A 288,358-nucleotide genomic window follows, 5' to 3' on the forward strand; every position below is an offset into this window, starting at 1 on the left:
GGTGTTGACAAGTGGAAGTGGAAATGTTGTTTCCCCTTGTGGTTGAGTCCAGAACTAGGTGGGGGAGGCAGTATGGTAAAATTAGTGGTCAACTTTATAGGGAAGAAATGAGATGTTTTTTTCTCTCAGAGGGTTGTACAACTTTGGAACTCTCTGCCTCAGAAGGCGGTGGAGTCAGGGTCATTGGATATCTTTAAGGCAGAGGTAAATAGATTTTGTTAGGCAAGAGAATCAAAGCTTATTAGGGTAGGTGAGAATGTGGAACTTGAAACAGATCAGTCATGATCTTATTGAATGGCAAAGCAAGCTCGAGGAGCTGAATGGTCTACTCTTGCTCCCATTTCATATATTCATATGATTGTATGCCCAACCCGCTTTACAAGATGAAAGAAGATCAAAGCTGAGAACTAAGTAATTAGGAGAATATGACTTTTTGCAAGGACAGAAAGGAAAGCATGGTGGGGGACCTTTGTTAGTACTAGATAGAATAAATATGATAGCAAGTAATTATCTTGGGTTGGAAGATATAGAATCAATATGAGTGGAAGAAAGAAATAACAAGCAGAAGAAGACATTGGAGGGAGTTGTCTATAGGTCCCCTAACAGTAACTATGGTGTAGGATGGAGAATAAATCAGGAGATCATGAGTGCATGTAAAAAAGATAGTACATTAATCATGGGTGACTTTAATATTCATGTGGATTGAGGAAATCAAATTGGCAGAGGTAGCCATGAGAAATAATTCATAGAATGTAATCTGGGCAGTTTCCTAGAAAACTATGTTATGGATCCAACCAGGGATCATGTTACTTTGATCTGGTAATGTGGAATGAGGCAGGTTCAGTAAATCATCCCAGTGTAAAAGTTCCCCTACAAAACAATGACTATACAATAGTAGCCATGATGTGGAGATGCTGGTGTTGGACTAGGGTGGGCACAGTAAGAAGTCTCACAATAACAGGTTTAAGTCCAACAGGTTTATTTGGAATCATGAGGTTTTGGCACTCTGCTCCTTCATCAGGTGAGTCACCTGAAAAAGGCACTGAAATTGCACACCCATGTCTTGCTCAATCTTCACACTTAGGCTGCATCAGACAGGAGCAGCAAAGCACACCACCAGCAATCAATGGAGTAACTGAGCACTGAAAGATATGTTACTCTCCTTTTTAACAGCAGGCTTTTAATAGGATTGTAAGGAGAACAGGACTTTTATCCACTAGAGAAAGAACTCTAATGCAGGTAGACATTTACACATTACTGGTCAGAGAGGGGTGTGAGTGGGGATGGGATATGGGGCAAACGTGGGGATTAGAGAAGGCAGGAGTGGTGGTTGCAGCAAGCAGGACGGGAATTTGGAGAGGGACTGAACTAGGGGTCAGAGTGGGAGAGACTGTTGGGGTGAGTGTGCTGTGGGGTGTCCTGTGAGAGGTTGGATCTGGGTGCTTAGACAGTTACTCAGTTGTTTGAAGTGATTCTTCCTTCAAACTCAGGGTAACTAACAGGGATAGCTGACAGAACCATCTGATGTTAGCGATTTAAATCACTTCTGTCAATTGGTTCCCAGCCCAGCGCAAATGTCTGGAGGAAGTTAGCACTTCTGACAATTGCCAAGTAAACCCTTATGTGGGACCACCTAAGGGAGATTCCCTAGCGCATCACTGGAGAATTAGGAAGTTATGGGCCAATATTCCTGGTGCGGCCTCACCAAGACCCTGTACAGCTGTGGTAAGACCTCCTTGCACCTGTAATGTCCTCTTGCAATGAAGGCCAACATACCATTTACCTTCTTAACTGCTTGTGGTTCCTGCATATTTGAACTGGACCTTAGGGAGAAATTAACCGTTAAATTCCTTCAGTCACTAAACCCAACTTAAGCACTCTACTGCTGCCAAAAACAGTACTCCAGTGCAGATAAAGGCACTAATGTAAGATGGTCTTCTTTTATACTGTCTGAACCTAGCACTGAAAATCTGTTTAAGCCAGTTATCTAATTAACTGCCACAGCAAGCAGAGCTTGTATAACTCTTTTAAAGCCGAACAAAGGCTAGCTTTCTAATTCACCAACATCAGCACGCATCAGTCTCTGTTCCCACCTTGGGTCTCGTTGCATTGGAGCTGATAACCACGACTCCAGCCCATCTTCGTCTGTGGCAGGTGAAAATTTCAGGTGAATGGCCTGGTTCCCAGAGGTTGGGAGGGCAACATCGGGAAATGGCTCAACTCACATTTCTCGACTCAAAGGGGAAAATCCAGCTGGCAGTGCCCAGTTTTGGTGATGGGCCAGGTGAGTTTGTGCTCCATAGCCATGCACGAGCAGAGCAAGATCCTGGAAATTTCAGTGCCCTATTTTTCAATCCCAGTCAAACTACATTGAAGCCACCAAAGAAAAAGGCTGGTGTTTCTGCATTACCCTGAGTCATCTGTGAGGTGCTGTGCCCAGGAATTTAGGTTTCACAGAGCCTGCCTGCAAATAATTTAGCTGTTATGCATCAGCTGTTCTTGAAATTATTTAATCCGAACAGCCAGTACAGTTTGGGAGTATCTATGGTGAAGTACATAACCTCTAGCTATGGAATGTATATGTATACTTCTGTTGTTACTCAACACATTGTATTACTCATAGAGAAATATCTTTCCAATGCTACAAGGTAGGACCACCAAGTATACTGCTCATACAAGCTACTTGCATGCCACATATTCCTGGATTCATTGAAGATGCCAAGTCAGCAATACTCCTGAATGACAGAAACATACTCTTACAAATTTCAGCATGTGTAAATTTTGTAATTGCTTCCACAAAAAAACCAACACATAACAGCTGGAAACAGGAGCAGGCCACAAGAATAAATAATAAAAGCATTAAGCTATAAAGCTACGCTTCATAAACACAGATAGCAAGAAAAGCTGAAATAAAGGTAGCAATCGCTGGAAATCCTCTGTTGAGGAATAAAGAAGACATAAAAGTTAATGTTTATTTATTAGTCACAAGTAAGGCTTATATTAACACTACAATGAAGTTACTATGAAATTCCTTTAGTTGCCCAGGCCAGCACCTGTTTGGGTCAATGCACCTAACCAGCACGTCTTTCAGAATGTGGGACAATACTGGAGCATCCAGGGGAAACTCATGCAGACATGGGGAGAACATGCAAACTCCACGCAGACAATGACCCCTAGCCAGGAATTGAACCCAGGTCCCTGGCGCTCTGAGGCAGCAGTGCTAACAACTGTGCCACCGTGCTGCCACATATTGAAGGCACTGGTATGGAATGTGGTATCATCAGAACAAATGTGATCGAGATGGAAGAAAATGCTAAACTCTGCTGCCCATATACTAATGTGCATCTCAGTCCTCTCTCCACGGTTTCTGATCCCCAAAATACCTCGATTTTGAAAATTCATTCTCAGTCAAATCCTTCCAAAACCTCACCCTATTTCCAAACATATCTCCACAGCTCTCCGAGTATTCTTAAATCCTGGCCTCTTGTGTATCTCTGATCTGCTTTGGCCCACTCTCAGTCCCTGCTCTTTCAGGCTGCAGATTGGTGCTTCATGGAGCCATGGCCACTCTTCAGAAATCCTTAGTAAACTGTTGGAGGACAGGTTAGAATTACAGAATCCCTACGTGTAGAAGGAGGCCACTCAGTCCATTGAGCCTGCACTGACAACAATCCCATCGAGGCCCTATCCCTTAATCCCATGTACTTACCTACTAATCCCCCTGACACGAAGGGGCAATTTAGCATGTCCAATCAACCCAACTCACACATCTTTAGAGTGTGGGAGGAAACCAGAACACCTGGAGGAAACTCACAAAAACACGGGAGAATGTGCAGGCTCCACACAGACAGTCTGTGATGACTGGGCTTCTGTGATGCCCAAAAAGCCTCTTAGAACACTAGTATCTGCTTCCACTGCAGCATTCAGACATTTGGTGGAAGCTGCTTGAACTACAGTGGAAGATGTGACATCAGCCACCAGGCACTGCACTGTGGTTCTCTCCAGCTGTGACAATGGAATTGTCTGCTACTTTCATGCTGGAAAGTTTTGGAGCCAAGTTCTGCGCAAAGCCCCGTATCCAGTTGCTTCAAAGCTCTCGGAGCTAAGCTCCTAGCATTGACCTCCGTGATTGTCTGTTGCCCTTGCCCTTTCACGACATGCCTGGAGGTGCCTCTGGCCCTTTGCTGATATAGGATGCCCCGCCTGCCTTCCACCTCCCTCCACCAAGACCACTTGGCATTGGAAAATCTGTGAGCCCTCTTTCTCCTATGTTCAGCCATTCTTCTCCCTTTCTTCCATTCTTTTCTCTTTCCCAGGCAAGGTTTAGTTCACACAGGACTGTAAGCATCTGTTCCAGCCACAGTACAACTTCCCTTTAATGTGTACGGGTTGTCTTTAAGTAATACTTAAAAATCATGTCAGAACGAAAGGACATCAGAATTAGGACCATTAGTCTATGGCTCCTCGTTGATTCAATAATATAATTGCTGATCTGCTCGTGGACTTGGTTCACAAGTTTCTTCTGCCATCACACTCTTTTCCTCCCTTGTGGATCAGCACTCTGCCGAACATAGCTGTGATTATATTCAATGAGCCAGCCTTCACCACTCTCTGAGGTGGAGAATTCCAAAGGTTAATGACTTAGAGAGAAAAAAAAATCTCCTCATTTATCTAAATTGGGTGACCCTTCATTTTGAAACCATGGTCCCTAGTTCTAGATTACCTCACAAGAGAAAACATATTTTCAGCATCCATCCTATCAAGCCTCTACAGAATCTTATATATTTCAATAAGATCACCTCTCATTCTTCTAAACTCATAGGCCAAACCTTCTCAATCTTTTCTCAAAAGACAACACCTTGATCCCAGGAATCAACTGAGTGAACCTTTGCTGAATTGCCTCCAATGCAAATATATCTCCCCTTAAATAAGGTGACCAAAACTATATGTGATATTCAAGATGTGGTCTTATCATGGCCCTGTAGAGTTGCAGCAAATCTTTCCTACTTTATTTCTCTACTCTCATTAAAAGCCAATATTTCATTCGCCTTCTTAATTACTTGCCATACGTGCATATTGATTTTGTGGATTTCTGTACAAGGACACCCAGATCCTTCTGTTAGTCGGCTAATCCTCGATCCATGCCAATAGATTACTCCAAACACCATGAGCCATTATCTTGTGTTGTAATCATTGATGTGGTACTTTATCGCATGCCTTTTGGAAATCAAAATCCAGATACCCCAGACCCTGTATCAGTCTCAGATAGTACAGTAAGTGAGGTTTTGCAAAGCCAGGCAAGTCACGGGGGGTTACAGATAGTGCAACATGAACCCAAGATCCTGGTTGAGACCGTCCTCATGTGTGCGGAACTTGGCTATCAGTCTCTGCTCAGCGACTCTGCGCTGTCGTGTGTTGTGAAGGCCGTCTTGGAGAATGCTTACCCGAAGGTCAGAAGCTGAATGCCCGTGACCACTGAAGTGTTCGCCAACAGGAAGGGAACTGTCTTACCTGGTGATTGTCGAGTGATGTCCATTCATCCGTTGTCGTAACGTCTGCATGGTCTCCCCAAGGTACCATGCTTCGGGACATCCTTTCTTGCAACGTATCAGGTAGACAACGTTGGCCGAGTTGCAAGAGTATTTACCATGTACCTGGTGGATGGTATTCTCCCGTGTGATGATGGTATCCATGTCGATGATCCAGCATGTCTTGCAGAGGTTGCTGTGGCAGGGTTGTGTGGTATTGTGGTCACTGTTCTCCTGAAGGCTGGGTAGTTTGCTGCGAACAATGGTCTGTTTGAGGTCGCGTGGTTGTCTGAAAGCAAGAAGTGGGGGTGCGGGGATGGCCCTGGCGAGATGTTCGTCTTCATCAATGATATGTTGAAGACTCCAGAGAAGATGTCGTAGCTTCTCCATTCCAGGGAAGTACTGGATGATGAAGGGTACTCTGTCCACCGTGTCCCGTGTTTGTCTTCTGAGGAGATCGGTGCGGTTTTTTTGCTGTGGCGCATTGGAACTGTCGATCTATGAGTCGAGCGCCATATCCTGTTCTTATGAGGGCATCCTTCAGCGTCTGGAGGCGTGACAGACACCTCCAGATGCTGAAAGATGCCCTCATAAGAACAGGATATGGCGCTCGACTCATAGATCGACAGTTCTGATGCGCCACAGCAAAAAACCGCACCGATCTCCTCAGAAGACAAACACGGGACACAGTGGACAGAGTACCCTTCATCGTCCAGTACTTCCCTGGAACGGAGAAGCTACGACATCTTCTCTAGAGTCTTCAACATATCATTGATGAAGACGAACATCTCGCCAGGGCCATCCCCGCACCCCCACTTCTTGCTTTCAGACAACCACACGACCTCAAACAGACCATTGTTCGCAGCAAACTACCCAGCCTTCAGGAGAACAGTGACCACAATACCACACAACCCTGCCACAGCAACCTCTGCAAGACATGCCGGATCATCGACATGGATACCATCATCACAAGGGAGAATACCATCCACCAGGTACACGGTAAATACTCTTGCAACTCAGCCAACGTTGTCTACCTGATACGTTGCAAGAAAGGATGTCCCGAAGCATGGTACATTGGGGAGACCATGCAGGTGCTACGACAACGCATGAATGAACATCGCTTGACAATCACCAGGCAAGACTGTTCCCTTCCCGTTGGCGAACACTTCAGTGGTCACGGGCATTCAGCTTCTGACCTTCGGGTAAGCATCCTCCAAGGCGGCCTTCACAACACACGACAGCGCAGAGTCGCTGAGCAGAGACTGATAGCCAAGTTCCACACACATGAGGACGGTCTCAACCGGGATCTTGGGTTCATGTCACACTATCTGTAACTCCCTGTGACTTACCTGGGTTTGCAAAACGTCACTTACTGTACTGTCTGGAGACAATACACATCTCTTTAAACTGTGATCAGTGCTCCTTCCACTCACATTGTCGGCCACTTTAAGACTTGAACACCAGGTTAGGTGTAAAGATTTGCTTTCTAATCAGTAATCTCTAAACTGTCTGCGCTTTATATGCTCTGTCTGAGGCCAGAATTCTCCATTCACCTGACGAAGGGACAAACCCTGAAAGCTTGTCAGTTTACTATCAAATAAATCGATTGGACTTAAACCTGGTGTTGTCAGACTTGTTACTGTGTTTACCCCAGTCCAACGACGGCACATCCACATCTGTCTCAGATACCCCAGTCCCTGTATCAAACTCAGATACCCAGATCCTGTATCAATCTCAGATACCCCAGTCCCTGTATGAGTCTCAGATACCCCAGACCCTGTATCAATCTCAGATACCCCAGATCCTGTATCAGTCTCAGATACCCCAGACCCTGTATCAGTCTCAGATACCCCAGACCCTGTATCAGTCTCAGATACCCCAGACCCTGTATCAATCTCTGATATCCCAAACCCTGTATCAATTTCAGATACCCCAGTCCCTGTATCAATCTCCGATACCCCAGTCCCTGTATCAGTCTCAGATACCCCAGTCCCTGTATCAGTCTCAGATACCCCAGACCCTGTATCAATCTCTGATATCCCAAACCCTGTATCAATTTCAGATACCCCAGTCCCTGTATCAATCTCCGATACCCCAGTCCCTGTATCAGTCTCAGACATTCCAGACCCTGTATCAGTCTCAGATACCCCAGTTCCTGTATCAGTCTCAGATACCCCAGTTCCTGTATCAGTCTCAGATACCCCAGACCCTGTATCAATCTCAGATACCCCAGACCCTGTATCAATCTCAGATACCCCAGACCCTGTATCAGTCTCAGGTACCCCAGACCCTGTATCAGTCTCAGGTACACCAGACCCTGTATCAGTCTCAGATACCCCAGACCCTGTATCAATCTCAGATACCCCAGACCCTGTATCAGTCTCAGGTACCCCAGACCCTGTATCAGTCTCAGATACCCCAGACCCTGTATCAATCTCTGATATCCCAAACCCTGTATCAATTTCAGATACCCCAGTCCCTGTATCAATCTCCGATACCCCAGTCCCTGTATCAGTCTCAGACATTCCAGACCCTGTATCAGTCTCAGATACCCCAGTTCCTGTATCAGTCTCAGATACCCCAGTTCCTGTATCAGTCTCAGATACCCCAGACCCTGTATCAATCTCAGATACCCCAGACCCTGTATCAATCTCAGATACCCCAGACCCTGTATCAGTCTCAGGTACCCCAGACCCTGTATCAGTCTCAGGTACACCAGACCCTGTATCAGTCTCAGATACCCCAGACCCTGTATCAATCTCAGATACCCCAGACCCTGTATCAGTCTCAGGTACCCCAGACCCTGTATCAGTCTCAGGTACACCAGACCCTGTAACAGTCTCAGATACCCCAGACCCTGTATCAATCTCAGATACCCCAGATCCTGTATCAGTCTCAGATACCCCAGACCCTGTATCAATCTCAGATTTCCCAGGCCTTGTATCAGTCTCAGATACCCCAGACCCTGTATCAATCTCAGATACCCCAGATCCTGTCTCAGTCTCAGACATCCCAGACCCTGTATCAGTCTCAGGTACACCAGTCCCTGTATCAGTCTCAGATACCCCAGTCCCTGTATCAGTCTCAGATACCCCAGATCCTGTCTCAGTCATCCCAGATCCTGTCTCAGTCTCAGATACCCCAGACCCTGTATCAATCTCAGATATCCCAGACCCTGTATCAGTCTCAGATACCCCAGACCCTGTATCAGTCTCAGATACCCCAGTCCCTGTATCAATCTCAGATACCCCAGTCCCTGTATCAGTCTTAGATATCCCAGTCCCTGTAACAGTCTCAGATACCCCAGTCCCTGTATCAGTCTCAGACATTCCAGACCCTGTATCAGTCTCAGATACCCCAGTTCCTGTATCAGTCTCAGATACCCCAGTTCCTGTATCAGTCTCAGATACCCCAGACCCTGTATCAGTCTCAGATACCCCAGTCCCTGTATCAATCTCAGATACCCCAGTCCCTGTATCAGTCTTAGATATCCCAGTCCCTGTAACAGTCTCAGATACCCCAGACCCTGTATCAATCTCTGATACCCCAGATCCTGTATCAGTCTCAGATACCCCAGACCCTGTATCAATCTCAGATACCCCAGATCCTGTATCAGTCTCAGGTACCCCAGACCCTGTATCAGTCTCAGGTACACCAGACCCTGTATCAGTCTCAGATACCCCAGACCCTGTATCAATCTCAGATACCCCAGACCCTGTATCAGTCTCAGGTACCCCAGACCCTGTATCAGTCTCAGGTACACCAGACCCTGTAACAGTCTCAGATACCCCAGACCCTGTATCAATCTCAGGTACACCAGTCCCTGTATCAGTCTCAGGTACACCAGTCCCTGTATCAGTCTCAGATACCCCAGATCCTGTCTCAGTCTCAGACATCCCAGATCCTGTCTCAGTCTCAGATACCCCAGACCCTGTATCAATCTCAGATATCCCAGACCCTGTATCAGTCTCAGATACCCCAGACCCTGTATCAGTCTCAGATACCCCAGTCCCTGTATCAATCTCAGATACCCCAGTCCCTGTATCAGTCTTAGATATCCCAATCCCTGTAACAGTCTCAGATACCCCAGACCCTGTATCAATCTCAGATACCCCAGATCCTGTATCAGTCTCAGATACCCCAGACCCTGTATCAATCTCAGATACCCCAGATCCTGTATCAGTCTCAGATACCCCAGACCCTTTATCAGTCTCAGATACCCCAGACCCTGTATCAGTCTCAGATACCCCAGACCCTGTATCAGCTCCGCCGAGTTTTAGCTTCACACTAAAATGCAAGAATAACCTTGCTGTTGACACTGGTGGTGAATTATGTGGCTGGGTGTTGTGTGAAATGATGTGGAGGTGCTGGCGTTGGACTGGGGTAAACACAGTAAGAACCAGGTTTAAGTCCAGCAGGTTTATTTGGACTTAAACCTGGTGTTGTGAGATTTCCTACTGTTGTGCGAAATGCAGGATATGCATCAATTGCAGCAGGCTCCCTTCAGCAGAGAGCATGCGCGAGGTTTGGTAAGTCAGCGTCCCGGTTTGAAGTTGAAGAGGAAGAAGTGAGAGAGAAGCGGACTGATTGTCCTCAATCCCAGCCTAGAAATGTCGCTGCTGTTCCTTATACTCACACTCATCTTCTTGGTCATCTGGCTGGTGCGCAGGAAGCGCAGGTAAGAGCAGCTTTCCTCTCTGTGACCGTTTGCAAAGGTTCAGCCTGGGGGGAAACAGGCTGCTTCTGGAGCTTGAAATCACTTTGCGGTACAAGCTGAACTTTTCCAATCAATTGCGAATGATGAGCGAACCTCACTCTTAACTGCACCATTTCACTTGATTGTCCCTGTTCAATGTACTTTCAGTTTAGTTTCTGTTCTAGTGCCTGCTCGTGTAGACTGAATTTCAACTTCAGAAAAGTTGGACACTGTCTTCCTGTTTCAATGGTTTGAATCGTATTCTTTATGTTCTGTTGAATCTAGTGAATGAAGTCAGTTCCAGCAGGCTGTTTGGAATTTGAAGAGCGTGGGGTCAGTGCCTTATTGATATCTCTACGAAATGACCCACCAACTCTGCAAAATTTATACCTCACACCAGCTGACTCACAATTGAAATCTTTAAGCGTGGGCTGGGGCGATCTTTGCTCCCAGTGGTAAATTCTGGCTGAATTGACAACATCCAGATTTCTAACTTCAGTTTCAGTCATGGAGAGAACACTACTGTTTGTTCTGTGCTCAGTCCTGAGCTGCAGTTTGATTTTAAGCTGATACTCCCCCTGATCTTTACAGAAAGCTTCACCTTGTTTTTGATTCTTGGAACCAAGCTCATTTGTTTTGTTTAAGTTAAAAGTAAAGCAGTATGTAATTTTAAAGTTTATGTATTAGTGTCACAAGTAGGCTTTCAATAACACTGCAATGAAATTACTGTGAAAATCCCTGAGTTACTATGCGCCGATGCCTGTTCGGGTACATGGAGGGAGAACTTAGCACAGCCAATGCACCTAACCAGCACGTCTTTCAGACTGTGGGGGGAACCCGGAGCACCTAGAGGAAACCCACACAGATACAGTGAGAATGTGTAGATTCCACACAAACAGTGACCCAAGCTGGGAATCAAACCCAGCTGCCGGACGCAGTGAAGTAGCAGTGCTAACCACTGTCAACCTTGAATATGTGTATATGTTTTGAAATGAATTAGATGCATTTTACCAAGGGCTCCAATTCAGAATTTTGAGGTGACTACCCTATTCGTTGTACGTTGTGTTTATAATTGCTGTCAACTCATAATCAATTAGGACAACAATAAATAAATCCAGGGGCCAGTTACTCACGAACTAGTTTACCCCAAAAAAGTTTGTTCAGTTCTTCCTAGAACTTAAGAACAGTGCTATTAAATAGAAGTTACATATTATATTTTACATTATTATGTAAGGCAGCTGAATGCCGCAGTTAAAGTTCTGATGTCTATATGATATGGTATGTATGCTGATCAATCCAGTAGAATGTATAGTCCTGTATGGGTTATGTTTACTTTCAGACCTTTATTACTATACTTGAGTATTTTGCTTCGTACTGAATAAAAAACCTGCCCAACCTGAATAAAAAAAGTGGTGCTATTTTGCTTTCCTTCTCTCTGCCCATCCGTTTTTGACTTTGTAATATGGCACATAGTTTCAAGAACAACAATGCAAAATCTGAAATTAAAACAGGAAATATGAGGTCTGACTACAGTTTTCAAAAGCGAAACTGTTATCGGTTCGAGTTGAAGATGCATGGTAAGGTGGCACAGTGGTTAGCACTGCTGCCTCACAATGCCAGGGACCTGGATTTGATTCCAGCCCTGGGTGTCTGTATGCGTGGAGTTTGTGCATTCTCCCTGTGACTCTTGGATTTCCTCCAGGCGTTCTGGTTTCCTCCCACAGTCCAAAGGTGTGCTGGTTAAGTAGGTTGGACCTGCTAAATTCCCCCTTAGTGTCCCAAGATGTGTAAATTAGGGGGAATTAAATGTATGGAGTTACAGGGGCAGGGTAGGAGTGGGCCTGGGTAAGATGCTCTGTTGGAGAGTTGGTGCAGTCACGATGGCTGAATGGCCTCCTTTTGCACCGTAGCAATTCTATGACTATTCGGAATAATGCATTTAACTTCAGCCTTGGTTACTGTGCATTTTGGGAATGACGTGGTTGTTGTGAATTATAATATTTGCATTACTACTTGACTTTCGTGCCACATTAACTGCACTACAATCACTGCAATTATTAAATGTTAAAAGTCATTGCTTATTAACATTTTCTTCATTGAGTCACTTGGTAGTACTGAGCTTAAGTATTGCCAAAGCTTTTCATTTTGCATTCATCAGGACCAATGGTAGAATACCAAATCTTGAACAACCACAAACACTTTTTACTACAGGAGTGCAGCTGGAGTACTGTGTGCTGTTCTGGTCTCCTCACTGTAGGAAGGAATTCATTGTACTGGAGAGGGTGCAGAGGAGATTCTTCAGGATGTTACCTGGAATGGAGCATTTGAGCTAAAAGACTGGATAGGCTGGGCTTTAGATCAGAGACGGCTGAGAGAGAACCTTATGGAGGTGTATAAGATTATAAGGGATTTAAACAGGGTGAATAGGAAGCAGCTGTTCCCCTTGGTTGAGAGGTCAGTTATGAGAAGCATAGTTTTTAAGGTGAGGGGCAAGAGGTTTAGAGGGGATTTGAAGAAATGCTTTTTCACCCAGAGGATAGTGGAAGTCTGAAATGGAAGTCTGAAAGCCTGGGAGGATAGGAGCGGCTGGAAACCTCACAACTCTTAAAAGTACATGGATGAGGAGTTGAAATGTTGTAACATTCAAGGCTGTAGCAGTGCCAGGGACCCAGGTTTGATTCCTGGCTTAGGTCACTGTCTGTGTGGAATCTGCACGTTCTCCCCATGTCTGCGTGGGTTTCCTCCGGGTCCTTATTAGGTATACAGGCCATGCTGAATTCTCCCTCAGTGTACCCTGGTGTGTGGCGACGAGGGGATTTTCGCAGTAACCTTTCACAGTAATTGGGATTGAGATTTAGAGAAACTTCTTCACCCAGAGGGTGGTGAATCCGTTGAATTCACCAACACAGAAAGCTGTGGATGTCAAATCACTGAAATATATTTAAGAATGGTGCGGATTTCTGGACTCTAAAGATATCAAGAGATACAGAGAGAGTGCAAGAGTATGGTGTTGAGATAGATCAGCCATGATCATACTGAATTGCAAAGCAGACTCAATAAGACCAAATGACTTGTTCCTCCTATTTTCTATGTTATCCCACAAGATAGCTTTGATGTACTGTATCTCTGTCTTAAGCTTGCAAGGAGAGCAAATAGCTAAGGCCCTATTTACAAGCTTTCTGATACAGGTAAATTTTGTCATGCATGGAGCTATATGAATCCCAATACACAAATTGACCAGTGAAGCTAGGTTTGTGGTAGGCAGTGGTGGAGACCTCATTAGCAGGTTCCACATCTGGCACATGAGGAAAAGAAATGTGTTAGGCTGCTCTGTTTCTCAGAGATTGCAGCAGTTAAGAAGATTACTATTACTTTCAAGGACACTTAAAGGTGGGCAATAAATGCTATTCTTGCTCGCAGTACCCAAATCCTGAGAATGAATACACAAACGTTAAGACTGATTAGAATCACAGCATCAGTTTAGTGGTGTTTTACTTGATATGTCCCTGCATTGATTGATCATTCATGTTTTTGCAATAAGAGGGTTGAAATAGAAGAAAGGCAATCCTTTCCAGAGCAGAAGGCAACAAGTACTTTTACCCTTGACAATAGAATGCTGTTTTTGGTAAGCACTGCTGCCTCACACCACCAGGGACCTGGGTTTGATTCCCATCTTGAGTCACTATCTGTATGGAGTCTGCACGTTCTCCTTGTGTCTGTGTGGGTTTCCTCTGGTCGCTCCAGTTTCTTCCCATAGTCTGAAAGACGTGCTGGCTAGGTGTATTGACCATGCTAAATTCTCCCTCAGGGTAACTGAACAGACATTGCAGTGTGGCGACTAGGGGGATTTTCACATTGCAGTGTTGACATAAATTTACTTGTGATTAATCGATAAACTTTATCTCTGTTTCAGAGTTGTGCTAAGTGATGTTAGCAACAAGTTCAATGACTGCAAGGAATAGAAACTGCATTATAGCTGTGTCTGCCACGACAGTCAAATATTCTTTTTGCTATAGGAACCTGGCAGGCACAATTAAGGCATTTTGGTTTCATTACCCTGTATCCAATGTCTTGTCTGTATCCATGTGGCAGTATTATTAATTTGTTTTGATTCTACCATTTTATATCAATTGAAGTGCAAAATTAGCTATCCAGGAATAGTTCTGAGGGATCTCTGGCTTTTCACAAGGCTTAAGAATCATGTACCTGTAAAGATTAGTTAGGTTAAGTGCATTGACTTGAACAGGTGCCAAAGTGTGGCAACTTGGGGAATTTCACAGTAACTTCATTGCTGTGTTAATTTAAGCCTTACATGTGACAATTAAATAAATAAACTTTAGATGTGTTCAGCTTGCTAACTGAGATAAAGAGGAAAATCATTCTGGAAAGATGTAGCTGTATACAGTGCCAAAATCTCATCCTGTAGATGATGCCAAGTTATGATGGCTCTGTATTTTATCTTCAGAAGACCATTTAATCAATAGGTGTGGGTATCTTTGTGGATACCCATGTCCTGTAGCATCCAGCTCCAAATGCTGGAAAAATCTTTCCAGTGTTTCTTGTGCTTATTTCAATAATAGGTGAGTTTAGCCAGCAGGCAAATATTCAAAAGATATGAATCCATCCAAGTCTCTTTCTGGCAATTTCTGTCTGTACAAGTGTGTCTGTAACCACGTTTTTCAAGTAATGACTTGTTGGTCTTAAAACAAAACTCTGATAGGTAGGTGGGACCTGTTCAGGCGGGATGGGGTTGGTCTGAACCATGCTGGGACCAGAGTGCTGGCGAATCGAGTAAAGAGACTGTAGACAGGGCTTTAAACTAATTGGGGGGGGGGGGAGGGTGCGAGGGTAGGTGATGTTACGAGGTCTAAAGTTAAGGAGAGGGTACAGGTAAGGGAAGAGGCCGAGGATGTCCCAATAATAGAGGGAGTAGGGGGCGTGAGTATGGTTGGTGGCGTTACGGCAAATAGGGTCCAGGTGAAGGCTGGGATGAAAGCACTTTATCTGAATGCACGAAGCATTCGGAATAAAGTGGATGAGCTGGTGGCGCAGATCGACACGAATGGATACGATCTGGTGGCCATTACAGAGACGTGGCTGCAGGGTGACAGGGACTGGGAGCTGAATGTACAGGGCTATCAAGTGTTTAGGAAGGATAGGCAGGAGGGAAAAGTGGGGGGGCGTAGCTCTGCTGATTAAGGATAGCATCACGGTGGTAGCAAGGGATGATATTGGAGCCAAGGAGCAGAGGGTGGAATGGTTGTGGGTGGAGATTAGGAACAGCAAAGGGAGGAAGACGCTGGTGGGTGTCGTCTATAGACCCCCGAATAATGATCTGGAGGTGGGGCGGGCTGCTAATGCGCAAATAAGTGCGGCGTGCAGGAATGGGACGGCCGTAGTTATGGGGGATTTCAATCTGCATATTGATTGGTCGACCCATGTTGGACGCGGGGGGCTCGAGGAAGAGTTCTTGGAATGCCGCTGGGATAGTTTCCTCGAACAGTGTGTGTTGGAGCCGACGAGGGAGCGAGCTATCTTGGATCTGGTGCTATGTAATGAGGCGGGTAGAATTACGGACCTTGTGGTGAAGGATCCTCTTGGGGAGAGTGATCATTGTATGGTGGAGTTTCTGGTGCAGATGGAGGAGGAGAAAGTGGGTTCCCGGACACGCGTCCTCTGTTTGAATAGAGGGGAGTATGGTAGGATGAGAGAAGAATTGGCGAATGTGGACTGGGGGAGCGCGTTGGAGGGAGGGTCTGCTGAGGAGCAGTGGAGGATCTTTAAGGAGATCTTTCTTGGTGCTCAGCGGAAATTTATTCCTATGGTCAAAAAGGATAGTAGGAAGAGAGGTAATAAGCCGTGGATAACGAAGGTGGTGAAGGAAAGTGTTAAATTAAAAGCGGAGGAATTTAGAGTAGCTAAGAGTAGTGGGCGAGAAGAGGATTGGGAGAGGTTTAAATGTCAACAAAGATTGACAAAGAAGTTGATAAAGAAGGGTAGGAGAAACTATGAAGCTGGGCTAGCGCTTAATATAAAAAAGGATAGCAAGAGTTTTTATAAATATATAAAAAGGAAGAGGCTGGCTAGGGTGAATGTTGGTCCTTTAGAGGATGAGAAGGGGGACCTAGTGGTAGGGGATGAGGATATGGCTAAGGTATTGAATAACTTTTTTGCTTCTGTCTTCACGGAGGAGGACGTGAATAATTTGCCGGGTGTTAGCGATGGAAAGGTGGTAGGACTGGAGGGTCTTAATGACATTACTGTTACTAGAGAGGCGGTGCTCGACAGACTGGAGGGGCTGATTGTGGACAAGTCCCCAGGACCGGATGGAATGCATCCGAGGGTTCTGAAAGAAATGGCGGAGGTGATAGTGGATGCCTTGGTGGTTATTTTCCAGACGTCGCTGGATTCCGGGGAAGTGCCGGATGATTGGAAAACGGCTAATGTTACGCCGTTGTTTAAGAAGGGTGCCAGGCAAAAGGTGGGGAATTATAGGCCGGTTAGTTTAACGTCTGTGGTGGGTAAAATGTTAGAATCTGTCATTAAGGAGGAAATTGCGAGGCATCTTGAAGGGAATTGCTTGATAGAGCAGACACAGCACGGTTTCATTAAAGGGATGTCGTGTCTGACAAATTTACTGGAATTCTATGAGGATGTGTCTCGGGCGGTGGATAGAGGAGAGTCGGTGGATGTGGTCTTTCTAGATTTTCAGAAGGCGTTTGACAAAGTACCTCACAAGAGGTTATTGCAGAAGGTCGAGGGACATGGAGTTGGGGGTAGGGTGTTAGTGTGGATAGAGGATTGGTTGTCAAATAGGAGGCAGAGAGTGGGGGTCAACGGGTGCTATTCAGATTGGCGGATGGTGACTAGTGGAGTGCACCAGGGGTCGGTGCTGGGGCCTCAGCTTTTTACCATTTATATAGATGATCTGGAGGAGGGAACCGAGTGTAGGGTGTCGAAATTTGCTGATGACACCAAGATTGGGGGAACGGCAAATTGTGCGGAGGGTGTGGAGAGTCTGCAGAAGGATCTAGATAGGCTGGGCGAATGGGCCAGGAAATGGCAAATGGAATTTAATGTTGGCAAGTGTGAGGTGGTCCACTTTGGTAGGAAGAATGGTAGGAAGGACTATTACTTACGGGGCGAAAAACTGCAGCAGGCGACGGTGCAGAGGGACCTCGGGGTCCTTGTGCATGAGTCGCAAAAACCCAGCTTGCAGGTGCAGCAGGTGGTCAGGAAGGCGAATGGGATGCTGGCCTTCATAGCGAGGGGGATTGAATATAAAAGTAGGGAGGTCTTGCTGCAGCTGTATAGGGCATTGGTGAGGCCGCAGCTGGAGTACTGTGTGCAGTTTTGGGCGCCGCACCTGCGCAAAGATATTTTGGCCTTGGAGGGAGTGCAGAGGAGGTTTACTAGGCTGATACCGGAGTTGAGGGGGTTGAGCTATGAGGAGAGGCTGAATAAACTGGGCTTGTACTCGTTAGAGTTTAGAAGAATGAGGGGAGATCTCATTGAGACGTATAAGATGATGAATGGGATGGATAGGATAGAGGTGGAGAGACTGTTCCCGCTCAAAAAAGACAGTAGGACTAGGGGGCACAGCCTCAAGATAAAAGGGGGGCGGTTTAGAACGGAGTTGAGGAGGAACTTCTTCACTCAAAGGGTGGTGAATCTCTGGAATTCTCTGCCCGTTGAAGTGGTGGAGGCTGCCTCGCTAAATATTTTTAAGACGCGGGTTAAACATAGAACATAGAACATAGAACATTACAGCGCAGAACAGGCCCTTCGGCCCACGATGTTGCGCCGACCAGTTACAAAAACAATGACCCACTAGCCTATACCAATCCCTTTTCGTCCATAAACCTATCCAGAGATCTCTTAAACGCCCCCAAACTAGACGCATTTACAACTGCAGCAGGCAGGGCATTCTAATCCCTCACCACCCGCTGGGTAAAGAACCTACCCCTGACATCCGTCCTGTAGCTACCCCCCCTTAATTTAAAGCCATGCCCCCTCGTGCTAGCTTTCTCCATCCGAGGAAAAAGGCTATCACTATCCACCCTATCTAAACCTCTAATCATCTTATATGTTTCAATAAGATCCCCTCTTAGCCGCCTTCTTTCCAACGAAAACAACCCTAAATCCCTCAGTCTCTCCTCATAGGACCTCCCCACCATACCAGGCAACATCCTAGTAAACCTCCTCTGCACCCTCTCCAACGCCTCCACATCCTTCTTGTAATGCGGGGACCAGAACTGCACACAGTACTCCAAGTGCGGCCGCACTAGAGTAGTGTACAGTTGCAACATTACACTGCGACTCCTAAATTCAATCCCCCTACCAATAAACGCCAAGACACCGTACGCCTTCTTAACAACCTTATCTACTTGATTCCCAACTTTCAGGGATCTATGTACACACACACCTAGATCCCTCTGTTCATCCACACTATTCAAAGTCCTCCCGTTAGCCCTATACTCGACACATCTGTTGCTCCTACCAAAGTGAATTACCTCACACTTCTCCGCATTAAATTCCATCCGCCACCTCTCGGCCCAGCTCTGCAACCTATCTAAGTCTCCCTGCAGACTATGACACCCTTCCTCACAATCTACCACACCTCCAATTTTGGTGTCATCAGCAAATTTACTAATCCACCCAACTATACCCTCATCCAGATCATTAATAAAAATTACAAACAACAGTGGCCCCAAAACAGATCCCTGAGGCACACCACTCGTAACTGTACTCCATGATGAATATTTACCATCCACCACCACCCTCTGTCTCCTATCTGATAGCCAATTCCTGATCCAACTTCCTAGATTACCCACAATCCCATACATCTGCATTTTCTGCAGAAGCCTACCATGGTGAACCTTATCGAACGCCTTACTAAAATCCATGTATACCACGTCAACCGCCTTGCCCCCATCCACCTCTTTGGTCACCTTCTCAAAAAACTCAATAAGGTTAGTAAGGCACGACCTACCCGCTACAAAACCATGCTGACTATTTCTAATCAATTCATTACACTCCAAATAACTATAAATCCTATCCCTAATAATTTTTTCTAAAACCTTGCCCACAACAGAAGTAAGACTCACCGGTCTATAATTCCCGGCAAAGTCTCTGTTCCCCTTCTTAAACAATGGGACAACATTCGCTATCCTCCAATCCTCCGGGACTACACCAGAGACCAATGACGACCTGAAGATCTGAGCCAGAGGCTCTGCAATCTCCTCTCTAGCCTCCCAGAGAATCCTAGGGTAGATCCCATCCGGACCAGGGGACTTATCTATTTTCAGCCCCTCAAGAATTTCCAGCACATCCCCTTTATCAACCGTAATACTGTCTATTTTACACCCCTGCAACCCAATGTCCTCCTCAGCTATATTCATGTCCCCCTGCGTGAACACCGAAGAGAAATATTGGTTCAATACTTCTCCAATCTCCTCCGGTTCCACACACAACTTCCCCCTGCTGTCTGTAACTGGCCCTAATCTTGCCCTGACCAACCTTCTGTTCTTGACATACCTATAGAACGCCTTAGGATTAAGGAGAATCCTATCAGCCAAAGTCTTCTCATGTCCTCTTTTAGCCCTTCTCAACTCACTCTTCAACTCCCTCCTAGCCAATCTAAAGCTTTCTAGTGCACTATCTGAGCCCTCCAATCTCATCCGAACATAAGCCTCCTTTTTCTTGATGGGTTGATGGGTTTTTGATAAGAGAGGGGATTAAGGGTTATGGGGAGAAAGCGGGAAAGTGGAACTGAGCAGCGACAGATCAGCCATGATCTTATTGAATGGCGGGGCAGGCTTGAAGGGCTAGATGGCCTACTCCTGCTCCTATTTCTTATGTTCTTATGTTCTTATGATAATTGATGAATCTGTTGCAACGTAAGACTTTTGTACTCTGTTATAGTCTATTTTGATTCTTGAAGATCTTTTTCACGAACATTAGGACTCCAGCCTTCAAAGCACTAATATTGAACGTTGTCTTATCGGCTTCTACTTTTAAGAGATGATAAAACTTAAATTTATATTGCACTTTTTCATGGGAAAAATGTCACTAGATATCCCAGCATTTTACAGCTAATTAAGCATTTTTGAAATGTACTTACTATTATAATACAGGAAATACAACAGTCAATTTGTGCCCAAATAGCAATATAATAATAACAAGAACAAATGGATAACTCCTTTGCTCCTCTTCAACATAATGCCAATGGATGTTTTATATTCATCCAACCGAGCAAATGAGACCTCAGTTAAATGTCTCTTCTGAAAGACGACACTTCAGACAGTGTCACACTCCCTTGGATCCTGTACTGGAGCATTCGCCTTGATTTTTGTGCTTCAGTCCTTGGAATGGCACTTGAGCCTGGAACCTTGTGATTCAGCGGCGAGTGTTACCAACTGGGCTGTGGCTGAAACCTATGGACTATCTTTCTTTGCTCCAAAGTCTTGCTCAAAAATGGGGGCAATGCAAAGATCAACATTAATCATTTGCTTCCGTTCTACTCCTGAGTAGCACTGCAGCCAAACTTGTTCAATGCCTTTTTGGTATCCAAAGCCAATTGTAGGAAGAAGGTGCAGCAATTTGATTTCCTGCTTTGGCAGTTCAGAAACAAACTTCTCCCATGAGAATTTGGCACAAAACCTAGATCCCAGTGCTGTATTGTGCAAGGGTCAAGCTGATGTTAGAGTTTCTTATGTTTGGCTTTTTAAAGGAGAAATAGGGCTTTGCTGCTTCACTTGTTGTAAAAGGTGACAGTCCGTCCCACTAAACCAGTGAAGGCTGCCTTTAATATGTGTCACCCCCCTGTAGTAATAGAGATAAATGCAGGTAACCAACTACAAACTCCCTTGACAGCTTCTGAAAACTGAAGCAAGTCTACATCAATTCAACACTTTCTTTTTCCACTTTTTTTTATTCCCACATTTATTTCCTTTATTCGTCTGCCTTCTGCATAGCACAACGATACCCTCTTAACAGCCTCCTGAAAGACACACCACAGGGAAATCTGGATTGCAAACCTGGAAGTGGAACAGTAGCACTAATCCAATCACAAGGTTGGAACTTCTAAGATAATATCAAGACAACAGATGCGAAAAACATAATTTCTGAATGGGGGAGTTGAAATATACTGCAAGTCATCTGAAGGTGCCAAGATAAAATGTTTGACCTTTTATGAGCTATAACAAAGATCCTTTGATTCTACCTCACCTACCCATTAATGATGTATCTCCCTTGAATATCCAAATTACCATGATGACCCAGTCCTTGCACTCAATCTCTTCAACAGCTCCCAAAATCCATTATCTCCACATTTTTGAGAACCACTCGGAAGTTCTGGTGCTCCAGCACTTCTTAATGTGTGGTGTGCTCCCAGAATATTGTGCTCATTGCACAGCTGTTCAAGCAAGTTATCAATGCCACAGTTGACTGGTGAATGCCTCTGACTTTAGGCGTGCGAGTGACGAATGGACAATATTAAAGTTTGTTTGGTGCAAAAATTAAGTAATAAAAAAGGTGAGTTTTACTTGTATAATGCTGAATGGTGTTAAATATTGGGACAAAAAAAAGGAAATGGTAAATGAGGAAGTTCTGTTCAGTGGTGCTCTGATTCTGCAAGTCCGAGCTGTTAAACTGACAATGTTTCAAGCAGCTTGTAGCAGTTGTCGCTGAGCCAAAGCTGTGCTTACATAATTTGGTGATCTTAAACTTTGGTAAACTTTAATCAGTATGAATGTACTGATTTGCAACACTCAATAATGTTGTCACTCAAACAGTAATTTCTGCTTGTTGCAGTTTCTGCTTGTTGCAATTTCCCCTTGTTGCAATTTCCCCTAAGGTTGGTACATATGATTGAAGGATTTGAAGTGTAAATTGCATTCGGCACTCTAGTTTCTGTAAGCTTCCCCCATGTACACCTGGAAGTTGATTTTTTTTTAATTAAATTGATTTCAAGTCCTTATTATCTATTGGAATAAAGTACCTAGTACAGTGCTTCAGATTTGTACTAAAGGAAAACTGAAGTGTAGACATAAACTGGGAGGTTATACAGAGCCTGGATATGTGAAGAATTCTGAATAAACATAGTTTGATAGCTCATTAGCACAATTTAGACTTTTTAATTCCTCATCCAGCTACAATAAACACATACATTTTAAGATCACAGATTTTCTCAGAGTTATGTAGAGTTTTTTTTAAAGTATCACTTATCAGTTTGAGGAAAAGAAGACCCTTATTTGTATAAGATTCTAGAAACATCTTGTTAGATGCAAATAAAATGATTAAAGAAGGAAAATAATTGTTCAAGAAAATTTAATCATTCTTCATCTGCCTTAACCTGTCTGCAGCCTTTGACGATATAACAATACCAGCTCTATATATGAGAAACTAATGCTGTGCATTTAGATGATGTCCCCAACGATCAGCATGTTGATGAGAAATAGGACAGGGATAAGGTTAGATCCTTTGGGACACAGGAGTAGCAATTGTTGACCACATCGTCCTTCTCCAGGGCCTCTCCAATGTCATCCGATTTGCTCCTCTCTCATGGTTCCATTCTTATCTATCCAGTCATAGCCAGTGAATCACTTGCAATGACTCCCCACCCTGCTCTGTGCCATTTTCTCTGTTGCTCAAACGTTTCTCACATGTCGAGCTTGGTATTATCAGTGTACCTCCCCACCATCTTTCACAATTCCTCCATTATTGCTAAGTTATTAGGTTGCATATCCAACATCCAGAGCTGGATGAACGAAAATTTGCTCCAATTAAAATATTGGGAAACTAAAGCCAACGGTTTTGGTCTTTGCTGCAAACTATCTTCCTTGCTGCTGTCTCTATCTCTCTCCACTGGCTAATGTTTGATACTAAACCTGTCTGTTGACAACGTTGGTGTCCTCTTTAGTCGGGAACAATGATTAGGCCTCAGACTGTTTACATTCTCCATCAATAAGCTGTGTGTAGATCAAAAGCTAAATTTGCCGATGACACCAACGTAGGCATGAAAGAAAGTTGTTTTGGCAGGAAGAATAGAAAAGCAGTATCCTAAGTAAATGTAGAGAGATTGTAAAACTCATATTACACAGGGATCTGGGTATCCTGGTACATGAATCACAAAAGGTTAGTAGACAGGTACAGCAAGAGAGTAAAAATGTACTTGGGAGAGCCACTGCAGGGGGCTTGTCCTTGTTGGCGACCTCTGACTGGATTTCCGCCACCTCTGTCTCCATATCACAGACTTTCTGTATGAGCCTGGATTGTTTTCATTCAAATTGGTTGTAAAATTGGGAAACTTGTAAGTATGGAGTTTGAAACAACACATATTCAATCAAAATGCTCCACTATTTCTTGGTCTGTTTAGAACCACCAAATCTGTATAACAAGTGGAAAGAAGTGTGAATTGTAATAAATCTGGGTTTGAATTCAGTTGTGCAGTTAAGAGCCTTTTTCTCAGCACGTTTACTGCAGAGGAACTTGTTTGTGGTTGAGTTTCTCATTCCTGAATGTAATTTTTTTTTGACTTGTTCACTAATAAAAGATACATTTTACAACTTCATTACCATGCCAATTTCAGAGCATCTAAGACTTGAAGAAACCATTAACTTATGGAGAACTACTTCCTAAGGTTAACATCCTTAGTAGATGTGGTTTCACTTTTGAGTGATGTTGGCTGGAACTGGGGTTTCTGTTGTGCTTCTGGTGAAGTAACATGAGGAGTGGGGGGACAGCTTAGATGAATTTCGTGGCAATTGCATTGTTGTGCTGTTTATCACATTGTCCAAATCTTCTGCCATGGTGCCTCAATCTCTCAACCTCTTACCTCTGCTGCTGCTGCTTCCCATTATTACATAGGAAGGGGAATGCCTTTTATGAACACCATTCCCACTTGTAATCTTTATGAATACGTTAGGAGTTTGTATAAAATCCCAAAAATTTCAGGTTTATTGAGATTGACAGAATTTTGGTTGAGTACCGACTACTAACAACTCCTAACCTGGGTCTGGCTGTATTGTTCTTGGAGGTGGCTACATGTCTGGTAAGACTGTAGAGAGACTGTAGGGCTGGTGCTTTGCTGAACCCTGGGAGAACATACTGCAACGCATAAATGACTCCTTCAAACCGCCTATTTATAAGTGGAGTCAAAGCCTGCTGGAGTTGTTTGGCTTCCACCAAAGCTGCAAAAGCTGTTGATAAAAACTCCTAACCTGGGTCTGGCTGTATTGTTCTCGGAGGTGGCTACATGTCTGGTAAGACTGTAGAGAGCCAATCTCCTCCTCCTCTTCTCCTGTGGCAGTCCCTCAGGACTTGTTCTACTTTGTTCAGTGGGTTCTGAGATGGCTAACACATAAACTGCACACTCTGACACATGCGGGGGAAAATGGTGCTCAAAGAATTGGGATGAGTTGTTTGGAGGTTTGTTTGTTCCCTCCAAGTTCACTTCTGCGCATTCCTGATGAAGTTTCTCAATACGTTTGGTGCCTTCCTGAATGTGGCTTCTCCATTTAGGACTGTCATTGCATCAATTCTCTCCTCCATTGCCTTTGCTGTAAGACTGGACCTTGCCTGGTCTATTGATCTCTGAGGTTGTATGCCTCTGTGAATAATAATGCTTGCTATTCCTGCATCTGTTTCGGTCCTCTCCCTCGCATGATGAGCAGATTGTTTTCTTTGCGGGGGGAGGGGCAGTGGTGAGAGGTGGGAATAGAGAAAAATTAGAAAGTAGCTGTTAAAAGGTATTTGGAGATATGTGGGGTTTTTGCATTTATTAGGTGTGTCAACAGGCGTAGACAAAGATGGAATGAGAAACAGTGAATAATGAATTTTAAAGGAAATGTCTGTAATGTGGTGGAGAGGAATGGGTTTGAGTAGGTTACTTTACCTTAATTTGCAGAAATATATGTATAATGGTTCTAGAGTAATACCAGTGGAGAATATAATACTGCTATAGATAGGACGGGAGGTTAATTTAAGAAGCACTGATTTCTCCTCTTGCCACCCATCCATAAACAAGTTGAATTGCTATCCCTTTCACAAGCAGTGGCCTATTTCCCAACCCTTCGGTTTTGGTGTGTGTTGGATGAACTCAAAGGGCTAGTTTATTTGCATGCACTCAAAAACATGGAAAGGGGACACCACATAGCCCCTGTGCAAGAGGGATAGAGTAAAGAATTGCAGGCTAAAAACAACAGAGAAAATAATTATTGTCCCATGTGGTCTAGAGTCCAGTGAGGTATTCTTCACAGAGCTCAACAGGCTGCAGATTGCTATTATATAATTTACTTTTCCAGTGGAGTTGACTTCACTTGTCAAGGCTAATGTGCAGAGATGAATCAGTCTTCCAGATGATGGTACAGTGTAGATGAGGCCAAGTGTTCAATCTGGAAAGAGTTCCTTTTCTGTGAGGCTGCTTGTAGATGGGAATATGGCAGACTGAGCTTTTCATTTCCACAAGGCAATATGACTGATTCCACAATCTAGGTGCATGTTTTCTGCTTTGGTAGATTGGGTATCACCAACACATGGATACCTTCCATCCAATTTAAGATATTGTCAACTTTTGTTTCTGCTTTCCCATTGTCCATTCAGTTCACTCTTTTTCACCATGTGCAAAAGGGCAAGGATAATATGACATTCATTTTCCTTTTGTTCATAATCTCTGTTTTCTATGCAGCACTCTGGAGATTGGGAAGAAGCTGGGGGTAATTTTGATTTTAATTGGTGTGTAAAACAGGAAATATCAGATTAACTTCCTTTCATATATCTCTCTTGACTTCCTCTTCTGTTGACTTCTTGCTGTTTTTCTGAGGTTTGCTCATTGTACGTTTTAGGCAAGAGCCAATACGACTATTGTTTTGGATTGACGGACTGGTGCAGTTGTGTCCAGCTGGATATACATTGCATATGTGGAAGTTTGGCCCTAATGTACTTGGCCCAACCAAAAAAGCCCTAACTGAGGCAAGATAATCTGCCACTTTACAGGTCTAACCTAAATCATTGTTTCCAGAGGCTGGATGGGGATGGGAAGTAATGCAGGAAGCTTTGTGATGCCCTGTTTGCATCATTTACATGGGATTGAAATAATCCCTTTCTACCTATCTCAAATCTGAAGGTGTACAACATGTTCCTTTTAGGTCTTGGCCCCTTTTTCATGTATCTATAACCCTGTAAGCTGGTGAAAGGGACAGAAAATTCAGTCTCATAGTCTTCTCAGGACAGGAATCCCAAACCAATCAACAGTAGACATCTGCAAGCATGCCTACAGCAAGGAAAGTGCTGTGATGTGTGCCTAGTGATGTTCATATTGTAATTATTTTGAGAGTCTGCTCTGTAGACTGGAACAGTGATGGGCAGATGGCAACCACTTTAATTGTTTGTGTTCTGTATTTAGAAATCCAGAAGCACGAGTGAAACTCCTAGTTGCTATACACAGCTAGTTCTTCCATTGTGCTGCTTTTTTTAACACTGGCAGATTTGACAAATCTAAATTACTTGCATCAACCCATTGAGAAGGCAGATTGGAGAAAGGTAGAATTGATAGTAGATACAACTGTTATGAAGATGCTCCCTAAATTCAGACATTGCCGTATAATTCTCAATGAGTCTTGGGAGCTAGTGGGTCAAATCATTTTTAAACCCAAGTGCTCAAAATGTTTACATTTTTTTCAGGTATTTGATGCCTGCTAAGCTCACCAGAACTGGATGAGTTTAGGGGAGGGTTTCTGTGGCTTTAGATTGAAAATCTTTCCAGGTTCACTGATGTTTATGTCAGAGTTAAATTATTTTTGGTCCTAGTAGAGAACAAGTTTTAGAAATTTATAAATACATACCATTTGCTGTTTCTCAGCAATGTCTGTAAATTGAAGTCCAATATCAATAAAGTTGTAAGCATGAGGTAAAGAAACCACTTGCTTCAACTGTAAGTGCTTATTCACCACTGTTTTCATGAAATCACTTCACTTTCACTAACTGCTTATTCCAGTTCAAGGTTGAGGGGAGTCTGAGCCTATCCTGACAGACCGGTGTTGGGCAGCGTGGGACGCCAGTCCATCACTCCCACATGCACACACTGAGTTACAATTTACCGTGGTCAATCCACCTAACCAGTCTTTAGACTGTGGAAGAAAACCTGAACAACTGGTGAAAATCATGCACGTACGGAAAGAACATGCAAATGCCGCACAGACAGCCAAGGCTGGAATCTAACATTTGGCCCCTGGAGCTGTGAGGCAGCAACGCTAACCACAGTGCCACTAAGCCACTCCTCTCTTTTCATGAAATCTACAAGCAAAACTTATTGGAGTTTGAGGAGAAGCTTTGTTCAATTCTCAGTCATCATTTACTGAAATGCCACTAGCTGCCTGGAGCAGCGCTGGAAATGAGCAGAGACTAAGGTGTCAAACTAACAGGGCTGTGTTCTTGACTTTTTTTTCTTGGTGAGTTATACTTCAAGCTCTATGCCAAATTTGTTTGGGTGATTTCTACTCCAGCATTTACCTCACCCATTTAAACGAGTGCAGGACTAATCCTCCAGCATGGTCCATTTGCTTTGTCCTGTTAACACAAAACATCTTTCCCCATCTTTCACCGTCCTATCAAGTCACCTTTTAGACTGTCGTCCTCTTCTGAATCCCTTACAGGGAAACCTCTTGAAGTGTCAACTTCATAAAGGGAATTTGTCTCCCATTCTCTCTTGCATATATTCTTCCACCAGCAAAGATGTTTTTCTTAAAGTACTCCTTCTAAAGATGAACAGAAGTCTATCAAGAGTTGCTATTTCATTGACTTTTTTTATTCCCAGTTAAGTCCTTGCTGGACTCTGCATCTGTATCTATTTATAGGGAGCTTATTAAAATTAAAGTCAGGCCTCCTAGCTATTGATGCAACAACTTTTGGTGAAATTACTGAATCTGGTCTTGTGTGCACTCAAATATAATAGTGTTGTGGATGACGAGGCCACATCTGTGCACATCTCAGCACGAATCAGCCTTTGTCTGCATCCTTGTTTATTCTCACTTTGTTAAGCAGAACGCATTGAGTATTGGCTCAGGCATTAATGAAAACTGCTATTGGGAACAACAGTGTGAACCAAATACATACATTGTAAAATGTATTCATCTTGGATCACAAGAATTATCATGACATTCTTATCAAACCAACCTGGGCCTGGGATTTCAACCTGCAGTCTTGAACCTGCTGCCTGGATCATTTCCGAATGCCAACCTCGTGTTGCACCTGTGCCAGTGATACAATGCACTTTTCAAAGATGCAGATCCCAGTTGGCCTATAGGTGAGTTTGCCACCCTATTAGCAGTGCTGGGAGTGACCTGGAGGTGGGACTTGGTAACAGTGGACAATTAGCAGTCATTGCTTCATGTCTGAAGATATGGAGCAACAGGGAGCTGGCCAGGCAGGCATCTCCAGGTGGCATCGTGTTTTTCAGATGCCTCCCTTGAGGATTTGATGGATGCTGTTTCTGACAGGAGGGATATGCTGTTCATTCCATCTGGAAAAATAAATTCACCAAGCCAGACTGAAAGAGTCAGAGACTGAGGTGGCTGGCGAATGTTGCAGCTGGGAGTCAATAGGAGGAAATTGGTGAGTGCAGGAAGTACTTCAATGATCTACTAAGGTCAGAAAAGGTGAATGGAAAGGAAACTCCTCGGGTGGTAGGCCTCTAACTCTGTCGTCACACTGGGTGGAACTATAGCCAGATGCATGCATAGTTCTCCTTGGACAATCAACTGGTCACTTGCGCTATCAATTCAAGGATGACCCTGCCTACTGAGGGTCGTGAGTTTCTGCCATGGGTCTCCATTTGACTGAACATGCTGATTCTTGACTCGCAGAGCTTTGGGTACATGTGGCAGGAGTAATTGGATCCAGAGTGCAGGATATGCCTCCTTTTTGTCTTCCTTTCTTTCTCTGCTGCCACTCTACCCCATCATTAACATGTTGTGACTCAAAAAATGATGCTACATGTTGGACACTTTGTTGCTATTTTGAATGATATTAGTAGCAAGCTGCTCCCAGTCATTAATGACAAGCTATGGAATGTGTCTAAAGTACTTCCTTTGTTCTCTCCTGGAAAGTTGGCCATTTGGGAGCTAAGAAAACAGATCCTGGAGGGGAAGATGATTTTCGTCTATCTGGACACCATGTTCAGTTCAGCAGAGTTAATTTTGGAAGAGCTTTGGCTGAATGCTAGCGGAGCTGGCTTCAGGAAGGATACCAGCGTTTGCTCAATGGTCCTTCCATTGAATCCAGATTGTGGCAGAGGTATTGCTGATGGAATCTCTCTAGCATTCTGTGTTGCTGATACACTGTCCAGGCTTCACTGCAATACAGGAATGTGGTGACAACAACAATTCTGTACACTCTGCTTGTTGTTGACTTGTGGAGGTCATTGTTGTCAAACACTTGCTGCTGTGGCTTGTAGAAGGCTGAGGTGGCACAGCTGATCCAGCGATGGATCTCGTCATCAATGCTGATCTTCTGAGAGAGTTGGTTGCTAAGGTATGGGAAATGCACGGTATGTTAGAGTTTCTCTTTCAACATCAATGGCAGGTGGAATATTTGGCTGACCAGGTCTGAATTGGTATTAGTTCAACATTCAAGGATAGCCCATGTTTCTTGCATGCAGAGTTGAAGAGATCGAAAGTAGTTTGTGGATTTGGTGCAGAGTGGGCAATGACATGCAGTCACCTGTAGACTGTCGATCGTGCTTGTCCATGGTGGTCAGTTTAGTTTTGGTGCAGAGGCAATGAAAGTTCAAGAGTTTTCCATCCAGATGGTATTTAATATCCACACCAGAAGGCTGTTGATTTTTAATGAAATGACTAGTCACTGTCAGGTGAATTTCAAAACATCTGGGTATATGATGCAGCCTTGCTTGAACTCAGTCTGGGTTTTGAAAGTGTCTGTTTCAGATCTCCCCTCTCAAGACAGTTCAGTTATATCATTACGATTTCAAGAAGAAATTAAACATAGTTCTTGGGGCTAAAGGGATCAAGGGATATGGGGGGAAGGCAGATCAGAATATTGAATTTGATTAGCTGTGATCAAAATGAATGGCAGAGTAGGCTCAAAGGGCTGAATGGCCGCCTCCTGCTTCTATTTTCTATGTTAGTATGTTAAGGTTGCAGTATTGTGAAGTTTCTTGGACGTTGAAATCTTTGCACAATCCAAACAGCCTTGTTTACCGAATCAAGTGTTTGGGTCAGGTCGAAGGATGCAATGAAGAGTTCCTAGTATAGTTCTAGACGTTTTTCTTGGACTTGTCTGGCCAGGCACCTCCAGACTGTCTAAAGCCACACTGTCCCTTAAGGGATATTTCACTCAACCACAGGAAGTAAGTAGATGATTCAAACAAATGCTAGTCAGGAATTTCCCTGCTGGGGACAAGAGGGAAATTCCTTGATAGTTTCCACAGTCTGATTTATCTCTCTTCATGAAGCTTGTTACAATGGTTGCATTTCTGAAGTCGGGGCAGCGGCTGGTGGGTTGGTGAGGGGAGTTCTCTTTCCTTAAAAATTCATAGGATGAGTGCATGGCATCTTATTGTGAGCAAAAATCCACCAGCCTTGAAGATCTCAGCTGGAATCACATCAGAGCTGCAGGCTTTGATTTTAATCTGTCTGATTGGGAGAGTTGCAACATTGGTGGTTTACCCATGGAATCTCCCACAGAGTTCTGGGAAATACCAAGCAAGTAGCCAGTTGCCACACTGAGAAGTCAGCCACCCTCGCACATGGGGAGCAGTGGAACAGATGGCAGACACTACATTCTACTGTAACGGGCCAAGGAGAGCAGGCTGCTCATGATGTCTCGAGTGGAGTACTGCAGCTCCACACAGTGACCCTCATGGAGGTGGTGGTACTGGAGATTGTGACACTGTCATCACATTAAGCTGTGAGCGATGGGGAGATGAGATTATCAAGAACCATTTATTTAACAACTCAGTCTGAGATCACGGTGGCTGGACACTATCTGTCATATACTGGATTTATGGTGCTGAGTCATCTACTGAGGAGACTGTGTTCCCAGCACTCTTCCTTGTATTTCCCACAGAGTCAATTGGGGTTGGGGGTTGGCAGTGAGGAGGAGAGGGAGAGAAAACAGCATAATGAAGCCCAGTCATCACCAGCCTCCTCAGTGGCGCAAGATGTTCCTGAGCCAGTACAATCACATTATTGTTCCACACCTTTTGTTAGCACAGGCGCACTCACCTTGGTTGGGCCTCAATCCAGCTTATAATGGGAAGCACTGGGTGAACAGCACATCACAAGCAAGCAGGAGGATAAGACAAAGACACACTGTCTACACTTCCCGCTGCCCTGGCAAAGCAGCCAGTGTAATTAAGGGCTCCACGCACCCTGTACATCCTCTGTCCCACTTTCTTCCTTAAGAAAAAAGACACAGAAGTCTGAGGACACTAACCGACTCAAGAACAGCTTCTTCCCTGCTGCCATCAGACTTTTGAATGGACTTACCTTTGCATTAAGTTGCTTTTTCTCTGCACCCTAGTTATGACTGTAACACTGCATTCAGCACTCTCTGCTTTCCTTCTCTTTGAACGGTATGCTTTGTCTGCATAGTGCGCAAGAAACAATACTTTTTACTGCAAGTTAATACAGTGACAATAAATCAGATCAATTATGGGCAATTCTCTTTGGAGGATCAACACAGCCACAGGGTGACATAAACAAGGAGGGTTTTTCTGTAGCATTGGAGGCTGATGAGTTCCCAAATGTTGGAAATTCCTGAACTATTGCACAGTTGTGGGCAAACAGTGGAGAAATCCATGCCATGTATGTGATTGCTATGTTTTGAGTGAATAAGTGCCTCCATTGAGAGAATGGCTAATCTCTTGGCAGGTCATATGTAGCCACGAATAATGCAAGAATAACTTGTTGACATGCACAGAAAGAGTGAAACTCTGTGTCACTGTCACCCAGGGTGCATGATGCTTGGATTGGATATCAGTTGTGCCCCAGCTGATGGCCTCATCAGCATGCAAAGGCTCTATTAAAGGATTCAGGCAGCTGAGGAATTGATGAGGGTGCCACCTCTTTTGCGAGAAGTGGGCACTGACCTCCTTCCTTGCCTCCTTGATTCTTGAACCATAGCATGCATAGGACAGTGTGGCAGATGATGTCCCTACAATGGCATGGCAGCCTGTGGATGAACCCCCACTGGTGTCTCCATGACAGGAATGCAGGCCACAGCAGATACAAAGAAGTGAACTGTTTCTACCTCCACTGTGATCCCTGGGAAAAACTTTGGCAATCTTCCTCCAAATCTTCTATGCTGGGCCCCTCCAAAATGCTGTTTGTAATGTCATCTTCCTTTTTCTTCTTCTCTGTCCTCTTCCAATACATAGTAGCATTCCAGGTCCTCTCTATCATCCGGCTCCAGATCACTTTGTATTGTTAGTTGTGAAAGCATATCTTCAAGATGCCAATGATCTGTTCAGCAGAGGTACATGTTATTAGATGGTTTTGTTACACCTCTTTCCTTTTGTGTTTGGATACTGGGCAGATAACAGGAGCTAACTTCCTCAGGGAATAACTCTTACCCCTCAGCAGCCTTCTGGGTGTTGGCCTGAACAGATCTTGAACAATGAATAAGTAATGATAGTTGCCTGGGAACTGAGCAAGTGCAGACCTGTACTTCCAGACCAGCTGGATATTCAATGAGTGCAAACCTTTTCTCTTCAGAAATCTGGCTGGTTGCTCGGTTGGTGACTTGTGGCTTATTTTGGTGCAATTGATGACTCCTCAGATGTGAGAGAACCCATCAATAATAGCAAACCCCAATGTGGTTTGTGCCTGCTTTTGATCCACGTGATTCAAGATGGCCCCCATCCTCTAGAAGAGGCAGGGAGCAATTCTCCCAGCCTGATGCTCTGTTTGAGTGGGCTGGGAGACATCAGCAGGGGATGTTTTGCGGGCTTCCAGCTGGGCGTTACTGCCTGTGTGTGTCTCTGGGACCAAGCTTATTAACATGCTCAGCGCCACACCCGAGCTGATTATCATATCGAATATGATGTTTCAATATGATTAGTAGGCCCGGGACTGAATTCTCTGGGCCTGCGAGAGTCTCTCTCACCGTCAGGAGTGGTTTACTCCTGCTTCCCACTAATGGGGAACAGATGGCCTGACCCTGCTGGAGAGGAGAGGCCAATGAAGCCCCCCCCCACAGGATGTTGGGGGTTAGGGGGGGATGTCCTTTGGCCACTGCTAGGCTAGCACTTTCCAAGGGACAAATTGGCACTGCCCAAGAGGCATCTTGGTACTCCGGGCATAAGGCAGTGCCAAGGGGGTGGGGCCAAAGTAGGAGGGGCCTATTGGAGGGGGCAATCAATGGGGTGGGGAGACCTGCTGCCATTGTGCATTGGGATGACTGGGAAAGGGAGGGAAGCGAGTGATTGGAGCTGGCCATCTGAATGGGGAGTATCAGGGGAGTTGGGGGTGTGGGAAGTGGGGGAAGACATTGGGACTGGTCAGTGGGATCCACGGTGGGATGGGAGGGTAAGGGGAGACCAGGGGCATGGGGACAACATAGTGGCCAGCCCAGGGAGATCTGGGAGGCTAGTGACCTGGGGGTGGGGTTGGAAGGCCTGCGATGGTGGGTTGTGTGGCTGGCCAGCGATTGGGAGATTAGTGTTCTGGAAGCTGGCAATGGGGGGGCCACTGATAGATCACCACATGTGCAGAGGCACACTCAGCACCATGTTGCCAGGCTCAACAATGGGAATAGGCCCTGCTCCCTGATTTCCAGAGTGAATCATATTAGAGCATTCTGTGACACAGAGTGTCGGAGATTAATTCTGGAAATCACACTAATGTTATCGGCAGAATTTACTCCCTTTTCCCGCACTTTGGAAACTTAGAAATTTTTTGGAAGAATCCTGACTGCAATCTGTGGCCTGCCTGGTGATGTGGTGAGCTGCCAACTGAGAAAGGTGACCCTGAACTTGCAGCTGATTCCTGGGACAATGTGGATACATGGAAATCCCCAATGGCTGCCATGATGCCTGCAAAGCATCAGATCATTGTGGACCAAAGTACAAACGCCTGACACTAACTCAGAGCAGCACTTGCCTCTTTGCACTGGCCTTCTCCCATTTGCAGATAGTTGTCTGTCGGGCGATACAGCCAATGCCTTGGGAAATGCCTTCTTACTCCTCCATCCTGTCACTGTGCTCTTATTGCTCTGCCTAACCAGGAGGATGGGTCTGCTGAAACTCCTCCTTGCTACTGTGCCTAATATCAGGAGGAGCTTTCTCCCAGTTCCCTCAGCTGCTGCTCATTGCTTCATCAGAGCATTTGGATAATGCTCTGGGGTAAGGGATTAGAGGAATATGGGCCAAACATGGGCAACTGGGACTAGCTAGGAGGGCATCGTGGTTGGTGCAATAAGTTCTCGGAGACAGAAGTCACTTCACAAAAATCCCTTTATTTACAAGTCTGACAACAGCACACACAGAATGCTGTCAAGTTAGTGGTCTACACCGGCAGTCCTGGTTACATGCAAAGCAAGAGTCTTCCTGTTTGGCCCATCAATTTGACCCTTAATCAGGGAGTTTATGTTCTAACAGGCCCACCTCAATTGTCTGATTAAAGTCATTACAGACACCGTGGAACGGTTGAGCCAAAGTGCCTGTTTCTATGCTGTATTGCTCTATAACTCAATGGCTTCCTTTGCCCATCTCGTATTCCCAAGTGATGCCACAGACTCTCATTAAGATTCCAACCACTCGCTGTTTACAAATACAAGTCTCTTAGCACCAGCAATAGCAACCCTTTGCCCATGGTCGAAAGGCTGAGTTTAAATCAGAGCTCTGGATGACTTGAAGTTTTCCTTTTCTAACAACATTTCCAAAATAAACATTCTTGTGAAAACCAAGTCCTTCCTCTTTTTTATTAACACTCACTGCATTGTCGTTCCTTTAACTTGAGAATTCCAAGAAAACAGACTTAAGGACTCATTCGGATTTCTGTTCTACTTATTGAGGTTAGTTTATCTTGTGGCTGGGATGACAGATTTAAAACGGATACCAACTTAAAAGGAAAATTTGAAATGCTTAAAGATATAACAGGTTGAGGAAAGAAACACAAAAGAAAATAATGTAAAACAACACAAGCTGCTTTTTTGAAACATTACTGCCAGCAAATCAATAATGCCTAGCAACACATTGTTCAAATATCTTCATTTTCATCAAGTAAATACTTCACAAATATCTAATTCAAAGGTGCCATTAACTACGTGCAGCCATAGAATCACTATTTTGGCTGCTATGGTTGCAGACTCAATATTTTCCTGATCGTTTAGCCTCTCCCTTTGAGGTCACTTCCTGACATTTCCTCGACTGTGGTATAGATTTCCAATGTGTTCAACCTTTTTTTCCCCCAACTTCAGGAATTGGGCTTAGTTTACTACGTACGGATAAGCCAATACCGTTCAATAAAACCAGATTGTAAAAAAACATGCCCAATTATAATTCTGTGGTCTTTGTTTAAATCATGACTTGAATCCTTCCAAAAAGTCGTCCCTTTTCCTTTTGCATTCTGTGGTAATTTTTCCAAATGTGTGAAGTCAGTTTTGAAGTCAGTTTTATAGTCAGTTTTCCAGGAAAAGCTGTCTGTATCTACTGGAACACTGTTTCACCATATCTCAATTCAAGGCCTAAGCTAAAGCACTAAGGTATTTTGCTTTGCTGTATTACGTCTGTTTTCATGTCACGGTTTGGTAAATTCAACAAATTTAATTTAAAAGACAGATTGTAGTATAATCGGTTAATAGTTATGGTAATGAGATAGTGAAAATATATCCTGATGTGTCAGTGACGTCAGCAGCAGCCACGTGCCAGAGACTCTGGAGCAGATGGGTATTCTGTACTCGAGAGAGAGATATACTAACCCTGCAGCTTTTCCTGTACATAAAGTCATTTTGAAGAAACGTACCTGTGTCAGATCAGAGTTACTTGGGAGTAGAGGGAAATCTTCCTCGTGTAGGCTAGGCCACAAGATATACTACAAAATATGATGGCAGCAGTGGTGACACCAATCAAACAACGATTTAGTGCCATCAACAGAATAGTCGGCGAGTAAGTGGAAGAGGACTAGTTCATAGCAAGAAACTGAAGGGTGAGAGGTACACTGAGAATTGACAGCAATGTCAGTATTAGTCAAGTGGCTGCCCTTCCTGCTTCCATTGGAAGACCTGGAAGGTCCATAGAGATGATGGCAGTGTAGAAAATAAATCCTTAAGCTATTAAGCAGTATCAGCCTCACGTGTTAAAGAGCAGAAGAACTCAGTTTGATTATTCCTCTATGTGATGGCACTTGTCACTGGCTATGTACTCTTCAGACAAGGGGTAAAAAAAGACCTTTGCAGACCTCAAAATTTTCCTAAAGTGTTCAGTGATTATTTCTGCCCAAAATGGAATCTTATAATTGATTGAGTGGTTCAATACGCTTGGTAGATCAGACTTGGGGAGCTAAATTGGGCCAGAATCTGCCGTGGTATCAACACATTGGATGAGTCACACAGTTGGGTGAGCCCAAAGATGGCAGCCACAGCCACTCAAAGATCTGCCAAAGTGGGCAAAAGTGTGGGGAAACCCAAAGAAACAGAACAATAGATGCATGTTTCCACTGCGGAAAGACAGGATAAATCGAGCAATTTTGTAAAGCAAAAGAAGAGGGCAAGAAAACATCTGTTAGAAATAACAAAAATCATGAAATTACAGAGTGCCAAGGAGAAATAAATTGTCTTGAAAGCTTGTGGTGAGTCACTGTGCCAATTAAGGGCTTTATCACTGACTTCAAAATTGACACCAGACTTGACATTACAATACTAGCTGATCCCCTGGAATGCCTCAAAACAGTACCCATCTTGCCATCAAATATTATATTGCAAGGTCCAGTCAAGGTGGTACAAATCTTACAGCACAAGGTCAGATAATCACCAACCTGCGTCACAAGGGGTGACAGATTGTTGAGTCTTTCTATGTTGTCTATAATAAGAGGATGTATTTAATGTGTGGAGATCTCTATGTTACTGGGCATTCAGGAAAAAGCAGATGATGTCCAGCAACTAGACATCTTTCATGGAGGGATTTCTGAAATCATGTATAGAACTGGTGGATTTTCAACCATAGCAGCTGGTGAGATTTATTCATTGAGCAGTGGTGCATTCTTCATCATGGAGCCACCATCCATGAGACTCCAGGAGGAGGTTACGATTGTGGATCTCTGTTCTTTTGAAGCTTGGCCAGAAGACGTGAACACATGCAGCCGACATTAACAATCCCCCAGAGGACTTTCTGGACTCAGGTTGGCTCTTTCCTGAAAAAGATTGAGAGATTGGCGTACATTTTATGTTGGGTTATTTCTACCTATAGCTTTCCTATTTGTTTCTGAACCAGCCTCATGTTTCAAAGGCTGGAATGGAGGGCATTAGCTATGAGGAGAGTTTGGAGAAACTTGATTTGTTCTCACTGAAATGATGGATGTTGAAGGGTGACCTATCAGAAGCCTACAAGATTATGAGAGGCATGGACAGAGTGGATAGAAATAAGCTTTTTCCTAGGGGTGGAAGAGCCAGTTACATGAGGGCCACAGGTTTAAGGTGCGAGGAGCAAGGTTTAAAGGAGATGTACAAGGTAAATTTTTTACACAGAAGGTAGTGGGACATGCTGCTGGAGAAGGTAGTATAAGCAGATATGATAGTGACTTTTAAAGGGTGGCTGGACAGATGCATGAATAGGATGGGAATAGAGGGATTTGGTCCCTGGAAGTTAGTCCCCATTTAGTTCAAATGGGCAGCATGGTTGGTGCAGGCTTGGAGGGCTGAAGGGCTTGTTCCTGTGCTGTAATTTTCTTTTTTTTTGCAATTAGGAGCAAAATATGCTGAGGCTTTATTTAAAAAAAATTGAAGTTTCCGGATTATGGCACCTTTTGATTTATTATTGTCAGTTCCTGTCATATTTAATGAGTGAAGTAGATTGTGTTCCTTCCGTTATGACATTCTGAAAACTGTTTTCATGCTGACAGATATTTAAGAACATAACATAAGAACATAAGAAATAGGAGTAGGAGTAGGCCATCTAGCCCTTCGAGCCTGCCCCGCCATTCAATAAGATCATGGCTGATCTGTCGTGGCTCAGTTCCACATTCCCGCCCTCTCCCCATAACCCTTAATCCCCTCGCTTATCAAAAACCCATCAACCCGCGTCTTAAAAATATTCAGCGAGGCAGCCTCCACCACCTCAACAGGCAGAGAATTCCAGAGATTCACCACCCTTTGAGTGAAGAAGTTCCTCCTCAACTCCGTTCTAAACCGCCCCCCCTTTATCTTGAGGCTGTGCCCCCTAGTCCTACTGTCCTTTCTGAGCGGGAAGAGTCTCTCCACCTCTATCCTATCCATCCCATTCATCATCTTATATGTTTCAATGAGATCTCCCCTCATTCTTCTAAACTCTAATGAGTACAAGCCTAGTTTATTCAGCCGCTCCTCATAGGTCAACCCCGTCAACTCCGGTATCAGCCTAGTAAACCTCCTCTGCACTCCCTCCAAGGCCAAAATATCCTTGCGTAAGTACGGCGACCAAAACTGCACACAGTACTCCTGCTGCGGCCTCACCAATGCCCTATTTGCTTTTGGTTTATGTCGTGGAGCCTGCCCAAATATTCCATTTACATGGCAGCTATTGAATAGTCTCAGCACCAAGTTGGTAAATGTTTTGAAACAAATTGTACTAAATAATTTATTTGCTTTGCTATTGTGGAGGCTGAATCTGTCAGTTTAAATCCAGCTAGCAATTAAATGTGTACAAATTGGGTTGTGTGATTTTTAAATTATTTGATGATTTTCAATTTTGTGGTACATCCCAGGAATACATTCGGTTTCAAGTCCAATAATAACATGACCCCAGATTCCGTTCCGGTCTATAGATCCCAACTCTAATTTATCTGCATGCCTGCAGATGGAAGGTTGGGCTTGAATGAATTGTTTGTTTTGAAGAACTTTGTGCTTTAAATCATTGTGTCGTGCTTTAGAACATTCAAATGCTAAAAAGGAACACAACTTAATTTTAGAGTCATTGAGCAAAGTGTGATACAGGAAAGTCACCTCGTTGTAATTTGTACTTGTGTTGCATCTTAAAATCCGAATATAAATTATATCATCATTCTTGCTCACTTCCCCATCCCATGAAGAGTAATGGGCAGGCATCTTACACTGCAAACTTCCCCTAGTGATGAAATTGTCTCTTAAGGCTATTTTCGGAACTATTCCTATATGTAAACCTTCCATTGACAATGTCCCCTTACAAATAACAATTAATTTTTTTTATTCTTTGTTCCAAATCAATTCAATCAAATCAAATCCAATTCAGAGTCCCAACAAGTTGAGATATTCCCGATCCAAGCTGATAAGACAGGGGTCTCACCTCCTGTCTTGGGCTTGATCTACATGATCCAAGCTGATTGGAGTAGGTGTAGGTCCTCCTCCAAGGTTTGATTTTATTTGCATTTTAGCTATAAGGCCAAGATGCCGCTTTAAAAAATTGCTTCAAATGAAGCTAAAATGTAACCTAATGACTTCAGCCAAATACAATAACAATTAAAATACTATTTTTAAATATCCTTTGCTAAGTGCTTACTTGTTTACAGCAGTATTTTGAGGGTCTGTGTTCCAATACTGTTTCACTCACATTTCTGTCACTGTTGCTACAGTTTTTTAATATGAATGCAAGGACTCATTTGCAATAATGCTTTTGTCACCCAATATCCTGAATGAGTGAACATGATTCGATTTATGTTAGAAAGGAACAATCTTTTTTTTAACATAAAATGTGTACCTCTTCTGGTAACTGTCTTGTTCTGTAGGGAGTATCAGCCATGACTCAGTTGGTATTCTAATGGAAAGATCTGAAATGTAAGATTGATGTGGGACTAAGTACAGACCCACAAAGAAATGTAAGAGAGCATATGACCCGCACTTGGGTTCAGTTGGATATTGGATAGAGCTGTGCTTTCCAGCATGTATAGACACAACTCCTAGCTTGTATCTTTTACTCATTTGTACATGGCTTCAAGAGTCAGTTCAGACCGCTTGAGTTTGTATTGTGGAAACTAAAGCATTTGCAACTCTCTTCAGACGGAAGTGCCATGTAGATGACCTGTCTCAATCTCCTGAGATCCTCAGCATTACAGATGTCAGTCTTTAGCCAATTCAATTCACTCCATATGAATGGAGCATGAAACAGCTGAAGGCACTGGATACTGCAAAGACAATGGGCCTTGACAACATTTTGGCAGTGGTATTGAAAATTTGGGCTCCACAACTACCTGTGCTCCAGGCCAAGCTGTTCCAGTACAGCTACAACAGTGGCATCTAGAAAACCTATCCACAGAAAGCAGAACAAATCAAATCTGGCCAGTTACAACCCATCAATCTACTCTCCATAATCAGTAACATGATGGAAGGGGTCATCGACAGCACCATCAAGCACTTGCACAGCAATAAGCTGCTCATGGACACGTAGTTTGTTTAAAATGTATTTATTCATGTCACAAGTAGACTTACATTAACATTGCAATGAAGTTGCTGTGAAAATCCCTGAGTCGCCACACTCGGCGCCTGTTCAAGTGCAATGAGGGAGAAGTTAGCATGGCCAATTCACATCTTTGGACTGTGGGATAAAACCGGAGCACCCATTGGAAACCCACACAGACAAGTGGAGAACGTGCAGATTCTGCATAGACAGTGACCCCAGCCAGGGATTGAAGTGTGGAATAAAGAGCTGAACTCAAAATGACTTCTCTTGACATCAGGATAGCCTTTGACCAAATGTGATATCAAGGCGAATAGAAAACTGAAGTCAGTGAGAATCTGGCAGAAATGCCTCCATTGGTTGGAGTCATAACTAGCAATCAAAGAAGAACATAAGAACATAAGAAATAGGAGCAGGAGTAGGCCATCTAGCCCTTCGAGCCTGCCCCACCATTCAATAAGATCATGGCTGATCTGTCGCTGCTCAGTTCCACTTTCCCGCCCTCTCCCCATAACCCTTAATCCCCTCTCCTATCAAAAACCCATCAACCCACGTCTTAAAAATATTTAGCGAGGCAGCCTCCACCACTTCAACGGGCAGAGAATTCCAGAGATTCACCACCCTTAGAGTGAAGAAGTTCCTCCTCAACTCTGTTCTAAACCGCCCCCCTTTTATCTTGAGGCTGTGCCCCCTAGTCCTACTGTCTTTTTTGAGCGGGAACAGTCTCTCCACCTCTATCCTATCCATCCCATTCATCATCTTATACGTCTCCATGAGATCTCCCCTCATTCTTCTAAACTCGAACGAGTACAAGCCTAGTTTATTCAGCCTCTCCTCATAGCTCAACCCCCTCAACTCCGGTATCAGCCGAGTAAACCTCCTCTGCACTCCCTCCAGGGCCAAAATATCTTTGCGCAGGTGCGGCGCCCAAAACTGCACACAGTACTCCAGCTGCGGCCTCACCAATGCCCTATACAGCTGCAGCAAGACCTCCCTACTTTTATATTCAATCCCCCTCGCTATGAAGGCCAGCATCCCATTTGCCTTCCTGACCACCTGCTGCACCTGCAAGCTGGGTTTTTGCGACTCATGCACAAGGACCCCGAGGTCCCTCTGCACCGTCGCCTGCTGCAGTTTTTCGCCCCGTAAGTAATAGTCCTTCCTACCATTCTTCCTACCAAAGTGGACCACCTCACACTTGCCAACATTAAATTCCATTTGCCATTTCCTGGCCCATTCGCCCAGCCTATCTAGATCCTTCTGCAGACTCTCCACACCCTCCGCACAATTTGCCGTTCCACCAATCTTGGTGTCATCAGCAAATTTCGACACCCTACACTCGGTTCCCTCCTCCAGATCATCTATATAAATGGTAAAAAGCTGAGGCCCCAGCACCGACCCCTGGGGCACTCCACTAGTCACCATCCACCAATCCGAATAGCACCCGTTGACCCCCACTCTCTGCCTCCTATTTGACAACCAATCCTCTATCCACGCTAACACCCTACCTCCAACTCCATGTCCCTCGACCTTCTGCAATAACCTCTTGTGAGGTACTTTGTCAAACGCCTTCTGAAAATCTAGAAAGACCACATCCACCGGCTCTCCTCTATCCACCGCCCTAGACACATCCTCATAGAACTCCAGTAAATTTGTCAGACACGACTTCCCTTTAATGAAACCGTGCTGCGTCTGCTCTATCAAGCAATTCCCTTCAAGATGCCTCGCAATTTCCTCCTTAATGACAGATTCTAACATTTTACCTACCACAGATGTTAAACTAACCGGCCTATAATTCCCCGCCTTTTACCTGGCACCCTTCTTAAACAACGGCGTAACATTAGCCGTTTTCCAATCATCCGGCACTTCCCCGGAATCCAGCGACGTCTGGAAAATAACCACCAAGGCATCCACTATCACCTCCGCCATTTCTTTCAGAACCCTCGGATGCATTCCATCCGGTCCTGGGGACTTGTCCACAATCAGCCCCTCCAGTCTGTCGAGCACCGCCTCTCTAGTAACAGTAATGTCATTAAGACCCTCCAGTCCTACCACCTTTCCATCGCTAACACCTGGCAAATTATTCACGTCCTCCTCCGTGAAGACAGAAACAAAAAAGTTATTCAATACCTTAGCCATATCCCCATCCCCTACCACTAGGTCCCCTTTCTCATCCTCTAAAGGACCAACATTCACCCTAGCCAGCCTCTTCCTTTTTATATATTTATAAAAACTCTTGCTATCCTTTTTTATATTAAGCGCTAGCCCAGCTTCATAGTTTCTCCTACCCTTCTTTATCAACTTCTTTGTCAATCTTTGTTGACATTTAAACCTCTCCCAATCCTCTTCTCGCCCACTACTCTTAGCTACTCTAAATTCCTCCGCTTTTAATTTAACACTTTTCTTCACCTCCTTCGTTATCCACGGCTTATTACCTCTCTTCCTACTATCCTTTTTGACCGTTGGAATAAATTTCTGCTGAGCACCAAGAAAGATCTTCTTAAAGATCCTCCACTGCTCCTCAACAGACCCTCCCTCCAACGCGCTCCCCCAGTCCACATTCGCCAATTCTTCTCTCATCCTACCGTACTTCCCTCTATTCAAACAAAGGACGCGTGTCCAGGAACCCACTTTCTCCTCCTCCATCTGCACCAGAAACTCCACCATACAATGATCACTCTCCCCAAGAGGATCCTTCACCACAAGGTCCGTAATTCTACCCGCCTCATTACATAGCACCAGATCCAAGATAGCTCGCTCCCTCGTCGGCTCCAACACACACTGTTCGAGGAAACTATCCCGGCAGCATTCCAAGAACTCCTCCTCGAACCCCCCGCGTCCAACATGGGTCGACCTATCAATATGCAGATTGAAATCCCCCATAACTACGGCCATCCCATTCCTGCACGCCGCACTTATTTGCGCGTTAACAGCCCGCCCCACCTCCAGATCATTATTCGGGGGCCTATAGACGACACCCACCAGCGTCTTCCTCCCTTTGCTGTTCCTAATCTCCACCCACAACGATTCCACCCTCTGCTCCTTGGCTCCAATATCATCCCTTGCTACCACCCTGATGCTATCCTTAATCAGCAGAGCTACGCTCCCCCCCCCCTTTTCCCTCCTGCCTATCCTTCCTGAACACTTGATAGCCCTGTACATTCAGCTCCCAGTCCCTGTCACCCTGCAGCCACGTCTCTGTAATGGCCACCAGATCGTATCCATTTGTGTCGATCTGCGCCACCAGCTCATCCACTTTATTCCGAATGCTTCGTGCATTCAGATAGAGCGCCTTCATCCCAGCCTTCACCTGGACCCTATTTGCCGTAACGCCACCAACCATACTCACGCCCCCTACTCCCTCTATTATTGGGACATCCTCGGCCTCTTCCCTTACCTGTACCCTCTCCTTAACTTTAGACCTCGTAACATCACCTACCTCCCCCCTTCCCCCCCCCCTCCCCCAATTAGTTTAAAGCCCTGTCTACAGTCCTCTTTACTCGATTCGCCAGCACTCTGGTCCCAGCACGGTTCAGACCAACCCCATCCCGCCCGAACAGGTCCCACCTACCCCAATACTGGTGCCAATGCCCCATAAATTCAAACCCATTCCTCCCACACCAATCCCTGAGCCACCCATTCACTTCCTTAATCCTGTCAACCCTACGCCCGTCTGCACTCGGTTCAGGCAGTAGCCCAGAGATAACCACCTTGTCGGTTCTACTTTTTAATTCCGTTCCCAGCTTTTCATACTCCCTCCCCAGATCCTCAGTCCGCATTTTGCTTACGTCGCCGGCACCCACATGTACCACAACGACCGGGTTCTCACCCTCCCACTCCAGGTTCCTCTGCAGCCCAGCTGCGACATCCCGTACCCGAGCACCAGGCAGACAACACACCCTTCTGTTCACTTTGTCATTGCGACAAAGGACAGTGTCAATACCCTTCACCCCACTATCCCCAATCACTACTACGTTCCTTTTCCCCCTCTCTTTCCCATGTCCTGCTGCATCACTGTACCGTGTGCAGTTTGCTCACCAACCTCACCTGCCTCGTCCTCTTCCAGACTGGAAGCAAGAACCTCAAACCTGTTATGCAGATTAAGAGGCTGAAGCCTCCGCTCCTCACCCCCCTTCCTCCTCCCAGCAGCCCCCTCTTGTCCCTGACCCTTAGAGTTAGCCAGTCTAGGGGGGGTGGATGTCACTTGCACCCCATTGACAATGGCACCCTCTCTCCCCTTGATGAGCCTCAGTGTCTGTGGCTCAGAGGCCAGCTCATCCACCTTGAACTGGAGCTCCTCCAGCAACCTGCACTTACTACAGACATGGTCACTGGGATGGACCCTGGAGTCCACCAGTTCCCACATCATACAGAAGCTAGCTGTGGCTGTTGGATGTCAGTCACCTCCATCTCCGAGCATAGCTATATGAGTTCCTCAGCATAGTGTCTCAGGCCCAACCATCATGGCTGCTTCATCAATGACCTTCCATCCATCAGAAGTGGGAATTTTTGCCAATGATTGCAAATTATTCAGCATCATTCATGACTTCAAATACTGAAGCAGTCTACGTCCATATGCAGCAAGACCTGGACAACATTCAGCCTTGGGCTGATAAATGGCAAGTAGCATTTGTACTAGGGCCATGGTCATCTCCAACAAGTGGGAATCTAACCATCTTACCTTGACATTCAATGACATTACCATTGCTGAATCCTCCACTATCAATATACTGGGAGTTACCATTGACCAGAAGCTGAACTGGACTAGCCATATAAATGCTGTGACTATAACAGCAAGTCGGAGACTGAACTCTCCAATGGGCAGTCTGGAGCTAAGTCACCCAAAGCAGGCACAGATCAAGAATGTGAGAGATTACTCTCCATTTGTCTGAGTACAACTCTAACAACACTCAAGAAGCTGATCACTATTCAGATTAAAGTGGCTTATCTTATTGGCACTCAATCCACCATGTTCACCTTCCGCCCCTCCACCACTGTTGCATAATGTCAGCCATGTATACCACCTATAAGGTGCACTACAGCAACTCACCAAGGCTCCTTCAACAGCACTTTCCAAAGCTGTGAGCTCTATCATAAAGAATCATCTCCTCCTGCAGTATTGGGATTCTATTTTATGAAGTGCAGCAGATGTATAGGAATGCCATAGCTGCAAGTTTCCTTCAAGTCACTCACCATCCTGGCTTGGAACTACATTGTCACTCTTTCACTGTCGCTGGGTCAAAACCCTGGAACTCCCTCCCTAACAGCATAGTAGATGTACCTACACTACATGGACAGCAATAGTTCAATAAGGTGCTTCACCACTGCCTCCTCAAGGGCAATTAGGGATGGGCAATAAAAATGCTGGCATTGGCAGTGATGCCCACATCCCGTGAAAGAATAAATTTTAAAAATAAGTCATGCACCAACCAACAATCTCCATCAAGCAGGGTTCATACCTAACCTTAATAGCCTCACCTCACCTTCACTCGCTTAGTATTGCTGCAAGCTTGCACATACTGCCAGCTATTGGAGTATCGGTTTAACTCAGTTGGCTGGACAGCTGGTTAGTGATGCAGAGTGGCGCAACAGCGCAGGTTCAATTCTCCACCATTTGAAGTTATTCATGACGATCCACCTTCTCATCCTTGCCCCTCGCCTGAGGTGTGGTAATCCTCAGGTTAAAATCACCACCAGTCACAGCCTATGGTCAACAGGGATTATAGTGACTTTTCCATTCAACGATGACAGGCACAGCTTGCACAACACAATATCTGAATGCTGCGAGGGAAGCTCAGACTGTGCAGGATACCTGTTTAAAGCGATTCTCAGGGTGCTCTAGGTTTCCAGTCCACCGAAGATCACTAAGATTGCTGCAATGTCATCCCGGAGGACAGGCAGTAATTCCATTGAGCTCAAGCATACTGTCCTCTTCAAGATGACACTACAGCAACTCTGTCAGTGTCCTTACCCTTGAGTAATTTGTAATCATCAGCAAAAATGCCCACTCCTGTCCATCAGCCAGTCCAGAGTACTGCTGCCTATGATGAGATGGTGCAGTCCAAAGCCAAGGCATGTAGTGACCCATTTTCCATACTAGTTTACTATTGACTATGATTCTTTTTGAGAAGTGTTTATTGTATTACAAGTAATCAATCTGACTTTTTAGCAAGTGCAGTGCATTGAACTAGCTAATTGTTATGCACATCACAGACCAATCACTCTTGTGGATTTTTAAGGAAGAATTTCTATAAATCTTTACTGTTGCTCCTTTTTATGTTAAAGTTGTTTTCGGTGTCCTTTAAAGCTCAAGCTTAAAGATGCTACTGTTTCCTTTTTTCCAACAAAAGATTGGTTTGCACTGGAGATGGATCATCTGCATTACTCATGGAACACCTGGCAGTGAATATATACTAAAAGGATAACTGTCATAGTGTTTAAAGTGGGGTAAGGGTGCTCTCGCAGACTCGAGCTTAGCAGGGAGGTCATTGGCCTCTATTGCTGGTTATTGTGATCAATTTGTGCTTTTGGTTATTTCCAACAAGCCACAGGATACCTGTACAAAGTGCAATGGCCTATATTTAATTTCCTGATAAGAAGTGACATAAGCCTGTTGCAAGAAACTGCAAGTACAGCTGAGATAATTGATGCTCATGTAATCTTACGGGTTCCCAGAAACTGGTCAGTGGTCCAAGCGAACGGAAGAGACTTTTGTTCTTCAGTGTGTAACTAACCATTGGAATTGGATCAAGCAGGTTAATGCATACCTCCGGGCAGTAATTCTGGTGCTTCATTTTAAGACAAGATTTTTTTTTAAAGGCAGTGTGATGTTTTGCAGGCTAAGACTACCCTCTTGTAGTTTAATCACAAATTTCTAGTTGTCTTACACAATGGGTACAGTGGTACTGATTACTCTTGTAAGTGGTCCAGAAGCCCTTTGTTCAAGAGAATACCCATGCTGTTAGCCCCTAATTGCATGCTGACTGACGTAACTTGAGAACATAACAGTACTTGTGATCTGGACATTTGTGTGTTTTACATGGGCCCTTTTGCTTGTATTTCAATTTTCTTGCAGGTGGATTGAAGCACTTGTGAAAATGTAGAATCACTGAAATACTTTATTTTACTGTTAAATAACTGAATAGAGTAACAGCTATAAACAGACCTTCCTTATTTCACTTCTCCCTTTGCACAATGAATAAACCACTGCTTTTCCTTTTGAGATGAGACTGTCTCATTCTGGTGTTACCTCTTCCTTCTAGACATTATCTAACTCCAAAATCTGATCTCTTGCATGTTTGATTCTGGGTCTAGCACAGTCCATTTCAGTCTCCTGTTTTAAAACTTGCCTGGCTGTTTGTTTTAGATCTTTAATTCTCTTTCTCTCTCTCTGCACTCACTGGTAGTAGAAGGGTAGTGCATCCAACTCGTACCCTATCAGATGTTTGTTGGTGGCTTGTAAACCAAACTAACTTCAGCTTTTCCCAAGAGTATATACTCCACAGGCACCTGTGCTGAGCTTGTGCCAATAAAATCTCACCCTCTTTAATAAGTGTGGCGATTTTGTAAAGTATCATCATAAAAAGTCCTCAGTCATGTTTAACAGAGACTACTGGAAACAAGGCATTTAGAAACTTCCAAACATTAAATATAACTTTTGAAAGGAGGTAATAATTGTTTAATGTATCCAAACATAATGATAACCTCTACAGTGCCAGTCTCATTAACGTCTTCCCCTCTCCAGCCCAAAACACTATCTGGGCGAATGGGCCAGGAACTGGCAAATGGAATTTAATGTTGGCAAGTGCGAGGTGGTCCACTTTGGTAGGAATAATGGTAGGAAGGATTATTACTTACATGGAGAAAAACTGCAGCAGGCGACGGTGTAGAGGGACCTCGGGGTCCTTGTGCATGAGTCGCAAAAACCCAGCTTGCAGGTGCAGCAGGTGGTCAGGAAGGCGAATGGGATGCTGGCCTTCATAGCGAAGGGGATTGAATATAAAAGTAGGGAGGTCTTGCTGCGGCTATATAGGGCATTGGTGAGGCCGCAGCTGGAGTACTGTGTGCAGTTTTGGGCGCCGTACTTACGCAAGGATATTTTGGCCTTGGAGGGAGTGCAGAGGAGGTTTACTAGGCTGATGCCGGAGTTGAGGGGGTTGAGCTATGAGGAGAGGCTGAATAAACTAGGCTTGTACTCATTAGAGTTTAGAAGAATGAGGGGAGATCTCATGGAGACGTATAAGATGATGAATGGGATGGATAGGATAGAGGTGGAGAGACTCTTCCCGCTCAGAAAGGACAGTAGGACTAGGGGGCACAGCCTCAAGATAAATGGGGGGCGGTTTAGAACGGAGTTGAGGAGGAACTTCTTCACTCAAAGGGTGGTGAATCTCTGGAATTCTCTGCCCGTTGAAGTGGTGGAGGCTGCCTCGCTAAATATTTTTAAGACGCGGGTTGATGGGTTTTTGATAAGAGAGGGGATTAAGGGTTATGGGGAGAGGGCGGGAATGTGGAACTGAGCCACGACAGATCAGCCATGATCTTATTGAATGGTGGGGCAGGCTCAAAGGGCCAGATGGCTTACTCCTGCTCCTATTTCTTATGTTCAATATTGCAGCCTACCTGCAACATTTTGGATTTTCCCTCAAGGAAGAAGGAAGAGCTGAGCTATAGTGTGAACCATTTGGAGTTCAGTTGGCTCTGTCTTTTTGTACCAAGATTTATGGAATGACCCTGCAACTAATTCTGGCGTGACCACTGGTGTGATAGTTGGCTGGTCCTGTCTGGTTTCTGGCGTATCAACATTTCCTGAGAATGCAGGGTAGATGGGACAAATGCAACATCATCTGAGAAAGGTGTGCTGTTGAGTTCTTTTCCAGTATGCCCAGTAATCTGTGGGAACACACAATACCTCATGATTATCTCTATCCAATCCACTAACATGTTAAAATTATGGAAGAGATTGTATTGCAGTTTGGAACCCAAGGACTTTATATCAGTGGTTTGGTCATTTGCTGGCAGCACTCTGACTGAACCAAGGATGTCTGCTCCTGTTATCTTACTAGAGGTATTTAGAATTACTTCTCGCTCCATGATAGAGGGACAATGTTGAGTAGCTCCGCCTACACAATGAGAATTAACACTTCCACACAGATCTTGAAAGATGCTTTAGGCAGTTTCAATTGTTTCCAGTAAGCAATCACCAATAAGAATTTGGATGTAGATACTTCATGGTGGCATCAGGATAGCAGGACGAGAGGACACCGCCTCAAGATAAGGAGGGGGTGCAGTTTAGATCAGAGTTGAGGAGGAACTTCTTCACTCAAAGGGTAGTGAATCTCTGGAATTCTCTGCCCGTTGAAGTGGTGGAGGCTGCCTCGCTAAATATATTTAAGTCACGGGTAGATAGATTTCTGATAGGGGAATTAAGGGTTATAGGGAGAAAGTGGGAAAGTGGAACTGATCCACTTCAGATCAGCCATGGTCTTAATGAATAGCGGGGCAGGCTCGAAGGGCTAGATGGCCTACTCTTGCTCCTATTTCTTATGTTCCTTATGATAGACAAGTCTTAAGCCAAACAAGTGCATTCTTTTAAATGTACATTTAATTGTGGTTATCTATGTTCAGAATCTAGGAATTAACTTGGGCATTCTTTATGGTTAGGTTAGGTGCTTTAATTGGGAAGAAAATGATGCCAGGAGAATTGCACAAGAGATAGATTGCTCTTTGGGTCTAAGTTGCTGTGGTTTAACCCCATCTCCATCTCCTTAATACCATATCACAGTATTTGTCGAAATCTAAATTTTCCAACAGCCAATGTGCCTCGCCTCATCTAGGAAAGTCAGAGTTCATTTCCTTCCTCTGCCAAACTTTCTAAATCCACTAATGCAAAAATTGGATTCTTTGGAATGAATTTCCTTGGGAGGTACCTGCCAGGTTCCTTGTTTAATGCCTGATGCAACTACTGGAAAATTACACATTGGTTACATTATTATGAGAATTGTTGGGCTGAAAGCAAGATGGGAGCATCTTGGGAATGGGAAGGCTAAGTGCAGTGTTGGAAATGAATTTAAACTAGATTAGAATGATCAATTGTGGGAGGGGAGAGAAACATTGAATTTGGAGACAATTTCCACTAAACTGATTCCAATCAGTATTACACCTGACAAACTTCTGCCAATGTTATGGAAATTGCTTAGCCTTTAGTGTATCTAGGGAACATTTTCTGGAGAAGACCGAGCTTAACACTCATTCTCATTGAACAATAGGGCAGTCATTGAGTAACCCTGTAAGTGTGCATCAGCTTTGAAAGAGATCAATCTGAAAATTCTGTGTTAACCATAGAATCATACCTTGGAGGTCATTTGATTCACCATGCTTGTGCTGGTTTTTTGGTAGAACTATCCAATTAATATCATTGCTTCTACCCCCGGCCCTGAAATACTTTTCTTTCACATATCTATCCAATTAGTTTTTGAATGTTATTGTTGAATCTGATTCCATGCAGTTCATTCCAGATTGCAACAATACATTACATTTGTATGGCAAAAAAATTTGTATGGTTTATTTGTTAATTATATTTTAAATGTGTCTAATACTTACTGATCCCTCTGCCTCTGGAAACTCTCTCCCTTTTCTCTACCTAAAATGATTCATGATTTTTGAACACCTTTACCAAATTTCCAATTCACCATAAGAAGAAGTGCTCTTGTTTCTCTGCACAAGTGGACTCCCATGTCCCGTTACAGTAAATCTCTTCTGCACCTTCTTAAAGGCTGTGACAAATTTGATGTCCAGAATAAATTGTCAAACTGCTTCAATTATACTTAGATATTAGTTTATCCCATCAGTATAGCAGTTGGTGTATACTCAGCAAGCTCCTTTATGTTCTGCTTGTTATAATTCACTCAGTTTACATAATGTGGTGGTTAAGTAGATAGGAACAGAATTAGACCATTAGGCCCATCAAGTCTGCTCCACCATTCAATCATGGCTGATATGCTCCTCATCCCCATTTTCCTGCCTTCTCCGCATAATCCTTCAAACCATTACCAATTAAAAATCTGTCTAACTCCTCCTTAAATTTACTCACTGTCCCAGCATCCACCACACTTTGGGGTTGCAAATTACACAGGTTCACAAGCCTTTGGGAGAAGTAGTTTCTCCTCATCTCAGTTTTAAATTTGCCACCCCTTACCCTAAGATTATGACCTCTCGTCCTTTCGTTCACCACTCATTAACAACGTGCTGCAACCTGACCTTCTATTCTTGCTCATCAGTAAGCAGCGTGGGGCAGATTATTAGTTGTCTGCAACTGTTAAGCCTATGATGAGGCTCGGGGATTGATATCAGTTGAACCTTGCGCCTTGTTCCCATTTTTTTGGCTCTCCTGTCCCTCTTAAACGCGTAAGCAAACTTTGCTGATGTTATGTGTGAGAGTATTCCAACCTGAGACACTGGTTTCCTGTGGTGTATTGGTCCTTCAGATATTAGCGAGAAACATTGACAGAAACAGTGAAAGCACTGACTCTCTTTCGTTAAACAACAAAATAAAGAGTATTTAATATAGCAAGGAAAGATAATAAAACTCAACAAAGTTTTACCAATAAATTAATAGTAACAGGTTTGTTAAGGAAAAACTGGGACCTACAGAAATGAAGAAGGGAACATTTCTCTAGATGCAATGGCTGTGGGAAGGGTTTTAAATGAATATTTTGTCTCTGTGCTTACAAAAGAAAGAGATGATGCAGATATACTAATCCAAGAGGAAAAGTGATATTGGACAGGGTAACCATAACAAGAGAGGAACAAGGTTGGAATCCTTAAAAGTTGATAAGTTGCCAGGGCCATATAAATTGTTTCCGAGGCTACCAAAGGAGGTCAGGGAGGACAGAGCAGATGCTTTGAGGATGATGTTCCAATCCTCACTAGATACACAGGAGGTACCGGAGGACTAGAGAAATGCAAATGTAGTTCCATTTTTAAAAAGAGATCGAAGGAAACAATTATAGGCCAATTAGTCTTACATTGGTGGTGGACATATTAGTAGATGCAATCTGAGAGATAGAATTAACTGTCAAAGTTTAATTATTAATCACAAGTAGGCTCACATTCACTTTGCAATGAAGTTACTGTGAAAATCCCTAGTCAGGGAGAAAGACATGGACTAGTCAGGGATGGTCAGCATGGATTTGCTAAAGGAAAGTCTTGTCTCACAAAGTTGATTGAATTCTTTGAGAAAGTGACAAGGTGTGTTGATGAAGGTAGTGCATTGGTGTTGTGTACGTGGATTTTAGCCAGGTGCTTGAGGCCCGAGTTTGTGGTGAAGGCAGAGACTCTAAATACTTTCTTTAAAAAGTATCTGGATCTGCACGTTAAATACTCTGAACTATAACAGATTGGTTAAGAAAGTAAAATCCTATAGGATATGGGGTAATATGACAAACTGGATAAAAAGTTGGCTTAGTAACAGGAAACAAATGATGAAAAGACACCCCTGAAAGTGAAAAGTTGTTTCAAGTGATGTTCCACAGGGCTCGGTGTTAGAACCCTTGCTGTTTGTATTATATATTAATGATTTGGTGTTAGGGGGGCATGATTTGGGAATTTGTAGACAACACAAAGATTGGCTGAGTAGTGGATAGTTTAGAGGATAACTAAAATGTGCAAAAACATATAGATGGGTTGGTGGAGTGGGTGGTAAAGTGGCAGATAGATTTTAACATAAAGAAGTGTGAGGTAATGCATTTAGGGAGGTCAATAATAGGGAATATACAATAAAAAGGGAATATACTAAGACGGGTGGATGAAGTGAGAGATTTTGGTATATAAGTACATATGTCACTAAAGACAGCAGTCTGAGTTGACAAGGTTGTAAAGAAGGCAGATGGAATGCTCTTTTTCATTGGTAGAGAATGTATAGAATGTAAAAATAGAGAGATATGGCAGGATTTTGCAGCCTGACTCAACCCAAAATCGGAAAATCCCACCCAAGGTCAACAGATGTTCCCAGTTTCCATTTCCCATTTCCTGCACCAATTCCTGTGATGGATGAGATGGTAGAATTCTGGTGATAACATTGGAATTGTATAAAATAATGGTGAGGCCACAATAGAATATTGTGTGCAGCTATGGAAGGATTAATTGCTCTGGCCAGAGTGTGGAGGTCCTTTACAAGAATGTTGCCAGGGCTAGAAAAGTGTAGTTATGAGGAGTGTTTGGATACAATAAAGAAGGATGAGGGTGACTTGATTATGAGGGGAAGAGTTATAGGGACAGAAAAAAATTGTTCCCCTGGCTAAGATTTCTAGAAACAGAGGACATAGCTTCAAGATAATGACAGAGGTACAAAGGGAACGTGAAGAAGAATTTTACTATGCAGAGGGTATTGGGTGTTTGGAGTTTGGATCTGCACGTTAAATACTCTAAACTATAGGTCTGTGGGTCGTGTGCAGGAGGTAGGTTTAGAAACGGCACCTTGGTGTCTTTGGGCTGGCATGGACAAGATGAACTGAATGACCTTCTTCTGTGTTGTAACCTTTCTATGTTTCTAAAGAACAGTCTTGTACTTTAGCAAATTAATCATAAGTCCTTAGTGCCTCAAAGAGCAAACCCAAAAGTATGTCTTTCCTTGTAATCCTAAACTGTGCTGAGACTCCAGGTTTCCAAACAACTATCGTAAACCTATTGGTCAAATCTAGTCAATGAGTACCACACCGTTCAGCTTAATGGTCTTCAGTTTAGTGAAGAATGGTCTTTGCACATATTGGTTTTGGGAATGGTCTTCAGTTTAGTGAAGAAAGTGATCTTTGCACAAACTGGTTTTGCCTTCAGCACTTCATATCTAGCTGAGCTGTTTCCTGAGGATAGCTACCCCTTTCTTCTGCTCTTCCATTGCCTTCAGCTCCTAATCTCGAGCTGAATTGGTTTCTAGGGATGGCTAAAAGCAAATTACTGCAGATGGCATCTAAAACCGAAAGAGAAAATGTTGAAAAATCTCATCTGGCAGCATCTGTAAGGAGAGAAAAGAGTTGATGCTTCAAGTCCAGATGACTCTTTTGTCAAAGCTAAAACTCATAGAAAGTGGTAGATATTTATACTGTTGGGTGAAGGAATGGAAGATGAGTCATAGCCACAGAAACCAAGGGAAAAGGCTGCTAAGGGCAGCCCATAGAGAGAATAAAGAGTGTGGATGATCAAATGGCAGAGAAGCTGAAATCAGAAGGTAAGCTGTGACAGATGAAGATATGGGAGGGAGGGAAAGGTGGGAGAGGGGTAAAATTTAGAAAAAAGGGGGAGAAAAGGTAAGAAAGGGGGATAAAGTAGGCGGAAAGAGTCAGGGGGGGAGAGAAGGAAAAACAAAGACAATAAAGAAATAAAAGGTAGAGAACAGTGAAAAAATTAAACAAAATTAAAACAAAGGGGTCAAGGTGGGGAGGAGCAAATCATCTGAAGTTGTTGAATTCAGAGTTGAGACCGGAAGGCTGTCAACTGCCTCACCAGAAGATGAGATGCTGTTCCTCCAGTTTGCATTAAGCTTCACTAGAACGTTGCAGCAGGCCAAGGACAGATATGTGGGCATGGATCGTGTGTTAAAATGGCAAGCAACAGGAAAGCCAGGGTACTGATTGCTCATGGACCAAAGGTGCTCAGCAACGCGATCGCCCAGTCTACGCTTGGTCTCTCCGATATGGAGGAGGTCACACTGGGAGTAGCAAATGCAGTGGACCAAAGTGAAAGAGGTGTAAATGAAATGCTGCTTAAGCTGGATAAGTATTTTGGACCTTGGATGGGGAGCATGGAAGAGGTAAAGGGACAGCTGTTACACCTTCTGCGATTGTATTGAAAGTGTCATGAATAAAGGGAGAGAGAGGTGTTGGGAGGAGTGGATGAGGTTATCCTGGAAGGAACGGTCTCTGCGGGATGCTGACAGAGGGAGTGAAGGGAGGATGGTTAGGTGGTGGCATCATGAAAATGGTGGAGGGTTATGCTTTGCATGTGAAAGCTGATGGGGTGAAATGTGAAAACAAGGGGGATTGTGGGAGGGAGGGAAGAGGGTGAGGGTCATGGTGTGGGAGATGGATTGCACACTGTTGAGGGCCCTGTTGATAACTGTGGGTGGGAATCCGCAGTTGAGGAAAAAGGAGCATATTAGAAGCAACATTTTGGAAAGTGGCATCATTGGAACAAATGTGACGGAGGTGAAAGAGCTGAGAGAAAGAAATGGGGTCCTTACAGGAAGTAGGGTGTGAAGAGCTGTAGTCCAGATAGCTGTGGGAGTTAGTGGGCTTGTAATGGATGTTGGTAGATAGTCTATTGCTAGAAATGGAGACAGAAAGATCAAGGAAGGAAAGGGAAGTATCTGAGGTGGACAAGGTGAAGGCGAAATTGGAAGCGAAGTTGATGAATTTTTCAAGGTCTGGACGAGAGCATGAGTGGCACCAAAATAGTCATCAATGTACTGGTAAAGAAGTTGTGGGAGAATGTTCCACATACCCCATAAAAAGACAAGTGTAGCTAGAGCCATGCGGGTACCCATTGCTACTTCTTTGATTTGGAGAAAGTAGGATGATTTAAAGGAGAAATTATTGAGAGATAGAACATGTTCAGCCAGGCGGAGGAGAGTGATAGTGGATGCAAATTTTTCAGTCCTCTTTTCAAGAAAGAAGCAAAGAGCTGTCAGGCTGTCCAGTGTCAGATGGAGGTGTAGAAAGATTGCACATCCATGGTGAGTAGGAGGCGGTTTGAGCCTGCAAACTGGAAGCTGTAAATATGTTGCAGGCCCTCAGAGGAATACCTGCGGATCTGGGGATGGCTGCCTCTCTCTCTTGCTGCTGCTTCTTCAACACCTTTATCTGTGTCTAACTGCTTCCTGGCTCACAGCACTCATTCCTTCGACCCTGTCCTTCCCTTTCTCTTAGTTTGGTTTGCAGAGAAACCCAGACATGGTTTGCAAATACATGACTGTTTGATTTCAGCTGAGCAAAAAAAAGTACAAAAGGTGATGGAAATTTAAGCTCAAATGGTGTTTGGTGCAACTTGTGTTTCTGTGATTTTGTGCAACAGAAGCATTCCCCTCCCACAAAACTGGCTTGCCTCCAGGTTGAATGAAGGTTGAAGGGGATCTTGATTAGGAAGGGGATCAGGGGTTATGGGGAAAAGGCAGGAGAATGGGGATAAGAAAAATATCAGCCATGATTGAATGGTGGAGCAGGCTTGATGGGCCGAATGGCCTAATTCTGCTCCTATATCTTGTGGTCTTATGGTCCAATTGCACTTGTTTGTAGGCATTAGACGTGGCTCCAGGAATTAAACTGTGTCTTTCGGCTACTGGGACACCAGAGTACATTCTGAAAGATTTAAAATGACTAGTTCATTTATGACAGAACTGGCTCCTGTGCCCCCAGTCTAGCTTTAAAATCACTTGAGTCATTTTGGTCATTTAAAATTTGTTCACTCTCAGATGGTGGATTGAAACTGGGATTTTTGTTAGACACATTTTCAACTGCATTAATCAAAAGTTACCAAGTTACTGCTGTTAACGGTAATCTGGCTATTTTTTTGAAGCAAATTTTTAAAAAAATTACAGGTTGCTTGTATTTAAAAAAAAAATTACCAGTGGTGGTATGCAAATAGATTAGTCTATAAAATCATGATGGTGGGGGAGTGGAGGAAGAAGAAACAGGTGCCATTTTTGCATTAAATTTCCACTTGCATTCAACACTCTATCCTGTATTTTTAATTGGGAAGAGCTTTCAGATCAATCGATCAATATCTCACAGTAAAATAGTGGTTTATATAATAATGGTAATGATAGACCAACAGAGATCTGTGCTTGTACCCAGTCCAATTTGGAGTTATCTTCATTACCTTGGTCCAGTTAGAGATACCATTTATGCTAATTCCACAGAGCAACACTACACTCTGATAATGTGTTGATTATTATATAGGCCATGCCTAACCCCATCTCTGTCTTGTGAGAATTTTTGGTGCTTATAGATTCTAATTACTAATGGCAGCATCCAAATCTGAGTGTTGATGGTCAACAGGATTGTGTCAGAGCCAAAGAAGTAGTTAATGGCCATGCTGTACAATAATTCTGGCTCTTGGAGAATCTTTGATGGCAAAACTTTGATTTCCATATCCTCTAAGAGTCTAAACCTCTAGATTCCAGATATAGTTTCATGATCTGGTTCTGGTTCTGATAATCCAGCTGACTGCAGTTCCAACGACATAGTCCAGAGATGTGTGGTTTGGGTTGATTGGCCATGCTAAGTTGCCCCTTATGTCTGGGAGGGTAAATACATGGGGTTATAGGTATAGAGTCTGGGTGGGATTGCTGTCAGTGCAGGCTCAATGGCTGAGTGGCCTCCTTCTACAAAGCACTTGACTGGTACCCAATCCACCATCACCAACATCCACCACCTCAACACATTCACTCCCTCCACCACCAGCACAGTGGTAGAAGTGTGCACCATCCACAAGATACACTGCAGCAGCTTCTAAACCCATGACTTCTACCACCTTGAAGGACAAGGGCAGTAGATTAATGGGCACACCACCACGTTCAAGTTCCCCTCTCAAGCCACACATTATCCTGAATTGGAACTATGTTGCTGTTCCTTCAGTGCCACTGGGTCAAAATCTTAGAACTGCTACCTCAGGTGATTCACTCTAATTAATCCTGTCATAGTACACAATATCAAACCTTATATAACCTGCTCTCTGGTTGGTTCCAGAATTCATTACTCTAAGAAACTGTCTCAAAAGCATTCTTTGAACTCCTCATCCAGGCTGCTAATGCCAATCTTATTACCATCCCTTTATCACAAATATATTTTCTTGTATGTTTTGTCCTGTGTTGTGGTTATTGCTAAGGAGCCTTTGGACCACTCACGCTAGAGGTTTCTTGCCCCAACCATTCCTCATCTCCACCCAAATTGATTCGACATGCTGATCTCCTGAACCAAGGTCATCTCTATTTTGTCATTTCTATCCTTGATCAATAGTACGATCCTTCCTCATTTACCTAGCTTCCTATTCTTCTTGAATGTCATATACCTCTCAATATTTAAGACTAGTCCTTATCATCTTGCAGCTACATCTCCGTAATGGCTATCAGATCATATTTGCCTACTTCAATGTGCGCAATCAATTAATTTATTGTGTTATGATCACTGTGTGCATTCTAATACAAAGTCTTTATCTTAGCAATTTTGTTACCGTAACATTAGTCTAGAATATTGGCGTATTCAGTTTTATCTCCCTGTCCCTTCCTACTGTTCTATGATCCTCATTTCCCATTATGGTATTATGGTCTTCTGCAATGAATATTTCCCTTGATTAGCTACATCTACCCAAGCTTGATCCCTCACTTCCCTTGTTTAGGTTAAAGCTGTCTATATTTCCCTAGTTACGCGATTTGCAAGAACACTCCTCCCAGCACGGTTCAGCTATAGACCGTCTCAATGGTACAGCCCTCACTCCTGCAGTACTGATGCCAGTGCCCCATGAACTGCAATGCACTGCTCCCACACCAGTCTTTGAGCCATGGATTTATTTGTCTAATCTTGTTGGCCCAATGACAATATGCATGTTATATAGATAATAATCCATAGATTATCATCTTTGACAGGTTCTGTTTCTTAATCTGGTGCACAGTGTTCCTTGTACTGACAATGTGGAATCTGTTTCCCTGTCCAGCCTATGTCATTGGTACCTACATGGACCACAGCAACTGGTTTTACCCTCTCCCCCCCCACCACCCCCACCACCCATCTCTCTAGTGCAAGTTCTTGTCCAGCTGGTGTTGGACTGGGATAGGCACAGTTAGTAGTTTCACAACACCAGGTTAAAGTCCAACAGGTTTATTTGGTAGCAGGAGTTTTCAGACCGTTGCCCCTCCAGGTGAGTGAAGAGTTCAATTCACAAACAGGGCATATATAGACACAAATTCAATTACAAGACAATGATTGGAAATCAAATCTTAACAGGTAATCAAGTCTTTACAGATGCAGACAATGTGAGTGTAGAGAGCATTAACATAAGAAATATAAGAAATAGGAGAGGAGTAGGCCATCTAGCCCTTCGAGCCTGCCCTGCCATTCAATAAGATCATGGCTGATCTGAAGTGGATCAGTTCCACTTTCCCGCTCTCTCCCCATAACCCTTAATTCCCTTGTCTGTCAAAAACCTACCTACCCGTGACTTAAATATATTTAGCGAGGCAGCCTCCACCACTTCAACGGGCAGAGAATTCCAGAGATTTACCACCCTTTGAGTGAAGAAGTTCCTCCTCAACTACGTTCTAAACTGCCCCCCCACCCCCCCGCCCCCCCCATCTTGAGGCTGTGCCCTCCAGTCCTGCTATCCTTTCTGAGCGGGAAGAATCTCTCTACCTCTACCCTATCCATCCCTTTCATTATCTTATACGTCTCTATAAGATCCCCCTTCATCCTTCTAAAGTCCAACGAGTACAGACCCAGTCTATTTAGTCTCTCTTCATAGTCCAACCCCCTCATCTCTGGTATCAGCCTAGTGAACCTCCTCTGCACTCTCTCCAAGGCCAAAATATCCTTGCGCAAGTGCGGCGACCAAAACTGCACACAGTACTCCAGCTGCAGCCTCACCAGTACCCTGTACAGTTGCAGCAAGACCTCCCTACTTTTATATTCAATCCCCCTCGCTATAAAGGCCAACATTCCATTCGCCTTCTTGATCACCTGCAGACTGGGTTTTTGCGACTCATGCACAAGGACCCTTAAACACAGGTTAAAGAGGTCGCTTTGTCCTAGACTACAATGTCTTCACCTTCAACACTCAGTTCTTCATCCAGACACATGGAACAGCCATGGGGACCAAATTTGAACCTCAATATGCCAACATCTTCACGCAGAGATTCGGACAATAACTCTTCACCGCACAGGACCTTCAACTGATGCTGTACACTATACATCAATGACATTTTCTTCTTTTGGACTCATGGTGAACAATCAGTGAAACAACTATGTGATGACATCAACAAGTTCCATCCCACCATCAGACTCACCATGAACTACTCTCCAGAATCAGTTGCATTATTGGACACGCATCTCCATCAAGGATGGTCACCTCAGCACCTCACTGTATCGCAAGCCCACGGATAATCTCATGATGTTCCACTTCTCCAACTTCCATCCTAAACACATTAAAGAAGCTATCCCCCATGGGCAAGCCCTCCATATACACTGGATCCGCTCAGATGAGGAGGATCACAAAGACACCCACAGATGCTGAAAGATGCCTCATGCGAACAGGATATGGTGCTCATCTCAACGATCGACAGTTCCAACGTGCTACAGTGAAAAACCACAGACTTCCTAAGAAGACAAATACAGGGCATGGCGGAACGAGTATCCTTCGTTGTTCAGTACTTCCCTGGAGTGGAGAAGCTATGACATCTTTTCCAGAGCCTTCAACAGGTCATCGATGAAGATGAACATCTCGTCAAGGCCATTCCCACACCCCTACTTCTTGCCTTCAAACAACCACGTGATCTCAGATCATTGTCCGCAGCAAACTACCCAGCCTTCAGAAGAACGGTGACCACGACACCACACAACCCTATCACAGCAACCTCTGCAAGACGTGCCAGATTATCAACATGGATGCCATTATTTCACATGAGAACACCATCCACCAGGTACAGGACACGTACTCTTGTGACTTGTCCAACATTTTTTACCTAATACGCTGCAGGAAAAGATGTCCCGAGGAGTGGTACATTGGGGAGACACTGGATGAATGGACACCGCTCAACAGTCATCAGGTAGGAGTGTTCCCTTCCTGTTGGGGAACACTTCAGCAGTCTGATCTTTGAGTAGGCATTCTCCAAGACATCCTTCACGACACATGACAACGCAGAGTCTCTGAGCAGAGACTGATAGCCAAGTTCTGCACACGTGAGGATGGCCTCAACTGGAATTTTGGGTTCATGTCATTCTATCTGTAACCCCCATGATCTACCTGGGCTTGCAACAGCTCACTAACTGTCCTGGCTGGAGACAATTCAAACTCTTTAACCTATTCTTGGCCCTGTCCCCACTCACATTGTCTGTACCTGGAAAGACTTGATTACATGTTAAGACTCTCATTCCAACCATTATCTTGTAATTGAGTTTGTGTCTATATGTGCCCTGTTTGTGAACTGAACTCTTCACTCACCTGATGAAGGTGTAGTGCTCTGAAAGCTCATGCTATGAAATAGACCTGTTGGACTTTAACCTGGTGTTGTGAGACTACTTACTGTGCCTACTACCACTGCAAACCTATTAGTTCCCCCAAATTGAACAGCTTCCTGTACCATGTGCCTCGGTCAGCCTGCTCATTCATCTTGCAGACCTCACTTTTGTCCACACAGATCATTAGTATGTCAAACCTGTTTGAAAATTACAAAGTCTGAGTCTCCTCTATTACTGTCAGCTCAGTCGCTTTATCTGCTTCACTTGCAGTCACATCCTCCTGTCCTTCATTGCTGAGCTAAACAAACAAGCATATTCTAGATGATGTGACTGTCTTCTGGAAGAAAGTGTCCAGGTATTTCTCTCCCTCCCTTATGTTGCGCAGTGTCTGCAGACATGTTTGTCATGGATCGCTTTGGCATCCAAAAACTCCCACATTCTACAACTGCAACATAACAGCTGTCCTTCCATTGTTTCTCATGTTACTTATGTTATTTTGTAATTTACTCACTTAATTAACTTGGAATAATTCCAATGTATACCACACCTCTTTCCCATGGAAGCCTAATTCACGATTCACTCCAGCATAGTCACCTGTCTCCTTACACACCTCTGACTGATCATGTGGTTTGAAAAGCCTGCCTTTTTTATAGACCTCAGTTAAACCTCAAAAGGACTCAGCTAAACTTATTATGTGAGGCTAATTCAGACATTTGATGAGCAAATTTTTCTTGATGAAATGTGCTCTTGAAGAATTTTGACGAAAGAGTGTAATGAACAATGAAAATCACCTCTTGTTTCATTATGTTCAGGGAAATGGCTACAGTCCCCAGGACGCAGGTTAATTGGTTCCTTGGTCCCTAAGCTTCTTTGTGCCCTTGACTTCAGTGGGACTTGCAGATTATTTAATACACTGGAACAAATTTTAATACATATTTTAATTAAAAGAGAGAACACTGTAATAGGATAATTTTTTTATTATTCATTTATATGTAATTCTTTAGCATGTGAGCAATGTATCCAAAATGAATTGCTGTGTGGACAATGAAGTGACTTTGAAAATCAATAAAGTTCAGTCACTTTCCGATTTAGACAAACTCTTTGACGTGTCCAAAACTCCTGATAATGGATCTGCACCCCAGCAGTTTGTAAATGTCAGGAAACAGAGGTAGTTTGAAATAATAAATATATACAGATCCTACAGAATGCTGATTTTTAATGGTCCTGAATCAGAAGACCAATCATCAATATCCAGATTAATCACCACCTATCTTCCTTCTCGTTTTGGAACAGAAGAACCTTGCTATGCCTGAAGGATGTTCAAAAATTCAGGTATAACAGTTTAGAAAGTCCGGTTATTGATTTAGGTAGATAGCCTGTTATAAAAGAAGCAACAGGTATATAGAGTAACGAGGCAACCCCATACTCTCTCGAATTAGCTCACTCGGGGCACAAGTTACAATGTCAGGCCTTCACCATCGTAGCAACGTCTCCAACCGTAAACATGGCTCCCTGCTGAAACCTTAGGGTTGTGTAATTAACTGTACAATACACACATTAGCCATGAGAAATGTTCCCGTAACTTTTAAGACCTGTTATTTTTGCTTTCAATGTTTATTTAAAAATAAATAAATAGGGCCTGATGGGATCTACCCCATGTTATTGAGGGAGGCAAGAGAGGAGATTGCTGGAGCCTTGATGAAGATCTTTACATCCTAGCTGTCTTCTGAAGAGGTCCTGGAAGACTGGCGAGTAGCTAATGTTGTTCCTCTGTTCAAAAAAGGAATAACCCAGGAAATTATGGACTAGTGAGTCTCACATTGGCGGTTGGGAAGCTATTGGAGAGGATTCTTAGGGATAGAATTTATGTGCATTTGAAAAAGCATGACCTAATTAGTGAAAGTCAGCATGGCTTTGTGTGGGGCAGGTTATGTCTTACTAACTTGATTTTTTTTTTGAGGAGGTGACAAAGGTAATTGATGAGGGGAGAGCAGTGGATGTTGTCTTTATGGATTTTCGTAAGGCTTTCAAAAAGGTCCCTCGTAATAGGCTCATCTAGACGATTAGGATGCATGGGATCCACGGTGACATGGCTGCTTGGATTCAGAATTGGCTTGCCCATAGAATTCAGAGAGTAATGGTGGAAGGGTGTTTTTCTGGATGGAGGTCTGTGACTAGTGATGTTCTGCAGAGATTCCCACTGGGACCTCTGTTGTTTGTGATGTATATAAATGACTTGATGAAAGCATAAATGGGTGGGTTAGTAAGTTTGCAGATGACACAAAGATAGGTGGAGTTGTGGATATGTAGAAGAAAGTTGTCAAAGGATACTGAGGGATATAGATTAGCTGCAGGTATGGGCAGAGAAATAGCAGATGGAGTTTAATACGGGCACGTGTGAGGTGCTGCTCCTTGGGAGATCAAATGCTAAGGGTAAGCATACAGTTAATAGCAGAGCTCTGAACAGCACTGTTTAGAGTGGGATTTTGGTGTTCAAATACATAGCACCCTGAAAGAGGTCACACAAATAGATAGGGTGATAAAGAAGGCATATAGCATGCTTGCCTTTATTGGTCAGGGCATTGAAGAAATCAAAGAATCAGGATGTCATGTTGCAGCTTTATAAAACTTTGGTTAGGCCACACTTAGAGAAGTGCGTTCAGTTCTGATTGCCACATTGCAGGGAGGATATGAAGACTTTAGAGAGGGTGCAGAAGAGAATTACAAGGATGCTGCTTGGATTAGAGGGTATGAGCTATAAGGAAAGGATGGATAAACTAGGATTGTTTTCTCTGGAGCAGCGGAGGCTGAGGGGGGAATCTGATAGAAGTCTATAAAATTATGAGCGGCATGGATAGGGTTGACAGTCAGAATCTTTTTCCTAGAGTTCAAATGTCTAATTTTAGGGAGCATGCACTTAAGGTGAAAGGGGGAAAGTTCAGAGGAGGTGTGAGGGGCAAGTTTTTTGCACAGACAGTGGTAGGTGTTTGGAATGCACTGCCAGGAGTAGTGTAAGCAGATATGATAGGGGTGTTAAGGGGTTTTTAAGTAAGCACATGAATATACAAGGAATAGAGGGATATGAACCTAGAGCAGGCAGACAGGATTAATTTAATTTGGTGTCATGTTAGGCACAACATCGTGGGCCGAAGGGCCTATTCCTGTGCTGCACTCTTCTATGTCCCATGTTCTAGTTCCCTTTGCTGTCCTGTTTGTATCGATCCCTTGCTGCGGTTTGATTTCTATCAGTGTTGAGCACATCTGCAGGTTTTCCAACTCTGGCTTGATGTATTCCTGGAATAATGATCATATGAGGGTATTTCATCTTCTTGAAGCATACAAGATCTTGAGGAGATGTAATAGAGTGGCTACCAGGGGGATGTTCCTACTTGTGAGGGAGCTGAGAACTAGGGGACGCTGTTTGAAAATAAGAGGTCTCCCATTTTAAGACTGAGATGAGAAGAATTAGTTTTTTTCTGAGGTTTGTTGGTGTGTGGAATTTTCTATTGCCTAGAAAGCGGTGGAGGCTGGGTCATTAAATTTATTTAAGGAAGGGTCAGACAGATTTGAGATTACAACCAGGTTAGCTGTTTTCTTATTGAAGCAAACTCAAATGGTCAAGTGGCCTAGTCTCCCTGAGTCCTATGTTTCGGCCTTTTTTTAAAATATTCATTCATTGGATGTGGGCATTGTTGGCTGGGCCAGCATTTATTGCCCATCCCAGAGGGCATTTAAAAGTCAACCACATTGCTGTGGGTCTGGAGTCACATGTAGGCCCGGTCAGGACGGCAAATTTCCTTCGCAAAAGGACAAAAGGATATGTTTTTTACGACAAAGTCTTAGAACATAGAACACTACAGCACAAACAGGCCCTTCAGCCCACAAGTTGCGCCGATCATATCCATACCTACCAGGCCTATCTATAACTCCCAATCCCATTAAATCCCATGTACTCGTCCAGAAGTCTCTTAAAAGACCCAAGCGAGTTCGCCTCTACCACCACCGATGGCAGCCAATTCCATTCACTCACCGCCCTCTGAGTGAAAAACTTACCCCTGACATCTCCTCTGTACCTGCTCCCCAGCACCTTAAACCTGTGTCCTCTCGTAGCGACCATTTCAGCCCTGGGAAATAGCCTCCGAGAATCCACCCTATCTATACCTCTCAACACCTAATAAACCTCTATCTGGTCGCCTCTCAACCTTTGTCTCTCCAGGGAGAAAAGACCTAGCTCCCTCAACCTATCCTCAAAAGACATGCCTCCCAATCCAGGCAACATCCTTGTAAATCTCCTCTGAACCCTCTCAATAGCTTCCACATCCTCCTTGTAGTGAGGCGACCAGAACTGCTCACAGTACTCCAAGTGGGGTCTGACAAGGGTCTTATAAAGTTGCAGCATTATCTCCGGACTCCTTAACTCAATCCCTCGATTAATGAAGGCTAGTACACCATACACCTTCTTGACCACATCCTCCACCTGCAAGGCCGATTTAAGAGTCCTATGGACCTGGACCCCAAGGTCCTTCTGCTCCTCAACACTGTGTCTTATTTTATGTATATTTTTAGAAGCTTCCTAAAGGATGCTACAAGAAATATGAGGTATTAAGTATATGTTTCCATCCTGAATCTTTTATCCATGAACGGGCCCAACTTGAGCAGAGATGAGTAATTGGCTACAATAGACTGTATGCAATATGTTAACAACCAATCTGTGAAATCCACAGCTCTGGTCATTTTAGGAACAAGTGTGGAGAATTTCAGAAATTCTGAGTGAATCCAGATGGCTTGGAGTATGTCCACAAAAAATGCTGCATTTGTTCTTGGAATTGGATATACTGAAAATAGCCTTAGCCAAGATTTGCTCAATCCGTCTGAACTGCAAGCATTTCCTGGACTGAATTAGCAAACCGAAATATCTATTGCAATAGTCCAATAAATGCTGGGAATAGGACAAGCTTTACGTCTGGCTATTCTGTTATTGAGGAACAAAATGGCTGGAGCATTTATGGGTGCCGTGCAAAGATGTACTTGGTACAGCACTGATTTTGATGCTTTTTTAAGTTCAGCTTTTCTCTCTCTCTCTCTCTCTCTCTCTGCCTCTCATAAGGAATGTTAACATGTTTCAGCCACCCTGTCCAGATTTGTGATTATCTAGTGCACCCGAGCCCTACAAGAGTAGGAGTTTAGACTGTGCAGGTGCGTTTGAATTTAATCATGTATCAGCCCGTGAAATTAAGGCCTGCCTACTGTCCATGGACGACTGACACTAATGGATTACAGGCTAAATAATGTGGACATACATCAAAATTGACCAATCAGTTTAATGCAGCTTGAGCTAGGTTTACTGTCTACTGATTACATTGGCTTTGCATTTTTATTTGTAATTTGCATGCAGCGACTCTTTGGTTGTTAATTTTTCATTGAAATTACAGCTTTGTTTTTAAAATGGGTTCCTCTGTAACATCAAGCTGTAGCACATCTATGTGATGCTAAAATGTGACTGGACAGTATGAAAATAACTTGTTCATGCCTATGTTTGGAGTCTAAACATACAAATGATAGTGGCTGTAAGTTTTAAAATGTAACATTGCGTTTCCTCTTTTTTTTAAAAAATAAACATGAATGTGCCAATAAACAGGCCTCGCAAAATCTATATTTTTGACTCAATGCATATTGTCCTATATTTTGATCAGTTTGTATATATAGTTGCTTTTGTACATTATCACGTCAGAGTTTAGAAATGTTGGCTTTTACTTCATCTGAGTTTTTTGTTTACTTAACTTCTGTACATATATTAGTGTATAAACCAATTAAATTTAATGATCGAGATTCTCCCATCTCGCTGTGCTAGAAACTCAGCGCAGCGGGCCTGGAGATTTAAGTGGGGCCTGATCTGCGCTGGGCGTCCTGCCCCAATAATCTCTCCCAGTGCCGGATTTCTGACGGTATCAACTCCGCACTGAAAGTCTGCAGGGAGTCTGCTAGCCCATAACAACGCCACCTCCCCCACCCCCCCACCCCACTAGGAGTTCACTCCAGTGGGGTTTACAGTAGTTCCCCGAGAATGTTCGAAGGGCCAGTGATTAGGCCATGAGGATGAGCGGGCTGACATTGCGGGGGTCCTGGGGCTGGCCAGCGATCAGGAGGCCGGCAGGTAGGGGCCATTGCGTTGCGCATGTGCCGATCTCGGCGCTGACAGATCGCTGCGTGTGGAGTGAACTACTCAGTGCTATGCTGCCAGCCTCCTGGGCAGGAATAGGCCCCATCTCCTGAATTCTGGAGTGAATCACTCTCAGCAGTGCATAGAGTGTGGGGGATTCGTCTCTGAAGTTCTACTGAAAAAAAAAAGTGCGATTTACTCCAGTTGTTATACGAATTGGACATTTAGAACTTTTTTGGGAGAATTGCACCCAATGGCTCTGAAATACCAGACATCAAATGTGTAATTTTAATGTGTTGTATGCTAAAATTCACAATGCAATACCCACATCTTGTCTTCCATTTGCTAACAATGCTGAATGAAGTAAATCTGATGTCCAGTCTTATTCTTCAATGTGTATATCACAGCTTAATTGATTTTAATAAGGATTTTCCTCTTGTAAGCAGATTTCACTTCATTTTTAATCATGTTTCTGGTGAACAGGGTGGCACTTATGTCAGTAGGCTGAAGTAAAAACTACTTCCTCTTCCTGCAGCTGAGCCTAGGGTTAAGACACATAGCAAAGGCTTCCAGCATTGCATGTTGCAGGCAAAGCCATGTCACCTTTTGATACCATGAGCTGAATGTATGCCCCTTGAGGTCAGTCATAGAATCGTAGCAACCCTACAGTACAGAAGGAGTCCATTTGGCCCATTGACTCTGCACCAACCACAATCCCACCCAGGCCCTATTGCTGTAACCCCTCATATTTACCCTGCTAATCCTCCTGACACCATTTAGCCCACACATCTTTGGAGTGTTGGAGGAAACCCACGCAGACATGGGGAGAATGTGCAAACTCCACACAGACAGTGACCTGATGCTGGAATTGAACCCAGGCCCCTGGTGTTGTGAGGCGGCAGTGCTACTGTGCTGCCCCAAAAGTCATCAGCGCAAATGTCTGGTAAGTTTTTTCTTTGTAGCTGACTTTTAATATTTTCAAACAAGAACACCTTTTGTAAATTGTTATATAATTTTTAAATATTGGTAATTTTTTTACAACAGTTTTTAAAAGTTTGCTGTGTCTGTCCCTCAGGCATTTATTGCTTTCTGGCCCTCCCCATGCCCTGGGCTGAAAAATATTTTCATGCACAATTAAAAACCATCTGTTTATTTTGTGGATGGGGACATAAGCATTTAGAGGGCTGGCTCCTTGATTTACTCTACAATTATCGGCCCTAACCTTCTGCCTAGAAAATCCATGCAAGTTGAGGGCAACTTGAAAAGTTTTTTCAACTAATGGTGCCTGCCACTTTAAGAATTGGAACTGATGGGACCATCAATGTGAGCTCCTCTGAAGCCCATTCAGCTGCACTGCAATGTCTGGAATGCAGCAGACCTCAAGAAACTACAAAGGGTCGTGAAGGAAGCCCAGTCCATCACTCAACCAGCCTCCTGTCTATTGACTCTACACTTTCTGCTGCCTTGGAAAAGCAACCAGTATAATCAATGACCCCACACATGCTGGACATACTAGTTTCTGCCTTCTTCCGTTGGGAAAAAGATACAAATGTCTGAGGTCATGTATCAACCAACTCAAGAACAGCCTCTTTCCTGCTTCCATCAGACTTTTGAATGGACCGACCTCACACTAAGTTGATTTTTCTCTTCACCCTACTTACGATTGTAACACTACATTCTGCACTGTTCTGTATGAACGGTATGCCTTGTCTGTATAGTGCGCAAAAAAAATACATTTCACTGTATGTTAATACGTGGGGCAGTAAATCAAATCAACATGATGAGCTCATGCACCTTGCTCTTGTGTCCCTCTGGAGTGGTAAATTCCTCAGTGTTTGCCACTATTTCATAAAGAAAATCTGACTCATTTTATCTAAAGAACTCAATGGTGATTTTAGCCTGATTTTCCCAGTGGAAATCCTATGAGTGGACACTTAAAATACCTCCGATGACCTCACTGCCTGCATCGTGTTGATTCTGATTTTATTCTGTTCTCTGAGAAGATGGTAAAGGCGTCCTTCTGAAGTCAGTGAGGTATTTTTAAAGATGTAGATTAAGTTCTGATAATGTTGGGCATTAGCTGCAATTTAAACTTGTGTACTGAATGGGAAGGGTTTCTCTGCTGTCCTCTTGTTAAGCGAAGAGAATCAGATAACATAAGCTATTTGTTTTAAACATTCCTTGTGGGGCCACTAGGTGCAAGAGTGTTCCTCTGTATCCTAAAATCAAAGTTTAAAGGCCAGATTTTCATACAGGAAATGGGAACGTTGAATTGGGCAGCTTCCCAACTCACAAGACCTGTCTCCTTTAAAGGGGCTCTGTCGCCATATTTTAATTCTGAATATTTGGTTGTTGCCTTTAAACTTTGATTTTAGAATACAGAGGAGCACTCCTGCACCTGGTGGTCCCGCAAGCAATGTTTGAAGCAAATAACTTATGTTCTCTGATTCTCTCTGTTTGATGAGAGGGCAGCAGAAACAACCCCTCCCATTCAGTACACAAGCTAAAATTGCAGCTAATGACCAACATTATCAGAACTTAATCTGTCTCTTTAATCTCCTTCAAACACATAGTACTGAAAAAATATTCAAGCAAGTCGTTAAAAAAGTCAAATCATTTAAGTGGTTAATCTATTGTAAAAACAAACATCTATTTCACTAACCACCTAATGGGCAGCTGCACAATTCTTTTAAAACAAAATGTCTACACAGACTCCTGCTAAAATCAGCGATTCTGGATTTTTTGAAATTTTAAGCATTCATAATGGCCATAACTGTCATACCAAACCATTCCAGCTCTCAGACAATGGAGCCTATGCTGAAATAGTAAAAACAGTTTGCCATGTTTTTTCCTAAGCAACATCAGATAGCCTGTGGGGATTTTTACATTCTCTAACTAATAAGTTACTCTTTTTTTTAATTTTAAAAGGACTCTGGGCATGTAAACCACCTGAGTTTATTACACTGGAGGTCCCAATCACTGCAATTAAAAACAGACATAATTTACAAGACAGCTTATAATCGTTAAAACTGTAAGAATAGATGTTTTTTTGTATACTGAAGCCTATCAGTGAAAGAATTCTAGAAGCAAGTGGTTTTCCACATGCGACTGAGCACTGGGGTTTCCCCGTAGCTCATTCTGCCTCTGAGAGGCCATGAATCATGTGTATTCACTAGAATTGTAGGGAGCTGTCCACACCGGCAATGGAACAAACAAGGGTAAGAGTGCTATATATGGTTTCACTGGCTGCACCCTAATCCTGCACCACTGAAAATTGCCAGTATCAGGAATGGGGCGGGAATCCTTCCTGCCATTTTTGATGGGCTTCAATACCGTCTCAATTCAGCAAAAATCCAGGCTCAGATACTTTTCTTCCACCCTTTCCCTCCTGCAAGAATTCCTCACTGAGAGCGCTCATTTTTCAGTAAGCTATCTCTTTCAGATGTCACCCAGACATTACAATTGCCTGGGGTTTGCCAATGCCAGTGTTTGGTTTGTGGGTGTTTAAATTTTTTGCATTGTGATGTCACAAGTACAGTGAAAACTTCTGAAGGTGTTGGATTTCTTTTCTTTCTAAATAAACATTACATCCACATTTAATCCATAAAGCAGCAGGAGAATGGTTGTTTCTGTCTGCATTTGTCAAAGCATGAGTTGGATAAAAAATAAAATCACAGCCATCATTTGCATATGTGTATTTTCCAACCTCAACAATTGTCTTTTGATCAACAGAACAAATACTAGGTGGTTTATTTCTTCTCACACAGAGTATATTTGTAGCTTTCCTACCACTGCTCCAGCTAGGATGTACAAACAGGTTATAGACTAGGAAGGTGTTCATACTTCTCTCTTAATGATGCTGAAATCCCACCCATAATAATGGTGAGATGCTCAGCAAGTTCTGAAAACCCATGGGCAGCAAAGAAATTGTTTTGGCTGCCTTGTGCTTTTTCATGGATGTTTGCCTAAAGTTATGATCTATTACAATTTCCTAGGAGCAGCAGAGCTAGGTTTAAATTAAAGCCGAGTATATGAGGCATATTCTATGAACATTGGAAAAGTGTGATAATGCATCTTTTCAGAGGTGGTCTGGAACAATAATAGCCATTGCTATTTGAATAGATTCTGCATTGAGTGTGTTAGAAACACACCACAAAATGCCTATACAGTCCATATCTGTGAATACAATGGGAGCAATGTTCTGCAAAATTAAGGAAATGGTCTTTTTGCAGCAATTATTAAAAAAAAAGTGAATATTGACAAGAGAAATTTGAGGTTTCATTATTACAGAAGAATTGTTACCAAATCACTACTGTTGTATTTGTAATTGTCATACCCCAGTAAATGATGAACTTTCAATCAATACTTCTAAACTGAACACAGACTATTAAAATGGGCACTGCAAATCATGGCATTTGAGCTTCAAACAGTCCCCAGTCTTGAGTGATTACCTAAATAAATATGGACGTTCACAACCATCTGGAAAATTCATGCATCTGTTTGTTTAAGGATGGATCAGCAGCAAAGGACTATAGAATTCTAGCCAATCTGACTGTCTCTCTCTTTCATACCATGTACAGTAAGGAACATTGAAATTTCATGTGCGTAAGACAAATGTGAATGGATCCTATCAATCTTTCATTGATAGTTTCCATTGTCCAAACTAAGCTGGGTGAATTACAAGGAGTCAATCAACAGTACTGGATGATTGGAACATATACGCCACTTGTTGAGGGAAAGAAATAATTTGACAATGTGGAGAACCACAATGCTTGCAAAACCAACCAGGAGTTGCTTGCAGATACAGTTCCACTGAAAGCAATCACACTAGCTGCAAGTCATTCAAGCAGCCAAGGTCATAAACAGCAATATCTTGAAACTGGGAGAGTATGACAGAGAGATTGATTCCCCAAACTGTTCCAATTTTGAGTTCATCTGAGGCTCAACCTGCTGAAAATTTGATTACAAAGAGCTGCACAATGTACTAAGAATCCTTTGCTACACCAGACCTTCATTTCAGCAAAAGCATCAATATTCAAGAAATTACAGACCTGCCATGAGAGACTGAGATACTTCTAAGTCGTAACATTATATTACTTTCTTCTGCATCTAATTTTTGTGTGATGAGTGTGATGAGACTGTATCTTTACGAAATGTAAGTGTATTTGTGTCATGTTTCTTGTGCAGGATTTGGTTTAGCAGTCTGTTCTATTATCCAGTGCAGTTTTGTCTGTAACCAGCAGCCTCCTGTTGTTACTGTAGCAGCATAATTGAACTTGATTGCTGGAATATTTGTTTTAATTTGGGCTAATACAGTGTTATTATTTTAGTATTTTCTCCTCGGATTTTTCAGAGTAAGCTTGATTGGATTGAGTGACAGGAAAAGTCATGTCACTGGGCGGGTCTAGGCTTACACAGAGAAATCAGCTCAGTTGCTGCTTGGGATCTTTAGAGAGAAGAAGCTCTCTGTACCTCTTTGTTTCTCTCTTGATTTGGAGACTGGGATTTGTCAGAAAATGAATCTCTTTCTCTGAAGTTCTGTTTGGGGATGGATCTTTCTCTGGAGGCTACTGTATGAGGGGTCAGAAGACAGATGCCTTTCTGTAGCTGTCCAGAGGGGTTAAAAGGCTGGAAACATAGCACACCATGGGAGCGTATATGTTTTTGTGCTAACAGATTCTGAAGAAGGATATTTGTCTATGAGGATATTGCTTAAATTGGAACTATAGAAATAGCTAGTTGTGAAGAATTATACCTTGCATGGTTAAGTATTTCAATTGGTAAAGATTATGCTGTTTTTTACTGCATTCTACTTGTATTCTTTAATAATTGTTTAATAAAATCTTCCAAGTGGATCAATCAAATCATATCTGGAGTGAAACACCTTATGCTCGCCTTAATGCCAAAATAAAAAAAGTTGGGGTCTAGGCTAAGTTCACAATATATCTTGGAGTTTCTGACCTGATCTCTAACACAAGTAAATAAATTGTTGCATCAAATTCAAGTAAAATGCATGATAATAATCATCATTATTTTCAGCTACACAAGAAGCTTGTTGCTGGAATTATTTAATTGTCAGGGTAAAGAAAACACTCCTTCTATGCAAATCATGGGCTGTAAAGGAAATGCACAAATTCTGGCTGAAATAGTAATACATTAATGATGAGGGATAGATGTACACTATTTTTGCCTTGTACATGATTACAGAGCAATTATAATGGATTGTTTTATACTGTTACTCTCCCAGCCTACATCACTTTATAAATAAAGTGGAAAATGCAGGAGGAATTCCAGAAATGTATGCAAGAGTCCTTTCTTGATAAATTTGTTTCCAACCCAACAAAACAGGAAACAGTGCTGGATTTAATGTGGAGGAATTATATGGAGCACGTTTCTGTGGAAGAGCATTGGGGAAGAGTACTCATGATATCGTGGTTAAAATAGTTATGGAAAGGGACAAGAAACAATAGAAGGTAAAACTTGAAGAGTGGTGACTTCATTGAGTTGAAGAGGAAACTGGCTGAGTTGGATTGCAATCCATAATTATGAGAAAAATGGCCATCGAACAATGTGAGGGATGGGACCTGTTGTGGGGTCTTGTCAATGCAGGCATGATGGGCCAAATGACCATCTCCTGCACTGTAGCTTCTTTGATTCTATGGTGATCTCCTTTTTGGTCCTTAAAATCTCGTACTACTTGTATTTAGCAAAGCTAATGAAAAAACCCCTTAAATTTAGAAAACCCTAATCTAGAATTGTAACAATTGATTACAGTACAAACATATCATAAATGAAGGAACACCTCTGAAAAAGGATTACTTAAATGAACCAGGGTTACTTAATTGAACCTAAAGCACCATTCATCATAGAATAATATGCACAGGAGATGACCATTTGACCCACAGTGTTTTTAAACACCTCAATCAAATTTTCTCTTGATGTTCTCTGTTCTGGGGCTACTTGCAGCTTTAAAACTTTTTTACTGTAACAATCTAAAGTCAAAGATTAAACAATACTTAATGGTCAAAGTGTAGAAAAGGCACATACCCTTTAGTTAACTTAACTGACAATACTTGGCAAACTGTACATTATACCACACTCGCAGCCTCACAAGGATGAGTTCTCAGGTCCCTACTATATTCCTTAGACACCTATGACTGTGCGGCCAAATTCCCCTCCAATTTGACTTTCAAGTTTGCTGATGACACCACCTTATGAGTCGGATCTCAAACAATGATGAGACAGAGTACAGGCATGAGATAGAGAATCTGGTGAATGGGTGCAGCAACAATAATTTCTCTGTCAATGTCAACAAAATGAAGTAGATTGTCATTGACTTCAGGAAGGGCAAAGGAGAACATGTCCCTGTCTACATCAATGGGAATGAAGTAGAAAAGGTCGAGAGCTTAAAGTTTTTAGGTGTCCAGATCATCATCAACCTGTCCTGGCCCCCCCATGCTGACACTATAGTTAAGAAAGCCCACCAACACTTCTACTTTCTCAAAAGACTAAGGAAATTTGGCATACCAGCTATAACTCACCAACTTTTACAGATGCACCATAGGAAGCATTTTTTCTGGTTGTATCACAGCTTGGTATGGCTCCTGCTCTGCCCAAGACCGCAAGGAACTACGAAAGGTTGTGAACATAGCCCAATCCATCACGCAAACCAGCCTCCCATCCATTGACTCTGTCTACGCTTCCCGGTGCCTCGGCAAAGCAACCAGCATAATTAAAGACCTCATACACCCCGGACATTCTCTCTTCCACCTCTTCCTTTGGGAAAAAGATACAAAACTCTGAGGTCACATATCAACCGACTCAAGAACAGCTTCTTTCCTGCTGCTACCAGACTTTTGAATGGACTTGCTTTGCATTAAGTTGATCCTTCTCTACACCCTAGGTATGACTGTAATATGGCATTCTGCACTCTCTCACTTCCTTTTCTATGAATGGTACATTTTGTCTGTGTAGTTTGCAAAAAACAATACTTTTCACTGCATGTTAACATATGTGACAATAATAAATCAAATCAAACTTGTGTAGAATGTAGCCTTGTGGGAGATGCATTCCTAACGGGGTTAAAGAGAAGCGTTCAAAGTTAGAGTTCCCTTAATAATTAAATATGTAAGAGGCCAAACTGAGACAAAAAGGAGACTTGTGATAAATGTAAGGTTCATAATACAGTTATGAAGCAAAAATTAATCAAGCAAAATATGAGGTACTGTAGTGATCCAAAGAGAAGAATGAAGGAGGTAAGGCGAGAGTCTAAGCAATTAAAATATAAGGGAACCCAAAGATCTTTTGTAAGTACGTGAATAATGAAAGGGTAGTGAAAAGAAGTATGAGATTTTAAGGACCAAAAAGGAGGTCACCATAGAATCAAAGAAACTATAGTGTTGAAGGAGACCATTTGGCCCATCAGGCCTGCACTGACAAAATCCCACAACAGGTCCCATCCCTACAACCCCAGATATTTACAATCGCCTGACATTAAGGGGCAATTTATCATGGCCACTCAATCTAACCTGCACATATTTGGATTGTGGGAGAAAACCACGTGGCAACAAAAGACAGAACTGAGTTCTAAATGAGTACTACACATCTATCTTCACTGGAGACCAGAATACAGCAATATCATCAAATAGGAGGGGGCAACTGCAATACTGGATAGGGTTAAAATAGATAAAGGGTAGGTGCTTAAACTGGTTGTAGTCTTCAAAGCATAAAATGCCCTAATCTGGATGAAATGCATCCTCAACTAAAGGGTTATGGGCATAGTATGAATAGAAGGCATTGAAGTATCCGATCAGCCATGACAGTATTAAATGATGGAGCAAGTCTGAAGGACTAAATGGTCTACTCCTGTTCTCTTGCTCCTTTGATACAGAAAGAATGGAAATTCTGTTGGCTCTGACCATAATCTTCCATTTTTATTTTGTATATCTGAGAGGTGCCACAAATACTGATTTTACAGTCCTGCTTAAAACAGGGTAGAGGCCAGCAAGCCTCCTGTTTGTGGTGCAAGAGTATTGAAACAATAATCTTGGATGAAATTAGTTTGACATTTGAAAAAATAACTAATACAATTGAGTTTTTTGAATTAAATGAGATGGTTGATATCTTTATGGACTTTCATAAGCCATTTCCAAAATGATTTGGTGGCAACGTTAAAGCCTGTGAGATTAAAGGGACAAGTGGTAGCATTGCCGCATACTTGGCTAAGGGACAGAAAGCAGAGAACAATGGTGAGTTTCTCTGTTTTCAGACTAAAAGGTGGTACACCCTGGTACAGGGGTTAGTAATGATACCACTGCTGACTTTGAATTATATTTAGCAATCTGGGATTGATGCAGAGAATATATTTTCAAACTTGACATTTGACACAAACAAAAGTGGTAAAATAGGCAGACATATGGCAGATTAAATTTAATGCAAAGTAGAGTGAATTTTGTTATAATGTGAGACTTTATAAGATGACTATGTCTCCTTCAATTTAAGGTGAAAGTGAATGTCCTGGAATGGAAAATGGTGAAATGACGCTAAACTTCACCCAAACCATGTGACTTGTTGCCATGGGGAAATGGGCCCAGGCAGAAACTTAAAAAAAAACATATGACAGTTGACATAAAATAGGTTTTTTCAACACACACTCTTCAGTCTCCTGGACCTGGAGATGAAGACCGAAACAGCAACTGCTGTGCAAAAGTAGAGAAAAAGATCATCTTGTGTTAGCTACCAAGCAGAATGCTGGTGAGAACAGGTTCTCTGCCCAAAGAGAAGTTTAAGGACTAGAGTTTTCAGAAGGTGCCTTGCTGTTGAAAGCTAGTAAGGAGAATATTTAGAAGAAATGACTGAATACACTAGAAGATTTGCCCTGGTGAGGTAGGGACAAAAGCTGCCAGGAAGGATGAGGGACTGAGCCCACAAGGCTACATTCTACATAATTGTTGAGAGTGTGGTAAAATGTACAGTTTGCAAAGAATTCTCAGTTCAGTTAATTCGTTAAAGTTTATTAGTTTCTACACTTTGACCATTAATTAATCTTTAATCTTAGATTGTTGCAGTAAAAGTTTTAAATTATAAATTATTTTGATCACTAAGAAATTCAAATTACCTTTAAAAAGATATCCGTCTCTACAGGGATAATGACTTTGGATTTCATGATAGTATAATTGCATAGGATGGAGAAATCATTTGTTACAGTTATTAATACTAAATGTTGTACTTGTAAATTTATTTTTAAAAAAAAAGCAGGTGAGCTTAAAATAGCCCTAAAGCTAGAATTGTGACACTTTCAATGTGTTATGGATATAGTTTAAGTGTTATTCATTGAGATAAATATATATATTATATTGATGGTTGAAGGGACATGTCTAATTTTTCCACTGGAGTAGAAAGACTGACTATCAAATTGATGACAAAAAGTCCCTTGAATAGTTGACACTTGGGCTTCCACAGAACCAGCCATGAATACTCAAACCATCTGTTTTGCTGGAAATTTGTCAGTGTGAGCGTGGTGGAGGCAGCTGCTTCAATAGGGACGGCTTGGATAATGGACCAGGGCTTTGTCTCCGAGCAATTCACAGGCATTGCCCAAGCATACTATAGTGCAATGAAAATCAACTCTTGTTTGTGGCACTATTACCAGTTTGAAAAAAATGGAAGGCGACTTAATTGTTGACACACAGTTTAGAAATGCAAATAGGTTTAGAACATCTGTGTGCTAGTACATTAAAACCTGTTTGAAAGCCAGAGGGCTCAGTAAACTGCTTTGGATTTAAAATAGGTTTTGATGAGTGTGTTATTTTGGAGTACCACAGAAGTAAACATTTATGGTAATGGTAGTAATCTCCTCACTGTAAGCTGCTCTGATTAAAAATCTTAAAATTCTGGTTTACCTGCTCCACTGGTGGGAGATTAGAGAGAGACTTTGAGGTGGGACAACGATCAAATGTTGGGACAGGGTTATTAGCCTGTTTGGAATTGTGTTGCTGTTCGTAAGGATTCATACGTTCCTTTGTGTATTTGCGATGAAAGTTTGAAGAATGGCTGAAAATGTGAGCGAATGTTTAGCAAAGTTTTTTAATAATGGACCAGAGGCCTTGATGTAAGATGTATTGACGAGGGGCCGTCAAGACATGCTCAGGGGACAAACGGTAGTTTCATATGGATGCAATGCAGGACAAAGTTTAATGATCTCCTGTGCCTTACCAAGGTGAGTGAATTTAACCTTCAAATGACATATCCTACCAACTGTACACTAGCCTTGCTGTCCTTGATTGAACCATGGTAACCTGAACCCAAAAACCTACTTCAGGGCAGTTACTGACACACTTCCCTCGTTCTCGTAAGAGAAAGTGTTATTATGTAAGAGGAGGTAGCAGGAAAGAATTGGAGGAGACAATTCTGACCATCATTGTGATCAGAAGTACAGTCATAAAGTTTCAGAATTTATAGAAGTCATCAAATTGATGTAGGTAATAAAGAAGAGGGTTGTGAATAAATAATTATATCATAAGTTTGCAGAATGGATGTGTAATTACCAAATGAACTTCAATATAAATGTGAGTGGTATGTTCGATTTGAGAAGTAAGTGTCCAAATGGAATAGAGGAACATGAAGATCTGAGGATAGACACACAAATCCATTTAATAAGATCATTTCAAAACTAAAAAGCAAACAATGTATTAAGGTTCATTTCTAAAGGGATAGAATTGAAAAGTTGAAAAATTAAGCTGAACTTATAGAAAACCTTGGTTAGAACATCAGCGAATTCAGTGGAAAAGTGAATTGCGTGGAGGGTGTGGAAAGTATGCAGAGAGATCTAGATAGGCTGAGTGAGTGGGCGAGGACCTGGCAGATGGAGTATAGCGTTAGCAAATGTGAGGTTATCCGCTTTGGTAGAAATAATAGTAGGGGGGATTACTATTTAAAGGGTGAAAAGCTGCAGCATGCTACGGTGCAGAGGGACCTGGGGGTCCTTGTGCACGAATCGCAAAAACCCAGTCTGCAGATACAGCAGGTGATCAAGAAGGCGAATGGGATGCTGGCCTTTTATAGCGAGGGGGATAGAATATAAAAACAGGGAGGTCTTGCTGCAACTGTACAGGGCTCTGGTGAGGCCACAACTGGAGTACTGTGTGCAGTTTTGGTCCCCTTATTTGCGAAAGGATATATTTGCCTTGGAGGGAGCACAGAGAAGGTTCACCAGGCTGATACCGGAGATGAGGGAGTTAACTTATGAAGAGAGATTGAATAGACTGGGTCTGCACTTGTTAGAGTTTAGAAGGCTGATGGGTGATCTCATAGAGACTTATAAGATAATGAAGGGGCGAGATAGGGTAGCGGTAGAGAGATTCTTTCCACTTAGAAAGAAAAACAGAGCTAGAGGGCACAGCCTCAAAATAAGGGAAGGGGGGGGGTACAGTTTAGAACGGAGTTGAGGAGGAACTTCTTCACTCAAAGGGTGGAGAATCTCTGGATTCTCTGCCCATTGAAGTGGTGGAGGCTACCTCACTGATTATATTTAAATCACGGGTAGATAGATTTCTGATAGACAGGGGGATTAAGGGTTATGGGGAGAAAGTGGAACTGATCCACTTCAGATCAGCCATGATCTTATTGAATGGCAGGCCAGGCTCGAAGGGCTAGATGGCCTATTCCTCCCACTTCTTATGTTCTTATCCTTAGAGTATTGTGAATAGTTCTGGTCTTTATATATGAAAAAAAAAGAATGATAGGGGGGGTTGGAGTAGGTGTAAAAAAGATTTGCTTAAATGAAAGCAGAACTGAGGGAGGATCAATAAATATTGAGCAGGTTGGGTTCTTTCTCTAGAAAAGAGAAAATGAATGGGTGATCTGAGGTGGTAGCTGGATAAGCACATAAAGAAAGGAATGGAAGGATATGTTGATGGCGTGAGATGAAGGAGGGTGGGGGTGTTTTGCAGTGGAGTAAAAACACTGATATTGATATGTTGTAAATGCTATGATTGTGGGGAGAGTGTCACTCGGATTGTGGGAATAGTATCACTTGGGCCATAACTACTGGTGGTACTGGAGGTCTCGATGAAAATATTTGCACACTAAATCTTTCTTTGTTCTTACTTTTACCTTATTCCATAATCTGTTTTACTCTATAAGCTGCAGATGGTATAATCATGAACTTCTTACTTGCTCCTCTCCCCCTCGCTACAACTCAATTCTTGCCCCTTCTGAGCCTACCAGTCAGAGGTTGAAGATTGTGAAGACGTTGCATTCACAGCCACTAGCTTGGATATTGACACAGCACATACTTTGGAGTTTAGGTGAGAGGTGGGATCTGCATTAGTGTGAGACTAGGCAAAAGTGTGTGTGTGTGTCAGAGTGATTTGATTTGATTTATTATTACCACGTATTAACGTACAGTGAAAAGCATCGTTTCTTGCGTGCTATACAGACAAAACATACCGTTCATAGAGAAGGAAACGAGAGAGTGCAGAATGTAGAGTTATAGTCATAGCTAGGGTGTAGAGAAAGATCATCTTAATGCAAGGTAAGTCCATTCAAAGGTCTGACAGCAGCAGGGAAGAAGCTGTTCTTGAGTCGGTTAGTACGTGACCTCAGACTTTTGTATCTTTTTCCTGAGGGAAAAAGGTGGACAAGAGAATGTCCGGGGTTCGTGGGGTCCTTAATAATGCTGGCTGCTTTGCTGAGGTAGTGGGAAGTGTACACAGAGTCAATGGATGGGAGACTGGTTTACATGACAGATTGGGCTAAATTCAGGACCTTTTGTAGTTTCTTGAGCAGAGCAGCAGGAGCCATACCAAGCTGAGATACAACCAGAAAGAATGCTTTCTATGATGCATCTGTAAAAGTTGCTGAGATTCATAGCTCACATGCCAAATTTCCTTAGTCTTCTGAGAAAGTAGAGGCTTGGTGGGCTTTTTTAACCATCGTGTCAGCATGGGAGATGGGGTGGGGAAGGGCAGTGGTTGGGGGGGGAGAGGGGCAGTGGTGGGGGGGGACACAGGACAGGACAGGTTGTTGGTGATCTGGACACCCAGAAACTTGAAGCTCTCAACCCTTTCTACCTTGTCCCCATTGATGTAGATAGGGGCATGTTCTTCTTTATGCTTCCTGAAGTCGATGACAATGTCCTTCATTTTGTTGACGTTGAGGGAGAGATTATTGTTGCCGCACAGTTCACCAGATTCTCTATCTTGTTCCTGTACTCTCTTGTTTGAGGTCCGAACCACTACAGTGCTGTCATCAGTGAACTTGAAAATCAAATTGGAGTGGAATTTAGCCCTACAGTCATAGGTGCATAAGGAGTATAGCAAGGGGCTGAGAACATGGCCTCGTGGGGCACTGGTGTTGAGGATTATCACGGAGGAGGTGTTGTTGCCTATCCTTACTGATTGTGGTCAGTGAGTTAGGAAGTTCAGGATCCAGTCACAGAGGAAGGTGCCTAGGCCCAGGCCTCAGAATTTGGAGATGAGTTTCATGAGAATAATAGTGTTGAGGGCTGAGCTGTAGTGAATAAAGAGGAGTCTGACATAAGTGTCCTTGTTATCTAGGTGTTCCAGGGTTGAGTGCAGGGCCAGGGAAATGGCGTCTGCTGTGGACCTGTTGTGGCGGTAGGCAAACTGTAGTGGATCCAGGTAGTCCAGGAGGCAGGAATTGATTTGTGCCATGACTAATCTTTCGTAGCACTTCATAATGATGGATGTCAGAGCCACAGGCCAATAATCATTAAGGCACATTGCTTGGGTTTTGTTAGGTACCAGGATGATGGTTGTCTTCTTGAAGCAGATAGGGACCTCAGATAGGTGTAAAGAGGGGTTGAAGATGTCTGTGAATACCTCTGTCGGCTGATTTGTGCAGGATCTGAGTGCACGTCCGGGTACCACGTCCGGGCCAGTCACTTTCTGTGGGTTGACCTTCAAGAAAGCTGCTCTGACATCTGCAATGGTGACTCCAGATATAGATTCATCCAGGGCTTCCAGGGTAGAGGGCATGCTGTCGCCGACTTCTTGGTCAAAATGGGCATCAAATGCATTGAGCTCATCAGGGAGAGGTGCATTGGAACCAATATTTTACACACCTTCATCTTGTAGTGGGGGAATAGTGCAGGTGTTGGCTCACAAGAAAGTGAGATCATCCACTAGTTCTGGTACAGGGGGCTTGATAGCTCTGGCTACAGAAGAAATGTGATGGATGAATACAGCAGGATGCTTGCTGCATTGAAAAGTACAATGTCAATGTATCTCCAGCACATTTATAGAATCCACTGTCGCACAGCGTCCCATGGCTGATATCGCAGCTTCCATCAAATGTTTTGAGTGGTGCAGTGGAAATTCATTTTGCTGCCATCAAGGATCTGGATAACAGGGATCACATTGGCCTTCCTGGGTGTCACTCCAAATGATCAACAGGATTGCTAAAAGCACCTGACCAGGCAAGAAGCAGTGTTTTCAATGAACACAAACCTGTTTTTATCTCTCATCTTCCATTAGTGCCTCACCTGTTGCCAGTCAGTCTGCAGACTGCTGCAGCTCAGGCTGAGAGTGACATACTTGGAAGCGGGCTTTCTAGGCCTTAAACTGCACCACTTCCTTCATGGGTTTTGTAGATTTCTCAGCTCGAGGTCAGTAGCCTTCTACCAGCCATGCTGCAGTCAGTAGGGAAGCATTTCATTGGAACATCAAGATAGACAAAGGGAATACCTAAGGATAATTATTTTCATTTTGTCTACATTATCCAATGCATGAATTTATAAAATTAGATTTTATAAATCACGTCTCGTGGTTTTACTTCTTTTCAGAAAGGGGTTGTGATCAGAGGCAATCTTGGTGAATGGAGAAGTGTAATTGCGGTTGCTGTCACATTGAAGGTGGCTGGAAGGGGGTGTTTGTTTTGTAGTTTCCATTATTCTTGTCCTTCCACATTCTGTTTTGCTTTCTCTTTCAATTCCTGTTTCAGTTCCTGTTCTTTAACTGCTTATCACTATGGTGACAAGAGATGTTTCCTCAAACTAGTAATGGAGTAAGCAGCATACATTCTCAAATCTTGATATCCACTGAGTTGAGTACAACAGGGCTCCTGCAGTGTGGTCCAGACAGCAGATACATTGCCAAAGTGTGTCGAAGGTATGTTCTATAATAACCCTTGTGTAAGCAAGGCTCCTGGTGTCAGCCTTTATGCGTGGATTGAAACTGAAATTGGAAACCACAACTTCTGGGAAGATGAATCAGGGTAAAACTGGACAAAAAGGACACAGAATCATCAGAGCTCAGTAGATGATGAAGATTCCAGTAGTGCAGTACAGGCAGGCTGAAGAAGACAGAGGCTAGATACAGAATCTGAAAATTGGCAAATATACAGTTACTGCAGCATTTCCCATTATTCCGTTGATGGATCTATGTCAACAAGACTGTCTTAAGCAGAGCTGAGGATACAGACATGTGCCCTTGCAGATCATGTCTGTGGAAGTTCAGTTGGTTGTGTGCTTCTGTTGCTGGGGACTCAGGCTAAATCTTGAAAGAGGAGAAACTGATGTCTTTTCATGGGGATGAACAGAAGTTTGAAGGACTTGGACTTGGTGACTGATATTGATAGCTTATGTATTAAGTGGACTGTTGAGCCAATCTATAAAAACTGTCTTAATTGTTTGTATCTGCCATTTAATGTTTAGCTTGTAATTGACTACAAATTGGCTGTTTGTTAATTCATGTTTATCTCATGCTGATGTTGGGTTTTTGAGTATAAAAGATGGTTACCTAGGATGGTATTTATTATTGTTAAATCCTGGGTGGTCTTGGCTTGTCCCTCTAAAATGCAGTAAATAGGCAATTGTTTTGTTATGTTCCCAATTGAGACCAGTTCCATTTTTCTAAACAGTCTGAAATCAAGCTATTTACTAAAAGAATAAACCCACACAAATCCAGATCTGTTTTTTCAAAAGAAGTTTTTTTTATGATACAATAGTCCAACAAAGCAAATTACTGAGGGATGGGATTTCTAAAAAGATCAATGACCTCGACCAAAAGATCATAATAAAACTCAGAGTTGTTTGGGAAGGAATTTCAGAGGGGTCAGCCAAGGCCACCGAGACTTTAACCAGCAATAACAATGCAAAAAAAGAGGGATGTACAGGAGATGGAAGTCAGTGCTGAACTGGAGGGGAAATAAAGAGTTGGAGAGGAGTTAAGCTGTGGAGGTATTTGTAAACTAGAGCAAGGAGTTGAAATTTAATGGGCCATTGCTTCTGTGGAGTGCCAATCACAGTAGGAATGTGATTGTTTGATTCCTAACGGAAGTTTGAACTTCCTGGGCAATTACTGTGCAATCTTTACATGGAGACTTTTGGAAGGGCCTCGGCGCATCTTTGAGGTTCTCCTGGGCACAACAGCCCAGAACTCAGAGTGTAGGCCTACGGTTTAAGGATTGTGCCGAGGGGAGAATGGCTGATTAATGGGACTTGATACTGAAAAGAATGTGAGGAATGGGAGTATGTGTAGACATAAGCTTGAGAGATGAATTAAGATTATTCCGGAGATGTAGCTGTGAATTTTCCAGTCATGGTGTTGACATTAACCCATTCCTATTAAATGGAGATGAAGTTATTTTTTAGAGACATGCTGGCTTGGGTGGGGAGACTAGCTGTTTGTAACTGAATTTGTGTAATATTTTATCCAATAATGGATTGTTAATTGTTGGGCTCATTTTACACATGTGATTCTCCCTGGCAGATATAACTGAGTAAAAAGTCTGACAACACCAGGTTTTAGTCCAACCTATTTATTTGATAATATTCTCACTAGCTTTCGAGGGGACAGCCTCTTGACCATTGAACATTTTTTGAAGCCTGATTTGAATGTGTTCTCCCACACAGCATCAAGGCCCAACAGTCTAACCCCTCAAGGGAGCCATAGAATTCCTACAACGCAGGAAGAGATCTTTCGGCCTTTTTGAGTTTGCACCAACTCTCTGAAGGAGCAATAAAGCCAGGACCAATGGCATACAGATTTGTGTAGCCCAAATCTGTAGCAATGGATTCATTTCCTTAAATCTGGCTGGTTCTCCGCTAACTATCTTGTGGTAATAGTAGTATTCCTGAGGCTGGGATCTTTGGGGTCCACTTAATTAAAGTTTTTAAAATTTATTTATTAGTCACAAGTAGTCTTGCATTAACACTGCAATGAAGTTACTGAGAAAATCCCCTGGTCGCCACACTCTGGCGCCTATTCAGGTACACTGAGGGTTAATTTAGTCAATGCACCTAACCAGCACGTCTTTCAGACTGTGGGAGGGAACCGGAGAATCTGGAGGAAACTCATGCAGAGACGGGGAGAAAGTGCAGATTCCGCACAGTGACCCAAGCCAGGAATTGAACCCTGGTCCCTGATGCTGTGAGGCAACAGTGCTAACCACTGTGCCACCGTGCTGCCCATTATATAATTAATTTAAAATGTAACTCTTGCATCAATTTTTGCAGGGTTTGAATCCGGTTCTTTCCCATTCTAAAGTTTCCAACATCAACCAACATTTGCCTAGTTGAGTTCTTTGAAAATGTGACTGAACACATTGACGAAGGAAGAGCAGTGGATATGGTTTATATGGACTTCAGCAAGGCGTTTGATAAGGTCCCCCATGCAAGACTTCTTGAGAAAGTGAGAGGGCATGGAATCCAAGGGGCTGTTGCCTTGTGGATCCAGAACTGGCTTGCCTGCAGAAGGCAGAGAGGGGTTGTGGGTGGGTCTTTTTCTGCATGGAGGTTGGTCACCAGTGGAGTGCCCCAGGGATCTGTTCTAGGACCCTTGCTGTTTGTCATTTTCATAAATGACCTGGATGAGGAAGTGGAGGGATGAGTTAGTAAGTTCGCTGATGACACGAAGGTTGGTGGTGTTGTGGATAGTCTGGAGGGATGTCAGAGGTTGCAGCAAGATATAGATAGGATGCAAGACTGGGCAGAAAAGTGGCAGATGGACTCCAATGCGGATAAATGTGTAGTGGTCCATTTTGGCAGGTCCAATGGGATGAAGGAGTACGATATCAAGGGTAGGACTCTTAGCAGTGTTGAGGAGCAGAAGGACCGGGGGTCCAGGTCCATAGGACTCTTAAATCGGCCTTGCAGGTGGAGGATGTGGTCAAGAAGGCGTATGGTGTACTGGCCTTCATTAATCGAGGGATTGAGTTTAGGAGTCGGGAGGTAATGCTGCAACTTTATAAGACCCTTGTCAGACCCCACTGGGAGTACTGTGTGCAGTTCTGGTCACCTCACTACAAGAAGGATGTGGAAACTATTGAGAGGGTGCAGAGGAGATTTACAAGGATGTTGCCTGGATTGAGTGGCATGCATTTTGAGGACAGGTTGAGGGAGCTAGGTCTTTTCTCCCTGGAGGGACGAAGGTTGAGAGGTGACCTGATAGAGGTTTATAAGATGTTGAGAGGTATAGATAAGGTGGATTCTCGGAGGCTATTTCCCAGGGCTGAAATGGTCGCTACGCAAGGAGACAGGTTTAAAGTGCTGGGGAGCAGGTACAGAGGAGATGTCAGGGGTAAGTTTTTCACTCAAAGGGTGGTGAGTGAATGGAATTGGCTGCTGTCAGTGGTGGTAGAGGCAAACTCGCTGGGGTCTTTTAAGAGACTTCTGGATGAGTATATGGGATTTAGTGGGATTGAGAGTTATAGATAGGCCTGGTAGGTATGGATATGATCGGCGCAACTTGTGGGTCGAAGGGCCTGTTTGTGCTGTAGTGTTCTATGTTCTAACCATGAATTCTGGCTCCCTCTCTCTCTCTTCACTGCCCTTCTTTCTTTGCTAATTGAGATGCAATTCATTATTTGTAATGGACTTTCATAGCTATGATGGTGATTGTTTACCATCATAGTAAGCATCAGACCAGATTATGTGTTCCAGTTGTTGAACTGTACAAATGTTACATCATTGTTTCTTTTTATCAAAGCGTGTCCTTAGTCAAGGCCCTTGCGCAACAAAAACATGTTTATTTTAAAGGATGGGAGAATGTGATTTCCTGATCATTCAAATGATGAGCTGTCTTGGAGAAAAATCTTCTTGACCTGCAGAAAGGAGAAGGACTTGCAGTTGCTGTAAATCAGTGACAATTATTTTGATTAATGATGTAGATTATGGGCAGATTGAAAATGAATATTCAAGGTAATAGTAATTGAAATTTTTTTAAATCCTATCTGTAATTATTAATCGCAACTTGTTAACTAAATATTAACTGTAAATCTTTTGCTGCAGATTACTTATTTAATTTTGTTCACTGTCCAAAGTCCAGAGTGCTACAGTTCACAGTGGGAGGTGGCATTACTTATTGTACTTGGGATATGATCATAGAGGAAATTCAAAGCTCAGAAGAAAGTGAGATGAAAAATCAGTGATAAATTTTCACCAGTACAATTGTCTCCTGTGCTCTTTGTAGGTTAATAATAAATATATTATGTACATAAAAAACCAGAAGCTATACAGGTGGAATGGTTAGTGTTCTTTTAACCTTCTCTGGATTGACATAGAGATGGTGAGGATAGGCCGGAAAAGTTCTGAACTCCTTCCCTTTTCTCAATCTTTATCACTTTCAGGTGGCACAGTGATTAGCACTGCTACCTCACAGTGCCAGAGGTCCGGATTTGATTCCCAGCTTGGGTCACTGTCTGTGTGGAGTCTGTACATTCTCCATGTGTCTGCGTGAGTTTCTTCTGAGTGCTCTGGTTTCCTCCCACAGTCCGAAAGACGTGCTAGTAGGTGCATTGGCCACTCTAAGTTCTCCGTCAGTGTACCCGAACAATCATCGGAATGTGGCAACTAGGGGATTTGCAGTGTTAATGTAAGTCTACTTGTGACATTAATAATAAATTCCCCATCTGTACCTGGACCTGCATCAGTACAATGTAGAATAATGTAGGAGATGACTTACTGTCATCTCCAGTTGGCTCTTTCTGTAAACAGAAGGCATATTAATGAAGATATAAACTAAAATTGCAGGATAAGTTTTTTTTTAGGATTTTCCATTTTCCCCTTTGCGTGCAAGATTTTTTTTTAATGATAGTAAATACTGACAAGCATTTCTGTTAATCTAAATGTTTATGGGAACAATTTCCTTCCGCATCAGCATTTGAACTGAAAGTGGATACTTTCCTCTACTTGGCTGACCCAATACTGCAGTAGTTTAATAAGACTTGCCAGCAGTTTCCTAAAGGAGATGAGGTATTGAACTACAGAAACGTAAAATTGATATTTGGCTCTGTTCCATGTAGTGGATAAAATGGATACTGCCTGAAAATCTTTATTTACATATTCTGACATTAGAGATCACATAGGAATGGCAAGCCATAAAGTACAAAGCTTTCTTTCCAAACATCTCCCCTTTCATAAAACAGAATAAAATGCATGTGCCATTGTTTGAAAGTAACCCCACATACATAATCCTTAAGGAATTTGTTTCAAAATGTATTATGTAACATCTCTGTTGCTGGCAAGGTCAACATTTGTTGCCCATTCCTTATTGCCCTTGAACTGAATGGCTTGTTGGGCCCTGATGTGGAGATGCCGGTGTTGGACTGGGGTAAACAAAGTAAGAAGTCTCAACACCAGGTTAAAGTCCAACAGGTTTATTTGGTAGTAAAAGCCACTAGCTTTCGGGGTTTGCCCCTCTCGCCTGACGAAAGGGCAAACCCCAAAAGCTAGTGGCTTTCACTAACAAATAAACCTGTTGGACTTTAACCTGGTTTTATGAGACTTCTTACTTTGTTGAGCTCTGTCAGAGTGCAATTAGAAGTCAACCACATGGCTGTGGGTCTATAGTCACATGCCAGCCAGGCCAGGTAAGGATGGCAAATTTCCTTCCTTATTGGACATTTGTGAGCCAGAATCTTTTATCACAATCGACATGGCCTCTTGGTCAATATCACAAATGAGACACACTTCAAGACACACGACAACGTAGAATCGCTGAGCAGAAACTGATAGCCAAGTTCTGCACACATGAGGATGGCCTCAACTGGGATCTTGGGTTCATGTCACACTATCTGAAACCCCTCATGACTTGCCTGGACTTGCAAAATCTCACTCGTTTTCCTGGCTTAAGACAATTCACATCTCTTTAACCTGTACTTAACCCTCTCTCCCCTCACATTGTCTGTACCTGTAAAGATTTGATTATCTGTTAAGGCTTGCATTTCAACCATTATCTTGTAAATTGAGTCTCTATGTATGCCCTGTTTGTAAATCCAACCCTCCAGTCATCTGATGAAGGGCCAGTGCTCCTTTAATTCTTTAATTTAAGAATTTCTTAATTTCTTTAATTCCAGGTTTTATGATTTGAATTTGAATGCACATGTCCAAAGTGAGTTGACCTTTGTTGAGTTATTGAATTTTGGACTTTGCCAGAATTGAGAGAGCCAGTCAATGATTTGACAGCTTTATCAAAACAAAATTGGGCTTTTTGTCATTTCACTTTGATCCTGTCACTCATTTCTTTTACTACTTCTAGCTTCAGTAGGGTTTCTTTTAGCTGTTGGTAGAATTGATTGAATAGCTGTGAGATTCATCATTGGTCTGGACTGCTTTCCATCCCTTCAGCTGGTGTGTTTCTTTACTTTAATATTGCCTTGTGCACAACAATACTGGACCCACTCAATTTTTTGATGGGCCTTTTGGCAATTTTCATCGCTGCCTCAGCCTTTCTATTTGACTTGGGATAGTATGGAGATGATGTGTAGTGTTGAATTTCCTTATTAAATTTCTAAATTCTCAATCCTGAACTGAGGGCCATTGTCACTTATTTTAGTGTTGGGAATGCCATGATGATTGAAGTGCACTCACAGTTATTCTATGATCTCTCTGGTGGCCAAGCTGGTCTAACTCCCAATTGTCTGAATGATAGTCAACTGTGAAAAAATGATCAGTAACATTGAGTGTGAAGTGATCTGTTCCAAGCTTCATCCGTGCTCCCTCTCGGGTGCCATGAGTCACGACCGACATGTTCATTGCAAGTACTGTACTAGCTGATGTAGTTCTTAATCTGATTATTCATATTTTGACCTGTAGAACACTTCTCTGTCTTCAGAATAGACCGGATTTATTGATGGCTTGCATGCGCTTCATCATCATCTCTTTCCTCATCTCTTTAGGGATAATGACGATAGGCCCTTTGTACAAGATGCCATCTCAGGCAATCACTTTATGTCTATATATCCAACATTCTCTTACAGCAGTGGATGTAACCTTGGTGATTTCAGGTCATCCATTCATCACCAACTCTGTAGCATTTAGACTGTTGCCTCTAAATGTGTAGTTTGCTTGATTTGAGCAAGGCGCCTGTCTGTCGGTTTCAGTGTTCCTACTGGGTTGATGGCTTTCAGAGCATGTTGTGCTGTTGCTTCTTGTTGAATCTGGAAGATTTCACACTTCTTACTGCATCATCAATTTTCTTCAAAGGGATTGCAGCACTCAGTAGTATGTTGGTGACGTATATCTGCTTCCCTTGTTTGTATTCACTCCTAACTTATATCTCTGCAAACTAAGTAACAATATTTGCAGATGCTTCAGGGCAGATAGAAGCGGTTTAGATAGCTGCTTTGAAGTGGCTTGTGGTTAGATTTCATCATTACTTTCTCTCTCCGTAGGAGATACTGGTTGAAGTGTTCACAGCAAAAACAATATTCAGGCATTCTTTCTCAATCTGTGTGTATTGCTGTTCAGTTTACATTAGCTCTCTGAGTGCAAATGCAACTGGCTATCCTTGCTACATGAGGATTGCTCCAAGTCCTGTTTTGCTGGCATCGCATTGCAGGTGAATTTGTTATTAACATTATAGCATCTCAGCACTGCTATTGTCGTCACTAGTTGTTTGATGTGAATGAAAGCTGCTACTTACTGTGTCCTAGTATATACTGAATAGCCTTTGCAGTAAGGCTGTATAGCGATTCACATTGGGTAAGAACTTGGCTAGGTAGTTCACAAATCTAATGAATAAGGTGGTTGAGCCACTTTAACATCTGTTACCTGCTGCATCTCTGCTATAGTTTGCACCTTATCACAAACAGAGCAAAGCTCTTTCCCTATCAGTATTTAATTTAGCAACTTAATGAGAATAATCCTCAGTTAAAACTCTTTCTTGTTCAGCTCCAGGTTCATCTGATGAACTCTCTCTAGCAGTTTCATTCATTTTTGATCATGGTTTGCAATGGCTTCTTACATTGTAGCTTCATGTACAGATATTCCATGATCCTTTCCATACATGGTAGATCATTGATTATCTCATATTGTTTGTGCTGCTCTGGAAGAGTACTAAATGGCATGTGCAACCATCTGAAACTTTCAAATGACATCCAGAACATAGTCAAAAAATTGCTACTTTCAACCAACTTCACTTGTCAGCATCCATCCTCTGTATCTAGGGTAATAAAGATCTTTTGCCTGGGTATGTTGTGGCAGAATTTCTTCAATGTTTGGCATGAGTGGTGAGATCACTTCAAAGCTTTATTAAAATCCTTTAGATTTATGAATACTTTTTCAGCTTTCCAGTTTTCTTCTCCCATCTTTTCATGTTTCTCTAGCTTGTTTTTTAGGCTGGCATCGAAGGCAGCTAGAACTCTCCTTAGAAGATATTTATCTACTTCAAGGTGACACTCACCAGGAAGGCATCCATGACCTTTCTGAGTGTGAACAGATCCTGGCAGATTACAATGGCTTGGTCTCATGTACAATGCTGCAAATGCCTTTTGGTGTGTGAACAGTTACTTGTTCAAGCTATTGACTTGTTTCAGTCGAGATGAAAGAATCTTGCTTAGTGTCCACTATCTGGAACTGCAGATCTACTTTCATTCCATTGCTTGGAACTATCAGCTTAGTTTGTCCTTTACCTTTGACTGCTTCACTTCCAGGTCATTATCTTGAGAAATTTCACACAACTCTTGGAAACTCATAATGTTGTATAATGCACCAGTGTCTATCTCACACCACTGAACTTGATGTCTTCTTTCGGCAGTTATTCCTTTAGTTACAAACCATTTCTTTTTACCTCGAGACTTGACAATGGCAACTTGTTTTAGTGATTCATTACAATCATCTTCTGACATCTCTCCAGCAACCATCGTTATAATGTTTTTTTATTTAACAAAAGGTTTGAGTGCAATTTGGTTCAGTGTAATTTCCTTTTCTTTCTTGTGGTGTCTGGCCTTGATCTTTCTGCTTTAAGTTGTCCTTCCTTTTAATCATTGACTTATGTTTAAGGCTTGGTGCTGCCTCTCCTATAATGCAAAAATTTATCAGTTCTCCTCCCATCAGTACTCTTCAGCTGGTGATCAGCCATCTTAGAGCTTTTGCACATGTTAATAGCTTTCTTGGATGCAAGTTTTTCCCCTCACAGCAGCTGTTCTTTCACAGCAGGATCTTTTGTTCCTAAGGCAATATTATCTCTGAAAAGGTTATTTTCAATTGTTCAAATGCGCAAGATTCAGCTAGACTTCTTTGTAAAGTCACATACTTAAAGGGTTATGAATCTGTGGAATTCAGTACCCCAAAGTGTAGTGGATGCTGGGACAGTGAGTAAATTTAAGGAGGAGTTAGACAAATTTTTAATTGGTAATGGGTTGAAGGGTTATGGGGAGAAGCAGGAAAATAAGGAAGAGGAACAGACTCAGTGGGCCAAATGGCCTTATTTTGCTCCTATATCTAATGAACTTATACTGATCAGTAGCCTCCCCTGCTTCCCAAGCTCTAGTGCTAAACACATAGCATTCATAAATGACAGTCAGGAATCTCACAACACCAGGCTAAAGTCTAACAGGTTTATTTGGAACCACGAGCTTTTGGACTGCTGCTCCTTCATCAGGGGAGTGGCCACTCACCTAATCAAACAGCAGCACTCCGAAAAGTCATGAATCCAAATGAACCTGTTGGGCTTTAACCTGGTGTTGTGAGACTTCTTACTGCACCCACCCCAGTCCAGTGCCAGCATCTCCACGTCATTCATAAATTACATCAGTAGAGGAATCAAAGGGGCTCTTCAATGCTTCCAAAATATCACAAATCTTGTTTTTCTGGTTCTCAATGATGTGATACAGCTTGTAGCACCGCTTCCCCATTACTATTAACAAATTTGCTACTCTTATTTCCTCAGGTTTTATTTTCAACTCTGGCAATTTCATAATTGAAAGAATTGCTAATTCCCTCTTCAAATTTCCCTTCGTGCCCACGGGAGCCAGTACCGGAATATTCAACATCATCTGACTTGCCCTGCTGGCGATGACCTGTACAAAGTTACAGACTGAAGTTTTAATCTCTGCTGCTTTCCACAGCTATCAAATTTCACTCAATCCCAGCTGCCTATTCAACATTTTCCATGTAAAATAGCTATTGCGCCAAAACCTTTATTTACATATCACATCAGAGGTCACATGAATATGGCAAGCAGCAATGTACAAAGGTAATTATCTAAACACTCTCTCTGGGAGCTCCCTTCAAAAAAAAGTCACTGCAGGGTGGGGTCAAGAGTATTAGCAATAGACAAAGCAAACAACCTGCTCACAATGCAGTCCCCTATACATTAGGGAGACTAAACGCAGACTGGGTGGCCACTTTGCAGAACACCACCACTCAGTCTGCAAGTATAACCCCAACCTTCCTATCACTTGTTTCAATTTACTATCTTGCTCTCGTGCTCATGTTTCTGTCCTTAGCTGGTTGCAATGTTCTAGTGAAGTCCAACACAAACTGGAGGAACAGTATCTTGTCTTCAGATTACATACTTTACAGCCTTCTAGACTAAACGTTGAATTTAACAATTTCAGGCTATGAACTCTGTCCTCCATTTTTATTTTTTTCCAACACCCACCCCCCGCTCCCTTTCACCTTCCCAGTCTGTAACTTGTTCTCATATTTTGCTTTCAGAAAGTGCTGACCCTTGTTCACACATTCTGGTATATGACCTTTTTACCGCTATTAACACTTGCCTTAGTTTTTTACACTATCATTAACACTCCCTTTGTCTTCTTACATTCATGAAATCTTTGCCATTTAATCTTTCCCGAGTTCTCACCTATCTCTGACTTATCTTGTTCGACCTGTTCCACCCCTTCTTATCAACAGTATAAAACCCATCACATTTATTACCTCTCTTTAGCTTTGAAGAAGAGTCATGCAAACGCAAAACGTTGATTCTTTCTGTCTCTGCAGATACTGCCAGACCTCCTGAGTTTTTTTCCAGCATTTCCTGTTTTTAATTCAGATTGCCAGCATCTGCAGGACTTAGTATAAAAGTAAGAACCTGCCAGTTTCACTACTCGTGCTATTGTTGGAGCACTAAACTGTGACTCGGTGGAGATAAGTACAGAAAATGCTGGAAACACTCAGCAGGGAAGGCAGCATCTGTGGAGGCCAAAACTAACATTAACATTTCAGGTCAATGGTCTTTTATCACAATACTTCCAATTAGAAATGCCGTATAGTTGTCTGTCCTGGAATGTGATGTGGGAGCAACATGACAGGAATGTGGGAGGGTGTGATGAGCCTTACCTACTCGCCTTTAGAACATAAGAACATAAGAAATAGGAGCAAGAGTAGGCCTTCGAGCCTGCCCCGCCATTCAATAAGATCATGGCTGATCTGTCGCGGCTCAGTTCCACCTTCCCGCCCTCTCCCCATAACCCTTAATCCCCTCTCTTATCAAAAACCCATCAACCCGCTTCTTAAAAATATTTAGCGAGGCAGCCTCCACCACTTCAACGGGCAGAGAATTCCAGAGATTCACCACCCTTTGAGTGAAGAAGTTCCTCCTCAACTCCGTTCTAAACCGCCCCCCCTTTATCTTGAGGCTGTGCCCCCTAGTCCTACTGTCTTTTTTGAGCGGGAAGAGTCTCTCCACCTCTATCCTATCCATCCCATTCATCATCTTATACGTCTCAATGAGATCTCCCCTCATTCTTCTAAACTCTAACGAGTACAAGCCTAGTTTATTCAGCCTCTCCTCATAGCTCAACTCCCTCAACTCCGGTATCAGCCTAGTAAACCTCCTCTGCACTCCCTCCAAGGCCAAAATATCTTTGCGCAGGTGCGGTGCCCAAAACTGCACACAGTACTCCAGCTGCGGCCTCACCAGTGCCCTATACAGCTGCAGCAAGACCTCCCTACTTTTATATTCAATCCCCCTCGCTATGAAGGCCAGCATCCCATTCGCCTTCCTGACCACCTGCTGCACCTGCAAGCTGGGTTTTTGTGACTCATGCACAAGGACCCCGAGGTCCCTCTGCACCGCCGCCTGCTGCAGTTTTTCGCCCCGTAAGTAATAGTCCTTCCTACCATTCTTCCTACCAAAGTGGACCACCTCACACTTGCCAACATTAAATTCCATTTGCCATTTCCTGGCCCATTCGCCCAGCCTATCTAGATCCTTCTGCAGACTCTCCACACCCTCCGCACAATTTGCCGTTCCCCCAATCTTGGTGTCATCAGCAAATTTCGACACCCTACACTCGGTTCCCTCCTCCAGATCATCTATATAAATGGTAAAAAGCTGAGGCCCCAGCACCGACCCCTGGGGCACTCCACTAGTCACCATCCGCCAATCCGAATAGCACCCGTTGACCCCTACTCTCTGCCTCCTATTTGACAACCAATCCTCTATCCACGCTAACACCCCACCCCCCCAACTCCATGTCCCTCGACCTTCTGCAATAACCTCTTGTGAGGTACTTTGTCAAACGCCTTCTGAAAATCTAGAAAGACCACATCCTCATAGAACTCCAGTAAATTTGTCAGACACGACTTCCCTTTAATGAAACCGTGCTGCGTCTGCTCTATCAAGCAATTCCCTTCAAGATGCCTCGCAATTTCCTCCTTAATGACAGATTCTAACATTTTACCTACCACAGGCGTTAAACTAACCGGCCTATAATTCCCCACCTTTTGCCTGGCACCCTTCTTAAACAACGGCGTAACATTAGCCGTTTTCCAATCATCCGGCACTTCCCCGGAATCCAGCGACGTCTGGAAAATAACCACCAAGGCATCCACTATCACCTCCGCCATTTCTTTCAGAACCCTCAGATGCATTCCATCCGGTCCCGGGGACTTGTCCACAATCAGCCCCTCCAGTCTGTCGAGCACCGCCTCTCTAGTAACAGTAATGTCATTAAGACCCTCCAGTCCTACCACCTTTCCATCGCTAACACCGGCAAATTATTCACGTCCTCCTCCGTGAAGACAGAAACAAAAAAGTTATTCAATACCTTAGCCATATCCCCATCCCCTACCACTACGTCCCCTTTCTCATCCTCTAAAGGACCAACGTTCACCCTAGCCAGCCTCTTCCTTTTTATATATTTATAAAAACTCTTGCTATCCTTTTTTATATTAAGCGCCAGTAGCTGCTACTTATTTTATCTCATGCAGACAATGTAATCTTCCAATAACTGTGCAGTGAGCAATAAATCCAGCAGTTTCTTTGGACAGAGATTTGGTGAAAGGCCTTCCTGCCCAATTTCTCACATGCCGGCAACACCCAAAATTGGTAGTAAATGTAGAAAAATTCTGCCTCGTGGTGGATGTGAGATGCTGTTGCCCTTTCCTCATGTACTTTGGTGTGCCCATGTTCTTTTTTAGAAGAAGGATTTTGCATCTCTGTAGCATCTTGGAAGCAGTGCATGGGACTGTGGAAATATGTATGTGTCACCGAATAAAACTGGAGTAAATAGGTTCTGAGTGAATCTCTGGAAAAGTGCCAAGCTTGCACTGTTGTTTCATTGACTATGTGATCTGTATTCTCTACCACAATCACCCCATCTGAAATTGGGCAGCTTCACAGTGAGGAATGAGGGAGAATTGAGATTTGGAGACCTCATCACCACTGTCTTGAACTTTCCTGCCTATTGTCTACAAACAGTAGTGGAGGTTGGGGGAGACGGGGCCTAGGCCCAAAGTAAATTCTCTCTCCCAATTACTCTGCCACGTGTGTTGCTGGATTGCAAAATGAAGCATAGAGATGGGTTGTCTGAGGGAGTGGAAACTAGCCTAAGCTCTCCCAATGGAGTGACAGGACCTTATAAAGGCTGCTTCTTAAGCTTGGATCCTTGCACTTGGCCGCTGAAGGCTTTCATTACTGCATTTGTCTTCAGAGGAATCCTTAATGCAGTCTTTAATCAGTTGTGTCCTTTTAATCATAGCATCTTTGGAGCTTTCCTCTGTGATGGCTGGCTTCCTCTAGATAGTAGGAATCCTGTTAGGAGTCTGCGTGCATCAGAAATGAGAAGAATGGAATAGGGTTAGCATAGAATTGGGAGGAAGGTATCTGGAATTCATACACTGCTGGAAATCCACCAAGAAAAGGAGAATTCCTGGTGAAAGTAAAAAGCATTGCAAGGGTATAATTAGTGCAAGGAGGTGGTGCGGTGGTAACCTCCCTCCCTCTGAGAGAGAAAGTCTGGGTCCAACTCCCACTCTGGGAACTGATGGTCATGGAAGGTGCAATCAAAATGTGGCCAAGTGGGTTGATTAACAACCTGTAAATCCTTCCAGTATACATTTGGCAGGTGGTAACAGCGGGAATCTCCTGGTCAGCCAGAACCCTGTATGCAGGAGGCAACGACAACCCACTGTAGTAGCTTGCCAAACATAATTGTGGAGCAGCACTTGGAGGTCCATCGTCGCCAATGCCCTCTTGAGGACATAGTACCTGAAGAGAGAGTGGCAGATTTGTCAGCTATGAGTAAGGTGGTCTGTTCTTTCAGAAATACCCATGATTATTTCTCATTTGTAACTGAGATCCAGTATGAAAAGTACTTGTGTGAAGCTATTCGGGCAAACACGGCTGTCATTCACTCCTTTCTTTTTAATAGGCATTTCTCCAGTGTAAGATAATTAACACTTACTGCCATGTAAAGTCATTAACACTTGTAAGTTGACAGGAGGAAGCCTATTTATCAGAGATTCAAATGGGCCAGCTTCATGCAAGCTTCTAAATTAACATGGTGCAAAACAAATAGAAACAGTCAGATGTGATTTTTTTAAAGCAATTAAACAAAGTTTAATTACAGCAATATAAGTAGCATTCTTCCCCGAGTGAAGGTATTGGCAAGAATGTAACTCATGCAGAGCATGCCTGAGGAAATAGAAACTTATATTTCTACAGCCCCATTATCAGGGCTATCTTACAACTTGGATTCTGTGGGCTTGATTTTAATTGTTCCCACAGGGTAGAAAAGAGACTACAGCAGGTTGGCTGCCCATTTCACACCTGGTCTGATTTTATTATCCATGGAAGTTGATGAAAAATCAATTGCTTCTCCACTAAAATAAGTAGATAAAATTCCCAGCTGTAAAACAAAGGGGTCGGATTCATGCCTCTGATTATGCCCCCGCTAGGGATCTCTCCAATTGCAAGAGAGGGATCAGCATCAACATCTCTTGACTGCCATCTAAGGTTGCCAACTCTCTTCTTAGTGTTCACCACTGGTTGTCTGCCATATCAATCATCATGAGGTACCACTTTCCCATGCCAATTGGGAATTGAACAATTTCTTTGCTAGCTGAATAGATAATTCATGACCGCTTGCCAAACATCATTTTTTAACCCACCTCCAATATTTTTATCACTAACGCTCAGAAGGTTTGGTTTTGGTGCGCGATGTGAAACAAGCCTTGCTTCAGTGGGAGGGGATCTACTTAAGGTGCAAAGGTTATGACAAAACATTGTTGTTGTTACCACAACATAGGTGTTGGGGAATCCCGCAGTGTTGTTGCCTGGCAACAGAACCATATTGGGAAAGCTGACTGGTGAGAAGAGGCCAAGGTTATTTTTAAAAATGTCCTGCACTTTGAAGTAGGTATGGACCAAGAGAGTGGGCTCAGGATTAATGCACAGACTATTTGTGTAGTACTCATATGACAGTTATACAGTTCAATGGTCAATTTAGAACATAGAACATTACAGCACAGTACAGGCCCTTCAGCCCTCAATGTTGTGCCGAGCTACGTCCAATCCCAAGATCAAGTTATCCCACTCCCTATAATTCTGGTGTGCTCCATGTGCCTATCCAATAACCGCTTGAAAGTTCCAAAAGTGTCCGACTCCACTATCACAGCAGGCAGTCTATTCCACACCCCGACCACTCTGAGTGAAGAATCTACCTCAGACATCCCTCCTATATCTCCCACCATGAACCTTATAGTTATGCCCCCTTGTAACAGCTACAAAGGAAATAGTCTTTGCACGTCCACTCTATCTATCCCCCTCGTCATCTTATAAACCTCTATTAAGTCACCTCTCATCCTCCTCTGCTCCAAAGAGGAAAGCCCCAGCTCCCTCAACCTTTCCTCATAAGACCTACCCGCCAAACCAGGCAACATCCTGGTAAACCTCCTGTGCACTCTCTCCAATACTTCTACATCTTTCTTTAATGACATTTCAAGTTTTATCTACCTCATCCTCCCCCCAACTTTCCAACATTGGGTCTCCAGATCAGACTGAATGTGAGCCCCCACCCACCGCCCCATCTCCCCACTCCCCACTCCAGAGGCCACAAGCAGCACCTACAGATTTGTTTGATGTGCTTGGTGTGGTGACAAGCTTGCCTGCAACTGGGTTAATACCAGTGGTGGCGGGATGAAGCCCTTAAGTAATTGCGTGTATAAGGGCTTCAACTTGTGGCAATGTAGGAAGGCTGATATGGGTTTTCTTACCCTGGACTTAATTTTGGCAGGGGTGGAAGTTGGAAGTTGGCAGGGTGTTCGCATGCACGCTCCCATCCAATTAAATGTCCTCCCCACCTCCAAAACATCATGAGAGGGCGTAACATTCCATCCAACATGCACATGTCCAATTTCTGTCCAATTTCAAGGTTGAGAACTGATACCGTGGGTTACTAATCATTTGGCAGGTTATGTCCCATAGAAAACATCTGAGTAGAAGGATTGATAAGAAAAATGCGTGAGTATATTCAGGAGCATCTTTGCTGTAAAGATAGTCCGTACATATTAGTTTACTTCTGGTGTATTTACAGTTATATCACAGGAAAATAATGCTGTTTGGATGAATTAGTTCTGCCCGCTGCCCATTAGATGCATCAGTGTCAGGAAGTGGAAATGCAGAAGAGCTGGAGACTGCCAGAATCTCCTGGGTGGAAGGTGCTGGGATGGCTTCCAGTGCTTCCTCCTCCTCCTTCAGGGTACCTGTGGGCCCTGGGACACGGGCAACTGGAGTTCACTCCAGTAGCTTATGTGTCACTTGGCCTTGCAATCGTGGAGGCCCTTCATTGTCTGCACCACAATGCGTGAGCCCTCAGCAATAACTCTGTGAATCTTGAGCAAAGCTCTGGAGTCCCTCTGGAATTGCCCACTGTGTCTCGAGCTTGCTCCCAGGGCCCTCAGTCATGGTCCTCAGCAACTCGGCCATGTCTTGGACCCTGCTACCAATAGGTACCAATTCCTACCCCAGGCTTTCCATTGCAGTCGCCACCCTTGCAGTGTTGGCCTGGGTGCCTAGCAATGCTGGCACCATTTCCTGTGCCTGAAGACTGCGGGAGTCCTCCAAGCAGCTTTGCAGTTGCCAGAATGTCGCTGACATTCCCTCATGCAATCCCCTGCTCTGCCTCTGCATCTCCAGCAGTTCTGGGAGAACTTTTTCGAGTGGCTCTGTATTTGGCTGGGGGCCAGCTGTTTCCTTGGATCCGGCAGACCTCTGCCTGTTCGATCCCTTGGACCTTCCTGTCTCCACCTGATGTGCATTAGCAGCTATGTGGTGTTCATCAAAAAGTGACCCCGAAGCCTGCCTGCTAATGCCACCCACCGAGGTGCGTGTCTCTGCGCTGGTGGGTGATGCGGATGACACCTGGATGGAGCTCTCCATGGAGCCTTCCACCGAGGTGCCAGCCGGGGGCCAGGGTCACTGACTCCTGAAGACACAGCCTCATCAGATGTCACTCCAACAAGACAAAACACGTGGTGCAGTGAAAGAGAGGGACAAGTATCAGGGCAGCTTGGAACTTACTTGGGAAAAGTCCTATGGATGGAGGTTTTGGGGATCTTCACTGCCTCACAGTAACTCCCAGCTCGGGTGCCCCCCAAGAGCTCCATCATGTGCGCCTCATACAGGGTTAGGAGAGACAACTCCCCTATCTGACTTCTCCCACTCTCTTCTGTTTTGGGCTATCTTCTCCTTCGGAGAGAAATAGGGGGATGATTGAAAGCCTGATGGCAGATGAGTCCAGGGGCCAGTGAGGTGAGGAGTGGGTACAGGATGGCCCACCTCTCCTCCACGGTGTCTAGCAGCTGTCCTAGGCTGGTCTCTGCACTGCCACCCTCCTGGTGTGCCTGACTGTGAGTGCAGTGGGAGCGATTAAACGCAGCTCCCTCTTGTTAACAGAACACAGCTGCAGTCAGCTCGGGTGACTGCACACCTGGGGATTCCATAACACCGAGTTTCAGCTGGAGGCTGCGTCAGTGCACTCAGAATAAGATTTCTCACTGTAATGACAATTAGGGCACGATCCGACTGGTCATTCAGGCCCGGTGCTGCTGCAGTGAGGTTGAAGACTTTGACGCCTAGCCAAATCTCTGTTCATTGCAGCGGGATGAGAAAATCCCACTGGTGTGAATGGCCATAACTTAGTTTTTTGGGGGGAGAATTTGGCCCCTGGTGTCTAGTTCGATGCTAGGTGGTTCGTCTGGTTTTATTCATGGACTGTTTTGCCGTGGTTTGCTAGATCATGGTAAGAAGTCTCACAACACCAGGTTAAAGTCCAACAGGGTTATTTGGTAGCAAAAGCCACTAGCTTTCAGAGTGCTCGCTGCTCCTTTGTCAGGTGAGTCAGAGGCAGCGAGCGCTCCGAAAGTTAGTGGCTTTTGCTACCAAATAAACCTGTTGGACTTTAACCTGGTGTTGTGAAACTTCTTACTGTGTTTACCCCAATCCAACGCCGGCACCTCCACATCATTGCTAGATCATGTCTGAGGACAGTTAGAGGTCATGTACATTACTGCGTTTCCTGAGTCACATATAGGCCAGACGGTAAAGGCAGCGGATATCCTTCCCTAACAGACATTGGTGAACCAGGTGGAATTAGTTTTAGATTATCCTGCAGTTTCATTATATACTAGCCCTTTCCTCCATTGTTTAATTAATTGAATTTACACTCCCCAGCTGCCTTGGTGCAATTTGAACTCATGTTTCTGGATCATTAGTCCAGACCTCTGGATTACTAGAGCAGTAAAATAACCAGCATGCTATTGTGTGCAACTGAAATCTTTTAAAGCACTTAAGTTTCAACAGAATGAAAATTAGTTCCTGACTAGGGCACAGATAGGACAGACACTGTTTATTCTCAGCTACAGAACAAGCATCACCGTTGAAACACTATTCAGCCTTAATGGTATTTCAATGTCAACAAGGGACAAAAACCACTACAAATTATGTTACAACCTTGATATCTAGAATGTTTATAGTTTAGAAAGTTTTTGTTTTGTCAATCCTAATTGATAGAGACTGCAACTCATTGGCTTGAATTATACTTATTGTTTTGCTTCAGTTGTGTTTTTATTTAAAACCTTGAACATGCTCCAGTAATACTTAGCCACATCGTCGGTATCTCATGTTCTCTTCGAATGCCCAACTGTCAAACAACTTGATGCCACTGTCTCAGCCTTCTAGCTGGCTGAGTTGACTTACTGTTAGTTAGAATTGGTGTTCAGTATGGGGCTCAGGGTCCTCTACTGTTTTTGCCTGTCCACAACTTAGCTTTGACCTTTCCACATATTTTACAGCTATGTTCACAGATTATTCATGTCTATTTTACACATTTATTACTTTCTATTTTGTATGTTTTTGACCAGAAGAAAATATCCTTCAGTTTTGTTCCAGTGACCTGAAACTAAAATGTTTTATTTTCCCACAAATGCTACTACAATCCCCGGATTGTATGGCGTGAGGATTTCTACTTTATCTGCTGCATACACTTATTTATTTTGTGTTGAAGTATAATAGCTTTGCAACAGTTCATCCATCTCCTTGCTTTTGAAGCAGCTTTCTATCTAAATGTTTTCTGTCAGTTCTTCAACTTGTTTAGCACAGTTTTATTTTGGTCACTATTTAACCAGAAGGGCCACACTTTATTCGCTATGGCTTCTTATACATCAATTCATCTTTAGGGAGACCTAGGATTGTATTTTCAGAAGGAAGATTATGGGGGTGAATCTCCCAAAAAAATTCAAAGTGTTACACTTGTGTGAAAACTGGAGTAAATCACGTTGGTTTTATCAGTGGGAGTTTAGAGAAGAATTTCCCACACTCTGTGCACTGCCGTGTGCCTCGGTGTGAATCATATAAAAAAAACCATGGGGTGAGGCCTATTCCTGCTGGAGAGGCTAATTGCTGGCCAGCCCTGTAACTCCCTCATTGCTGGTCATACGGCCTGATTGTTAACCTGCTGAACATGCCTGGGCCCAGCCTTGAACCCTGACCCTCACACTGAAGCCCCAAACTCTCTTCCAGCCTCCACCCCCGCTACTCTTCTGCAGTGCCGACCTTCCCCACCCCCACAGCCCCAACACCCACCAGAAGGCTGCCACCTCTCCCCACCCTGCTGGCCAGCCCTGATCACTGGCCTTTCTCCTGCCCCCACTGACCCTGACTGCAGAGTGGCTACAGACCTCCCACCCTCACCGACCGCCACGCTCACTTGGCAATGCCCAATGGGCAGAACCTGGGCTGCGTGGCTGATTACTACGAGAACAACTACGTCCAGACCCAAGACAAGAGAAAGGCCCTTGAGGAAACAAAAGCATTGGCATTTTCCTCTTGGGCAATGCCAAGGGGAAAGGGGCCAGGATGGCACTGTCAAGGTGCCAATGCCCAGAGAGCACCCCCCACCCCACTCCACCGCCTTGTCTCAAGCCTATGGAAGGTCCCAATTGCCTTCCCTTCACTCTAGCGTGGTTGGGCCATAGCTTCCCGCAAGTGGAGAGTTGCTGTAAACTTACTGGAGTGTAACACTCCTGCTGGTAAGGGGAAGGCTGGCAGGCCTGGGACTGAAGTCTCCGAGCCTATTTCTGGCGTGGAGCTGGCGGCGCTTGGAGACGTGCTCGAATCCAGATGTCCAGCACGGATCTTGCTAATCCGGTACCGCCTAAACCCCCTGGATGGGAGAATCGCCCTCATTAAGTTTAAAGTGTAAAATTATATGTTCCATGTTGTTGCAGATGCATCCTGACATTTATCACCTCCCAGGTTACAGATTTTCAGGTGATTTTTATTTTGACAATTATCACCTGTTTGAAGGGCAACACCAGCATGCATTGGTTCAAAGTTAGGGGGGATGAGACTGAAGAGTTTTATGCCAGTGACCTGCTCTTAAGATCATGTTGTACTTTGGCAAGTAAAGGAAACGACTTTCCAACGCATTTAAAAGGAGAATTCCCATTTGAACTTTTGGATGTACAAGTGGTTCTGAGACTGTTATGACGATTTATGAAACCACTTACTTATTTTTGCATGATTGTAAAGTCATTCTATATTTTAAGAAACCTTACGTAATTGTAATCATCTGTTGTGACAGTGTTGCCATTCTGAAAAACAAAATAGGTATGGGTGCCTTATATTGTCCTGGCAAGCAATATTGTTACAGCTGTAGCTGAAGTTGGTGTGGTGTCAAGTGTTGTATATGCTGACACCTGTACATAGAACAGTGATCAAGTCACTTCTTGTGATGGCAGTTTGACCATGTAGACATCTGGTGGTGGCCAGGAACATCAAAGAGGCGCATTTTTAACTTGGAGTAATGGACTGATAATCCCGCTCAATAAAAATGCATCATTTCTTTTGTAGTTCTCTTTGAATTGTTTAAAGGACTATGGGGAGGAACCAAAAGTTAAAATTCACATAAAGGCACAAGGCAAAAGCAAATGAATGTATGGCTCAATTATGCACTTTTCACCACCCAAAAGAAAGCACATCAATTCAATTGCAATTGTAAAGTCTTTCCATTAAAAGTTTATTTTAATGAGTTTCAGTTTTTTGTCTGTTTTTGTTCTTTAATTGATGCTGGTTACTTCAGGCTTTACCCAATACAGACACAAGACAGATTGTCCAGCCTCACCACTATTGTGAAGAGCTGATGGAGTGAAATGGACCGTATGGTTGAAAACTGAGCAAGATATTTAGCGCCAATAAATAAAGCTTTAATTCGATTGTTCAGTCTGTGTTAGTGAAAGGCTTTTTATTAGCATGAATCTTGGGCTGTTTGAGGCCTGTGAACCTAAAAGCCTCTCATTGCCGAGTGCCTCAAAGAGTAGTCAAACAGATAAAATCAGTCAGACATGTAACAATCTGTCCCTTCTAATGAAAACAACTTTTGTCAATTGCACGCATTAAATTTTGTTGGCCCTTTTTCTTCTCTTGTCAAGTGGATGCATTTTTGAGCGCACCGTCTGTCTTCATTTCTAACGTTTTAGAAGCTACCCAATGCTTTTCTTTAAGGGGATTTAACCATAGGGCTGTGCTAAGTACCAACCAGTCTATGAAATCGTATTCATTTCCCATTTGGATTTCTTACTCATTTTTAGATTTTCAAATTTTTAGAAGTCTATTGTGCTTTCCAGTGAAGTTAAAATAAATGTAATCTGTTCTCTGGTAGTGCTTCATATGAAGCAACAGCAATTTGAAGTGTTTCTGTCCAAACATTTCCAGTTTGTAAACATACCGAGTTGGTTTCTCGGCTTGATTCTGACAAGCTGCTGACATTTTTGTTTGAGGTGCTGTAGAGGCACATGACCAGGCAGCACAGGCTGTGTGTTGTCAGTTCACAAGCCTTCACATTGCACATCATAAAACTTCAATCCCTGCACACAGCATCCGTGCTGTTTGCAATGCCAAGATCTGACCAATTTGATTTATTTCTGCACCCTTCCCCAGCTTAAAGACACACTAATTGAGAAGGAAATAAAGCACTCTTTAAAACATTTAGCACCGACAGCCAGCAAGAAGTGGGTGTTTAAAGCAATCTACAGCATTTAATCCACTTTATAAATTCTGTGCTTTTATACTAAGATTTTCATGTTAACTGTTTGTACTAAACCCTGTCATATGTAATCTGTTTTTCTCTTCCACTGAGTGCGTATACAAAAGTGTTTCAGCAATAAATCTTAGAGAATTGTTGGTTTCAACTTTCTGTTCAGTCAATGTATTGATCACTAATAAAGTTGGTAGGATGAATGTACATAGAAAACACCTGAGTGAGGAGCCGGTTAAGAAATATTTTTATAAAGATCTGCATGTAACAAAATTGTAAACCTGTTCGTAACAAATTCCTTTATGATTTTATTGCAAAAATGCAGAAAAAAAATCGCATCATACCTGTTTAAACCAAGTAATGATAGCAATTACCTACATCACTGAAGGTAGTTTTTGCCTATTTGTTAGTTTGTCTGTAAACAAGATATCTCCAAAACTAATGGATTTGAGGAAGAATGGATTCCTACTTAGCAATGATGTAGATCTGGATTCTGCATTTTTTTTATAGAATCTGTTAACGTTGGGATTTATTTTAAAAGTTGTGGGTTGAATTATTTAGAATGTTATGAATTGTCTCAGTGGCTATGGTGGAATTCATTACAGCTATCAAAAGATGAGCAGAATTTTCAGCACAGTTTGTTGGATGGAGATTGGCCTGAAGCCTACTCAGTGAGATGGAAGATCTTAATTAAGTATATTTTTCTTTAAGCTTTGTTGTTACAAAGCATCAGCCAGGCAGAGCGCTCAAGGAAGAGCTGCATAATTGTAATAACATTGAGCGTGGCAAAGGTATACACTCCACTGAGTGCTCTCTTCACTTATGTTACTTGGAGCTACAAATTTATTAGGTTCTATTGTAGCTAAGAATAATAATTTTAAACCCTTAAGTTTTATCTGCTCATTTTAACCTGGTATTCAATTTGTCAGGAGTTTTACTAAAAATTCTCTGGTGAATCAGTAATCACATTTGAGTGACTTTGGGGTTTATTTGCATGGGGGTTGGTCCACTTGTTTACTGTAACTTTGTAAGAGCCTTGATAAAGTGACACTAACACTGTTTTTATAGGATTTTCCTCAAATTACGACAGGCAAGCAGAAGAATCCCTCAATTCATCCCCTTTGTATCCCTAAGTGAATATGGTTGCTCCGAAAATTCATTTAGGGACAATTTCTTGGTTGAAAATCCTGCATTGTAGATTGTATCTGTGGTTGATGTTGAATTTTGTATTGGGATATATTAAAGTGAATGAAATAAGTTTCTGGAGCTCAGGATTGTATTACTGCACATTAGTTTTTGAAAATAGAATTCCCTTTTCTCTACATTAGTTGCTTCTTAAGCTGCTGTCAGATTTTGTGCTTAAAAGTATTCTTTTAGGTTGTTAGGATGTACTTGAAGGTCTCGTTAACCATCAGACCTTCACCTCAAATAAAGGGTGGAAGAGAGTCGAGAATGTTAAAGACAGAGAAGGTTACCCCAACAAACTCTGCTTGGTTCCGTCATCTTTGTAATGGTGGAGGATATAGAGGAGTTCATGTTTCCAGCCATGGAAAGCCTGGACACAACTAAAATTTAAACTGGAATTTCACAGGGCAGTTTAGGGACTGATTTTATGATTGACTTTTGCACAGATTCCTCCAAAATTAGGAAACCTGACAAAGAAAAGGAGCTGCCAGTTCCATGAGATGATTCCCTATTTCAGCAACACTCCCTGTGAACTAGATGTGGGATCGATTCCTCTGGCTCCTCAAGAAAGCGTTATGTGTTTTCCTCCTCCTTCCCTTCCTCTCTGCCTTCTTGTTGCTTACTTCCCACACCCCTTTATTCCAACTCTTCCCCCACCCATTTGAATCCATTCCCAATTATTGGGTCACTCTGAACTCCAGATCTCCAGGGACTACCCTTAAAGTTGGATCCTTAAAGTATCCTTAAAGACTATCCTTAGTTTCCTGCTACTAGTGTTTCAAAGCTAGCTAAACTGTCATTTGTTTGGCTGCTGGGTGGGAATGGAGCTAAAACTAATGTTAGTGGTCCTGCCATTAAGTTTGGGCTCTTGGGCAGCTTTCAGTTTCCCCATCACTTTTCCCACCACTTCCTAAATATCTGGACTCAATTATCATTAAAGATTCAATTGTATTAATGCATTTAAATTAACATAATTTTATTGACAGATTTTGAAAGTGAGCAGTAATAATTGTCCTCCCGTGTATTTTAAAAAAAACAGTTCTGTCAAAGGGATAAATTAAAAAAATCAGTTCTTAGAAGGTCTGTTATTTGAATAATTCAATAAGAATGCCAAGGGAGCAATGCCCTCACATATCCTCTTTATTGTGATTACAACTTGTCTCTTAATTCCAGATTAGCATGCCATAAAAGTGTTTTTAATTTTTACCACGTGGACGTTTTTTCCAAATTACAAGTGTTTCTTCACACTATTGAGAGAACATGGGAAATTCAGCACTCACATGGTTAATGGTGCAACTGAATGGGTGACTGCTTTGATCTGAGTTCTCCCTTTTACTTGTCTTGTCCATTGCAGTATTGGTTGCCTGGCAGTCATGTAGCTCCACTCATGTTGAGAAGTGTGTCTTTCAAACACCCCCTGTAGACATTGATTTGACAAACAATTTCTCTTGATTCTTTAGGCTAAGAAGCAAAGACAGTTCCATTTGGTTTGCAGGGACCTATGATGCCATGAACATGTCAGATTAAGCTCCAGTTTATTTTCTGTTTTGCACTTTTAAACCAACTTAACTGCATTTGTCTTTTTTTTTTGAGCTGTTCATTACCAACGCCACTATGAAGATCTCACTAGAGAATCTTGACAACCGGTAAATCAGAAACTTGCAGGTTTGCTAGTGGCTTACTAGTCAAAAGGTTATAAATTTTGCTTCATATCCCTGGGTTCACAAGATTGGACCCCAGGGCTGCCTGATGCTCAAATCCACCAGCCACATGTGTAATGAGGTTTGTCAGTGCTTGGCCGGGTTGTTAGATGTGGCACTCCATGGAAGTAAAGTTTCTTACCTCAGAGGGGTGAAAAACCGACTTTATCGTTCTTGCCCTGTGGCGAGTGAGCTTTCTGTTGCACTGTAATTGTTAAGGATTGTGTATATATGTGATAGAGGGTTTATTTGTTTTTAAATCATTTGTATAAATGCATTTATTTGGTTTTAAATCATGAATATTTCTTAACATTTTTAAGTGATCACTTATTTTTAGTTTTAATTGTAACTTGCTAATCGATGTTGCTTTAAAAACTTCAGTGTATTTGGAACAGCTAGCAGGAATAAAATCTGAGCGTACATCTTGATATCCTTAATACAATATTCTGACACCGTCTGATTCAAAAAAATCGATGGGCTTAATTTGAACTCCAAGGCTGTGGCCAGGGCAAGGACGGTATCAAGTGCCTGTGCCAAGGCCTAGTGAGATTGTAGCTCCCCAGCCTCATTTCCATATTCAGAGTTGGACTCCTGCCCAAACCTGGCAGAAATCATTGCATGGCCGGTGGGCACAGCAAAGGCAACTCTGGTGGCACACAACTCTTTGTCAGGAATCGTGGTCCGTAATTAACCAAGTCTCGGGAAAGGGAAGCCCGGGCAAAGGAGGATCAAAAACTCCGTACGGGGCCAGGAAGAAAAAGAAACAAAATAAATTTTAAAGAACCTAGGGCTACTCTGGCCTTAGCCACTGTTCTTGGCAGGTGTGACATGGTGGGACAGCTGAAAGAAGCTCTCTCACTCAGGTCACAGGCTAAAATGGTAAATTGAGCTTGCTGACATTGTATTGAAGAGGATATTGTTAGGAGTGTGGGTATCCTTGCTCCTGTAATATAAACGAGACAATTAAGGATAGGGAAGGAGTGGGTAAGTTGCTCGCTCCATTTTAACTGTGTCTGCTCCAAAGGGAGATAAAATCAAGGTCCAGGTACAGAATTTTTGTGATTAATACTCTGTGAATATAACAGTTAGTCCCATGATGTGTCCATGCTTCAAGGAGATTAATTATAAAACTGCTAGATTGTAAGACAAATCAGATTCTATCTAAACTTCTCTGATTTGCATCTATCTGATTCTGAATGTACAATTTGCTGCAGACTATAAACATTATAAAAGGATGTCAGTTTTAAATTTTGTCAACAGCAACATGGAGTTGTGATTTTTCCACAGGAATGGGAAACAGGAGCTTGGTCTGTTTTTTGGATCAGAAATCCAGCTCGCTGGGAAACCGATTAAAGTTCAGTTTTTGCATGGAGTTGCCTGTAATTGACACGGAGATCGGCTTCCCATCCATTTAGAACTAGTGGGGATGGGAAAAGAGGTGGGTCAAATAAAGTGTGGGACTTATTTAGATTTCTAATGGAAGCCATCACTCAGGGTAATGGTGTCCTCAGGGAGAAGTCTACAGTTTGAGCTGAGACTTCCATCTGTACCAGAGGGAAGGGCAGTTTTGCAGGGAGCCCCTGTATACATTAACACCAACCTGGATCTACTGCTTGAGGCTGTGAGGAAGAGGAGGGAGGTCCTCTTCCGAGATGGTGACAGAGGAAGCCATCTTGTCATGAGGTGGAGTAACTCTATCTTTAACTTCACTTCCCAGTCTCTGCCACCTCTTGCATCTCCCCGATGAACTGTCTCATTCCAGGTCGTCAACATACACATCGCTCTGAAGAGCCATGTTATGGAGAGCACACCGTGGTACCACAGTGAGTGACATGCTTGCAAGAAGGTATCGGAGGTTCCCACCTGACTGATCCAGACACTGGAACTGTGTCTTCAAGAGCTTCAATGGATATTCTACTGAACAAGTGGCATTGGATGCATCACCTCTGTGCCTTTATGTGGGGCTCCAAGAGCAGGATCAGTAACCATCTCTCCCTCCACTATCCCTTGTCCCCAAGGATTAGAGTGAATATCTGGGGCAGCCTGGACAAGCTGGCTGAGTTGGCAACTGCATGGCAGATGCAGTATAATGTGGATAAATGTGAGGTTATTCACTTCTGTAAACAAAACAGGCAGATTATTATCTGAATGACTATAGATTGAGAGAGGGAATTGTGCAACAAGACCTGGGTGTCCTTGTACATCAGGAAGTTAGCGTGCAGCAGGCAGTGAAGAAAGCAAATAGTATGTTGGCGTTCATAATGAAAGGATTCGAGTGCAAGAATAGGGATGTTCTGCTACAGTTATACAGGGCCTTGGTAAGACCATGCCTGCAATATTGTGTGCAGTTTTGGTCTCTTTATGTGAGGGAGGATGTTATTGCTCTGGAAGGACTGCAGCAAAGGTTGACCAGACTGGTTCCTGGGATGGATGTACAGCTAATAAGAAAACTATAGAAGATTACAGTGTGGATGGAGGCTGTTTGCCCCACCATACCAGTATCTGCTCTTCGTTACAACAATCTCAAACTGAACCTCCTGCTCTAATTTTCCAATAGATCTCTCTTTCATCTGTTTTAAATATTTATACAACTTATAAATATAAGTTGTATATTTATATTTCCCCTACTCTTCCCCTACTCCTTTTGGCAAAGCAGTCTGTGCTCCAGCAGCCTTTCAGCACAATTTTAATGGAGCAAACTCAGTAGGAAGCTGGTTGGATCCGACCAGTTGCCTGTCTTGTACCAGCTTCATTTTACTATTTTCCTCTTTCATGTTGCAGGATTTTGTTTCATATAAACACATACAATCGCCTACGTATACTCGAGAACAAAGATGGACCCAGCGCATAGCCTTGGGCACTCCCAACCCTCCTCCAACCTGAGTAACACCCATGCCTTATTCCATGCACCATCATCTTGACGAGGTCTAACGTTAAAGAAAATCATGTGCAGACTTCTACCAGGGTTTACCTGCCAGGTCCTGTAGTAAGTGTTGATTAGTGAACAGGCCAGTGAACACGGGAATCCCTAATCAAAAATCTGCACATACGCAATAGATGCATGAAGGTCATTGGACACCAGTGTTGGGACATTGGTGTCTTTAACATAAGAACATAAGAACATAAGAAATAGGAGCAGGAGTAGGCCATCTAGCCCTTCGAGCCTGCCCCGCCATTCAATAAGATCATGGCTGATCTGTCGTGGCTCAGTTCCACTTTCCCGCCCTCTCCCCATAACCCTTAATCCCCTCTCTTATCAAAAACCCATCAACCCGCGTCTTAAAAATATTTAGTGAGGCAGCCTCCACCACTTCAACGGGCAGAGAATTCCAGAGATTCACCACCCTTTGAGTGAAGAAGTTCCTCCTCAACTCCGTTCTAAACCGCCCTCCCTTTATCTTGAGGCTGTGCCCCCTAGTCCTACTGTCTTTTTTGAGCGGGAAGAGTCTCTCCACCTCTATCCTATCCATCCCATTCATCATCTTATACGTCTCAGTGAGATCTCCCCTCATTCTTCTAAACTCTAACGAGTACAAGCCTAGTTTATTCAGCCTCTTCTCATAGCTCAACCCCCTCAACTCCGGTATCAGCCTAGTAAACCTCCTCTGCACTCCCTCCAAGGCCAAAATATCTTTGCGCAGGTGCAGCGCCCAAAACTGCACACAGTACTCCAGCTGCGGCCTCACCAATGCCCTATACAGCTGCAGCAAGACCTCCCTACTTTTATATTCAATCCCCCTCGCTATGAAGGCCAGTATCCCATTCGCCTTCCTGACCACATGCTGCATCTATCTATGACTGAGATGTCCCCTTTAGGACTTTGGGGGTGGCATGGTGCCACAGTGGTTAGCACTGCTGCCTCACAGTGCCAGGGCCCTGAGTTCAATTCCCGGCTTGGGTTATGTCTGTGTGGAGTTTGCACATGCTCCCCGTGTCTGTGTGGGTTTGCTCTGGTTTCCTCCATAGATGTGCAGGTTAGATGGATTGGGCTAAATTGCCCCTTAGTGTCAGAGGAACTAGCTAGGGTAAATGCATGGGGTTATGGGGATAAGGGCCTGGATGGGCTTGATGGGTCGAATGGCCTCCTCCTGCACTGTAGGATTCCTTGATTCTTTGGTTCAGTATACCATCAGTTCATCCCAAATGAGGAATAGTCTGGAAACATGCCCTGAAAATAGGTTTCCCTCTTTTTCCCAACAGGGGAACTACACTGAATGAGGGTACCATCTTCATGATCACAGAAAGACAACTCTAAATTTTGCATTGGAATGTCAGAACACTTTTGAATCATCTCTAGAGTGACTGTCCAGAAAGAACAACAACAGTTGTATCACATGAGCTGCCAAGACTCCAAATTGACACCATCACCATCAGTGAGACTCAACTTCCTGGAGAGGGACAGTTGATGGGACAAGTGGGGGATTCACTTTCTACTGAAAAGAAAAGATTGATAATGACCCTCATATCCACAGTAAGAAGTCTCACAACACCAGGTTAAAGTCCAATGGGTTTATTTGGTAGTGCAAGCTTTTGGAGCGCTGTTCCTTTATCAGGTGAGTGGAGAGTTGGGTTCACAAACAGAGCATATATAGACACAGACTCAATTACAAGATAATGGTTGGAATGCGAGTCTTAACAGGTAATCAAGTATTTACAGGTACAGACAATGTGAATGGAGAGAGGGATAATGACAGTTTGAAGAGGTGTGAATTATTTGAAGCCAGGACAGTTAGGATTTTGGAAGCCCAGGCCAAGGCTGGGTCTGGGCCTGGGCCAGGGCCAAGCCTGACTGTCATTATCCCTCTCTCCACTCACATTGTCTGTACCTGTAAAGACTTGATTACCTATAAAGACTTGCATTTCAAACATTATCTTGCAATTGAGTCTGTGTCTTTATATGCCCTGCTTGTGAATCCAACTCTCCACTAGCCTGATGAAGAACAGAGTTCCAACAGCTCATGATACAAAATAAACCTGTTGGACTTTAACCTGGTGTTGTGAGACTTCTTACTGTGCCCACCTTAGTCCAATGCTGGCATCTCCACATCATGGCTACCTTGTATCCACAGAATTGCTTTTTCATCTGGAATAGGATCTTGACTGCATTGTTAGAATTCCCCAGTTGTATAAATGGAAGATTCATGACACTTCCCCCACTACTCAGCTACAACTTGAATGCCACCATCATCATTTATGCCCCAACTCTTGATTCTGATTAAGATGTTAGAGAAAAATTGTGTTCTGATCTTGATGAGCTGCTTGCTGCCATCCTCAAGAAAAGAAAATGTAGTTCTTCTGGGAGACTTTAATGCCAGGATTGGTCTTTTAGTTCAGATGGTCAGCATAGTTGGCGCAGGCTTGAAGGACAGAATGGCCTGTCCCTGTGCTTTAATTTTCTTTGGCTGTGACTCCACTGCCTGAAGTGGAACCATTAGGGAAAAATGGGATGGGAAAAGCCAGTGCCAGTGATATCCTCCTGCTGATGAAGTGCGCTCAGCATGATCTCATTATAGCAAGCACCCTCTTCTGCCAAAAAGGCAAATTAAAAAAGCATCTAGAGGCATTCTAGAACAAAGCAGGCAACTCCTAGATTGTCATTGTTCATGTCAAAGATCTAACTGACATCTGTATCCATCCAGGGGATTGCTATCTCCTGGACAGATCATTGACCTGTTTGGTGATGAACATCCACCTAACACACAGACATCACAAAACCCAAAAGTCTAAGAGGGAGAAGATCGATGTGTCTCAGTTCTGAAGCAGTCTGACTGATGTGCGGAACTCCCAAGTACAGCTTCATTACCAATCTGAAAATTCTTCACACAACTCCAATTCCAGAACAATGAGATCAAGTCAAGTCAGCTTTACTAGGCCCCTGTGTCCGGACAAGTATCGCTCGACAGAAATTATGATCAAGTATGTGATCTCTGGGAATAAAGAAGAGCAGCCTTCACTGCCTGGCAGAACAATCCAACACCTAACAATCTGACACCCAAAAATGACACTAGACAATGCGGGGGCATGTATGGAAAGAGAAAACCTGAAAGATCCAACATTATGCGAATTATTGTGACATGCAAAGCTTTTTTGAAGCCATCAGGGCCATCTTCGGATTGAAGTCGAATGGAGAAAATTCTCTTTGTTCACAGGATGGTGTGCTTCTTGTCTTATGGATGACATTGCCGCCTGTCAGAGTTGGAAAGAATTTTTTGAACAACTCCTCTGCTGTGGATCCACTGTGGCAGTTCTTACTCTGCAGGCTAAGCCTCGGTACTTTGTGGTACAATCCATTGGCCAAACATCATCAGTGGGGAACTGCAACAAGTAACAAACAACTTCTTACTGTGCCCACCTCAGTCCAATGCCGGCATCTCCACATCATGGCTACCTCGTATCCACAGAATTGCTTTTTCATCTGGAATAGGATCATGACTGCATTGTTAGAATTCCCCAATTGTATAAATGGGCTTGATTTTATTCTGTCTGAGGTCTTCAAGCTGACGGCATTGCTCACATTAAGGTTTTCAAGGGGAAAACACATCTCTTCCCCCCGCAACCCTGCCCTCAGGAATGTGATAATTGTAACCACTGTGAAAAGGGAGATAAATCGTGCTATGAAAATCATTGAGGTATACAAGAAGAAATATTGGGTGCTTGTGATAAAGGAATGACAAAAATCATAGGTGACTTTTAATCCACATGTAAACTAGAAAAATCAAATTGGTATTCGCGTAGAAAACTTTCAAAATACTTTCTTAGAAAGCACATTGTGGAACCAACCAGAGAGCAAGTTATATTGACTTTGTATTGTGTAATGTGATAGGATTAATTAATGACTTTGGAGTCAAGGCACCCCTCAATATCATCAACCACATTATGATTGAATTTTACATCTGGTTGAAGGGGAAAGAGTGGGTCTTAGACTAGTATTTTAAACTTAAATAAGGGCAACTATATGGGCAAGAAAACTGAGCTCGATGATGTAAATTGGGGTACTAGGCGTGGGGATAGATTAATAGAGAAGTAGTGGCAGACATTTAAGGGGATATTTCAGAATATTCAGAATAAGTATATTCCTGCTTTAAAGAAAAATCCGAAAGATCCACGATCTATGGTTAACTAAACAAGTTAAGGAAGGAATCAAACTTGAAAAAGCATATAACTGCGCAAAGATAAGTGAGTTGTCAGATGATTGTTTAGAATATAAAGAACAACAAAAAATGACTTGAAGGTTAATCGGGAGAAAGAAATCAGAATATGAAAGGAAGACTACTAGAAATATAAAAATGAAAGGAAACGTTTCTACAGGTATTTACACAGGAAAAGAGTAAGTAAAGTGAGTGTTGGTCCTCTAGTAAGAATGTGAAGTTAATGGTAGATAATAAGGAGATGGAAGCTGAAATGAACAAATATTTTGCTTCTGTATTCACTATAGAGGATACAAAAAACATTCCAGTGATAGTTGTAAATTGGGAGGTGGAGGGGAGAGAAGAGGAGCTTGGTGAAATTACAATGACTAGGGAAGCAGTACTGAACAAACTGATGGAGCTGCGGGCTGACAAGTTTCTGGGTCCTGATGGACTTCATTCTAGGCTCTTAAAATAAGTGGCTAATGAGATCGTAGAGGCATTATCGTTAATTTTCCAAAATTCTTTAGATTCTGGAAGAGTTTCATCAGGCTGGAATGTAGCAAATATTCAAGAACGGACAGAGATAGAAGACAGAAAATTATAGGCTAGTTGAAATGACATCTGTTCATGGAATCATAAAATCCTACGGTGCAGAAGGAGGCCATTCAGCCCATCGAGTCTGCACCAACTACAATCCCACCCAGGCCTATCCCCATGACCCCATGCATGTAGCCTTGCTCATCCCCCTGACATTAAGGGGCAATTTAGCATAGCCAATCCATCTAACCCACACATCTTTGGATGTGTGGGAGGAAACCGGAGCACCTGGAGGAAACCCACGCAGGCACAGGGAGGATGTGCAAACTCCACACAGACAGTGACCCGAGGTGGAAGTCGAACCCGGGTCCCTGGCGCTGTGAGGCACCAGGGCTAATCACTGAGCTGCCCCAGGAGAAAGTGTTAGAATCATCCATTAAAGAGATTACATCTGGGCACTTGGATAAGCTCAAAGTAATTCGGAAGAGTCAGCATGGTTTATGAAAGGGAAATTATGTTTAACCAATTCAGTAATTTTCATGAAGATGTAACATGTGCTATGAAATGAGGGGACCATCCAGAAAGCATTTGATAAGGTGCCACATCAAAGGTTAATGTAAAAAATAAAAGCTCATGGTGTAGGGGGTAAATCATAGCCTGGACTGAAGATTGGCTGGCTGGCTGGCAGAAAGCAAAGAATATGCATAAATGGATCTTTGCCTAGTTGGCAGGATATGACAAGTGGAGGCCCACATGGTCTGCACTGGGACCTCAATTCTTTGCAATATACCTCAATGATGGATATAGATAGGTTGAATGAGTGGGAAAAAATCTGGCAGATGAAGTATGATGTAGAAAAACGTAAAGCTGTTGTCTTTGGCAAGAAGAATAAAAGGGTAGAGAATTACTTCGACAGAGAATGACTACAGAGTGCTGAGGTGCAGAGGAAATTCTCGTGCATGAGTCACAAAAAGTCAGTATGCAGATGTAGCCTGAAACGAAGAAGGTTAATGGAATGTTGTCCTTTACTGTGAGAGGATTTGAACATAAAAGTCAGGATGTTATGCTTCAGTTGTACAGGGCATTGGTGAGACCATGTCTCAAATAATGTGTGCCATTTTGTTTCCTTATTTAATGAAGGATGTAAATGCACTGGAGGTGTTTCAAAGGAAGTTCATTATATTCATACTTGGAATGAGCAGGTTGTCTTTTAAGGGTAGGCTAGAGAGACTGGCCTTGTTTCCATTGGAGTTTAAAAGAGTGAAGGGTGACTACATTGAAGTATATAAGATTCTGAATGGTATTGACGAGGTAGATGCTGAAATGATATTCCCTCTTGTGGGTGAGTCCAGGACTAAGGGGCACAGTTGTAAAATTAGACATTACACTTCTAGGACAGAAATGTGGAGAATTGTTTTTTCTCACGGTTGAGTGACTCTCTAACACAGTCGAATGCGTAATGCAACTAACTCACCCTATCTGAAAAGTAAACTCAGATATGTTGGTTGCAGAATAAATGATTTATTTAACACAGGCTTTGGATAGGAATGAATGTCCTTTTAGGCCTTTATGACTAATAAGCTAAATTGGTATGATTTAGGGGAGATTTTAACTGAGTCAATTACAAGACATTTTAATTACTTAGCCTCATTTAAGTGTTGCAGTCTGCTGGTGCACATAGAGGGGCTATTTGGGTAAGTCCCATTGGGTAGAGAAGTTCTAAAAAAGTACAGACCATAATTCTCCTTGTGCAGTTCAGAGAATCACTCATGCTTTAGCTGATCCATACAAATTTCAAACTTGTCTTTGGGCAGTTCAACTTTTCTGACAACTACCTGACCTGCTTTCACCTGGTGGGAAAGAGACAGTGGCTTCCCCACTCTGATCTCAGATTAAAATAGTCAGGTGCCCTCTGACATATTAGTCACTAACCCATATATTTCTGTTCCCCCCTGCATCCATCCCACCACTACTTCTGGGCCTGCTTTAGGTGGGTGCTTGCTTCAATCACCTGCATCCTAGGACTACAAGTTGTGGCAAAGGGTTGAGTTCTGAGCAACCAAGTTGCTCAGTTTTGGGTAGGGGACGGTTTAAAGTAGGGTTTAACATCAATCCTAGTTTTTCACAACATAATTCGAAAAGCATAATAATTACCAATTATGTTTTGAGAATGCAGAAGAAACTTTAAATTGAAACAATAAAAGTTTATTACAGATACAGAAAGATTACAGCACGGAAGGGCCAATGTCTTTGAGTTGGTGATAGCTCTTCAACAAGAGCTCTCTATAATAAAAAAAAGTCCTTGACTTTTGTTGTGCTCTTTTACATTACTTACAATGAATTAAACAGTGCTGTCATAAATGTTTTGGTCAATGTGTAATACAATAATTTTGTAAATAAATGATTGCCCTGAAGCTCTAAAATATATTTGGGTTGTAGGGTGAAACAAATTTTATCGTAGTTAACTGCCCACAGTCTTAAAGTTGCATCTGGAAGTTACAATGAGTAAGGCTTGCGTATGAATTTTTAACTTATTTGTTTTCAATTCCCCTTTTTTTAACCTATTTAAAACAAACTGATTAATATCTCAATCAAAATAACCATGTGAAGTTTGATACAAGAGGGTTAACATTCATATCGTGAAATCACAATAATTTCCAGACTTGGATGTCTTGCTCAGTTTGCACTGCTCAGACATTATTTGGTTTTTATTTGGAGTTGTTGTTGTCTTCCTTTCTGTTTGACTTATCTGACGTTACATTTCTCCAGGCTGTCAGTCCTGACTGACACTAACCTGCCATGTTACATCTGACCTCTGCTGAGGAGATTGTCACGTCTGCATTTGAGGACTCTTTTGTATCTCACTGCTGGTTCCATATGGCTGACCCAGCAATCTTGCCACCCAGTGTGTCACAAACTTAATTGTAGGTGCCGGTGTTTTCTGTGATCAATTAATTTCATTTTTTATTAGGATTTTTATCCTTCTTTTCTCGTATCAATGAATTAAAGACCTGTCTTACAGTCCTTTTCTCTTTCAAAGATTAGGAGAATTGTATGGAAATCTGTCAAATGAGAAACAGGATTGAACAGTAACTGCTGGAGGGTATGAGTTCTATTAGGGGGTGCCTATTAGACAAGGGTAGAATTCCTTCTACAGGGTATATGCCACTTGTCTGCAGCTTCTGTGACATTGGTGCAGACAGAATTTGTCATCCATGAATTTACAGCTTATTCTTGACTTCTCTTAAACTCCTTTTTGAAAGAAAAAAATATATCTATATAAAAATATTCAGTTACAGGATGTGTTCCATTTGGTGCTTGATTGAAACGTATTGCTCACCAGTATCGTCCAGCTATGAAAATTATAATGTGGAACAGAGATTAGAATGAAATTATCATGGCTTGAAGGCATTTACTCAGTGGCAGCAGTAGCATAAACCTGCATCTGAGATAATACATTAGGTTCTGCATGTGCAGTATTATTGCTGTACATTATGTATGTTTCATTTATACTACTTCGCACACCAGCAACGCTGACAGATAGGTAATTACTCTCTGCGCCAATGAACACTTATCAGCAGACTGCTGTTTATTGCTGAAATGAAGTGTGCTTGTCAGTCAAGGTCACACATTTGTGTGTCCTCTTTTAATAGTTCTTTCACAGTTGTTGAACTTTGCTTACATTTGTTGTTTCAAGTTACTGGAGGTTACAATGCTATAATGCACATTGTCATCAAGATAATAGGCCACAACTATTGCTCTTTGCCACATTAATTATTACATTGGATAGCAGGTGAGAGTTTTTTTTAGCCTGATTGTGCAGCAGTTGTACTTAAGTGTAGTGTGGTAAGCTGCAGTTTTCATACTCAAATTAATGTATAACTATTCCACTTCAAAGCAAGTTTGATTCATATGCAATTCCACAGCACTGCATCTCTGCTCAGAGCAGGTGCTTTTGTTTCTCCCTAAGCTTTTTCTTAGTCTCATCATTTGAGATGTAAGATTTAGTCCTAGCCTGCATGCAGTAACAATCACCTACTAGTGATCACAAAGGGTTTTTGAGGTGGCTAACTTTCCAAAAACAGTTTTATTCAAAGTCGCGTCTGCTGCAAAGTGCTGTACCCAGGATTTTCTCTGTTGGGGCAGGTTTAACTGCTAACTGGTGGTTTTCTTCAATTTTGAAAAGCTGTGTACGTCATTAAATTGGATTAAACCCATTTATTAAATTCCTGGGAAATAGTGAGATAAACTCCATATAACAACCAGAAAAAAAATGTTTGTATCCCCAAATTTCAAAGCATAATATAGTCATTACACCTCCTGTAAATCTCTCAGCCTGGTTGCTGACCTGCTGTTTCATGTGTCCTGCCTGGACCTTATTCCACAATAATAACCTTTTGGGTCAGCTCAGAGTGTTGGCAAAGGCCCACATTCATTGCTGGATGTCTTAATTTCTAATGGTGCTGATCTCGCCTGCAGCTGATGATCAAATGTCAGTGTTTGCTTTATTAAAACCTGAGGTTAAAATGAATAGATTGAATGAGTATTTTCTATGAAGACTGAACTGCATGGAGTCCCCATTGAATTGTCTCTATCTAAGCTTATAATGCATAACTTGTAACATTCATAAAATTGTAAAGCTGTTTCTAAGAGGGATTTTTATACCGTTTTTAGACATTTGAGCCGTTTTACTTTTTAAATAATTATGTCTCTGAATTGATTTGAAAATGGTAGTGAAAAAATAGAATTTTTTATTCTAAAACTCGAATTTTTAAGTTACCCCTAAAAAAGCAGGAGTTTGATCATGATCATTTCTCCGAAGTTGTAGTTTTGGAGAATAGAAACTTTTGATCCAATTTTAATTATGCATTTAATTATCTTACATCAGTAAGAAATGAAAGAAATTTGAATCGTATTTACAAATGTGCACATTTGTTTTCTGCATAAATGACACTTCATATAATTTGCTTCACAAGGCGATTCTTTAAGAGTTCTGGTGGATTTGTCGACCTGTTTTAACCGAGCAACATTTTTTATTAGTTCCTGTAGATGGCATAGCATTAATTACCCTGACACTAATTAAACTGCATCAAACAAATACCACAGAGTTCCTCAGGGGACAACAGAAGGCTGTTTAAAATAATTATTGGAGCTTCATGCTTGTGTGAAGTTTTCATTTCTCTTTGGATCAGACCACGAGAGTGTTAACACCATGAAAACCCTTCCTAATAGTCGTGGAAATTTTTTAGAAATCTCTTTTCGCACAGATTGGTGTGGAATTTCTGTAGTCAGATGAACAAAATCAGAACTTCATTAGTCACCAAAGCTGATTTTTGTAGACCTGGAACAGGTGTTCTATCCAGGTTTTGATATGATTATGCATTAGCTTATGGTGGCAAAGCTTTCATTAACCACCTACTGACAGCCTGTAGATATATACTTCGTTACTTCTGAAGCATAGAACAAAATGTTCACATCAAAAACGGTTTAATTGGAATGAGTGGACAATTCGTTACCATCTAATTTTTAAACACTTATTTTAGTTGCATAAAAATGGAATGCATATCAAAGTTTGAAATCCATCACTCGGTATCCTTCGGTTGTTTGTAACTTTTTTTTGGCTCTTTAATTATGCCTTCAATGTGTAAATGACTCGCTGACAGTATGAACTATAAAAAAACTGGGGACGAGATTCTCCAGCTTGTCTGCGGCTGGCTGGGATTCTCCCGTCCCATTGCTGTGAACGGAGACTTTGCTGAGCATCAAATCCTGCATTCTCGCTAGCAGCAGTGGCGGGACCTGTGACATTGGAGAATTCTGGCCTATGACTGATTGAACAGAAAAATCATTTTAAGTCCTCTTCTCACTATCTTGTTCCACTAAAATATGTACAGGTGTTGCTTTTTAGTGAGGCATATTCTGGATATTGCAGTTGGAGTGTATATTTATTACAATCAAACCTTTGAACTCTAGGATCCCAGGGCTACCAGCCTCTTGATCCTTCTAATGACAATAGTAATTTATTTGCTCTCTGGTACCTCCAAATTAATTTATTTCATACCTGGAGCATTGAACTTTGTATAGTTTCTATCTTCATCAATTATTACATTGAATCCTACTTCCTTAATCTTCTTCCTTGCTTACCTAACTTGTCTGGTTCATTTCCTATTACTCAAACTATCAGTGTTGTCTTCCTTGTTGGTTCTCTTACATATTGGGGGAAGTATAGAAGATTTCATGGCACAATTAGAAGAAAAACAAGTAGTTGTCCTGGCCAAATTGTCTGCCTTAGTCAACAGCAGACAACTGAAATTAACTGGTTTGTTTTGGAAATCTTACTGGTGTTTGCTTTCATGACAACAGTGGGTACATCTCAAACGTATTTTATTGAATATAAAATGCTGAGGGGATTTGCCTTTTATCATTTGGGTGCTCAATTCCTTAATATCACAAGGGAAAGGTGAGCCTCTTGTGCCAGATAATATATCAAATGCTGTAAATGCCCTATCTGTATAATATTTATAACAGTGGAATTAAGTGCAGTACTTAATATGTAATACATCACTATAGCAAGATCAACTGATGATCGTAAATCATAAAACTCCTCTGATTTTACCAGTTATTGTTGATGATTTCTAAGTGTTCCATAAATCTTAACATTTTTATCTCTAGTAGGAGCTGGATGAAGATTTGTTGTGAACAGTTTTCCCACTGGAGAAAGATATTAAAATATCTTTCCCAATCATATTTACTGATGAAAGAAGGACCAAAAAAAATGTTTGGAGGAAGAGAGGCCATTTTGCTCGTTGCGTCGACTCCAGTAATGCAATATTAAAGCAACAGGACTCACTACTAACAGATAGTGAAAACTGTTTTGTAATCATTGTATATTGTTTTCCATTAATTCATTCATGAAATGTAGGCAGGCAAGGGCAGAATTTGCTGCCCATCCCTAATTGGCTTGCGGAGGAGTTAGGGAGTGGTTTTCTTGAACTGCTACAATCCACGCTGTAAACAATGTTGGTGGCACGGTGGTTAGCATTGCTGCCTCAGTGCCAGGGATCCGGGTTTGATTCCCAGCCTTGGGTCACTGTTTGTGCGGAGTCTGCACATTCTTCCCCATTGCATGGGTTTCCTCCAGGTGCTGTGGTTTCCTCCCACACTCCAAAGGCAGACTGGTTAGGTGCTTTGGCCATGTTAAACGCTTCCTCAGTGTGTCCGAACAGGTGCCTGAATATGACGACTAGGGGATTTTCATAGTATCTTCATTGTAGTGTTAATGTAAGCCTATTTGTAACTCTAATAAATAAACCAAACTACCTATGGTGATGTTAGAAGAAATTCCAGGAATTTAACTATGTACAAGGGAAACAACAGCAGTGTAGTTACAAGTCAAAATGGTGTCTGGCACGAAGGGGGACTTGCAGGTAGTGGTATTCACATGCTTCTGCTGCTCCTGTTCTTTTTTTTTGAAGTGCAGTTGAAGGAGCCTTGACAGGTTGCTGCAGTGTGCGTAATACATGATGCACACTGCTACCACTGTGTGCTTGTGGTGGAGGGAGTGAATGTTTTAGGTAGTTACTGCTGTGCTGATCAGGCATGCTGCTTTGTTCTGGATGGTGTTGATCTTCTCGAGTGTTGCTCTTGTGCTCATCCAGGCAAGTAGAGAATATTTCATTACACTCCTGACTTATAGATGATGGATAGGCTTTGGACAGCTGAGAGATGATTTACTTGTGCCAGTATTCCTAGCTTCTGATCTGCTTTCATAGCCATAGTATTTGTGTTGATGATCCAGTTCAGTTTCTGGTCAATCATACCCGCAAAATGTAAATGGTATGGTTTCGGCAATGGTAATATTTTTTAAATGGTTCTTTCGTAGGAATGGGCACAGCTGGCAGGTCTAGCATTTGTTGCCCATCCATAATTGGTAGAGACAGCCAATTTCTGTGGACTTGGAGTCACATGTGGGCCAGACCAGGTCGGGATGGCAGGTCTCCTTCTCTAAAGGACGTTGGTGAACCAGATGAATTTTTACAACAATTGATGACTGCTGTCATGGTCACCATTACCAGCCAATTGCCACTCCATGGAAGTTACGGCCCACAGAATAATCCAGTCAGTCCCATTCCCCCAATCTATCCATAGCCCTGCAAGTTTACTTACTTTTTATTGAAATCATTGATCACCTCTGCTTCCACTATCCCTGTGGACAGTGTGTTCCAGGTCATTCCCACTGACTGCAGAAAGTTCTTCCTCATATCCCCTCCTCCATCTCTTTTCCAAATACTTAAATATGTGACCTCATGTCGTCAAAACATCTTACCAGAGAATGGGAAGAGATTTCCCTTCGCTACCTTATCAAAACCTGTCGTAATCATGTACATCTCTATCAAATCTCTCCTCAATCTCTTTTGCTACGAGGAGAACAACCTCAGATGCTCCAATCTAGCCTTGTAGCTAAAAGCCCCCATCCTTGGAAACATACTGCTATCTCTCCTCTGCACTGTCTCAAGGATGCTCAGATTCTTCCTAAAGTACAGTGACCAGGATTGTATGTGACCTAACCAGATTAAAAGCTAATTATAACTTGCCTGTTTTTGTACTCAATACTTCTATTTTTGAAGCCTAAGATCCCATGTGCTTTGTTGACCACATACTCGTTATGTCCTGCCACCTTCAAAGAATGTGGATGGGTCTTTCTCTCTGTTCCTGCATAATCTTTAGAACTGTACCATTAAGTCTCTATTGTCTCTGTCTGTCACTTCTGGCAATCTGCATCACCTTACACTTCTTTATATTAAATTCGACCTTCTTCTTGTCAGCTTATATAAGTCCTGTTGCAGTCAATAAATATTATCCTCACTGTTTGCCATTCTTCCAAGTTTGGTTTTATCAGCAAAATTTGAAATTTCGCTCTGTGTTCCAATATCCAAGTCATTGATATATATCTACAAAAGCACTGAACTTTGGGGAATACCACTCTCTACCACCCTCCAGTCTGAAAAGTAAGCATTTATCACAACTTGCTGTTTTCTGTTGTAAGCCAAATTTTGTCTCATCGGAACTGACATTGACCCTCATATTCCATGAACCAATTTTTTGTTAACTAGCTTTTGTGTGGTATTTTGACAAATGCTTTCTTAAAATCCAAGGGCGAGGTCTAGCAGCTCCCTTAGCTGTGGGCGCAAATCCCATGATGACTGCAAAACATCCTGAGAAGCCAAAAGCAGGAGTTGTGCCAGCCAGATTTCAGAATGCAGTGTCGCCAGGCCCCCCTCAATGACATCAAATTGCCACCCAGGGAGACTGAGAACTTGATTTGAATGAATTTGAATGTATTTCAATATCCCCTCGTGTGGTTAAAGTCAAACCTTCAGACCTCGTTGAATCTTCCTGCTTATGATTGCACACAAGCGCAAATTATAACTGGTTTTTAAACATGGGAACCAGGTGCCATGGACTCCAAGGGGGAGGAAGGAGGTGCAAATATACCAGGGTGTACAAGGAGGCAGTACCAGCTGTAGAGGGGTGTCTAACTCAAGGGTATTGGGGGTGAGTGGTTGTGGTTGAGGCAGGTCGCGATTGGTGTGTATTGCCCTGAAGCCTTCAGCCTGCCTGTCTTAAAAACCATTTACAGCCCTGAATGAATGTAGAGGCTGGTAGGCAGGCGTTTTATGCAGTGGCTGCCCAGAAGTTTTAAGTGCAAGGCATGACAGCAACGAGATCTCGGGATGACAAAACCTGAGTGTGAATGGTGCTTATTAGTGTTCCCTATCTCTGCCTCAAGACTAATAGTGCCCTCTAACCTGAGAGTCACGCTCATCAAATTAATTGGCCATCATGAGTTAAGTCTCAACAGTGTCAGCTGCCCACATTGTCAAAGTCAAGGAGAGGGGTGAAAACTTGTGTTCCATATGACAAGTTTGGTGCTGGGGATCAGGAGCTACATTCAAGCACTTGCCAGAGAGGATCCATTAGCTGGCAATGTGTACGTTGGTGTGTGGCTGACTCTGCACATGAGGGATAGGCGATCATTGAAACAGCTTGTCAGAACCAGATGGGAGGCAACTCTGAAAGAACAAGCGCATTGACCAGTGCCAGTCAAGCAATGAAGATGAAAGAGCAGCAGACATGTGAGTGAGTGCTGGCCGTCAGACAAGGTGCCGGAATGACATCTTCTAGGACCAGGAATACAAGCATTTATTGGGATGGTCTGAAGGCAATTAGCTGGAACACCATCTTGACTGTGTCTCTCTCTGTCTCTCCTCACTTGCAGAGCTCTGACAGACCATGTGTTGGAGCTAGCTGAGCTGGCAGTTCTACTAATAACTGCGCTGGAGGAGCACAGACTCCAGCAGCTATGAGAGGCCACATCCTAGGAGAACCCAGCGGCAGGGGGTTGCAAGGCTGGCTCAAGGGCCGGCTGCAGGTCAGGCCAAACTAGGGGCTTGAAGGCATACATGAAGGAGAGTCAAGTTCATGGAGCTGTCAGACACTGTGCTACAGGAACTCCTTTTCACAAGGGAGTCAATGCAGAACCTGTGCAATCATCTTCCAAACCTGGCACTACATGGAGGAGAAAGGAACTCAGTCCCTGTGGCCTTAAAAATAATAAGAAGTCTCATAATACCAGGTTAATGGCAAGATAATGGGAACCTTCAACTTTATACCACGGGATCATTCCAACGCTCAATGGGTGATTGTTGCTGATCTTGCAATCATTGCACTTATGCCGTGGCCTTGGACTACATTAACTTCAACGTGGACCTGGCCCATCCTGGATCAGGATGAGAGGGTTGCAGAATTTGTTTCCTTCACTGGTCTGCCACAGGTGCGTGGGGCCATTGACGGCACTCGTGGCTCTATGTGCCCTGTGGCATCAGGGAATCCTGTACATCAATAGAAAGGGGTTCCACTCCCTTAGTATGCGGATGGTCTGTGACTACTAGATGAGGATCATGTATATGTATGCACGTTTTCCAGGGAGCATGCATGATAGCTTTGTCCTTGGGTAATATCAAATCCCTGTGATTTTTGAGGGTTGCCCAGGCTGCAGAGATGGCTCACGGGGACCTGTTGAAGTCTTGGCTGATGATGACCATGTGGAGGCTTGAGGTGGGGCAGTGTCCCAGCACAATGAAGTTCACAGTGGCACCCAGACTGTGATAGAACAGAGTATGAGGCTGCTGAGGATGCACTTCCGCTGCCTCAACAGGCCCAGTGGGACCCTGCAGTGCAGTCCCCAGAGAATTCTCACATCGTTGTGGCCTGCTGTGCCCTCCATAACATAGAGCAGCAGTGGGGCAACTTCCTCAATGAAGAAGACCAGGAGGAGTTGGACGTTTCCTCTGATGAGGAGTTTGTCCAGGAGGGAATGGGGAAGAGCCCGAAAAGGAGCCTGATGATTGAGGCCAGGCAGGTGCGAGGGTTCGCATGGCCAACAGGACCCTGGATGCCCTGATCATCTTTTTAGCCCTCGTATGTGTGTCCCCAGGACACACATCAGAAGTAGAGGTGGCCTCATGCATTCAATGTCCTGTTGCCTGAGGTATCCTTGGTGGGCATCCTCTGGAGAGCCTGGACCTGGAGGGATTTTCAGGTGGCACTGATGTTGCCAGGATTTTCTGCTGGTCTCACTATGCTCTCACTCTCCAATCAATTTATTCTCCTGCTAGTCTTGCTGTTCTCTCACTCTCGGTCTACCCTTTTATCCTGTTGCCTGTCTCAATGTGCTCTCGCTTGTGAGTCTGCCTTTTTACCCACAGGCCAATTTCACTGTGGTGAATACATGGTTATTATTCTAAAATCAAACTCCCAGGATTAATTTTCCAGTGAATCATATGGCTGGTTTGCTCTGGTATATTTTGATGGCAGCTTCACATTGCTTGATCGAAATTGCTCATCAAAAGGTCAGTGTTACTCCTTTTATTTTTCACATTTGTAAATAAATAATGGTAAATCTTTTATATGATTGAGTACATCAAATTAGGAAGAGGTTGCTACAAGCCAGTTGTACATGGGTGTGCGTGTACAGTTTTACTCTTTTTAGTTTTTATGACTTGAACATCTTTATTGAGTAATATAGTACATGTTAATGTTTTCACTGAAGACAGGCATTAAGCTGGGTTTATTGAGACAGATAGTATAAGAGATTGTTCACCCCATTCTAATATGGGCTTTAGTACTTTCCCTGCCACCAAGTCACCAAGACTCAATATTTAAATACATTATTTAAAATAAATGCTGAAATAGGCAGATGGAAGGAATTAATGGAACAAGATTATAGGCTGCATAATTTCCATGATACCTGTTCTCAGTGGACTAGAATCCATGTTAGATAGAGTGAAGCCCTGGCAATCTCAAAGATGTAAACATTAAAAGTAATTCCAAAGAGCTGACCATTATGGCATAGGAGCATGAAAACTGGGAGCTATGACCAGGGCAGGCCCAAGGAATCACTTGCAATAAAGTATTGAATGAATTGTGGCTAGAAATGTGCGGCTAGACGCTTTGGTTCTTTGATTCTCTTAAACAAAGGATGGTATAACCGTTCACGTACTTTACTTGCAACAATAATAAAGTTCTTAGGTAATTGAGACCCTATTAAAATCATTTTAAAGCTGATCATAAAATTCAATGTACCGATTCAATTTCTTTTGGCTTTTTATCTTTCTTTGACATTGAGATATTAATACCAATAAAACAAAAATGAAGAGAACACATTTTACTACTGGTCTTAAAATGTAGCATTATGCTCGATCTGCTATCTGAACTCTTCATTTGGAGTTTCTGCACTAAAAGAGGAGGTTAGAAAGGTTACCACAGAACAGGGTACCAACTAACTCTCTGCAATTCTGCTGTACTGGTGATAGAGAATTATTAAGCCTGAAATTGCCATTTATATCTTTCTTCATGGTTAACTGTAGTTGCAATGAGTATTTGACAGTAAAAAAAAAGCCAGTATGTTTACTTCAAATTTTATTTTTACTAGCAGTTCATACCAGTTCAAAATAGTTAAAACCTGGTACTGCCAGTGTCAGTAATTCTGACGTTCTATTTTCAGTGATACGAGAGCAATTCAGACAAGCTTTATTGGTACCAGCCATTTTCCAGCTTCACTGATTTTGCACCTTAGGACATGCTCTTTATTTCCACCACAAAGAGCCAGCCAATGGAAAGGGGAAACACTAATCCTCTTAAATCATCTGTGAACTGCAATTAAGGGCTAGTAAAACATTAAATAGCACTATGAAGGCAATATCAGACAGTTACTCAGTCAAATTGTAATACTGAATACTATATAGGTATTAGGGGGAAAAAAAACAAGTGAATAGACCCTACTATGTGGGATCAGTGAGAGGAAGTGGTCATCCCTTTCTGAGAAACATTCGCCACACCAAGCAAAGAAGAAGGTGGCAGAAAATGGGCAACGCCAATCAGCCCCCGTAATGCTCAAAGGGGCTGAGTGAGATGCAAGGCCCTCAAAACACACCATCAATCGTTGAGAGTATGGGGAAAATCAAATCCAAGCAGGCTGTCGGTGAAATCATCCCAGCCACATCCATCAGGGAATTGCTTGGGCGGAGTAGCAACTCCAGAGCCATACACATTTGAAACAAAACACAGGAGAATAGGCAGCACTAGCTATGCCAAACAAAGCGGCCACAGGGGAAATAAATGCACTGCAATTGATTGGAACATGGTGCTGGATATTTACTAGCCAGTTGCAATATAATGGGAACATATGTAGGGCCCTGATTTCTGCTTCTAAACTGTCTCCAATAAGAATGTAAGGAATAGGACCAGAAGTAGACCATATGGTCCTCGGGCTTGCTCTACCACTCAATATGATCATGGTTGATCCCTTGCCTCAACTTCAATTTCCTGCCACTCCCCAAATCCTTTGGTTTCTTCAGTGACTGACCAAAAATCAAAATCTTTAATGTATTTTACAAGGATTCCACAGCCTTCTGGAGAGAGGGTTTTAAAAATTCACAAATGATGGAATTTTGCCTTGTCTCAGTCTTAAATGACTGACCCTCCTTATCCTGATACTGTGTCTTGTGTTTGAGATTCTTCTGCCAGAGGAAGCAACCTCTATGCAACCCAGTCAAGCCCCTTCAGATTACTGTGTGTTTCAATGAAATTGCTTCTGAGTCTTCGAAACTCCAGAAAATAAGGCCCATTTACTCTGGCCCTAATTATAGGACAAACTTCTCTTTCCAACAACCTCTCAGAAAACTTTGCTGTGCCCCCTCCAATGAAAGTGTACCCCCTCTTGGATATGGAATCCAAAACTCAGCTCCATACTCCAGACGTGATTTCACTGAAGCCCTATCTTTAATTCGTGTCTCCGACTATGAAAACGTGCACAATATTTGTTCAACATTTCTCCCATTTCTTGTTCTCCTATTCCAAATGGCACTTCTTGCCCATTTGAAAATGGCATAGATGGCTTCAGTGACCGACCAAAAATCAAATTTTGATTTTTGGTTGGTCACTGAAGAAACCAAAGACCTCTCCCCACCACCCCTCCCCTGTCCACAATGACCCCCGTGCCCCCCCCCCACCCATTCCGCTCTCCCACACATTTTACCTGCTGATTTTTGAAGAAATAAAGAGGAAACAGTGCAAATAAATAATTTTGTGAGTCATAGAAATGTGGAATTCCTATAGTGCAGAAGGAGGCCTTTTGGTCCATTGACCACAATGCAACAACCACAATCTCACCCAGATATTGCACCATTGAATGTGCTGTCCAGTGACTATCGTATAGAATCTCTCTGATCTCATGTTTTAACTGAAAATATATTTACTCTAAGAAATCTTCCTGATATTTACTTACTTGAAACATGAACAAACCAGAAAAAATAGATACAAAAGAAAGCCAACAAGTGTAAACATAAATGATAAAAAAACTCAGACGAAGGAATAAACAGGAAAAACCAAAGTCAGTTACCATTTCAAGTGACAAGTGCTGACTTTATATTTACATTGGCCCAAAACAGGCTGCCAAAATAGCAGTGAGGCCAAAAGTGTTCAACATCGAGTCAACATAGGTGCCCACAAGTTGCTGTTGGAGATGCACTGTTCCTTTGCGAAAATGGCCTCTGGTTGTTTATCTTTGAATACATTCAATGTTGTGAATTTCCTGTACTTGCACTGTGGATAGATAGAAAGTAAACCTGCCACTGAAAACCATCTCATGTCTTTTCATGGTGTGCTAATTGTTAAATACGACTGGTCAATCTCTCTGGCACCAAATATTAACTATTATAAATATCTTTATTCTTGCATGTTTTGAATGTCATTGGAGGTTTAAAAAATATAGTTTTGTTTTCATTTTTTAAAGACTGTCTTTTCTCTCGATCTTATTTCGCTCTCTTCATTTCTATTTCCCTACCTGATTTGACATTGAATTCATTGTTCTAATTTACAGCTCTTTGTTCAAAGCTTGTAGTTAATTTCACAGTTCTGCAATCTGGTAAAGGTGTTGTACAGTTGCATGCTCTGTGAAAGACTGCTGTACCATTTCCATCTTGCAGTTGCAGCTAGTTGCAGGGAAAGCATCTTGGACAGAGGTTAATGGGCAAATACGGGTCTAACAGAGGGTGTGACTTATTGAGGAAATTTTGTGCTAATTGAGGCAGTGTGTGTTGATATTTCCAGCACTAGTATATAACAATAAAAAGTGTTTTCATCTCAAATTCATCCTGAAGAGATTAGAGTGACCCTTTTTCTTTCCTAAACCAGCCATCTTTATGAACTTCTGAATGAGACTGACATCCCAATGCCATTTAATGGATCTGGTGCATGATTTGCTTTGATCCCTATAGCTGCCCTTGGCACTTTACCTCAAGTCAGACACCTTGAGGTCTTACTTCCTCTATCAGTGCTCCTGTTTGTGTAATCTGCAGCTGGGTTAATGGACTGAGTATTATTGATAGCACTTATTTGCCTATTTATGAGAGTTAATGGACAATTCAGCATCATTGTTTCAGTTGCTTTCTAATTGATTGCTCAGTTTTGCGTTGGTTATAATGCTTCCTATCTCCAGAGTATGATATGAGTACATTTGTTTGTTTCTGTTTATGCAGTAATAAAGGAAAGCACTCTCATTAAACCTTCACACCCAGTCAAGGTAATGTCCTTGATATTGTCGCCACCCTTTGCTTTAAAGAAAGCTGTTCGGAAAACAGTGAAAAATACATCTTTTGAGTTCCTTGGTTTTTGTGAATGAAATGTTGCTGAAAAGCCTCTTTTTAAAAAGTTAATTCTAAAACACAGATTTCTTGGGTCACAATATTAATGTGTTTTCTTTTGCTACCACTTTACCGAGAAATTAATTAATGGCCACAAACGAATCTCCCCAGTTCTGCTGGGATCCCCTCTCCAAGTCTCTAAGTGCCCCCCTCCTCCCCAGCTGTTTCTTCCCTTTCTGGCCTCTCTACCTGAGGTCCCTGCTCCCCTTGTTGGTACCAGCCAGCCTGTCCCTGGCAAGAGCCCCAGATCTGCCTCCAGTCCTGACTGCAACAGGCCCACAGCGTTGTAGCATCGGCAGTGCCCACAGCTTCCAATGACTCTGCTGGACTGGGGTGCTGGAAGCCTTTGTCTGGCTGGCAGCTCTTTGAAGCAGGACTTCCTGTTGTTGCGAACTGAAATCCCATCTCAAGACAATTAACAACCAAGATTTTTAAAATTAATTTGTGGGACATGGGTGTCAATGGTGTCCTTCCCTAAAGGACATTACTAAACTAGATGGGTTCTTCCAACAATCCACAATGGTTTCATGGCATCAGTAGGTTTTTAATTCCAGACATTTTTTATCAAATTCAAATTCCACCATCAGAACATTAGCTGAGTTTCTGAATTAATAGTCTAGCAATAATGCCACGAGGCCACCGCCTCCCCGTAAGTAGTCGCTGGACAAGCCTGCCAGCTGAAAGCGATCTTGCCATTGGATTTTACGGGTGCAATCAGAACCACTATCCCCAACATAAAACCCAACACAATTGTATGAGGCAAGTTAACTGAGGGAATACTCATTTCATCTAGAGAGATTGATTGTGCTCGTACCAGCTTTGACAGCTGATGTCCATTTTAGAAGAAAACATTGGTTTACTTACAGCATTTCCTTTGGAGGGTTTGAGTTTCATTTGAGATATAGTATGTTTTTCATTTTATACTGATTATTAGAGTTTAGATTCTTGTCACCAACAGAGAGCACACTGAGCTATAAAAAAAGAACAATTCTTTCTCCCCCTTCTGACGTGATGTTGACAGAAGTCGCTTTGATGTATTTTAGAGCCACACATTTTCTATCTGTTCTGTTTTTTTTCCTGGGGCTCCGTCTATTTAAACATCCTGAACTGTCATTTTGCAACGGTCTGCGACATTCTTGACGGATACTTGTTTTGACAAGCGCTGAACATCCATGTTTCAGCACGGTTTCTTATTTCTCCAGGTAAAGTGACAAATTGTTTGCATTCTGAAAGCTACTTAATTTGTAAATCATTCTGAAATTTCATTTCTTTCTATATGTGGCTTTCTAATTTATTCAGCTAGGTACAGTAATTATAGTTATTTAGAAAAGGTTATTTTATTGAGAGTGTGTTCTTAACTTCTTTATTGTAGGGGCTCCTCCATTATGCCTACCCTAGCACATACAATAAGAAACACTGTTTTCCACTGAGATGTGTAATACCTCAAATATACTTCATATCTGTGCCTTCATGGTGGTTATTTACAGCTTTCTTATCTAATTCCTGATTTAATGCTGCAGGGCCATTTTTGACTTTGATTTCAAACTTGCAGAAGACCTTACACCATCTTTGTTTTACTCCAGTTGTTGATTACACCTAACTCTTTACCACTTAAAATAACAATTTCATAAGAATGTATGAAAAAAAATGACAGTCCTTTGTTCTGAATTGGAAAGGATTACAGAAATAAAGCTAGCTCAAAACCTTGGGTTGGCCAGTGTGTGTACCAGGATGATACCTGGTATCATTGCGAGGAAAGGAATGTGATGCTGAGATGCTTCCAATGGTCTAAAAGATGGGAGGTTTTTAAGCTCATGCAGAGTTTTGATAGTAAGTAGAGAGATTGTTTCTTGTTTTGGAAAGTCAATGGCAAAGGGTTACCAATTTACAAATGTCTCTGAGAGAAGAAGGTGAGCTGAGGCTGAAATGAAGACAGTTGATGCAGTTTTGAACATTTTGCCACAGGGAGTCATTGAGTCCAAGCCAACTGAGCAATTTATTTGGGTATTTGAAGCAAAGAAAGGTACCATGATGGAAGGAGTATGGAACAATGCAATTATTATTGTTTTGCATTAACAAATTGCTGGCACAGACATAATTAGTCAAATGGCCTCCCTCAGTACTGTTAATGTCCATGTTATTTCTGTATTCTAATCCATTGTGTAATTTAGGAAAACAACACAGGATGTATCAGCTACCACACATTTCAACACAAACTGCTATTTCTCATTGTATGCGCTGAAAGGGCAAGTGATCTTGCAGAGAAATGAAGAGACATTGAGAATATGGATCATAGACATTCAGTTTGATCAATTTCTCCCTCAAGACTTATGAATAATACCTTTTTAATTAACTGTTTACATTTTATTGCATAAGACGTTAAATGGTGCTGTATTGTGGTGACATGGGATTTTTACACCCACAACAAATTTTCAAAGTTTGCATTGATTGACTTGAGGACACTATGGACAAACACCATATGAATCCCAACAAATATTACAAATATTGAGGTAGCAAAGTTTCCTTCTGGCACCTTTTCTGGATGTAAATGTCCAGCAGTGGAAATTATAGCTACCATGCTATTAAACCTGGGATAGGTGAATTGGATAGTAGGTGTGACAGCCATATGCTCTGAGTAGGTGAAGGATTATTTCAGGTGCTTGTTTCACATTCCATAGTAATCAGCATAAATGACAAAAGTTTCACTGAACCAGCCATGATGTATGCAGAAGGGAGCAAAGCTTTGTCCCTGTGCATAACCACCTAATTCTGAAGGTTGTGTAGAGAAGATAATCTTGATAGAGTTGTTGTCACAGTACAGACACAAACCTGGCAGAAAGATTGGAAGAGGTCACAATCAGCAAAATTACAACTTATTAATATATTAAAAAGTTACATCTGTGTGCAATTCATGTCTGCAGCCTTATACTGTGATCAACTTTTCCATTATAAATTCTGATGCCCCCGTTTAAGATGGAAGTTGTCTATGTAAACTCTACTGTAATTACACTTTCTAGTAGCATGATTCCTTCAGTACAGTGCTTCTCAGTTTATATGCAGAGTTAACTCAGCTTCAACCAACTCTGCTTCCCAGATTGCTGTTAGCTTTGCTATTTGACACTAAATTATTTAATAAAATCAGGAGCCATTTACAAAATAAGGATAGAATGAATGGCCTGGATTTTGCAATGGTAGTGACAATGAAACCATCAGCGTACACAGCTATTGCTCCAGTGAATCTGACTGCAGCTTCTGAAACACTGCACCTGTGCAGAATAACCTAGAAATCCAGAAATAGCAGTCAGGGGATTCTGTACTTCTCCAAAAGGCGTGCTGTTGAATTATACCCAAAACTGCAATCCTTAAGGAAACAGGAATTGCCATAAACTTCCACTTTTCGGTAAAACATTTGAGAAAATTATACCTTGTTAAATGGGGTGTAACTGGGTCCTTAGTAGCATTGTACATTCATAACTACGACTATGTATCCTCGCTGGCCCTGAAAGACCTTTTTTTTTGCAGAATATAAAGTTTCTCCATTGTGATCAATAAAAATCCTCATTTTCAACTTTTTAAACATATGTTTATTTTTGTTTTAGTTCTACCTTAATCCTTCATTGCTATCTATCTGAAAACCAAATTAAGAAAGAAAAGATTCATTGCTGTTTACTTCCTGGGTTTATTGTGTGTGAGAATACTTCAGTGTGATTGGCTATTTGCCCTGTTTGCTCTCATTGCTGCTGGAAATTTTAAAACCCTCTTAGCTCCAGCGTTAAACTGTTATCAGGAAAGATAAAGGCTGGACCGCAGAGATTGCTAGATTCTTTTGGGCCAAGATTATCAGTGAACACTTGCTTATCCGCTGATTGCAAATGTGGGAAGGATACTCCTGCCCAATGTACACTCTGGCTGCATAACCACTGTCATCTATATAGCTGATTGTGCCAATGCACCTGCTGAGTTGTCTGAGTTCTCACCTCCTTGAGTTTCCCACAGGGCCTGTAGTGGAGAACGAGCTGAGTGTCTCAACGCAGTTATCACTGGCCCCCTTGGTAGGCTGTGCGGGGAGATACGGAAAACTTCATCGAGAACTCAGAGGACAGGTACAGCTATGCTTCGCTGGACGGACATGGAGGGGAACCCCCATGAGCAACTCCACCCCATACTCAGCCATAATGGACTTCCTGTAGAAGTGGTCCTGAACAGAAAGCCTCACCCTTAGTTGCATTTTTTGGATCATGTTGCTGAATTATTCTCAGTTTGGTCATTTATTTCTCCTTTAATAATTTACTTATGATCATGTATGTTTTTGATGGTTGATGTCAAAACTAAAATGCAGGTTAAGTGTGAGGAGGTGAAAGTTGGCACTGCCAAAGTGGCACTGGGCATCCCCCAGTGCCTGAACCTCTGGGGAGCCTTGATTGCCACCCCCCCCCCCTTCATTCCAGCAGGGTCAATTTGCCCGATCCCCACAAGAATACTAAAATACTCCAGGAGGAGATGGGGGTTGGGAGGAGGAGGCTGGCAGGCCCAGAGACTTCAGTCCTGGGCCCACTAGTGAGATTCAAAACAGATTTAAATATGGATGTAAATAACCTGTCGGTCCACGTCAATTCTGGCGCAAAGCTGATGGTGCTGGAAATACGGTGGCTGGAGAATTTCTACCTGTTCTAATCTTGATGTAGATCCAACCGAGGTGAGTACTGCACTGGGAATGGTACGAAAGGATGATGTGATATTGTAGACTCTGTGAAGTGTTCCGTATCTCCCCGCACAGCCTATCAAGGGGGCCAGCAATAACTGCACTGAGACACTCCACTCATTCTCCACTACAGGCCCTGTGGGGAACTCGGACAACTCAGCAGGTGCATTAGCACAATCAGCCACATAGATGACAGTGGTCATGCAACCAGAGTGTACATTGGGCAGGAGTATCCTTCCCATATCTTTCACCTGAAAATAGAGCACTCTGTAAACTGTGAAACAGCCTCCATTTGAGTCTCCCAGCCCGCTGCGCTACAAAAGCAGTGCAGCGGGATGGGAAACTGCTACAACCCCCCCCCCACCACCACCACCCCCAGAGTGTGGTCTTTCCCATGGTCCTCTGCTTTTTTAAAAATTCCATTGAGTAATCTTTTTCTGAAGAAATATGGTCTAAATACAATTAGAGTTTTCTGTCCTGTGGGGCATATTGTGAGACCCTCTATTGTTCCAAGTATTTATAATGTCTGCTTATTCTCCATGTGCCTTGTATCTATTCTCAGTTGGAATGTTGAGTTGTGTTGCCTGAGTATTACCTTTCCAAACAACCAGTTGTTTCTCCAACTTCCAGTTAAGGATTGTGTAGGTTTTGATATTCTCAATAAAAAATAATCCTCCTTTCTGAATGTGGTCATGTCATAAGAAACCTATATATGTGCACTGAATGATATTGTGAAAAAGCTTGCTGCTTCTGTCTCTGTTGGCATTTCCTGAGGGAATAGGGTTGTGCACTTCTGTAATGTAGAAGAGAGGTAGGGTGAGTGACTCTGAGGACAGTCACTCTTGTGGATGCTGCTAGGATCCTGCAATTTAAAAGATGAGAACAGCAGTGACCTTTGTTGCAAGTGATTGCACAGAGCCGATGGTTGACTGTCTTCTGGGTTTTGTGGACCAGGTGGCACATCTCAGTCATAGTGAAGAATTCACTTCCTTCTTCACACCATCTCCTGTTCATATGTCCCTTGCACAAATACATATATACTTTGTAACGTGGGCTTTCATGGGACTTTTTTGTTCCACCAATAGTCATTTTACACTGTAAGGATCACTCAGCAGCAGTAATGAGAAGAATGATCACTTATTGCTTCTACTCGTATAATCTCAACTGTTTAGTTCCTAAGAACAAATGTTTGAAAATATACCTCTACTTTTTATTACATACACGGTTATGGCATTCACTATAGTTAGCATTCCAAATTTCTTCAATTCTAAATCAGCAACTCAGAAATTGAATGCATGTTGCACCCTTCCTTTTATACCATGTATGAGACAGGTAACTTCAGTAGCTACCTGTTTGATTTTTCAGTTGTGAAATTCTCACTAAATGTTCAGCAATGTCCCAGATGAAGCTTAAGCTTTAGGAGTTACTGTATGTAGGTCAGTTAGTTTGAGCCTTTTGTTTTCTACAAAATTCACCATGGCAGACTTGAGATGTGTCTTTTTCACATTCAGGAAGAAATTGCCAGTCCCAAGCGAATGCAGTTTTTTTTCTGCTAATTGTCAAAAATAGACATGGCACTGTTTAACAAATCATTTTACACACCAGTGGCAAAGCATGTGCATTTGGCAAACTTGTGTGGTGCACAATAATTATCAAAGCATGATTGTGACTTCTGTTTCTTTCTATACGATTTAGATACAATCTGTTTGAAAGATCATAAATTACTATGCAACTGTTGACACATACACCATACCTTAAAAAATTGGCACACCTATGCATAGTTGCTCTATCTTTTCTAATTATTAATCATTTTAAAGCAGTATTCAAACAAAAACAGCTGTTACAAAGTTGAAAGGGATGTCACTTGGCACAGCCGCAAGATGTTTGTGTTCATTCAAGTAACTCTTTTTGATGTGATCTCAACTGGCAGGACTGCATGGTGAATTCTACATCTTTGACAGACATCAGCCCTGTCGACCAGCACTTCGAAATTTTGTTTGAAGGGAATGCTGGGAAAGGTTTTCCTTTACCTTCTGCTTTTCCAGAAACTGGAATAAAACCCCCTGCCAACAACTATCTAAATCAATGCCATGTCAGCATGTTCCGCAGTCCGAAGGTCACTTCAACATCTGGCCACACTGTCTTGTCCTTTAAGGTTTGTGATTGGGCAGCATCTGTTTATAGATCCCATTTTCAACCTCCCTTTGATCACTTTGACAGCAAAAAGAAGCTTCTATTACATTTGACATGCTAACGGTCAAACCTTGGAATACATTTATAATGAAGACAAGGAACAAGTTTAAAAATATTTTTATACTCTCGAGAATAACTGAACAGGCTAATCATGGGAAAAGGTCAATGTATTTTGGCCAGTTAATATTATGCATATTTGCATTATGAGGACTTTGTATAAACATCATTTTTATAAAATCGTACCAACATTAATGTATTCAAATAGTATAAGCATTTTAAGAGGCTCTTGAAAAAGTACTTTGCAAAAATATTTTTGATTCGGGGAGCAAGCAGGATTGTATAAAGTTCTTCTTCACATATTACTTGTTTTTTTCAGTATGATTTACAAATTGAGAATAATGCATAAAAATTCAGCATAACTGAATAGTAAGCATTTCCACTAGCGTATCAAGATGCAATTTAATGGTTTTAAGGGAACATAAGTCTAGAAATTGGTCTTTACAGTGCTACTCTAAATACAAATGGCAGGCAGGAATTTAACCACTTGTTATATGAGGTACGGGCAGAGAAGAGGCACTTTACCCCTCTGTATATGCAAATAAGAGACCTAATGCTTGTTTGGTGTACCTCTCCAAGACCGTTTTTTTGTGAGACAGCCCATTCCAGCCCTAGGGATTATTTATGGTGACAAAGTTAAGTCATTTACCGGAATGTGGAGCAGGGTGGGGCAGGAGTTTAGAGCCCCCCCCTCCCGGCTGTCATTCCACCCCAATGTTCATTCTTGCTGACACTAATCTCCCCCAGTTCCCGGTACCTCCACATGTGGGCCATAATCCGCCATTACATTCTGCGGCTAACTAAAACGGATGGCGATATAGTTGATCTTTTAAATGAAATGCTTAGTATTTCATTTTTTCAGTTCCTTATAGTTAGTGTTTGCCGAGGTTCAGTTGGTAGCTCTGTGCTGAGGTCCAGTTGGTAACTCAGTGCCGTGGTCCAGTTGGTAGCTCTGTGCCGTGGTCCAGTTGGTAGCTCTGTGCCGTGGTCCAGTTGGTAGCTCTGTGCCGAGGTCCAGTTGGTAGCTCTGTGCCGTGGTCCAGTTGGTAGCTCTGTGCCGTGGTCCAGTTGGTAGCTCTGTGCCGTGGTCCAGTTGGTAGCTCTGTGCCGTGGTCCAGTTGGTAGCTCCATGCCCTCTGCATCAGGAGGCTGTGGGTTCAAGTCTGACTCCAGGGCTTGACTGCTAAAATCAAACCTGCTCCACTGCGGGAATACTGCACTATTCGAGGTGCCTGCTTTGAGATGAAACATTTAATCGTGACCCCAGCTGCCTTCAGTTTCATATAAAGATACCATGACACTATTTTGAAGAAGGGCATGGGTGTCCAGGCCAACATTTGTCCCTCAATCGGCTCCAAATACATTACAGCAATGACTACACTTCGGACATACTTCACTGACTGTAAGGTGCAGAGCTCAGGAAGCATTAGATGTAAATGCTGGTCTTTTTCTTTATACTTTTGTACTTGAGCTGTGGATTGCTTGTACGGGAGAATTAAAAGCTTTCAACACATGATCTAAACATTAAACATGCCAAAGACGTCTGTTAGGGCTGAATCCAAAGGCTCACTACTGCATGGTACTCGGCAAAGGCCTGGTCTCCAGCAGTCGTCTTGATTGTTAGAGACCTTGGCTGTCACATTTTCCATCAGTTGTGGACCTGTGTTAGTGATGTATACCCAGAATGTGACCTTGAGCTATCCTAGAACATGCATCCACTGAAGTGAATGGTAGGAGTGTGCAGGTGAACACTGTGATGGTGCATCCTCTAAGGATTCTGAATCATTATTCCCTTTGCTTCCCCTTTTCTTGCTGATACCTGGAATGGAAAAGGGAAGGATTCACTGGATGCCTAATTACGCTCCCTTATTGAAATAACGTCTCACTTTATCAACGGATCTGGCAACTGCAGACCAGAGACATCCTCACTCACTTGTTGCAGGGGGCCTTTCTCACCTTGGATGCATGCACAGTCCTGATCCTTCAAAGCTTGTTCTGAAACCTCCTCTTCAAAGATGCTGAGTACTCAGATACCCAGAAGTTGGTCTTAACCTGCTCTCTTGGTTATCTGTATTTTTGTCCTGCAGGTGGACAGAAGTCGTCCAAAGATGTGTGGGTTAGGTGGATTGGCCATACTAATTTTCCCCTTAGTGTTATGGGGACCAGCTAGGGTAAATGCATGGGATTATGGGGTTAGGGCCTGGGTGGGATTGTGGTCAGTGCAGACTTGATGGGCTGAATGGCCTCCTTCTGCACTTTGGATTCAATGATCTAAGGATTGTCTGTAATGCAAACAGTTGCATGATCAGTTTGCACACTATCCTTTGCCAGCTTCTGAGCCCTCCCAGTATGTGTTTAACCAGCAGGCTGTACTGCAACTGATAGAACAATGAGGATAAGCAGTGGCTGTCACACATTCAGTACACGTGTCCCATCTGTTGATGAGTCCTGTAACCCAAACTGCCGTTATACCCCTGTACATTCACACCCTTACACTGACTGATGTCCTGATGAGTGTCATGTGCAGTAAGTGGACAATGCCACTTATCCTTGTAGATCACAGCAGCTCATTCATCCTTTTCATTCTCTGCTGGGCAGTTTTTTTTTGTGGGCTCCATGGGCACAAACGTCCACTGCCGCCTCCACTAGGCTATTGTGGTCAGATGGGATGGTTTCATGCTACCATCCCTCAGAAACTGGACTTCCTGCCTTTTCTGGATGGTTTGGAAGGAAATCTATAGGGAAACATTGTTGCATCTGGAGCCACACATCTGCTTTGAGACGTTACAATGAATTCTGTCCAGATGCCATTTAAATATGGTGGTTGAACCTGCAACCTCCTGCAGTTAGAATGGGGTTGGTGACTTTCTGCTTGCCCCTGCCATTGGATCCACAAACTTCTCAGATATACGTATGTTATGAGCTGACCAGTGCAACATCACACGTGGCCAGCTGTATCCGGACTCCACGCCCTGCCTCCTGCCAACAAGTGGAAGCCATTCTCATTTCCTTTCCCACCACCCAACATATACTTCAGAATAGAAAGCAAATTCTAAAGCCTCAGTTGGCTAGGCTGAATTTGCTGATCTTACAACTTCCCTTTGTTTCTGATGCTTCTGATTTAAGATGCAAGCAGTCATTTAATTGTTCTTCTAGAGAAGGTAGCACTGTGTTGAATTCTTTTAAAAAATCTCAGTCCCTGGATGGTCATAAACAGGGCTTGGAGCTTCCTAGGTGGGTCAAAAGAAAGGGGGAGGCAGGTGGAACCTCACTTGGGTCTTCCCTCTGCATCTTGTCTGCTTGTTCACATGTCTGCTGAGAAAACCTGACCTTAAAACATGCAAAAGGTTGGTTGTCACGTGGCCCTCCTCTCCAACTGTCTAGGGAATGTAATAAGTTTGTTGTCCATATGTTCCCAGGTAATTTGATTAGATCATGTCTGGAAAACTCTCCTAGCCAGGATCCCATTGTCCTCCACCTCCATAGATCCTATGGGTGGCACAGTGGCACAATGGGCAGTGCAGTTGCACATTGGTTAGCACTGCTGCCTCACAGCTTCAAAGACCTGGGTTCAATTCCTGGTTTGGGTCACTGTCTGTCTGGAGGTTGCACATTCTCCCCATGTCTGCATGGGTTTTCTCCAAGTGTGTGAGTTAGGTGCATTGGCCATTCTAAATTGCCCTTAATATCTTGGGATGTGTAGGTTAGAGGGATTTGTGGAGTTACAGGGCTAGGGCCTAGGTGGGATTGTTGTCGGTGCACACTCGATGGGTCAAATGGCCTCCTTCTGCACTGTAGGGATTCTATGATTCTATCCTTGAATTGGCTCAAAGGGTACAAGAAAAAGAAAGAAATGGTGTGATCAATCTACTTCTGAGCTCGTTTCTAATCACCATCCTGTAAACAATGCTGGGAAGTTTGCTCAAGTATTACAACTTGCCATGAGATTGTTCACTAGCAGTCCCTGCATTTATTTTACTTTGACTCTTAATTATGCCACATGAGCATTAAATTGTAGCTCAGCATTCTCTTCACAAGACAAGAAATGGATAGGAGAAAACAGATTGAAAAAAAGGAAGTAAGCAACTGGAAAAGACACTTAGAGCTTGCATTTATACAGTGTCTTTCAGCACCTCAGGATGGCCCAAAGGAATTTACAGTCAATGAAGGACTTTTGAAGAGTAGGCATTGTCTAACACAGGAAATGGGTATAATAATATTGCAATATAGGAACCACTAGCATAGGGAAATGGGTATAATAATATCAGAATATAGGAACCACTAATGTAGGAAATGGATCTAATAATATAGGATTATAGGAACTACTAATATAGAAAATGGGTAGTCAATTTGCACTTGGCCAGCACGCACAAGGAGCAATGAAATAAATAATCAGATTTGTTTTAGGTGTTGCTTGAGGGATGAATGTTGACCTGATTCAGAATGTGAGCTTCCTACTCCCTTTCTGCCTCTGTTATGCCTGTCTCCCCTCAATATTAGAAGTTTATATTGATCATTTAACATAATCATCTTGAAATTTCTCTATCCCCAAACTCTCTCCACAATTTATAAGGTACTTTGCACAAGTAGTGTGAAAACAGAAAATTGTAACTTGGTGACCATCTAGTGGCACAGTGGTTAGCGCTGCTGCCTCACAGCAGCAGGGACCCAGGTTTGCTTCTGGCCTTGGGTGGATGTCTGTGTGTGGAGTTTGCAAGTTTTCCCTGTGTCTGCCTTGGTTTCCTCCAGGTGCTCTGGTTTCCTTCTACAGCCCAAAGATGTGCAGCTTAGGTGAATTGGCCATGGTAAATAGGCTTTAGTGTTCCAAGATGTGTAGATTGGGGTGATTAGTGGGGTAAATGCACAGGTTTTGGGGATAGGGTGGGGGGCTAAGTAAAATGTTCTGTCTGGAGAGCCTGTGCCAGTTCGGGGTCGAATAGCCTCTTCCTGCACTGTAGGGATTCTATGATGGAAGGAATTGGTTCTGCTTTGTGCTTGACCACCTGCTGATGAAGAAGGTGGTATTAAGCAGTACAAAATGCATAGTACAGCATAATAGCCATACGTGGAAAGATAAAGAGAAAATGAAGGAATTGAATGAATGAAAAGGAAGAGGTCATAATTGAAATGATTAGCATGCATTCTAAAAATGAGCTAATATTGTGGGATCCACCTTTATTCTCCTGGTGAAGTCATGGCATTTTTCACATCTTCCATCAGGCTGCTCGCATTAATGATGTTTGCTTTCTCTTTCTATACTCTGCTTTAATCTTAAGTCAACAGCCAAGTTTAAAGCCAGCCAGCATACAAATTTCCTTTTCACTCAATTCCTGGCACTTATATATCCTTAGTCCATGTCCACAATGTTCACGAACTGGAATTGAAAATATTGGTGTGCCCAGGTCTATGGGAGTTGGCACATCACTCTTGTGACAATGGGCATTTATTATTCAGAAATTTAATGGGTGGCACGGTGGCACAGATGTTAGCACTGCTGCCTCACAGCGTTAGGGACCTGGGTTTGATTCCCAGCTTGGGTCACTGTCTGTGTGGGGTCTGCATGTTCTCCCCGTGTCTGCGTGGGTTTCTTCTGGGTGCTCCAGTTTCCTCCCCACAGTCCAAAAGATGTGCTGGTTAGGTGCATTGGGTATGCTAAATTCTCCCTCAGTGTACCCAAAACAAGTGCCAGAGATTGGTGACTAGGGGATTTTTACAGTAACTTCATTGCAGTGTTAATGTAAGCCTACTTGTGACACTAATAAGTAAACTTTAATACAAGAGAATAAATAATGCCATTTGAATACATTGGTGCTCTGCCTTATTGGGTACACAAGCCTCTGCAAGTGCAACTCAAACTTTGAAGCTAGCATGTGCAGCTTATATAAAACATGATAAAAATCACAATTAGAATTGAGATTGGTGTACATCTTGAAGACAAAATCTGACTCACCACTTACATTGTTTATGTGGGATCGTTGGCCTAGTCTCAGTAAGTGATGAAATTATTGCTGCACCTTTGATACTATTGATGAGTGATTTTCATTATGCAGTACCCAATGCCTGAATAACACCTAATAGATTAAACAAAAACATAAAGTGGTCTAATGTATCTTTCTTTTTCATCAAATGAGGAATCTAACGCCCAACCCTTTGGTTCTTGGTATTATTTGAACTTAAATTCTAATGGTGTTCATTTGAGACTTTAACCTTTTTGGCAACAGGCGATAGTTTGGTGAAGTAACTCAGGAAATCTTTAATATGTTGTAGATTTATTTCTGTTAAAGACACATTGGGAACTGACCAGTGTACAACAGCTCTTGTTTTCTGATTCAGCTTTTGCAGTTAATATTCAGACTTTGCTTTCTCTCCATAAAGCCTGCTTCCCTCTGCTGCACAACTTGCTTGGTGAAAGCTTCTGCTTATTAACTCATTCCAAGCTGCAACCCACAGTGTGATCAATGATATTGCATTCTAATTGGCCTAAATGAGGTGAGGCTAATTCTTAATTGGCTTAAGGGGTGTGTGATCAACGTGCGATTGGTCTAGGTGGGCATGATCAGTTTCTAATTGGTTTTTCAAGGATGATGGTCATCTATTGATATCATTTCCCACAATCCTTGAATGGCCCTATAAGGAGTCATGACTGCAAACATCCCACTCATTAAAGTTTATTTCTGTCACTTCTTGCTATGTTAAAAAATGTTTTGATGTCCTCCTTGCCCATTTGTTCAGGATGGGGGAAATACACTATCATCTTGATATCTTAAGCTCATCATCTCAACTCTCATTTAAATCAGACTCCTTTCAATGACTCTGTTTTGGTCAGGTCATTTGAAGATTGCTATTATTCCTGTTTGGTTGGTTACTTTGAAACTAAAGGATAGAGTGGTAAAGTTGCTTTATACCTTAAAACTAATTTAAAAAGTTTACAAAGTACTAATATAATGTATGTACTGTTATGTAGAACATAAGTGAGAATAGTTTTCATGTCTGATGTTACTTGAGGTAAGACAGCACACATGTCTGGGAACATGAATTAACTGGAGCCTAATTGACCTATAGGAATTCAATAAAGCAAGCGCTTAGCAATGTGTTTTTGCTGTGGCAGTTGCTTTGCTAAATTGTTTTTGTTGTATCTGCCACTACTCACTACTATGTAAAATTAAAGCACATTGGATTGCAGGTAATGTCTTGAGATGGATAGAAAGCTGATTAGCAGATAGGAAGTGAAGAGTTGTCATAAATGAGTTTTTTTCTGATTGACAGTCAGTGACTAGTTCCGCAGGAATCTGTGCTAGGACCGCAACTGTTCACATTATATATTAATGATTTGGAAAAAGAAGCCTAAAAGTATTATCTCCAGATTTGCAGATGGTACAATGTTGGGTGGGAGGAGGATGCAGAGGTGCTTCAGCATGATTTGGATAGGCTGAGTGTGTGGGCATCTGCATGATAGATGCAGTATAGTGTGGATCATATGAAGTCATCAACATTGGGAGCAATGATAGGAAGACAGATTATTACTTGATTGGGTGTAAATTCAGAGAGGTGAATACTCAGCAAGACCTTGGTGTCTTCATGCATCGGTCACTGAAAGTAAATGCGCAGGTACAGTAGGCAGTAAAGACGGCAAATGGTATGTTGGCTTTCATAGGAAGAGGCTTTGAGTATAGGGATAGGCCTGTTTTACTGCACTAGTATAGGGTGATGGTGAGGCCATACCTGGAGTATTGTGTGCAGTTTTGGTGTCCTTATCTGAGGAAGGATGTCCTTGCTATAGAGAGAGTACAGAGAAGGTTTAGCAGGCTGATTCCTGGGATGGCAGGTCTGTCATATGAGGAGAGACTAAGTCGGTTAATCCTAGGATTGTGTTCACTGGAGTTTAGAAGAGAGAGAGTGGATCTCATAGCAACGTATAAAATTCCATATGGTAGATTCAGAAATAATTTTCCCTATTGTTCGGTAGTCCAAACTAGGGATCATAGCTTAAAGATAAGGGGTAAACCTTTTTGAACCGAGGTGAGGAGAAATTTCTTCACCCAGATAGTGGTGAATGTGTGGAATTCACTACCACAGAACATAGTTGAGGCCAAAATGTCGGATTTCAAGAAGAAATTAGATATAGCTCTTGGGGCTAAAGGGATCAAGAGATAAGGGGTAGGGGGTAATCAGGATATTGAATTTGATGATCAGCTGTGATCATAATGAATGGCAAAGCAGGCTCAAAGGACTGACCGGCCTTCTCCTGCTTTTAATTTCCATGTTAAGATGTTTAAGTCAATTAAACGTACAGAATAACTTTGCAAAACTTATAAAGCTGCAGCAATTATACAAAGTCTGTATAAATTACATATCTGTGGTAAATATAACTCCTTCATCTTAGGCATTCCTTCAGGGTTGAGGATGATTTGCTTGTACTCTGGGAGGGTGGGTTCAGTTGTGGCTGAATAGTCCAATCATGGAGCAGCAGACTCTGTCACAGGTGAAGTATAGGTGATGGGTGTGATGTATGAGATTCTGCACGCTCGTTCCACTGCTTGGCCTCCAAATGCTCCACTTGGTAACGCTCGAGAAGGTTGGTGCACGCGCAAATGTTTCTTCAGTTTGTGTGTTCTAGAGCAAGCAATTCCCATGTGTCAGTGGGGAAGCTGTGCTTATTTAGGGAGGCTTTCAGAGTGTCCTTGTAGCATTTCCTCTGCCTCCTAGTGAGTGCTTGCTATTGCGAAGCTCAGAGTAGAACACTTGGTTATGGAGTCTTGTGATGGGCATGTGGGCAATGTGGCTTGCCCATCTCAGCTAATCAAATGTGCCCAGTACTTTGATACTGTGGATATTGGCCTGGGAGAGGGCGCTCACATTGTGACATCAATCCTGCCAGTTGATATGCAGAATTTTGCGGAGGCTTCGTTGATGATATCGCTCCAGGGATTTGAGGTGTCTGCTTCACATTGAGTTTCTGATGCATACAGGAAGGAGGGAGCTATGGCTGCCCTGTAAACTGTGAGCTTGGTGCTGGGTTTGAGGTCTCAGCCTTTGAACACTCTTGTTCCTCAGGCATTCAAAAACTACTGACACATTGACTCCAATGTTGGATTTCATCATCGATGTTTGCTTGCGCCAAGAGGAAGCTCCTGAGATTTGGGAAATGATCCACGTTGCCCAGGGGATTACTGTAGACCTTGATGGTAGGGGATGGGGTGCCACTGTTGTGTGGTAGGAGTGTAGATGTTTCTGGATGTTTAGTCTGAGGCCCGTTCTCTCTCATGCCTCAGCAAATGCTTTGACGATGATTTGCAGCTCATCCTGTGAGTGTGTGCACATTGCAAATGTCTTCTGCATACTGCAGCTCGATGATAGAGGCTGGGGTGGTCTTCATTTTGGCCTAGAATATGTTCAGGTAACAGATATTAAAAGAACAACAATTACATAAGTCAATTACAGAACTTAACTCTAAACTTACAAAATCAAAGATGGATACAAAGTGTGAAATGAAGTGACTTCCTTTGAACATCACAAGTTAAACTGTACTAAATCAATGCTGAATGTTTTAATTCTTGTTTATCTTTGCACAATAGGACTTTGAATTTAGAGAATGGAGCTGATAATTTTAATTGCAAGGGAGGTGCATAGTTTCATACCAACTCTGATGTCTTGAATCATTGCCTTAAGGTCATATATTCATTGTCCCTTGTCAACTTTGAGTGTGATGCTAAGACCACGTCATAGGAATAGCTAATGTCTCAGAATTCAGCATAAAATCTTATTATGTTGACATACTTCAATTGTATGTAAACTAACTTAAAACTAATCATTAACCATCAATTTCCCTACACAATCTGACTGACCAGATCGTTGACTATGTCCATTTCATTCCTTACACTTTTGCTGTCACCCTTCCCTTCCCTCCCAGAACTTTGATAGAGTTCCCCTTGAAATGATTTCTCACCCCATCAGCCTCCCTATTCAAAAAATCATCTTGTCATTTCTGCCACCATGAAGCAACCATCAAACACATCCTTCAGTGTTCTAAAGAGTCTGTTCCCTCTGCAGTACTCCGGTCCATTCCTCATTCATCCCAAACACCCTGTCCCCTTCCCATACAATGCATGAGATGCCGAATCTGCTCTATTTCCAAGACCCAAACACTTCCAGTTGAAAGACCAATTTACATTGCGTTCTTTTAATTTGGCATACAGTATTCTTTGCTTGCTTTGGGGAGACCAAGTGCAGATTGGATCACTGCTACACCAAGCATCATTATTCAGTTCACAAGTGTGACCCTCAAGCTTCCGGTCACTGGTGATTTTAATTCCCCACTGTGCTCTCACACTGACCTCTGTGTCCTTAGCTTCCTGCAGTGTTCCAGCGAGACTTAGTGTAATCTCCCGGAACAGCACCTCAACCTTTTGATTAGGCACTCTATCGCCATCCAAATGCAGCAGAGAGTTTCAGATAATAATCTCTTTTCCCTATTTGCTCCCTTTCTTTTTGCAGGTTTTGGTTTTACTCTTTTTTTTCCTTTTGCTTTCAGACAGCAGCTGTTCACCATTCTGCCACTCACACCTCCACTAGACCAATGTTGCCTCATACATTAGCCACATGGCTAATTGGAAATTCAGATGTAGCTAATTGGATTTCAAATTAATAAATAATAAACGAATAACAGACATGATCATTGAATGTGATTTCAATACTTGTATTTGAATGGTATACGCTTGTTTTATAATTCTTAGTAAAGTACTAAGAAGACAAGCAAGATTCTGCAACTGATTTACTTCCGTGTGTGTGTGTGTGTGTGTATGTGTGTGTGTGTGTAGTTAAAACAGTGTCACTAGCCAGCTGTGTGGTTACTCAGCAACTTCTGTTGAACACTACTCTAAAGATATAATTTATTTCTTTACTTTCCCCATTACCACTCTCTTTGGCCCAGCACCATCTACTCTTGACATTTAGGGGTGATTCACCAGCCTGCTGCACTACTCTCAGTGCAGTGGGCTGGAAGACATCAGCAGAGGCCATTTCGCAGGCTTCCCACTGGGCGCCATGACCTCCGTGTGTCTCCCACCCGAAGATATTCAGAGTAATCGGCTCCACGCTGGAAATTAGTGCGGAGCTGATTTCAATGTGCTAATCTGCATTTAAATTTCATTAGTGGGCCTGGGACTGAAGTCTCCAGGTTCGCTAGCGTCTCTTTCCCCCCATCAGGAATCGGGGGTTGTGGGCCAGCCATGATCGGAAGGCTGGCAGTGTGGGGCCAGGACGCATGTGCCGATCTTGGCGCTGACAGATTGGCGCGTGCTCAGTGGCCCACTCAGCGCAATGCTGCTGGCCTCCCAGGTGGGAATAGGTCCCACCCCCTGATTTTCAGAGGGAATCCTGCTAGGGCAGTCTGTGATGCACAGTGTGTCAGAGATTCAATCTGAACATCACATTTAAAAAACCAGCAGGAGTTACACCTGTTTTCACACAAATTGGGGATTTAGAATTTATTTGGGAGAATCCCGGCCTTAGTCTCTCAGATTTTCTGTTCCATCTGAGACTTTTTAAAATTCATTCTCCACCTTTCCTCCTTTCACTTGCTTTAAACCTATTACACTTTTCCCAGTATGAATGAAAGATTAAAGACCTGAGATGTTAGCTCTAACTTCCTGCGAATTTCCACTGTTTCCTATGTTTGTTATGTAAAATGATTGCTGTGTGGGAGGTGTTTTCCTTTCAGTTAAGTCCTTATGTCAATCATTTTTTTCCTATATTTCTTTGGAGCTGACGTTTTGGCTACATTGGTCTTGTTTGATATATAATGCTCTTCGTATATAGGAAGGAGTTCCTCAGGGACAGTTTCATTTTCCCAACTACCTTCATCACAAGATCAGAATTGAGGCTATTGACTGTTAATTGCACAGCTTTTAGCTCCCTGAGTAATTCCTCAGATAATGAAGTGGTCCCCGTAGCCACATGCAACAAGGTCTAAAGAACATATGGACTTGGACTGATAAGTGGCAATTACCATTTGCACCCTACAAATACTTAGCAATGACCACCTCCAACAAGAGAGAGCCTAACAATCTCCCCTTGATGTTAAATGGAATTTTAACTGAAATATTGTGGAACATCAGATATGCATTTTTTCAATTGCCAAGTAGATTTTTGTAAATTGGAAAAGTGCTTCAGTAATATAGTTAATATTTGGTAAAAAGATATATTTGTCTCAAAGGAATTATCAACATCTTGATGATCATCACTGATCAGAATCTGAACTGGACTAATTAATTAGATGCCAAGTCGAGCAGGTCAAAGGATGGATATTCTGTGGCAATTTCTCACTTCCTGACTAACCAAAGCCTCTCTGCCATCTACAAGGTATAATTCCAGAGTGTGATGGAATACTTCCTGATTGCCTGGATGGGAGCAACCATTGCAAAACTTAAAATCAACCCACTTTTGATTGATGTATGAAACAACCCACTTTATTGACATTTCATCCATGAGTTTAACCATTCACACCCTCTATTACTGGCACACACTGGCAGCCTATCAACAGTCTGCACTGCAACAACTTTCCAAGCTGTCTCAAATGATTTCCAAACCAGTGGCTTCCACCACCTAGAATTAAACCAATTGTTCTCCACCTTTGAATTTGGAAATCATAGCCTTGCTATCATCATGACTGTCTAATTCCACCACTATAATATTGCCCATCTCCATCTGTGCTTCAGAAACACTCATCCATGCTTTTCTTACTTCAGTGCAACTATTTCCATGCTCCCCTCACCAGCCTCCCATACTCGATAACTCCCTGTTCCAAAACTCTGCTGCCCATATCCTAGCTCACATCAAGTCACATTCACCTTGCACCCTTGTGCTGGCACAGTAGAGAATTGACATCCGATAAGGTTGCTGATGCTGTCAGATCACATGACTATGAAGTAAGAGAGATCTTAGAGAGCAGAAGCTCTTAATTTGTCTGGAAGTCCAAATATGTAAATACTTGCTGGAAATAAACAGGTATGGTTAAAAAGGCTATGGACTCCATCAGCGTGCTTTTCGGACATTAGGCTGTCCTCAAATCCTAACTAAACATCCTACCACACACAAAAATCGTGCTCGCTGGTCCATGTTCACTCCCTATCTAGCAACATATGCATTTTAAATTTTCATCTTTCTGTTCAAATTCCTCCATGACCTTGACCCTTCCTAACTCTGTAACCTCCTATAATCATGATGTGGAGATGCCGGCATTGGACTGGGGTAAACACTAAGAAATCTCACAACACCAGGTTAAAGTCCAACAGGTTTATTTGGTAGCACAAGCTAACAAATAAATCTGTTGGACTTTAACCTGGTGTTGTGAGGCTTCTTACTGTGTTTACCTCCTATAATCCACAGTGGTTCCAGTATCGTTGAGATACACGTGGCGTTATTTCAGTTAAGTGGTTGGAAAATACAGATTTCATCATCCTGGAAGCCATCACCACCTGCACCAATTTCTATTGTTTCTCTGCTGCTAAAGACACCTGTGGCACACCTACAAGTCTGACTGAGAACAAATTGTGTACTCCAACAAAGTTACTGAAACCCTATCTCAAGGTGATTTCTCCAAATTAATGGACCAAACAAAATAAATAGTTGTAGATTAGAACCTGAGGATTCTGCATAGCCCCAGTCTTGGTCCTCATGGTTGCAGTGCTTAGCCTTATGAGCTTAACTAATGAAACATCTACTGTGGAGGGCATTGCAGTGGCTATGGTAAGTTGGTGGTAATTTCATCAAATAGTGATCCAGGGATAGGAGTTAATAATCCAGATAAATGACCGTGATGGTTAAAGAATTAGAATTGAATTTAACACTTTGAAAGTACTCTAGTGTCTGTAAAAGTGACAACTGAAAGTTGTCCTCTGAAGAGATAGAACCAGCCTCTCAGCTGTATCTCTGGATAAGTAACTTATACTGGCCTTGCCAGTGATAACCACATACAAAGAATGAAATTTTAAAAGCACGTTCTCTACAGTGGATTGCTGCTGAGTAAGGGAGTCATTAGTACTGAGTACAAGTGGATAATGGTCTTGTTATGGTTGCTACTGGACTGTGTGTCATTTGACAGACCCGCAAATACAGGCCTTGAGATGCAAATCCTTTGATTCAGCAACTAAAAGAACCCTAAACCAGGCTTCTTGCCAGCAGGTTGTCTCTCTTGCAATGCCACCTCCATTTGTTTTTGCTTTGTTGTGCCATGTACTTCACCAAGTGTCCTCTTCTGTAACATAATAGTTGCCTTCACAATGAATTTTCCTATGATGGTGTTTGCTATTAATAAGAATGGATAACATAGTGTGCTGTGAGGCTGTACCCTGTGGTCACCATCACCTCTCCACAAACACCTGAGACAGCAGAATAGGAACATACTTTACAGTGCTTGCAGAAAGACGACCCTTAAAGTTCAACTTTGCATGGAAAAAATTGCACTTGTAGCCCTTGCAGCCTTTCATTACATGTGGGTTTGTGCATGAGAGAGTGAATGGGAAAATAATGATTAAAGAACACAATCTTAACAGAAACCTCCAAAGTTATTATGCCCCATAGGGGAGGAGGTGGCGTAGTGGTATTGTTACTAGACTAGTATTCCAGAGGGTAAAACTCTGGTAATCCAGGTTCAAATCCCACCATGGCAGATGGTGAACTTTGAATTACATAAAATGTGGAATTAAACGTCTAATACTGGCCATCAAACCATTGTTGATTGTCATAAAAATGCATCTGGTTCATTAATATCCTTTAGAGAAGGAAATCTGCCATCCTTACCCAGTCTGGCCTACATATGACTCCAGACCCACAGAAATATGGGTGATTCTTAAATGCCCTCTGAAATGGCCCATCAAGCCACTCAGTTCAAGGGCAAGTAGTGATGGACAATAAATATTGGCCTAGCCAGCGACACCCACATCCCCTGAATGAATAAATAATTTAATTTTTTTTATTATCTCAGTGCTTAGAAATTTCAAGAAATCCCCATAGAGAGTTGAGGATCAGATTTTTGGTGACACTTCTTCAACTTGCATGTGCTGCATCCTTTTGTGTGCACATTTCTCTTGGAATCAGATGTAAAAGAAACATGTATTGAAAAGACAAATGTGCAAAAAGATGTGTGCAGTCCCAGAGTGCAGGGCAACCAGCTCCTTAATATGAACGTGTGAACATGCAACATTGAACTTGGTGCTTGTTACTTGTCACATTTAATAGGCAACATAGTCAGTGCTATGATATGGTAACATTACACAGTGATCTGGAAGAAGATGAATGTGTCTGTGTATTTCAAAAGATTAACATTTGACAAATTTTGCTGCAGTCTCCCTCTGGGATGCCCAGTTGACAGCGAGGTGGAACAATAATGCCTTGCAAGACAACCTATTAAGATATTGCTGCTTGGTAGCGCACTTAGCTTGACAGCCTTTAGCAACGCAGAGAATTCTTCCTCGCCTAGTCCCGGGTTCAGGTCACAGGTGTGATTACATTTTTGTATTGTGTCCATCTCTGCTGCTGTTTTTTATTCCAAACTGCCCTCTTCTTCAGATAGGGCTGCCTTTCACTATAGTATCTCCAGCAGCCAGTCACTGAATGTGGTCATTATTCCTCAATCATTCGGAAATCCAGGGCAAGCAGTTTTAAGGGCACCCAGCCTTTTGAGACCCAATTAGTGCAAGAAAACCTCTCCCAACCTTGGGTACTCTGAACTGCATCAGGACTAGTTTATTTGTCCCATTGAGTAAAATGAGTGCAAATTAATAATTATCTAGATTTTTGACCTTTGCTGGAGACAATATTCATTATTATTGGCCACATCAGATAAATCTGCTACTGGTTGGGATTATCTGCTCCCTCCTGTAGCAGGCATCATGGTGGGCAGGAAAGGAAAAGAGTGAAAAAAATCAGGAAGTCTGGTTGCGATTGTCTACACCTGACTTCAATGGAGGTGTGTGTTTCTCACCATGTCATGTTAGCAATGTCATTTTAATACATTTGAATATGATGAATATTCATTATAATGGCTGCTCACCAGTATGATTCCCCATCCCCCACACTAGACCAATAGGCATCTTATTATACCAACATGTTGCACAACCGGATATAGGCAATGCGCACTGGCACTCTGAGGTTTGTTCATTTACCTTGCATTGTGCAGCATTTTGGCCACCTTGGAATATGCGCCACTCTTCACAGGCAGCACAATGTCACTGTCAATGGAGCTTTCAAAGGCAAGGCCCTAGTTACCAGACCAGCGGTAAGGCGGAGTGCTGTGTAAGGGGTCACAGGGCAAGGCATTCACTGGAGAACGGGTGAAAGTGCTCAGAGGCAAGGAAAGGACCTCAGAGCAAGCACTGTACTAGTGGAATGGTGGCTGGGGGGATGGGGAGGATGGGGTAGGGAAAGTGGTAAAAGAGGTTTTCTGACATACAGGAACATGGGACTAGGAGCAGAAATAGGCAAATTCTACCCCTCCATCCTGCTCCGTCATTCAATTTAGATCATGGCTGATCTCTCCCTGGCCTCAAGTCCATCTCCCACCTGTTCCCATATCCCTTTAACTCTTCTGTTATTAATGAGAAATATATCTATTTCCTTCGTGAAACCAGCCTGCTTTGGGTCTCCTGCTTATGGGGCAGGTGCATCCTCCTCAGCCTGTGGAGCTGAAGGTAATGGATCACAGGAAGAGGGGATTGGGATAGGCTGCATACTCCTGGAGTCAGCTGGGTGGATGACCCTGGGGTGCCTGAGGGCTCCTGTCTGTCTCTTTGAATATGAGGATAAGCTGGAGTGAGAAAAAGCTGCTCCACCCTCCTCTTACATAGCCACAATTAGATGTCACCAAAGCCTACACCAATGAGGTGCAGCTCCTGGCGCAGTGCAGGTCCTATGTCCTAGACTAAGGTCTCATGGGTGGCATGGTAGCACAGTGGTTAGCACTGCTGCTTCACAGCTCCAGGGTCCTGGGTTCGATTCCCGGCTCGGGTCACTGTCTGTATGGAGTTTGCACATTTTCATCGTGTCTGCCTGGGTTTCCTCTGGGTACTCCGGTTTCCTCCCACAATCCAAAGATCTGGGGGTTAGGTTGATTGGCCATGCTAAGAAATTGCCCCTTAGTGTCCAGGGATGTGTGGGTTAGAGGGATTAGTGGGTATAAAATGTAGGGATATGAGGGTAGGGCCTGGGTGGGATTGTGTTCAGAGCAGACTCGATGGGCCCGCTGCAGTGAATAGGGCCATTCTTCCAATGTGAATTTATTAGGAGTGAAAAAGGTGACATAAGATGCCAATGCTGCATCTCTCCACATAACATGTAAGGTCTTTTTCCATTATTTCCTCGATTGGCTTTCTCTCCTTTTGGTAATCACAGAATGTCTGTAAATAGTAATGTTGACTTCCTTTGACCTTCATCCATTGCCCCTTTTACTTCTCATTGTGACTCTGAAGACACGCATTAATGCAGTCCACTGAACATATGATATATCTCCCTACTTACCTGCTGCTCCCCAAAATCTGCTGCAATCTTCAATCATTCTTGACTCTTTAAAGGTGACTCTACTCATTTCCAAATACCTTTTCTCCCCACCCTAATTGCAGTATTCCTATGTTATCCAGGAGTTACATTGCTGAAACATCACATTTTGCAGTTGATTCTGCCATTTATGGTAGGGTCAGCTTTGGAGAGGTAATTGGATTATCAATAATTCTCAACTTTTGGTACTATTGTCCTTTATTCACAAATGGGCCTCTAATAATTTACTCATAGATGGGTCACTTATAGGTTTCCAGTCAAAGATATATTCTGTAGATAGATGATCTTCTGCACCAAAGTGTACGGGGACATTTTGTTACATATGCATAAATCCTAAAACATGCATTGTGAGTTACGAATTTGTATTAGACTGCATTTTCCTTTGTTTAGATGCCATATACCATCCATCAATGATAAAGGTTGAGGTGGAAGAGGACAAACAAGACTGTTCCATCGAGGAGGAACATAGCACCTTTTGCATATATTGAAAGCTATCGTTTTTGATGTGTATGAGTGAACTGCACAGAAGACATTATGGAAAATTCAGGACCAAAAGAAAAAGTGATTTCCACAAGTGTTGCCATACTGGGTTTCCCTCTAGGCTTTTTTCAACTAAATGTCGAGTGTCTGAAACGTTAGTTTATTCCATTGAAGTACATAATCGTAGGCATTCAGTGTTGATTGTATGATAAGTGAAGGCAAAGAGTAAACTGAATACATTTAGTTAAAAGTGCAGCCTAATCTCAATTTACCTGAATAACAGGCTGGATTTATCATTACTCTGAGTCCATGCATGTACAGTTGAACATGGAAACCCAGAAGCTGCTGCCAGTGATTCTATTCTTTTCCATAAAGTATGCTGTTCAGATCCTCGCACAGTTCAATCAATCATTGAAGGGAGAAGAACTTTAATACTTATGTTGAAAACCTCCATCCTCACGTGTGACTGGGATTCCCTGGTGCTGCTGAAAGTGAATGGGGTTTTGGTTATGAAAATGTTTGGAAAAAAGTTGTAAATTGAGGAATGAGGTATAACATCTCCAAAGATGTACGGGTTAGGTTGATTGGCCATGCTAAATTGCCCCTTAGTGTTGGGGATGAGCACGGTAAATATAGGGGGTTATGGAGGTAGGGCATGGGTGGGATTAATGCCTGTGCAGTCTCAATGAGTTAAATGGCCTCCTCCAGCACTGCAGAGATTTTATGATTCAATGAACACTTTTTAAGTATGTGCACTAAGTTCATAATTATTTCTATACAATCTATTTGGCTCTGAAATGTATGTGTGAAATGTAAATTTTCTCAGTCATAAATACCATACTTTCGTTCAAACCAAAAGTTTGATTTATATTTCAACTCCAAATTGAATCCCATGTGTATGCCTCAATCTTTATTTCATTCTCTGTAAAGTGCTGTTAAAAAGTGAAGAATGATTAGTGCTATAAAATTTCTGGTTTAATGTCTGAAATTTCCATCAAGTAGTTGGTTGCTGACCCTATTTGATGACATAATTGTTGCTGGATGCCTGAAGATCTCTTGACGAGACCCAGGTTAAAATTAAAGTTAGGACAGGGCAAATTCACGTCACAGAGATGACGGCTTCTGTGAGCAACTTTCTTCAAGGTTATCAGTGAGCCCTGTTGCTTTGCCACTGACTAAAATAACCTGGGTAAAAGTCTCGCAACACCAAATAGGTTTATTTGGTAGCGCAAGCTTTCAGAGTCTTGCTCCTTCTTCAGATGAGTGAGGAGTTGTGTCCACAAACAGGGCATATACAGACACAAACTCAATGCACAAGATAATGGTTGAAATGTGAGTCTTTACACGTAATCAAGTCTTAAAGGTACAGGCAATGTGAGTGGAGAGAGCGTTAAGCACATGTTAAAGAGATGTGTATTGTCTCCAGCCAGGCAAGGCCAGGCAAGTCGTGGGGATTGCAAATAGTGTGACATGAACCCAAGATCCGGTTGAGGCCATCCTCATAGCTATGAGTTTCTGCTCAATGATTCTGCGTTGTTATGTGTCGTGAAGGCTGCCTTAGATCAGAGGCTGAATGCCTGTGACCGCTGAAGTGTCCCCTGACTAGAAGAGAACACTCCTGCCTGGTGATTGTCAAGCAGTGTTCATTCATCCATTGTCGTAGCATCTGCATGATTTCCCCAATGTACCATGCCTTGGGACATCCTTTCTTGAAGCGTATCAGGTAGACAAAGTTGGCCGAATTACAAGAGTATGTACCGTATACTTGATGGATGGTGTTCTCACATAAAATGATGGCATCCGTGTCGAAGATCTGGCACGTCTGGCAGAGGTTGCTGCGGCAGGGTTGTGTGGTGTTGTGGTCACTATTCTTCTGAAGGAAGGGTAGTTTGTTGCGGACAGTGGTCTGTTTGAGGTTGTGCAGTTGTTTGAAGGCAAGAAGTGGGGGTGTGGGATGGCCTTAGCAAGATGTTGTCTTCATCAATGACATGTTGAAGGCTCCGGAGAAGATGTTGTAGTTTCTCCGTTCCGGGGAAGTACTGGATGACAAAGGGTACTCTGTCCACAGTGTTCCAGGAGACAATACACACCTCTTTAACCTATGCTTGGCCGCTCTCCACTCACATTGCCTGTACTCTTAAGACTCGATTACCTATAAAAACTTGCATTCCAACCACTATTCTGCAACTTGAGTTTGTGTCTGTATATGTCCTGTTTGTGAACACATCTCACCTGAAGAAGGAACGAGACTCCAAAAGCTTGTGCTATCAAATAAACCTGTTGGACTTTACCCTGGTGTTGTGCGACTACTTGTTGTGCTTACCTCAGTCCAATGCTGGCATCTCCACAGTATAAAATAATCTGGGCCACTGTGTCAATCTGCTATTTTGAAATGAACTTATTGCATTTTTTGTTTTATTAGCAATGTACGTGTTTGTTAATTATGACACAATTTTAGATTGTAGATTAATCACAACACCCAAAATATATGAGGTGACAATCTTTTATTCTGCAATGAAAACAGACTTGACAGGTGACAGCAGTACGTACACAAGTTCTGCACCCATCAATGTCTTCCAGTTTTCGCTTTTTCATTAACTTTAAATTATTCCTGTTAACAAAAAATTGACAACACACTTGAAGTCAGTAAACCTTTCAGAATTAAATGAAAATTTCTACTGCCTGGTTACAAAATATACAACAACGGTGGCTCGTAGGCATTGCTCAATTCTGATGAAATGGCTGACAGTGCAGCAGTTCCTAGGGCCTGTGCAAAATTAAAACAATTTCTGGATGGTTTCACTGGAAATGCTGTCTAATTTCAACATATATTTATGAAAACAATCTGAGATCATCCATCACAAACATGTTAGAGTTTGTGTAATGTAGTTCGCATTTTTTTATTTTTGAGTACTTTTTAATTCAAAACTACAAAGTATCATTAATCATAACACATAGAAAGCTGACCCAACTTTTACAAACAGTTTAAGTTCAAGTAAGTTTTTGAGTATCACAAGTGGCTTACATTAACACTGCAATGTGTATTGATTTGAGCTATTAGCCTCTACCTGGCGCTGATGAAGTGCCACTTCAGAGCCTCAATCGGCCCAAGGGTGGGCTGGCTGCCCAATGCCACGCCCAACCCTCCCGTAAAACTTGAGACAGATTGGGGCAGGCAGGAAACAGGAAATTCTTTTTGCTGGATTTTATCTGTCCCTCCGTTTTCAAACCAGATGCTGAAGGACATTTCTGATGAGACCTTTTCAGTATCTAGGGGAATTTTAGAAAATTAAAATCAATGCATCTATGCTGTTGACAGCCACTCCTTTTGAGAACTGAGGGTAAAGTCATCAGGACCTGGGGATTTGTCAGTTTTCAGTACTAATCATTTTCTCTGTGCCCTTTTCTTGGTGATTGTAATTATTTTAAATTCCTCCCTCCCTCTCACCTCCTGATTCACAATTGTTACTGGAATGTTAATTGTATACTTTACAGTCAAGACATTGAGTGCCATTCTCGCTGTCTAGAGGATCAGCACTCATATTACTCTTTTCCTTCCCCTGCAGCAACTCTCAATATCTTTTGCTCTGCCATTTATCTTTGTGGAATGTTTTGTTTTTTACTTTAAATTTGATACTATTTTTAACTTCTTTAGTTAGCCACAGATTATGTCCTTCCCTGAGAGGATTCGGGGCCGGGAATCCCAGAATCACCATTTTGGGGAGGGGGGTCAGGAGGCCTTACCTTTCCTTCGTGTTGGGACGTCCCTTGCTTTAAAGGGGTTGTGAAGGCGGATATGTGGGCAGTGCTTCTCGTATCCTCCTTCCTGCATTCCTGTCCAGATCACAGCTAAGGGAATGCCCTTCCTTCATGGGGGCTGGCAAGAGGGTGGGAGGGACATAGCACTGCCACTCTCACACTCCACAGGGATTAGGCAGTGGGTGAGCACAGTAGTTGCCCCAAGCTTGGTGGCATGAAAAGACAGGGTGGAGGCTCCGTGGGTGAATGAAATGACATTGCTAAACATTCAGAACAAAGTGGTGTTCTTTCTGCGCTGGTGCCTGTATTCACCTGTGCCCACTAACAGCCTATGGTTTCTTAATCTTCCTCACCCTCCCACCACTTCTAGGCGTCTCCACAGGATCCACACCTGAAGTTGAGGTGGCCTGCTGACTTCTACGTCCTTTGCCTGAGATGACTTTGGCGGATGTCTCCTGGGGGGGGCCACGATCTTCAGGGTCCAGGCTTGCTTTCAGGCAGCACAGATGTTTGACTGCTTCCCTCTTTTGTGTCAGGAGTTGAAGACACCTAGGGTCTCCTGGCTGGAGGGCCCTGGGTAGGACTCCTCCTGATCCTCTTCCCTTCAATTTCCTGGAGCCCTTGTGATTTGGTCCTCCATGGGATGGAGGGGAAGCTGGAGCGAGACCCAGAAACCTCACTATCTGTCTGCAAATGACACTCATGGGTTCCCACCAGTTTTTGCATCATGCAGTCGAAGCCTAGCACCATGGAGCTCATGCGCTGAGTCATGGTACAAGCATCTCCTGCCATGGATTGCACATCCTGCACCAAGGTCTCCATTGTGGATGCCAATCTCCGAGGTGCATTACAGTGACATCACCATCTCTCGGAAAGAAGGCAGTGGGTTTACTCCAAGGAGGACTGCTGTCATCCCTGAGTTTCGCGACTCTGCCTTTGCAGCTTCATCAGGAGAAAAGAGGAAGTACTTGAGTCTTACTAGAGCCTGAACTAATTGTATCAACAATGAACTGTTTGATCTGCTCTAGAGCTGCCAATTAAAGCGTGGTCCTAGAGTCTTAAAGGTTTACAGCATGGAAGCAGACCCTTTGGTCCAACTTGTTCATGCCGCCCAGGTTTATAGAGAGAGTAGGAGGGAGCTAAAAAGGGGAATTAAAGGGGCGAAGAGAGGGCATGAGATGGCTTTGGCTGGTAGGATTAAGGAAAATCCTAAGGCATTTTATTCCTATATTAGAGGCAAGAGAGTAGTTAGAGGGAAAATTGGTCCTCTTAGGGACAAGAGTGGAGAGTTGTGTATTGAGTCGGAGGGAATGGGGGAGCTCCTGAATGAATACTTTGCGTCGGTATTCACAAAGGAGAGGGGTTCGGAATCGTGCGGTCTCTTGGAGGGAGCGGAGGTTCAGTTGCAGGATATAGTTATTACAAGAGAGGAAGTGCTAGGGCTTTTAGGTAGCGTAAGGACGGATAAAGCTCCGGGGCCTGATGGTATTTATCCCAGGCTGCTTAGGGAGGCGAAAGATGAAATTGCTGGGCCTCTGGCGCACATCTTTGTCTCTTCTTTAGACACAGGTGAGGTCCCAGAAGACTGGAGGGTAGCAAATGTGGTCCCGTTGTTCAAAAAAGGTAGTAGGGATAACCCTGAGAATTATAGGCCGGTGAGTTTGACGTCGGTGGTAGGGAAGTTAATGGAAAAAATAATTAGGGGTAGGATGTATGAGCATTTGGAGAGTTGCGATCTGATTAGGGATACGCAACATGGCTTTGTTAGAGGGAGGTCTTGCCTTACGAATCTGGTGGAATTCTTTGAGGAGGTGACAAAAACGGTTGACGATGGGAGAGCCGTTGATGTCATCTATATGGATTTCAGTAAGGCGTTTGACAAAGTCCCTCACGGTAGGCTGGTAGAAAAGGTTAAGGCGCATGGGATACGAGGCCAGGTAGCTAGGTGGATTGAGAACTGGCTGGGAAATAGGAGACAGAGGGTAGTTGTGGAGGGGACCTTGTCGGGCTGGAGGCCAGTGACCAGTGGTGTGCCGCAGGGCTCAGTACTGGGACCTCTCCTCTTTGTAGTCTACATAAATGACTTGGAAGAGGGCGTAGGTGGTGTGATCAGCAAGTTTGCTGATGACACCAAGATGGCAGGGTTGGCGGGTATGGAACTGGATTGTCAGGTGATACAACAGGATATAGATAGGTTGGTGCAGTGGGCAGATAGGTGGCAGATGGCATTTAATCCTGACAAATGCGAGGTGATGCATTTTGGACGGAATAATGCAGAGAGGAGCTATGTGATAAAAGGTAGGCCGATTAGGAGTATAGACATACAGAGGGACCTGGGAGTGCAGGTTCACAAATCCATGAAGGTTGCGTCACAAGTGGAGAATGTTGTTAGGAAGGCTTATGGGATGTTAGCCTTTATAGGAAGGGGCATAGAGTATAAAAGCTGCCGTCTAATGCTTCAGTTATACAGAACGTTGGTTAGACCGCATTTGGAGTACTGCGTCCAGTTCTGGTCACCTTACTACCGGAAGGACGTGGAGTCTCTGGAAAGGGTGCAGAGGAGGTTTACCAGGATGTTGCCTGGCATGGGGGGACTGGGTTACGAGGAGAGATTGAAGAAACTGGGGCTATTCTCCTTGGAAAGACGGAGATTGAGAGGGGACATGATAGAAGTATATAAGATACTGAAGGGAATAGATAGAGTTAATAGCGAGAGACTGCTCCCTAGACTGGGTACGAACACGAGAGGTCATCATTTAAGGGTGAGGGGGGGGGAGGTATAATTTGGAGGTGAGAAGAAGGTTCTTTACGCAGAGAGTTGTGGGGGTCTGGAATGCGCTACCGAGTAGGGTGGTGGAGGCAGGAACGTTGGACTCATTTAAGATGCAGTTAGATAGGCACATGAGTGAAACGAGAATGGAGGGATATGGTAGGGGCTATTAAATAGGGTTAAACCTCGGGAGACACCGGAAGGGCAGGCTGTATGATTAATAGTTTTTGTCTTTATTCCACAGGTGGAGGTCCACCTCGTGTCAAGCGAGGGGCATGCACACGGCGGGTCGTGCGTGGGCTGTTCTTGGAAGTCCAGGAGTGGCCTAGTACTTCATGTCGGTGTGTGTGCTCGATCCTGGACCGGTAGACGGGCGCCGCAACAGCTCAGTGACTAGCACTGCTGGCTGTGCAGACACATGGATTTGGGCCTGTGTCTGTGGGAGTTTGCGCATTCTCCCTGTGGTTGCGTGGGTTTCCTCCGGGCGCTCCGGTTTCCTCCCACACCCCAAAGATGTGCTCTTAGGCTAATCGGTTTCCACTAAATTGACACTATTTCTTCCCTGAATCTGACTGAGTAGGGTCCCATTCGTAGACATGCAGGGTAGAATAGGTGTAGGGTGATGCGGCGGCGCGGGCTCGTTGGGCCGAAGGGCCTGTTTCCCGTGCTGGGTTGTTCTTTGTTCTTCTTTGTTCTTTGTTTTACCAGTAAGGTAGTTCCTATTGCCTGCATTTGGCTCATACCCCTCTATACCCATCTTACCCATGTAACCTTCTAAATACATTGTAAAAGACAAAACTGTACCCGCCTCTACTACTACCTCTGGCAGCACATTCCAGACACTCAGCACCCTCTGAGTGAAAAAATTGTCCCTCTGGTCACTTCTGTATCGCTCCTTTCTCACCTTAAGCCCTCTAGTTTTAGACTTCCCTACCTTTGGGAAAAGATATTGACTATCTACCTGATCTATGCCCTCATTATTTTATAGATCTCTATAAGGTCACTCCTAAGCCTCCTGTTATCCCGGGGGGAAAAGTTTGTCTGTCCAGCCTCTCCTTATAACTCAAACCCAGTAGTATCCTAGTAAATCTTTTCTGCACTCTTTCCAGTTTAATAATATCCTTTCTATAATAGGGTGGCCAGAATTGTACACAGTGTTCCAAGTATGGCTTTACCAATGTCTTGTACAAATTCAACAAGATGTCCCAACGCCTGTATTCAGTGTTCTGACCAATGAAACCAAACATGCCAAATGCCTTCTTTACCTCCTTGTCCACCTGTGACTCCACTGTCAAGGAGCTATGAACATGTCCCCCTAGGCTTCTTTGTTCTATAACTCTCCCCAGCGCCCTACCACTGACTGAATAAGTTCTGCCTGGTTTGATCTCCCAAAATGCATCACCTCGCATTTATCTAAATTAAACTCCATCAGCCCACTGGGCCAATTGATCAAGATCCCATTGCAATCCTAGATAATCTTCTTCACTGTCTCCTATGCCACCAGCTCATTCAGGCTACAAAAGGGAATCCCCTCATGAAAGTCACATCTCCTGTCAGTCAGAAGATTTCAAATGGATCTGCTCTCACCTGGGGCTTCTGAGAGTGAGCAGGAAAACCCCTGTTGTAAAATTGAGTGCTGCTGGTGTGTCAAGGAGGTATGCATATTAAAGTGACCAGGTTTCACTGTACAGAGACAAGAATGGAGATTTTTAACAGAATGCTGCCTGAGATCACCACGCTAAGAATGATGTTCACTTTTCCCTGGGCAGAAGGGAAAACCCAGCCATAAGACCCCCATTTTGGTGCAGAATCCTGAGGTCACCCCCTTTCCCCATTGCCTGAGCCCCCAACACCAGGTCCCTCTACAGTTTGGCAGTGGCAGAGGAGTATGTGGGCTCATAGCTTTCCTCCCTCCTATCCATCTGAGCCCAAGGTGCCAGGTCCACGCTTGTCAGCACCTCTACTGTTTGACACCCACTTGACTTCTCACTGGGGAGGCAGGAACAATCAGTGAATTGAGCTTCTAGCCAATTAATGAAATCAGAAGTAGGAAGCGTGCATAGTAATGAGGTTCCCGCTCTGGGTGGCTTTATACCCCTCTCTAATCCTGGTTATTCTGTATACAAGGTAATGTCTTAAGCAAGTTATCCAAAGCAATAGATGTGAGTTCTGTATCTTGTTAAGGCAGGAAGAAACTAATTCGCACATATCTGAGAGGCCATTGTCTGGGTCAGTTTCTGCAGACAGCATGTTTGGTGATTAGCCACAGCCCTAGTGACATATTCTGACATATCTGTATGTGAATATCTTTGTTCTGGTCTTTTTTTCGTAAGTTCCATTTAAACCTCAATATTGATGTCTTGGGTCAGAATTTTTCTCACTTCATCCTGATATCCTCTCTACACCATGTTAATGCCACCCAGTTTTGAGCTCTGCACGTTGGGCCACACCATAACTTGAGACACTTCACAGCTCTTTAACCTGCGATTATCCGTCTCTCCATGCACACTGTACTTACAAAGACTTGATTACCTGTAAAGACTCACATTCCAACCATTCTTCACATTCCAATCTGTAATTATCTTGCAATTGTGTTTTTGTCTGTATATGCATTTATGTGAACCTACCTCTACTCAGCTGATGAAAAAGCAGCGTCCAAAAGCTCGTGATTCCAAATAAACATGTTGGACTTTAACCTGGTGTTGTGAGAGTTTTTACTGTGCTTATTACAGTCCAACGCCAACATTTCCATCTCATGACACAATATTAGCAATACTAGATATATTAAAAATGCCTTCCAGCAGTTTGCCCACTCCTGGGTACGGGTAAATACTAGAGGTTTGTCTGTAGTTCCTGGGTTGCACTCCCAAATCTCAATCTCTCATCTTTCATCAGTGGTTCTAGCCTGTCAATGCCCCACATTGCATCCATGGCCCAGTTGCCACCAAAGTCATCAGTTTTCATAGACCCGAAAAGATTTCTTGGACAAATCTCTTTCCAAATGGACCCACAGCCAGGACCCTTTTTAATATGGCTAGAGTTTATAAATTTGTTTACAAGAAAATTGTATAATTGCTTGAGAAATAATATTAAAAGACCTTGGAAGTGAGCAGGAGGATGAAATTAGACTGCTTGACTTTTGTAGGTAAAAATGTTAGCACAGATTTTGTAGAACAAGATAGGTCGGGGGTAACTTTGAGCCCAGACTCTCTGTCTGTGGGAATGTCGGTGCATGCTCAAAATCCGGAGATTACGCTGGCAAGTTTCCAAGTTCCGATCTTACCGGTCCCCTGCTGTTAAAGTGGCATGAAACACACCACGGGATAACAGAAAGCTCATTTTAATACATTAGCATGTCATTCATGAGCACTCTCTCTGGGACTTCCCCCTCACTGGATAGTCAGTGGGTGCTGGGTGAAGTTTAAATTTATTTATTAATGTCACAAGTAGGCTTACGTTAGCATTGCAATAAAGTTACTGTGAAAATCCCCTAGTCGCCACACTCCAGCGACTGTTCGGGTCAATGCACCTAACCAGCACGGCTTTCAGACTGTGGGAGGAAACCGGAGCACCCAGAGGAAACCCATGCAGACACAGGGAAAATGTGCAGACTCCACACAGACAGTGACCTAAACAGGAATCGAACCCAGGTCCCTGGCGCTGTGAGGCAGCAGCACTAATCACTGTGCCATTGTGAAGTCATACCAGTTTTATTTACAACAGAGCTACATAAGCATGAACCTGGTGCCTTTGTCTCCAAGGGGGCTTTCAGAGGTGAAAGCTCAGGTAGCCAGCACCCTCTGTGGTGTGCACACATCAGGGGCACCTGAGAGAACTCAGATTTTCGTGCTGGAACCAACACTGCCAGTTTTGTGTAAGAATTTGCCCATTTTTCGACTGTAACCTTCTATTAGACCAGGCTCTCTCTGTTGAAGGGTTAGTGAAAAGGCTGAAGCTATTTTTGCTCTAGTAATATATTTATGACGCAGAAATCTGCATTATATATTTGGATTGAGATGCCTTTGATGTTGATGTACCATTTTTAATATATTACTAACAAACTTCCCAAAGCATTGCTCTGTGATCTGTGCTGTGGCAAAGGTATTACGTCATGGAAATATCAGGGCCATTGCTTTACAGTAGCAGTATAAACAGAGTTTGATATTCAGTAATAATAATCCTTGTTTTTTAATATAATTGTATTAGTGTGAACTGCAATTAATGTGATTGTCCATATCATATTATGTAACACAGTATGCAAGTAAAGCTCCATTCTATGCAATTTAGTAAACAAACCAGCTCATTCCAAAATGTAACAGCAAACAAACCTTCCTCAGATAATGCAGTCATTTTTTCATAAATCATACCTTCATATTTGCACAAATAATTCATCCCTAACTCAAATCACAACTGATTTATTGGTAAAAGGTTCTATTGCCTTGTCTGAAAAGGGAGATGAAAAGGAGGGGGTGGATACCACAGGCACCTTATAGTGCCATTTATCATCCAAGGAATATTTTTTACTGAGGCTCCTTAAACAGAAGGTTGTTGCTCCATCACCTTTCTGCTCATGTCTTTTGTCCTTGATCGGGGAAAGTCAGTGATTATTTTGGAAAACACCAATTAAGTTGCATTTAAACTGATACTTATTGGGGTGCTGGATTTTAATCTAACATTCCTGATTCAGCTCCAGATGTTTATGTTACGGAACTCCAGATGCCTCTTCTGGCAGTAGTTTTCATGAGTGAATTCATTTTGAGAATTAAGAGCCAGTTTAAAGATGGTGTAATGATTTGTGTCTCTTGGAATTTGTACTAAATGAGTGACCGTGTGAAGGTGCCTTTTGAATCCATGTTGTAAGTTAGCCCTGGGTCTTTAACTTTCTTAAATGTTTTAGTAAATATATTGCAATTGTATTCTCGATTTTCATTTCCTCACTGACACGTTATGAAAAATCACTTTTAACAAAGAGGACCCTTGATGCTATTTAGCTAATAGCCAGATCCTGGTGGCACTGTTAAACATCAGCATGTGAAGACAGTCTAAATGACCTTCACCTTTGAGACTTACAGATGAAATGAAAAATGCAACTTTATTAAATTTGCGTTTAAAAATTCATTTGAGGTGGATAAGGGGTGGACACATCAATGTGTTACACCTCTGCTAAAGCTGAAATTCCACAAATTGTACTCTTTCAACTGGTTGAGTCTTCATATACTATAGAAATGTAGATCTGGCATTAAAGTAGGTACATATGCCTAAGCCACTGAATGAATCTCGTATGATTATGGGAACATTTGCACCACACGAATGCCAGGCAGTGAACATCACCAACAAGAGACCCTCTAACCAGCACCCCTTGAATCACTGTCAACATCCTTGGGGTTACCGTTGACCAGAAACTCAACTGGACTTGCCACATAAACACAGCGGCTACAAGAGCAGGCCAAAGGCTAAGAATACTGTGGCGAGTAACTCACCTCTTGACTCCCCAAAGCCTATCCACCATCTACAAGGCACAAGTCAAGAGTGTGATGGAATACTTCCAACTTGCCTGGATGGGTGCAGCTCCCACAACATTCAAAAAGCTTGAAATCATACAGGACCAAGGAGCCCACTTGATTGGCACCACATCTACAAACATCCACTCCCTCCACTACTGACACTCAGTAGCAGCAGTGCATAATATCTACAACGTAAACTGCAGCAATTTACCGAAGATGCTTAGATAGCATCTTCCAAAGCCATGACCACTTCTATCTAGAAAGACAAAGGCAGCAGATACATGGAAATACTACCACCTGCAAGTTCCCCTCCAAGCCATTCACCATCTTGCATGGAAATATATTGTAAAAAGTCTGACAACACCAGGTTTTAGTCCAACCGATTTATTTGATAATAGACTCACAAGCTTTTGGGGTTAGCCCCTTCATCAGGTGAATGGAGAGTTCTCCATTCCCACAAACCCTCCCACTCCCACAACTACCTTGACTACGGCTCATTACATCACACATCCTGTAAAGAGTCCATCCTATTCTCTCAGTTCTTTTGCCTCCGCCTCATTTGTTCTGATGATGCCACTTACTAAAATAGTTCTGTCGATATGTCTTCCTTCTTCCTCAATCGTGGTTTTCCACCCACTGATTGACAGGGCGCTCAACCATGTCCAACCCATTCTCCCAGGCTACTGCTCTCACCCCTTCCTCTCCCTCCCAGAACCAGGATTGGATCCTCCTTGTCCTCACTTTTCACCCCACCAGCCTCCACTTGTCCATGCCCACCCCTTTTCTGGGCAGACCCTTAACAATCTGCACCTCTGTTCTGCCATTCACGCATTCTGATTACTTTATGGACACTTTTAGCTACTTTCTCCGCCTTCTGTATCCGTATTTACATTCCCTTTGTCCCATTCCACCCTGCCCCCACCCCTCCCTCATAGTATAAATCTTTGGTTATTCTCTTTGCTCTCAGCTCTGACAAAGGGTTATCTAGACTCAAAACATTGGCTCTATTCTCATCTAGACTTGAAACATTGGTTGTGTCAGATCTGCTAAAAATTCCCATCTGTTTTTATTTCAGATTTCAGCATCTGCAGTATTTTGCTTTTATCCTATTTCTGATTGGTTAGTTAAACAAAATGAGAGATCAAAACCAATGTTTCCTATTATCAGGAAATTTCAAGAGCTAAGGTCAGAATCATGTTTGTACACAAGCAAGAAAACAACTGGCAAGGACTTTGCCTGTCTGATCAAAATTAGTTTGCAGAGTTCATGGGCCAAAGCTTTGAATTCCCTGAATTGGAAGTTTTTATCTTGGAATATTTCTCACAATCTCAAATGCATCAGTGTTTAACGTGATGTTAGAAGAGCTCACTCAGCTATAGATACATTCAGTCACAGGTGGACTTGCATTTGTATAGAGTTAAGAATTGTTGAAGGCAAAATATAAATGGCACAAAAGATTCAGCCAATGATGCCCAGAAATTACTGGGTCCTTCCTCCACTTGGATTTCATTGAGGGATCACAAGCCCCTTCGTGGACTGAAGAAGAGAAAAAACATGTTTCTACTTCACAGAAGGAAACTTGGACCTGTATTCTGAAGTTTTTGATCTTGTCTGAAATTGACCAACCTTGCACCTTGTCTTCTCTGGCATTCCAAAGGCATAGAACAGAATTCCTGCCAGACACGGTGTCTAAAAGAGGCAAGTTGGGCAGAATTTCAGAGATTGCTTGAGAACTGGAGAAGTGTTCTCCAGTTTTCTCTTGAACTGGTACTAGGATGAAAACGATAGGGTGGGAGCAATAGATGGGAAATGCACCCATCCCCTATTCCCTATTGCAAGTTGTTTGGTGGGGAGCAAATGGAACATTGACCCTATTCTGTCCTTCTAATAGAAACAGACAATTTACACCCTTTCCCATTATTTGACCTGATATATTTAGGGCACGGAAGGAGATAGTAAGAGTTAAAACTAAGGTACTGAACAGTGGAATCAGGAAACTCTTAAAAACTGTTTTGTATTGAAACAACCAAGTGCTGCATAGATTTTATTACAGTGAGGATGCAGAGCAAGAAAGCTATTAATTGAAAAAGGATATGTCTGCTGCTACTCCTGGCATGCCATCCCTCACACGTTAAACCAGGCTTGCTCCCCCAGCTTGATGGTAATTGTTGAGTGGGGGATATGCAGGACAGTGAAGTTACAGATTGTTCAGTACAGTGGCCTGCAGTATCTCATTGATGCCCAGTTTTGATTTAATAGAGCCATTTGAAATCTATCACATTTGGCAAAGTGGTAGTGCCACATGCATGATGGAGGGAATCCTCAATGTGAAGATGGCACTTGTCTCCACAAGAAGTATATAGTGGACACTCCTACCAATCCTGTCATGGAAAGATGTATCTATGGCTAGTCGATTGGTAAAGATGTAGTCCCTACTTTGAGGATCCTTTAATTGGCTGTGATTAAGTAGTCACGTTTCATTGCATGTTACCAGATCAAAAATAGCCGGTTCCCTGGTTGGTTCCAGAATGCATTGTTATAAGAAACTGTCGCAATTGTAGTGTATGAACTCATCCTCCAGGCTATTTTTGCCAATTTGATTTGACCAACCTGTGTGCAGATTAAAATCTCCCCCATTTATTGCATACATTTCTTACAAACCTCCATCCTACCTTTATTATATACTCTGTCCTAGAGTGCAGCTATAATAAGGGACCTACAAACGACCATCGCCTTTCACAGCTTTCCTTTGTTATTTCTTACCTCCAGTCAAACTGATTCTACATTTTGATCCTCCAACTAAGATCATTTTGCACCACTGTTCTGATGCTACCTTTTCTAAGCAGAGCTACCTCATCTCCTTTACTTGTCCAAAATGTCAAAAACCCTTGAATATTCAGGTCCCAGCTGTGGTCACTTTGCAACCATGTCTCTGTAATAGCTGTCGTGTCATACATATTTATCTCTATTTGCGCTATCAATTCATCTATCTTGTTATAAATGCTGTGTGTTGCCATATAGAGAAACTTTAATTCTGTATTCTTGCCATTGCTTCGTAGATGAAGGCGGTATGGAGGAGCCAGGACAGCAGAGAGATTCTCCTCCTCCTGACCTCACTAAGTAATGTTTCTGATGTCCCTTCAGGGCCTTATTCTTTCCTCGACAGATTTTACTGAACTAGACTCCCATGGCCATTGCCCAACCTAGTAGAGCCTTAAAATGACTTGGAGCCCTATGGACAAGAGAGGACAAAGATGAAGCTCCCATTCATGTCGTGTAGGCCTCTCTTGGCAGGTTCAGACTTCCGCCATATTGTCTGAAAGGGGCTTTCAGTCTTTCTTGACAATGCAATAATCTACACTTCAGATTGCTGAGGCACCATCTTGGAGGAGCCACATTTGTGCAGTTGAAAGCTGGGCCATCAATATGTAGAGCTGCTCAAGGTCATCCTGAAAAGACATCTGCCGTCTGCCTATTGAAAGTCAGCAGTTTTTTGTTTGGTTATATATTATTGCAGTCTTAGTCCCATAAATAGTCATCAACTAAATCAACAACTTTTGGGTTAGCAGGTTTATGCTTGTAATGTGTAAATCTGTGAATAAATATTCCAGTTCTATCTTTTCTGGATACAAGAACTATGCTGTAGCCACTGGGTTGCACTGCGATAGAGTGCTAGAACAAGCAAAGGCATGGCAAACATGTACTACAGAAAATCACAAGGGTGGATAGTTGAGAATTGTGTGTATTCTTAGAGGTATTGTTAGGTAACATTGGTAAGGAATAGTTACTTTTGTGTCTTTTACATCACCATTTAGTTTAAGAGGATACTATGGTGGTCTGTGACAGTGAGATGGAAAGATTGGGAATTGTGAAATAGTGGTCATCTGTGCATTTTTTCAATCTGCTCAGCTGCTATGGACAACTTATCTGGAGTAATGCTATGACAGAAGTCTGCTCCTTTTCCACCTCCTCTGGAGATGGTTGCCAATGTGCAAGGACTGCATCCTCAAGATGGCCAGGTTGTGAAGGAGACAACACTATGAATCACAAGACATTCCAGTGAATACTGAAAGGCTCCTGAGTGGTTCAAGCAGTGGAACTGCTGGTTTTGAATGCATGTGGTCTGCTACATGAATTTGCAGCATGACAGACATTGTGGGAAGGTTGTCCATATGAGGTGGAGGGGCACATCATCATCATCAGTCACATGTAATTAGGAACTCCTTTTTGCCAAAAAGTAATCTTCAATGTGCTGGCTTGAAGATGGCTAGAATGGCTGACTGGAGGAAGATGATGTCTGCTACCAGGATAGTGGGCATTTGGCAACACAATGATGTGGACTTGGTCACATGCCAACTGCATGTTCAGGGAGTGGAACTGCTTGCAGTTACAGAACATCTGCTCATTGCGATATGGGACCTGAGGAGCCACATTTGTTCAGTCACTTTCTCCCTGCATCATTGGAAAGTCTGGTATTTTGGGAGAAGCAAGTGCTCACTCCTCACAGTTCTCTCTGTTTAGAGAGAAGGCCATGAAGTCCCCTCTCTTGGCATACAGGGTGTCAATGACCTCCAGGATGCAGCAATTCCTGTTGAATAACTACATGTTGGCAATGCCACTGTCTTCAACGTAGAAGGATCCAGAATTAACAGCCACAGTGACCTTGGCAGCTATTTGGCAAAACCATCCTCGGCATGCTCTAAAGTTCATGTCTGATTCGAGGAGGTGGCACGGTTCACTGACCGGCACTGTGGTGAAGCAAAGCTGAATCTAGCTGAGGTGGAGAATAATTCTCTGAATTTGCTAGCTAGGTAAGGCGTCCTGCTGGAGGGCCTCCTCCTCCGCTTTCTACAAACAGTTGCACCACTTCTCTGTTGCCTCTGCCGTGTCTTCTCCTGGCACTTAAACCCAGGATGAGACCCCATGACTGTGAGCAGATGGTGAGGACAGCGGCCTTTCAAATCCCCCAACTCCTTCCAAAGATCCAATGCCACTCCCTCTGACTGAAACAACACAATACTTCCACTAGCTGCAGAAGCAACAAGATCATCAAAAGCACCTCACCTGAAGGTTGAACGCTGATGCCTTTAAATGGCTGTGGTGGGTGGCAGATGGTGTGTGGAAATGGCGCCGCATGTTCGGCTGTGCATATTTAAGACCTGGTTTTAATTGGACCTGCGAGCTTTATAATGGCAGGTGAGACACCAAGTCAGTGCTAGGTGCTGACTGATGTCACGATCCTTTCTCTCTGCTTGCCTTAGTGCAGGCACCCTATCCCTGCTCCAATCACCCCTCATGATGATGCTGGACATCATTGGGAGCAGGTCCCACTGCCGGTGATTTCCTGTCACTGATCCTGGAATGCTGAAACCAGCAGCAATGTGGAGGCACATTTTCCTACATTATATTTTAAACTGGTTAACTTCCTCATTAAAATAACAGGCAGCAATTTCTCCTAAATGTGTTATACACTAATTGCTAATATCACACGGCAAAATTTCAACCCATTAATCAATTTATAAGCCCATTTTAGATACAGATTTGGGAGCTGAATTTCTTATGCTATATTATCTGAAATCTGGAAATGTTCTGCCATTCCTGTGATGGAATCTAATTGCCCAACCATTGATTGACCTGCTACATTCAAATGAGTGCAAAGTGACAGCAGCCATGGTGACGATTGGGAGAGAAATGGTAATACAACCAAGGCATGACAGCCCACTGAAGGCCCCTACTGAAGAAGAGAAATTAGTAGAGGCTACCTCTCACCCTCCCCTCTGTCACTAATCTTGTATTCGCCATAGGTCAGTTCAAGGCACTGAGTTAAATTATGGTAGCAATCTTCAAGGCCATTCTGCCCCTTAAATTTGACTGTATGTGCTGCAGCCCCCTCCCTATGTTTTCCTCCCTATAAAGGAAACACTTTACCTCTGTACAGCTGAGATCTATAATTTTTATTTGGAAAGGTGATTAGATTAAAACGATGTTTGGAAACATTGCATCAATTCACCAGGTGTGCAATTTGAACCTGAGTAATGTGAAACTGTAGAAAGAATAGAAAGTAAATTGTTACGGCTGATCAGGTCTCTGTGCTGGTCATGCTTTAAAGCTTTTGCAGTAGGTACTTCTCTTCTGAGCAGTGCACAGCTGAATCATTGGTGCTCTGTGCATTGACATTCCTGCGTGATGCCAGAAAAAGCATCTCTCTTAACCACTTGTGCGTGCTGCGAGGATGGGCTTAGCACCAGATACCAATCATAATATACCACTGGATAGGTAAGATTATAGAACAGGGAAAGATGAAGGTTACGCACACAATGCAGAAGAGAGGTTAGTGTAGGGTAATGAATTGCACAATTGTATAGACAAATCTGGATTAATGTTTTCTCATACTGGCGCAAGATTAGATGTTTTGACACAGATTTATTTTGTAAATTGCTGCCATTTATCGTAACAATTAAAATATATAATTGCATGGAAAAGGAGAAATAAAATATATTTTTAAATTGCTTCACTTTTGAGTGGGAAGTAATCTACACGAGAAGTGGCAGTTTCTTTGGGATATATTGGAACGTTCTCATGAGACTGCATGCATGTCGCTTTGTATTTCTTGACACTTAATGGCATCAGAATGATCTCTTGTTTGTAATAAAAAGCCTGAAAATTGAGCTACATTTCTTTGCTAAGTGAGCATCGTAAGTTGAATTAGCGTTAGATTTTCTCCTTTGGTACACATATTCTTTGACATGGTGTTTAATAGTGTTAAGCCTATCGCTGCTGATCTAAATGTGTCTGAAGTAAACGATGACCCTCGCCTCTCCATGATAGCGAAACGTCTCTCTGATGTGAGTTCATGGACCTGGAGCATTAAGTTAATTTTGCCCTGGATTTTTGAGTTGCGTCTTTTTTACCCCGCGGAAACGTTGTGAAGAATACAGCTTTTGACCGAATGACAGAGCGTGGAGGGTACAATTAGGTGCATTAAATTAGAATATGACAAAAAGCCTATCTAAATATTTGTCACAATGTTACCTATTCAATGTAATGGTCTGTTCATAAACTGAAAGCAGACAACCACAGGCACTTGATTTTCTGAATAATAGGTGAGCTTTCATGATCCCTTATCAGCTTTGAAGGGATAATTGAGGACATGGTGTAAGTTGTCATAGTTCAAGATTTGATGATTTGGTCTATAATCTAGGATTAGGCTTTGCTTCATTTCCATTTTACCCAGAATTAACCTTGTAAGTACTGGGCGTGCTTTGTTATTTATGCAGTGCAGTCCACTCAACAGTTGCAATGCTGTTGTGAAAAACATGTCTGAAGTATTTGCAGGAAATTACTCAACCTGGCAGCATACAAAATACTTTGTTTCTCTTTTGCACCATAGCAGCAAATTCATTTATGTGATGGCATAGGTATGAAACAGTGCTGTTTGTTGTATTAATGCAGCAGCAATGCATCAGTTTGTTGTTAAGTGGTATTGAAGAGAATTACTGCAAAATTGTTTGAAGGTCCTGTGATCTGGAGCTCTAGTATGTGGGCTTTTGCTTCCATATTTAATTGTCTTTGTTATGGTTGTCATTTTTGGCAAAGCCACTATGAACAAATGAACCATAGGTGAGACTTCTCCCCTAATGCTGCAAGGGAAATCATCCAACAAAGCTTAACCAAAACTGGTCTGGGTTGCCACTTTTAGGAATAGCTCAAGAATAGGATTGGTAGAGATCCAATAACTGCCCATTCTCCCAGTTAGAGAGGGGCATTGAAATGTAGCTTTGGAAAATCTAAAAGGTGACTGGGGAAAGAAAATTTAATTTGAACCAAAAATGAATAAATTATTCATAAAATGCATTCGAAAGTAGTAATGGGACACCATTTCTTTAAGAAGCCCAGCAAACACTGGGTTAATGTGGCTACATAATTTCTCACGTAATGTATGCAAGTAAAACCCTGTGATCTCATCATTAGATTTGAGCCAGTAAATATCTTGTGATTAATCAAAATGGGTTATTCTGCATGTAGTACAAGTCGCCTTTAAAGATAAAATTATTTCATCTCTTGCCATCTACTTCTGCAATTGAAATAGATTGACAACAGAAATGAATCATTTGTTACATCTCTATTTAAATGACAGACCATTAATTGAGGTAAAAAAAATCCCTAAAGTGATGTGAACAGTTCCAATAAGGCTAAACTGAGGAGGTACTCAAAAAATTGGAATTCTCAGCCAGTTTGGCTAGCTTTCCTGTACACTTTTATGTTTGCTCTATGAAAATATATAGAAAAATATTGTGATTGTATGGTCAAGAAATCATGATTACAAATATCATACGATTGAGTGCTTATGTCAGGCAGGGTGAAAAGTCCTGTGAACCCAGTGAAATGGAGTATACGTATTCCCGTTTGTACAAGTGTGACTTTTAACATCAATTATTTCAATAATTCAAAATCACAAAATTGTTACAGTGCAGAAGCAGGCCATTGGGCGCATCGTATCTGCTTTAGCTCCCCAGACGAGTGTTATAGGTTAGTGCCATTCCCCTGTCTTTTCCCCATACCCTTTCACGTTTTCTGTATTCAAGTAATCATCTTGTACCCTCTTGAATGTCTTGTTTGAATCTGCCTCCACCACACTTCCAGGTAGTGCATTCCAGACCCAATTATTCCAAAGCTATTAAACAATTTGTTAACACTAAAGCAGAAGAGAAAAGTCAATGAGTAAGTTACTGAATACCAAGTTAAGAGGAACATACTTCAGTTTTAGTTTAGTGACAGAAGGAGCAAGCAAATGATAACCAGGGATGTCACAACCCAATGTTACAATCGGGTTAAGAATCATTAGCATTTAAAAATAAATGCAATCACCTCCTAGAACTGCCCCACAAAATTTCACTTTTTAACAAAACATACATTTTATTTTATATATAGAGCAAAATGAACAACACAAATATGAGTTACTTAACACATGTAGTTATAATTATAGTGTTATGCACTCAAATTAGCTTATTTCCCCTAAGACACTTTTATGAGACACAAGAATTTTGAAGTTATTTATTTCTGTAAAGGACAACCAAAAGTCTGCCATTGTCCTCTAGAAAATTTTCTTCAGCTCCATTTAATCTCAGAGGTAAAACTTGAATATATCATCTCTTGACTGTGGATGTTACAAATCCTTTGTTCTGGCTACCTTTTGATGCTTCCAAGCTAATTCAGCTGATTATTTCAGTTTGCAATAGGATGCTATGAGGCTCACTGTAGATTCTCTCACTAACTTCAAACTAGGCAGTCTTCTATCTCCTGTTTCTTCCTAAATTTCAAACTGAGATTAAGCCTCGCCCACACTCCAAACACTTGATGATGAAGTTAGATTTTTGCACTTGTTCTGTTACAGATCTATCTAACTGTCATATACTTTGGCTATCTTCTCTCATTAAGCTGCAAACCACATGATGTCCAAATTGCATCTTAAAACTGTCTCAGCAAACACCCAGATAAATTGAAAGCAGCAAACCTTCTTAAGTTTCACACATCTCCATGACACACAGCCTGCACTGTGCCATCCCCAAACTGACTTTTAAGTTAATTTCTCTTAATCAAATCAAAAAAGAAATTATAATTAAAGAGTTATAAAACCTTTCAGCATTTCCTGAATGCTTTTGAACAAACTTAGCTTCACCTCCCAAATCAATAACAGCCCTCTGGACTGAATTACTACAAAGTTTGCAACATCAGGTTTCCAACCCTTAGCTAAGTAAGTTCAGCTGCTGTTTTATAACTATCCCTTCTGACTTAATTAAACAAACATGGATCATTTATTGAAGTGCCATTTGTTAAGGCTTTCTGGTAATCTCTAAAGCTCAGCATTTTAATTACCTCACCTTCCTAGCTGTTAACCTGTTAAGGCAATATGGCTTCAATCTTTTAAGTGTAGTGGGCTTCAAGTTTGTTGTAATTACATTTTATTCATTTTTTAAACCTCATTACTGATACTAAAAATTATATTTTCAAACCACGAACTTGATATTCACAACAACGTGCACTGACAGGGATCTAATAGCAGATTAGTTGCCCATAATCTCAGTTGTGGAGTGACATATAATACAAGAACATCTGAAAGGTGAATGAGAAAAAACCTCAATATGGAACTTGCCAGAATTTGACAAAGTGTCAGTTCTGGTGAGAAAACTGGTGTGAAGCTCTCCGATTCCACTAGCCAGTTTTCTCTCCGTTTTTGAGCTCTTAGTTGGGAAAGAAGAATGGGCAGTGTTGATGCTGTCAATCTGGCAAGTTGGGGACTCTCAGAAGACCTGTTGCACTGAGATTGGGGCTTTAAAGGACACCCCAATAGGAACACACAGCTAACCACTGCCCGCCTACCCTGACAATCATCGACAACATCTCGCCCCTGATCAGCACTGGCATCCCCACCACAGCCCTCACCCCACCACCACTTCGATCATCACTGGCATTCACATCTCTGTCTCATCATCATCCCCACATTCACACCCCATTTCCCACCCCCTCCCCAATTGGCATGGCATCCTGTGCCAGGGGGCAGTGATTCGGGAACGGCCTGGCCATGTGAGGGATCCCCACGACATGTTTATATCTAGTCAAACCCTGTCAAAAATCTTGTTGTTGTGAAGTCATATTGGCAAGGAATGAATATTTGGTGATGGTTGATAATTTGGTGAGGGGGGATGGTGGATAATGATATTATAATTTATTATCATGTATGAAATCAGGGCATGGCCTGATTACATGACCAGCAAGAGATGAGGATAATCAGAAATAGTGATCTTGTTGGCCAGATTCATGATTGCCAGTTTTCGCTGAATTATGCGCCCCACTGACAATTATGTGCACAGCGAGTCCGGGCTCAAGATCCCGCCCAATATACAAAAAAAGTATAAATGTTTTTGCAGTCATTAAATGAGTGTAGTTTCTTTGTGTTAAATGAACTCAAAGCATTCGGCTATCCCTGGGGTTTCCCTGATTATCTACTGGAACTTTGGTTGAACAGCTGTGGAAACCCCAGGGATACGGCCGAAATACTGATAACAGAACTTTTCCTGTAGTTTTGGTGGACAATTGGGAGACTCTTCATGGAAATTCGCCATGGTATTGTTTCCTTTTGGTCGGAGGGATTTGCAAGGAGTGAATTTCCTTGCATAGATATGCGCTGCTGTTACATCAGTGGAAAAGGATTGATGCCCGTTGGTGAACAACAGAGATATTTACGTGGGAATTCCTGGATTAGTTCATTTGTATACATAATGGAACAATGATAGATTTAAATCCTGTGAAAAGCAGGTGCAATCTGCAAATGTGCATGGGAAGTAGAGTCCAGCCTTTAAAAAGCCAACTCTGGTTGAACACTTAAGTAAACTGGAAGATGCCCTTGTGAAGAAGGAGTAGTGATCATTTAATTATCAGATAACTTTAGTGTATTACTCATCAATCCGTAAATAGAAGATGAATCCTCCAAGTTTTCCTGGGGAAAAGAAACTGAGATATGGATACAAAAGCCTAGTGGGTACTTGTGCTAGCAAACTTGCCAGGAGTCTCCATTGTGCCATCTGGCGAGAGTTGGCATTGACACCAAGTTCCAAATCTCTCACTCTAGACACTGCAATACAGTGTTTCAAGAAGTTTGATGATCTTATCAGAACAAGTAAGACAGTCTCCCTTTATTACACTGAATGCAATGTCCTCTCAACTTCTAAAACAACACTTGTACAATTAACCCTTCACAGTGCTTAAAAAGAAACTCAAACTGAAGATTTTGCATTATAGTGACCCAGCTCCCCAAACAGTAATTGATTGCACACAACCTTAAAACCACTTCCTCCAAGTTAATAAATTGATGCACCAAAACTCTTTTTCACACTCCTGAACTTTCAGCCTCCCTGTAATTTGCTCAACATTCATTCTTGCAGGAGAAATTGGTGCTCAATGCTTGAAAGAGGCAGACCACTGAAGGGGGCATTCTCACCTTAAAATAACTCATGCCCTATGAGAACGTCATGAAACTTGTGAAGAAACACTGGATTGAATTCTCCAACCATGTCATGGCTGGGATTCTCCAGTCCTGCTGCTGTGAGTGGAGATTCAGCTGAGGGCCAAATTCTCCATTCTTGCTGGTAGTGATAGCAGGGCATGGAGAATTCCGGCTACTGTGCTCTGGTGGGGCAGATAGTAAAGTTAGTGCCAGCTTTCTGATACTGTTGGATTAAACACCTACACAATTGCCTTGGCATCTCTGTGAAGATCTATACTAACACTGGCTTCCACCCACCTCTCTTGTATTCTAATTCCAAGGGGAACACTTAGCTTCTGCATTCCTTTTCCTGTCAAACCAAGATGTAGAGTGAAGGCAGATGATGAATAGACATAGCACAGACTACCTCCTTGTCAACTGTGGTAATGAGGAGGAAAAAATCAAGAAGGATCAATTAGAAGAGAGACATCAAGCACATCAGTGAGTCCCTAGTAGATCTCCAGTCCCAATTCCTTTCAGCTTATTCCCTATGACATTTGCTACTTCAATCCCAGGCACTAGCTCAGATCCTTTCACCTAAGGGCAGTTGAAAGATGCTTGTGAGAATCTGGCACCAGCTGATTACAGAGCACAAAGGAATCAAAGCAGAGAGAGGGATTTTCATCACTGCAGGATCTTGCATCTGAAACCTCTGACAGGATAGCACTCCCTTTGTACTACAGTCTGATGTTAAGCTACCACGCGGTCAAGTTTCTAGAATGTGTCCATGTCTGTGTAGAAATTAGAATCTCTATCTCTCAGGCATTCAATGATGCTGATGTTTCCTGGAAATTGTGCAGACTACATTTACTCAAACTGTCCATCCAAAATTCAGCTCACAGAGTCTTAGCTCTGGTCAAAATTAAAGTTGAAACCCAGACTTTTGGAATAACTTGGAGCCTTTAAATAAAACTTTGAAGGCATTTGAAGACACACTGGACAATACTGACTGGATACATTGAACCATGCTGTTGTGAAATATATAAAGCATTTTACTTAAAATCTTTGGTTTGGATATTAAAATTTTTAGTTAGTGAGGGAAAAAAGGGATTGTTTTAAAAAAAATCAGAAAACCTTTTTGGGAAATAGAATGCTGGTTATCATATTACATAATCTGTGTACTATGCTTTGGAGATTATCATAGTGCAATCTAAAGGCATCGTAGGTACTGTAGTTTCTTAGATTGTTTTCAAAGAGATGAATACTTAACATGTTGAATTTAATATAGTATATAACATTTATATATAAAATATATAGATGATCTGGAGGAGGGAACCGAGTGTAGGGTGTCGAAATTTGCTGATGATGCCAAGATTGGGGGAAAGGCAAATTGTGTGGAGAGTCTGCAGAAGGATTTAGATAGGCTGGGCGAATGGGCCAGGAAATGGCAAATGGAATTTAATGTTGGCAAGTGTGAGGTGGTCCACTTTGGTAGGAAGAATGGTAGGAAGGACTATTACTTACGTGGCGAAAAACTGCAGCAGGCGACGGTGCAGAGGGACCTCGGGGTCCTTGTGCATGAGTCGCAAAAACCCAGCTTGCAGGTGCAGCAGGTGGTCAGGAAGGCGAATGGGATGCTGGCCTTCATAGCGAGGGGGATTGAATATAAAAGTAGGGAGGTCTTGCTGTAGCTGTATAGGGCATTGGTGAGGCCGCAGCTGGAGTACTGTGTGCAGTTTTGGGCGCCGCACCTGCGCAAGGATATTTTGGCCTTGGAGGGAGTGCAGAGGAGGTTTACTAGGCTGATACCGGAGTTGAGGGGGTTGAGCTATGAGGAGAGGCTGAATAAACTAGGCTTGTACTCGTTAGAGATTAGAAGAATGAGGGGAGATCTCATTGAGACATATAAGATGATGAATGGGATGGATAGGATAGAGGTGGAGAGACTCTTCCCGCTCAAAAAAGACAGTAGGACTAGGGGGCACAGCCTCAAGATAAAGGGGAGGCGGTTTAGAACGGAGTTGAGGAGGAACTTCTTCACTCAAAGGGTGGTGAATCTCTGGAATTCTCTGCCCGTTGAAGTGGTGGAGGCTGCCTCGCTAAATATTTTTAAGAAGCGGGTTGATGGGTTCTTGATAAGAGAGGGGATTAAGGGTTATGGGGAGAGGGCGGGAAAGTGGAACTGAGCCACGACAGATCAGCCATGATCTTATTGAATGGCGGGGCAGGCTCGAAGGGCTAGATGGCCTACTGCTGCTCCTATTTCTTATGTTCTTATGATATAATATATAAAGGTTAGTCTGCACTTGGACCAAATTGGGAAACTCAGTACCAAAAACACCAGTAAAAATCTCAATGTATTTTAGAAAATGTGCAATTTGAAATATACAGTTACTTTAAATTAGTTTCCATTATTTTATGCCTTGGGTAACGTAAGTACATCACTTTTTTTATAAGATGGAGATTCTTTGCCTCAACTTGAGCAACACCACTGGACGTCTGTTAGCATTATAAAAGTTATTCTTCATCCTTCAAGTGTCATGCATTCTACTTTCTGTGTAACATTTTAAAATTATGTTTAAAGAAGAGAACAGCCTCTTCAAACAGTAAATGTCTTTGAGTCAGGTATTGCAGTTTTTCACAAAAAGTCAGTCAGAACTATTTGTTTGACAATAACTAGCCTCTCAGTGATCCAGCAAGACACAGCAATTATACTTCATGGTCATAAAGGAACAAACTTGGATGGATTTCGATTGTGTACAGCCTAAAGGTGGGTAGAGAGGATGTCCCCTTCTCTGGGAGAAAGGGGGGACTGTGGGGGGGAGAGCTGTACCAGTAACTCTCTTTGTCCCTCCCCCCATTGTCTTCTCCCTTCACACCTTCCAAACCTGCCCACCCCTGGTTGTTATGATTTCACTAGAAGAAGTAAGACAGTCTTCCTTTGCTACACAGGACGCCGTGCCCTATCAACTTCCTAAAGTAACACTGCTACAACTAAGCCTTCAAGGTGTGTTCTGTTAGCTTCTGGGCTCTCCCAGCTGTGCCCACCAAGAACCCTGCACTTATCCAATCCGATATCAATCCTTTTTTCCCGGGGACTGCCTATAGTCCCAGTAGTTATCACTATTCTCTTCAGGCACAGCTGGGACTATAGACCTGCCAGCAAATTAGATTAGCTGGCAATTCTCTGGGGCCAAACTCCCAGTCCCTGAGTCGGTGAGGTGGTGAAAGTCCCACTCTCACCTTGTTAAGGCTGCCCCAGTGTATTATCACTGCAGGGCAGCTGGATTTCTGGTTGGCAATGTACCTACCGATGGACTTTTAGCTTCGGCACGTGATTAATGAAATATCCATCTATAGCTGCACTCTCACAGCATGCTACCAGCTGAAGCTGAGCACAGGGAAACAGATATGGTACAAACAAAATCATCGATTGATGCCATAGAGCCAGCCTAAAAGCAAAATTCATTGTTTAAAATCTTTCTTGAAATTAAAGTTCAAGAATCAAAATATCAAGCACCAATGAATAGATACAAATAAACCATTTGTTTAGTATGAAGGAAAATGCAGAATCGATTAAGTTCAATTGATAAAGAACAAGACTGATTGTGAGATATTGCTAGAACAAACCTGTCTGTTTTAAACATCAGGGTGCAGATTGTAGAGATTCAAAACCTTTTCAACAAAAGCCATTGTCTTGGTGTTTTTATTACTTAAATGTTGGCCGCAGAACTTTGTTTCAATTACTGATTCATGCAGTGTATATAAATACTAAAATTAAAAGGAAAATTGAAAAATTTAAACAAATTTCATTTAAATAACACGGTAACATGTGCCTGTATATTTGACATGTTGAAAGTAAAACATTACACTAAAAGGAATCGCAAGAACATTGCATGAGAGCAAATTCAAACAGCAGGAAGAAAAGTATGGGCCCAAAATGCAACATGAACTCTGCTAAATCACCCAAATAAGTCTACTGTATCAAGAGGGTGACTAAAGGTCATTTATTTTCTGACTTCTGTTATTAATATACAAATAAAAATGGTGAAATAAGGCAATTCTACATAAGAGGCACAAATGTAAATACAGTTGTAATACAGTGTGATTTCAGAACAGTAACGTGAAGTGTAAATGATTATTATCTTTAAAGGGGCTGTAAGTAGCTGTCTTATATGCAGCAATTTTCCTTGCTGATGTTTGTATTTTCCCCTTTTAAATGGGCAAAACTATTCTGAAAACCACGATGATGCCTTACTAAACAAGAAATTTTGGGTTGACAAGACAGAATATTATTCTGCTTTCTAAAAATATTATCATAATGATTAGAAAGAAAAACCAATGAAAATCCTCCTACAACCATCTATTCAAAGGTGATTCTTCAAATTTGCCCTGTTGCTAGACCTTCAGGAATCCAATTTTAAATACATTAAAGCCGTGATATCACTGAAAAAATGTACGTGCAATCTTATTTAATTATATTATGTTAACCTTCATTAGCAAATCCACTTATTTGCATTTTTGTCACCATTTTTCCTTTAATATAAATTTCAAAATTGCATAAAGGTAGAATTTAATTTAAAAATTATTTTTGTTTCACGTATTCAGTGAAACTGCATTAAATTGTTTCTGAAAATGTAAAATTAGCTTCTCAATTATTTTATTTGTTTTATAAGTTGAATCATAAAAGTTGAATCATAAAATGACCTACATTACATGAAGCAGCATTCAATTATCTAATACCAATAAACCATTGGTTTTGCTTAAGATCAAAAGATTAGAATTTTATACCTTATTCATTTACTATTGGTCTAATAGTGGATAATGTCCAATGCTGCTTATATTAAACTGCTTAAATTGGAAGTATTAGATTTTAAAATCTCATTTATAGAATAGTAATTCTCATTTATTTTAAAGTAAAATTTGTAGAAAATGATGTAAAACAGAGATATCTGTCTGAGGACAAAGGGATCAGTAACTCAAGATTTTAACAAACATGCAGAGCATACAATCTTGTAATTATCTCAGCAGTATTCATGATGAAATTTGCATTTATCTTCCAAATTAGCATCTTCCTTTTGTTCAATGTTGTATACTTATAATTGCAAGCACAATTTTTTAGATTTCATATTTTGTTTTTAAGTTCTTAATGTAGCAAAATCAGCCATAATGTTGTATCACATTAACGTTAATCAAGAAATACTGTCATGCCATGAAGGGACAGAAGCAACCTTTTTAAATTGAACAGTTATACTGAACACTATTGACTAATTAAATGCATTGATTTATAGCTTTCTGCAGCCTCTTTGACTAGAAAATTATCTTATTAAAATGTTATAAGTTGTAGCATGGTTAGAATTGGGTCAAAAACATTTTCAAAGTGCAAACAAATCAGCCATAAACTGGATGCTACTTTCAATGTTTTGTTTTAACAAATCAAGACTTAAAAATCCTCAACTCCACTATAAGTATGAAAATGCAAATATTCTTTTAGGTCATTCTGCTAATTTTGAGTTCATTTCACTGTACGTAGTACACCAAAGTATTAATATTAAAGCAATACTGCACACTCATTTTCCATTTTCAGAGTAGCTATTCAGCTAATACAATATGGCAAATATGATTTATTTTATATGTTCAAAAATTCTTTGAAAAAGTTTTTGGACAAAGAAAGAATGACCAGAATACTAATCTACTTCTCTCTACAGTAATGTTTGCTAGTTTTTCTGACTTTCTTTTTGTCCCTTCACAGTTATTTAGTCCATTTTTCTGCAATTCATGTTTCTTCCTGTCACGTGGATCTTCCAGAGCTCTGATACACGTGTGCTTAACACATAACGGGTGTAAATGGCTGACTGGCTGAACTGATCACGACCACCCATCTAATATCAGACCTAAAGATGCTCTGTTTTGTTCCCCTAGCTCAGGCCTTGTTAAATCTTTCACTATATTATGTCCTGAAGTGAGCTTTTGAGTGTGCTATTAATTATCTAATGTTTGCCCTCAGAAACTGAACTTGCATTTAAGTTTCTACTGATGTATTTCTGCTATTTCATAATGTAAAGTGTGAAATAAATCTTATAATTTTTGTTTTTTTCACCTCACACATGATAATTATTGCTATGTAACTTTAAAACTTCAAAAATAGCTTGAAATGAAGGCAAGTTTCAGACCAAATATCTATAGATAAGTGACCAAATAAGAAAATCATACAAGCCAAAGGTTTCAGGTTTGATCCTCAAGCTGTACTCATTTATTTGATCTCAGCTGTAAAGTAGTTGGGTGTTGCAGCATTCCTGGATTGGTGGATGGGTGGAGGCAGGACTGGTCACCAATCTCTTGTCACAATCTTTTTATCCTGCTGGATATTACACATGGGTGAATAATGACTCAACTGAGATACCATCCCATTAATGGTGTTTCCCAGTACTCACTGCCAATTCCTGGACTTTGGTTCTTGGTTTTACTGTGCGTCCATTTGCCTTAAAGCTGGGCAAGGGGCTAAAGTCTTCGTGAAAGAAGAATGGGATGGGAGAAAACTGATGGGAAAACATGCATTTACATAATGTCTTCTGCGAACTCACGTTGTTTTAATGTGTTTGACAGCTAATGTGTTATAGTCACTATATTATGTAGAGAAACATGGGAACCAATTTTTGCACAGCAAGTTTCCATAAATAAAGTGGTTCCAGCGTTTGCCCTCTTTAAAATTGATCATTTTTGTGTCATTATTTTGAAAATGGAGAAGTTGAAAAGTAAGTTGTGGAGCAGGTGACTTGAAGAGAAATCACAACGTGTCTGACCAAAGTAAGGTGACAATAGCAACTGTTCACATCGTAATAGTGAATCAGGTACTTTGTATTTATCCTTTCAGCTGCAGGATAACAATATTAGTGCATCGGCTCTGCATTTAAATTGTCAAAACTATACTCCCAACATATTTGTGGGCCCACATTTTGATGCATCTAAGACTGTGACAGCAAGATGTGATTTTAGCTTTGTGAAATTAAGGAGGTGGTAGATAAATACCATTTTCCTGTGCCCTATCTGACAGAGTTGCAGATATAAAAATGACGTGAAAGGATTGCACGGTGTTACTGCTGTGTTATATTTTAATTCTTTGAAGGGTCATCCAGCATGAAAGCTTGTAAAATGCACGCCACTCCTTCATCAGTAGAAATATTTCTAAATTCAACAATTCAAGACTCAATTACAATTTGGTAACTGAAGAAATTTTATTTATTACTTTGCAGTGTTAAAATTGAATATTGCAATACAGTAGCATCAATTTAATAACCAAGAATATTTGTTTAGTGTCTGGAAGAAAGAGGCAACTACACGAGTGCTTAAAAAGGGTTAACTCACTTTCAGCAATTTGCTGTATTTTTCAAAATTATATTTAATGTCTCTCTTTCTCAATGCAGGCTTGGAGAACCACCTCTAGAGCAAGGCTGGATCCCATTTATTGGCAAAGCATTTGAGTTCCATCAGGATTCTTTAGGATTTCTCATTTCCCGTCAACAGAAATGGGGAGACGTCTTCATGGTCTATATCGCAGGTGAGTTTTCAAATAGAGTGCAGCCTAGAGCTGCCACTGACATTTTGTGCCATGAATTCTGCTTTGTTTATTTTGCGGTACAGCTACCTGATCCAGGAATTTTCTAATGACTGTTGTATTTAAGACAATGGCAGTAAAGGTTCCCCAAGAAAATTGTACAGTCGCACAATGCAGGAGCTGACAGACGGTTGACGATTAGCTGTGGCAATGAAGCTCAGACTGTCGTCCCATCCATGTGCAGACCATTCTGAATGCGGAAAGCTGTGCTGATTCTGCCATGGAATCGTGTTTATTTTCCACCTTAAAAAGAACTTGTCAAAAAGCTTGGGGAAAGCATGTATTTTTTTTTAGCGTAATTAATGCGTTCCAAACCAATTCACATGGAAAACACAAAACGATGCTTGGAATTGCTAGCACGGCGGAGTCTTGGAACACGATTCCGCTGATTGCAGTTTCCGACATGACGAGCAAATGATTGTCGTGCCCAAAAGTCGCAAGGGACATGAATGTCATCTTAATAAAGAAATTAAAAAGCACATCTTTCTGCGAGAAACAATGTAAATTTCTGACCTGTCGCAGAAAATAGTTCTCTAATTGGTATTGTGTGGTGGTGCAGCAGAATCGTTTTCCCTAAACGTCATTCCAGCGAAGCAATACTGTACATCATTGTCAACACTTCAGTGAAATCTTCCTAATAAGAGAATGATTACATAAATGCTGTGTTTCACAAAAAAAACCTACCTTGTTGAATACATCCAGAGAAAGGGGATTTTTTTTCTCCCCGCCCCATCTTATTTTGTTCCACTAGAAACGAAGTACAAACGCCAGAAAAGATAAACTATTTCCAGTTGATGCACACAACGTGCATTAACAGATTTTAGGGAGAAGGGAGCGATCGGATTATTGCTGAAGAGTTTTTAGGTTTTATAAATTGAAATATTCACATAGAAACATTTACACTGATCTAGTATGTACATGCATATTGTCTTTAAAATGTAGACAATAATGTGCAGTTTGCAGTTTTAGCATCAATTATTAATATTTATTTGAGTCCTCCTTTTTTTATATTGGGAATGTATAACCTGTTTTTTCACTTTTAGTTTAAACACTGTAGGGACGAGATCTTGTTTTTGTGAACCCCACGTATTACAACACCATTGCACTCACAAGTGCCATCCAGAGATGACCCCACTGGACTTTGTGGGGACAGTCTGGGAGCATCTTATCTGTGTAGGATGGACAGGCAGAAGCACCATTTCAGGTATATCTCCAGAGCCCACCTTCCCACTGCAGCCAGGTAATTTGTTCTGTGCTTGTCATGGGGAGAGACAGAGTGCCAACCATGTCCTCCTCCTACCTTTACATAAGGGAGCCATTCATTTAAAAGTTTTTAAGATAAGTTTTTCCTTTTTCTGTGTTCAGGACCACTTCCCTGACTTAGGCTGCATGTGTAGGGCACTCGTGTGCATCTGGAGGCCAGTGCATCTTCATTCAGTTGAGATACTGGCATCCACAGATTGAGCCAGTCCAACAGAACCTCCTATTGTAGGGAACCTCTGCCCTTGGAAGTGCCCTCTCATGACATTTGCATTCTGCCTTCTACAGGCAGATGGAGGCTGCATATAAACAAGGTATCTATGTCTTTGCCATATTTTAAGGGATTCTCTTGGTACAACCATTGGAATTATTGGGGCAGGCTTTCGAAATCCCAGAGGAATTTCAGCCCCTATGTCTTTTTTGGTTACCAAGTCAATTGTTCAAGTAACCATTGAAATGCAATAAATCGCTTTAGTGAGCACCCATGATGAGGCACTATCAAAATTTAAAGGATGCTACTTTTAATAGCTGTGAAGGTATATGCAGGGTTGTGAACCTCTCTTTGATCTGTTGGCAATGAAATCTGTAATTTCTTTTCTCATCCGCATGTGGAAAATGGAGGTGTTGTGTTTCCAAGTCTTTCTAGGTAATTAACATCAGCTGGAAGCTGGCTATAAACTACCCCTCCCTAAAGCTCATTTTATCTAATTGTTCATCTAGTTTAAAAAAATAGTGTTGATTTATTAGTGGTGCAGATGATCTAAAATGATCCAAAATAGATATGGTCAATAAAAGGTTCACAGGTCACATAGAATCATAGAATTCCTACAGTGCAGAAGGAGGCCATTTGGCCTACCAATCCTGCACTGACAGCAATCCCATCCGTGCCCTATAACCCCATGTATTTACCCTACTAGTACCCCTGACACTAAGGGACGTTAGCATAGCCAATCAGCCTAACCCGCACATCTTTGGAGTGTGGGAGGAAACAAGAGCACCTGGAGAAAACCCTCACAGACATGGGGAGAACATGTAAGCTGCACACAGACAGTGACCCAAGCCAGGAGTTGAACCTAGGTCCCTGGCACTGAGAGGCAGCAGTGCTGACCACTTTGCCACTGTGCCACCCACGTGTTACAAAGGATACAGTTTTGATGTGTAGCCCACATCAGGCAAGTGGTGGACAAAGCACATGGAGCCTGCCCAGCAGCATTTTGATGACCATTTACATTTTCAACGTGAGCTTCCCATTTCCACGCTGATGGGATTTGGAGGAAAGAGGCCAGCTGCTGGGGTGATGCACAGTGATTTTGGCAATTAACTCAAGATACAATATTGTCAACCAATCTACACACTTACAATTTGCAATGTCTTTATGTGATCACACAGAAAGTGATATGAAACAACTTGTTTCCCTTCATGCTGGGCTGTGTTTCTAACCATTTTTTGTTTTATTTCTTGTAGGAAGGTATATTACCTTTGTTTTAAATCCATTTCATTATCAGTTTGTGGTTCAGCATAAGCAGTTAAACTTTGATGCGTTTTCATTGAAGATATCAGCAAAAACCTTTGGTCACCCTTATCTAAATGATCCCAAGATACCAGTGTCCAGTGAAGAGATCCACAAGCTCTTCCACTATCTAATGGGTGAGGAGCTAAATATTTTGAATGCAAGTACAATGAAGAATCTTCAGAAGGCCCTGAAGCAAGAACAGATGAGGCCAACAGATTGGAGAGTAGAGAATATGTTTGATTTCTGTTGTCGTATTTTATTTGAAACCAGTTATATATCTCTGTATGGAATGGCTCCCAAGGATGAGTCCAAGCAAATCGCCGCGCTAAGAGAAAAATTTCTTAAATTTGACAATATGTTTCCCTATCTGGTTGCGGGGATTCCCATTGAACTTCTAGGCAACACCAAAATGATACGTAAGGAACTGATCAGCTATTTCACATCTGGAAAATTGGATCAACGGCTAAATATGGCAAATATAATCAGAGAGAGGAGGAACTTGCTCAAGGGGTACTCCTATCTTCAGGATCATCAAAGGGCAGGTAAGGAAATTTGAATATATATACGTATATGGCTGTACACAAATTATCTTTGGTTGCATTGCCATATTTAAACAATTACAAAAGGAATGCAAGTTCAACCTTCAAGCCTATTCAGGCCATTTTGAGGAATTTACAGTTATGCAACACAATTCACTGCTTCAGATTTTTCAGTAGTAGGTGTCACAGTGAGTTTGAATGCTATGCCCTACACCACTGAGGCCTGACTTTGCGATGTAGACCATTGCAATGTCACCTCTATAATAAATGATGTGTCCTGATTGAAATGAATCATGGACTGAACAGCTTACCCAAAAAAGTTCCACCATACTAATTGGCTATTTCATAGAATCCCTCCAGTGCAGAAGAAGCCATTCAGCCCATCAGGTTTGCATCGACTCACTGACAGAGTATCTTACTCCGACCCTTTCCCCAGCCCGATCCCCATAGTCCCATGTATTTATCCCACTAATCCTCTAGCCTATATATTTTAAGGGGCAAATTGGATGGCCAATCCATCTTGCCTGCACATCCTTAGACCCTGGGAGGAAACTGGAGCAATGGGAGGAAACCCACACAGAAATGGGGAGAACATGCAAATTCCACACAGTCCCCTAAGGCTGGAATTGAACCCAGGTCCATGGCACTGTGAAACAACTGTGCTAACCACTGTGACACCATGCCACCCTCTTAGATAAGATGAGAAATCTTGTATTAAAAGCAGAATTCCATGTAGTTGAGATGACTGAGGATAAGTGTGAGGCTGCATAGTATAAGGCTAATGTTGAGGCTTATTGTTCAGCAGAAAGTTGGACCAGCTAAAATATTCAGCTTCCCAATGCTATCATTCACTATGATTAGCCTGAATTTAATTTACTTTTTTTGGTTAACATAAAGTCCATGCAAAGATAAAACCTGATTTTGACATAATCTGCACGATGTAGACAAGTGGCTAAAATGGCGATCAAATTCTGCTGCTTTTCTGATGTATTTGGCGTCACTTGCCCCAAGCAAGTTGGTGTCTACTTAACATGGGATGATTGGAGACCTGCAGGCCACCAAACCAACAATGAAACATTACATGAGCAAGTAGTGTGGCCAAAGTAAGTTAAGTTTTTAAATTTTGGGAAGGATCCATTGGATGTCAGGAATGGAAGTTGAACTGTGCAAGGATTCCATGGGCTTTCCTTGTTTCTTTTGCCCTATCCTGCATCAGGGACCTGGGTTCGATTCAAAACCAAGGAAATTGTCATCAGCTTCAGGAAGCTTAAGGAGAACATACCCCTGTCTACATCAGCGGGGACAAAGTAGAAAGGGTCAAGAGCTTCAAGTTTTTAGGTGTCCAGATCACCAACAATCTGTCCTGGTTCCCCCATGTTGACACAATAGTTAAGAAAGCCCACATACGCCTCGACTTTCTCAGAAGATTAAGGAAATTTGGCATCTCAGCTATGATTCTGATCAACTTTTACAGATGCATCATAGAAAGCATTCTTTCTGGTTGCATGACAGCTTGGTATGGCTCCTGCTCTGCCCAAGACTGCAAGGAACTACAAAAGATTGTGAATATAGCCCAATCCATCACACAAACTAGCCTCCCATCCATTGACTCTAGCTATACTACCCGCTGCCTCAGCAAAACAGCCAGCATAATTAAGACCTCACACACCCCGTTCATTCTCTCTTCCACCTTCTTCCATTAGGAAAAAGATACAAAAGTCTGAGGTCATGTACCAACTGACTCAAGAACAGCTTCTTCTCTGCTGCTGTCAGACTTTTGAATGGACTTACCTTGCATTAAGTTGATCTTTCGCTACACCGTAGCTGTGGCTGTAACACTATATTCTGCACTCCCGCTTCCTTCTCTATGAATGGTATGTTTTGCCTGTATAGCGTGCAAGAAACAATACTTTTCACGGTATGTTAATACGTGTGACAATAACAAATCAAATCAAAAATCAAATCAAACCAGCTTTGCAATCTGCTCCACTGTTGAGTATTTAACTGGTATCAGGAACTGTTCACCTGGGTTCCTCTAGACAGTTCTGAAGTATTAAAATGAGGCCTAGGAGGGGCTGGTGCCAACTCTTCATCTCCATTCCATTGATATATTATAATTTGGGCTCCTATGGCTTTGTATTTTGTCCTAACATAATTAGTCAGCTAGCCAGGTGGAAATCCTGAATTATAAGGAAAACATGTTTAGAGGTAGTAGATGCGTGGAGTTGTTATTGAAAATGTGTTTCATGTTTGTGAAATTCTGAGGAGCTTTTTTTGTGTAAACTTTGGGAAAGAATTTTTTTTCTCATGTCAGCTAGCCAGGTGGAAATCATGAACACCCGAATCTATTAGATCACCTTGATATATAGAGTATGGGGAAATCATAAAAAGGATAAATTAAATTTATGCTAATCATAATGAATGATGTCAGTTTTGGGGAACTAACGAAACAATAGCCCTCAACATACAAAGAGGTCATGGGGATGCCATGGTGGCACAATAGTTAGCACTGCTGCCTCATAGCACCAGGGACCTAGGTTCAATTCCTGGCTTGGGTCACTAGGGGATTTTCACAGTAACTTCATTGCAGTGGTAATGTAAGCATGCTTGTGACACTGATAAGTGAACTTAAAAAAACCATTTGGCCCATCAAGGTTTTGCTGGCCCTCTGAAGGAGCAATTCACCTAGTGCCTCCCGTATCTTTTTCCCATAGCCCTTAAATTCTTCCTTTTCAGGTAATGGTGCTGTTCCCTTTTGAAAGCCTCAATAGACCCTGCCTTCATCACACTCTCAGGTAATGCATTGTAGATCCTAACCACACATGGAATAATTTATCCCTATCTAATGTGTCAAGACCCCCTCATGGTTTTGAATACATCTATCAAATCTCCTCTTGGCTTTCTCTTCTCCAAAGAGAACAGTCTCAACGTCCCCACTTTTTTTTATTAATTAAGTTCCTTATCCCTGGAACCATTCTCATGAATCCCTTCTGCACCCGTCTACTGCTTTCACATCTAGGTTAAAGTTTATTTATTAGTGTCACAAGTAGGCTTACATTAACACTGCAATAAAGTTACTGTGAAAATCCCCTAGTTGACACACTCGGGCGCCTGTTCGGACGCACTGAGGGAGAATTTAGCATGGCCAATGCACCTAACCAGCACATCATTCAGACTGTGGGAGGAAACCGGAGCACCTGAAGGAAACCTACACAGACACAGAGAAAATGTGCAGACCCTGCACAGACAGTGACCCAAGCTAGGAATTGAGCCCAGGTCCCTGGTGCTGTGAGGCAGCAGTGATGACCACTATGCGGTGTCCCAATCACTGTGTCACCATGCCACCACATCTTTCTTGAAGTGTATCCACTGGAACTGGATGCAAAATTCTAGTTGAAACCAAACTAGTATTTTAAACAGGTTTAGCACAGCTTCCTTGTTTTTGTACTCTGTCCCCATTAATATCAGGATAGAAGGGCAAATCACCATTGTAACCCATCCAGATTTTATGATGCAAATAGTTAACCTATTTGGAAGGGGGCTGATGTAGATGGTCCAATATTGATGCCAGATACACACAATTATATTGTAAAGTATTTTAATGTTAGGTTAAAGCACAAAAATAATTGAATTGTTACATTTAGGAGAAGACAATTATTTGACCTTGAATGTTTTTAAATCTTTGAAAGTAACCTATATTGTAATATTTCCATCCTGCAAAAGCCTTCTGGGATAATTGAATTCAACTTTTTGCTGATGTGGTAAAACAAGGCTCTTATTGCTGATAATGAAGCAGATTTAACGGAGCCACATTTATACTCTCTTTCCCCCCTCCCCCTTCCACCCCCCTCCCCTTCTGTGTAACATTGCTTTGAAACTGTCCTCATTAAGCAGAAAATTAGACTTCAGAAGCCTATTGGTCCTCATTAGCATTCACTGATCCTTGGCTGGGTCTTTGTCCTAACATCTTTTAATTAGCACACTGCAAATCTAATCAGTGTAATAAATGCTATTAATCTTCCTTTTCACTTATTTTCTCGCAGCACATCATTTTGCCTTCCTGTGGGCTGCTCTCGGAAACACGCTTCCAGCTGTATTCTGGGCCTTGTATTATCTACTGAAGAACCCAGAAGCCCATGCAGCTGTGCATGCTGAAATTGAGCATGTGTTACAGGCAGCAGGTCAAAGACCGGGCCCTGACTTCGACATCAGCCTCAGCAGAGAAGATTTAGACAGCATGGTGATCCTAGGTAATTCATTTAAAATGCAGCCAGAAAAGGGCATGTACAGTTTGTTATCCCTGTTTTGGACATTTGGAAAACGCATTAAACACCCACTTTCATCAATTATGCACTCCCTAAAGTACTATACAGATATTTTGATTTCTTGTAAACATCAGTAGATAAATTCAGTGCTTCTGCTCTCCCAAGCTAGAGTTCCGGTGTTGTAGGCCCTACTCTCAAACTCCTGCTCTTTTTTTCGCTGTTTGGAATGTGGCATGGCCAAATATGCCCTCAACAGTTAAGGACAAAATTTCCATCAAGTAACTGGCTGAACTGCCCTTTCTGATAGAAAGCTAGGACTGTTGTTTAAATGTTTAATGATTTTAATTCACATTTTAATGACATGCTGGAGTCTTCTTTCTGCTGGTAATGCTCTTTTGTAGTATATTCATCTTCTGTAAAAAGCAAAAAAAGGAATTTGCAAGATCCAGATTAGCCCCTCACTGTATATTGTGTCTAACGTTGAATGAGTTGAACCCTGAATAAAAGGGTGACTTCCTCTGTTGAATGTTTAAATTTATCACAAAGTAAGTAATTCTCAATGTAATTGTTCTCAGAAGTTTGATACAATTGTGAAAGTGATTGAAGGTTCTGAACCTTATAGAATTGTGTCTGCAAAGCCTACTCATTTGCTCACTGTTTCAGCTATGTTTGCATCTCCGCAGTTAAAGAACATGCCTCCTCACTCTCACAATTGTTCACCTTTGCATAATAGCTATAATTCTTGAAAGAAAAGCTGGATTCCATGTACTATAGCCCTTAACTAAAAACATCCGGTACACAATGTGTTAAATCTGTATATTGGATTTGACATACATTTTGGAATGAGAAATGAAGACATATGATCCTTTTAATCTTGGGAGTCAGCAAAACGGAAAAAAAATTCTCTGAGGAAATGCATGATCTCATTTGAGAACAGCAATCACACCTTATCTGACATGAGCTTCGAGACTGCTTTAGGAAACAGTGGTTTAAAATTGGGATGCTCAAGAGGCATTGAAATGGAGGCTGACTGCTGAAAATTATGACATTGCTGGGCTACTAAGTACAGTAACCTATCAATGTAACTTTTTCTTATGTCCTTCATGCATGTGATTATCAGCCGAGCTCATCTGGCAGCACCGTGGTGAACGAGACGGAGGACTGTGGGTTCAAACCCCATTTTAAAACTGAAACAAATTTAACTTGACGCTCCATGCAGTACTGCATTGTTAAAGCTGCCGTGCTTTGGTTGAGATATTAAACTGATGCTCTGTCTGCTGGTTGAGGTGGATTTAAAACATCCCATTGCACCTCTTGTTCTATGCAAACTATTGCTACATTTATCCATTTTAGCAGTCCATCCCAAAATGCAATTCTTTGGATGTGATGTCATGAGCTGTTATGTAAATATATTTTTTTGTACGTGTGAGTAACTTAATAGAAGCCAAGTGAAACATTCCTAAGTTGTCCTTTGTTACAAGAATACTTCAGGCTCTTGAAGGCACTTTACTATAAGGCCTACTCTATTAATTGAAATCATTTTCTCCTAATTAAAGCCATGGCAGCAATATTTTAAATGCTGAGTTTTAAAATCCACACCCACAGGATATTTCTCCAATCAGAAAACCCATCCCTTGAAACCCATCATTTAGATATTTTAAACAAAAGTAACAGTACTCTGATTTTTGACACACGCCAAAAACTATTTGTAAGCTCTGGCTCACCTGTCAATCACAATGCCAATCTGTCAGGCACCATTTAGGCAGCTGCTTTCCGAACGTGCTGCACAGTGACATCAGGCATCATTGACATCATCATGATTGACAAGTGGCCCAATGTTCACAAATAGTTTTGGAGGCTTTTTATACTTTCTTCGGAATAGGTAAACCTAAAGGCTCAGTTCATGAATTGTGGGGGAAGGAATCCAAGTGGTGAATGATTTTTTTAGCTATACTTCACTGAGCAATTATGATGGACATGTAAGTAGAAAATAATATTACAGTAAGTCTATCCCCCCCACCCCCCACCCCACTTTATGGCCTTTCCTGACCTATTGTGTCACAGTTGCTAGTTTATTATATAGTTTGTTCATCTTGGATCTGCATAAAATATGCATTTTATGAAACATCACTTTTCGTTTTAAAAGTAGTTTTGTGAAAATCCATGCAGAAGTGGCAGACATGGTGGAAAAGGCACTTCTCTGAACATTCTGCTTCTACGACATGTTTTCTTTAGTGCTGGCTAAATCGCACTTCGTTAATCTCCAGAAAAAGGCATTAGCTATAAAATGTTTTGGGATGGACTAAGGACTTCTCAACATTAAACAGGATCAGCTTTAAAGTTGATCTGTAATGAGTCTACTTATCTCATTCACCCACAACATAGAGTTTTACTTGTTTTCAATAGATCAGGATTGGATTTTATAGTAATCAGATTGGTTGTCCCTCCCACCTGCCAATCAACTTGTGGGGGGGGCGGTGCCAAGGGGCTAGTTCTCAGCTGAAAGATGGCAACATGCGTCTAAGCATCGCAATATGTGCTTCAATAGAAGTTATGTTTATCTGCACCAAACCTGCTCCTCCCTCACATTGTTCCCGTTCTTGATCTGATAATGTATCAACATGTTTGTGTAAACCAGTATTGCCAAAACAAGTGTAATGTAATATCAATTTTTCCTCACCTGAGTCAAAAAGAATAGGTGAGTTTTTTTTGTGATCTCATAATTTACATAGCAGACTGTGCAATGAAATTACATGATTTTTTTTAAGGGAAGTCCCATCGTCCTGGAGTGATTCCTCCTTATTGCTATTTTCTTTTATTGTCAACTTATTAGCTGACAAATTGAAAATAATTACTATGGGGATCCAGTTGATCATTGATCATTTACTCTTCAGTTTTATTGAACCTCTTTACGTGATTCATTTGTCATGCTGCTCCGAAGTTTTGAGTCAGGTGTTAAATATTAAAGTCAATAATGATCTTTCGTCTTTGTGCAATCCTTTATTGCAGTATCTGATTGGCAATTGGGTTTCAAATCACCATACAGTGTTTCAAGCTTAGAATTCAAGTTTAGTTTTATCCCTGTTCGTCTGCCTGTCAACAGTTACAACAAAGTCTCAGCTTCACTTCTGTGGTTTGCTTTATTTCTTACTTTTTTGAAGAATACGTTTACTTCATGAAATTAAGAGAGAATATTTGTGTATTGATTGTTATCTCGTAGCTTTTGTAGAAAACAGTTGAATCTTGCTATGCACAGTCGACCACAGCAATCATAACAGTTAATAGCCTTGCATAAGGCAGAGCAATTTCACCATTATTACCACATAAGGAACAAAAGACTTGTTTGAAATTTGAATGCACTGGGACATAGCTGTAAATTGACTTCTGTTACATTTGTACATAGATTGTAGGTGAGATTGTAACTTCCAATTTACTAATTTATGTAAATATGTTCTACAAGATTTGGCCTGTAGACTTAACGTAATGCACATGTCATCCAAGAAAAAAATAGGAAATCTTTTACTGGTGCTGCAGCATATTTTCAAAAGGGACTGTGAATATTTCTTCTAACCTCAGCATGCACCCTGCAGTTTAGTCTCCAGTGTTTTGGGGCAAGCTAAGGGGCATGTTCACTTGCTGTCTAGCTATCCCGTGGTAGGCTTTAAATTGGTTTGTTTGTTCGGTACTAGCACAGAAGCAGATGTTGCTCCACTGCACTGGATAATTTACTATACCTCTTGGTACTGAATGGAAGACCTCCCGTGCCACCAGCTGATCTGTCTGTTGCATTGGATGGCTGCTTCTGATACATGTTAAATGCATGCAAGGAAATTGTAAGCAGGTTGTTTGGATTGATGAGGTTTTTTTGCATTTTATTTTTATATTTGGGGTTGTGTGTTTTATAGAAATGTGTCTTTTAATTTGTCAGCTCAAACCCCATAGGCCTGTGTTTCTCCCTTGCTGATCATCATCTGACTCATTACTTTTGTCATTTAATAATTATCATCATGATTGCTCAAAGCCAAAGCAGCCTAACCTCCCACATGTAGCTGGTACTGTAAGGTAAAACAGATTTGTCATTTACGATCTGACCACGAAGACACACTTTGTGCTCCATTATCGTGATTAACTTCTGCATAAGATATGCTTGCCCAATTGTCATTTGTGATACTACATCAGCCACTGACTGCCATGCTGCCAGGGAGAATGTCAACCAATGGAATGTGACCATGTTGCTTGTGTGCTAACTACTACACTACCATTTCACAGTTGTGTGCTGCAGTCATGAGATTTTTATTTGTTTCGTCTGATTTCTTAGGCAAACAGTAATGTTTCACTTGTCATCTATCATTTCCCAAGCACATACTAAAATGGTTTATGCACACTGTCTTTCTTGTGGCTACGCACAGCATGAGGGTAGGGGGTAGACATTTTTTCGTACGCTGCAAAGTTTCGCTGCCAGAACACTGCCAGTTAGAATCTATCGTGTCAGGTGCCTTGTGGCAATCCGCAATCCAGGCTTCATTCTGGATCCGCAGTTCTGCTCTGGCTTCGTCACCAACAAACCGATTTGACTCTGCCTGATTATAGTAACGAAGGCAGTCCAAAAGAATATGCACAGACTCACTGTACGTCACATTGAATCACCGCGCTGACCACACAGAGCTGACCGAAGCTTCATTCCTTTAGACAAATGCACGCTTAAGGAAAAACCTCCTGCGAGAATGCATCCCATGCCACTTTATTTTCTGTGCACGCTGCAACAGATTTAATGTTTACTGAAAGAACAGTTGCTGTTTACTTCGGATTAGCACTTGCAGTTTTTTTCTAAGCTTCCTTTTTAGCAACGCGATGGTGCTTGGGATTGCGAGTGCAACTTACTTTACGCTGCTCCCTTTAATGTAGGTGGTGAGTTTTGTAAATTTGTATCATCCACTGGATGTAGCTCCATTTTTCTGCTTTCACGTGATGATCAAAAAGAATCAAGTTGCTAAATTCAGTATCCAGATATGCTGTTGGAAAGAAGTCAGTTTTGATTACATTGTGAGTGTTGCAACCCTAGACAGGAGCTACATGCTGATATGCATTCTATCAGAATGATTTATGCAAATTATGCACATTATTCCCATAGGAATTCTTCCTTGAACTGCCAGGATAAATTGCCGGAAATTAGCCATAAAATCTGTCGAGCAGGGAACAAAAGTTGAAGGCCACTAGGATTGCAAGGACATTGGGTTTCTGGAGCCTACTAGCATAGGGTGGTGCATTCAGATTGAAAAGGTTTTCTAGTAGAATCTGAAAATTTGCAATTGCCATTTTTACCAGAAGGAAACCTTATTTCTCTTTTTGTGTTGAAGTCAAATTAATAAAGTACTGAATGTAGCCTGTGTATCATTCACCATGCTAATAATTTGAAGGATCTTTCCAAAATAGATGCTAAGTTGTGGATACAAAAAATGTACTAGTCCTGAGACAGGACCTCACTAAAATTCATGATGGTAACAATGTTTTTTCTGCATCCTTTCCTTTTGTCCATTCTTACTCTCTCGTGTCTTTAGGAAGTGCAATAAAAGAAAGCTTTCGATTATGCAGTTCCTCTATCAACATCCGAGTTGCCCAGGAAGACATCACCTTAACGTTTAAAGAAGAGCAAAGAATCAAGTTGAGAAAAGGGGATTGGATAGCCCTTTATCCTCAAATTCTACACATGGACCCAGAGGTTTATGAAAATCCTGAGGTATGCGGTGCTTTGCATGTGCTGCTCATTCAGTCCTGCAGCCATACAGCAACAAGCAGGCCTTTTGTTCTAGTGTCGCTATTGCTCTTTCTTGCAAAAGGAATCTCTCGGCTTTTGAATAGCGTGTGGTCGAAGACCTGCAGGTCATTGAATTTAGTGTCTCAATAGAGAATATGGGAATAAGATTGAGTAGCCTTGCTTTGAAAAGGATTAACGTTAAACTGTGAATTGATTGGCCTGAAGTCAAGAAAACTCTCAGCTTTGTCAGGTAATGGATCATTTGATGACCAAGGAAAAGGAAGAATAAAGAACTGTGTCGGTAACAAATAAGCTGCACCATTTAGTTAATTGTGCCAGGGCATCATTGATTCCAAAAATTCCTGTAATAGCCATATGCTACTTCACTTCGCTTCATAAGGATTCTCCCTTTTTGCGATCAATTGATATGGTGGCGTGAACTTGAGATTGTGAAGCTGTTGCTCCGCAGTGAAGCTCTGAGGGTAATTGTGTCATCTCCTTGTATTTTTTTCTGCAGCCAGAGTTAATGAATATCAAAGGCTGGAAATTAATCCACCATGGCACAGCCTTAATGTGGCTTCAGAGATTCACCACCTGCATGCAAATTAAATGCAATCAGATTCTACATTTCATTTGGTGAATTGTTGCTGTACTAGCATTAACACTAAATTATGAGCCGAAGTTGGAAAGCGGGGATGACCGTTTCAGCAGCAGCAGTGAACACTGCTGTCTTCTTTCTCACTATGACCTTCCCATATACATGTGCACATGAATGCATTAAATTCAGTTATTAGTATTAATTGACGGTTTTTATTCGAGACAAAAAATTCAATCTGGCCAGCATTTAATTTAGTACATTACATACTTAGTACACTAAATCATGGTTAACTGCCACTGAATACAACTAGGTAATATTGTTTAGTTCATGCAGCGTAACATTAATACTCTTTCATAAATGTTGTCATGAATCTGTACCCTGGATTACATTGACAGATGCTGTATGCACTGGTAGCTATGGTGGGAATGAAAAGAAAGCAAAGAATGCTTCATGCCCATCTCTCCAAAAAAAACCTCTCAGATCATTAAAAAAAAAGCACTAAGTTCAAAGCTGTAAAGTGGTTTCTGAGTTCAGATGATGGTTGTAAATTGTTCAATCATATTTAATGTCACCTGAACCCTTGGAGTTTGCTTCCAGGTATTCAATTGTCACTGACAATAGTTACACTAATTCAAACTTACAAACTTAAGCATAATTTTATCGATTTCAAATATATGCATAGTTGCTTGATTTTGATATTAATGAAGGAAACTAAGACTCAGAGTGACTTGAATGGGGTTATAAATCTGTCATTTATTTGAATAATTGTGAGAGAATGGAGTGCTTTCAGTTTATAAATCCATCAGAATCTCAGGACTGAGGATATGGCACAAGAAAATGCCAAAGCCTTTGTTTATTCCACAAATGAAAGACCAAGACTCTTTTAACTTAGGAAACACTATTACAAAAGAGACAGTAGAAACCAGGAACTGGTCCCTCTCAAATAGATGTTGCATCAATTAAAATTCTCAAGGCCAAGATCTACAGATTGCTTTGTTAAGTAATAATGAAAAAGCAATTGGAATAATGGCAGATAAATGGAAATAAAATATCAATGAGCCATAATCTAATTGAATATCAGAACTAGTTCAAGAGGCTGAATGGCCTTATCCTATTCCTAGAGTTATGGAACACAGCATTAACAGTTATATAAGTTTATAAGAGGGCAGTGTTTTAGAGCAGTTTGTATAGGTTTGCTGTAGCGCAGTTTATATAGGTTAGCAATAGCGCAGTTTATATAGGTCAGTGATAGCGCAGTTTATATAGGTTTGCGATAGGACAGTTTATATAGGTTTGCTATAGGATACGTTATATAAATTTGCATCCTGAGAAATGAGCACAACTTACAACAAAGTCTAGTATGGTATTATTTTGTGTGGTGTATGTACAACTTCTGCTGAGACCTAAAAGGAAACATAAGTTTTTAATGCAAGATGGTAACTTGCTTTGATACCCATTTCAAAGCACTATGTTGTAGCAAATCAGAACACCTGGAAATTTAACACTATGATTGGAATTTTCCAGTCGTTCATGCACCGCCACAGCTGCAAGTCAGGACGGAAAATTTGGCGCTCAGCCAAATCTCCATTCACAGCAGCAGGACCAGAGAATCCCAACGGCATCAATGACTGGAAAATTCTCTCCCACAGCTCTTGAAAGGTCATTAGTTTCTATTTATCTGTTAGAGGTTGCAGGGGTTCAGTGTGGTGTATGGCCTTACTGAAGTTTGTTTGGATTTACTTCGTTGAGGAATTGTTAGTCCAAGTTTATCTTGGCTTGCTAAGTTTTTTGGTCAGTTGTGGAGCATGAGTGAACAAACGTCTACTTAGCAGTTTTTTGGTTGCTGTTTCAGAATACTCACAGGTATTTGTGGCAAAAAGTTGGCATGTCTGATACTGGGAATGAATGTACAGCTATATAATTTATTTTCCCATTGAGCAATTTTTGTATAAATTCATGCTCCATGTTTGTGCAAAACAAACCCACTGTTCTGGCTCACATATATTATGTGAGGATATATTTCTTCCCCAGCTATATCTGTCATGTACCCAATGAGTTGATTACTTTTTCAGATAGCAATATTTTTGTTAAGTGACAGGAATAGGTTTTAGTCACAACTTACGATATTTGACCTGGAGGATAGCAATGTCCATGAGTACCATATAACCTTATATTTTTCTGCAATTTGTAGGAATCTAAATAGTCTATGAACAACTCCTATGTTGTATTCTAATTTCAGGCCTATTACTTTTGCTTGTTAGACCAGTGTCTTAGACACTTGGAATGATTTAGTGTTCAAAGTAGATATGTAACACACATCCAGATTTAAAGTTTTATCTTTGTTCTCCCACTTAGGCGGTACATAATATATTTAATTTCAGATCCTGGCAAAGCTTGTGTTCAGATTATACTTGGGGTTACAGAAGGGCCACTAACGCTTGACTACTGTCATTATTTGATTTGTTATATATCACTACTATGTGCCCAAAAATAGTTTGTTTAAAAAAAACAATTTGAATCATTTTGCAAAAATGATTAAATTTCTGACTATTTGAATTTTTACATTCCTTTGAAAAGCAGTGTTCTTTTTTTGAAAATGTAAAGATAATGTGACTAAGGCAGAACATTGAGTTTTGTGTTTTTTTGGCTATTCATTTTAAGTACATTATAATTATAACTCCATTTTGCACAGCCATTACATTAAAGAACAGTGTTCAAGAAAACTTATCAAATGATTGCCTGGAACAGACATCACAGAATTCAGCACATTGGACAAAAATAACCTAAATATTCAAAACCTAAAGTTATTCACATATCTAAGAACACTGAATTAAATTCTAGAGTGCCAAGTTTTTGCAGTGGCTCAATAGAATATTTGGCAATCAATAGAGAAGAGAGAAAGTAAAAAAAGAGAGTTGGAGAACAGATTGTGTTCTACTTTGTGGTAGGCAGATTTGAATTTTCACAGTTAATCTGAATCTCCAGCTTTTTAGTGCCTTTTCCAAACCCAAATGAAATAGCATCGCTTTTTCTGGCATTTACTCAGTTGAGGCGACATTTCACAACAACCTATATCTTTTTCAGCTATCATATGCAGGTTAATGAATATATTTGAAACTGACAAACCTTCTTATGAGTTATAAATTTAACAGCTTCATCTCTGTTAAGGTCCACAGAAGCAATTGTTTCATAAAACCTACAATTGACGTTTTATTTTCAAATGTGTTGAAGTGCAATCCAACAGTTGTACACATATAGCTATCAATTCAAAAACAATTTGTTCAATCTTGTATTATTTATCATTGTACAATTTTCTCATTTTTGCTTTGCGTGACCCTTTTCATGGTCGCAATGTTGCCAACTCTTTGGCACTTCATTCAATTAGCCATTCTGCACATGAAAGCCTAGCCAGTAAGCATTGGCAGAAAATCTGGCTATGGAAGGCACCACAGCCAAGGCCAATGCTCTTCTTACCTGAGAGTCATGCACATGCATTTTCCATGAGTGACTGTATAAAATTTGGTGAACAAGAAAATTAGGAGGAGTCTGTCTTCCATTATTGCTCAAGACAAATTTCAGTTTCTTACCATTATATTGAAAGAACATTCTTTTTAATGTTTATTTTTATATATTTCCAGGTGTACAAGTATAACCGTTTTGTAGAAAATGGAATGGAGAAAACTGCCTTTTACAAAGGAGGAAAGAAGCTTCGGTATTATTTGATGCCTTTTGGTTCTGGATCCAGTATGTGTCCTGGGAGATACTTTGCAGTCAGTGAGATGAAAATGTTTCTCTCAATAATGTTGACTTCATTTGACATGGAATTAATTGAAGGGGAAAAATCAGTAGGACTTAATAATGACCGTGCAGGACTCGGCATCTTATTGCCAAATTCTGATGTCCAGTTCCGTTATAAATTGCATCAGTGAAAAAACATGTTAAAATGTTGTTTTTGAACTGGGAAGGTTATATATTGGTAAGTCAAAATAGTGTTGCATTTGCATTCTTATACTGGCAGATGAGGAATGATGCTTGCTGACTTTCACAAACTCAAATCTTGGAAATTCTATCTAGCATAGGGTGTGTTATTTTCTACCTTTGAGTAGAAAAAGAAAGCAACTTTTCCTTGCAAGTACTATTTCATTTTTCTTTGTGTTCACAGTAATGTAGGATTCCTAATAAATTCCAAGCAATGTGTGACTTCTGGAATATCTTACCTAATGCTTCATCACACTCACTTGAGATAGTATAGATTTTATCAATATCACTGATATGGATTTTCATTCAGCACAAATGTTTATAAGGGATTGAGCTGGTTGAAAATGGTAGTACTGGGCTGAGATGATTTTCCATCCATTGGAAGTCCTGTAGGGGCTCTTAGCTCTAAAAATGGGCATGGGGAACTGGATGCTGCCAATATATTTGCAGGGACGGTGAACCTGATTCTCTCCTGCACAGCAGCACCTCTCACGTTCCAGTGCAAATATTAGGTTTGATGGATTAGGTCTTCCCTGTTGGGGGAATTTCCCAACTTGAGCTACATGCCTTCGTAATGAGAGTCTGGCTCACTGTATCTCACTGAGGTTGAGCTTCTGAGGATGCAGGCTGGATATGCCCTGCTGCTGAGAGTTCCTCCATTGCCTCTTTCTCCTCCCTCTGCCAGTAACTTGCCCTCCTCTGTGTTCTCATTCTCCCTATCATGCTGCACGTGAAAATGACTAGAAACTGCAGGAGCAAAGATCAAGACAAGTGGTGTGAGCAGAAACCTCAGTGAGAACAAAGCCTTTGTCATGTACCATCCCAGCCATTGTGAATTTCAAGTAACATTACCACCAAAGACTCCTACTAACTCAGCAATAGCCCATAGAAATCAATCAGCAACTGATTTGAAAATAGTTGGCAATTCCTTTTCATAACTTTTGGGGGCATTGGGATGGGGCTGTGGTCTATTTCTTGCTTCTGAATGCATGTGTAGCTGTGTGAGATTAAAAAAAATTAGTTGGCACATTAAAGCACTAATAAAGTTAGGTGAGCACTGCACACTGGCCAAGGCATGATCTGACTACTCTGCAGATGTCTTGTGCGCACTCTCAGCACATGCGCTAGCAACTTATCTATTATGGTACCTAACATAGCCTGCACTATGACATCAGTTTGGACCAAAAACTGCACTGCAGCCCTGAAAATACAGGCACTGCACAACTAAATGTTTTACAACTTTACGTGAAACCTTTTAGAAACACTAATATATCAAATTCTAGTCACCAGACTTCAGGAACGATATCTATACCTTAACAAAAGAGAATACTGAAGAGTCACGTGAATGACACCAAGGATGAGAGACCGCAATCAGATAGAGAAAATGGAGAAACTAGATGTTGTCCATAGAGCAGAGAAGGTTGAAGCGCTCTGACGAAAGTTTTCAAAATCGTAAATGGTTTTGAAAGAGTAATTTAGAAGGATGTAGATTTAAAGTGATTGGCAAAAGAACCAGAAACAACATGAGCAAGATATTTTTTGCAATAACTTGTTACTGTTGGGATGGTGTTGGTTACAGATTGATATGTCTTGAAAAAGTCTCCATTGTCTTCTATATGTTAACTGTAAGCCTTTATTAACTACTAGAACTATTTACACCTACGATAAAGAGTACAAGCTTGGAGCTTCCTTTACATTTATATCAATACACATCTCTGATTAATACCACATTGATCATGAGTCTCAGTCATGTGTCTTCTCAGATTATTGTGTGAACACTATTGTACGTAGTCCCACATTAACCCAAATGCTCCTTCCACCCCAAGTGTTTATCCAATGTATTTATGCTAGTTTGCTTCATGTCTTACATTGTTATCAGTTCCATACATTTATATTGCTGTTACTACATTGTCCCCTCACTTCAAGTCCTTGAATTTAAATATTCAGGAGTCTAAAGGCCTTATAAGCCTTCCATATCTCAGTTCTGTTGGAGGAATGGTAGGCTCTGTCATTGCTATTGACTTAGAGATTGAATTGGCATCTGAGTATGCTTTCATTCTTTTCTTCCATTCTCTCATGTTGAACTGTATTTGGTTTGCCTGGCTGTTGCTTTGATGAATGGTTGCTGCTATTTGATCCTATTTCTTGTGTGGTGGATGAATATTTTGTTTAGATCCTTGTTGTTTCTTTTTCCTCTTCCATCATCATATGGGTTATTTCTGTGGCTGAGACAGAGCATTCATGTAGCAAGAGGAAGACTTAGTGGTATGTCCATTACTGCTTTTCAATGTCGGCCACAGACAGCTGCTACCAGGTTCCATTATGTCTTGAGGCTTTGGCATGCCAACTAGGAGTTACATTGTTTGCAGGGTGGTTGACCTGCTGTACTGTTGTTGGGGCCTCTTCCACTGGAGGCGTTTTGCTTATGTTCTGTGTTGTTGGCTGGTCTGATTATTGAGGGTTAACTGGGATCTGTAATGAGAATGAGCAACTTGCTCAGCAAAGACAGAAGACAGTTCAGAGCTGAAGTCGCAGTCAGGATACTCTTTGATTACTCAGAAGCTTGCAGTTCTGTTTGGTTAATGAGAGTGATTGCCTTGATATCATCTGCCGTCTTGAGGAAGTTGAATGCTATGCAGGCATCTCTGCAAGAGACAGACTGGTTATGGAGGATATACGTCAGCTTGAAGATCTGTTTCCTGCCCTACCTCAATGGTTCCAATCATATCAATTTCTGGAAATTGGATTCCTCTGGTCCTGTAGAATGGTGTGTCTGCTATTTGAAGCCAGGCATCTTTGGTTCTTTGTCTGATAAGATTATCATATTAGCTCCTTTATTTAATTTAAATTTTGTTTAAATGATCATTGACTGAAATGTCCACATTCCAAAATGAGAAACCAAGATCTTTGACTTCACCCAGGAAGCATGGCTGTGTGAATCTGGGCTTGCGGTCTTGACCTTGTGGCAATCTTTTGACCTTGCACGCATTCCAGAGCTCTTGCCTTGCATAGTTTGCCATAGTATCCAATCATGTTGCACTGGAAGCATTGGGCGGCACTTGCTGGGCATTGATCTAGCCTGTGGGGATCTTCATTCCTCAGCAATTGACATGGTTGCTCTGCAGGTTGGTCCAGCAATTGTTTTCCCTGGCTTGGAATGTCTCTGTGGCCTAGCAAGCTGGACTGAGTGTTGGTCTCCGCATCATGTTTTATCTTTTCCCCTGAATATTGTTCTGTCCTACTCACTAAGTTCTGACTTTCTAACTATCTGGATTGTCTTTTCCAGTGTTAGATCCTTCTTTGCTTGTAGGAGGTCAAAGAACACATCAACTTTTACTTCTACCCTATTAATTAAGACTTCAAATCTGCACTTTCATAATTGTCTTGCCATCCGGTACAGATCAATGATGAATAAATCGACTGCTTACTCTGGCAATTGGACTCTCTCATAAAATTTAGCTCTTTGAGGTATGTTATTGATTCTTATATTAAAATAAATGTCAAATGATTTTAATACCTCTTTGAATTTTGCAGATAATTTGCTAATTCTTTGTCTTTTCTGCAATTGGGCCTATCAAGTAAAACAGCTTGTGATTTGTCTGGGCCTTGGATTAGTCTGAATTGACTTGGAGTGTGGAATTATGATCCATGTTAAAAAATTTTAAAAGTGAATGTGCAGTTTTAAAGCTGTCCATATTGCAAGACAGTACCGCTGATCACTCGACAATAATGACATTTGCTGCGCTTGCCACTTTTGGTGGAATCTGTAAAATGCTAACAGCACTCTTCTTGAAAAGCATTTTTAACAATGGTTGTCTGGATCAGCTGCCTGCTGACTTCTTTGGTTCTGCTGTTTACTTTGTAAACTGTTGAATCAGTCGAATTGGAGCATCTGTTTGTTACTGAGCTGGGCAATCACAACATTCCCAGCATAATTATTTTTTTTTCATTGGTTGGAAGCCATGTTTCCAGACTTTGACTCAGGAAATGGGTTTTAGTACAGGTTTGTTTCAAATGGTACTTCTGCACTGAGTTACTTGAGGAGTCCTCGAGACGTGCTGCAGCCTGGCATTTTGAAAGATTTAACCCACCTTTGAGTTGACTCTGCAAAGTGAAGATTTTTCTGTTGCAGCTCAGGAATGTTAGATTCCTGTCTTCGGCTTCCAAACCTTTCTTTGAAGCTTTGTCTGGCAATTTTCTCTCTGCACATCTGCTTCTTCTGAAGCTTCTTTCTAGTCAGAATGCTCCGTTGAATTTTTCTCAGTCTTCCAGTATTTTCAGTTTGTTTCTGCATTTGAGCAAGGTTCTGGGTTTTTATCTGCCCACTGCCATCATGTTGGGAGGGTGTTGGTTACTGATTGGTATTTCTTTAAAAAAAAGTCTCCATAGTCTTATATAGGTTAACTATAAGTCTTAAACAACTAGAACTTTTTGTACATGTACAGCGAAAAGTACAATCTGGGCGCTGTCCCCATGCTTAGGTCTATATCCATCTTTGCTCAACAGCATGTACTGACCCTGTGTCTGGGCCATCTGCCTTCTTCCACACTGTGTAGACGGTGCTTTATTCAATCCCATGTTAACCCTGCTTCTCCTGCATTACCTGGAAGACAATGCCTGAAAGGATGGCAGAAATGAATTTAACATCACGGGTTACAAGGAAATTGGATTAAAAAAATGAAAAATTGCAGGGCTATGGACAAAGAGCAGGGGATTAGGATTAATTGGGTAGTTTCAGAAGTCAGTACAGTCAAGGTGGATCAAATTACCATCTCGTGTGCTATGTCATGAAGGGATTCTATCATTAAAATCTCCTTGCATGTTAATTTTGGTGTGAACACAAATTTTGGTGTGAACATGATGGGTATATTTAGTCATGATAAAACTGAAATATATTACTTTGCATTTTATTAATTTTTCCAATATTCTTGTAAAATGTTGCAGTTACTAAACTGCAGGAAAAGACTGTCAATCCACAATCCATTACACAGTGTTTTGTATTTTGATGTACGATTATGTTGGTATAAGAAAATAAAACTTTTATTATGCTCTGTCTTATACTATCTCTGGAACAGCAATGCTACTGGCTCCCAACTGTTAAAAGACTAACATATGGTTAAGAAATCTATTTTGTGTGAAAGAATTACTTGCATTTACTTACATTTTTTATTGAGTTCTGTAGTTATATCTTAAAATTTAAAAAGCCTGAAAATGTAGTTGAAAGAGAATATCTGTAAGGCTGCAATTATTACCCAAATGCTCTTAGATAATTGTAATCTACTCATGAACACAGCTTTCTGTTTAGACCTTAATGTACACATGAATACATATGTTTAGCTATGTTGTGTGATACAATCCTGCTGTGTCTTTATTTTAGGTTTTGAACTAGTAACACCCCAAATAAAACTATGAGGAAGGGCCATCAAGAAGGTGATACAACTGCTTTTTAGCTGAGCTTAAAAACAAGATTACTTTAAAATGAGATTGGAGAATGAAAGGAAATATCTGGTGGTGTGTATCATCTGTTATGATGCATCCTTGGTGATCATGGTATTGATGGGAAGTATGTGCAACATTTAGGGTGGAATTTTCTCAGAAAAATGCTAAGTGCAAATGTGCGAGGAAATAAATGTTTACTCACCCATTTTTCTAGTGAAGTTATGCGAATGTATGGCATCCTGTGCAATACAGAGGCCATAATCTGATTCCTGCCAATAGGGGAGCCTATTTTCACTGGGAAGTTGGCTGCAGACTGATAGGGGCACTATTATATGTGTATACAGTATTCTGGAAGATCTGTCAACCTTGTGTCCCCACCCCCAATCATCAGCCTCTTGACTGGCGGACCAACGTACCCCCCCTCCAATTGCCACCACCCTGATCGCCAGCCCCAACCCTCAGCTCCATCACCCGGCAGCCCAATGCAGACACCCACTTCCCGCCTCTCCTACCAACATCACTTCCCCTGCCTGGGTCTGCCCCTGTCAAAATCCTGCCCTGTCAAGCCTGGCCCCTGATGGGCACTGCCAGGGTACCAGGCTGGCACTGGCCAAGGGTCACTGCCCTGGCTCTGTCCCCACCCTGACCACCCACGAGCTGCTTCACATCAGGTCCCCATTGGAGAGGACAGTCTATGATGCTTGCCGGTGATGACCTCCATTAGTCAGATAAAACATTAATCAGTAGACCTTTGCCCATTCTTCATGTTCAAATGATGACTGCCTTTGATATGCCATGCAATGGAACATCTTGAGGATGTGATAAAGTGTCACAAACAGGCATGATGGCAGGTGGTCCAAAAGAATTAGATAGATGTCATTGGATTCCCTCTGTATTTGGAAATGGGAAGTGCCCAATGTGGGAAACCACCCCAACAGCTATGGGATGTCAGGTAGACTCATTATTGAGCCACCTGAGAGTAATCATCCCTGAGCCCAGCAGAATTTAGTCCTAGTTCCGGTTTTTAATAGGACTTGTACTGCTCGCCTGTGCCTCCTGTAAGCAATCCATGTTGGGTTTGCTTGCATCCTTGTCTCATTGTCAGGCACTTAGAAGCTGTTTGAGGGACCTGGCATTGAGAAGTGGGAACAGCTGAAAGCCACACCCCTGCTCTTGTCTCCAAGGACCCCTAACACCACTCCCCACAACCCCATCCTGTCCCATTTACTGTGTCCAGGGATCCAGCAACCAGGCCTCATTATATTACTGGCAGCACCCATTGCACCCAGAGGAGCTGCTGGCAATGCAGAGCTGCCAATCTCTGGTAGGCTGGCAGGTCTCGGGAGGAGAATTTTCACCCCACTGGGGATTTGAATGTGTGGAAGGACAAAATCACACTGGGCATTCTCCCACAGAAGTGATGTGGGCTCTCACCTGTTATTCAACTGAGGAAGGGCAGGGGGACATACCTGACACTGGCACTATACATCTGCTGTAGATATTCTCCTAGTTTCAGTGGAGCAAGTTATCTCTGTAACTGGTCTGCATGGCTTTTAGATCCCAGAATTAACTAGCATTGTTTAATATATGCATTCGTATTACTTAGGGGCTGTAATAATGCCTCTTGAAATATAAATTAGCTATGGTAAATTCACATGTACCCCCACGTGCCCTTCTCCAATCTTTCAATAGATGAGATGAACATTGTTAAGTTCAGGTCAGTGACACATTAAGGAGCTGGCTTAGTTTGTAAAATATGGGTGAGTGAACAAACAACTGCAGACTACTAAAACTTTCCCTCCAACATTTGATAAAGCAACAAAAACACATCAACTATCCCAAAATTCATTGTTTTGATGTTTCTGCAAATAACTGTCACTGCTATTATTACTTTGACATCTGGAACTTCTATGCTGTCTTGAAGCTTTTTAAGGCATCTTTGAGGTATGTTACCATCAACTTCCTTCATAGTTTCCAACCACCCATTTTTCATAAACCAAAACCAGTCTATTTGTTTAACTTGCTAAAATGTAATCAACAAAAAATAAAAAGGAAATCTTTACTCGTAAAAGATTTGCCAACTAATCCTGTGATAGAGACAAATTCTGAAATGATACAATGTCCAATGTGCATAGTGAGAAAATTTACGAACACATTTCTGCCTCAGAACATTATTTAACATCTTATAAACCTGAAGCCTTTTTATTACTATATTTTTGAAGCTATTTTAATGATTAGATCATCTCAGTTGACAAATTTCCTAGTTTTCTTGTTACAGTGATAAGTAACCAGATCTTGCCAAAGCTATTTGACTCCCAAGATGTATTTGGCTGATTGCGATGTCTTCACTAAACAGCTCTGCTGATTTTCATCGTGACTATTGCTGCTGCTGCCGTTGCTCTCTCTCCAATACCTCTGCCTGTCTGAATTTGTTTCTGTTACCCATACAACATATTAATAGAGACTTGACTAACTTCAATCTGTCTCATTGAGAAACCCATACTGTAATAGATATTAAGCGAATTGTCAAACCACCATGAATTTAAACTGGTCATTATATCCATTTAAAATTCTTCTGTCTTGGCATTTAGCTGTCTATGGACAGCTAGCTGATCTAACCTACTGCGAACATAATTCCTGACGCATATGCGCATTATTTGACAGCATCATAAATTTATCCTGTGTGGTGGTTACCAGAACAGTAATGATTACATTAACAACAATGGCCATTTGTGGGAATAGTCAATTTTTAAAATTACCAAACGTGACATCATGCACACAATTCTCTTGGTAAAGGTCTCCTTTCTGGTATTTTCATTCTTCACAATGAGAGTAGTTGTTCCAAGGAAAAATGACATTAGCAGAATCTTTGAGAGATAAAACCTCCTCCTTTCTATTGCTTTAAAGCTAAACTAGGAATTTGTTAACAATCACTTGGTTGGAATTATTCTAACCAGAGATCACTGATCCAAAGACCGATGGGTATACAATGGTCCATTTAAAAATGGGGACTGAAGTATTTATCATAAAGGTAAACTGAAATGAGGGACTTAGAGAACTCATCCTCTCCCCACCCAAATCAACTATCCCCTATTTTGAATGCCCCCAGATTCAATTACCCATGCCCCTAACAACCCCCTTACCCCCAACTACCCAAGCCCACACCTTCTGCACTGTGTCACACCATCCAAACCCTGAAGACCTTTTAAACATTTATCTGAACACCAATACTTGGTATGTTTAAAGAGGGGGTGTGTCCTCGTCCCTGCTCCTCTTCACCATGCTCACCATGATGGCCACACCCATAGATTGCTAATGCAGTCAGGACTGGAAGATCTGACTGCAAAGACAGAGAAAGGTAAGGTTGCAATTTTTTTTAGTCACTCTAGCATTGCCACTGACTGGAAGATGTGGCCCATGGGTTCATTTAAAACTGTTGTTCTTAATCCATTTCCAATTCATCGCTTTTAAAAAGATAATTGTTTTATTTTGACCTAAGTAGCACAGTGGTAGCACTGTCATTTGAGTCGAAAAGCTGTGGATTCAAATCCTGCTCCAGAGACTTAAGCACAGAATTTAATTTGAGAGTTCAGTGCAGAACTATCAAAGGTATCTTTGGATGAAACATTAAACTGTCCACTCAGTGCCATGGGGTATTTTTTGTTCACCTATTTTGAAGAGAAGGGAAGTTCTCCCCAGTACTCTAATCAATATTTACCCCTCAGCAAATCTTGAAATAGATTACCTGGTTGATATCATATTGTTGTTATGGAGTTTGCTGTGCCCAAATTGTCTGTCTATCACAATAATAATGACATTTTTCTCATTCGTGCAATGTAAGTATTATTGATCAGACCAGAACCCGTTGCCCTTCCCTAACTGCCCTCATGCACAAAAAGATGTCCCTAATTGCCCTCGTGGAGGTGATGGTGAATTACCATCGTGGGAACCACTGTGGTTCATGATGTAAAGGTATACCCACAGTGCCGTTGGGAAGGAAGTTCCAGGATTTTGACCCAGTGACAGTGAAGGAACAGCAATATAGTTCCAAGTCAGGATGGTATGTGGTTTAGAAAGGAACTTTCAGGGGGTCTAACTCTAACTACAACATATTAGTCTATGGAGCAGCTGCCCCAATTGTGATACAAGTCCTCAGCTGTTCAGAATTCAACTGAGCAGGATGAACCTTTGTTGTTTCTGGTGCCTAGGTTAACACTGGGTTGTCTGTTTGGTTTTATGCCATTTCGGCGAGCAATTAAAAATGAACCACTTTGCTGTGGGCCTGGAGTTATGTATAGGTTAGAATCCATCAGGATAGATTTCTTTCTCTTAAAGGTGTGAATCAACCCAATGAGTTTTAAGACAATCATATTCCACGATCATCAACAGTGCTAGCTTTTTATTCCAGTTTTAGTAATTAATTGAATTTAAATTTCTCCCAGTTGCTCTGGTGAGATGTGAACTCCCGTCTCCAGCACGTTAATCCAGGCCTCCGGACTGTTATTCTAGTAAAATTACCATAATGCTACCATTCCCTTATAAAGTATTTTGGGGCTTCCTGAAATTGTGAAAAGTGCAAAATAAATTCAGGTCTCCCTTTAAAATCCGAATTTTTGAATTGTTATTCGCCAAATAGATAATCCATCTTCATTAGAAACATAGGAAATAGGAGCAAGGATTGGTCATTCAGCCCCTTGAGCCTGCTCAGCCATTCGACTTGATCAGCCTAATCTACCTCAATGCTATTTTCCCACACTTTCCTCCTATCCCCTGATATCTAGCGATCTAGTGATCTCTGTCTTGAACATACAGCCCTCGGAGGGAGAATATTACAAACATTCACCATTGTCTGAGTATAAAAATTCTTCCTCATCTCAATTCTAAGTGACCTCCCTCTTACTCTGAGACTGCACTCCAGGCTCTGCACCTTCCAGCCAGAAGAAACATCCTTCCTGTATTTACTCAGTTAATCAATTTTCTTGATGTTTTTCATATTTGCCTAACTCCTGGGTGTTTTTATCAATAATTTTTATGACATTTGCAGCTGTTAACATCTTGAGATTTATATTCCCACTTGCAGAGCATTATTATCAAATCATTAAATTACATCTGGCCCCATCTGTTTTGGTTGACAATGGAACATTCTATTGATTGAGTTACACATTGACCAAAGTGACCAATTTCTTAAGGTTTAATGCAGCAATATCTTTACAGTGAAATTATCAGGAGGATCTTTGATGTGCTTAAGCTTAAAATCAGAGAAGACCACTGGTAGGGTGCAATAAAGTTGTCAGTTAGATCAGGGTGCGAATATTTCATGTTCTGCTCTTTCTGGGAGCCTTATAACATACAGACAGAGATAATGACAGCGGAACAGGCAAAGCTGTGGATGGGACTCGAGGGCCAGAAGTGAGTTGGCTGAGCCTGCATACCTAAAGAAAGAATACATTTCTAGGCAATGTTCAACCCCCTTACAAATGTGACTGATTGGGACCTCTGGCACGACCCACTCATAATCAATATAGCTTGACATATTTTGTGGCTTTATAGAGCAGCTGGATGTGCTCATATTGAAAGCGGCACACACCAGGATTAATTACACTTAATGACCATGCTCAGCCCTGTATACTTTAATGAGGTCAGTGCTGAAGGTCTCACAGTATCAATGTCAAAGTCACCACTGCTTTCAACTTTCTTTGCTTCCTGGAGTCTGCCAAAGATGTATTCAGGATCTATTGGACAACCTTCCACAAATCCGTTTAGACAACCTTATTTGCAGAGATAGGCATTTAGGCTGGGATGATGCTGGGCAAAATGAGTAACTGTTTAGCCTTTGCAGCCTTGGCTTGGCACACTCAGGTTCAGAGCATTTTCAATGGCATACACACAGTAATCAGGCATCCTGAGGTCAACCAGGAATATTTGTCAACTGCAAGGCTTCCACTCCATTAATATCTGGTGTGCAGATATTTTTCCAGTTATTTATAAGATTCTCAAACAGCTGCTGTGATATTTTCATTCTGAGGCAGTGCAAGCTCATTGACACCTTTGGACCAGGAAGCAGATTTAAGGTGTGGCTACTCAGAGATGAGGGAAATCTACTTCAAACTTGTTTGGTGACACCTGTTGGAAACGTGAAAAACCCAATGCAGTAAGTATACAATGAATGCCCATACAACCACCAGATGTGGGATTGGGCAAGCCATCAAATGCTGAATATGTGCTTCTGGTGCACACTGAAAGATAGCAGCCAGGAGTGTCCAAATGATTTGTGGTTTGCCGTGTTCTGCACAACATTGTGCAATTGTAAAGCTTAGACCTGTAGGAGCTTAGGCAGCTCAGATCTGCTCAGATGATCAACATGAGAAAGAAAACAAGGAAGGCGATGAATGGTGATGTAACTATCACGTGCTACTTATTTTTCTGCTAGTGATATCCTCAATTCAAAGCTCCCTTAGATTGTATCAGAAGACTATGTCACAATGAATGCAATGTCACTTTGCCCACCCTTCAATCAATGCCACTGATGCAAGGCAGCCCTACAACCAACCAGCCAGCCCTTGAGCATCTCCCTGTTGCTCCCCATTAATGTGTGTCATTCCATTCATTATCAAAGTTAAAAAGGAAATTGTGCACATGCTGTAAATTCTCAGATTTTTAAAGCCTATTCTTTCACAGGACGTGGGCATAGCTAGCTAGCATTTATTGCCCATCCTTAATTGCTCTTGAGAAGGTGATGGTGAGTAATGTTCTATAACTTCTGTAGTCCATGTCCATAAAAACAAAGTACTGAACTAGACAGGCACTACCTGTGGAGAGAGAAATGTTTTATCAGAATCATAGAATCCTGACAGTGCAGGAGGAGGCCATTTGGCCCATCGAACCTGCACTAACATCAATCCCACCCAGGGCCAATCCCCGTAACCCCACAGATTTACCCTGCTAGTTCCTCTGACACTAAGGGACAATTTAGCATGGCAATCCACCTAAACCGTACAAACTATGGACTGAGTGAGGAAACCAAAGCAGCCGGAGGAAACCCACGCAGACACAGGGAGAACATGCAGGTGCCACATAGACAGTGACCTGAGGCCAGAATTGAACCTGAGGCCCTGGCATTGTGAGGCAGCAGTGCTAACAATCATGCCACTGTGCTCCCCAGTGATCTTCCATTAAAACTAAAAAAAGACATGTAATTGGTTTAATCAAATACAGAGGCAGGGGAAGGGGGTGGAGAACAAACAAAATGGAATGTATTTGATAATGTGGAAGGCAAGAGAGGTTAAATGTCAAAAGGGTTGATGGCACAAGGCAATTGGGGCAAAAGTTGGGTCTAGTGGCAGTACAACTGAGAACAGCAGAATCATTATCAACAGTAATTGTAGCAAAAAATGGGTCAGAGGTTATGTTTTGAAATCATTGAATTCAATGTTCTTTTTGTTTGTTCTGTGGATATGGGTGTCACTGGCTAGGCCAACAGTTATTGTCTATCCCTAATTGCCCTTGAGAATGTGATGATGAGCTGCCTTCTTGAACCACTGCAGTCCATGTGTAGTAGCTACACTCAGAATGATGTTCAGCAAGGAGTTTCAGGATTTTAACCAGCAGCAGTGAAGATAAGTATATTTGCCAATCAGGACAGTGTGTGGCTGTAGGTTTAGAAGATGCTGTTGAAGGAGTCTTGGTGAGTTGCTGCAATATATCTTGTGGATGATACGACTGCTACTCCTGTGCAATGGTGGTGGAGGGAGTAAATGTTCAAGGTAGAGGAGGGAATTACTTTTAAAATGGTGAATGAGGTACCTATCACGCAGGTTGCTTTGTCATGGATGAGCTTCTTGAGTGTTTTTGGAGCTGCACTCATCCAGGCCAGTAGAGAGCATTCCATTACATTCCTGGCTAGTCCTTTGCAATCAGAAGGATTACGCACTGCAGAATCCCAAGTCTCTGTAGCTGCAGTATTTATATAGCTAGCTCTGTTAAGTTTCTGTTCATTGGAAACCCCCAGGATATTGATAGTGAGGGATTCAGTGATAGCATTAAATAACAAGGAGACGTGACTGAATTCTCTCTTGGAATTGGCCATTACCTGGCACTTGTTACTTGCAATGAAGTCCAGGTCTTGCAGTATATGGACACAGATTGCTTCACTATCTGAGGAGCCCCAAATGAGCTGAATATAGTGGATCCCTATTTCTGATCTTTATATGGAGAGAAGATCTTTGCTGAAGCAGCTGAAGTTGGTTGGGCCTCGGATACTATCTTGAAGAATTCCCACAGCAATGTCCCGGGATTAAGATGATTGACCTTCAATGACCACAACTATCTTCCTTTCTGCTAGGTGTAACCTCAACCAGTCGAGTTTTTCCCCGATGCCAATTGACTTCAGTTATGTTAGGGCTCCTTGATACCACACTTAATCAAATGGTACCTTTATGTCAAGGGTAGTTACTATTATCACATCTCTTTTATCCATGTTTGAATCAAGGCTGTAAATGAGATTGCAAGCTGAGTGACCATGGCGGAACGCAAATGAAGTGTCAGTGAACAGGTTATTGCTTGCTGCATGCCACTTGATAGCACTATTTTGACCTCATCTATCACTTTACTGATGATCAAGAGCATACTGATAGGCCAAATCGACCAGGTTGGCTTTGTCCTGCTTTTTGCACAGGTATAGCTGGGTGGTTTTCTACGTTATCAAGCAGATGTCTGCGCTGTAGCTGTACTCGGCTAGCAGCAGAGCCATCCCTGGAGCATGTCTTCAGTACTATTGCTGGATGTTATTAGGATTCATAGCCTCTGCAGGATCCAGTGCCTTCAGCCATTTGTTTGATATCATGTGGAGTGAATTGTATTGGCTGAAGACTGGCATCTGACATGCTGGGGCTGATTTTTAACGGCCCACATTGCCTCATAGATGCCCAATTGCTAGATCTATTCAAAGTGCACTCCATTTAGCATGGTAGTAATGCCACACTACATGATGGAAGGTGTCCTTGATGTGAAGACAGGACTTGGTTTTCACAAGGATTGTGTGGTGGTTACTCCTATCAGTGCTTTCATAGACAGAGGCACCTGAGACAGGCAGTGTTTTCTCTCTTGTGAGTTCCCTCAAAACTGATGCTGACCCAAATTTAGCAGCTTTGTCCTTAAAGATCTGGCCAGTTTGATCCATAGTGGAGCTACCGAGCCACTCTTGGTGATAGACATTGAAATCCCCATCCAGGGTACACTGATGCCTCTGCCACTCACAGTGCTTCTTCCAAATTATGATCAGTTTGGAACAGGCTGAGGAGGGGCAGTAGGTGGTAAACAGCAGAGATTTCCTTGCCATTGTTTGCTGCCATGAGACTTCATGGAGTCCAGAGTGAGTGCTGAGGATTCCCATGGCAACTCTGTCCTGACTGTATCCCACTGTGCCACACCTCTTGTGGGTCTGCTCCATCTCTGGTTTGTGATGGTGGTGTCTGGGACATTGTAAGGTTTGGTGTTTGATATAACTGTATTAAACCTTTGTTGACTAGTCTGTGGGACAGCTCTCTCAGTTTTGGCAAAAGTTCCCAGGCATTATGAAGGAACATTTTGCATGGTTGTCAGGGCTGTACCATTGTCAGTTCCCAGGACTGGTCAATCCAATTTCATTCCTTTCAGATTTTGTCACAGTTTGACAGAACTGAGTGGCTTGATAGGCCAACTAAGAGTCACTACGCTGGTCTGGGTCTGGAATCATATGTAGGCTAGATCTGGTAAGAAATCAATGGTCCCTGGGATACAGCATCTGTGTCCAGCTGCACAGAGCTTGAAGAATACCGTATCCTATGGGCTTTCAGTCAATGTCCGTCATTTGTGAAGTGTGAGTTGTGAGACGAAAACCCATCTCTGCTTATCTAGTCCCACTGAAGTGTGAGTGTCTGAGCTAATGTATGGCCTGCAGGTGTCCTGGGGAGCTGCATTCTCAGGATGACTCAGTTTCTCTGATGAATGTCAGTTCTCTAACAACTCCTGCATGTCTGCTGGTCCAGTCAAAACAAAAATATGAATTAGTCCTGGGAAGGTAAGGATATATTACAAGTTATTTCACTTACTGTTGAAATCCACCAGCATGCCTGAGCGGCCCGTGGCATGAGAGTCTCTAATATTTAACTCAGGCCAGGATTTAACGGTCACGTTAGCCCTGGGTACAAATCTGTAATGGCTGCTAAATCTCACTAGATGCCAAAAACAAGGTTTGCGCCAGTGAGTTTGCCAAACATGATCTTCCCAGCCTTTCTGCAATGATGTGATAATTTTTATGTCCAGGAAGAATGCAAACATGATTTGCAAGCATTAGCATGCATCAGCATTTCACTAGCGACCTTCACAATATAACTTCTGGCCTGATGTATCACACCCCCACCATCTATCAGCCATGACGTCACACTGGCCTGAATCACTGCTGCTTTTGAAAAATGAGAAGCTGGCGCCATGGCCTCTGAGAGGGAGGTTGGAGAAAATGAGGATGTCTCCACTGAACACAAGGGGAGAAAGGGTAACGGTACTCTGTGGTGAGTGAAAACAAAGAGGGCAGCTGCCGGGGGCTCTGTGGCTGACCTCATGGGGGTCAGAAAGTCCATTCTCAGCAATGTTCAGGTCTGTTCTCAAGGGTTTTTGAGGACAGCTTGGGGGTCTTTGAGGGGTTGGGGGGCACTGTCGGGGAGCACTGGGGTTTGGAGGAGGGGCACTAAGTTTAGTGGGAAGGTGGGGGGAAGAGCTGTTCAGTGCCATGCAAGCTGGCCAGATGAGCTGGGTGGCTTTGAACCCCTAAGGCAGTGCTACTTGGAGCCCCCTCCTTGGGAGGGCTGGGTGCAGCTGAAGAAGAACACAAGTAATTTCATGTTTGAAGGGCTGACAGCAATGAGCTCCCTGGTGGCTTCCGCCTGAATAACCAGGGTGGCTATTAGCACTGCTTAGCCCTGAAGGAGGAACCAATTATGCCCAGTTAGTATGCTGGGATGAATACTCATTACACTGATTGGCCCTCAGGAGTTAACCCTTAGCACCGTCAGCTCCCCACAATACAGAATCCAGGCTGAGACTCCCTTTTCAGTGTCGGGGCTGGAAGTAGGTACCTCAGAAACAAGAGCCTAGAGGCTCACATCTCACCCGGGGCGCCCAACTTCTGCTGGTATAGTTCATGGTGAGCCGCCCCTCCCCCAGTCCTTCCCCAATGCAGATATTGACATCCTGGTGCGATGATTAAGCACAAGTCTCTGCTGCAAGATCCCCCAGTGGTCCCATGCCCAGGCGAGGGCAGCCCCAGACTGATGGCTAGCTGGCTGTGTGAGTGGGTGAGGGCAAAATCAAGAGACACCCTGTTCTGGAGATGGGACAGGAATTGATGTTAGTGAGTGTGTGAGTGCTGCAGGCGATATTCTTCAACTGGCTGCTCCCAGGTAAAGATGGCCAATGGGTCAAGGCATGGTAATGATCAGTTGGTGCAATGCCAACCTCTCTTCTTTCTCGCAGGTTCGTTGATGATTTAGCCATGGAGCCATTGGAGCTCACAGTGATATTGATCACAGTGATGGAGGAGGAGAGACTCCAGCATCTGATTGCTGGAGATCCCAGTGATGATCCGGGAGCTGCACGCCATGATCAGCAGCCAGAGGTTACAACAGCGGAGAGGGAGTTCGAAGACACAGGGCACAGCCAAGAGCCTACCATCTCCGGCTCTCCTTTATCGTGCTTACTGACACTATGCTGCCAGAGACTACAGCTTATCAAGGAAGCACCTTTGCCATGTTCTCATGGACTTGGCGCTACGTGGTGAAGGAAGAAACCAGCTGCCTGTGGCTATGAGTGTTGCAGCAGCTCCAAATGCCATTGGATCTTTCCAGGGCTGCACCAGGCAACATTGCGGGACTTCGCAGGCATCTGCCTATAAGCGCATTTTTGTTGGATGCGCTCTTCACCAGGTGAGGAACTAAAGACACTTTGACTCCACCAGGCTAGCCAGGATGAAGGATCCATGGTGTTCAGATAGATACATGACTTGCCATAGGCGCAGGGGGCAATTGATTTCCCCGTGGCACTTGCGAGTCTCCTTCATCAACCGTATTAGATTCCATTTCCTCAATGTGCAACTGGTCTGCAACCACACTATACACATTAATGCAGATGCGTGCCTGTTTCTGGGGGAGTGTTCATGACAGTTTTATCCTTGGACAATCCCAGCTCCTGGAACCTTTCAAAGGATACTCAAGGCTGCAGGGATGGCTTCTCAGGGACAAGGGTTCTCCCCTGAGTGTTTGGCTGATGATGCCAGTGCAGAGGCCACAGTCTGCTGCCTCAGTGAAACACTCACTGCAACTTGCACAGTGATTGAGCAGGCCAGTGGCCTCATGATACATTTCCACTGCCTGGATGCTTTAGGTGAAGCATTATAATATAGCCCCCAGAGGGTTTCCCACATTGTGGTGGTGTGCTGCACTCTCGACAATCTGCAACGGGTTGAGTATCTCTCTGAAGAGCATATGGAAGAGTGGGGCTCACCTCGGATGAGGAGAAAGTCCGGGAGGTGTTGAGAAGGAGCCTGTGGAGGAGATGACCAGGTGGGGATGAGGGTGCCCATGGACAGGAGGGCTAGAGGTGCCCTATTAGCTGCACACTTCCTGGAGAGCGATAATTAGGGAGGACACTCGAGGCCTCTTCATGACTTTCTCACACCTAGGCGGGTGGAAGGGGAAGTAATCACAACTCAGGGAGCTGGCGATGGGAAGTCCACCAGTGCCTGCTGCCAATTCAGTGCAGGAGGGTGATGATGACTCACAATAAGGAATGGTGTGTAATACTCATTAGAGATAATGTCTGATTTCAGTCTGTCTGATGCCAAGCTCACAGAATCCATGTAGCCTGGTTATTTCAGAGCAATGATGCAAGGAATCATTCATCCCTTCTCTCATGCAGTCTCATGGCAATGGGGGTTGGTTTAAGAGATTCCCTATATCATCAATGATGCAGTACGGAGGGGATAAGGATTGGGATTCGAGGATTCCCTGTATAATCGCCGGTGCGGTCTCGGGAGGATTGGGGTTGGGTTAGGGAATTCCCTGTATCATCAATGATACAATCTCAGGGATTGAGATTGGGGTTAGAGGATTCCCCGTATCATCAATGATGCAGTCCCGGGGCGATGGGGGTTAGGTTAGGGAATTCCCTGTATCATCAATGATATAGTCTCGGGAATTGGGATTGGATATAGGGGATTCCCTGTATCATCAATGATGCAGTCTCGGGGTAATGGGGGTTGTGTTAGAGGATTCCCTGTATTTCCCTGTATTATCTCTGCACCCTGTGAGTGGAACACTTGCATTCACAAGATGGTATTGAGGGGATGGAGACTCTGTAAGTCCGAGTGCATCCCAAAGGTGAGGAACACCATTCCATTCAGAAATCGGTGGAGATTAGACAGCCTAGAAGTGATGATGGCAAGTAAGATATAATTCAGTTAGTTATAACATTAAAACAAAAATTAGTGCTCAACAGGTCAAAGTGCATCACATCACCCGTGCCCACACTGGGCAACTACAATTTCCTAACCTTCCAAAATCTCCAGCTATATCTCAGTGTGTCCCCAGGATCCACATCAGAGCTTGAGGCAGTTTGCTGTCTGCCAAACCCTGCTGCCTGAGATGCCCTCTGGCGGGCCCTGCTCTGTCTGCTGTGCTAGAGGTCCCTGGTCTCTGGAAAGGGAAAGTCAGATAGACTGGGCGCTCTCAGGGTCTCCTGGATGGAAGCTCCTGGGCTATGCGCCAACAAATACCACAGCCTTTTGATGGTCTTAGCACCCCAGGTCACTCCATTTGAAAGAGGGACAGCTGGAATGGGGTCAAAAATCCTCTGGATGCCCACCAGTGTCTGCACCATGCAGTTGATGCCTTGAACCATCGAATTTGTGCCCTGACCAATCAAGTTCATGGCCTGAACCGTGCAGCTCATGGCCTAATCCATGCCTTGGAAACATAACTGATGGTGTCATTCTCGCAGCAACAGTGACCTCCCTTGCATTGGCTGTGATCTGTGGATTAGTTCTATACTGGAACTGTAAACAAATGCATATGTCTTGAACTTTGGACACCTCCCACCATGGAACTGATATTCAGCCCCAGGCTCTCTACAGCGGACGCCATCCTTGCAGTGTTGGCCGTATGCCTCACATCGCCAGCACCATCTCCTGTGAGAGAAGGCTTTAGGACTCCTCCAGTTAACCTTGCAATCACTACAGTGTCACTGACTGCCCTTTCTGGTATTCCCGGTTCTGCCTTTACATCTCCAGCAGCTGAAGTATGAATGTGTCCTGAGGCAAGGCACCTGCTGGGGCATAGCTGAGTCCTGGGATCCAGCAAAACTCCAACTACCCAATTCCTGGGATGCTCCTGCCTTTACCTGATGTGGATCAGCAGCTCCGTGGTGCTCACCACATTGTGACCCAGAAGTCTGCCTGCTGCGATTGCCCACTGAGGTATGTCTCTGTACTGGTGGAGGATGCAACTGATAGGCGTGATGCCTCCATTGACATCTCCTCAGTAGACTGCTCCTGATTAGTTGCAAGATCCCTGCTGGTGGAAAGACAGGCTGCTTGGCTGGTTTTCCTGCAAGGGAGGGAACATGGTATTCATGCAAGGCAAGAGCAAAGGTCTGGGAGAGACAGAACTCGCATGAATTTGTGAAGATGGACGAATGTGCAGAAGCTCCTCACTTTTCTCCTTCACGTCCACCTTGCTCTTTGCACAGCCCATTCCTACTTCTCCGCTGCCAACTGCAGTGCTCTCTCCATGAAAAGAGTCAGGATCCAACCTTCGCCACCACAGCCACCCCCCCTCCCCCCAATCCCTGCCCCTCCAATCCATCTTTGCTCACTCGCTCGCAGTGGTTATGAGCAAGCTTATCCTGCAGGGAGACAGATGGGGATGTTGTGAGTAGGCTGCATGCTGGAACAGAGGTCAATGCTGCCTAGTGTGTGTGAGTGCTGCGTGTGAGCAGGAATGAATTGTGGGGAGAGGTGTGTCGGGGAGAAGAGGAAGTGCGTGTGAAGTTGGGTAATGGGACCCAAAGGGGACAGTATGTGGGGTCCATGTGGCATGGTGAGGGGTGTCTAAGAGAGAGTGTGGTGAGAGAAAACAAGAATCACTCACCCTGACAATACAGAGGAGGCCATTCATTTTCTTCCACCATTGAACCTCCTTCTTCTTGTGAAGGGTGCTGGTACTCACAAGTGCAACCATTGTCTCCACACGGGGTTGGTGACATAACTGGAAGGTGTCCTGCCTACCTGCGGGTTGTTAGTTGCCATTCTGTCCTCCAAGACATTGAACAAATGTGTGAAAGCTCCGTCCGTAAAACATGGAACTGGCTTCGTTGCTGCCATCCTCTTGGTAGCAAAGAAGCCCAACAATTGCAATGTAATCACATCGGCAGGGCTGGCAAGATTCATGCTGGAAAATATTGGCCTCTGTGTGAGTGTAATGACATGTGCTCACCCAATGGACTGAGTGCATTTGGTGATAATGAGTACCAGTAGAGGCATGAAATTGTGTTAGGATGAGGGTGAGTGTCAAGGCTGGATGGTTGGCTGCAAAGTGAGAAAGATGGGTGGCCCTACAAGGTGTGACGAGTGGTATGATGCAGCCAACTTGAAAACACAGAATGAGGGGATTGGGATGATATAGTTGAATGTGCAATTGTAATCGCCTTTCCTAATTTGGTTGGATCATTAAACCACATCCTGCACAGTGCTCCTATTGCCATTATGCTCCTGCAGGGAGTGCACTCCGCTAGCATTAATGCCTGCTGACACTGCACTCCTGGTGTTCACCTCCTGGGCAATTTCCAATCTTTGGCCTTCACTTGGAACTTCCTGCTAATTCACTACCCCTCATGCCCCTTTCAGGACCTTCGCCACCTCATTGTAGGAGTGTCCTTGCTCAAACTGGCAAGCTGCCTCTGGTCAGCAGGAATCCCGTTGAGAATCTGCTGTGTGAATCTCATGAAACTTAAACCAGGAAAATTGGTACATTGGGAAAGAAAATGGAAGGATAGCTGAATACCAAACCTGTCAGAAACTCTGCCCCAACAAGGAGAAATCCCCCCCTAAAAGATCAGTTTTTACTCGGCATTGCAGAAATCCACAGTATAAAATCCTCGATCTTAATTCCTGACATCTCATGGACATAACTTATAGGTTTTCTCACTCTCCGTGATCAGTGTTTTGTATGTGTGGTGTGTGTAATTTCTTATCCTCAGAGTTTTTGCCCCAGTATAACTGATTCCAGCAGCAAACTCTTTTGTGAGTTCTTTTATTATTCCACATGCCTGGAGCTTTTTTTAAAAAAGTCTCACTAACCAGACTCTCTCTCACAATCATTCACACAAAGATTAGATGCAAATATGATTACAATGTATAATCGTCTCAGTCTCTCTTTCATCACAGGACTATAGATTCTCAGATGAGTTGATGCTTTTAGTTGGAGAGAAGTTATTGTAAACAGGATTCTCAGTGAGCTGTGAAACTGCCTCTAGTTCAATTCCTAGGAGGTTAGTTCTCAGGTGAAGTTGGAACAGTTTGGGCAGAATCCTTTTCCCACTTTCAAGGTATTGCTGTTTATTACCTTGTCTGCTGAGTTGAATGGTTTGGTGGCTTCTCAATGATCTCTCTATGTAGAGCTGATGCTTGCTGTTTTAAAAGCAGACAACAAACATGCAGACTCACCCACATAATCTGTTACAAGACCAAAGTCCTTTTCCAATGAAGGTAAGTAATCAGTCAACAAACAGCCTGTTTCTGATTTGACACTTTGAAACTTACCCAGTCTCATCTTACCAGATGAGAGACTATCATAATACAATGGGCGGTCAATGGGAAGTCTTTCACATTTGTAACATGGTGGGAGTGATGTTGCCAAAAAAATTCTAAGTGCCAAATGAGTGTGAAAATGGGAGAGAATCACATCCATTTTTTGGATGAACTCCCAGATGCAATTGTATGGTACTTAGAAAAAAGAAAGGGGGAAAATGTGATTCTCAGCAGTAGGGGGATGTGTGGGGCCTATTCTCACTGGGAAGCTGGCTGCTGAGTTGTAGAGGTGTCACTGGGCAGGTGTCCTGATCTCCAAGTGATCTCCCCCCAACCCACTGCTGATCCTGGGCACAAACTGATTTTGCCAGGAGACTGGGGCCAGTAACATTGCAAAAGGTGAGAAGCCAGGCGTGAGCTTGATTTTCCATCTCTTGCCGATCTTATCAGCTTGCCACACTGATCGACTGGGTTGATGAGCCGGTAAGATCGCCCCTCAGTGAATTTTGATGTGCCATGGTGAACCAGAAAGACAAGTTGGCTCGAATTCTCTGGTTCTTTTGTTGATGTCCCTTCCATCTTCAGACAATCGTGTGAATTTCCCATGCAGTTGTGAATGTCCACATGTAATTCAGTATTTACTTGAGTCTGAGGGCTGTCTGCAGCTGATATCGCCAAAAGTCACTTCATTTTCAGCAGCCATTTTAATAGTCTGTTTTGCTTCATGATTTGAAAGTATCATCTGAAAGTTCATAATCAACTGGGACATGACATGCTTGGGGGGCAATTAAAATAGTAAAATACAACAAGTAATTGTCTAGTCAGGCTCATTGTCACTCAATCCAAGCCTGAAGTCATTTCCAGAAAGAAACAAACAAAAGCTTCCTTTCAGGAAATGTCAGCAGCACATTGCCCTTCTCATTCTCGTACCATTGGTACAACTAACCTTGAGCTCAGCACTCACTTGTTACTCCAACAGCAGAGTTGATTATTGTACACATTCTTAAAGGGTGAACTGAATTCATGATTGAGATATGTGTAATAATAATACCAACACCACCCTGGAACTAAATCTCCATCAATACAGCTGCTACTTAAACCGTACCAATGTCAAATTTCATCTTAAAATGCCAGTTTCTTCCAGTTTCTTAATTGTGATTGAATTACAAAAGATACAATTACAAAAGAATTACAAAAGATAATTACTAATTACGATCAATTAGTAATTTTGGATAAGTAGTAAAACATTTCAAAGTCGGATTTCTGTTGAGTTGATTTTCTCCCTCATTGACTTTTCCCATCTTCCAGGTACCAACTCCATTGTGGCAGTCTCTGTTCTGGAGCTGCCAGACCTGTTTGTTAATTTTAGCCATCTCCGAGTCTTGTGATTAAATACACACATGGTAATAGCTCTGTATTTTGTTTTCAATATAACCTCTATTATTGTACTACAGTGAACAGCTTGTGAAGCAGTAAACCTCTTTGATGAATAAATCTCTTTGCCCTGGAGGCAGATGTGGAGCACTTGATGTACCAAAAAAGTGTTGTTACAAAACTAAAACTTACCTTACTATTAGAGTTGTAAGTTGGTCCTCTTGAACTACCAACAACATTTGAGATCTGGGTGAAACTGGCAAATTAGAAATTAAAGAAAAAATAAGTTGTTGCTTAGGGCCCACCCTGAGAAACAAGAGTTTTTGAATCAGTTGTAAGCTAATGCCAGGAGCTCCTGGACACAGGACAGGGAACTGCAGAGAGTAGATTTCTGAAAAGAACAAAAGAAAGTCCCAGAAATCAAATATTAGGGACAAAAGAATCTCCCAGGAAGACAGTTAAGTCAAAAGAACAAAGAACAAGTTTTCAGGGAAATTAAAGAGCAGGGAAAGGGCTCTGAATTAAAGAGACATTTGCAGGAAACAGACTTGAAGTTAGCTTGCAAGAAGCCAGAAATCTGAGGAAATCAGAAGGTTGGACTCATTGCTATGGGCTGAAAAACAGTGGTATTCTGTTGGCATGGCTGGGTATCTGAGAGAGTCTATGGAAGGTGAAGCTTGAATGAATGTGGTGATCCAGGGCAGAGGAATACCAGGAGGAGACCTTGAAAAATCTAGAGGTGGATCCATGTTGAAGGCATTCAAAAGAAAGCATTGTGTGGGAGAAGATTCCAAAGAGTGCCCAGAGTGGAGTTTGGAAATCCTCTTGCAAAAGTCAGAATTCCAGTATGACCAGTTGGCTTACTGTGCAACAAGTATCTGGGAGAAATCGATGAGAAATCTGCAGAAGTTGTATTGGGTGGCATCTTGTCACTTGGTTTCAGAGAGTGGGGTGTCTGACCACATTTTGACTATTGGTTTAGATGGACTTGTGTACTCACTCAGAAGCTTAGAGTTTAAGAGAGATTTTGTAACTTGTGTTATCCTTACAAATCTGTTTGTATCGCCAAAGGTATAGCTGAGATGAAGGAATAGTGTATTGTAGTTAATCTTTCCTTGTCTAATAAATGTTGTATTATTTTGTTACAAGTTCATCAGCAGTCCTCTGAATTTGTCCATACATGTATCTAAAGAAAAAATAAAAGTTAGGCAATATTATCCCTGGGATTTGACTTGTCCAGTCATAAGACCAGCTGGGACTGTAACACTGATCTTGGACTTCAATTCCATTTTTCCACCCATTCCCCATATGCCTGGATTTCCTACGAGAACGAAAGTTTGTTTATTCCAGTCTTAAATGTATTTGATTCTTTGGAATGGAGAATTCCAAAGATTCGCAACCCTCTGAACAAAGGAATTTCTCCATTTCTCAGTAGTAAATGATTGGCCCCGTTTCCTGACACTGTGCCCTGTGATTTAGATTCTTCCACCAGTGGAAACAAACTCTGAGTATCTACCTTGTCAAGCCTCTTCAGAAACATGTCTATTTCAATTATATCATCTCACATTCTTCTAACCACCTGAGAATTTAGGCCTAATTTACTCAGCGTCTCCTCATAGATCAATCCCCTCAACCCTGGGAGATGATGGCCTAGTATTATTAGCAGAGGCAATGGCCTTGTGGTATTATCGCTGGACTATTAATCCAGAAACTCAGCTAACATTCTGGTAATTCAGGTTCAAATCCAACCACGAAAGATGGTGGAATTTGAATTCAATAAAACATATCTGATAACCATGAAGCCATTGTCGATTGTTGGAAAAACCCATCTGGTTCGCTAACGTCCTTTAGGGAAGGAAATCTGCCATCTTTACCTGGTCTGACCTATATGTGACTCCAGAGCCACAGCAATGTGGTTGACTCTCAACTGCCCTCCAAGGCCAACTCAGAATGGACAATAAATGCTGGCTGGCCAGTGACACCCATGTATAATTTTTTAAAAAACTATGGAGCTTTGCTTTACTTCAATGCAAGCATATCCTTCCTTAAATAAAACAAAACTGCACACAGTATTCCAAAGACCTGTACAGTTGTAGCAAAACATTTGTACTCCTGTATTCCAATCCACTTGCAGTATGAACATTTGAATTAGGAGCTGAAGTAGACCTTTCAGCCCCTTGAGCCTGCTCAATGACTTGGTAAGATCATTGCTGATCTGACTGTGGTTTTAACTCTGCTTTCCTCTCCACCACCTATACCCTCTGACTCCCTTGTCAATCACAAAACTATCTAACTCTGTCTTTAAAATATTCAATGATCATGTCTCCACTGTCTCTCGGGGGAGAATTCCACAGACCTGCAACTCTTTGAGAAAAATACTTCCTTCTCATGTCTGTCTTAAATGGGAAATCCCTTAATTGTAAACTGTGTCCCCTATTTCTAGTCTCCTCCAGATGTGGGAACATCTCCTGTTAAGTCCCCTCAAGATCTTATGTGATTCTATAAGATCACCTTTCATTCTTTAAAACTACAGTGGATACAGGCTAAGCATGTTGAACTTTTCCTGTTAGATGACCCTTTCACCCCAGGAATCAGTTGAGTGAATCTTCTCTGAATTGCTTCTAATGCAATTATGTCTTTTCCTAAGTAAGGAGACCAAACTATATACATAGGAAAAATGCTTGAATCTATTATTAAGAGGTTCTAGTGAGGCACCTAAAAAATCTTCAGAAAATCAGGTTGAATCAACATGACTACACTTGTGAAAGGGAAGTCATGTTTGACTAAATGATTAGAGTTCTTTGGTCAAGTAACAAATAACATGGATAAAGGGGGAACCTATAAATGCGGTGTACTTGGATTTCCAAGATCTATTTATGATCTCACCAATACTCATCAATACAACTGTAATAAAACTACTTTTAAATTCTCTACCTCTTGCAATAAGCAACAGTTCTTTTCCTTTCCTATCATTTGCTATACCTGCTAATTTATTGCAACTCATATAACAGGGCACCCAGATCCCTCTGTAGCATACAGTTCTGCTACCTCTCCATTAATTAGTATTATTTCTGCCAAAGTGGACAAGTTCACATTTTTCCATATTCCCACATTTTAGCCCACTCACTTAACCTATCTTTATCCCTCTGCAGGCTCCTTGCATGGGATTTTCCAGCCACGCTTGTCCCAAGACTGGAAAATCTTGCCTGAGGTCAAAGGACTTTTGCATGGTCTATGTCCTGCCTGCTTTGATTCCCGTGGTGGGCAGAACAGGAAAATTATGTCCTTTTCACACTTACTCATCTACCTATCTTTGTCTCATCGGCAAATTTAGGAACATTTATTCTCTTCATTCAAATCATTGGTATCAATTGTAAATAGTTGAAGGCCCAGTACTGATCATTGTGGCACTCCACTAGTTACAGCTCACCAATGCAAAAATAATCAACTTATCTGTACTCTCTGCTCCTGATACCTAACCAATCCTCTATCCACATTGATATCTTCCTTGTAATCCCACTCCCCTCCACACCATGAGCTCTTCTTCAAATATCTTTTGGAAATCCAAGTGCACCACACCTACAAGTTTCCCCTTTATCCATGTTGCTTGTCACTTGATCAAAGAACTCTAATAACTTATTCAAACCTGATTTCCTTTTCACAAAACCATGTTGACTCTGCCTGATTGTGAGAAGATTTTCTAAGTGCCCACTATAACAATAATAGATTCAAGCATTTTTTCTATGACAGATGTTAGGCAAAGTGACCTATAGTTTCCTGCTTTCTGGAAACTCAAGGAGTTACATTCAGTACTTTCACATGTGATGGGACCTTGCCAGAGTCTAGGGAATTTTAGAAAATTACAACTAATGCACCCACTTTCTCCACAGTCACTTAGGATGAAGCCCATCAGGCCCTGGGCACCCATCAGTCATTGCTTCCAATAGGTTTCTCAGAACCTTTTCCCTGCTGATTGTAATTGTTCAAAGTTCCCTTCAGGGATGTTTATTTGTCTTATGCAGTGAAGACTGACACAAACTATCTGTTCAACTCTTCTGTAATGTCTTTGTTTCCCATTTTTAATTTCTCAGACTCATTCCCTCAATGACATATACTTACTTTAGTCACTACTTTCTAAATGCTTCTGGAAACTTACTCTTTGTTTTTATATTTCTGGTTGGCTTTCCTTCAGTCTGTAATTTCTCCCTTATTATTTTGATAGTTGTTCTATGCTGGTTTTTAAATCCTATCTAATCTTCTGACCTGCCACTAATCTTTACAGAATTCTATGCTTTTTCTTTGAATTTGGTGTTACTTTAACTTCTACAGCTGGACACAGATGATGCAACTTTCTCCTTGAGTAACGCACACACTGGAGTCCTTGTGCTGAGGTTCCCTTGTTTTTGATTTGATTTATTATTGTCACCCATATTAGTATACAGTGAGAAGTATTGTTTCTTGTACACTATACAGACAGAGCATACTGTACATAGAGAAGGAAAGGAGAAAGTGCGGAATGTAGTGTTACAGTCATAGCTGTAGGGTGTAGAGAAAGATCAACTTAATGCAAGGTTGCACGCCCCATACATTGGAGCCCTTGCATTCACACCATATTAAAAGCCAGCCACAAAGAAGCCGTACTGGAGACTTGCTTGTGATGTCCCCTGAATCCACGGCGTCACTACCTTTCATTTCTGTCAGGTATCCTAGTGAGTCCTGTGCTGAGTTGTGTGAGCTCTGAGTTACCCTGAAAGTTTGGGTTGTCAGCTACACATCTTTTAAAAGGAATTGTAAATCACACCATTCTCCTTTCATGCCAATGAAATTTGATATGGGGCATGTGGCCACAATAATGAAATGTAAATGCATCATAAAAACTTTCACAAAATTTGATGGTGGTAGGGAACAATCGGTTCCTGGTTTTATGTCACTGGAAGAATGCCTAGAGCTTTCTCATGATATTTTGCAATCAAGCATGTCCTTCCTGATTGGGCACGGAAAGTCCTAGCCACATTCTTCTTGATTTCTCATGTTTTTCTAAGCCCATTCTCCTTGAAGTCTTGTTGTTTGAGGCCCTGCTCTTCTCAAAGTCTCACTATTTTATATGTTTTTTTAAAGGTCAATATGCCATTTGCCTCTCTAACTGTTTGCTATACCTGCATGTTACATCACACAAGCACACCCAAGTCTCTCTGAAAATCATTTACAATGTTTATACTTTCCAAAAATATTCTGTTTTGCTATTCTTATGACAAAGTGAATAGCTTTGTACTTCCTGTGTTATATTCCATCTACCACCTTGTTGCCCATTCATTTAACCTGGCTATATAATTTAGAATCTCTGTGCCTTTCCCATAACTTATATTTCCAATTATCTTTGTATCATCAACAAACCCGAATACATTACCCTCTGTCATCATCATTAGAGTCAATATAGTTTGTAAATAGCTGAGGTTCAGCACTGACCCTTGTGGCACTCCACAAGTCACACCTAACTTGAAAATGCCTGATTTATGCCAACTCCTTGCTTCCTGTTGAGTAACCAATTTTCTACCCTTGCTAATATATTATCCAACTCCATGAGCCCTTATTTTGTAAAATAATCTTTTGTGTGGTATTTGATCAAATTACTTTTGGAAATTCAGGTATACTACATCTACCGGTTCCCCATCTACCCTATAAGTTGCATCCTCAAAAAACTCTAATAAATTTGTCAAAACAGGAGTTCTGTCCCGTAAAATCATTTTGAGATTCTTTCAGGTTGTATAGATGAGAGCTGCTAGGTAGATGAGTGAACTGACCATGGCACTGTAGTATAGGAAATCATTCAAGCAGGGGAGTTAATAGGAATGAAGTGGTAGCAGGGGACAGTATAGTCAGGTGGATAGACAGGATAAAGTGAGAATCTAGAACTTGCTCTCTATCTGGTGCCAGGGTTCAGAACATCTGTTCTCAGTCAGAGATGAACTTGCAGTGGCGTACTGAACACCATGTTGTCATAGTCCATTTAGGTACCAATAACATAGGTCGGACAAGGAAAGACGTTCTGTTGAGGGAGTATGAGTAGTTTGAATTAAAAAGCAAAATTCAAGGGTAATTATGTCTGGATGGTTACCTGAGCCATGAGAAATTAGCATTAGGTAAATAGGATTTGAGAGTTGAATGCATGGCTCCAAGATTAACGTGGGAGAAATGGTTTTAATTTAAGGAGCATTGGAGTGGTGTTCACCTGTGCTGTCCAATATTCTGACAGGTCTTATTACTAAGGTAGTAGAGAGGGTTTTAAACTAATTAATGAGGGAGAGGAATGAAGTGAGGGAAGATATAAATTAAAGGGAGAAAATGGTAAAAGAGCAAGATAGCAAAAGGATAATGATCAGGGTGTGGGAGGAAGGGACAGTCAGTACAAGTTTAAGCATGCCTTCAGTTAGGGCTTGAGATTGCAAATTAGTAAAAAGACAAAACTAAAGGCTCTGTATCTGAACATATGTTGTATTCAGAACAAAATGAATGAATTGACAGTACAAATAGAAATAAATATATCTGATCTAATAATCCTTATAGAGACATGGCTGTAAGAGGTGGCACAGTGGTTAACATTGCTGCTTCACAGCACCACGGACCTAGGTCCAATTCTGGCCTTGGGTGATTGTGTGTAGTTTGCACATTCTCCCTGTGTCTGCATGGGTTTCCTGCAGATGCTACAATTTTCTCCAGGCAGGTCAGATGGATTGGCCATGCTAAATTGCCCCTTAATGCCCAAAGGTGTGTAGGAAAGATGAGTTAGCCATGGTAAACATGAATTCTGTTTCTCTTTTGACAAATGCGGCCAGTCCTGGTAAGGTTTCCAGCATTTTCTGTTCTTATTTCAGAAAGCAGGCTGTCCTAGATCTGGTATTAGCAATAAGACAAGATGAATTAATGACTTCATAGTAAAGAAACTCCTTGGAAGTAGCTAACATTGCATGATTGAATTTTGTATCCAATTTAAGGGAGGGAAGAATGATTAGGAAGGCAAATGGTTGTTGCTGTTTATTACAAGAGGACAGAATATATAAGTAGGGAAGTTTTGCTACAATTGTACAGGGCTTTGATATGACCACATTGAGAGTACTGTGCAGTTTTTGTCTCTTTATTTAGAAATGATATAATTGTATTAAAAGCAATTCATAGACTGTTCACTCAACTGATGCCTAGGATGAAGGGGTTATCTTACGAGGAAAGTTGGGCAGGTTTGATCTCTATCCATTGGAGTTTAGAAGACTGGGAGGTAATCTTAATGAAACATATCAGACCCTGAGGGGACTTGACATTTTCTCTATGGGAGAGACTGGAACTCGGGTTTCCCATTTAAGGTGGAGGTATGGAAAAATCTTTTCTCTCATGGATCATGCATCTGTGGAATTGTCTTTCTCAGAGAGCAGTGGAGGTAGGGTCAATGAATATTTTTAAGGCAGAGTTAAATAGATTTTTGACTAACATGAGAGAGAAAGAATAAAGGGAGTAGGCAGGAAAATGGAGTTGAGGCCACAATCAGATTAGCCATTATCTTCAGAGCAGTTCTGAAGGTCTGAATAGCCTACTGCTGCTTCTAATTCGTAAGTTCACATGTACATAAACAATAATGAATAAGCACAAAAAATGCACACAAATAAATATATTCTGTTCATATTGTTTGCAATGGCTCTTCAGACATTGAAAAAGACAAATAAAACCAGCTGCACCGCCCATGACTTTAATTCTTGCCTTCCACCCAGCAGCTATATGATCACCTGGAGGGAGCAAAATTAATGGAGGAAACTTAGGTCAATTTAGAAAAAGAACTTTCCATCTTTTTGTTCAATTATGTTTGTCAGTCTTGGAAACTTGTCCATTCCTTCTTTTGAATGCCCACTTTTTAACTTCATCATCATCCATTTCTATTTGTCATTGAAGATGATAGATTCTTGTGTGAGTATAATCATTCATTGTCCATTTTAAAGTGGCTGTCAGGACTGAATTTAGCCTGTGTTGCTTTTTACAGTAGGGGCAAGGATAAATTTTGTTGGGATCATCCATTATTCCTAGTTTGCCTTTTATCCTTAGCTGCCTTAATTATTGGCTGTTCAAAGGAAGCAGCGCCACTACTTGAGCTTGCTCCCCAAGTAGTTCTTTCCTGTACATGTTTCTCCCAGTTCTGGGTGGATATATCACATTTTAAATTAATAAAAGCCAAGTCTTGTGGAAGTTGGAAATCTGAAATAAAAAGAGAAGGTGCTAGAAATACTCTGTAGGTCTGTCATCATCTGTAGAGAGAGAAACAGAGTTAATGTTTTGAGTCAATGACTCTATTTCATCTAAAGAAGTCATATTCAACTCAAAACATTAATTCTGTTTTTCTCTCCACAGATGCTGCCACATGGGTGGCACAGTGGTGCAATGGTTAATACTGCTGCCTTACAATGCTAGGCACCCAGGTTTGATTCCTGCCTTGGTCATTGACTCTGTGGAGTCTCTATATTTTCCCCACATCTGCGTGGGTTTCCTTCAGATTTTCCAGTTTTCATTCACAGTCTGAAAGATGTGCTGGTTAGATGCATTGACCATTCTAAATTCTCTCTGTGTACCTGAATAGGCACTGGAATATGGCAACTAGGGGATTTTTACAGTAACTTCACTGCAGTGTTAATGTAAGCCTACTTGTAACACTAATAAACAAACTTAAAAATATTTGTAGCATATTCTGTTTTTATTCCACATCTGAACTTACTTTTTAATTTCCTGTAACAGTAATAGGAAACTGGAATATTAAAGTTACATGAATATCTCACTTCTATGTGGGGTAAAATTAAACTCCTTGTTTCTCAATTCTGTTTCTTAAATACAGAATAATAGTGTTTCAATGTAATATCAGAACAAGGCTAAAAATAAGATAAATTATTTTGGAGGAAGAGACAAGTTATAAAGCAGTAGATAAATTGTACAAGAACATTGTGAAAGGAGCTGCAAGAATTAGATGGTTCTTAGACACAGATTCACTTGTCTCCTTGATGAAATTGATAACATTTTTATGTTCATCTAAGAACTATTTTTAGTGATCATGTATTTTGTCTTACAAATATATTTAGAAATTTGCATATTCATAATTGAGATATTCTGAAAATGCTTCTTTATTTTAACACAGAATAAGATGCATTCTCATGGTAATTGCCCATTTTACACTCATCTTTACTGAACAGCCAATAATATCAGCACACTAACTGCACACTATCAATTTATAGAAAGCCTATCCACTTCACTTAGCGTTTATCACCTTGTGCAGTGAACCATTGCATCACACATTAACACAAAAAGTGCTATTTGTTCAGGACTTTTTTCTAATAATGAAAGTAATTCCTTTTGTGTTGTGGAATTGTTAGAAACAAACCTGAATATAAATGCCATATATATGTTACCAATATTATCAAAGAGGCAAGTGAATTTGTACCTAAGGACAACCAAATTCTCTGAATCATTTGTCAACCGTAAGACAAGATGCTTAAGCGTTTATCTACAACAGGTACCCATTTGGAGAAATCAATAGTTTTTATTTATATCATAAATTTTATAGACAGGAATATTTTAAAACATTATTTTAGAGCTTTATTTTGCTATGTAAAGCAAACTACTTTAACTCTCTTTTTTCCTAGCATTGTGGTATTAATAGCACTTCTTGTTTTATTTATTCCCAGGATGTAGGTGTCATTACAATTTAGCACATACAGTCCATTGCTAGTTGCTCTGGGAAGATGGTAATACAACTGCATGCCTTATTAGGCCACTTCAAAAGACAGTAAATGGGTTTAGGAAGCAAGTCACATGTAGGCCATGAGTTCACATCAGTCAACCAACTGACCTTTATGACAACCAGGCAACTCCATGGTCACTTTTATTAATATGAGCTTTTTCATATTAATATCTCATATTATTTTCCATTTTTTCTTAAACTGCTTTTAAATATTTTCTGGATTTAATAATCCAACTGTTAGGATTATTAGTTTAATAATATAATGAGGAGGCTATTGGAAACCTCATCTCTACCAATGTAAGTAGTTGTGTCTATATATTGCATGTTTTTCACGGCAAAGTATACACTTTTCCCTCACCTTACACAAATATGAAGAGATTTTAGGCTATGGTACTGATTGACAGTCCTATACAAAGCTATTATTTAAAATTTTAATTGAACCAACTGTTAACAAAGAGGTTATCAGTAAGGTAAACCCAATGAAATCTTCAAAGATGTTTTGGGACAATCTTGACGTTAAGTAATGCTAATTGGAAAATTAATTAATGTAATTAAATTATTCACTCTTCTCTGTTTAATTAATGATCAACATATTGTGTATTCATATATCTGGGCCTCTTGTGTTGTCATAGCATTTACCTCCAATCAGCGGCAAAAGAATGGCATAACTGCAGACCTTCCTTTCCTAAGTAAAGAATAATCATGTGACATTATTTTTATCTAAGTTATAAGACTCATTTTATAGGCAATAAAGTTTACATATTACAGGTATGGATTACTGAAATAAAGATAATTAAATAAGAAGTTCTGAGCTTTTTGGGCTTTAGGTGCATACATCTATACCACAAAAACCAAAGAGACATGTTTAAGATCACAGTTCCCCAAATAGTTTCAATGAGGCTGGGAGGGTATTATTGAAGGATATTGTGTGTCTTAGAGCACCTGGGTTATATCTGTGGAGACCTGAAAGTCACTTATCCATCTTTAATGACAATTTTTTAAATAAAACACATAATAACAGATAAGGAAGTAATTGTATTTTAAAGTGGGAGAGAGTGCATCAAATTTCCTTAGCATTGTATCCATTCCACTCTCTTAACCCATGGAAAGGAAGACAGAAATCAAATTTGTGGCTATAAGTAAGGATTCTGCCACTCTTCAGCAGTAGAATGGGAGAAACGCCGAGAAAATTCTGAATCTATATCATTGTTTAAAATAATTTACTGTAATTCTGATTAAGTGGAGTGTAAAAAGCCGGTCTTACTCCATACAGTTGAAGCGTGTAACCAGAGTTTGGTAGTTAGCTTTATGGGTTGCAAAGAAGTAAGCAATTTCTATTGAAATTGCAAGTTTCCAACTGACAGTAACACTGTTCAGTCAGTATGGTTATTGTCCATTGTGGAGTCTGATTGTGATTGCAATACATTCACAGCTTATGAATTGTACTTTGCACTATATCACCCCTGCTACCCAACATCCTCCTAATGGGCTCAGACCTGTGGCAGACAGTTGCTTAACGACTAACTAAAGACTGCTTCATTTGAATGAATGGTTATTGGTGTTCTATGGGTTGAGCAGGCAACAAGATGATGCACCCCATGATAGAATATTTGTAAATCATTGAACCTGGGTGACAGACAAAGCAATTCAAAATCTGAGGCAAGCAGGTCTCAGTATTTCTGGATAATGTTGATGATTGAACAGCAGCTAATGTGGCACATTGATTGAAGGGGTAGCCCTATCTTTGGAGCAGGAGTTCTTGCCACTTGGCCTCAGATTGCCCTGCGAGGCAGTTGTTAATGGGTATTGTGGTCCTAGTTAAATAATATTTGCATTCATAGATTGCCATTTTAAAGTGCTTCATAAAATTAATTACATTTGAAGTGAAGTGGCTGTATGTAGTTGGACGAGCAGGAATGATCTATCCATCCTGGTAAAATGTACAGTGTTATCAGTTAAATGTTAGGGCACAATTATACATACCTGGGAGTTCTTTGATCCTTGCCAAACTGCATCTAAGTTCTCTTCTGAAATAGCCTGAACACTGGGTAGCAGGCAGACAGAACCTGTTTATGTAGTTTCAAGGGTTTGAGACTTTTAATTAGGGTAGTGGCTTTTTACAAGTATCATATATCAGGTCGATGCAAATGTTCCAATATCTGCTTCCCATAGTTCATCTCCTAAATATTGAAATAATTCAAGGTACTAAAACCCTCACATTTCTATATGTAACTGTCTGTTTTTTTGATGAAGCTTTGTCTACACTACAGTCATTAACTCTGACTTGTTCTGAATTTTCAATTGTGCAAAATAGACTCAAAAAATGGATAAAGCTTCCTTGTGATGATATTGATTTCAAACTGAGTTTGAAGCAGATGAGTTCTACTCAAGCTAATGTCAAGATCTGTATCACAATCCCAACTGCTTTCCTTGGCTATCTAGAATTATTAAGTATAATTATTAATCATTATTTTGCAAAACCACATTTACCTGATCTTTTCTTATTGGTAAACATTTATAAAATTCACTACAGAATAACCATTGTAACAAAACAAATTTGATTTAAGAATCTATAATTTGATTTCTTAATTTTTATATTCCAGCAATACTTTTGCCGGACACCATTAACTTAAACAAAATATTTCTTCAAGAGAGTAGATTTGGAAAGATAGCTCAGCTTGTGTTTACAAAGTATTTCAGAGACCAAAGCTTTAACTCCAAAACTTGTACTACTCTGATAAATGAAAGCTTCTGTAAGTCACAGTAATAATATATGTTAAATACAAGCAAACAATTGAAAGGCTTGGAACTAATGGATATTTTTAAATTTATAAAGAAAGTGAGGACCAATTCAAATCAGCTAGAATAGATCAAGAAACATTTCACTAATACCTTCCTTCAGTAGCTATGCCTAACCTCCACTGGAAAACTCTATATAGACTCAAAAGACTTTTCAGAACTAGTTACTTCAGCCTTCCTCTACATCTGTAAATATTTTGATTATACAATAAGTATTTTTAATTGTGTCAATGTGACAAAATTATGCTGTGTTTGAAGGAGATCACAACGGAAGTTAACCATAGTTTGAATTTATAAAATTATTGATAATTTGGGATAGATCAACACTTCTTTGCTAATATTTGAATATATCTAGGAATGAACCTGCGATGCTTTTATTATTGGAGAATTAAATGATTCATCTTTTTTAATAAATTATATTACAAGACTGCTAACCATTTCTTGTCAGTATATGCTGTTGTCTAATAGAATACAACCTACTGTCCTAAGATAGTTTAGCCATTTTGAACTTAGTATTTAACTGTTCCTGATAATTGGTCAGGGATCTATAGCTGTAATGATTCATTTTATGCTTCAGTGTACCAATAGTTTTGGAAATTGTTACAGGAATTTGATTATCCAGGTGACTAGCTCAGGAAACAGGAGATGAAGAGTAGTTATTTTGTACAGAAGTTTATAACTTGTTAATGCTGACTCTATTAATAAACTGAATTAAAATATCCTTATGATGTTGCTCTGAATGCATTATCCAAATACCCTCCATCGTTTGTATTACATTTTGTATTTTACAGATCAGCGTTTGATTATCAAGTATGTAATTTTCAAAATGTCATAATAAAATGTTTGCCACAGATCATAAACTTCAGCTTTTTATTTCCCATAACATGTCAGCCTTTCTGATTGGCTATTAATAAAAAATAATTAACAGACTTTAGACTGAATGGGTGCATCTGAGTGTGTTATAGCGGACTAACAATGCGTTAATGATAGTGGGTAAGATTGAAATGGAACTGGGCGAATGAGACAAATTGTATCAAGGCATGCAGCCATAATGATATCAACCACAGTAATCTCTCAATCAATTCCATCTGTAAGCACAGACCGGATAGCAAATTATATACAGTACCTCTCACAGTATGTGACTTACTGTGAAAACATAATCAATTATAAAACAAAATTGGAAAAAAAACATAGCTTCATCTAACATTAACATACATTCCTTAGCTTCTCGCTCAAATAAACACAGGACCTTAGCAGAATCTGTTTCATGCCCACATTCCTGTCGCGTTTTCAGCAGTTGCTGTAACAGTTGTAATGTCAAATTAGTTACTTTCCAAGTTCGTGCTTAAGATGTCTTCTTTTGGATAAAAATCCATTAATGCTGTAAATTTCTTTCCACATAAAATAAAAGTTACATAAACTCTGGTCTGATGCTTTGTCAAAGAATAGGGTTTGGTGGCGGGAAGTTATTCGCTTGGCATAATGAAATGTTGCATCAAGTTTTAAACAATATGTCCTTGAACAACTCCGAAAATGGATAGAGAGCTGCTCGTTTTATACTACGTGGTGAAATGGCCAATACAACTATAATTTATAACTAGCTTTGTCATAAAGAATTGCACGTGAGGTTGTATATCCAAGTCTGTGCGCGCCTATTGAAAGATTATCACATTCGACAATCAGACGGAAGTGTATTCTTCTTCTACTGTATAGTGTCTGTTGAAGTAAACAGTGCCTTGTCTATATAGTTTAGACCTTTATTAATAGTAATAAACCACGCCTCTGCCTGCGTCTCGAGGTCAGGAAGCCAATTTCTCCTTCATTGTCACAGCTCTAAAGTATATTCGCACGGAGACAGAGTAACGTTGACATCCATTACCTTTACATTGCAATTCTAACGCTAGTGATGTTAACTGCGGCTCGTCAAAACGTGGTAATTATTTCTCAAAGTCTAAAAGCGCATTATCGCCTCTTTTTTTCCAGCGGTATAGTAATTAGTTACCATAGCATCTAATACGTAAATGTGCCCTGAGCACACCATTAACAGTTAAACGGAGGATTCAATTTAACACATGATTATATCTTTCATAAGTCATTACATTATGAAAGTCAATGTCACTCATGCTGGGACAACCATAGGATTAGAATCGCTCTTCGACCAAGAACTCTGTTGTATCCTCCAAGGAATAATAGGCTTAAATATTCTCGTGATTTAAATTAAACAAAAAAAATCAACGTGAAAGTAATAAAGCACAACAGTAGAAAAATAAATATTGGCTAAGCCACATTTAGATACAGCCATCTATGGTGTAATGATCCGACAACCCAATTGCGTCTCTTAAGTGTTCATTTGGAGACTATGCATGATTTTGGTGCCTTGATGAAGCGGTGAAGTACTTGTGAACCTCCAGCATCTAGAACAAAAACAGCTAAAGATTATAAAAGGTCGCAACTGAATACATATCGACCTTGACAATATGAAATGAAATGTGGCTTTTTATTTCTGTTTGAATTCTACTTTATCAAAGTGTGTGATGTTTCAAAGTTTAAACATGGTAATGTTAACATTTGAGGTAAATGTTTGTTTTACTTATAAATGTTGTTCCGGCTTTCATGTTGTAGTAGAATGTTTGGTTTATTTCTGTCCCCTTGTTACTTTGTTGCAGTAAATTCCCTGCGGTATTCGCCGAATGTACATGTAATGACTGCGGTCAAACACAAGGATCTGGGATTACTCGCACTTTATCAGTCCAATCAGCACCGTTCAAACCTGTAACATACACGACCGATGTACATTTAACTTAGACGATCTGTATTGATTTGTAAAGTACTGAAGTCTTGTCACTCGTGTGAGTAACGACGATAGGATTTAAAATGGGATCCCTTTTCAAGGATTTGTTCAGTTTTACTTGGGTAAGAGTGATATTAATAAAACGACAATTATTGAGAGCTGGGCACAGCAATAAAATACTCGGCAGCAAATCTTGCTTCAACATTATCCAATTACTTTATTATGCAAAAAAGTCCTGTGGCTGGGAGTAATTCATAATCAGAGTGATGGACAGCAGAGTGAGGACAATACAAAGTAATGGCAGTGTTGCTCCTCACTATACCCCTTGATTAAAGACACCCAATTATGGCAATGAACAGTGTCGCAATTATGTTCCTTAATCACATCCAGGAGGTTTAATTGCCTTAACGATGTGTTTCATTAAATGAATTTAGGTATTATAGTCGACAGTTTTCATACACAGTTGTTTTCAAATTAACATAATATTAGACATCGTCATGGAAATTGTTTTAATAATCATAATTAGGTGCACCGAGGCTTTGTAATCTAATGCTGAGAGACATTTCATTTGGCCTCGGGCTAGTGAACCCTTCTGTGTCGGCTGCCGTGCTATTGCTTTGTGGCACAGTTATGTTTCCTGAAAAGTTACAGGTTCTGATTAATCTTTTGATAGTAAGTGGAGCAGAAAATATTCATTCCAATTCTACCACGTTTAGCGTCGTCTAAGGCATATGGTTGGGGACTGAGCACAAACAGCTATGTTGAATATTAAAACAGGATGGACAACTCTTCCTTTAAAACCGGTCAACCGGATTCCAGTGGCTGGACTATATTCTCCCATTCTTTGTGTGGCTGCTTTACAGAAGCAGGGAAGGTTTTTTTTTAGAAAAGGGGTTATAACATTTCTAACTGGGACTAGTTTTAAGCATTCATAAATGATTCAAAAATAACTAGGGAAAAGGGGAATTATGCAAATTCCCATCAAGTCGAAGAGTACAATTCAGATCCACGCCATATGTTGTTATTCAAGATTTTGTTCAGTCACGCCTTCCCAAAATTTTTTCCCTGTAAAGATGTTTCTCTTTCCTTCGAAATGATGGGTTTGAAAGGAGGAAGAGAGTCTTAAGCCTATCTGCTGAAGAGCCCATCAGAATTTCTCGCAAGTCCTTGCTTTGTGCCCGGGTGACGATCATTTTACCGATTTCCCTCATGCAACGATTATTTCACTTAAAAAGCCATTACTACGGTATTGTACCGCACGTCTGAGCCTTCACATGATGCATTACCTAACCTAGGCCACTCATGCCACTTCTTAAATTGCTTATGAAGCAGAAATTGGATAGATGTCGTTTGTTCAAAATATGTTTAATAAATTTGTCTTCCAACACGGATAACACATACAAATGGTTATATATTATAATCAGGGCCAGACTTGTACATCATCACACTCATTCATCATGAGCTGCCAACAGAGCCTTTCAGGGAGGCAGTGGTACCAACTTGTCAACCAGAGTTCGCACAAACTGCAAATCAAACACACGACAGCAGTAAAAACATCGCAAGTCCGTTTTATACATATTTTATATGATATTTATATATTTATATATTGCAGATGGACAGGCACTGTGCCGTCATGCAAACAAAAAGCTCACTTTGGGTAAATAGCGTTTTTGTCATAAGAAACGTAACAAAAATATTTTAAACACATCTCAATCTGTACAGAGACCTGAAACAAACAAAACCGTGTAATGTTACAGTATCATAAACCCCCTTTTTTTCTATAAAACCCAACTCGTTCACAGTTAAGAAATAAATTGACATCTAATCCCTTTGTCACAATAAATAATTGATTTCCGAGCTTCCCTTCCATTACCTTTCCAATTGTGATGTTTATATCTAGAAAACACACACACAAGCGAAAAAAAAGGACACAAGTCGTATGGCTGGTTGTAGCTCTAGCTCTACTCGGAGGACGGTTTGAAGAGCGCAGTGAACGAATGCAGCCTGGAATTTAGCTGTATCGCAGCCGTAATCATAGCGGACAGATTCTGTTTTAGAAAGCATTGGATGAAGCTAATACAAATAATCCATAGTAGCTACTAATACTGATGGAACCTTTGAACCGACAAATATTGTTGAGGCTGGGCAGTTCTAAAAGCGTGGAATTGTCCAAATCAACCCTTCAAAAACCCAAAGATGCACCGCTCCAAACAAAAAGAAACTTTTGTTGATCCTCTCTCCCCAGTTCCTCGCCCAAACTTTTCCAACAATATTTATGTACAAATAGTCAATTCTAGACATAACCTCCAAACAACAACAAAGTCAGTTGCGGTGACTTTAGTCTGGTTTTGTTGTTGATTTCCATTTGTGTGTGGGTTGTTTTTATTTGCCCCCTCGCGATGTAAATGGTCCTCTTTATTTACTTTTTTTTAAAAAAAGACTGGGGTTTATTTATTTAAGGCTTGTCGCTGCACTGTTTGCAGAGACTGGATGTGACATTGTTGTAAAGGGTGGTGGTGGCGGCGCACTTCTCCGGACAGCTGGCCGCCGCCGCCGCCGCCACCGCCAAGCCGCTGGCCGTGAACGGGTAGCCGCCGGCCGCCGCTTGCTCGTAGGCTCCCAGGCTGGGGGTGAGGGTGGCGGCGGAGGAGGGCAGCGCTGCCGGCAAGCTCTGGCCCTGGTTGAGGTACGCCACCAGCCTCCTCATCTCCTCCAGCGCCTGAGCCTGCATCAGGATGTAGTTCTTGGCCAGCAGCAGCGTGGCGATTTTGGAGAGCTTGCGGACGGACGGGCTGTGGGCGTAAGGGATGACCGACCTCAGCTCGTCCAGCGCGTCGTTTAAGTCGTGCATCCGCCTCCTCTCCCGGGCGTTGATGCTGAGCCGCAGGGCTCGCTGCTCCTTGTTCTTCTTGGTGGCCGCTCCTCCGTCCACTTTGGCCATGGCTCCCAGCGAGCCCGGCCGCTCCGAGCCGCCCTGCCTCATCAGCAGCAACTCGCAGCGCTCGTCGCTGTCATCGTCCAGGCTCTGGTCGCCGCCGCTGCTCTCCCGGCAGGAGGTGACATGCTGCTCGCTGTACTTGGCGCTGCCAGTCCGCGCCCCCCCTCCGCCCTCTCCCCCCGGCTGCTGGGGGACAGGCTCGGGGTCCGCCTGCTCGTAGCACACCATGGGGGACTGGGGCTCGGGCAGAGAGAGCTCGATCGCGGCGGCCGGGCGGAAAGTGCTCTCCAGCCTTTTGGCCGAGGCGCTGAGAGTTTGGTGGAAAAGATCCTCTTGTGGTGCACCGAGGTGGAGGCTCCTTTCCATTCTCGCCAGATCAAGTCCGTTGGCTGGGGTTTTGTTGCTGTTGCATAAACTACTCTTTTAATATCTCAACTTGTCCTGGCTTTGATCTTTTCACCACTTGATGGTGATGCCTGCACTTTTTTGAACCCTGTGATCTGTGCCGATGTGCTGCTGCTGTTGTTACTGATGATGGTGATGATGATGAACACCTCGTAACGCTTATCTGCTTGGATTCACCTTCAAGATATTTCCGTGGCGATCAGCAGACGGGAGTCTTTTACATCATTATCTCCGAGCAGGTTATTATGAAGGGTTGCCTGTTGGGACCGAGCTTCCACCAATCAGGTTAACGTTTTAATTAATAGGATTAAAACGGTAACAAACAATCTAGACGGCGAGATCTACCCCTCTCCCTAACTGCTCTATTTGAATGGAGAGGAGCTCCCCAGCCCCCGGTCGCTGAATGTACACATGCACTTTATACATAGGAGAAAACACCGCCACAGCTTACAGAGGTGGCGCTCGGTCCATTATTCCTCCAGCCATCTGTATACACAACTTAACGCATATGTTTTCAAGGCTTTTTTGTCCCGTTAGAAAACGAACAAATGCCTTGCGCTGACATGTGTGGCGACTTTCACCCATCAATGAGCACACTTAATACTCCAGTCCTACAAGTCTGCTCCCCATCTCTTAGACCCGATCACACATAGAGCTGGCAAACGTAAAAGCAGAGAGCAGCGGAACTGCTGAGGTGTATTTATGCAATTTTTCCCGGAGCTGAACAGAAACAGTACAAACTCATTTCACGTTTCTGACTATTCTTGTTTGATTTTAATCGCCCTTGATGGCGCCGAGCGTTTAGTAGCAGCTTTTCATTCTTGTGACATCAGTCCCGAGTACTATTCCACAACACCTCCAGCAAATCAATCTGTGTCAGGATAACTGGAGGTACCAATGTATTTGTTCCCCCGGTTTCATTAAAACCCTTTTAATTGTGTCTTTCAGAGTTGGCCCCAGGTGTTCGACTCTTTTCATTACATTTTCCCCTAATGTGATGAAATTCTAATTCTCGCCTTCCATATGGTTAAATTTTTCCGCAGAGAATTGGTGGAAAAGATAGAGAATTTATTAATCTTCCTAATCTATTCCACAACGCAGAGCTCCTGTCTGTTGCTGGAAGATATGGTAACAGTTGAGTCTATTTGATGTGCCCATGATCTCAGTGAACCAGCAGGACTCTAGCAAGTTTTTCACTAGAAGTTGTAATGGATAATGTAACCTGTATGAGTTCAAAACTGAGCCAAATCTATTGTTTGCATGTTTTGTATATTAGACGAGGATAGTTCAGAAGTCAGCAACTATCTATCTGTGACGGGGATCACTTAATTGTCTTCATTCATAGGGGCTGTCTATTTCATGCCAAGATATCATTTCATTATATATAACTATTGAAATATTTGAACCCCACTCTATAAGAGGCGGAGGTGAATCTAATGCTGTTTCTGTAACTGTTTGAAGGATGAGTTTATCTTTTTTTTAGGATTTCGCTCTCGGGTTCCTATACGCGGAAGTACTTGCTGTTTCAGAGACAGCTTAATCTCCACAATCATCATGAGCCATGATGCGACTGAATGAATAAGAAGGGCACCTGGAGACAACATCTATAACCTTTTGTTATAAAGTAAAGTAAAAGGGAAAGGAATGCCCCAGTCTCTATGCAAGACATTGCCAGCAACATTTCCAAAAAAATTAAACCGAGTTAACATCTTTCAGGATCACACGAAAATCTTATATCAATGGTAAGGCTTCCTCCATGTTCATTGGCTAATTTACTAATGGGGGGGGGGGGGGTGGGACAGCGGGGGCGGGGGGGGGGGTGGAAGGAAACAAACAGAAAAAGAAAACCAGGGGAAAAAGAGAAATAAAAGCAACCATGTAAGCTTCATATTTTGAAGTGATTGGAGAGATTGTTCCGGCAACTTTTACAAAAGTTTATCCAAATTATTTCCAAGGATTTCCTGGTTCCTGTTCATTTCCTTTCTTTATGGGAATAGATTTTTTAAACTTGTCATCTCAGTCCCAGATGGGTAGAGTGGAAGTTTGGTATTTTTTGCAGATCCCTTCCCCGGAACCTGCGGTTTGATTTTTATTTCAGGTGTCCGATTTAGTTCACCCGCCATCCTTTTGCTTGATTGACTTGTCCTTCGCTATTGACCTGTGTCCAAGACTTGTACAAATCTGGAAAAGCGTGGTATAATACAATGCAAGTGCGACAATTGAGATTGCAATTTTGATTTGTGCTTGGGACCCAGTGACAATTTACATTCGGAACAACAGGTATCAGCAGTAACTTTCCAACCGTTATGTCGGTTTCCCGATTCCAGTGAAACCGCATGAAACAGTGATGGAGGAGTGTTATTTACAACAGAACATATTTTCTGATAACAATGTTGTGCTTGTCAGTTAATTATCGCATTATCTTCGATTTTAACTTCAACTAGTTACTAGTGATCGAGTTTAGACATTTCAGTGACAGTGATGGGCATGAATTCAAATTGTTGGTGATTGATTTAAACCTCGTTATTGTTAAAATTCGCTGAGAATACGTAAAGTTTAGCTTATTTATTAATGTCACAAGTAGCTTACATTAAAATTGCAATGATGTTACTGTAACAATCCCCTAGTCGCCACACTCTGGTGCCTGTTCAGGCACACTGAGGGAGAATTTAGCACCTAACCAGAGCATCCGGAGTAAACGCATGCAGACACGGGGAGAACATGCAGACTCCGCACAGACAGTGACCCGGGAATCAAACCCGGGTCCCTAGGGTTATGGGGCGGCATTACGAGCCACTGTGCCATCCCTAGAATACTGGTGCATTCTGCATTATTAGCTAGTAATCTGCAATGGCCGGATGTATTTTATATTTCTCTTGTCCCCTTACATATGGTAGCAAAACAATTGTTAATATTTATCTCCTTGCGCTCAGTAAGTACTTTCAAAGTAATGTAACAGAGTTTTAAAATGATAATCAATTGCTGTAATTGAAAGTCAAGTGACTTGACATTTCTCCCCTGGGATTATCATTGCTGAAAGTAGGCTGGATCTAGTAAAAGGCGTGACAACTGATCACCCGTGTCTGATAGCTAAGTGATCTTTTATAACATAAACGCATTTTCCATCTCCTCATGACCAGGGATGATTATAGGTGAACTGACAAACCTTAGAGTAGGACTGAATGACTTAACTGCAGTATACCCGTTGTAATATTGAAAACTTTCCCTATATTGATACCCGTAGATAGAAAATATTGAAAAAGGGGAAAATGCTATTCCGCAATAAAATACTTGCTGGACGCAAATATCGTGAATGTCGATTTGTTTATCAACTACTTACTCTGCCCTGTGGCAATGTTCGGCTGATATGAATGAACACATGTTGCCCAAACCGTGATCTAATGAGAATCTTCAGCCTGTTATAAAACGGGAGTAAGGTTTGTATAACAGCATTAGTCATAGGAATCTGGTAACATTTAGTGTCGGAAAGATTAGGTTTAAACATGTCCCTGTGAAAGGAACGGTAATCAAATCAAGTGCATCAACTAGACTAGTTCTACTTTCATGAGGGGGCTCGTATTTTGTCCACGTATCCTTGAATTAACAAGTTGTCTTTACTGTGTGCTGTGAACATTAGGCAGGTCTGTAGAAAATTATGCCACCATCATATTAATGCACTGAGTAAAAAACAATCCCTCCCAGCAATGGACTCCCTGCGGTACAGTGAAGCTGCCACTAATGCCACTCAGTGGGGTTCTATATCTTTGTTGCATCTCCATATAACTGAGGACACTCAGTACTTAATAACATCTAATAATACCACAATTTCTATCAAAGCACTATTAATTCCGCAAAGGACTTGGAGCTCCATTTTAATAAATGTTGTAATCCCTGTTAACAAAGGTGTGTCACAGAAACCAACCGATTGTTTTAGAATCGGAAGAGTTTTGGGGTGTGCTGGGTCAGAGGAGTGCTTTGCCTGAATTTTGAGCTGCTGATGGGAAGCAAAATCTAATTTTCCATCAAAGTAGAAATCTTGGGATGATCCTCAGGGATCCACTAATCGGATCACTAACTGTCTCGGAGGAAAACCCTTTATTGGATTAGATCAGCTGGTATTAAGGAGTAAGAACAAAGTAGGTATTTAATACACACATAAGAGGAATTTGTTTAATTGATATTTTGTTGTTATTACATTTTCGAGTCCGTGTGTTTGAGGCTGAGAAAAGCTGGAAGGCGTGAATATTTTATTGGTTGATTCGTACTATATTGATCACAAGATTGTTACGATCATGACAAAGAAAGAATTGAGAATATTGGAAGTCAGAAATAAAGACACTAAATACTGGACATCCCACCGTAGGGCTTTGAGTTTTTGAGAAAAGACAGATTAAAGTTTCAGGTGGAATTCAGAGATTTTTTTTTGAAGTCTCCACCAGGTGTCTGAATCTATTTTTCATTTTGCAGATGTCAATGGATCTGCTTGTGTTTTGGAGCATTTTAAATTTTGAGACTGCGTTTCGTGTGTTTGTGAACCAGTCTGAAAAACTGTATCAAAGTGGTAAGGATCTAACTTGATGAGTGCAAGATGAAAAGCTAAGACTGTATATTTCTTTTTTTTCCAGCAAGTATGTAATCCCTGCAAAGGGATGAGGCCAATTTGGCCCCACACATAAGATGTGCTCTGAGGAGCTGGGACACAGAAGTGTGAATATAGTTACATGTTATAATGCCATGCTGATGTCCCGTAGAGATCAATGTGCTTATGAAGACAACCCAGGGCTATGTGTGCAATGTTGATAATAAATGTGTTAAATCTGATGAGTGTTGACTGGAGTGTGGTGACAGCTCCAAATTAGCCAAGAAGTTCCTTCCATTTTCCGTACTTCTTTACATATTTGTGTGACTCACTAGGTCAGAGTGGGGATGCCCTTACTCCTTGTGATTCAAATCTTTATGAATGGGTGAAGGAGGTGGGTGAAATTGCTGTCAAGAGAGAGGTATGAGTAAAGGTTAGGGACAAGACCAAACCATAAGAAATCAGAGGTAGCTCATCTGGCAACTTAGGACGAGGGTAAAACATACCCAAGAACAAAAAAAAAGCAGACAGTTTTTATACTGCTGAATGGCACTTTCTTGGAAATAAACATAGATTCTTCACAGCCAGAGACGAACAATTTATTAGCAGCTAACAATCACTATGAATGGCTTAATTCACATGCTAAAGTATTTGGAGCACACAACATCCATTGCTTATTGATTATTTTGGACTACATTTCATGTGTACTCTGCATTTTCAGCTTCCAGTAATAATTTTAATTAATTTCTTCTATTGTTTTCTGTTGTCCTCTTTATGCATACCAAGCTTTCTGCCAATTCTCATTTCCACTTTCGATGTGATCTCTCACCGTGTTGGAGTATGTGGAGCACCATACACTATTGGGAATTGTGACTCTTCAAGTAAATGTAACATAATTATAGTAAAGTGTGCAAACTGTTGGATTAGAACACTTAATGAGTTGTATTACATATAATTAACATTCAGGACCTGTAGAGTTGCCAATACACCATCTATATGTATAACAATCGCAGCAATATTAATTCAAACTCAATAATGGTCTGGAGTTTATTATAAAAATAATGGTGGGCTTCATGGTGCTGATTGTTACTTACATTTAAATTACACAGTAGCTTTCAGCAATGCAGATAGGTAATTAAAAACAAATATCCGGAAACATCACAGCAAACAGTATGTCGCTGTTTAACACCTCCTCCCATCCCTCTCCCATTCCAATGTACTGAATTTTGTGGAGATCCTGTGCTTCTGTAATAGGTATACATTAAAGTTGCCACAAAAGGCAGAGTGTCCATTTCAATACCCTGGTCAATAAACCTTAATTACTGCTGAACAACACCAAAAATTAACTCTTACAAGAGTAGAGTTTCATTGCTTAGATTTTGATTGTTGTTGAAAACTTAAAAGAGAAATTGTAAGTTATACATTCATTTGTGTCTCTTCTTTCTCCTGCTCTTAATCCAGTCTTGCTTCCCCTCATTTTATTTTCTGTAAAAGATTTGATATTGAATTCACTACTCTAACCTAACTTTCTGGTTCAGATTCAGCTGCCAATTAACAATTCTTACATCTGATTGGTTAAAGAGATGTACAGTTGTCTGCCCTGTTCATACAGAGTCCTGATGCCTTGCAGAGGGCACTGTTTATTTGCATATCTAACATTGCAAAGGTCATAGAAATTTTCTTGGAAATGGCAAGTCTAATGAATGGTGGCCAATGTTCAGAAATTGAAATAGAGATCTGATGTCCTGCAATGGACATTATACCATTTGGATATCTAACCTATTACAACTTCCAGGGCAAATATCATATAAATTATTTGAGCAGGGTGAGGCTAACAAATGATGGGCAATGTTCATTACTCGGTTGTCGTCCATTATATTTTTACAGTTCATTGTTCATGATCTCATAGAATCATAAAACCATAGAAACCCTAACCCAGGGCCAAATACCCCCCCTGCCCACCTCCCCCCACCCCCAGCCCTATCCCAATTACCCTGTGCATTTACTTTACTTTTCCCCTAACCTACACATCTTGGGACAGTAAGGGGGAATTTAGCATCACCAATTCACCTAACCTACACATCTTCGGACTGAGGAAGGAAACTGGAGCACCCAGAGCAAACCCGTGCAGATACTGGGAGAATGTGCTAGCACAACTCTGTCTCCCAAGGCCAGAATTGAACTTGGTCTCTAGACCTGTGAGGCAGCAGTACAAGCCACTATGCCACCAATTCATAATAAAGTTACAGTGGGAAAATCTATAGATTATAAATGTAATGTATTTCCAGTATTTTCTGGTTTATATAACAGAGTTGCTGATCCCATAATTTTTGTTATTTAAAATAGAACTGCTCATCCAGATAAACAGCTTCTGTGATAGTAGAAACAAATAAACATGAGTGAATATGTTCAGTTAAAACAAGAATCAGAGACGAGCTTTTCATATTAAGCAAGTTACGTTTTTATGTAACTTGCCACCATATCCTTACACAGTACATCAGAATCAATGTCCATCATTTCTGAAGCTGGGTACAACCACACTGTGACATGTTGGAACATGAAGCCACAGCAATGTGGACTGGTGGGATGAAAGTTTAATCTTTCATTCCTCTGCTGCCCTAATTTCAGTAACGCATCTGCTGAGAAGCATTAAACAGAGGCCAAATGCTTCACTTAAAGAACAAAAGGAAAATTGGATGTGGAGAGTCTCCAATAAACAGCTTCTACATGTGTCCCAGTGACTGACGAACTGCAGTTTTGACAATACCTGAGAGTAAACTGGTTGCTCAGAGTTTTGGATGCAAAAAATATGTGTGAGTGAGCGAAGGGAACATAATCATGAAGGGAGAAAATTAGGAATTTTTGTTCTAGTAGGAGAATAAAGTCCCCCTCTGCTGTCCCTATCCAGCTAGAAATTAAATTTAATGCACAATTAGTATTTGCTGTATAGGAGATTGTTCAGTGGTTATGAAAAAGCTGTCACTTGGGTGGAAGTAGATCAGTGGCAGCTGTAAAGAAATATTTGATCCAACCTGCCCAAACACTCAAAAAGTAAATGCTTATATTTTGCTTAACATGATAGACCAGGGAAGTTTCTGGTCTGTGCTAAGATGGTCATAGACATCCTTACTTTATCAGCCCTGTGTCTGGTAAATTAGCATACTTACATGTCCATTAGTTTCCAGATCAGCGAGATCACTATTAAAAATTCTGATCCTTGATTTCAAATCCCTTTGTGGCCTCATCTTTCACAATTTCTGTAACCTTCTTCCTTACAAATCTCCAAGATCTCTATGCTCCTCCAATTATGGCCCCTTGCACACCCACGTCTCTGCCATTGATAACTGCATCTTCAGCTGCATGCATCCTAGGCTTTGTAATTCCCTCCCTAAACCTGTACACTTTTCTGACTTTACTTCTTTCAGATCCTCCTTAAAACATACATTTTTGACTGAATTTTTGGTTAACTGTCCAAGTATCTCCTTTTATGACTCAATGCCAAATTTTGTTTGATAGCAATCCTGTGAAGTGCCTTAAGATGGTTATGTCAAAGGAGCCAAATAAATTCATGTTGTTGTAGATGAGGAGAGGAAGATAAGCCTTTGATTGATATCCAGTAATCCTAACTGGAAAATGTGCATGAAAGGTTGATAGGATCGGCCTCAGTTGCAATGACAAATGGTCTTAAATAGCCTGCTGTCACTCACTAGTTAGTGTCCAACAAGGAGGACAATCACTTGGATACAAATGGGAATGTTTTGCAGTAAAAATGAGCATATTCCAATGAGGAGAGAAGAAAAGAAAAATGTGCAAAGAAATAAGCTTCTATCGTATGTAAAATTGAAACATTTGGTACAAACAACGTGGGTCAATCATGTTTCAGTTTATTCATTAGTGTCACAAGTAGGCTTACTTTAACACTGCAATGAAGTTACTGTGAAAATCCCCTAGTTGCCACACTTTGGTGCCTGTTTGGGCACACTGAGGGAGAATTTAGCATGGCCAATGCACCTAACCAGCACATCTTTTGCTCTGTGGGAGGAAACTGGAGCACCCAGAGGAAGCCCACACAGATGCTGGGAGAATGTACAGACTCCGCACAGACAGTTACACAAACCAGAAATTAAACCCAGGTCCCTGGCACAGTGAGACAGCACTGTTAAACACTGTGTGCCACTGTTACACCCCTACTACAGAGTCAGGAGAATTTACAGTGGGGAATAGATAAATGGCAGAGAAGCTAAATTATTGCTTTGTTCTTGTCTTCACTGACAAAGATAAGAAATTTTCCAATGACTAGGACAAATGAGGAATTGAGCAAAATTTGTATTAGTAAGAAGGTTTTATTGGAGAAATTATTGGGACTGAAGGTTCATAGGTCTCCGGAACTTGATATTCTATATCCCAGAGCGTTGAAAGAGGTAGCTATGGAGATAGAGGCTGCGTTGGTGCTCATTTTCAAAAATTCTATAGATTCTGGAATGGTTCCTGCAGATTTGAGTGTGCAAATGTCATCTCACCAATTAAGAAGGGAGGGAGAAGGAACATAAACTTACATCAGTAGTAGGGAAAATGCTAGAATCTATGATAAAGGATGTGATAATTGGACACTTGGATGATTATGATCTAATTGGTCATAGTCCACATGGATTTATGAATGAGACGTCATGTTTGATGAACCTGTTGGCCATTTTGAGGATGTTACATCCTCACCAAAGGAGATTCAATGGATGTAGTGTGCTTGAATTTTCAGAAGGCTTTTGAAAAAGTCCTCCACAGGATGTTGATTTGCAAAATTAAAGCACATGGTATAGGAGGTAACACATTGGCATGGAGTAAAGATTGGCTAACAGGCAGAAAACAGAGTATAAATAAACAGGTTATTCTTGCATTTGGCAGGCTGTGACTAGTGGGATATTGCAAGGATCAATACTTGAGCCTCAGCAACTCACAATCTGTATCAATAGATTGGATATGGGGAAAAAAATGTAATATTTCCAACCTCACAGATGACACAAAGCTAGATGGGAATGGAGATAGAGGCTGTGTTGGTGCTCATTTTCAAAAATTCTATAGATTCTGGAATCGTTCCTGCAGATTTGGGTGTGCAAATGTCACATGTGTGTGAGGAAGATGCAAAGCAGTTTCAGGAGGATTTGGACAGAGTAGTGAGTGGGCAAGAACATGGCAGATTGAATATAATGTGGAAAAATGTGAGGTCATCCACTTTAGTAGGAGGAACAGATGCACAGAGTATTTCTTAAATAGTAAAAGATTAGAATGTTTGATGTACAATGGGATCTGGGGTGTTCTCGTTAGTAAGTCACTGAAGGCTAACATGCAGATGCAGTAAGCAATTAGGAAGGCTAATGGTACGTTAACCTTTATCGCAAGAGGATTTGAGTACAGATTAGCGAATTCTTGTTTTAATTGTGTAGAACCTTGGTTAGACCACATTTGGAATACTTGCTTTAATTGTATAGAACCTTGGATAGACCATATTTGGAGTTTTGGTGCCCATACCTAAGGAAGGCTATTATAGAGGGAGTGTACCAAATGTTGACCAGACCTATTTCCGAGATGGCAGCACTGAACTATGAAGTGAGATTGGGGAAATTGTGCCTGTATTCTCCAGAAATTCAAACAATGAGAGATGATCTCATTGAAAGTGCTTAAAGGGATTGACAGGGTAGTTGCAGGAAGAATGTTTCTCCTGGGAGTCTAAAGCCAGGGGATATAATTTCAAATTAAGCACCAAGATAAGGAAATTTTGTTTAACCTGAAGCGTTATGAATTCTTGGAATTTCCTACCCCAGCTGTGGAAGCTCAATCACTGAGTATGTGTAAAATAGAGATTAAAGATTTCTAAATACCAATGCTGCAAAGAGATATGTGGGCAGTATGGGGAAAAGGCATCAAAGTGGAAGATCAACCATGATTGTATTGAGTAGTGAATTAGGCCCGATGGGCTGAATGGTCTACTCCTGCTCTTATGTTGAATTGCAAATCAAACTTACTGTGACTACATTGACTTCCACATGCATTTTGTGACTTAAAGCCTAAAATGATGAGAGAGGCTCTGATTTCTTTCCATCAAACAGCTGACCAGGGACCCGGGTTAAATTCCAGTTTCAGGTATCTGACTGTGTGGAGTTTGCACATTCTCCCCGTGTCTGCATGGGTTTCCTCCAGATTCTCCGATTTTCTCCCACACTCCAAAGATGTGCAGATTAGGTTGATTGACCACGCTAAATTGCCCCTCAGGGTAATAGGTGGGGTTATTGGGATAGGGCCTGGATGGGATTGTGATCAGTGCAGACTTAATGGGTCAAATGGCCTCCTTCTGCACTGCAGAGGTTCTATGATTCTGGACAATGGCCATCAATTCCTGGAGTGGAGCTTGACGATAGGGCTCCTGACTCAGAGACAGGGTTGCTACCCACAGCAGAACAAGTCAGACTCAATTAGATTCTCACAGAATCATACAGTGTAGAAGGAGGCCATTCAGCCCATTTAGTCTGTGCCGTCCACAATTCCACCCAGGCCCAATCTCTATAACCTCATGCATTTACCCTAGCTAGTTCCCCTGACACTAAGGGGCAATTTTAGCATGGCCAATCCACCTAACCTGCACATCATTGGACTGTGGGAGGAAACCGGAGCACCCAGAGGAAACCCATGCAGGCACAGGGAGAATGTGCAAACTCCACACAGTTAGTGATTCAAGCCAGGAATCAAAGTCGGGTCCCTGGCGCTGTGAGGCAGCAATGTTAACCACTCTGCCACCGTGCTGCTGATTCTGTACTCTTAAATTGAGAGCCAGTGCTGACAAGGTTTATTATTCTCAAATGTTAACTCCGCTTATTTCTCTACAGATATTGCCAGAACTGTTGAGTATTTCCAGCATTTTCTGTTTTTAATCAGTCACATTATTAACTTTTGTTTACTCCTTTTACATCAACCTATTTACTCAGCCATTCCAGGGAGTGAATTGGTTTGACGTGGGTTGGAGAACCATTCTGATATCCATAGGAGAAAACTGCAAGTTCAGTATTTAACTAAATTGGATATGTTCTTCTCCAATGAGAAAAAGTAACAGTTTCTATAATTGTACATTGAAATTGATTTGAGGATGCTTCATCTCCAAATTGATTCTTTAGCAAACTTACTTGTTCTTGCAAAAGTTTATTCATATTAGATTCACAGCACATTTTGATGAAAGGAATCAATTGGCTGGTAGAAAATATTTTCAATTATAAAAACAGGCAGACAAGTCTTGGAAGAATGTATCAACACATTTTATTAACCACTTCACTACACCCACATTGTGATTTCACTTGTTACAGCTCATATTGACTCTGCACAGTTGAAATAATGATGCCATCTGGTGTCTTCTCAGCACCTGGGATTATATTGAAACAATGACAAATGGTGGATTTAATAGTGACTGAGATTAAATAGCCAGAATACATTGAATGTCATAAAGTGAATTGTCAATATGCATGAATTTATACTTAACTGTTATGAATGTGAATTGTGTAAGAAATATATTGCCATTTATAAACCAAAAAGATCATACTTACTATTTTGCAGCCTGTTGGGGAAATTCAAATGGTGACTCAACACAACATGAATCACTTGTGGTTCATTGGAATGGAGGGAAACATCATGTTTTCCTATTCCTCCTTTTCTGATATTGTTAAGGCTTTCATTACATGGGCGACACGGTGGCGCAATGGTTAGTACTGCTGCCTCATAGCACCAAGGACCTGGGTTCGATTCCAGCCTTGGGTGACTGTCTGTGTGCAATTTGCACATTCTCCCCATGTTTGTGTGGGTTCCCTCTGCATGCTCTGGTTTCCTGCCACAGTCCAAAGAGGTCTAGGGTAGATGGATTAGCCATGGTGAATGTCAGGGTTATGGGGTAGGGTGGGAAGATGGACCTGGGTAAAATGCTTAGTCAGCACAGACTCGAATGGCACTGCAGGGGTTCTATGATTATCAAGAGATTCTAATTATAACATTTATATTGAATATTTTTATATTACTGGAAGACAGTTTTAACTTTGCAAAATTGTGCAGTAGTACTATAGGGAAAAGTGTGGTGATTAACTACAGATGTTGGATAAACATGAGGAGATAGATCTTGTAGACAGATATCATTCTGGCTGCACATCAGACAGCAGTATAGCTGAAATTCATGGAGATAATAGTTTCAAGACATTTGAAGCTAACACAATTCTTCAGCTTTGTACTTTGGATGGAGATATCTGGTTGAACAATGCTGGAATTTGGCAAGTGCAAGGTTAGAACCTCAGTCTTTTCTAAGGCTGATGATTAATCCAAACAGAATTGAAGCCTCTAAAAATCTATCAACTGTGATCTGCAAACCACTTGTATTGTGAGCCATTATGGCATTAATATTGGCAGAGAAGACTTCCTGGATGAGTTTCTCAGGTTTGGATTTTCCAATGAGACATTGTAGGTCAAACAGTGAGCCATCAAGATAATATTAGAAATACATTCTCTCTTTGAGATCCTTGACAACATGTCTAAAAACATAGGTAAAGAACAGGTTAAAGAGGATTAGCTTTACTTCATTCCATTTTAGTTATCAAAGGAGCTAATGATTCACCATTTAAAGGGCTCTAGCCTGTGGCTTAACAGTAAGTGTTTTTAACTGCTAATAGCTGTTTATCAGTATAAGGTCAAAACTAGAAGCTATCTAAATGCTTTCTTCTACCCACATCTCTATCCAATAGAAGACTGCCCCTGGTCTTGGGTCATGTGTTCCTTTATATCACATTGTGGGCACTGTGATATAATGGAACACATACACAGTACTGTACTGTACACAGTTCCTTGTTAACCCATTCAATGCCAGACCATTATACTACATTTCACCATCCCAAAGTCTTTATCCAGTGTATTTACTCAACTTACTTACAATATTCCAATAACCTTTCTGTTGGCCTGCCCCTGCTCAAATCTCAGTGCGTATAGATTCAGGTGGTCAGGGGACTTTATAATTCTTCCAGGTCCTGTCAGTACGACTGTTGGAGCAGTGGGAGACTCTGTTGTGCTTGACAAACCCTGTTGAATGTGGTAATTCATGCATCTGGTTGTTGACCTTTTTTGTTTCTTTTTTTGGAGATGAACCAATTTTTTTCAACTCCCCATCTGGTTTTATCAGTGGTCATTGGTTTATCCCATTCCTCACACGGAACATAAACTTGCAGTTCAGTCATAGTGCTCATTCTGTTTTCCTTGCTACCTGCAGTTTATCATGATGATGTTGAGATGGAAGATGTCTCTTTATGTTATATGAGTGTGACTTTCCATCAGGCTCACCTTGCAGCCTAGCTTTCTCTGCAATGGCATTCTCATTGGTTTGCTCTCTTGCCTCATTGGGGTTTGCTACGGTCAGATGATGGCTGCTTCTCTGTTCCAGTATTGTCTGGCTAAAGATTGTATTGGGCAGATTGTATTGCAGCATGTCTTTATGATATCTAGGGTATCTTACCAACAGATGTTGGAGCCAGAGGTTAAGGCTTTTCTTGCTGCTTGTTCATCCCTTGGTTCTTTCCACTCAAGGCATTGTGGTAACTATCTCAGCGATTGACTGGTCTGACCAACAAGCATGTTCTGACACTTGCCAAGGTAATGGACAAATCAGCTCTGCAAAGAGTGAAGATGATTCAGAACTACAGTCCCGATTGAGAGTTTCTGTTCTGGGACTCTTACAGACCTGTGTAATTGACAACAGATGTTGTTTTGATATCTTCGGCTATTTTAAGAAAGTTCATGGCAACACCAGCATCTCTACTCAGAAGAGAAAAGATTGGTTGTGGGTGAGGCACATGACTTCAAAGATTTGTTTGCTGCCTGACCTTAATAGTTCCAGAATCTTGCCTCTAACTGGAAGTCAGATTCCTCTATGCGCATAGAGTTGTGTATCTGCTGTTCATAGCCAGAGATCTTTCAGCCATAGTTCCTTGGTTGACAGTAGCAAAATACAGGCTCCTGTCTCCTATTTAATGTTTGAGAGATGATCATTGACATGTCTGCACGCCAGAATGAAAACTCCTGATCTTTAGCCTCACCTAAGAAGCCTGGTTGTGTTTTCTCTTAGTTTGGTAACCCAATCTCATAAATTATCTTGGTATCATCTGTGCATTTGCTTTTGTTAGCTTTTCATAACTTTACTAAGTGTCTTATGCAAAGATAACTAAATCAAATTGCAATTAAAACAGTGCTGAGACTGTCAGACATGGATCATCCCGTGGGTCACTTGGATCCACAGTGCTGGCATCGTCACCCACCCTCTAGTGGTTGGCTATGATATTGCTTCTCTTGGCGTGGAGTGTCCCTGCTCCTCCCTGCTGTTTTACCAGCTAGAAAGTGGAGATTGCTCCGTGCCATAGCTTGTTTTTCACCCTAGAGATGATCTGTTCTCAAAATGGTTTTGGCTGCCCTGACAATCTAAATGGCCTTTTCGAGGGTCAATTCTTACTTAGCTTGAAGCTTGTCTGAGAGCGCATCATCTGCCACTCCAACAATTCTGTCCCTCTATGGGTCTGACTTCAGCTCACTGCAGTCATAGCCTTCAGCCATTCTATACAACTCATTAATGAAGGAGTCAATAGGTTCTCCTGGCCGTTGGGCACACTTCTTAAATGTTGTTCTTTCAAGCATCTTGTTACTGCTCAAATTAAAATGTGTCAAAGATCTTAGAACTTATCAAGTTTTGCTGAGCATTTATTGATTCCTTGTCTAGCTATTATATCATTGGCTATTAGGCCTATTGAATAAAGCTATGTGTTAACCTGTTCAACTCCAATCTTTTTGTCTAGACCCAAAGCAACCTAAGGAATCGCTTTCTCCAACATTCCCAGTTTTATGACTGGTTTGGGCTTTGGATGAATCCAAACTGATCTGGTAAGGTAGATTTTTGATCTATGGTCTTTTAAAATTAAAGGTGTATATCTTGAAATGCTGTTTGGAAATCCAGGATGGTGCCACCGTATGCTTCTTCTCAAAAGGTTTCCCGTGTTTGTCTGGTGATGGTGATTTTTGTATTTTAATATTCTCAGCAGTGATTCCTGGGGTCAACAGTTCTGCACCTTGGCAGAATATCTGAGGGTTTTTGGGTCTCGCAACCATTGGTTCCTTGCTTTTCCTGTTTTTTTTTAACTGCTAGCTTGGCAACCTTGTGTTCAGGTGCAGACCCAGGCTATTTACAGTGTATTACAAATTAATTCTGACTGAAACCAAAAGAGAAAATGCTGGAAAATCTCAGCACGTCTGGCAGCATCTTGAAGGACAGAAAAGAGCTGATGTTTCAAGTCCAGATGACCCTTTGTCAAAGCTAAAAGGCATAGAAAGTGAGAGATATTTATACTGCAGGGTGAGAGAATGAAAGATGAGTCATAGCCACAGAAACCAGGGGAAAAGACTGCTAATGGCAGTCCATAGAGAGAATAAAGGGTGTGAATGACCAAACAGCCGAGAAGCTGAAATCAGAGGGTAAACTGTGACAGATGAAGATATGGGGGGAGGGGAATGGATGGGAAAGAGGGAGGATTGAGAAAAAAGGGTGAAAGTGGAAGCAAAGGGAGAGAAAATTGTATTGGATCAGGCTTTCTGCATACTTGCAGTTGTAGGACAAGTTGAGAAAACACTTAAAAAAGCTTTTGGGATCCTTGGCTGTATTAATAGAAGACTGGAATATAAAAGCACAGCAGTTATGCTAAACCTTTATATAACATTAGAATGTTAAAATAGTGTTAAAACCTTGGAGAGAATACTAAAAAGAGTTACAGGACAGGAAATGAGGGATTCCAGTTATGGAAGAAGCTGAAGAACAAGTGGGTGTTCTTAGAGCACAGAAGGTTAAGAATCAGCTTGATTGTGGTGTTAAAATGATTTGGTAAAGTAAGTAAAAGTGGCATGGTTTCCACAAGCAGCAAATAATGCTAGCAAAGGACACAGATTTAATCTGATTGCTGAAAGAACCAGAAGTGACATGAGGAATTTTTTTTTCTCACAGTGGGTTGTTGTAATCTTGAATGTATGGCCAGACGAGTGATAGAAGCATAATTGGATAAATACCTGAAGTGACAAAAATATGCTAATTCTGGGGAGAGAGCAGGGATCTTACCAAAACCCTGTACAATTATAACAAGATTTCCTTATTCTTGTGCTCCAATCCCCTTGCAATAATGGCCATGCTGTTTGCCTTCCTAGTTGGTTGCCGTACCTACATGCTAACCATCTCTATTCTCTGTAAAGTCCCTCCGAACATCAACATTCGGAAGTTTCATGCCTTTTTAAAAATATTCAGCTTTTCTCTTTCCACCAATGAATACCCTCATACCTCTTCAAATTATACTCCGCCTGCCACTGTCTGAGTTCACCATATCGCAGTAACTTAGCTAAACTGGCATCCTTGCTATCGGCTTTACCATTGAAATGCATTGAATGAAGAGAAGGTGTACTTGCATAGTTCATGCAATCTAACCACACCACAGAAAGTTATTTTATGTCCATTGCAGTCATAGTTGTCTTTTTAACAACAGGTTGATTGCTTCCCAAGAACCTTTCTGTCGTTGCAAATTGATTTTTTAATAAGTTAATACTTTACATTGAAACTTGTATTTACGATGCCTTTCTGTCTTTTTTCTCTTTCTTCCTTAAACCAGTCTTATTTCCTCTCTTTATTTCTCATCCTGCACTGATTTGACATTGAATCTGTCCAGTCTAAATTCTCTCTCAGCCCTTACAGGATTCCATAATTCTATTGGTTAAAGGGATACAGAGTTGCTTGCCCTATTCACTTGGTTTCCAAGTGCCCTATTTTCCTCACTGTTAACGTTAACATCTCACACAATCATCACCTTGCCACACACAAAAAAGTAAAATCTAAATGTCCAAGGGCAAATCTAATTAACAGATGCCCTGCTGCTGCAAAATCCAATAGATTCCTGTCCCGTTTACCATTGTCAGACTCATAGCGCCATCTATCGGCACATTGTTTTATTGTTTCTGTCTGAATTTGAAATCAAGTCTTCACATCAGACTTGTCACTAAATGAGTTTGCAATATTATTGATCACTAAAAGCAGAGAAAAATATAGAATAGTGTTGATGAGTCTTCCCCATTTGGAAACAAAATCGAAAAGAAACACTATGCATGCATGCTTGCCAGGAGCAGAGTAATAAGTAATTTAAGTCATATTTAAATAATCTTTTTTTTCACAGAAAATGTACATATTCTGTTATTAATGTACAATTTATTGTAAAAATGGACAGTTAAAACATTGCATTAGATTCTCATTCACTGCTGTTCCTTCAAGGAATTGGAGTATAATGTGGTCTGTGGTTATAAAAGTCTGATTTCAAATACTTCTTGTGCACATATATGACATTTTCTATTTTCCACTTGCATAGGACAGCATTGTCTGATAGACATAGTTAGAACAGGTGGGCAAGGTAACCTTTGAGAACTGAAGCTCTTTTTTATTTCATGGGATGTAGGAGTTGTTGGCAAGGGCAGCATTTCTTGCCAATCCCTAATTGCTTTTGACAAGATTGTGAGCTACCTTTTTGAACTGCTACAGTTCATGTAGAGTTTTTTTTTGCAATTGTTTTGATACAGTTGAGAGTTTGTTCAACTATCTTAGAGGACATCTAAATGTCAATCACAGTGCTGCAGGTTTGGACCACCTTTAGGCCAGGCCAGGTAAGGACTGCAAGTTTCCTTCCCTACAGGACATCAGTGAAACAGATGGATTTTCACATCAGCCTGGTAGTTTCATGGCTATCATTCATTAGTCTAGTTTTTTATTCCAGATTTTGAATTTAAATTCCACAGTTGCCAATGTGGGTCTTAAACCCACTGCAGTACGGTGGCACAATGCTCGGCATTGCTGCCTCACAGCACCAGGGATCCAGGTTTGATTCCAGCCTTGGGTGACTGTCTATGTAACTGCTCTCCCCATGTCATGTCTGCATGGGTTTCCCCCGCGTGCTCTGGTTTCTTCCCAGAGGTTAGGTGAGTTGGCCATGCTAAACTCCACCATAGCGTTGGGGAAATGGCACAGAAAAGGAGTTGAGGCTGGCATAGATCAGCCATAATCATCTTGAACAGCAGGGAAGGCTTAAAGAACCTGCTAGCCCACTCCTGCTTCTGTTTCTTACATTCTTGTGTTCAAGATGTGTAGGTTCGGTGGATTAGCCATGATAAATCTGTACTAATGGTGATAGGGTAAAGGGGAGGAGTGGGAAGGGGTGGGGCTGGGGGGTGGAGGCATATGGGGCTGGGTATGATACTGTTTCAGAGAGTCGGTGCAGATCTGATGGGCCAAATGGTGTCCTTCTGCACTGTAGGTTTTCTATGGTTATTACTGGTTTGCAGCTCTCACTTCTGAATTGATACCAAAGTGGGGCGACACATCCATCCAGAATATACTGAGCAAGGAGCAAATAGGCCATACACAACCGATGTTTCCTTTAAGATGGCCATGCAGTGATCTTAAAGAAATAGTGCAGTGCAACAAGCCAACTTTGAGGAAACATTGATTACAAATATAGTAACATCTACAATGTCATGACACTTAAATTCTCTGTCACATCTGTTTGGAGATTATATCAGAACATTTTTAATTAAGCAGAAACAGAACGTTCAGCATTGGACACCATTTGGCCCTTTGTCGTGATAGATTAACCTAAACATTATTCTAAAGCTATGTACCTTTCTTTATGCTAAATATCTCTCTGAATTTTCCTTAAAAGCAAGGGTCTCGTCACAACCACTCCCGTGGCAAATATATTCATGCTCCAAAAGCCTTCCTTCGTCAGCTTAAGTGATAATTTTTAAATTGATGACCCTCATCATTAACTGCCAACCAGATGATGTGGTCTTCACATTCATACTATCAAAATTCTCCATAATTTCACATGCCTATTTTAAGGGAGGCAGGAGGGAGGAGAATGCAAATGAATTTAAGGTGTAAGCTGTGGCTCGGTTGGTAGCACTTTTGCCTCTGAATCAGAGGCAAGTGGCTTCAAGTCGCAGTCCAGGACTTGAGTAGAAAAATCAATGTTGACATTCCAGCATTGTACTGTCTTATGGGAGATTTTAAACTGAGGCCCAGTCTGGTAGATGTAAAAAAAATCCATATCACTACCATGAAGAACAATCTATCTCTTAATTCACATCACGAAAACATATATCTGGTCATTATCACTTTGTTGTATGTGGGAGATTGTTGTGTGCGAATTGGTTGTGGTGTTTCCTCAGACTTGCCATAGAAAAAGTGCAGCAAAATTTTTTGGTTTCTGGGATGTCAAGACTGTTGAATGAGGAGAGATTGTGTCAACTGGGCCTGTATTCACTGCAGTTTAAACAAATGAGGGGGGATCTAATTAAAAAATATAAAATTCTGAAAAGGCTGGACAAACTGGTTGCAGGAGTGTTATTTCCTCTGAATGGTGGTTGAGGGGGTGGTGGGGTGAACCTGTGGAATTCTCTACCACAGGCAGCTGTGGAGGCCAAATCACTGATTATACTTAAGAAGGAAATAATTAGATTTCTAAACTCTAAAGTCATATTGAATGGTGGAGCAGGCTCAAAGGACTGAATGGCCTACTGCTGCTCTTAGTTTCAATGTTTCTATTATAATAGTGACTACATTTCAGAAGTACTTAATTGCCTGTAAAGCTCTGTGAGACATCCACTGATCATCAGAGGTGTTATATCAGTACAGGTCCTGCTTTCCTATAATTCTTCAAAACTCTGTTTCCTAGAAAACAATCTCAAGTGAACTGCTCTTTATACTTTGGTTCTCTTGCTAAAGCCAATTCATGAAATAAAATCAGCATGGGGAGATCTTGCAGAACAGTTTTGGATGTTTCATTCTCCAATTTTTCCTCTACCCTGAAAGAAGCATCATGCATCCATTTGGAATTTTCTGAATGGCATGGATTATTAGAAATGAACTTGTTAAAGGGAATCACAGCTACTAGCCTGTATTTGGGTTCAGGATTCACACTGGGTTCAGGGCTTGCACTGTGTTCAGAATTCGCACTGCATTCAGAGTTCCCACTAGGGTCAGGGTTCAAGATTAACACTGGGTTCAAGATTAGCACTGGGTTCAGGGTTTGCACTGCATTCAGGCTTAACATTGAGTTCAGGGTTAACACTAGTTTCAGGGTTAACACTGGGTTCAAGGCTTGCACTGGATTTTAAAAGTACGCATGAAGGAAATTTAAAGCTATGTTCAGGCTCAGGGGTCTCTGTAAAGTAGTACAGTAAAATAGGTTATTAAATTAATGCTAACTTGAAAGGTACAAATACTTTGAGACCTTGACAGATAAGAAATATCCTTTCCATCTAAATTTTGTTGGAACCCCCATGGAGGGCAATGACATAAAGGAACCAAACTTACCAATGAACACAATGGAATACATCAATAGATTCATTTTTGCGTTTTAAAACTTTTCATATCTAGCTCTTTTGGAGAGGGGCTGCAGAAGGGGAGAGGACTATAATGCAGAGTGAAATGAGTGTTGCTAAGGGGAAGGAGGCTGCAAAGTGGGGAAGGGGGCTGAAAGGGGGAGAGGGAGCTGCAAAAGGGAGAGGGGCTATAAAGAGAAAAGAGAACAGTTTTAAGCACACCAGCAAAGCATATATATGGTACTACATACAGTCCCAATGTCTGTCACACGTCTCTCTTCCTCTGGTGGAATTCAGCCAACTCTACGTCACGCATGATCTGATCTTCAAGTGGCCTCTAATATGTTACTCCATCTAAGTGATAAAATATAGAAACTCAAAATTTAAATACATCCTGGTTTGCTCTGCACATTTTAAAAGAACAGAGATTTTACCTAAAAGTAAGAAGACCAGACCAGAAAATGAAATCAAATCATCTAGATATAATTTATACAGAATAGATTGAACTGTCTGGCATATACTTCTATTAGGAATAAAAATGAAATGTTGCTCTTATGAGCATCAATACCAATAAGGTATACTTCTGGAGAATCTCTTCCACTTCGGTCATGACAGTCCTGATAGCATAGCTTTCCCACAGTGCTCACCATCCAACCACTCAATAACACCCTGGTATAGTTGGCTCTAGTAGAAACCACTCAGCTCTTCCTGGACTACTCACATAGCTTTTTATGTTTCATCTTTTCAGCTGGTTCCCATAGACTTCTTCACAAAGTCTGCCTGTGCTCTTTCAGGCCACAGGCTGAAATCAGATCTCCCATTGAGTTTCTATTTCACAGCAGCCCACAAAGGATTCATTTCTCAGAGGTCTGATGTCACAACCAGGAAATCCAATTCACAAACCCCTTCCCCAGAAATCTGGACCTCTATCCTGTTTCAGCTAGGTACAGTCTCAAGAAGTATAAGCTTTGAAGCTATTTCATCTCAATTTATTAAATTATGCAACAAAGGGGTACGGGTTGGTGATTACAATAGGAAATAATCAAATAGATTTGTCCCCTCCTCCAGTGCGAACCATCCAAACTTCGTGATAATTATCAAATAATCAAATTAAGTTTTTCCATGACAGCCTGGTTGCCTATTTCTGTAAAATTAGTAATTTGTTAACTAACTTTTGTTAAATAAATAGGACAATAATGACAGCATCGTAAAATGTGATAAAATATGGAAACTTCAAATTTAAATAAATCCTGATTTGCCCTGCACATTTTAAAAAGCTTTAAAAGAGCAGAAATATCATCTTAAAGTATGAAGACCGGTCCAGAGAATGAAATTAAATCAGCTAGATATAATTTATGCAGAATAGACTGACTGCCTGGGGTATACTTCTATTAAGAATAAAAATGAAATGTTGCTCTTTTGACCTTCAGCTCTTGGTAATAGAGGGGAGATTAGGGCCAAGGGAATGAAGATAGACTGCCCTTTAGGGTCTTTAAATTTTTAGATGGGGGCCCTCTGGAAACATTGACACACCCTTGAGTAGCCTTTGGCGATACTGATCATATCAACCATTCTCTCTAAATGTTAACACATTGCTTGCTACCTGAATTCCTAACTTCTGAAAGCCAGTACCAGTCACTTAATGGGAAATAAAGTTAGAGCTGCAGAAAACATCTTGTTAGGATCTTTCACAACTTAGTTTCAACTCAGCAATTATTTCAATAGGGATCAATAGAAATTCAATCTTCATAGATTGCATAATGTAATTATACCATCTCAAACATCTTCAAAGTAATGTTTTTGCTTGTGCTCCCCCTCGCACCAGATACTAATGCATTCTGAATGGAATCAACTGAAATGGTGCAAAAGATTGCTGATCCTAAAATGACACAAAGCTGAGTGGGACGATGAACTGTGAAGAGCATGCAGAGATGCTTCAGTGTGATTTGGACAAGCTGAGTGAGTGGGCAACTGCATGGCTGATGCAGTGTAATTTGGATAAGTGTGAGGTTATCCATTTTAGTAGCAAAAACAGAAAGGCAGATTATAATCTGAATGGCTATAAATTCAGAGAGGGGAATGTGTAACAAGACCTGAATGTCCTTGTACACCAGTCGCTGAAGGCAAGCATGTGGGTACAGCAGGTGGTAAAGAAGGCAAATGGTATGTTAGTCTTCATAGAGAGAGGATTTAAGTACAGGAGCTGCAGTTATACATGGCCTTGCTGAGGCCATACCTGGAATATTATGTGCAGTTTTGGCCTCCTTATCTGAGGAAGGATTATCTTGCAATAGAGGGAGTGCAGAGAAGGTTTATCAGACTGATTCCTGGAATGGCGAGACTGATGTATGAGGAGAGATTGAGTTGGCTGGGATTATGTTTGCTGGAGTTCGGGAGAATGGGGAGAGATCCCATAGAAACCTATACAATTCTAATAGGACTGAACAGGATAGATGCAGGAATGTTTCCAAGGGCGGGGGAGTCCAAAACCAAGGTTCGTACTCTAAAGAGATAGTGGGTAAATCTTTTAGGACGGAGACGAGGAAAAATTTCTTCACCCAGAGAGTGGTGGGCCTGTAGAATTCGCTATCACAGAAAGCAGTTGAGGCAAAAATATTATATATTATCAAGAAGGAATTGGATTCAGCACTTGGGATGAAGGGGATCAGGCTATTGAGTTAGATGTTCAATGATGATCATAACGAATGGTGGAGCAGGCTCGTAGGGTCAGATGGTTTACTCCTGCTCCTATTTTCATTGTTTCAATGTAAATGAGTTAATGCCCATAATTTCTTACACTAAATCTTCAAAGCTAATTCAAAAGGCAATTCCAATTGCACCTGCCCTGTTCATCACATTATGCAGAGAATTATGGCTGCATAGTCATCTGTGGCATCATTAAACCATTATGATGGAACTGCAGCTGTAGTATCCATCAGTCAAAGTCTCACTCAACCCTTTTTCTCATACTGATGCTACCTCCTGACATCCTCTCCTCAGGCCTCCTCCGAAGGTCCCTGGCATCACAGATGTCAGTATTCAGCCAATTTAATTGACTTAGGGTGATAGCAAGAAACAATTGAAGGCACTGGATACGGCAAAGGCTATATGCCCTGACAACTTTCTGGCAATTGTACTGAGACTTGTGCACCAACAAACTTCATCTTTAGCTAATCTGTTCCAGTGCAGTTACAACACTGGCATCGACCCAACAGTGTGGAGAATTGTCTGGGTATGACCTGTCCATAAAGGGCAGGACAATTCCATGCCAGTCAATTAACACTCCTATCAGTCTCATCAACAAAGTGATGGAGGGTGTCATTGACAATGCTATCCAGTGGCACAAACTCAACAATAGCCTGCTCACTGACATAAAGTTTGGGTTCTTCCAAGGTCACTTAGCTCCTGATCTTATTAACAGCTTGGTCCATCATGGACAAAAGATCAGAAGAGATGACTGAGTGTGGCATCAAGGAACCCTAGCAAAGGTCAATGGGAATGGGGGGGAAAACTTTCCGCTAGTTGGAGACGCATCTAGCAGAAAGGAAGATGGTTATGGTTGTTGGAGATTAATCACCCCCCATCCAGGACATAATTGTAGGAGTTTGTCATAGTAGTGTTCTAGGCCCAACCATCCTCAAAGTGTTTCAATTACCTTTGTTCCATCATAAAATCAAAAGTGGGAACGTTCACTAATAAATGCACAATGTTCAGCACCATTCATGACTCCTCAGATACTGAATCAGTCCATGTGCAGATGCAGCAAGACCTGGAGAATATCCTGGCTTGCACTGATAAATGGAATTAACATTCACACCATACAAGTGGCAGGCAATGACCATCTCCAACAAGAGAAAATCTAACTGTAGGCTCTTGACATTCAATGGCATTGCTGAAGTTTCCTTTATCAACATACTGGGGGTTATCATTGGCTAATGCCTGAACAAGCCATATAAATACTGTGGCTACAAGAGCTAGTGAGAGGCTAGGAGTTCTGCGATGGAATTCTTTCCACTTGCCTGGATGATTCATCCAATTATAAAATGCAAAAGATCCTTCAGTCCATCAAGTCTGCACCATCAATAACTATCACGAATGGTGCAATAATCACATTCTCCATCCCAAGTAACATCCTAGTGAATCTCCAGTGCAGCTCCAACAACACTGAAGAAGCTTGACACCATCCAGGACAAAGCAGCCCACTGATTGCAACCTCTTCCACAGATATTCACTCCCAGCACTGTCAACAAACAATGGCCACAGTGTGGACCATGGTTAAGCTTCATTGCAGGAACTCACAATGTCTCCTTTGGCAGCACCTTCCAACCACAACCATTCAGTAGGCAGTTTATTTATTATTGCCACAAGTAGGCTTACATTAACACTGCAATTAAGTTACCTTGAAAATCCACCAGCTGCCACTGGTGTCTGTTTGGGCAAACACAGTAAGAAATCTGACAACACCAACTTTAAGTCCAACCGATTTATTTGACAGTAAACTCACAAGCTTTCAGGGTTTTTCCCTTCGTCAGGTGAACCTGGTGTTGTCAGATTTCTTACTGTGTTTACCCCAGTCCAACGCCGGTATCTCCACATCATTCCTGTTTGGGCACACAGAGGGAGAATTTAACATGGCCAATACACCTAACTAGCACATCCTTCAGACTGTGGGAGGAAACTAGTGCACCTGGAGGAAATCCACGCAGATACAGGGAGAACTTGCAAACTCCGTGTAGACAGTGACCCAACTCGGGAATCAAACCCAGGTCCTGGTGCTGTGAGGCAGCAGTGCTAACCGCTGTGCCACTGATTCCCATTGACTCCAGTTTTGTTTAGGCTCCTTGATGCCACAATCAGTGGAGTGTTGCCTTCAAGTCAAGGGCAGTTACTCTCACCTCACCTCACCTCTGGAATCAAGCTCTTTTGTTCATTTTTGAATGAGGTCAGGAGCTTGGTGACCCTGGTGGAACCCAAACTGAGTGTCAGTGAGCTGGTTATTGCTGAATAAGTGCCTCTTGATAGCACTGTTGATAAACCCTTCCATCACTTTGCTGATGATCGAGAATAAACTGATGCAATGGGAATTCGTTGAGATATATTTGTTCTTTTTGTATACAGGACATACTTGGGCACTTTTACATGTTGCCAAGTAGATGCCAGTGCTGTAGTTTGGCTGGAACAGCTTAGATAGTGGCACAAGTCTTCAGTACTATCATTGGAATAATATCAGAGGCCCATAGCCTTTGCAGTATCCAGCACCTTCAACTGTTTCTGAATATCACATGGGGTGAATCAAATTGTCTGAATACTGGTACGTGTGATGCTGTGGATCTCTGGAGGGGGCCAAGATAGATCAACTGCTTGGCATTTCTGGCTGAACATCATTGTGAATGCTTCAGCCTTAACTTTTGCACTGATGAACTGTGCTCCAACATCATAGAGGATGGAGATATTTGTGGAGCCTCCACCTCCACCTCCACTGTTTAACTGTCCACTACCATTCACTGTTGTATGTGGCAGGAACTGCAGAACTTAGATTGATCTGTTGGTTGTAGATTCATTTAGTTCCATCTTTTACTTATGCTGTTTGGCACCCAAGTAGTCCTGTGTTATAGCTTTACCAGGTTGACCTCTTATTTTTAGGTAAGCCAGGTGTTGCTCCTGACTCCTGCACTCTTCATTAAGCAGAGTTGGTAGTAATGATAGAATGGGGATATGTTAGCCCATAAGGTTTCAGATTGTGGCTGTGTACAATTCTGCTGCTGCTGCTAATAGCCCATATCACCTCCTGAGTGCAGAGTCTTGAGTTGTAAAGTCATTTAGGATGGTGGCAATGTCACACAACACAAAGGAATGCTTGCTTAAAGTGAAGATAGAACTTTGTCTCCACAAGGACTATGCGGTGGTCACTCCTACCAATACAGCCATGGAAAGATGCATCTGCGGCAGCCAGGCAGTTAGGGTGAGGTCAGGTATGTTTTACCCTCTTTTTGGTTTCCTCAACACCCAGTCTAGCAGCTATGTCCTTTAGGACTCAGCCAGCTTAGTCTGTTGTGATTCTACAAAGTTACCCTTGATGGTGGATATTGAAGGCTTTCACCCAGAGCAAATTCTGTGTCCATGTCACCTTCAATGCTGGAGGCGTGCTGACATGCAGAAGGTTTCCTTGTTCATATTTGACCTGATGCCGTGAGACTTCATGTTGTCCAGAGATGATGTTTAGGATTCCCAGGGCAACTCCCTCCCTACTGTATGCCACTATGGCACCATCTCTGCTGAGGCTGTCCTGCTGGCAGGACAGAGCATGCCCTGTGATGTTGATGATGGTGTCTAGGACATTGCCTTTAAAGTATGGTTGCATGAGTAAGACTATGCCAAGCAGTTACTTGATCAGTCTGTGAGACAGCTCTCCCAATATTGGCACAAGCCCCCAAATGTTAGTAAGCAGGACTTTGCAGAGCTGAAAGGACTGGGTTTGCCATTGTTGTTCCCAGGTCAATGCCAGGTTGTCCGTCCAGTTTCATTCTTTTTTTATGAACTTTATAGTGGATTGCTAGGCCATTTTAGAAGGAATTTAAGAGTCAACCACATTTCTGTGGGTGTGGAGTCACATGCAAGCCAGTAAAGTAAAGATGGCAGATTTCCTTCCCTAAAAGGCAATAGTGAACCAGATGGGTTTTTACAACAATCAACAATGGTTTCATGGCCATCATTAGAATTTTAGTTCTAGATTTTTATTGAATTGAAATTCTGTCATTTGCCTTGGTGACATTCAAACCCAGATATCTAAAGCATTAGCCTGGATCTCTGGATTACAAGTCTAGTGGCAATGCCACTATGCCCCCACCACCACCATCATCTCCACCTCCAATAAATCCCACTTTATGAGCTGATTGCATCACTTTGAAGAATTCTTTCATGTGAATTAAAATAGGAAATGAATGAAATTATAGGCAAGAAACTGAATGACGCATTAATACTCAGTGCCATTATTAATTCATGATATGTCCAGTAATTTGCTGAGTGAAAGAGATAGTTTGCAAATTGCTGGATGATTTGTGCCACTCCACCATTAGCCTCGCCAAAACCGATAAAAGTTTGTTCTCATTGTGAAGCTCCCAACTGATTTCAAAGGTAATTTTGAAATTACTGGATTTAAGACATTATTATGAATTATTCTTGCAGCAGCCACTTAGGGCTGATAATTAATGTCATGCAGGACCTGATACTGACATGATTTATGATCCTGTCTTGACACTCAACCTTGGAGACCCATAATGGAACCACTGAAGCTGTGGAATCTCACTACAGCAGGTTAGAATGTTTTTTTTAAATTTTTTTAATCTGTTTTAGCAGTCATCTTGTGCCATCCCTGTTTCTGTTAGGGTCATAAGACATTCATTTTTAGGATGCACTCAGAAGAGGGTCACTCGATTAAATGCAGATTTATTTATGAAAAGACCATTGTGGGATGCTGTGCATGAGTAATTTATGACATGATGTGATAAGTGTAACATGCTTGGGAGGAAAAATAAAATTTTGGACATGTGGTCCCTAAATCTCTCCAAGCTAGGGTTTTAATTGGATTCTGGAATAGGTATGACATAGCAGGCCATTTGGCCCATCAAGCCTATGCCAACTCTCTATAAGAGTAACTCAGCCACTCCCATGCTTCCTCCCTTTCCCAAAGCCTTGCAATGTTTTCTCTTCAAGTGTTTGTTCAATTCCTTTTCAAAAGCCCGAGTTGAATATGCTCCCACCTCAATTTCAAGCAGTATGTTCCAGATCCTAACCACTTGTTTTCCCTCATGTTGTTGTTAATTCTTGTGCCAGTCAGTTCAAATCAATATCATCTGGTTCTTGACCCCACTGCCAAAGGTAACAGTTTCTCTCTATCTAAACCCCTGAGGAGAGATTGAACATCCTTAAATAATCAATTTCAACCTTATTTTCTTCTGGCGAACACGTTCCTCCTGTTGAGTTTGAACCAGGTTTATACAAGTTCATCATAACTTCTTACTTTTATACTCAAAGCCTTGATTTTTAAAGCTCAGACCTCCCAACTTTTTAAATTTCTTTCTCAACCTACCCTGTCACCTTCAACAATTTGTCAACATAACCCCCAAGTTCCCTCTGTTCCTTTTAGAATTGTGCTTTTTATTTTAGTTCGCCTCTGCTCATTCTTCCTACCAAAATGTACCACTTCACGTTTCTCTGCAGTGAATTTAGTCTGCAGTGTGTTTGCCTAATTCACCAGCCTGTGAGGTCCTCTTGATATCTATTCACAATACTCCCAAAATTTGTGTCATCTGCAAATTTTGAGATTGAGCCCTGCACATGCAGATCATTAACGCATGTCAAGAAAAGGTGCAGTCCCTGCTCTGACCCCTGGGGACCTCACTGTATACCTGTCTCTCATCTGAAAACAGCTTTTCATCACTTCTAGGTTTCCTGCCACTTAGACAATGTTGTATCCATGCTGCTGCTGTCCCTTTAGTTTAACAGATTTCAAATTTGCTGGCAATTCTCTGAAGTAGCACCTTATCAAATGCCCTTTGGAAACGCATTTACACCAAACACTGCTGCAATATCATGAAAACACTCAATTAAATTAGCTAAGCCTTTAACAAATCCATACTGGCTTTCCTTGATTCGTCCACACTTGTCCAACTAACTGTCAATTTTGTTTCAGATTATCTTCTCTAAAAGTAGTCCCACTAGTGAGGTTAAATGGACTGAGCTATAATTGCTAGATTAATACTTAGACTTTTTTTGCCAAAGGATTTATGCATTTTCAATTCTCCCATCCTCTGACACCATCTCTACACCCAAAGAAGGAGTGAACATTCATGAACAGCACCTACACAATCTCCTCCCCTACTCCTCTTAGCATCCTCTGGTTCATCTCATCCAGTCCTGGTGACTTATCATATTTAAGTGCAGCAGTTTTTCTAACACCTCCCTCTTTATCCAATTATAGCCTATTCAGTATCTCAACTACTTCCTCTCTCACTATGATTTGGGAAGCAATTCTTCCTTGGTAAAGACAGGTAGAAAGTATTCAGTTAATACCTCAGCGCTTTGTTTCCATGGTAATCCTCTTCTAGGTCCCTAACCAACCTGAGCCCTTACCTTACTAGCCTTGAACTATTTATATAGAAGACTTTTGGATCCTTTTTTATATCGGTCTCTTCTCACACTCTCTTTATATTACTCTGATTTCCTTTTTCACTTCCCCTCTGAAATGTCAACGTTCAAACTGGTTCTCACTTGTTTTATTAACCTGATATCTGCCAGATGCTTTCTTTCCCTGATTCACAGTACTCTTTGGGAAGGATTTTAATTCCAGAGTAGAAACCCTGACATTGCAATGACTTGTGCACTTCATAACACTGTAGTAATGCACATATTGCAATTCTGATGTTCAAATCACAAAATCGCCCCAGGATTCCATTCACCATCCAATTAGCAGTGGTGCATGTGGAAAGGAGGTGGGGCTCAGGCAGACATGGGCCCAATTGAATGGACGGGCAGCAGTTATTGCTGGGCTTGTTGCTGATCATTCAGAAAATAAAAGGAAGGCCTGAGCAGAGCACAATACCCCAGCCAGGGCAGCCCACCTATCTTTCTTATGCCTCACGTGGGGTTTTGTTGGAGGAGGTGACTGAATGCAGAAACATCCTGTTGCCTGCCAGTGGTAACAGGAAACTTGCAAGACTCAGCAAAGAAGCCTGGCTGGAGATGGCTCAACAGCAGTGGAGTGGTGAGGTGGAACTGAGTGAAGTGCATCAGTGGCCTTCTCAAGTCTGGATAAATGCCTCGTTGCAGGCATGGACTCATCTACCTAATTAAGGCTGCTGCACGGACAGATTGCATGCCTCGTTGCCAGCAGCCACCAGGGTGCAAAAGGTAGGGACATCCCAAGGGTACACCGAGTTCTTGTGACCATGGAAGACAGATATACTCAGCAGCCTTGATGACTTCCTAGCGTAGATCAAAGTCCCAGTGCTGTTAGTTAGGAGGCTGGAGTGCAGACTACAGCAGCACGTGCAAATGAAGAGCAGTGAATCATGAAAGAGAGAGGCAATAAAGAACAAAGAGAACAAAGAACAGTACAGCACAGGAAACAGGCCCTTCGGCCCTCCAAGCCTGTGCCACGCATTGGTCCGGCTAGACCATTCGTTTGTATCCCTTCATTCCCAGGCTGCCCATGTGACTATCCAGGTAATTCTTAAACAATGCCAGCATGTCCGCCTCCACCAATCTACCTGGCAGCGCATTCCAGGCTCCCACCACCCTCCACGTAAAAAATGTCCCTCTGATATCTGAGTTATACCTTGCCCCTCTCACCTTGCACCCGTGACCCCTCGTGATCGTCACCTCTGACCTGAGAAAAAGCTTCCCACTGTTTACCCTATCTATACCCTTCATAATTTTGTACACCTCTATTAGGTCTCCCCTCATTCTCCGTCTTTCCAAGGAGAACAACCCCAGTCTACCCAATCTCCCCTCATAGCTAAGACCCTCCATACCAGGCAACTTCCTGATAAACCTTCTCTGCACTCTCTCTAAAGCCTCCACGTCCTTCTGGTAGTGCCAAATGTCCGAATGGCATCTTTCTTCACCTTGCTGTTCACACAGGAGTTTAGTGCTATGGAGCATGAGACAGCACGCTGGGATAGTGTGGTTTCACAGCTCACAACACGCACACACTTTGTGGAGCCCTGTGGCACAGTGATTAGTACTGTTGCCTCAGAGTGCCAGGGACCCGGGTTCAATTCCAGCCTTGAGTGACTGTCTGTGTGAATTTATACATTCTCCCCATGTCTGCTTGGGTTTCCCACAGGTGCTCTGATTTCCTTCCGTAGTCCAAAGATGTGCAGGTTAGGTGGACTGGCTATGCCAAATTAAAGTCTCAAGACTATAGATTAGGGGAAGTAATGGGATAAATATGTCAGGTTGTGGGGATAGGGCCTAAGTAAGGTGATTTTCTGGACAGCCAGTGCAGATTCAATGGGCCGAATGGCCTCTTTCTCTTTGTAAGGATTCTATGGTTCTGACAAAGATGGACTTTGATTCTATCTATTCTGTGATTCTTTATGATCCTATGACTGGATTTGGCCATCCAATAGAAAAAAAGCAGTTGGCACCAGTACTCTTGTTTACCAGTTTCTGCTGGTGTTCCATTTTAAAGTATACATGACCAGTTTGGACAAGTATTCTTATGTTCCCATTTTTACTGTTTTCTCCTTCTGGTGAGTGTCAAACCACAGGGATGCTTGGGCTTGAAAATTGAGGTTCACCATTGACAGGGTGAAAACATCCTCAACAGTTGCATGTTCAGGGGCTGCATTACAATGTTTCCCAAGCAATGAGCTGTCATTGTGGTCAAGTCACTACTTAAGTAGCAAAACCATTGGGTGATTGTCCCAATCTCTCATCACCACTTGCTCTTGTCTCCCACAGAACTAAATGCAGAAAGGGAAGAGTCCATGCAATAGGTTTCCAAGGAGTCAGAGGAGGAAGACACTTTGGTGCCTATACAGTTACAGCTTATCAGCTCACCCTCCACCAGAGCATACATTTGCAACTTGGTGAGTTCTCATGTGTTGTTAAAGAAGGTGACACAGCTTGAAGAACACATCACTTCAAATTTGGAGGATTCAGGGGAGGTAGAGTAGCCTGTAGCCAGTCCCTCCCTCTCAGAGGGAGGAGGACAGGCACAGTCCTGCTCAGCAGGGCAATGGTGAAGAGAGCCTGGGAGACAGATTCCTGTGCTGGATGAAGCAACTGATGGAGTCATGCCCTGTAACTGAGGCTGCCCCTGCAATGCTGCTAGCACTGTACCTTGGGAGTTGGCACCTCCATGCTGAGTGCAGGCATCTGTCACAGAGAAGCATTAGCAAGCAACAAAAACAGAAAATGCTGGAAAATCTCAGCCAGTCTGACAGCATCTGTGGAGAAAGAATAGACCTAATGGGGGCAATTCTCCCAAAAGTGCTGAATTGGCAGGCAAACTGTTCTAAAACTGTCCTGTCAGTTTAGCTTTTCACCTGAATCTCTGCACTCTGTGCACTGAAGAAGCCCCAGTCATGAATCTCATTAAAAACCCAGGGTGGCAGGGCTTATTTGCACCAGAGTCTGACAGTTCTCGAACTTCGTGTATGCGCAATGGCTTCAAACTGTCAAACTCCCACATTCTGGCCAGCTTGGGACCCCTGCAGTGCTGCTCCTCCAGCCCCTCCTACTGCCCAACTGCGGTCCCCACAACAATTCCCGGGCCAGCCCTAACCTCCCCTGACCCGGAGCGCCCCTATACCCAGGCCCCACCCCCAAGCAATGGTGATCCCCCACCCCTTTACCCCGGCAGAACCCTCCCCCCCGCCCGCCAACCCTCCCAGAGGCAGGCCACCCCCAGACCAACCAAACCCCCCAGACTAACCCTCCACCCCCTCAGCCCACCCCAATCGTGCCCTCCCTCCAGTTCACTCCCACAAATCACACCTAAGCCCCATCCACTAAAGGCCCTGCCCCCTTGGCACTGCCCGATGCCTGACGGGCAGTGCCAAGGTGCCCCCTGGGCATGGGCACTTTGCCTCTTGGGCAGTGGCAGGGGGCACAGGCTGGCACTGCCAGGGTGTCCATGCCCAAGGTGCACCTTGTTGGTGTCCTAGTATTGTCTTTTTATGTTAACGTTTTGTCTTTTTATTCCACAGGTGTCGGTCCACTTTGTTGTCAAACGAGGGGCATGCACACGGCGGGTCGTGCGTGGGCTGCTGTTGGAGGTTCCGGGAGTGACCTAGTACTTCGTATCGTTGTGTATGCTTAATCCTGGACCAGCAGACGGGCACCACAACAGCTCAGTGACTATCACTGCTAGCTGTGCGGATACATGGATTTGGGCCTGTGTCTGTGGGAGTTTGCGCATTCTCCCTGTGGTTGCGTGGGTTTCCTCCGGGCGCTCCAGTTTCCTCCCACACCCCAAAGATGTGCACTTAGGCTAATTGGTGTACCAAATTGACACTATTCTCCCCTGAATCTGGCTACATTAGGGGTTCCATTCACATACACACAGGGCAGGATAGGTGTAGGAAGATGCGGCAACGTGGGCTCGTTGGGCCGAAGGGCCTGTTTCCCGTGCTGGGATGTTCTTTGTTCTTTGTCTCATACAGCAAGGCAATATGGGTAGAGGTCAGGAATAGGAAGGGTGTAGTCACAATGTGGGAGTTTATGATAGGCTTCCGAACAGCCAGCAGGACATAGAAGGACAGATATGTAGGCAGATTTTGGCAAGGTATAATAGTAACAGGGTTGTTGTGGTGGGTGATTTTAACTTCCCCTATATTGACTGGTACTCACTTAATGCTGGGGGCATGGATGGGCAGAGTTTATAAGCAACTTCCAGGAGGGCTTCTTCAAACAGTATATAGATAGTCCAGCTAGGAAAGGGGCCAAACTGGACCTGGTATTGGGGAATGTGCCAGGCCAGGTGGCAATGTTTCAGTAGGGGAGCAGTTTGGGAACAGTGACCACAATTCAGTCAGCTTTAAGGTACTGATGGATAAAGGTAAATGTTGTCCTCAGGTGAAGGTCCTAAACTGGGGGAAGGCTAAATACAATATTAGGAAGGAACTGAAGATTGTAGATTGGGGGCAGATGTTTGAGGGCAAATCAACACCTGGCATGTAGGAGGCTTTCAACTGTAAATTGATAGGGATTCAGGACCGTAAGGATGAAGGATAAGTATGACAAGTTTCAAGAACCTTGAATAATGAGAGATATTGTGAGCGTAGTTAAAAAGAAAAAGGAAGCATTTGTCAAAGCTGGGGGCTGGGAACACACAAAGTAAGTGTGGAATATAAGGAAAGTAGAAAGAAACTTAAGCAAGCAGTCAGGAGGGCTAAAAGGGTCACGAAAAGTCATTGGCAGCAGGATTAAGGGAAATCCCAAGGTTTTTTATACACATAAAAAGAGCAAGAAGGTAGCCAGGGAGAGGGTTGGCCCTCTCAAGGACAGGGGAGGGAATCTATGCATGGAGCCTAAGGAAATGGGTAAGGTATTAAATGAGTTCTTTGCTTCGGTATTCACCAGAGAGAAGGACTTAGTGGATAATGAGTCTGAAGAAGGATGTGCAGATAATTTGCGTCATACTGAGATCAAAAGGAGGTAGACAAGTCCCCAGAGCCTGATGGGATATGTCCCAGAATACCGAAAAAGGCAAGGGAGAAAATTGCTGGGGCCTTGAGAGAAATCTTTATAGCCTCACTGGCTACAGCGGAGGTCCTAAAGGATTGGAGAATAGCAAATATTGTTCCTCTGTTTAAGAAGGGTAGCAATAATAATCCAGGTAATTACAGGCTGGTGAGCCTTACGTCTATGGCAGGGAAATTATTGGAGAGGATTCTTTGAGATAGGATTTACTCCTACTTGCAAATAAGTTGACGTATTAGGGAGAGGCAACATGGTTTTGTGAAGGGGAGGTTGTGTCTCACTAAATTGATCGAGTTTTTCGAGGAAGTGATGAACATGATTGATGACGATAGGGCAGTGGATGTTGTCTACATAGATTTCAGTAAGGCCTTTGACAAGGTCCCTCATGGCAGACTGATGCAGAAGGTGAAGTTACATGGGATCAGAGGTGAGCTGGCAAGATGGGAACAAAACAGGCTTGGTCATAGAACATAGTCGATAGCAATGGAAGGGTGCATTTCTGAATGGAGGGTTGTGAACGTGCCTCAGAGATCAGTGCTGGGTTTGATTAGTAAGTCTACAAGCACAAAGTTTGGTGGTACTGCAGATAATGATTAGGACCGTCAGAGGATATAGCAAGGTATAGAACAGTTGGAGACTTGGGCGGAGAGATGGCTGATGGAGTTTAATCTAAACAAATGTGAGGTAATGCATTTTGGAAGATCCAATACAGATGGGAAATATACAGTAAATGGTAGAACCCTTGAGAGTATTGGTAGGCAGAGGGATCTGGGTGTACAGGTCACTGAAAGTGGCAATGCAGGTGGAAAAGGAAGTTAGGAAGGCATGCTTGCCTTCATTGGCCAGGGCATTGAGTTTAAAAATTGGCATGTCATGTTGCAGCTTTATAAAACATTAGTAGTCAGGCCGCACTTGGAATACAGTGTTTAAATCTGGTCGCCACATTACCAGAAGGATGTGGAGGCTTTGGAGACAGTACAGAAAAGATTTACTAGGATGTTGCCTGCTGTGGAGGGCACTAGCTATGAGGAGAGGTTGGAGAAACTTGGTTTGTTCTCACTGGAACAATTGAGGTTGAGGGGTGACCTGACAGAAGTCTACAAGATTATGAGGGATATGGATTGAGTGGATAGTCAGAAGCTTTTTCCCAGGGTGGAAGAGTCAATTACTAAGGGGCATAGGTTTAAGGTACGAGGGGCAAGGTTTAAAGGAAAAGTTTGAGGCAAGATTTTTACACAGAGGGTGGCAGGTGCCTGGAACTCACTGCTGGGGGAGGTAGTGGAAGCAGATATGATAGTGACTTTTAAGGCACGTCTGGAGAAATACATGAATAGAACAGGAATTGACTGATGTGGTCCTCGAAGGATAGGGATTTTAGTTCACACAGGCAGCATATTCATTACAAACTTGGAGGGCTGAAGGCTTTGTTCATGTGCTGTAATTTTCTTTGTTCTAAACCTATGTTGACTGTGACTAATCCCACATACATTGTCCCCATATCTGCGTGGATTTCCCCCAGCTGCTCCGGTTGCCTCCCAAATAAATCCAGGTCATGTGGATTGGCCTTGCTAAATTGCTCCTTGGTGTTCCATGATGTATGTGTTAAGAGGATTAGCAGGGTTAAATATGTGGGGGATGGGGGGGTGGTTACAGGGATAGGGTCTGGGTAGGATGCTCCACTGAAGATTTGGTGCCGATTTGATGGGCTGAATGGCCTCCTTCTGCACTGTAGGGATTCTATGATTCTATAAAAATTTCACAACATATATAATTGACTCTAGTATTTTTCCTGCTACTGAGGTAAGGTTAACTTGTCCATAATTCCCTGTTTTCTACCTCCATCCTTTTTTAAATAGCAGCATTACATTTTTCTCCCTTCAATCTGCCAGGACTGTTCCAGAATCTACAGAATTTTGGAATATGACAACCAAAGTACCCATTATTTCCAGGGCCACCTCCTTTTGTATCCTGGGATGTAAATTATCTGGCCCTGGAGATTTATTGACTTTCTGTCCCATTAATTTATCCAGTACAATTTTTTACCAATACTTCTTTCCTTCAATTCCCCCTTCTCACTGGATCCTTGGTTCCCTTGCATTTCTCAGAAGTTATTTGTGTCTTCTTCTGTGAAGACAGAACTAAAATAACTGTTTAATTGATCAGTTATTTCCTTGTTCTCTGTTATAAATTTATCCTGTTCCAGACTGTAAGGAACTCACATTTAGCTTCACTAATCTTTCT

The 288,358-nt window shown here is 42.0% G+C and overlaps 2 protein-coding genes across 2 annotated transcripts; one reads left to right on the top strand and one right to left on the bottom strand.

Moving 5' to 3' along the window:
* Positions 1 to 10,053: 10,053 nt before the first annotated feature.
* Positions 10,054 to 213,589, top strand: cyp7b1 (cytochrome P450, family 7, subfamily B, polypeptide 1). The gene is made up of 6 exons (XM_080194168.1): positions 10,054 to 10,206; positions 190,428 to 190,561; positions 193,343 to 193,933; positions 197,974 to 198,180; positions 203,754 to 203,932; positions 208,187 to 213,589. Exons 1-6 carry the CDS (start codon positions 10,139 to 10,141, stop codon positions 208,475 to 208,477), a joined length of 1,470 nt encoding a protein of 489 aa, XP_080050294.1. The 5' UTR covers positions 10,054 to 10,138; the 3' UTR covers positions 208,478 to 213,589.
* Positions 213,590 to 248,912: 35,323 nt separating this feature from the next.
* bhlhe22 (basic helix-loop-helix family, member e22) lies at positions 248,913 to 251,504 on the bottom strand. The gene is made up of 2 exons (XM_080194897.1): positions 249,403 to 251,504; positions 248,913 to 249,052 (listed from the first exon to the last, which is right to left on the bottom strand). Exon 1 carries the CDS (start codon positions 250,831 to 250,833, stop codon positions 249,985 to 249,987), a length of 849 nt encoding a protein of 282 aa, XP_080051023.1. The 5' UTR covers positions 250,834 to 251,504; the 3' UTR covers positions 248,913 to 249,052; positions 249,403 to 249,984.
* Positions 251,505 to 288,358: the final 36,854 nt, after the last annotated feature.

This window comes from Carcharhinus amblyrhynchos, chromosome 8 (assembly GCF_965287045.1).
Source record: "Carcharhinus amblyrhynchos chromosome 8, sCarAmb.v2.hapA, whole genome shotgun sequence".
NCBI classification, from domain to species: Eukaryota; Metazoa; Chordata; class Chondrichthyes; order Carcharhiniformes; family Carcharhinidae; genus Carcharhinus; species Carcharhinus amblyrhynchos.

Coding starts and splice junctions, on each gene's coding strand:
- cyp7b1 (XM_080194168.1), top strand. CDS start 10,139: ATGTCGCTGCTGTTCCTTATACTCACACTCATCTTCTTGGTCATCTGG. Junction 10,207..190,427: donor CTGGTGCGCAGGAAGCGCAG/GTAAGAGCAGCT, acceptor TTCTCAATGCAG/GCTTGGAGAACCACCTCTAG. Junction 203,933..208,186: donor AGGTTTATGAAAATCCTGAG/GTATGCGGTGCT, acceptor ATATATTTCCAG/GTGTACAAGTATAACCGTTT.
- bhlhe22 (XM_080194897.1), bottom strand. CDS start 250,833: ATGGAAAGGAGCCTCCACCTCGGTGCACCACAAGAGGATCTTTTCCAC.